We start from the raw sequence: 228,014 nt of genomic DNA on the forward strand, positions 1-228,014 counted from the left end.
GCTGCTGCAGGGACAGGAAGGGAAGGAAAATAAAAACAATTAATGGTGAAATCAGCAGATGGGAGTGAGCTGAGCTTTCTGCCTGTTTCTATGGAGCCTGCCCCAGTTCTGGGTGGCTCTGAGCACTGTCCCTTCCTCGAGGGACACCTTTCCCTGCAGGAAGCCACAGCGCTGATGGCAGGTGGGCACCACACCATGGGGCAGCCCGCTCGCCGGGCTGCCCAGCAACGAATTTGGGAGAAAAATCCATTTGTGGCTCAATCAGATTGAAATTTTTCATTTGATCTTTTTTTTTTTTTTTTTTTTTTTTTTTTTAAATAATCATGTTCCTGTGCCTCCCTGTTCTGCTCTCAGCTAACCGTGGGCAGAAGTGGAGGGCAGGAGGTGACGGGCGATGATGAAGCTGGAGAGACAATTAAAATGCAGGAGACAACTTCACCAAGCCCAGCCCTAAAACACGATTGTTTTTTCCCCAGCTGAAGCTATTTGAAGAATCCAGCCCTTGTCTGCAATCTGCCTTGGGTGGTGAGGATCACCTCCCCGTGGGATGCTGTCCCGGCAGCAGCACACACACAAGTGGCATCCCCACTCTGCATCTCTTGGTTTGCTGCTCTACAAAGAGTCAGGTTTTGCAGGAACCTATAGGTGCTGTTACCAAGCAGCTCCAGCCGACTCAGGCTTCAGCCCTCTCTTACACAGCAACCTGAATTTTAGGCCATTTCTAGCTTTTCTCCAGAAAAGCAAACGTAGATGTGCTTGAATTAATGAAGCTCCAAGGACATTCCTCCATCTTTCTGCATTCCTTGTTTTCTAATCAGCCCTTTGGGAGTCCTTCACTTGGAAGGGGAGAATGAGGATGAGAGAACATGACACTGAGGGGGAAAGGTGTATAAATCCTCCCCCTCTCTGACTGCAAAGCAGCAATCAGACCGACATCTCTCATTTTAAATCCAAACACAAATTTCATCCCCAGCCTGCTAAAGAATCAAGGGATAAACAACAAAGCCAAATTTGTATTGCTTCTGTGGCTATTGCACATTTTGTCTCCTGCATTTTAATTTTCTCTCTGGCTTCATCTGCCAAACTGATGCTGAAGTGTGTTTGGCTTGGTGGTAATTATCTTTGCACCACATCACAGAGGAACATCAGTCGTTTCCTCTTCTTTGACCTATTAAGCACTTCTTTCTAGTGTTTTATTGACTTTGATCAGATTGAAAGAATACAGCCAGGAAGCCTGTTCAAATTTCCGTATATAAACTTTTCTGGGCTTTTGTTGTTTTCTTTTCAGCACCGTACTCCAAAACACATTCACCCCCTCCTCCAGCTGCGATGGCTCCGCGTTACTCAGCGCAGGGGCAGCTCGGTTTCAGATTTGCTACACACTGCCTCATATTTTCCAACCCACCACACTGGGGCACTGTGAGGGGGTGAAAATAACCCCAGCCCACCCCCAGGCTGTGATTCGGGTCACTGTGTGCAAACCAGTAACTGTGCTGTGTAATTCCTCAGATCCCTCCATCCAGCAGCATTGCTGTGTGGGGACAGTCATTCCTGTGAGCAGACTCAACGATGCCTGAGGATTGCTCCTGCTTGAGCCTGATACTTCTAAAATATCCCTTGTATTCTGGTGTGAAGTCGATGTGTATTTATTGCAGGCCCACCAGCCCCAGGGGGAGCAAAGCTGGTGGCCACTGGGCCCTTTGGAGAAGCCCCCTTAGGGGTTGTTAATTCGGACTTCCATGCATTGTGGGGTCTTCTAGTAACAGCAAAGGTCAATTGGATGTGGGAAAACTGATCACAAAAAGCCAAGCTTCAGCATACATCGCATGATATTAGAACTTAATAAATTAGAATTTAATTTTGTCCATGGAAAGCCGAGGAACACCTCTGGGTGGCCTGGCTGCACCGCGCCTGGCTGTGTCTGAATACAGTGGTCAGCAGCCAAGATTGTTAGCAAGATAAGACACAGGACCTGGCCTTGGATGTTGACCAGGACAAATTAATGTATCCTGTTTGGTGCTGGCCACGGCCAGCTGCTGAGTCACAACCCATATCACAGCCTTGACCCGAGCTGACCAGGGCTGCAGACAGAAAAGGGGCTAAAAAGCTGCAAGGCAAGTCCTGAGAGAACCTCTGCTTGGTACAAATGTCTGGATGAAGTATTTGGGGTTCTGGAGGATGAAGCTAACTCCTGGATCTGAGCATCCTCATGCAGCCAGGGGTGTGAGTTTTGGAGCAAGATGGGAAGGTGGTGGCAGTGCTCCCTGCCCACCACGGCCACCGGAGCAGTGAGCAGCTGGGGCCACGTCCTTCCGCTGCTCCCCTGCGGGCACACAGCCTCTGCCAGCTGTCCTCACCCCCTTGCCACCCTGGTGAGGACCTGTGTCACCCAAACAAGCTGTGTGTCACCCAAACAAGTGGCAGTGCTGACACCACTGTGTTGATGCACAGGCACAAGTGGTTCCTGCGCTGCTCCAGCCGAGCGCCGTGCCAGGCACGCACAGGCTGGTGCCAGGAGGCTGTGCCAGCAGTGGCAGCATTTCACTCAATACACCTTTTGTTTTACTTCCATAACCTCTCATGAACCACGATCCTCAACAAACAAACCCGTACGCAGGTTCCCAGATGTGTAGGACGCAACCACCAACATCCGTGTCACACAGGGTCCCCATCCTGGCTGTGGTGGCATCTCCTGCACGCACAGGGTGGACACGGAGCCACCTGATGTCCTGGGGATGGGAAGAGGCAGCCATCCACTGCTGGCACATGCCTTGGCACTGCCTTGTCCCCATCCCACCACAAATCCCATTGTATTCCAGTCCCACGGCAGGAGTAAGCCAAGGCAATGTTTGGCTGGCACACAGGTCTGGCTGTGGAGGGACCCCCAAGGACACAACCATCACGGAGGGCAGTGGGGCCAGCCCTCTGCCCCGCAGCCTCCTCCTGCAGCCCCTCTCTGTCCTGACATCCTTCACAGCCCCAGCTCCCCAGGAGAGGCTGCAGCACTGTGCTTCCTGGAGCTGGGGGCTCTTAGTCCCAAGGGAGAAAGCAAAGTGCATGAAATTCAGTCAGGCTTTCAGCTCTGAAACATAATCCATTCTGAGAGGGAAAACAGGTAAAGATAGAACAGAAAAAAAGAAAAAGAAAAAAAAATAAAGGCAAATGGCAGAAAGAAGGATCTTCCCAGCAGAGGAAAAGAAGACAAATGGGAAGACAGGAAAGAGAATGAAGGAAGGAAGAAGCGCAGAGAAGTCGAGGAGAGGCTGGGGGAAGGCTGTGCAATCGTTTGGCACCGGCTCTTTGCATTAGTTCCCTGAAAACGGTGCAAAGCGGGGGCAGAGAGCTGTGCATTGCTGAAGTGTAGCACCACAATACGGTGGGCTGGCCTCTAAATTACCATTCGGAGAGTCTCTTGGCTTAGCCTCACTGCTGCCATGAGGAGGAGAGGGATGTGTGCTGAAAAACAGATCTATGGGGAAGAGGGCTGAGACTAGAAATTCCATTATATTCTTGGCACTTTGACATTTTTCCTCCCCTTTTGTGAAATCTCAAGGGAGCGCTGCCTACTCTTGCAATAATAATAATAAAAAAAAAAGGGTAGTATATGAGTTGGCATGGTAACTTCATCTACTAAGTAACTAACACGTAGGATTTGCTTCTTGATCTAGAATAATAATGTCAACAGCCCCCAGGAAGATGCTTTCTTGTGACTGACTGCCTGTTGCGGGCTGGATTTCGTGCTTTGCTCACGCTCGGTGGCCTTGGTGGGACTCACTACGGCGCAGGGACAGACCTGTGCCACTCTGCCACAGGGGTGAGCGTTGGCTGGCTGCCTCCGCTACACCCTTCAGATCAGCACGACTCAATTGATCACGTCCAGGCAGTGGTTTGCAATAATTACTGCTGTTCCTTGGGTTTTCTGAAAGATGTTGAGAGAGGATCAAAGGTCTGAGGACCGAGCAAGCTGTCCCTGGTGTGCCCATGCTCAAGCACTGTGCTCCCTTCGTGCCTTCCTCTGCTGCCTCGGGGGGCTGGGAGAGCTTGGCTGTGCAGGGCAGCACATGGGGCAGCAGTAGAAACTTGCTGATGCTGCTGTTTTTAAAACATGGGGGGAAAAAAGCATCCTGAAGCTGTATTTTGTCAGTGTCATGGGTGGGGATTAGCTGAATGGTTGGACTCTACGCATCAGCCTGCCCCCTGCTCCTCCACCCAGCCAGCTGCTCCAAGAGAAATGGGTGAGAAAGGCTCCGTGCCCACACACGGGGCTCCCATCAGGAGGGGAGAGCAGGCCCTCAGCCCCAGCAGCATCTGGTCCTTTCCCATCTCCATTCCTACGTCCCCACAGATGGGTCTTCTCCTGGGACAGTGTCCTTCCTGGTGCAGGAGCTGGCCAGCTGCAGCCATCCCCATGGGGGTGCAGGGGCAAAGGGGTGGGCAGGGATCATGCAGAGAGTCACCGAAATACAGAATCAGAGAATAACGTTGCTCTCCGTGGCACGGCTGCTCCAGGGAGCTGGCATCTCTGCCTGCTCCTCGTTTTAAATTCCTGCCTTCCTCAGCCTTTCCTTTACACGGGTCCCACGTAGTTTATTTTGGTCCCAAAGAACAGACACTGTCACGCTGGTGCAAAGTTGATTTGGATCAGTTTGGCTTGTTTTAAAGGAGCATAAATGTGGCTACGGAGGATCTGACCATAGGCCCACCTTGAGAGCATCCTGTCCCTGAGAGCCATCACGAAGGGATGTGCAGGGAAAAGAACATGAAGAAAGCTTCAGATATTCTCCAGCCCCAACCATTTTCTGCTCAGGGGCTTCCTGAGTTAACTGGGGCGTGTAGTGAGCATGCAGCAATCCCCAGCAGGTTTCTTTTCTAGGAATGTCTCCAGGCTCCTCTTGAACGCATCCAAAACATGCAGCAAGGAGTCCCACACAGTCACCTGGTGTCTGAAGATCCCCTTTCTTTTGCTTGTTTTGAAGCTGGGTGCTGCAATCTTTATTTCCTGCCTTTAATTCCTGTACTGGAAGAGACAGAGAATATTTCCTTCAGTCTACAGGGAAAAAAAAAAAAAAAAAAACTATTCCAAAAGACAGCTTTTAGTGACTGTGTGGCCCGACAAGTGAGCTCTCCTGTTGCAGCAGCCGTGTGATGGAGCGCAGCTCAGCAGAGCCCATCAGGTCGGACAGCAGCAATCCATGCTCTCCGCAGCCTCCGCAGGCTCCATCCCTGTGAGACAAATGAGCACAATCACAGAAGACAGACAGAGCCCTTCCAGGCCTGGGTTTGTCCTCTCCTTCCAACACATCAGCTGCTGCAGTAGGATGTATCTTCCTGCGCTGCTTCCCTCTCTGGCAGCGTTACCCCGCTGTTGGCTCAGAGCAACTGCTCCTTGCAGAGGATGCAGCGGTCCAAGAGCTCGGCACAGCCAGCTCCAGCATCCCCGAGCCACCACGCTGCAGCTCCCAGCCCCACCGAGAAACTGGGGACTGGTTGGGGACCATGAGGCTGAGCCTCACAGTGAGGAGGGGCTTGTCAGTGAGAGCTTTTCCAACCCAAACGCCCCCCTTTCTCTGTGCAGGCATCTTCTAGATGCCAGCGGTGCCTGGGTTAAAGATTTTTGTATCACACAAAGTTATTTAAAGCAGCTGAGTGATAGGCTCCTCAAAGGAAAAATTATAAATGTTAGCACGCATTCCTCAGTGGCACAATAAAAATATGTTGTACTTTAGGTAGCTGTTTTGCCTAGGGGAGTCCCAATAAAATCAATGATCCTTTTTCTTTCTTTAAAGTGAGCAAGATGCTCCAAGGCCCTTTATTTCCTTCACTGATCAGTGACTCAGAAATATTCTTCAGCGCAAATCTCTTCCCCATAGAGCTGCCTTTATCTTTGCTGCCAGTGCTGGAGAAACGGGCTATCAAAAGGGAAAAGCAGTGACTGCATGAATTTTCTTCTTGCTTTATCTGTTCTCTAAAGAAAGTCTGGGGCTAACAGGGTCCCTCCATGCCACGATTCAAAGCAGTGGCCAGGGGAGGCCAACAAAAGGAAGCTTGGCCCTGTTTGCTGAATTATTCCCTAACACAGGGCAGGGAACAGGGCACGGGCAACCCAGCTGTGTCCAAAGCTGAGAGGCGAGTGAGGGATCCTCTGGGGTGGAGATGCAGGGTGTGATCTGTGGTGGGTGATCTGCTGGGTGGGCAACCCATGAAACAGCCCTGCCAAGGGACCCCTTTGTTTCCTCTCAGCAAGAAATCATTATTCTAGGATTATCCTCATCGCATGGGGAACCTGTGAAACAGCACAGTGGGAACCCACAGTGAGCAGCACAGGGCCCCACAGGAAAGTGCTCGTGAGAGCCACGTTATTTCAGGAAGGTGAGAAGTGATACAGAGCAGGTGCAATCCCTTCCCTACTTTACTATCAGTATCACTGAGCGATCCTGAGGGCCATTCGTTTAAGCTGATCTTAATGATAAGAAAACATTGCTGATCAGTCGATGACTTCCAGCTGGAGCATGTGAGCTAACAAAACTCCTTAAAGACTTCCAGAGCCCAGACTGCTGTTTTTTTCCACAGCTGTGTGCAGCATTGTTAAAGCAAACCAACCAGAAGGCATCTGTGGAGCACTGAATTTGTGCTTTGGGAATGCATTGGGGGAAGTGAGCTGTGCCATCCCTCATTCCCAGGTGGGTGATGCTTCTCTGTCCCCCTGGAGGGGCAGGGAAAGCTGGAGGGAAGGGGCACTGAAGCTGAATGTGGTTGTGTGCAAGCATACAGAGCTACTAACATGTTTTGAGTGAGAGGGCAGCTGGAGCAGGTGGCCTTAGGGTGAGAAGGTGACTCTAGGCTGAGCTGGGATTGGAGATGCTCAGGTTTGTCAGCGCAGTGCTGCAGCAGCACCCTCTGACATGGGAAGCACCCCCACCAGGACAGCCTGAAGCTGGAGGGGTCTGAAGTTATTAGATGAGATGCTGGAAGCTTGCTTTTACTCATTAATCTCCTGGTTTTCTGAGAACTTATGGCTTTTGCACCCCTTGGATTCAAAGTTCCACTACTGGAACTTTGAAGTGCTTCAAAGCCAGGCCTGAGTCTCCTTCCCTAGCTGGCAGGTGGCTGTAGAAGTACTCCTGCAGGTGTGGGGCTGCTGGGTCCTTCATGTCTGACATCAGGAGGCCCCAGGCTTCTATACCTGGGCTTTGAGGCCTCCCTTCAAGCAGCTTTTGCTCTAGAGTCTCCAGAACTTATTTTGCTCCCCACCAAATACCTGCAGAGATGTGGCTCTGCAGCACTGCTAGCAGTAAGCCCTGCCCCAAATGCTCTGTGTGCTTATTTTAGAGTAGGGTCACATCCTCAAGAAGAAGGAAAAAAAAGAACAACCAAACAAAAGAAAACAAACACAGAAACCCAACTTTCTATTTTTCTTTCAATTTATATACGTGCTGCTCAGGCTGCCGCAGCAGACCCATTGCACCAACTCTTTGTTGGTCAGTTCTGGGACCATTTGCAGAGAAACAAGACCTCCTCTTCTGTTTTGTGTTCCCACAGAAAATATTTTTTCTAGGAATTTTCATTACTGCTGTCTATATGTTTACTTTTGAGTTTATTTCAGAGTAAACTCTTCTACTCTTGCTGAAGCCAATATTTTGCCAGAGATGCTCAAAATGTTCTGTGAATGAGCCCAAGGAACAGATTTCCTGGCTGATACAAACTGGCAAGGCTCCTCCAAAGTCAGGAGATATTAAGAGACAATAATTTTGGATTGCTATTAAAAAGCTTACAAGTCTGTAAACTACTGCATGAAGTTGTCTAGCAATGTTACCCCCTGAAGTTATATAAGCCTCCAGTAGAAATTGCTTTAACACTTGTATCCCTTTCTTTTCCAATGCTGTACCATACAGCACAAATCAAAGTAGCTTTAATGCACTGTTTTGATCTCAGAAAGGTGGCTTTTTAAGATTACTTTTAATGTGTTGTTTTTCTTGTTTGTTTATTTTTGTTTTTAAATAAAATGAAGTCTTTCTCCCTATGTGGGTTAAGCAGCTGTGTGAACAGCTGAGACCCTTTTTGTAGCAGCATCTCTGGTGAGTGTCATGAGATGGGATACAGGTCTGGGACATGCCAAAGCCCAAAAATCTATAATGAAGAGGCTATAACAAGCCAGAAAAATAAAACAGTGTCTAAGGGTTTTGTTCAAACTGTGGGGATCGTGATATTTGAGATCTTTTTGGTCCTGGTGCTCCTGGTAAGTTTCAGTCTGCCCTTTGGTCATCCTTACATGCCTCACCTGCCAGGTCCGGCAGGCAGAGCTTGTTCCTTCCAGCCAGCTTTGTAATGACCCAATTCTTTTAATTTTCATGAAGTGTTCCTTTATAAAATCACTGCTATTGTTGCTGTAAGGATCACACTGGGCTGATTTTCATTGGGGTTCGCCTATAATGGGGTTGGTTTAGAGGTCCCGTTGTCCAGCTTTTGTAGGATGTACCCATGAGAGTTCTCCCCGGTGCTGTTTGCACAGCAGTGGAGTACTTACACACTCCAAAATCTCAGCAGCTTTTGTTATTTTACTCTGAACATCTGCTGTAGGCATTCTCAATAAAAGCTATTTAATAGCTGTTGGCTAGACTCACCTCTCCTCTAAGGCTCTGACCTATGCCTATTGCACTATTGCTGAAGAGCTGTAGCTGTGCCTTGGGGGTGCTGGACTCTCTGCTGATCTAGCCAAAAAAAAAAATAGCGCTGCCCTCTATACTGTGAATGAAGCCAGCAGATCTAGGAAAGTTGCTGCCTAGGTAAGTAAACGCATCAGAAATCCTCAAGGAATCCTGTTCTTAGGAAATCTGAGGACATACTGTATTTTTTTCACCTCCTTTCTGGTTTTAAGATGCTAGCTCCTAACTGGCTTAACCTAGGTTGCATGCATGCTGTTACACCCTGTTTGTCATTCAGGAGATAGAAGTTATTAGATAAGCCCAGACTACTGCCCATGTAGTCCAAATCTGGAACTAGTAGACATGAAAAAGACTGGTTCTTTCAGAGAAGTATTGATTCCAGCTCAGAGAAGGAGAAACATTTGATTCTTATGCCCACTGAGCATTTCTCCCTTCATGAATGGAGACCACATTTGGTGGCTGGATGATTTCTCTAGATGTATGCAGAGGTCTATGAAATCATGTGAGGCAGTGGAAGAGTTGATTGCGGGATGACCATACCCTTCTCTTAGCACAAGAACTAAAGATCATCAGGTGTAATTATCAGGAGGCTGGAACTTTCCCCCTGCCACACAGTTCTGCTGTGAGTTGCATTGCTTGGGGATGTTGTAGGTGATGGAAGTTTATGACGGTTCAGAGTGAGTAGATAGCCATGGAAAATGAAATTCCATCGATGTTGGTTAAACAGTGACCCAGTTTGCTCTAAACCTGGAGAATATCTACCATAGAAAGTCTTCGTCTGCCCTGTGAAAGACTTCCTAAAAGCTAATAACACATGATGGTTGCTGTTCTTCAATTTGTTTAAATGATGTGGAAAACACAGTCAATGCAAGAACAGAACAAAACCCAAGTTGCGCTGAAAGCCTGTTCTTGACAGTGCTGTGGGCTCTGTTTTGAGGAAAGAAATGCCTTGAAACAGGCAACTGCATGCTTCCATCACAGTTGTTATAGTAGCTTAAATCTTTGTACGGAGAAAATTCTGAACATATTTTTCCCATATTTAGGGGTAGATTCCTTTCCCAGGCTCAGCTGTGGAGATGTAGTCATGTTCTGAAGCTTTCTTTACAGAGCTGCTGGAAGAAAGAAGGAATTTTATCCTGGTGTGTTTCTCTGTGAACCTTTCTTTGCTGGAAATTGCTTTGAAACCCTCTGAGGTTGCTTGTGAAGAATACCAAATCCCATCTTTGTGCTGATAAAGGTGAGTTTTGTTTCAAGTGACATCTATTCAACATAATAAGTAAAAGGTCTAAGTAATATTTGCTTTGTCCTTCACAGCCAGAAAGTTATTTCTGTGTCAGTTTTGATTGAGTCACTGCAGTTGCAGCCGGTTCACGTGTGGGTCTCTGAGGTCTGGCAGTGCTCTCATGTAGCTTTTTGTGCTTGCCACCTCGCGCTCCTGGGCAAACCTGTCAATAATGCTCAGCTCTTCTCACGCTGATCTCTTGCAGGTTCAGTTGGATGCACATTTTTCATCAGTGTTTTTTCTCCTATCTATTAATAGTGAGGACATTTGGAGCAGCCTGCTTATTTTCATGAGGGCTCCTCCTATGTTATTTTGACATAATTTTTGTCTTTTACCTCCTGTCCTCAGGAAATCATAAGGCTCTGTAGTATTCACATGTGTGTGCCTGGCATACATTACCAAGAACTGTTTCCTACGTGGATAAGTGGTTTGAGGGCTGAAGTTCAAGTTTTCTTGCATGTGCTAGAAGGGTTTTGCTTGCTTGTCTTTTTAATAAAACTACTTGGAAAGGGAGGAGGGGAGAATATTTGCATTCCTGGCAATATTATCTAGAGAGGCCTTGTATGCTCACACAAGCTCTTTATAATTATGAGAAACTTCACCTGGTAATGTTTCACTTCTAATACTTCTTGGGGAGAATGGTAAGAATTATCTTTTTTAACATAAAATGACTTGTTGGCAAAGTTCCTGTCTTTATTTCACAAAACATTTCCTTGTGGTTCAGTGATGTTCCTTATTTCATCCTTACCTATCTGTACCTGCACAGTCACCCTGTCTGTGAAAGGTTCAGTATGACCTCGCTGTAACGATGTGTCTGAGGACATGGTAGCACCTGCCTCTATCTTCATTGCACCCTTTTTGTTTATGGATAGTGCTGGGTGGTTTTCAACAGCATAATCCATGTCAAGAATCTTGCATCTATTTCTGGTCTTCCCTTCCATGGTGTCCCTCAAACACAGGGACCTCCTCCAGCCAGGGTGCCTCCAGGGTTCATTACTTTCTTGTTCTTTTGTTTGGTGCCTGCCCCTGGCTGTCTGCACTCACTCGTGCTGAGCATACCAGTGCTCTCTCCATCTCTCCTCTGACCTGAGCTAATTTTCCAGCTGGTGTCTCCATAGGTGCATTCTGGAAACCTGTCTCTAAGGAATTGATTGATCTGGGCTTGCTCTTCAACATCCTGACTTCTGGCTAAGACAGTTTGGCCAAGACCAGTCAGTAGAGGACCACCAAGTAGTCAAAAGGTCAGAATAGCCATCAACGTGCTACTTTCTCTGACTGAGAAATATCTTCTGATGGGTCAAGTTACCAGCCTTGCCCTCCATCTAAGAGGCTCCAATCCTCCTCTCCATTTCTAGAGCCGAGAAACCAGTTCTGGTAGGGCTGTATGCTTCCATCTCCCAGATGCCTGTCACTGTCAAGGCCAGAGGTCCCCATGGCCCTGTGTGCTCCAAGCAGGTGGATGGTGAGGCTGTCCTGCAAGGGGAAGTCACACGTGCTCCTTTCTCCTATGGCAGGAGGAAGAAATAGCAAAGAATGTAGAAAGCTAAGGAGAAATGGGCACTCAGTCAACTTCTTTGTTGTGTGAGAATGTTTTTTTTAAAAAAAAAAAATATATATTGTTTTGTTTCTCTTTTTTTTTTTTCTTTTTTACATTAGCAATTCGTGTCTTGTCTACCCTGTTTGTTTTTTCTTCACCGGAGAACTAATAGTATTATGACAGTGCAAGTAAAAGCTGACGAATTTCGAGTAGAATTGCTTTTCCTACAAAATGTTTTAAGCAGTCTGTATTTAGCTAACATTTATCTAACTCTACTCCTAACCAACAGTTGGAAGAGAGAAATCTTTGCAGTTCAACACCTCCTCCTCTCCCCCTTTCACTAGAAGCTGCAAAACCTCCCACTCTGCTTCTCTAGATCTTCCGAGTAGACCTCTGCCAAAACACAACTTGATGTTTGGTATTTTTTATATAAGAAAAAGCAGAAAACAAAACACATCCAGCCTCTCATACACAAAGAATCAGAACAGGGCATGAGTCCAACTTGTCTCCCTTCCCATATTTCCTGATCATCTCCTCTCGCAGAGGCAACCAAGGCCCTCTGCCACGTGCTCTGCCCACCAACCTCGCTACATCTCTGTGGCAGGAGCAATATCAAGGACATCTCCTATATCATCCTGTTCTACAAGGCAGGCACCAAAACGGGGACTTTCCCAAGCTCCTGAGCATTTGGCAGCAAATGAGATCTTGTCTTTGACAGCTCAGAATAAACTCCCCAGTGATGCCACCAGCTCACAGTAAGGACATTGTGTCTGCCTTGTAGTTATTTCTTCATCCATTAACTGTTTCTCATGCAGTTTGTAGGTGTGGAAGCTTTTCTCCAAAGCAGAGCATGGCCAGGCTTCCCAAGGCTTCGGCCAGGAGGTGGCAGGCAGAGGGCATCTGCTCCACAGTCACCTGCCAGCACTGGGGAGAGGCTGTGTTGGAGCAAAACAGGCTGTGCCCAGGCCTTGGAAAATGGGCTTCTCACCCCTCTGTGGGCCAAGTCAGCACAAAGAAAACAGAGCAGGCTCCATGCCCGGGCTTTTGGCCAACCCGTGGGCGAGGTCCAGTCTGGGACAATTGAAGGAGCCCTGTGCAATTAGCTCCTGGCTGGCATGAGGTGATGCCTGCGCCAGGGTCACCAGGCACTCTTAGAGCACCAGATTGTACACATGCCACGTTAGAGCTGGTGGAAGGGAAGCAGCAATACTAGAGATTATTTTGCTTTTTTATCTTGTCTAGAAACTCTCTTCCCTGAAGCCTTCTGACCAGCTGGGAAACTTCACTGCAATCTCCTAACCACTGACAGCAGCCAGGCTTTCTTCCTTCTTACCACGTGGGGAAGTTAAATCCTGCCCACACTGACCTGCAGGTAATATCAACAGCAGCACAGAGGCCCTCCGAGCACCCCTTTTCCAATGGGATGCTTTACCTGCAAGACCACCTCTCTCCAGCCTTTGCCAGCCACAGAAGAGCAGCAGCTCTGGCATCTCAGGCTGCACAACTGGCACTGCTCAGCCAAATCTGCGTGGATGGTCCCAGACAACTCAAAGCTGTTTGGTGTGGTAGGTGGGCTCACCTCCTCCTTGGCTTCAGCTGCTGTATATTCTGAAGCATGTCTTATGAGGCCTTTTTGTGTGAGAAACTTAAGATGTACACCTATGGATTGGCCTTGTAATGTCCTTATCGTGACCATCTCCTTATAGGGCCTCTGCCACTGTAGTTTGGCTGCTGGTTGAGAAATAAAGTTCTTCCAGTTATTCCATAAAGAAATGGCTCGAGTCCATCAAACTCCCATGACAGTTTCTCTTCCTATGCTGCAAAGCAAAATGAAAGCTTCAGCGTGTGGTGAGCAAGGGAATGCAGAGTCCCGGTGTGTCCATGGACTGAGCGTGTGCCCACATCACAGTGCTCCTACTGCTAGAAAATGAGATCGGTGTTTTCTGCTCTTGGAAGCCCACAGTCCCACCACGTCAAACCTGTTTCAAGCCTCACTTCTCCTGCAACATCCCTGTGACCAGCGGTGCAACCTGCTGAATGTGCCACGTTTCCCAAGCCTGTCTCAGGACAACCTGTATCCCACTCCAGGGTTTTCAGGCTGAACAAACAGATCTCGCCAGAAATTTTGCCACGTTAGAAAGCACAGGCAAAAATTCTCCCAATTATTAACAGCTTACACCAGGTTAGGACTCTTGTGCCTCATCGTGAAGGTGGATGAAACAGCCTCTCTCCCCAGATGTTTTCTCCAAAGCTCCAGTTTGCAGGTCGGAGGTTACAGAGTAGGTGGTGGCTGCTGCCTTCCTGAGCTGCCTGTTCTTTGGAAATCATCCTGGTAACTACGTTATAAAGAAAGTCCTCCAGAATTGGAACATTGTTCCGTCCTATCTAATATTTTTGTGGCTTGTGAAGAAAGCCTTGACAGCTCGCAGATGTAGATGCTGGGAGAAGGGTAACTCACAAAGAGGAGCTGGAGCCCCTTGGTACATTAGGTTGAAGAAAGTAGATTGGTTGTGTCAGTGCAGCCAAATTGAACGATCCTCAGCCAGAAATGAGAAGTGGGGGCAAGGCTCATTGTGTGGGAGGGGGGATCATGAAAGCCAGTGCTTCTGAAAGCTGCTGGAGAGACAGAGGGGGAGGCTTGGTGGATGGTAAGATGAGGGGGTGTGGGGGCACGCTGTGCTGATGGCTGAGAGCTCATGCAGTTCCCTGGTGTGTAAAGCAGGGAGTGGGTGGGAGCAGGGAGATTGCATTACCTGTGTTTGGCATTGCAGCTGCTGTTAGGATGCTTTATTCAGCCCCCATGTGCCAAGGTTTCCTCCTTTGTCCTACTTATCTGGGGAGGGGGAGAGGGGAGTAATGAGGAAAGGTGGGAAACTGAGCCTCATGTATGGCTGGGACCCCCACCTAATATTAGGCACCAAAACAGGGTCTCAAGACTTTCTTTGCACAGCTGGTTAAGAGACAGGTCCCTCCAGGGGCAGCTCAGCCCCTGGGGGGTGCAGGGCAGGTAGGGCTCTGGCTGGGGCACCCTGCTGAGCACCTCCCGGGGTGGTTAAGGGGAGACGGCATCGCACACCCACAGACATTCGCCAGGGAGGGGCGCTTGGTGGGGGAGCTGACGGATGAGTGCATGCCTACATGAGTCCATTTGCCCTTGCTGCACTGTGAATTGCATGGCCATTAACCTTTGCACTGTTAACTGCCTCGCATCCATCCTAATTACCAGTGGGAGCAGTGATGGTGCCTTACAGAAGCAATCTGCACAATTGGTCAGGAGCACACAGCTGGTGTGCATGAGATCCAGCCTGAAATCAGAAAGAAAATGTGATTCCCTTCTAAAGCAAAATCCTGCCTTCAAGGGCAGACAGAGCTAGAAAGCTCTGAAAGAGAAGGCAGCCCCAGGCAGCAGGATGCCTGGTTATGGTGGGGATTTTCCACGTGGGGGTGCAAACGCCTGCTCTGCCAGCAGTGGGACATGGGTTTGTCACAGAGCTGCTCTGTGATTTATGGGAAAACCTGCCCTGGACTGCAGGAGAAACTCCCCAACAAACTTTAGGAGCCACGGCTGGCGGTGGAGCACTCACCCCAAGTGCCCAGTCAGGTTTTGATTGTATGGTTTTTAAATGGGTAGCTCAGATTCCCCCCTTCCCTCTAGTAGGGTGATGAACTGTGAAGCCTGCATGGTATAGAGACAGAAGGAGGGAGGGAAACTTCTGGCTCATTACCCTGGTGACTTTTTCTTTCAAACACAAACACAGAAGAAACAAGCAATTTCAAGCGGAAAATGCCATTTAGATGCTTTTTGTCAGAAATTCTGATGTAAAGATTTGAACTACTTTATTTTTTTATTTTTTTTATTTTTTCCAGCTGGACCTGTTGGCTGACCTCAGCGTGGTTTTGTTTGGAGCAGCACAATGTGCCAAGCCTCCAATTCACCGAGCACTGCTTTTCCGACCCGCCCTGATTAACCTGCCCCGTACAAGTGGCCGATGAGGACGGGGAGCGGAGCTGCTCCGGGACGATGGGGACGGGTGTGCAGCAAGCCAGGGCAGGCAGCCAGCACGGGCGGCTGCTGTTCGGGATGACAGAAGAGGGAGAGCGAGTGCCACAGCTCGCGTTCATCATCGATTGGTGACCTCCAAGGGAGGGCGAGGACAGAGCCAGCTGAGCTCTGCGCTTAGGTTAGCGAGGCTCCAAGTAAGACTCGAGTGAAATTCAGTGTTGACAGAGGCTAACTAATGGGTCTTCAGAAGATTAATTCGCAACGCTTATATTTTATTGAGCTTCCCAATTAGCTGTGATGGCCCAAGGAGCAAACAACCTGGCAGGCTGCTGCAGAGAGCTGGCTCCCCGAGCAGGAGTGACAAGGACGCGGCGAGCAGGGTGCTGGACTGCTGAGATGTGGAAAATGAGGCTGACAAAATGCCATGCTGCAGGATTTGTAATAGAGTGGGTCTGTGATCCTTAGTCACCAGCTGGGGAGGGAGACAAATGCACCTAGGATTTGTTCCTAGCCTGGTGTGGCTGAGAAAGGCAGAAAGCAGATGAGGTGCTTCTGCTGCCCATCAGGGCTAGGTGAGCTTGGAAGCAGCCAGACCTGCTGGTGGGGTGCAGCACCAGGCAGCTGAAGCTGATATTCCCATGGCATCCATCCTTTCCACATCCTCCATGGACACCCTGGCAGCCCGATCAGATCCTATGCCTCCCACAGAAGGGGGCAGGAGCATCCATTTGGGGACTGAGGATGGAGGGAGGCAGGGTGGCAGCAGCCCCCCTTCAGGCAGCTATAAGCTGCCATGGAAAACAGCACCTCTGGCAAACGGGAGGAAGAAAGCTGCTCTTTTGTTGTTGCTGTTGCCTGTTTTGTTCTTCCATGCTTGACAAAGCCAGGCTTTGTACTCATTCACTGTAAGTAAACAGAATTGCACCTGGGACACATCTGAATTAGATTCTCAATTTTTCCAGTGAAGAAACAACCTTATGAATTCCTGACTATTAGCTAATGGCTCCTTCCAAGAGAGTAAGAGTATAACAGTGCTATTAAATAATGTGCTTTCAATGTTTGCCTTCAATTGTGAGCACAGCTCCATGACCACGCTTCCTGCAGCTCAGCCAGGCACCTGGAGGTAAAGGAGGGAACCCCAGGCTCTGCCTCACCCCAGGTTTCCCTCTACATTTGGGTGCCTGTGGGCTTCAGCAGAGGCAGGTGATGTCTCTAGAGGTGCTGAGGGTCTGTGCTTGGAGACTGCCCCGTTTCCCTGCCTTGGAAGAGATAGGTGAAGAGGTGTCAGGACTGCAAAGCATCAGGGCAGGCAATAGATGTGAATGCCATTCTGTACAGAGACAGCAAATTAGAAAACAATTAACCTTATGTAATTAGGCTCCAAGCAGTACACTTCTCTAGCTCTCTCCTGATAACTGCTTGGGGACCTCAGCTGCTTGGTTTCTAACACTCATGACCCAAGGCCCTTCTGTGCATGGGAGCAGATTGCTCGTATGGTGGCTTGTGCCTTATGACCGCAGGTTGCCGAAACAATTTCTTCCTAAAACTAGGCTGTGAAGATGCTTCTGCTCTGCACATTTAGCTATCCACTTCAATCATTAGTGCACAAATAACTTCAGGTGCACAGTCTGACAAATTCAGTCGGAACAGAGGATTAATCCATAGTGTTTGGGTTTATTTTATTTCTTTTTATTTTTTATTTCTTTTTATTTTTTTATTATTTTATTTTATTATTTTTTATTATTTTATTTTTCTTCAATCTCCTGACATTGTGCACTCGCTTTTACAGGAATGTGATGGGCCTTTTAAAATATGCATGGCAGAAGTAGAACAAAGCTGTATGACTTGTGCGCAGGCAAGGCTGATTCAAATAATTCCTGAGGTAAATCAAGCTTGTGAAATTCAAGGTTTCATAAAAAAAAAAAAAAAAAAAAAAAAAAAAAAAAAAAAAAATTGGCTGAGTTTGCAAACAGTGTAGTTAGCTTTAAAAAGACTTGAGGGTTTTTTGGTCTTCAAAATAGCACAACCAGATGGCAATAGACTATTTTTGAACTTCAGTTACATAATTTTGCTAAATGTTTTTCTTCCCTCTGTAATTTGAAATTATCCGTAACTCAGGCTGCACTGCTGCTGTGTGTGGGGGACTCCTGATATAAAGATGTTCACAACATGCTGCCCGAGTCAGGGAGGGGAGAGGCGCCAGGAGCCGCGGTGGCCCCAACCTGTCAGTGGTCCCAGGCACAGCAAGCGATGGACCAGGTCCATGCAGGGTGTGGTGGGGGTCCCTGGAGAGGCAGGTCACAGCCAGGAAGGTGCTTGGGTGCCCAGGGAGAAGGTGCATGGACCATAAAAGCAATGCCTGGGAGAAGAGGAGATGATGTCCATGTAGTTAAGAAGGGTCCTAAGTGGTCTTATGCAAAAGGACCATAAATGCTTTAGGGAAAAGGAGTGAGGTGTTTGTCCTCCCCACACCATGCTGCCACACCAGAACATGGTGTTGTTTGGAAGAAAAAGTCTTAAGTGACCTCTGCCATCGCTCGAACGGTGAGAGGGGAAGATACCAGTCCTTCTCAGCTCTGAAGTGACACAACTGTAAAACTCCATCTGAAGCAAGACTGGCATGAGGGCCTGCTGACAAGCCAGAAATCATGCTGCTCTGAAAACAGTGAAAACGGGTTTAATTGGGCTTTTCTCCTCCTTGGGAGACCTCAAAGAGCTTTATGAAAGAGGTCAATGTTTATTCTTCTTGTTTCAGCCTTCAGCATAACTAGAACTGAAAAGCCATTCAGGTAAGGAGAGTTTTCCTTTTTCCAGTGTGTGGTGTTTGGGTTTGTTTGTTTGTTTGTTTTCCTTCTTCCCTGCTTCCTTGGGGCATTTGAGTACCAGCGTGGTTTTTCCTATCCTGAGGACACTTGTGGATCTGCAGAGGAAGTGAAAACTAAATTACGATTTACAGGAGTTTAAAACAGATTCTAAGGCACGCCAGTGAAAAGATGCTTTCTGAAATACCAATTTTGGTTTTAATTCAAAAAAAATCTGGTTGTTAGCTTCCTATTACACCATGAAAATAACTACAACTCCGGATAATGCAAATAAAATTTGTATCTGCTTTTTCCTCTTCTTAGTAATATTCTCCTGTTGACGAGGCCATATGCATGCACTTGTCATGTGTCCCCAGTTGTGCTGTACATTCATCATGTAGAACAGCAAATAGCTTCCAGCACCATGCCAAGCTGAAAAAATGACAATAGACAATTTTCCACCAGGAAACTCAAATTTTTGTCAGCAATATTTTTGAAAAGATATTATTTTAATAGTCTAACTGATATCACTAGGATGGAATTGCAAAGGGTGCGGGATGGTTCAGAAAACCTTGTATTCAATTTTTATTTTTTTTTAATACCAAAATGAATGTCCTAAAAATGTTTCTTAAAAATTTGACTCAAAATTTTGACTGAAATCGTTCTTGAGATTTTAAAATAGGGCATTTGTTATGAAGCAGAGGTCTGGTTAATTGCCAACTACTGACAAGCTCTCTTCCCTAGGTGGCCCAGTTCTGACCTCCTCACACCACAGACCATGCTGACAATGATCACCCTGCTGACAGTGATCACCCTGCAACAACTCCTGGGTCAAGTCCATACAAACCCCATCAGTCTTTGGATTAGTGAGATCAGGGCCTCCTTCCAGGTATGGGCCCAGTCTTGATTTCTCCATTTCTGTGGTCTTCCTCCAAGATTTCCATTACCTCCCATGTACTTGTGAGTCTAGCCCTGGCTCTAGTGTTCCTGAGTGATCTACATGGTGGAAAAACCTTGATGTGGCCAAGAGGCCAGGACACCGGCCATGTGCCATGAAGAGCAAGGAGGGGATGCTCCCACAGTTATTTGCAGCAGATGAGAATGCCTTTCTATTTATTTTTCTTTTCCAGTGTCCCAGTGTCCCAAAATAAATGTGTCCGTAAGTGAGTATTTCTCAGTGTAGTGTCACTAGTGTCACTCAAGTGAAGAAGAAAGTGAAGAAGAATGGGTGGCTCAAACCAGTCTGCATTGCTCAAAAGAATAACAAAAAATGATTTTTGCAGATTGCTCTGATTTTGATGCTTTTTTAAAATATTTTGATTTGGGATCAAAGTGGGGAAAAAAAAAATCAGGTATTTGTACAGCCCTAATTCGAGCTCTGTGGAGTGCAGTGTTGGCTCAGTCTACTGGAAATAGAGACGATTCACCAAGCCGCAAATGTCTCATTGTTGAAATCTCCCCCCAGCATGTCTCTGCTGTTGCCCACAGTGTAATGTTACCCCACACCACACATCCTGTATAGATTTGCTGGGTCTCTCTAGGGTTTGTGCCTTCTCAGCATCTGTGAGACTACTGAGTCTGAACAAGTTGGTCTGCTTTTACATTTGAATCTTGAGCAGTACATGAGATTGGGGTGCATGGTATAGTAAAAGTGCAGCTGTGAAAACCTCACCTGGACTTCTAGATCTATCTTCCCTCCCACCTCTTTCTGCCTGGCCACAGCTTGCTGCCAGCTCTTATACACATCACCTGTGCATTAAATCTCACTGTAAGAAATCCAGTGCTGGGAGGAGGGTTGGGTGTTTTGTACTTGGTGTGACAGTGTACTGCACTTTACTAGGATCCTGGGTGTTTATTCAAGCTTTATAATGTTTGGGAGACAGATGGGATATAGGCTGCAATCTAGCTGTTCTAGCTCACAGAGTAGGATTAAATGAACCTGGGCTTGAAAGGTGAATCCAGGACACAAGGAAGGAGTAAGAACCCTGGAGGCATTTTTTGCTTCCAGGTATTTGAACAATATCCTCTAGAAAGGAGATGGTTACACCTTAATCCACTGCTGACATCTCCTCTGTTGCAGGACCAGATGAAGCAGTGTGCTTTGCTGCTTTTCCCTGCTTGTTTGACTGACTTTGAAGCTGACAAGAAGACATGCTCATGTCTCCTCCTGGCACTTACTAAGAGTGCTTCACCCCCACCCATCACACTGAGCCTGGGCGTTCCTCCTGCTTCGTTTTATACCACAAGTAGCCCACAGCCTTAAGCCAAAATTACAGGGCTTGTGATTACAGCAGAAAATTTAGAATAAGAAAAAGAAAAAAAAAAAAAAATCTAAACCCTACATCTGCTCCAGAAACTGTTTGTGGCTGGAGGAAATCATGCCTGCCCTATAGATCTGCCTCCATCTCTGTCCTTGAGGATGTGGTGAAACCTGGTTTATTTGTGCTCACTCCTGATGCTTGCACTCTGTGAATCCAGCTTATGTCAGCTCATGCCTTCTAGTTTCTTAGCCGTAGCTGGCCCACAAAGCCAACAAAAGTCTCTAAACCAGTGTTGCCTTGTGCACGGTGCCTACCCTGCTGGGTCCCAGCTTCGAAAAGGGCTTCTATGAGGTGAGTCTTCTGTGCATGTATCCTTGTGGGACTCATTAGTGCTGTGTGAGAAAGAAGTAGTGAGGACACAGGGATCTCCAACAACATGGAAGGACATCATACTCAGGCTGTTGGGCTTGACGAACCTGGGAGATGACATGGATGAGATTGCAGCCAAAGCAGCGGGGCACCAGCGAACAAGAGCTCAGCCCCCCATCCATGACCATCTCAGGGAGCAGAAGTAGCTGCACAAATTACATGGAATAAGCACATGCCACATATGAGATTCAGTCGTGGCGTGTGAAATAAGTGGGTAGGAGCATATTTAGGTAAAGCAGGATTTAGGTAAGGCAGGGTGGTGGCTCGGGGCCATGGCTTAGGATGCAGGGGAGCTGGAAGGCACCAGTGCCAGGCCCTGGGGCAAGGCATGGGGCACGTTCAGCAGCACTGCACAGACATAAAACTCTGAAGTACAGTAATAAGCACACATACAACTTCGTCAGCATGCTGCATATGTGTTTTTCTGTGCTTGGTGGTTATGAAGCAGCCTGCCATGAACACGCCGTAGCATGTGTCTGCAGAAGATGCCCCAAGGTTATTCTCCAGAAGGGATGGGGTGTTTGCAAAAGTGGATAACCCATTCATCGGAGCCTAACGAAGGTGGGAGCTGCTAATTATCTTCAAGAGAGCAGCTTCAGAAGTGTGCTGGCTGCTTGTTAACAGGGTGCAGAGTCTTTCTCCTCCAGGCCAGAAAGTTGTTTCTGTCTAGTGAATATGGATCTGCTGGATCTGCTTTCAGGCCAACACCTCACAAAAGTGCTATTTTCTGAGCTCACTGGCATGCTCAGGGCTTGCCTGTTTGGAGTAACTTGGGGCTGTTTTTTCCATGGTAGGTATTTGTTTTTATGCACGATGGATTTTATTCTGAATACCCTTTTCTGTTCTAGTGTAACACACACTTCGGAGGAGTTGAGGTATTTAAAAATGAGGATTGCAGGTAAAATCAGGCCCCCACTTGAAAGTGATTTGCCTGTCAAGTGCAGGCATGGCCCAAGCAGACAGGCCGGGGACTACAGAGCCTCTGGAGACAGTTACCCCAGTTGGGTCGGGGGTGCTGCAAGTCAGACATAACTGGAGGGCTTCATTCCCAGGGAAGGTGAAGGAGAAGCCTTTCACCAGCTGAAGGGCTATGCCATGTTTTTCAGAAGCCCATGTTTAGGTGTGGTAGGGCCTGCTAATGAGCAAGGGACCTGCTGGCAGTATTTTTCTGAAGCAGTTGTGGGTTGAGCATGGCTGTTTGCTCCTTCTTCCCTCTCCCTGGTCTCAAAGACCACCACCCGGTCCATCACCCAGGTGCTCTGGGACAGCAACAAGCCTGTAGCAGACCTGGCCTCCAGTGAGACAGCCATGGCTGGAGTCCTGTGCAGGCCCTGTGGCTGAGAGCTGGGACTGGGCCTCCTCCAGCCGACACACAGACAGCCTTCGGCTCCTCTGTGTTGATGGCTTTTCTATTTTTACCAGGGAGAGGTTCATTTTTTTATTTTTTTTTCCTGGTGCTGTTTAAACCTCTAAGTGACAAAACTGCTTATTTTCCAGCTGTGAGAGGCGACTGCCTCCGGTCTGGAGCAGAGGTGTGTGTGGCAGCAGCAGTCGACATCTGTCTGTGTAAGGTCAGCAGAAAAACAGCAAGAAACCAAGCTGCATCGTGAAGGTGATGGCTGAGTAGGGGCTTAAACTTACCCTATTACATTTGCTTCCCCCTCCAAAACACAGGTGTCCGTACTGCAGTCAGTCAGTCCTTCATGGAGAACAATGGCCAGAAAGCAGCAAAGATCTGCAGCCCCGTGTCAACAGGAACAAACATAAAGCCCTGCTCATTTTCTTTCCTGGCCTCAGCTGCTATCTTTAGTTTCCTGTGCTCCCAGCTTGACTTTCTGAGCAGCTCCTTGGGGAACCTACAGGCACAGGGGACACCTATGATCAATATTAATGTCCCAGGAGGTTGCTGGGTCCTCGTTAGAGGAAGCGGTGAGCGCTGATAATGTTCTCACAGCTACACTGATGTCTGATCTTTCATCGCTCCATCAGCAACACCTCCCACCCCGTCTGAGTTTGGTGTCCTGGAGAATAGTGTGCTTAAAGGTGAGGTCAAGTTAATCTCGAGAGGTGCTAAAAGAAAAAGCGAGGGCAGGCTGGCAGCCAGGAGAGGGAAAATTGGCCCCATTGTTAAGGGAAGAAAAGAACATCAGAGGGCTTTTTAAAATGTCAAGAGTGGAGTATTGCTGTGTGCTCTTTGCTTACTGAGTGGAGTTTGAGGGAGGTTTGCCTTAAATATACCTTCCATACAAATATACAGAAACATGTTTTTTAGTGAACTTTAAACATTAGCTATAATAGTCTTTGGATAAAAAGGCAGTCATTATTTCTTCGAGCACACTCTCTACTGCCGAGCAAATGTTCCGTGTGGCAGGATGGTGGCTTTAAAAATAGCTGTTCACTCCAGAGCCTCCCAGTGTGGCTGGGAGGGAAATGAAACGTTCAATGTGAGCAGTCATTGATGTGGTCCAAGAGCCGCAGCCGGCAAACCCTCGTTTCACTGAAGCCAGTGGAAATACTAGGCAGTGGGAAAGGCGTTCAGAAAAAGAGAAGGTCTGAGTGTCTTTGGGAAGCTCGGAGCCTTGGGAGCTATTTTTAAAAGTCGTAATTTCCTGAGCTGTTGGAGAAAACTGACACCCACCAGCAAAATCAGAGAAAACTGGGCTGGAAGGGGCAGTGACAGCTTGTTATTTTGGGTGGCATACCTGTGCCGTCTCTCCAGGTACTTGAACTACCTCTTCTTAAATGTCCAGAGGCAAAGACCTGTGTGCCTCAGCTCAGGGCTCCAGTTCTTTCCTGCTTCTACAAACAAAAACCTCTGCTTGGTTTGTCAGAATCTCCTTCACTGTAACTTAAGCACATTATTTTTTGCCTACCCACGGTAGAAATAAAGATGTATTTCTTCTTTTTTTCTTGATAACGTTCTTGAATTTATCCTCCCTTCTCTAGTCAGAACAGAGCCTCTTCTTCTGCATGCCTCTCCTTTCCTTCATGTGGGATTTTGAATTTGTCAGTACTGATTTTCATCCTACCTTTTTTCAGGACATGTCTCCAATTTTTTGAGAGTATTTTGTATTCAGTTATGGTCCAACATGGAGCAGCTTGCCCCATGTTAGAGTTATCTGTGAATCTAATAAGTGTATTTTCTATACCAGTAATAAAATTGCTGGTGAAGATGCTGAAGGGTGCAGGACTCTGTAAGGTCATCTTTTGGAGACTAAATACTTCCAGTCTTGCCATGAGAAACCACCATGAGAATGCATGTCTGTGCACATCCAGGAGGCAAGAGGAGGAATAACCCACAGCTGTGCCTCTCCTCCCAGGCTGTCATTCCTCATCTGGGCACAGCAGCAGCACAGCCAGTCCCTGGGCACAGGGCTCGAGCATCATTTTGTTCTTCGCGCTGCACTTGACACATGTATTTTCCAAAGGGAATATACTTTTCTGTGGCAAGAGAGAGGGAAGTCATGGGAAAGTTTCATTTCTTTGGCAAAACAGCAATTTCATGAGAAATTTCAGGAAACATAAAAATATTGATTTTGTCTCTGGTTGTCGATTTTCAAAATTAATATTTTTTTCACTTAGGTTTTTCCTTTCCACTCCCTTCTCTTATAACCTTCCCTCAACTTTTCCCTCATCCGCTTGCCAGGGAAAGTATAATATTTAGATATTCTTTCCAAATCTTCCTTTTTTCCATTGTCTAACCTTTGAAAACTTCAATTTGGAGAAGATAGGGAATGGAAAAGAAAGAAGAAAAAAAACTGTGAAAACAAAAATGCTGATTTTCTGGGACGTGTGTGGAGCCATGCTTGTGCAGAGACACATGCGGGAGAGTCCTGGTTAAGAAAAAAATAACAATAATATCACCCAGTGGCCAAGAGGAAGCAACAGGGAAGAAGGGAAAACAATGTAAAAACTTCCGTGGTTTGCAGAAAACACACATTAAAAGGTGGGGAAGGGGAGGTGTTCTGCTCTGACCTTGCAGTGCATAAACACACCCTCAGTTTGGAAAGGGCTGATATTCTACCTTCTCTTCCCCTTTGTTGCTCTGATGAGGTTCTTCTAATGGGCTGTATCTGATGGGCTGTATCTCCTCAGTCTGGTTCTGCATCCCACAGGGTGCCCGTGATGCAGGGACAGGTCTCAGGCATATTTTGTCTCCCATCTCTGTAGGATCATACCACAGTATAAAAGCCACTCTTAAACCTTTTTCTTTCCTCCTCCCTCTTTTTTTTTTTTTTTCTTTTTTACTGTTTCATTCAAAAAGCCAAGAAAGAACTGACTACAGAAGGAAAAAGGGATAAACAACCCTCCTATAAATTTAAAAAACAGGACTATTACTTAGGGAGGGGGCACAAGATATGACTCAGAAAGGGGCTGCTGACAGGAGCCCGGCTGCCCAACATGTTGTCCCGAGAGCAGCAGGGATGCTAATCTCACCCCCCAGATATCCCTGCTCCCTGATGAAGGTGGTGATTAAGGGCTTCATTTTCAGCAGCCCTACACAAATAGGCTCCCAGCCACTTGTCTGAGAGCAGAAAATGGACAACTGATGGCACCACGTCACAGGGGCTGGTTTCCCACACAGATGTGTGTGCAGCTAACATCTCGGCAGTGATTTCAGGGTTTGGGGGATGCCCTTGTCGCTTCGAAAGTGAAGTGAGACTTTACAAAGACCCAGTTTGCATCAAGGCAGGATGCTGGGATGGGCTGTGTCTTTTTCTAGGGCAGTTTGTGAGCTTGGTGTCTCCAAGGAGTATTTTTCCATATCCCCATGACCTTTACCCTTCCACAGGCTCCAGTAGAAGCTATTTATGGGTTATTTTTCTTCCTTTTTCCTTCCTTTTATGCTCTTTAGAGAATGTCCTAACTAGAAACGTTTTCTGGATAAAAGTATAAGATGAATGTGAACTGAGAAGCTACAACACAAGCTTCCCTGTGCTGATTTGCATTGAGGCTTGTCTCAAAAAAAAAAAAAAAAATCAGAAAAGGGCAGCTCCATCTTCCCAATGGATGGAAATGCCTTCCCTGTCCCTGTTCTGCAAAATGGGAAGTGAGGAGGCACATCCTCACATGCGGGGGCAAGGATGGGAGAGGGATGGGAAGGGAACATCACGGGAAGGGATTTAATGCTCTGACTCACTGTCAGTATCTTTGGAGGCAGCGTTTTGCTCAGACAGGAGTGCACAAACACAGTGGCTTTTCTCTGCAAGCCCTGCAAGTGCTGAGGCACCGAGCTGCTTCTCTAGACGTGTGAATGCTGATTCAGGTCATGGTCACAGATGTGGGTCCTAGGTGAGCTCTGTTGGTAAAATGTTAAGTAAAATGATTTTATCCCATTTCTATCCAATTTTATCCATGTATATAACTGTTTCTTCCTTCAGAACCTGTTCTAAAGCCATTTCATACTTTTATTTATTTCATTTTTTCAAACCATTCCACCATGTATGTGATACGTTTGCTCTTGTTTCATCCAGCCTGACTAACCTGGCTTCCTTGAGGATCCTTGCTACTGGAAACATGATTTCACGTGCTCCAGTGGAGATCATTTGTTCTTCTTCTTCATCCTCTCATCCCAGTGCATTTGCTGGCTCTAAAACAACAACATTTTGGACTTTTAGTTTAGGTATGATTTCTATTGCATTGTATTTATTCACTACCCAGCTTGCCTTCTCCATTATCTGCAGTGCCAATTTCTCACTCAGGCAAAGCGTTTGCTTGGGTTTTGGGAAACACATCAGTTACCTTTAATCTCTACCACGCTCTCACCACATAACAGAACTGCTCTGTCCTTATTCTCCTTTCATTTATGTAACCGACCAACCTCTGCATTATTATTTCCTGTGCAAGGTTTAACTCAGCCCGATTCTTGGCAGTTCTTATTGGTTTCTGAGCCATGATATTCAGGAATATCATCACCAGCTGCACTTATTTTCCAGGCTGTTCCTGGGGCAGTAAAGCCGCCCATAGTGATATGACTCTTCCAGCACGTCTCTGCCCGGTGTCATTGCAGCAATATTTGTCCACGACCAGATCAGAGAGCTGATGGCCCCGATGCTCTTCCAGTAGACAATTGTTCATCCAAAATAATCTGACTCAACTGGTTTTCACTCAGTTTTCATATTCTTCCAACTTATTTCTCTGTCGTCTGTCACAGTGTGCACAGAAGATGTGCCTTCATCTCCCATAGCTTCTCTGTGGCTTCTTTGGTACACTGCCTTCCTTCAGTGCCCCTGTTGCAGTCAGAGCCACCATTTCTCCACAATCCTCAAGCAGGGAATCTTACCTCTGTGTTTAACATTTCTGTCAAGAGATGTCTTGCACACAAAGCATCTGATTTGTTTCTGTTGCAGAGTGCAGGAGAGACCATGCTGCGATTCCGTGATTCACTGGCCCTAGCCCTCTGGAGAAAGTGCAACTGCTGTGGTGGGCCTGCAGCTTCTCACACACCTCCCTGAGCTTTCCTGGTGGAAGTTCCCAAACCTGAGCCACAGCAACAGGTAGAATCCAAAGCCCGTATCACCCGCTTCCCTTCACCACAGCTGCAGCGTTCACAGCACCCTCATCAAAATGTGCCATCTCTCAGGCACAACCATTGCTGGCACAGCAATCATAATGCCCCATACCCCAAATTTCCTCAAGTGAGGCTTGCTTTAGTGATCCTCAAAAACAGCTGGGAGGAAGCAGGGGGAGGTGTAAAGAAGGTTGTGCCAGGACAAGTATATGTCCTGAGTGGTATCTGAGCCTAAGCTGCAGCTTGTCAGACATGCAAGCTCACAGGCTGAGGCCAGCTCTGGGGTTTTCTGACACTAAACAACTCCATTTTCCACTATCTTTTTTTTTTTCAGAAAGATTGATGGTTTTTATGGTAACTGTCAATAAGCTTCAATAAACTTCTTTCTGGTTCATTGGAAATGCCCCAGCGATTTCTTCATGACACTATTAGAAGTGTTTTATTTTCCATTTCTGGGTAAGCGAGGAAAAAATGTGACTCACCCAACTCAGTTTTCAGGTTTGGTATGACACAGTTAATTGCTGACACTCTTTGTGATACTCGGTAATTTCAGCCTAGCGTGCTGGAGACATTGCTCTCCAGCAGCTCTAAAAAGATGGATGTAATAGAAAGACTGATCTGTTCTCAGCTAGATCAGGGTGAAAACTTGGTGACAAAACAAAACTTTAAATGTGCTGCTTCATGTAACTCTCCTAGCAGCCATCTGTTTATTGTGTGGAAAAACATCTGTAAGATTTCTTAAGGGCTTGTCCATCGTTTTGGGAGCATTTCTCTTTATTTTCTTGCTGATTGAGGACCTCACTCTCTCACCTCTCAGCCTCATGTAGCTGGAGACTTGGCACAGGTGCTTCTGTAGTAGTTGCACAAGACAAAATTGTCTGAGTAGCCTCAGGCACGGCGAGGTAGGTGACTGCAGATGCCTCCGCCGCCTGCTATTAATTGGCACACCTGTTGCACAGACCTGTTGGTACCACGGGATGTAAGAGTAAAAGATGAAATCATGGTAATTGCAATCCTCCTTCAAGCTATCATTTAATTTACATTTTAATTAATTTTATAAGTCTTGTAGTTGCAAAATATTGAAGCAATTAAAGGCATGAAGGAAGGAACATGGTGTCAATTCAGGACAGGGAGTCGAAGAGGAGAATTTGGTTTGAGACAAAGTTCATGCAAACAAAAATGCTTCACAATTTCTAGTCCAACCTATGTGACATTTTTAACCTCTTTGGAAACTTGAATAAAGTAAGACATAGCCTTAGAGTCTAAGACATTTTGAGAGATAACAATTTTACTTAGTTTTCAGATGGGAAGACCAAAGCAGCGTTTGGAAACATCATTTCCCAAGCTCCTGTAGGAAGTCTGCATGGGAGCTGGGAATGAAGCCCTGACCTTTTGAGCCATCCAGGTAAGTATCTTTCGTACAAGAGCATCCTTCCTACCAGCCCTCAAAAAGTAATTACAAAAGACTTGTGTGCTTCTGTGAGCGGGGTGGTGCCTTCCTTACACAGATCTCATCATCTGGCCTTTGGCTACCCAGCCATTTGGGGCACTCAGAAAATGGCTGTTACTAAAGAGAGTGTTGCTAAGTTTTGTGATTTTCACATTTGCGTTTTTTTTTGTTGTCACTGTTTGTTTTGTTTTAAAAACCCCGCTCCCAGATGCAGAAGCTTCCCTTCTGTTTAAATAAAAGTTTCCAGTTGTCACAGCTGTATAAAACATCAAGCACCACTCCTCGCAGCACGGAAACCAGAACATTACATCTCAAAGAACCTAAATGTATTTTTGAGTCACATCGATTGTATCGCACCTCTGCTTTTTTTAAGCCACTTCCACAATTCTGTAGGACAGATTTAAGCCTTTTGGTGATGTTGTACATCACATGGGAGTGAGCCTGAAGGTGCGGAGCCACTCTGAGCAGCGGAGGCTGTGCCAAAGCGCTTTGTCTGCAAGGAGTAGCTGTGGCCAAGGAGGGGGAACAGCAATGTCAACTCCTCTTTGGATGGTGCATCAGTGCACAGTGCCAAGCTGAGGGAGGAAGGGAGCTGGGTTTGCTGTCCTAGGAAATGCAAGTCTCTGAGATTCGCCCCTGGGTGGGTCAATCACACAGCAGCAGCTAGCACAGTGCTGCAGACTGGTGACAGGTCTCTGCCACCAGCAGGCGTCGGGTTCAATCCGTGCTGAGGTGACATGATTTATGGGCTTTCCACAGGCAGCTGTCTGCTCCTACGCTAAATTCCCATAAAACCTGTAGGGAATGACATGGGGCGGAGAGCTCTCTAGTTCTGGTCTGGGTCTGGGCAGCTGTACCTAAAGAGCGCAGGGATGGCACTCAGCCTGGCTTGGAGGTGATGAAAGTGATGGAGGGGATGAAGAAAGGCACTCCTTGCATAGATCTGATCTCAGGGTGACAAAAAGTGGCTCTTGACTTTTACGTGGTTCAGATAGGAAGAAGGGCCCCTTGAAGGTTTGTCTGCCTTGAGGCTGGGCTTCCACAAGAGAGGCACCAGGGCGGACTGGGCTGGTCGGGATGGCCAGGAGCCACATGAGCATCCACCCGCAGAGCCTGCAAGGGCACTTCTATTATCAGCACATGCACTTGGGGCATGGTTGGCTGCCCTGTGCTGCAGTGCTGCAGGCTTGCTGAGCACAGCACCAAGCCCACGGGGGAGGCTGGATGCTCATGCTGTCACTGGGGACATTGCAGAGCTATTGCTGTAGGAGCTAGCCCACTTTTTCTGTTTTTTTCCTGACTGCATTGTAACAGTGGGGAATGTGTCTCTGTGCTTCCCTGCTGCTCCTTGTCCCAGGCAGGGCTGAGGCCACACTTGAGTGGCTTCACTGCCATTTGCTCTTGGCCTCCTCCCAGGGATGCTCTCTGTCTGCATGGCCATTGCCTGGACCAGGCTGCCCTTGCTGCTGCAGCCCTCCCATTAATCAACATCTTCACCCTATTATAACCAGAGGGATGTGGGGTCCCGGGTTGGGAAGGGGCCATCCTTCACCTCTGCCATGAAGCATTTCCTTCACACCACGGCGACGCAGAAAGCCATTCACAACACGTGTCTGAGAGGGATGGGACGAGGCACAAACTTCCTGCAGGGTGTCAGGTTGTGTCCCACAGCTGGCTGCGTGCTGGAAAACCGGGGCTGTGCCACCCGTGGCAGCACCCGGGGACATGTTCGTGGCACCGGCAGTGGGGGGACAGCGGGGAGCAGCCGGAGAGACGTCTGCCTTTGTTCGGGAGGGAGGAGGCCGGGTGGAAAAAAGCGAGAGGTGGGATGAAAACCGAGCAGGAGAGCAAGGTCCGTGGGCCAAGTGTGCCGCAGCTGCCAATGTCATCAACTCCAGGCCCGCGATGCGGCGGGAGCCACCCTTTCCAAACACGGCAGAGGACATTGGATGCTCTCCCAGAAACAGCGCTGCAAACCCACCCAGAAAGCTCCCAGCACAGGCAAAGAGAAATATTATTCTCCCATTAAAAAAAAAAGAAAAGCCTGATAAGATATCCAGAAAGTGTCTCCTCTTGGTGACCGCTCTAAGGAAGGAAACTGGGGCTGGACCAAATGCATGTCCCGAGCTCCAGACACTGTTATACTGAGACATAGACACTATTTGAGCAAGCACTGATGCTTGCTCAAATCTGACACTGCACATCATGAAAATCAGGGAGCAGTGTAGTGAGGATTAATAAATGTTCTTTTCATGTTGAGACTATACTTCTGCTCTCCATAGGTTGAGTGATGAAAGAGAGCAGCTGTGTCAATAGCCCATTATGGGTGGGGGAAAAAAGAGTTGTTTGCAGACATGTAAACTCAGACAGAGGGTTTAAAGGCTTTGTTTGAAGTTGTGTGTGGCTCCAGCATCAAAGCAGCAGGAGGGGCTGCAGGTGTGCTGAGAGCATCCCCTGACCACGGTGGGGCACACAAAATACTCCAAGCAGCAGAAGTGGCCCAAGAGGCAAGAACAAAGTGCAAGCAAGGATCAGAGCTCAGGTGCCACCAAAGATTTCCTATCTAGGACTTGCTCTGGAATACAAAATTTGATGATTTATCCTGCTGATAAAGTGCTGAAGAGGTGCAGAACAGGGCAGATGTCACTGAAGGAGGAAAGGCAAATGTGTTGGGAAAGTTCAACCAAGAGGATTTTGCTTGTGCTGGCCAGAAGGTGCTGGGCCATGTGTACCATGCAGCCGCTGCCTGATCCTACATGGACTGCAACCTGCAGAAGGGACCTCAGGCTGCTGACACCTGTCCTGTGCTGGGGAGATGTCTGGTGGAGGAGCAGCCTTCAGCAGGGGCTCCTGCAGGGAGCTGGGCAGTGTCTCTGGGTGGCCGAGCTCACACTGGGGCCCCACTGCTTCTCCATTCACCCATTTTTCACCTTGAACACTTACCTTTGCTGTAGCACTTCCTTGCTTATTAACTCCTCCTGCAACCCCATGTGAATAAGAATTGCTTACCCGAGAGTTCATGTTATTTACCCACTGCTTGTCTTGGCAGACAAAGCCTCAGACACACTTGCGTAGGTAAAACTCTGGAGCTGCACATTTTAGGTACATTGCCAACTGACGTAGAAAGTTTTATTTAGAGAGTTAGAGATGTCAAATTGAAAATGGCATCCCTCTGTCATCTAAATGAATGTGTGTTTTTTTCATGTAATGCCCAAGGTGATTATTTTCGGTTGTTTTGGAAACCTCTCAGGACCCCTGAAGTCACAGGTGTTGCACATAGTTTTCTCTGTATCTTGTGTGGTGTGCCCATTTCCCTTCATTCTAAACATCCACCTGAAGACATTTCTCTAGAAGTGTCTTTGTTCTGTCAACTACAATGGGAATCTCTCAGTGCATGCAAACTTTTGAAGTTCATGTAGCCAAAAATGCTCAGCAGCTTGGGTCCGTCTACATGCTGCACCGCAGGGGCACCTGCCTGCCTGGGTGCTTGCCCTCTCTGGGCTCTTCTTTACGGGCTTCCAAGGGATTTCTGGACATCTGAACCACTGGTTTTACCAAATTCACTAAAGGGAAGTTGGCTGCTTCACTCCATGTGTGTTTAGGGGTTGTTTCTCTTGGGAAATCATTGGGTTTGGAGATAAGAGGACTCAATGTCTCCATCAGCTTATTTCTGTCCCTCCCCAGGAAGCTGCTGAAGGCACACTTCTCCCCAGCTCATTATTTCCAGCTTTCCATGCACATCCCATCAGTTACTTCTGAAATTTTATTTTATTTTTTCTGTGTGTGTGTTTTTTTTTTTCTTGTATTTTTGTCCTGCAACCAGCACGATTTCATGCAGCTCCTTGGAGGTGCTGAGCTATTTTTCTGGTAGCTCAGTTGCTCCAGCAGCTAAGTCGGGCTGGGAGAAAGGCAGGATCCCTTCAGAGCAGAATGGCAGAAAGGAAGATTGTCTAAGATGGCACTTGATTAGCGGCATCCTTCATGTCCTACCCTCTGCATTTGATGTGGGCAATCAGGAGAGGGTGTTGCCAAGGCTACAAGATCTTGTCAGTCTGCCTTCCAGGTCCTCTGTGGCTTCCCTCTTCCTTCTTCCATCCTTAATTGTGCCCAGACTTTCTGTTTAAATACCATCTGCTTCAGCTGCAATTTGCACAAGTGTCCCGAAGGGCTTTGCTCTTGATTCTCTGTAATCTGCCCTTTGTATGCTAACCTTCCACGAGACGGTCTTGTCACACAGAAAATACACTTGTCTTTGAAGAATGATAAAACAGGGATGTGAAGGAACACAGGACAAGCAGGTCAAATCCGAGCCTGGTGCTGTCTGAGCCAGATTCTGCCACAGATAATTCCCCAAGTCAACCTGAGATCACAGCAGTAAAACAAGGCGTTGTCATAACCAGGGGAAGGGTTAATGGAAGATCCTGTCTGCAGCGAACTCTCTGCTGCATATTCTTGCTCATATTTTGCAAGCAAAATACTTATTGGTGTCAGCGGGGGGTTCAGGCGGGGAGCAATGACTTTGCCATGGTGATCCACATCACTGATGCGAATTAAACCAGGTTTAAAACTGGCTGGGTTTTGAAGGTTAGACCTCAACCAAGCAGGCTGATCCCAACTCCATTTTCCAAACCAGCTCAAAAGCAGGATTAGTCCCTTCCCAACAGATTCACAGCAAGGCATTTTTCACAGTGTCTGACCAACAAATGTGCACTTCTTGGAGTATTACAAGAGGAATACATATAATCAGAATTGATAGAATTTATTAATATAACTGGCTTCCTCATTTTCACTGTTTCACATTCTTCTTACACCATTTTTCACAAAGTGTTGCTGCCAGCATCACCTTGGACATGCCCATTGGCATTGTGCTGCAGGCTGTGCTGCTAGCACTACCTGCTAGGGCGGCTGCTGCCTGGTGCTTCCCGTTACACTTTCCCCTTTCCCACTTCTGTTTAGTTTGTGGTCTTTCGCTGTTTGGGCTGAAATGCAATATTAAGAACATTCTGACTGAGCCAGGTAACTCGATATTTACTGTATGTGTGAACTTGTTAACCTAAAGCAGCGGTTTCTGAGAATAAAGCAGAGAAAAAAAGCATTTTGTTTCACCCATTTTAAGAAATGCTTAAAGGAATGACTTGAAATTTGATGAGCGTGTTGTACGAAGGATGCCTTTCCTGTGAAAATTCCCCTAAACGGAGCTAAATGTGTGAACCTTCAAAAAAAAAAAAAATAAATCACAGTTTTCAGAGGAAGGAGTTGCAGGATTTCACAGCTGAGTTCCCCCAGAGGCTCTCCCTTCCACGAGCTCTGTGCACTGCAGGGAAGACAACCCCGGAGCTGTCAAAGCATTGTGCTCACATCTCCCCACAGCCTGCACATCACCAGAGCTCAGGGACGAGCCCGTGTTGGCTGGAGCTTCTCAAAAAAAACCCAACACCAGCAGATGTTTTCTCCAAGCCTGGCCAGCAAGGAGCTTTCCTTTCTGATTTTCTGTCTTTCATGGCTTTGTCTCCTGCATCCCAAGCAGTGTGTTTTGAGGCAAGGCGAGGCAGGGTGGTTTTGGAAATGTTGGAGCTGTTTCTCCCAGGGTTTCTCTTCTGAGACCTCGTTCCCCAGTGTGATCCAGCCCTGCAGGGCCTCGCCTGCCTCCTGGGCCTGCCCAGCAGTGGTCCCAGGGGTCAGGGCAGGAGGAGACCCCAGTGAAGGAGCACATCTCCCCTTGTTTCTGGCTGTCACCTCCACTTGCTCCTGATGTCTCCATATGTTCAGCCAGCTCCCTAATTTATGAGGTGCCTTCACTCCCGTGTGCTCAGGGATTTTTCTCTCAGCTAAGCGGGAGATGGGAGGAGAGTGAGAAGGAGAAAAGACAGACAGGAGACACTGTGAGGAGGAGCAGTAAGGGGCAGGGGACATCTCTGTCCCAGCCACCTTCAGGGCTGAGGAAGAGGGCATGGGAGTTGTGCAGGACTTCAAGTCCTCACCCTTTGGGTTGGGACTGTAGTTTTTGCTGTTTCAGCAGGCCTGGAAGCAGGACACCCTGTCCGAGCACAACTGGGTCGCTCTCCTTGCTCCCACCTGGCATCCAGGCCTGTGTCTGCCTCCATGTGTGGAGGAGGAAACATTTCAAAAGACATTTACAGCTGTGCCTGGCTCTGGGGCAACTAAAAGGGTCACAGACACGGGGCAAGTGCTGGCACGGACCCCTTTTCCTGGGGGACCAGCAAGTCTTCCCAGGGGGGCTGACACCGCAGCCCCCTCTGCATGCGGCCCGAGGGGACTGAAAGCAAACAGTGCTGAACCCAAGCTTAATGTGGAAAAGATGAGAGGAAGGAGGTTTGCTCTGCACACCCAGAGCAAAGGGATTTCTGCCCTGGCCGTTTCTGCTGGGTGTGCTGAAAGGTCAGCAATATCTGAGGCCCGCCAGCCAATAGCTATTTTTGGCTCCTATTTTGCAAACACCACATCAGAAACAAAGAGTTATTTTTGTCCATCAGGATTTCTCTGATAACTTCGCTCGGTACAATGTTAAATAATCAAACCCTGCAGGAATAACAGCCCTGTACTATAATCCCCTATTATCAGATACATAGAGGCACACAAGGGTGTGTGTGTGGAGGGGAGAGCTCAAATCTCCCAGCAAATACAAAGGAATATTTATATTATTCATAACATCTGAGTCCACATATTGCAGTGATTTGGAGTATTGCGTAGGTGTGCATAGAGGTGTGGATTTTTTAAACAAGGGGTACTTGTCCCAACAGGAGAAAATAGTAATAGCTATTGTCCTCGCTGCTTTTTAGCAATACCGGTGTGGAACGGGGCTGGTGTGATAAGGAGCAGCTGAGGCGCCTGCAGAGCCCGACTCCTACACATACACTGTCACACGGCTTCCTCCACATCTGTGCTGCGGAAACACCTCCTTTGCCCATGAAAAGCCTGGTGGAAGTGGAGCGTATTGATTTGTGAGTCACTGGGAGCGCTGCTGGAGCAACCACAACGCAGAGAAAGCCCCAGCTCCTGGCTTTCTGTGGTTCATATCACACAGGACATGCTTGGTCTTTTGCCAAGCACTGTATGGACTCAGGAAAGACAGCACTTGCCCCCCAAACTGAAAATGTCCCTAGAGAAGACATATAAAAGTAAGAGAAAGGGAGTTTTATAATATGTAATCCATGGCTGGAGGGGTTAAGCACGGAGACCTCACGGACCATCTGCTCTGCACCTACCACAAACAGCATTTTTTTTTTTTTTAATTCTATTTAGATGTCAAAGAAACCCTTGTATTTCCAACGTGGTCTTCATGGCAGGTGATCACCACGTGGAAAAACCTGGCACAGGGATCTTCACCTTTGCCAGGGGCATTTGACCAAGCTTCCTGCCTCGGGGGCAATAGCTCTGTGAAGCTCCAGGGAGCAGTTAGGCTGCCACACCAAGCAGTCACTGGTCTGAGAAAGGAAGAGAGCTGCAGCTTGAACCATCTCCTTCCTCTGGGTGTCCTGCTGTGTAACCTGGGCTTCCCCACACGTACCAGGCTGGATGAAATGAGGAATGCTGCCCCAACACTAAGTCCTCCTGGGTGCTTTCTAGGGACCTGAGTGCCTCCTTTGGAGAGTCTTCTGGTCTGCAAGATGCACAGGAATCTGGCCTGGAGCCCAGGTCCTTGTGGGGGTTTAGCCCTGAGGCTGACTCACCATCAGAAAGTAGGCTTGATACGGTGAGGGAATGGGGACTTCCAAGGCAGTGTCACTGACTTATGGTTTATTACTTACCAGATCATGTTCTCTCACATTTCCAGCACCTGGAGTTGTGAGACTACCAGCGAATCTCAATTTGGGGATTTTCTAATGGATGTTCAGAGCCAATTGTGCTGCAAAGAAATGATTGAAAATGCAGTACCTCTCCTCTCCCCTGCTGCAAAGGGCAATCAGGGAGCCCAGATCTACTTGTTTTGAACCTTCCAATTTAAAGCCAATTACAGGATTTCTGAACACCTGCAGCCCAGAGGTCCCTGTGCCTGGACCACCCAGCTTTGCAGATATCTGAATAGATACATGTGTCTTCAATTTCTAATGCATTTTGCAAAAGCTGTTTCAATTTCTTTAAACAGGCACTTGGTACCTTGAACGTTCACATTCCTAAGCATTGCGCTCTCCTGGAGCATTCATGTGCTTTTTGTGTGCTTGATGGAGAGGCTGCTGTCACTCGGTCAGAAGGCAGGTAACATATGCAATTGCATATTTGGGTCACTCATCTTACGGAGCGCTGAACAGACTTCCTAAATGATGCCTCAGTCCTTTGTTCAAATTTCAAAATGAATATCACAGACAGGTCTGCATTCTCTGGCTCAGAAAGACTTTCAAGCACAATGAATCAAAAAGGGGATGATTTTTGGAGCACTTGTATGGGAAATTTATGGGTTTGCTTCTTTCCAAGATGAAAAACCTGATGTAGGCTATAAATTTACTTAGAGGTCTGCCTTTAAAACTCAGCTTGTGACTTCTGGTGGGAAACAGAGGATGGGTAGGTATAAATCAACCTGCACTAAATGGGATGGCTCAGACTTCATAAAGAAAAAACAGGTACAGAGGACATGCACTTTGTTGTGGAGGTCAGCAGAGCTCAAACCAAGCGTTAAACCAAGCTCGAACTCTGCCATGAGTTTGGTGGCATTTTTTTGCCAGTTGATCTGGCACAAGTAAAGACCAAAGCCAGAAGCCAGCTCACAGCAAGGATGTGGGCTAAAAAATCCTGCTCAGGCATTCCTATACCTTACCACCTGTGCCAAGAAAGACAGAGATGTTCTCCTAGTACAGCCAAGAGGAAAGAGAAAAGTAAGTTGGTTTGGGGCAGCACAAGGAGCTGTGGGATGTGTCCTTCAAAGCCCTGGGGTACGGTGTATCAGTGATGCTCAGTGTGGGCTCTTGGAGCAGCTCTGCTTGGCCATCCCATGGGCTCACCCCCAGCCATGGCTGACCCCGAAAACAGCCTGGTGGTCATCCAGCATAGCTGATGTGGCAGCAAATCCCAAACTGCTCTGCTGGGACAGAGAGCAATAAAGTTAAACTGCAGTGGTGAACCGAACCCATGTTTAATCCTGATTAGTTTACATTGAACCATGGCTGCTGACAGGTTATTTAGGTAAAAAAAGCAAGAGCTCATTATGTCCCTCATTCTGCTGCCTACTCCCTATGGGTGGAGTTTCACTGAAATCAGCTGGAGCCCTTCCACATACAGCAAACGGCAGGATTAGCAGTGATGTTTTGCAAATATCCCTCTTACTCAAATAACCTATTAACTAAAATGCTCCATTGAGCTGCAATCACAAGTAGGGTTGTTTCAGTTTGTAGTTTCTATGGTGAGTTGTGTGTTTCTGGAAGCAGGGCTAGGTATTTTTTTTCCTCCACTTGGAAACATTGTGTTGAAGAAAGAGGAGGTTGTTAAAGGATTTGAAACACGTTCTTCTGCAAAATGTTTCCCTTTTGAATGTTTGGTAATACAACTTCATTTGCATGATGCTACAAGCTGTGGGCTAAATCGCTTGGCTGGATGATTGTTTAGCAAGATACAGAGATGCCACAAAATTAGATGCACGTTCAGTAAACAACCGAGCAGTGCCCAAGTTTGCAGCTCCAGTGAAGCATCACAGATGGAGATGCTTGTGGCGCCACACAGCGTGCTGGGCAGTGCTGGGGCAAATCCCACCATTACAGCACAGGATGTGGAGCTAGTTAGCCCTGCCAAAAAGCGTTTTTTTCTGTCCCTCTGCTCCGTAATCTGGGGACGGCTCAGAGCAGCCCACAGCTCCTCAGCCCAGCTCCCTCTGGGCTGTTCGCATCCAGCAGAGGCAGCTGCATCCTGGAGAGGGGAGCTGGGTGTGTAGCAGCAATTGGGCAACTGCTGATAGGAATGTGGAATATTTGAACTATTCCACTTGTCATGTAGAAAGCTCCATGTCAACACCAGAAATGCAGCACAAAAGAAAATGTCAAGAAGGAGAAGAGGCAAGGATATAACAGCAACAGCTTTTGGTAACCACATTCACATTTCCACCCATTAATCTGAAGCTGTAAATTTTAATTCTTGCCAGCCTCACCAGTATGTTCTATGCAAACTGTTGCTGTCTCCAGGAGCTGCAAGTAAAAACACGGGAGTTATACCCATGCTCTTATCTCGTGTATTATGACTCCTGTCCAATTTGCTAAGCATCAGTGATCAGTGTCACATTGTGTAGGCATTAGAAGTATTATTTGGTAGTCTTTTTGATTTTAAGTATTTCTGAAATGCTAGGCATATACATTGCTGCTTTATTTTTGGGGTGGAAAGGGGAAAATTGAGGAGAGTGTCACTGCTGTTAGTCAGTGCCTCAGCAGCACCCCATCGGAGCTGCCCAGCTCAGAGCTGGCACAGCAGCTCGTGGTGTAGCACACATGCTTTTCTTGCAGGTGAGTTTACATCTTGTGTGCATGGCAGCCACGTGCCTTCATTGCCAGACATGGCCCATGGGGAATTCAGAAGCTTCCTACTCGACAAAGCCCCACTGATGAGACAGATCGTGAATCACACAGGATTCATGTATGGCTGTGGGTGTTGGATGTAAAAACGCAGAGCACTTAACTGAGGGAAGGTAGAGGGTCTCAGAAGAGCAAAGATGGAGTGGTTGAAAATTTGGGACTGAACATAAAATCTCCATGAACATAAAATCTCATCCACTTCAGCTCGGGTGGATGAATCGGTTACACTGAAGTTTGTGGTGAAACCAGAACCAGAAGAGCAGTCTTGGGACTCCTACAACCCAGCAAGCATCACACTTTCCCCTGGTTAATCCATCTTCCTCTGAATCATTTATGGATGTTTGGAGACTGCTGACAAAGTTCAGAGGCATTAGGCTGGAGAAGAAAGCGCGGAGAGGCGTTGTGTGTGCTGTCAGCCCCCGGCGGTGTGTCCATCTGCTCTCATGCGCTAACGAAGGCCTGCTGCGCTGGGCCTTTCAGGGAGCCCCCACCTTTAAGGCCTTTTGCATTAATCTTTAATACGCTCTTTGTGTGCTTGTCATGTAGGAATGCAAAGACTGAAAATAAGCTTCTCGGCCAATATGGTGCGTATTAGCTGGCTTCTACTTCAGGCTGTGGGACAAATCCACCAGAAGAGCCCAATTTTTGCAAAATTTGCCATTTTGCAAATTTTTTCCAAGCAGGAGAGGGGAACCTGTCAGCACCACGAGGGATCTCATCCTGTGTTTTTTAATCCCTTATTTGTTTGATCTCTCAAGTAAGACGTAGTTCATGAGGGAAGTTCACAGGGGAGGCCCAGCGAAGCTGCTGAGAAATGTGTGCCAGGTGAACAAGGCCACGACCACTCCATGGTTTCAAAAGTAGGCCCCAATAATGGTCTGAATGCCCACATTCAGTGCATGGCCCACATTGAAGCAGGTCCACAGTCAAGGGAATTACATCTATGCACACCTGATCCCAGAGGAAAATGGGGTTGGAAGTTTGTGAGCACAGATGCGCCAGGCCTGACCTAGCAGCACAGACACAGCTGGGGTTATTTTATGCCTTTGTGTTAAAAGTTGAGTATCTGCATTAGCTGTTTTCATACAGTTTCATTAGCTGTTTTCATACATCAGAGATTCCTGCTCTTTCATTTATATTGTATCCAGGGCATCTTGCTCTGAGTTGGTAGTAATACATTACTCAGAGGGGAATGGTATCACCCTAAGAAAATAATAATAATAAGCCCACAAAGAGAAGATCTACCTTGATTACAGGATAATTCAGCACAGAGAGTGCCTTTTTTTTTTTCTTTTTTTTTTTTTCTTTTTTTTTTTCCTGGTAGACCGTAGGAAGACTGGCACACACACATTTTCTGAGTTAGTGCTGGCGTATGCAGTCCTGATAAAACTCAGCTTGTGAATTCTAGTCATGGTCTTAAACTTTATTAAAATGCACTGAAAAGAAAGGTGACACAGTAAAGCAAAATAAATAGTGGTGCCTTGTAAACCCTGAAATATCAACATGAGTATTTGAGTGCAATGCTATTCCAAGTAAATTTGGAGTGGAAATCAGCTCTTACAGTTTCTTCTGAAATCTTTCTCTGGAGGACAGCCGATGGTCACTCTAGGAATGTTTAATACTAGATGTTTGGCATCATATGCTCTGTGTCTTTAAGTCTTTTTTTTTTTTTTTTTTCCTGTGTGTTTAACTTGTGTAAACTACTCAGCAGTGCTACGGTACTCACAAACCTCCCCACTGCTGTGCATTGCCTGTGGCAGATGTTACAGAAAATCTGCTGTCTATGAACACCCTAGGTGGGATCGCGTTACAGTGACAGCCATGATGTGAGTCTTATCCTGCTTTCTGCATCATGCTTCTACTGAAAACTTGCTAGGAACTTACATCCTGTTGTGTTCAATGCATAAAGAAGCACTGTGTGTGGAAATTATCTTGTAAGTAGGAGTAACTCCATGGGCAGGAAGGTTTTGCCAAAATGCATCAGCATCTGGTTCTCATTCTGGGAATCAGTCATTTATCCAGCTTTATGAGGCTGAGACACAAGAGGTCATACAACTTCACTTCAGGCACCAAGTTGGTGGACCAGGTTGATTTATACCTCAAGATGCTCTTCTCTTGGCCACGAGACTTTACGAAGTGATATGAAACACAATTCCCAGAATTAATTAGGTATTGCTTGTTTCTTCTCCCATAACCTGTACACACCCATATGTTAAGACTCTGTAAGATCACATCATGGTGTTTTCCCAAAACTTGTATGTTTTCTGATTAGATATGTGTGCTGGATTTAGCCAAATCCCCACTTAACTGGTGCACTCTGTGTGTCTAGGTCATTTGCACACAACAGTTTTTATTTGGAATAACAAGCACGGATCTTGGCAGTGTTCTGCATGGCAGAAACACTTTATATCTTCATAGAAATGCATGTGAAGTTTTCTGGGAAAAAAAATAAATAAAGAACAAATAAGTTAACTCAACTAAGGTTTTCTTAGCAATGCAAGAGTGTCCTGGATAGGTAACTGCAGAGACCCTGGGCTGTTGCTTTTACATTGCTTTTGGGCAGCTCTTGGACCACTTCAGCTGGATCCTCCAGCCTCAGCCTGGTCTCGGTTTGCAGTGGGGAAGGGAGCAAGGAAACAGCTGGGTTTGTCTCTTGCCAGGGCCAGCTCACTGTGCTGGCAGCCCTGGAGCTTCTCCAGCTGGTGCTGTGTGGGTATTTTGGGTGCAAGGCAACCAGAAGGCAGGCACTGCCCCAGGGGATATGTATGGAGTCACTTGGAGACAAAGACTTGGGTCAGTTACATCAGCAGTCATCATGACTGGAGACAATGTCAGGAGCTGGCCCTGCCCAGGACAGGGGCTGAGCATAAGAGCTGTCACTTGCTGTGCTTGTTCCAATATGTTATGGATCACGTTTATAAAGCAGGGTTTTAAAACACTCTCATTTTGTTTTTCCTTCCCCTTGGTGTTCAAAGGCATCTCTCAGCTGCAGTAGACCCAAAGCCATGCCTCCAAATTTAAGGGATCTCTTATCGGTGGATCTGCAGACATGGTTGGTGACCGTGCATCAAAACCTTGTAGCATTTCAATGACTTCTTTTTCTCAGAATATATATGAAAATTGTGCAGATGATTTCAGCTGGACAGCAGCTTGTGCCAAGCCAGCAAATAATTTTCTAGTCTTGGAACAAGACTGAGCTCTGCCTGTACGAACTAGGCCAAAAAAAAAAAAAAAAAAAAAAAAAAAAAAAAAAAAAAAAGGGAATGGGGGAAAAGACAGTAGGCCCTTTGTCCTCCCTGGAATTTGTTCAAAACCTCAGGGATGAATAAGCCACTTTATTTAACCCAGCCCAGCTATAAATAGGCAGCAGCACCTTAGCCTCTGTGTGAACTGGGGAACTCAGATGTGTCGCCTCAGTTACAACCATCCTTGAGAGGTACAGCTTGAATTTGGGATGTGCTCCCATGCTGAAGGGTCACTGAATGTAACTGGGGCACCAGGTATGGCACAAAGAGAGACCCTGAGCTAAAATGGAGGTGCTGGGGCTGGCAGGGCCTGAGGGCTGGTTTGCTTTTGCTCTTCTTATCTTACTTGTGTTTGCCAGTTGTGTTTTAAGCATTGAGTTGTCATCCCATGACCAGTTTATTTTGTGCTGCCCCCATGTTTTTGTCACAAGACCTGACCAGACTGAAGGGCTAATGCTGGAGGGCACGCGAGGGCTGCCAAGGCTGGGGGAAGGCTGATTTGATGGGACAGGTCCCTCTGCAATTCCTTCCTGCTGGAATCATCACCAGTGAACAATTAGCAGGGGTAATAATTTATTCTCAGGCTTCCAGCAGTGAGGTACCCGGAGCTTTCCCGAGCTCCTGGGTCTGTCTGTCCGTCCAGGCAGCATCCCAGCCTCTGGGGTTTTCGTGGCTGCGTCACCCGCTGAACAGCAATGCGGGGGAGTGCAGCTGTCAGGGGTACAGAGGACACCTGAGTATGTGACAATACCCAACCCACGTTTCATAAATTAAATGACTAATTCATAAAGAGAGTCTGTCACACTCCGGGATTCTTGCTGAAGCGGAATGCTGGCGTGATTGCAAACATCCATTTAACGGCTGGACTCACCGCAGCCATGGGAGCTTTGAACAGATTTCCGTCGGGGAGGGGGTGTGCATGAATCGTCAGGCAGGACGAAAAGATCCTTGTCCTCTGTAGTGTAAAGTCTGGAGGCTGACAGCGTGACCAGGATCGGGATGGTCTGCGTGCCCACCCCCCCGGAGGCGCCCGCTGCTGCCTGGGCTGCACAGAGAGTAGGTTTGCTAAGGCTTGGCACGAAGCTTTTGGATGCTTCATGGCAGAAATGTTGGGGAAAATGGAAAAAAAATGCTTCATCAGCATCCTTAGGGGAAAATTGCAGCTTTTTAATGTTTCGTGTTTATTTTTTTTTTCAATGAAAACTTTGAAAAGAAAAAAAAAAAAAAACTTCATTAAAATCCTCATTTTGCAGAACTGCGTGAATTTAAACATTGGTTCATTGCAATGAAAGCCACAGTTTATTTTCAAGGATAAAAGGAGGAAAGGTCTCCTGCTGGAATTCGTGGTGGAAGCAGTGCATGTGGGTAACAGCGCTTGTAACGTGAACGTGAGGGATGTGCTGCCCGCTGTGGCAGACACGGCTCCCTGTCACTGTCAGGGATCACCTCTCTCCAGAGAGGAATTCACACAAACACTGGATTTGAAACAAAAGCTGTCAAAAACACAACTTAGGATGTGGTTTGATTTGGAAGCGAGACTTTAGTTTAACGCCATAGAAGCCAGTTTTCACCTCATATGGTTCAAACACGGGATAATTCCTCTGAAAAAGCTATTTGCTCCTTCAGACAGGAGTGTTAAGCAGAATACAGCCAAAAGAAAGAATTACTAAGCAGACATCTGAATAAACAAAATTATCTGGAAGCGATGGCTCCTGCATGCCCCGGGAAGGTTATGAAGTCTCCCTACCTCCCACCCCTGGGGAAATTTATGCCCAGACCGGAGATTTTCCATGCGTGGCACAAGTGTAACTCCAGTACGGAGTGACGCCAGGCATCAGGTTCACAAGTGTTGTGGTGCCAAAGCTGGGCCCATTGCTTGCCCCTTGGGGGTCAGAGAATTTCCCTCCCCAGGCTAGTGCTGCCTGCAGGTGGCAGGTTACCAGCCTGGCTGTGGAGGTGCTGGCTGTGTCCCCAGGCAGCGCTCTGTGCCGTGCTGGTGCACCCATCCCAGCGAGCAGAGGTGCTTTTGCTCTGAGCCTCTCAATAAAATGAAGGGGCAGAGTCTCACCCCCACTTACCCGATCCCTAGCTTTTTGGTAAGTTGGCATTACTGGGAAAAAAAATAAAATCAAATTGTTTGTTCGGCGCAGGCTATCTCTGCCTCTCATCTTCTCTGCCCCATGACCCCGCTCCCCTTGCGCTGGTATAGGTTTCTAGTAATGTGAGTTCCTGCTGGGCTCCACAAAAGCCTTTCCAGAAAATGCTAAAAATGCGCATCGCATTAGGGGGTGAGGGAGGGCGGCCAGCTGGTTGCGGGGACCGGCTGCCACCCAGGGCGAGGGGCAGCCAGAAACACCCGATGAGAAGAGGCGAGGTTCGAGCTGCTGGGTCGAGGCAGGGCTCGAAGGAAAGAGGTGGGAATGGAAAGTGCCAAGGGAGTGGATCTGAATTCAGCTGCATGCCAGGGGCAAAGGCAGGCACAGGGCAGGCTTCCTTCCCTGGGCCCGTGGTGGGCCAGCAGCTGCCCAAATGTCCCTCTGTGCTTTTAAAGCAAGACGCTGCAGCTACAGCACACCTTCCAATCGGTCCATTATAGGCATTTAATAGGCTAAACGGTGTAATACATCTACAGGACATACATTAGTCGAGTATTATGTACAGGTGGCATTTTACAAAATTAGAAAGAACTGAAATAGAGCAAAATCCAACAATGTCTTACTCCATAAAACTTCCCTTCTGCACTACATGAAATATTCTACAAGCTAGACTAGAAAAATATGACTGAATGTCTTTTTTTTTTCCTTTTTAGTTTCTACAAAGCTTTTCATCCAGAAAAAAATACAAAACAACTATTGAGTTTATCAGAGAGACAACACTTGCACACAGACAAAGTAAGTGGACATTCATAGACCTGCAAGTTGAATAAATAGGGCTTGTTTGTAGAAAACAAGTTTCTCTCTATCTTGCTCTCCTACTTTAGGGCCTCTGGCCCATGTTCAGAAAAATAAAAATGGGAGGAGGAGTTTGGCTTTGCGTGGTGGTTAAACAGGGGCCACACAGCTTCAGTGGAAAGCTGAAGTTTGAAGCATCCATTTGCTTCAGCTGAAATACTGAGGGGGAGCTGCGTGAAAGGGGAAACAGGAAAGAGGAGAGTAATGAGGCTGGAAGGAGGAAATCTGGCATTTCTGCAGGGGCTGCAGCGCTGTGTATTCCAACCCCAAAAAGTAGGGTGGATGCAGAATTTTGTTGTTTCTTTGGAAAACTTATTTAGGGAAGTGCCATTGACCTCAGGTGGAAATGGGATAAGGGCCATCCAGAGCAGGAAGGGAGGGAGCGTCTGAAAGCAGATAGAGAGCGCATAAAATTGGGGGAAGTGTTCCAAACAACTGGTTTTCCTTTTATAAAGTGAAAAGCAAATCAAGCGACACGTCTAACGTCATTCCTCGCAGAGCTGGGCAGACGCAGGTTAAAGGAAGTCACGCAGCCAAAAATACATCGTCATCCTTGCTGCTTTTCCCCAGAGCTTCGGAAAACTGCTCAGCAGCCGGTGCAGGGGCCGCGTTTAAAGAGCACCTCACACCCGAGCTGCAGCCCCGTGGCACTTCTCAGTGCTTTACCCAGCTCGTTCTCGCTTCCTCGGCTTTGCAGGAAGGCTGGCACCAGCCAAGGGGGCGGCAGGGAGGGCAGCTGGATTTAGGAGGTGCGCTTGACACCCTCAGCTCCTCTGCCAAGACCTGGTGCTCTGACCGTTCATCCAGCAGAATAGTTCTGTGACAGCGTGGGTAAGAATGTCTACACCAAAAAGGCAAAACAGGTTGTTATATAGGTTGAGAGAGCAAAGTTTAACTGAAGTATCACGTTATACTACACTACACTGCTTATAAAAAGGGTCCTAGATCCCAAACACCCCAAATAATGAGCTATAATTTTGTACATAAATTAATGTTGCTTTGAAGTAAAATAGTCTCTTTCCTTTGTATTAAACATTCATTGCACAGAATTCTTTGTAAGTAAATATATTAAATTTGGTTGCTAAGAAGGTATAAACTTATCTTATCAATACATCTGGCCAGTAAATTTTATCCATCATCACACAATTAAAAGTTTCCTTTAGAGAAAATTATTACTGGATAGAAGAATGCACTTGAAAGTCAACTCGGGAGTTAACGCTGGAAGAAATCCTGTTATTTCTTTCCACCCACAGCGAGCCGCTTCTTCCGGATGCAACATTAATTGGAAGTACAGACCCCATCCAGCCCTGCCGAGATGGAGAAATCCAACTTCGTAGCTTACAGGACACTTGCCACCGAAACAGTCGAACCCTTTTCAGAACATGCATTATCTCCACCGACACTGTCCAAGGGGTAATGTTTTGGGCCGAGATCTTTGCTTCTCCTGGGATGGTGCCTGGTTGGAGGGAGTCTCTGGAAGGTCCCCGTGGAGGAGCAGGCTCACCCCTGTGAAAATGGCCCCCGGATCCATCTCCAGGCAGGGAGACAAGGAGAATCCAGTGGAGACCTGATGCGTGCAGAGACAGCTTGTCCCACCACGAGCTGTGGCCTACCAGAGGTGGCTGTGCACCCGCAGACAAAGGGGCCGTGCTGCAGGTGAGGACCCCCAAGCCATACGTGCTCCCGTGGGCAGCACTGCCAGGGCAGGACAGAAGCCCCCTTCCACCCCTTCCCATCGCAGACGGCTTGGAGGGGACCTGGCATCATGTGGAAAGGCTCCCCAAATGTAAGGAGGTTTGGGCTGTGCCACTGAGCTCCCCTCACCTGCCCAACCACTGCCTAGCCTGGGCTAAGGGAGGAAGAGCTGAGCCTCTGCACCTATTTTATACACAAAACATACCAAAAGAATAGTCACAACAACTTCTATTAACAAGGTGGGACAAATCCAGCCTTGGCAGAAGCAGGAGCCATTTCACTGGCTTCAGTAGCGAGCTGGACCTGGTCCCCGAAGTGCGCACGAACAGCACGATCCACCCAACCAAATCTACAACGAACGGTCTCACTCCACGAACACCAGCGACTAGCTATTCCAGCTCGTCAATGTACAGCAAGAAAGCGTGTCTGAAGCTTCAGAGCCTTATCGAAAAGACGGTTAGTACAAGGCTGGTTCACCTCAATTTGCACAGGTTAGCCAAAGGGAGAGAACTGCTCTGATCCGCACGCGGGCGGCAGCCTGGAGATCCTGCGTAGCGATGGAGGCTAATCTTACACTTGCGTCTCTATACAAAAGTTACAAAATCAAATGGTGACATTATATTACATCTATTGTCCGTAATATCACAGTGCTAGTTTCAAATGGCTAAAAACAAGAAAGGTTTTAGATTTAAGACATCCCTTCCGGAGAAATGTAACCCCTTGGTCCTGCTGTTGATACCTGAAAGCAGCCTTGCTTAAAAAAGGTAAATCCAATGAAATGTGCTAATTGAAATTAGGAGCATTTTTCCTTTGCGATCTCATGTCTGCGATGCATTTCCTAACATGTCCCTTTCTTTTTCCCCAAGGAAAAAATAAACAAATAGTATGAATCCCAGCCTGAAAAGCAGAATGTTAAAAAGAACAGTTCTAAAGCCCATACACTTCTTACCAGGTACTAACTAAATAAAACCCTTGCAGATTTAAATACAGATTAGTTTGACATGTCTTCAGAGTGTGTTAGCTTGTCAACAACATTCACAATGAAGTTTTACTTCTGAGGCCACGGAGTTCCTACTCATCCTTTTCAGTTCTGCTTTCAAGAGTATCTGTACTGTCTTCCACTTCTTGAGCTGGATGCGCTAAAGTATCTGCAAAGAAATGGTTTGTCAGTGTTTTTTCCCCCACAGTGTACATCACCCTTCATCTGACTCCTTGTTCTACGAGGCAGATGATTTGTCAGGGTGCTCAGCCTTGAAGCTGGTAATTTACTGTACTCGCAAACCAGCAACTGAGCCTGCAGTAGGGTACTCCGAGTGCATCACAGCCTGACTTCGCAGGGACTTCAGACCTCAGGATGGGTATTAATGAGATGAGGTGATGACCCCTCTCATTAAAAGCAGGACAGCTGCCACCGTGGGAGGGCTTCCTGCTGTCTTAGTGAATCTGCTCAAATACTCAGCTCTGAAGATGTAACAAGTCCCAATGTCACCGCACAAACACAACACAGAGGCCGTAATGCAGAGCCTGGGGCTCAGGCCACACATTTGGCCCATATTTCTTCTTGAGTGATACAACCCTGTGGTAGCCACCACCTAGAAATGGCTTCAGGAACAGCAGAGGATTCGACACTTCAAGATCAGACGGTGTGTCATTGCCCCTTAGGAAGCAAGGGGCAGTGCATCTTGCACCCCATCCTCGCTGCTGTCTCTGGGCTTTTGCATGGCAAATGGTGCACTAAAATGGAAACCGTGTCACTCTCTAAGGGAGAGCACTGAGATGAAAAAAAAAAAAAACAGAAATGGAGAACAAGCTACACTGACAAGCTCTTATCTCTAGCCATATTTACCCCACAGTGACACCATTAGTCATATCTGCGTACCTCTGAGCTCCTGTTACCTTAATGCACTCCTGGGACACCACGATGCTTTGAAAATGCAGAGCTATTAAATACTCTGCTTCTAGGCTGAGAGATGGGGAGGTAGATAGACACCATGGAACAGGGTTATTGTTTCCTAGAGTGAGCTGCTGATGCGCAGCGCCCTGCCTGTTGGCCATGCGAGTGGCCAGCACTGAACCTGATGCGATTGTAAACTCTGTGTCCTCGAAAGCCACAGGGACATTTTCAGCCCACAGGACTCCCTTTCCATTGCAGGTGTTTCTGGGCACCTTCAAGCACCCACCGCTGCTTGGTACTCTGTTGACCTCAGGGCATGGCATAGCCAGAAAATGCTATTTTCCTATGGGGAACAAGGGTGAAAACTACTCATTCCGACCTTCCAGATCCATCTGCTGCTGCTGGACGCAGACTCTTTGGTCACCATGCAGACCCTTCTCTTCTGCTGACTTCAGGTCATCGGGAGGCCAGCGCAGCTCCCCGCTCTCCACCTCCCCGGACTCAGTTGGCTCCACCACGATCGATGGCAGTCTTTTGGACAGCTTGGGGTATTTCTCACGTGCATCTGGGAAGGCCTGGGGAGACATTTGGGGACACGCCTGTCAAAGCCTTGCCCATGTTCAGAGCAAGCGGGGTACATGCTCCATCTTAGCATCCTTTCTACACCTGACGTGCACTACAATCTGCATCAAAAACCCCCTTCAATCTGGTGCAGACTGACCTGTGTGATCCAAAGTGCACAGAGAAAATAGAGACTTTGGAAAAAAAATGCACCATGTTGCCAAACTGTTCTGGGGGGTTTGTAGGACACGAAGGTCATTGCTGTAATGGTCAGCTAAGTGGCTGCTCCAGCCCTTCTGGCTGCCGTCCTTTTGCTCTGATATGATTTATTCATATTTTCATGCAGTAACAGTTTATTAAGAAGCTGTCATGCTGCAGAGCTCTTTTATGTTATGTGAAACTGTATTTTATGGTGCATTCATGCAAGCAGGTAGCCCCAGAGATCATCTTTACGGAGAGGACAGCGCCAGCTATTATTACATTTGTCACGTTGAATCTGCAGGTCAAACGTTATGTAGTGATTAGAGTTTGAAGCTGAACTAGGTATTTGTAGGGAATGATATTATAACACATAAAAGTGCTTTCTTGTTTTCAGTATAGCTGGTTCATTACAGTCCCTCAGGGTACTTAGTTTTGTTTTGCTTTGTGTTTGGTTTTGTTTGTTTGTTTTTGTAATTTGTTTTTTCTTTTTCTTTTTCCTGGACAAAAATTCACTCCAGGTCCTCCAGGAAGGGGCAGACCAGGGGACTGAACACCAGGGGCTGAGCTGAGAACCACCCCAGTTTAACTCCAGGTGCTTCCATGGGTTTGCTGTGTGCTGGTGGGATCCTGCCCACACATTTGCACTGTGTTCACCACTGTATCAGGGTTTCTGGTTAGACCGAGCACTGCTGTTACGTGAGCCAGCCTCAACGCAGCTCCTGCTACAAGCACAGGCAGAAACATGCAGATATTCCCCAACCACCCTAAAATCGGGCATGTTGTGGGGATTCATCCGTGCAAACGTACACAAAGATGAAAAATGTCACATGCTATTGTTAGTCCTGCAAATTGAGACACAATTAAGGAGTCTTCTATAGGAGCAAGCCCTTCAGTGCAGCTAGACCAAGGGAATCACTGAGGTTAAACCTTTCTAATGCTTCCCTGAGCTGCACTCACATGGGTGTAACTTGTCCTGATCAAGCAATGCTGCTCACGCTGCCTATCAGAAAAGTTCCCCCCCAACTCCTCATTATACAGCCTCCTCCAGACCTGTTTATAATTTGAAAATAAATTGCCATGGCAGCTGTAATGATTGGGAGGAATTCTTAAGAAGCTGCTAATATTTCCCAGCTATTTCCAAACATGCAACACGGTGACAACACCCGGGCTGGGGCAGGTCCAGAGACACCTCAGAGCAGCTGTGTGCTCTTCTTCAGACCCACGGTGCAGCCTGGGGCTGTGATCCTCATGGCTCAGATGATAGAAAATGGCCCGAAAATTGTGATTAAATTGCCCTGCTGTCTCGCAGGGCTGCCCGTACAGAGGACAGTGACCTGCTCAGTCTGCTTGGGTGGCAGAGGACTGTGAGAGTGCCACCTTGTCCCCAAGCCTGCCCATAATGCCTGAAAGGGGCAACCCAATGCAACAAAATTCCTGTTTTTCCCATCTTTCTGAAGACCTAAGAAATGAAACAAGCTGGTCTAAAAATGTGCTGAAAGGCAACTGCTAAGCCTGCAACAAAATTTAGGAAAGGCACCTGTGCAGCTTCAGTTTGCCTGTTCTCACTTGTGTTGTTCTCCTGCGGCCAAACAAACCGCGTCATGTTTTTCCCCTGGTGCCCAGCATTTACCACGTCCCCCCAGGAATGAGTCAGGACCGGCAGGAAGCAGCGCGGTGTTTTTCTGCGGAAGCTGGAGCATGCGACGAGTGGGCAGGAGACGGCAGGAAGAGAGGGACCGGTCTCCTGGCCAAAGGGCTTGGAAGTTGCTGGAAGAAAGCTAGCTGTCCTGCTGAGTCACCGGCTTTGCGTTACCCCTCGTTTCTTTTTGCTTTCTTGCCTCTGCCGGCCACCACTAAAGTGGGGATAGGATCGCCCTGCCCAGAGGTGGGGATAAACCAGATGGAAAAAAGCTTACCCGGGTGCAGCACTGACTCTGCTTGCAATAATACATCTCGTGTTGAGGAGCAACTTGAGTCCACCAGGACACGTTCAGGTCTGTCCCCCAGCAGCCACATGCCAAGCCACGAGCACAACCACGGGGACCAAGCTGGTGCCTCAGGACACCGTGGGCCCTCCTGTGGGAAATGGCACCACGAGTGGGCACTCGTGTGGGTGTGGGACTGCCTGGGGACAGAAAATGTCCCGCGTCTGGCCAGTGCTACTGGAGCCCTAGCTAGCCAGGTGAACTACGTGGTCATTTCAGATCATCTCTTTGCTAAAAGAGGGAGCTCCCTCCGAGCCTGGAGCTCATTGCACAGGTGGCCGTGTAAAAGCTGTGGGACAGTATTTGCCAGGTGTCCGCATCATAATTTCATACTTGCACAAAAATCATCGCATTACACTGTTTTTGAAAAGCAAATCAAGCATAGTTTTTCTAGCAGTACCTGGCTGGAAGGGCCTCCTTCTTCCTCAGGAGACTGGCTGAGCGTGAATTCCTCCATCACCGGTTCCCGTGTGTTCATCACCTCTGTCATGCTGCAAACATCAGAACAGAAATGGAAAACTCAGCTCTGTGCTTTGGCCCCATGGTTAGTTTAAAAACAGGCATTTTGTTCTAGTAACTGTGATGCAGACTGTCCTTTCTAGTCAGCCCCCAAAATATTTCCTCATCTCTTGGGCATGTTCATTTGCTGCTGCACTGCTGTGGTCATCAGTGGAGTGACAGCTCCATTGTCCCACTACCCCTTGTCTTAATCTGCTGCATCTTTTTCCCTAAAAAAGTCCAAATACAAGTTCAACCCAAGAGCATCAAACGTGCTGCCAAGCTGTGCAGCGAGAGATGCTTGCGTTTGGGGGCAAATCCAGGAGCAGCAGCAGCAGTGATGTCCCCCCTGAAATTGCATCTGTGGACAAAAAAACACAAAAAGTTACTGTGCAAATATCAGCCCTGAATTAAATTCTCATTCTGGTTCTTCATAATGTCTTCAATATTTGCTCTTCCCAGATGTCTCTTCCATTTAGTCACGAGCCAGCACTTCTTTTTAAACTGTTAATTCCAGACACACCAGCTGTATCGGTGTCTAAGGGCCAGATTTTCGGTAGTCTTTATTTCCCTGAACGTTCGGAGAGGTGTTGAGTGGGATTTTCAAATGCATCAGGGAAGGTTTGGCACCTAAATCTCATTTAAATCAGGGATTTAAGAGCCTAAGCTGCTTATGTGCCCATTAACCATCCCCCTGTGCTGCTCGGCACCCGAGGCACTGCAGCTCCAGCCCCTGCGCTCTCCTTGTCCCGCTATCAGCATTTGGGCAGCCTGGAGCAGGGGGATTGAGCTCTGGCATGGGCTGGCATACCTGGTTGGATATCTCCATCTCTGTGGAGCAAGGATTTTCCCCACATTTGGGATTTAGAGATACAGCAATTACCCTTTCCATTGAAAAACTCAAGTAGCAGCAAGCAGAGGCTGAAGCACTCGGCGTGACCTGTAGACCAAAGGGGCCGCGCTCCTTTCAGGTGGGAATACCTCAACCCTGGGTGGGTTTGGCCCCACAAGTGCCCCCATCAGGGCCAGCAGGGGCTCGCTGCCAGGCTGCTGCAGCAGGCAGGACGTGGGCACCGGCAGCGAGCCCGCCCCACAGCAGCTCCCCTTCGGGCACGACTAAAGGCTGCCATTAATTCTGGTCCCGCTTCACGCACAAAAGCCTCCTTTGTCAAGGCTGCTCCTACTGAGAAATGCAAACTAAAACATCTTAAGGATGGCTTGTTTCAGGCTTACATTACCAATTACCCCACAAAACTGAATTTTACAATATCTGCAATTACTACAAAACCCTTCACAATGACTTTAATTAGCCGTAGCACGGAGCAGCGTGACATCGCGGAGACTTTCACTCCCACTGCATCATATTTAAAAAAGAGCACGGCAGACCCAGGAGACACTTGAGCTCAGCTGTGAGCCAGGACCCGACCCCATAGGCATCCACCAGCTTAGGGAAAAGCCCTGAAAAGCCAGCCCCAGGCCCAGCCAGTGCCGATTTAAGCAGCGTGCTTCCTGGGACACACACACAACAGGAGAGAGGAACTGGGCTACAAAACTCAGCAAGAGGTTGCACTGGTCCCTCATCTGGGCATCCCCAACCTAAACCCTCCTGGATCCACAGCACGGTAGCAGAGGGACAAATTCTGCCTGGTGGGTGGAAGTTTTGTGCTCACTGTCCCCCCTGCAATAGGGAGCAGCAGGACACCACAATCCACCCAGTCAGTAAAACACAGACTTTTTTATGGACACCTGCTTTTATTTCTGCAGCTCCAGCGTGTTGTACCATTGGGCACCTGTGGATTACAGCACCATGGGATGGGGGTCTGGAAATGGAAGACCCTTTCCCAAAGCCGTGTCCTTGTATCCTTCCCTACCCATTCCCTCCACTGTCTCCTCCCTCCGATCACCCCCAATGCTCCTGAAGCTCTTGCCTTCTTTTCCCATCCTGGTCTCTGCCCTGGTCCCAGAGGGACCCCTCGGTGTCCCCCCTGTTGCCCCCCCTGAGGCCATAGCCTGGGGAAGCACTGGGACCACCGCTCTGACTGTGTCAAAGATGCAAGCCTCCCATTTGGGATCCTTTTCAGGGTTTGGTGCCCTATCCCCTCTCATCCTGGACAGAAGGGAAAGGGACTTGGATGAGAGAGCATGTGTGTCTGCCTGGAAATAATCTCAGAGGCTTTGTGAGGGGCCAGGATTTATGAAGTCTTGGGCTTGGCTATCATGGAGAAGACACGTCCCACTGCTTGTGTCCTGGGGGTCAGTGCCTGCTAGCCGGGAGAAGATTGCTGCGGCTGCCCGCAGCTTGCTGGTTTATTTTAGCAGGCTTTCAATACATACCGAGTGCGTAAATCACTTCTCCATCCTTGTTCCACAGGACATCAGAGAGATACAGCCACACATGCACTTTCAAACGTGTCATACGAGCTCAGAGATGTTGTTAAGACCTCATGAAATTCTATTATTGAGCAATAACGGGCTCCGTGCTTCCCAAAGACCACATTACACCCCGCAGATTATTTCTAAATGACAAAGACAAATGGTTCTGGCTAGGAAAATGGTGACAGTCCTGCCAGTGTTCCAGCAGATGCCTCCGTGAATCAGCTCCCAAGCTGTTGAAGCCCAGGCCATTTGAAAAATCTGTGCAACTTAAGGGTTTGATTGAATAGGATGGCAGAAGCGATTGTACTTGATGCGTTTCAGAAAAGAACAGGGGGGCATGCAATTGGCAGAAGAATTAGGCTTTAACTGGAACAGATTAATTGTTCTCAGTCTCCACTTAGAAACAGTAAAGGAAAGCAGAAGAAATCTATATGGGCTGGGAAAGCAGCGATGCCTCTAACAATCTTAACTAGGTGTTTAACACTAAAAATAACCAGAAATGAAACAGTTGTGAATGCCACTGCAAATCAGCTCATCTGAAACTTTGAAATCACTTGTAGGACATCGCTGAAGTTTTTATGAAGCCACAGAAACTGAAAAGGGGGTTTGGTTGCTGCTTAGGGCTTTTTTTAACTGTGGTATGATTTATATGCAGGAGAGATTTTACTTCTCAGCCAATTTTGATGGAAAAATATTGAGCCATTTTTACTGCTGCTTTTATGTGACAAGTACTTATATACAACAGAAAAGTGGCTGATGCAAGCAAATTATTATAAGAACTGTATCTCTTTTAAACTGGGTTTTGCATTTATGTTCTGTACGGTAGGTGCTGATATCACCAATGACATACAGTAGCCATAGTGATGCAAAACAAGGCAATAAATAGCATTTACAAACAAAGAATAAATTCTGTTCTGGTGGATGAGTCACCTACTCTGAACCTTAAAATTCTTCTAGCAGTGAATTAAGACATGCATTTACTTCCCCTAGGTTTAATTAAGCTTAAATATACCAATTAGGAAAAAAAGAGCAAAATCTATTCTTGCTTTTCTGTGAGAAAACTGCATTCAGAGATGATTATCCTAAATGCAACCGCTACTGTCACAGGACCATGTTATTCTGATCTTTTTCCAGGGGCACGGAGCAAACGAACAGCCCACTTTCTGCCGTTTGTGATTGCACGAAGAAGGTCAGTTACATACAGAGCAATATATAGGTTGACAGGTGCTAAACCACCAACGGTGAGAAACAATGCACGCACTTTTATTTTAGTTTCTGAACAGAGGGCAAAATTGACCTGTGAAACTCCCGGTTGCAAAACAGTACTTAAATGAAGACCAGTTTCAAGATTCAAAACCATGGAGCACTTATTTGGAGAAGGAAAACAGGCGGGTTGCATGACGCAAGCAAAGATTTCCTTTAGAGAAACTAAACCACCTCTTCTCCAAAGCAAGGATCAGAGAGTAGACAAGTGAGTTCCTCTCTGCTATGATACTCTGAACAGCCTAGGTAGTCCTTTGAATGGAGCATTTGCAGCCTAGATAGTCCCATCTCAGGACCTCTGAGCAAGCTGCTCAGACTTTTCAGGGATAGAAATGTGGTGTATGCCTGTGCTGACAACAGGAAAGTGCCTTCTGGCAGCAGGACCACATAGTGCATGTCACAGCACACCAGCAAGAAGCCTATGGCCAACGGGTTCCAGCTTTGGCTGGCTGGTGGGCTCCGTGGCCATGTGCTACGTGCCCCAGCCTGGAGGATGCTCACATGCACACCAAACTGAGACTTGATCCTGTGCTCACCTCCCACACCAGGAAAGGCAACAAAGGGGATGTCTGCCCGGAGCACGAGACTCAGGGTGGGACAAGTGACAAGTATGGGGCAATGACAGAAGAAAGCTCATTACCTTCAATCACATAAATGGGTGTCGCTTCCAAAAACTGCTGCAGATGTTCACTCCTGCTGATGAAATGTTGTGCAGACTCTGTCAAATCCTAGAAGTGTCTGAAAGAGACGATATGCCAGAGTCAGAGTGTGCAAACACAATGGCAAAGCCAGCAGTGACCAGGGGGAAAGAGCACTGTAGTGAGCTCTCTACTTCAGAAAGAGGCAGCAGAAACTCCTGCTTCAGAGGGCTGGGTAATTTTCTGTATCTAATGGGAATTGATCTTGCTAAAGATGTAGCTTGTAGCATACCCAGTGAATTGCCCAGGCAATTAATGTTCCAAAACTACACAAAGCTGAAATACCTTGCAATCTGACTCTTTTTTGTGATGATAAACCTTATTCCTTAGTGTAAGCTACATTAAAACTGCTGAAACTGGGACACTCTGCTATTCTCCCATGCAGGAATTTTAATGATATTTTTGAAAATCGGAAAATAAAGATACATCTCCTTGTTTGGCAGGCTCGGTGTGCTTAGTGAGACGTGGTTCAAGACATAAAAGAATGAGATTCTTGCTCTTGAAGTGACTGGTCAACACACAAAGAAGACAAAATACACTGGAGGAAACCTAACAGGATTACATTACTGCATGTTTCTCACTGATGTCTCAGGAAAAACGATTTTTGCAAAAGTCTTCTCCAAACTGAAGGTACTACTTTGAGTGGTAGCAGGACGGGGGAGCCTGGAGAGCAGAGGTGAGGATCCCAGCAGTTCAAAATGCTATTCACTAATTTCTTATGGCTTCCCTGGCGGAAAGTCTTAGCTGAGGAGCTTGGGAAGGTACAGTGCTGAAATGTAGTCAGTATCTGGGCCAAAGATGATTTTCTGAGAAATTTGTTTAGCCCTACAGCTTGCCAAATATATATTCATGCCAACCACAGCTATTTCCTTGGATGGGAAAAAGGTGTTTTCAGTTAAATGAATGGCACTAGTGTATATATTTTATATCCTCCAGTGGTTTGGATACCAGCCCAAGTGATTAAACAAATCTACCTGCTCTGGAGGCCTTCCTACCAAGATTTATAACTCTGGATTAGCTGCACACTGATTTTTTTTCAAAAACAGAAGAAAATTGTCCATTGCATTCTGGAGTTTCTCCTCATGCCACAGGCCGTGCTTATTGCAAATTAGGGAAGCAGGAAATCGCATCTCCATCCCCAGAATCCAATTCAGGAGGGTTTAATTCTTGTCTGGCAAATTTCCTCCCCAGTGATCAAACCAACTTCAGGGAGGCTAACGTTTGCCCCTTAAAAATTCATGACTACAGTCAGACTTTGTCTCTTGTATGGAAACCAGAGAGCATCTGATACCGTGTTATCCAATACTCTGGGAAGAAGATTTTTATCCCACTACCCATTACAAAACAGCTGCTATTAAACCCATGAAAATTCAGCAAGTACTCATCTACCTTAAATCTCTCCTTTAGAAAAGATTAGATGTCATAAGAACAGTTACTGCACTGAGTCATCTCTCAGCGAAAGACAAAATGGCATACGAGAGAGCGAGCTGGGCACATCAAAGCCACCGGCTGGAAGCCACGCCAGGCCAGCTGCTATTTAGAGGTATCTGCAGCCGCCTGGCTTTTGGTATGTGAGGATCCATGTGGGATTGAATGACCGAAAACAATGCCTGTTGCTTTTCCACTCTCTGTAAAGAATTTCAGGGTTGAACTGACCCAGGACCGATCTCCCGTCCATGCGCTATGGGGCCTGCAATGTTTGAGAGGGGAGGTCGGCCCCTGGGGCTCAGCTACTTGGAAGCTTTAATGGAAAGAAAGTCACTTGAGGACTCCCTTCTTCCACCCACACAGCCGTACTTCAAAACAGAGAAACTTCTGCCTAATCAATATTCTTGGAGAGTTCAGTGCTACCAGTGTATAAAACCACCAGAATGCATTTATTCTCTGAAGAGTAAATACTCACTTTATCTACCTAATAGGTGTGATTATCTTCTTTGGCTGGCACTAGAGGAAACATTATCTAATACCCTTCCTTTTACGATACTGCTTAATCTTTTAAAAACCAGGCACAGCTATTGAGGCCATGCGGTGAGCTGTCAGGAAACAACTCTGGAAAAGACTTGCTCTGCTCACCTCTTCTTGTCCCTTCCTACCTGCATACCCACACTTGGCTGCTTTGCTGATCAGTCCAGCCTTGGCTACCTGGTGTACTCTCTCCCGATCCACTCCTCTTCTGCCCCTTAAATTCACCTTCAAACCCTCGGCCCTCCTTGGCCCCATCTTAAAACCAGCTTCTTCTCGGGCTCCGGCTGTGCAGCCTTGGAGGGGATGAGGAGGGGACCTCTCCACCCCACAGAACAGGAGGGACTGGCACAAAATACCAAGCACTGAAAGGTGCTCTCCAGGCTTCTCTATCGCTTTGGAAAGCACCTAGGGCCCATTGCCTGTTTGGGGCTTCCACACCACGAGGACACGGTCTGTCCCAGAGGGCTGGTCTCATCTCCCATGGGAGAACAGCCAGGAGCAGAAGGGTTTGCACCGCTCTTCTGGGCAGCTGTGGGGTGTGGAAAGCCCAGCCCGGCTGTTGCTCCGGGGCCATGGGTGGCCTTGCTGTGGGGAGAGAGGAGACCACCCTGCCCAGAAGTAGATGCCTTTCCATGGCATAAATTCACCGTGAATCACAAAGGAGACGTTTTTAAGGCCAACATACCTCGTCAGCAAAACAGAAAGAAGAACCAGACACCAGCTGCGATCCTAGTGGCATGCAGCTATGCCGCTTGGTCGCAGATCCCTGCCTTTCTGAGTGCTTCCTCGGGTGGGAGCAGCACCTCCACCATGGGGTCACTCGTGTTTGGAGGCGCACCCCACTCATCCCCCAGCTGCCCCATAGCTGGGGACAGCCAGGCAGCACAGGGACACGCCAGGGCAGGGCTGGTGTGAGCTTAGCGGCCATGGCGGGACGGCTTCCTCCCTCCTGCCCTCCCTGCTTCCCGAGTTAATCATTCCCCACGGAGCGCGAATGGAAATATTACGATAACAGCCTAACAATGTTGCATTGAAGGTTCACCTTGCAACAAATAAGCGCAGATAGGCAGCAGAAATCGGCCCTGAACTGCTGCTCTGTATGCGAGCGTATCACTTCTCCCCTTCTTATTTCAAAGGGGCCATCCCAGGGGCTTTGCCAGCCCCCTATTTAAGTTGTACTGGAGATGCAGTACACACCCTCTGTGATGGACTGCATGGTTCCTGGTGCTTGGGGGGGTTGTGAGCTTGCCCATGCCTCAAACAAATGGGGATCTCAGCCCTCGGCCTCCCCCCACACACACACTCTGCCCCCTTACAGGCTCTATGTAAATGCAAACTTTTCTCTGTTCGAGGAGTCTAGTCTTTGTGCTACAGAAAGAAAAGAAAAAAGAACCCTCCTATTGATTATGAGGAGAATTGGCACATGCGAATGATGTCAAACAAGAGAAGTTACGGCCTACTGCTTGACTTTTGCACACTGGAAAATTTTGACAAGTTACAACGAACCCTGCTCAGCAATTCTCAATAAACATGAGCATTTTCCACCCAGCAGAAGAAAGAGTGCTTTATTTGGGCCACTCCGCTGCAGCAGATCGGGCTGGCAGCTCAGCCAAGGTGGGTGTGTGGGTGATCTAGGACAGAGCTGCAGTTGTGGTCAATGGAGACACGAAGGGGCTGCTCACACTGTGCCAGAAGGTGCACACCCCTGCAAGGAAATGTCAGCGTTTTCTAGGGCCAGGTGCTTCTGCAGATCCAACTCTTCTATACTTTGGTCTTATAACAGTGTCCTAGGAGGATGGAGCTATGGCTTAGTCCCTGAAGTACTTCAGGCCGCATGGGTGGCCTGGACTATTCAGAGACAGGACCAGGCGCAGTGCATCTGCAGTGGGTGGGATGCTAGCTTCAGCATCTTGGCACAACCCAAACTGTGTGCTTACCTCAGTGACACTCCGCAGCCTCCAGTTTCCGCATGAGTGCCTACTGAGCTCAGCTCTTGGACCCCGCGGGTAGGAACTTGGACGGCATCTTTGTTTCCCCTGGTTGCACATTTGTAATGGATGTATTTTATGAAGTGTTGTGGGTTCCATGGGACTCGAGAAATGTAAATTACAGCATGGACCACTGAAGATAAATGTGCGTGTGTATGAACTCCTATTTAAACCTCCCACTTCTTTTTGGATGCAAATCTCTTTCCTAAGCAACTGAGAAAAGTGCGATATGTGTCAGAGTCTGGAGATTAGAGATCTGTTCTGTTCCCTCATTTCAGAAGCTCTTGTCTTCGGCCACCCACGCAGTACTTGAGTTCTGCTCTCCGCAGGCCAAAGCTGCCTTCCTCTCCTCGGCGGCGTGTGCTCTACAGAAGATGTCGATCTCTCTCAGGAAGCAGTGAGATGAAATGACTCTCGATGTGGAGGAGCAGGCATTTCAGCATGAGACACAGCACGTAGTTTGGGAGAGCGAAAAGGGGTAGGAGGCTGCTATTTCCAGACCGCGCTGCCTCCCTCCGCTAACTTCGCAGCAAGCAGCAGTTTTTGCTGTTCCTGCTCCAGAGAAGCTACTGGGGTAAATATCACCCTGGGGAATTTCTCAAACACTCGGCTGTGGACTACCAAATCTAGAAAACACGGGCTTGCAAAGGGCACCGCACTGGCAGATCACTCCAACTCAGCTTCCTCTTGTTGCGCAGCGAGGCTGAGGCTGCCTGTTGCTCTCGTACACCCCCAGCTCCCGGCGCGCTGTGACTGCACACAAATCCCACCCTTTGGTTTGTTGGAGCTGCCGAAGTTCCTACTGGCCCTGTTTGCAAAGATGAGCTAGGAACTTGACTCATAAATGGCCATTTAAAAAAAAAAAAAAAAGCAGGAAAAAGAACTAAAAGGTGCCCATTTTTAACTACCATATTTTTTCAAGTAATTGCATGATTCGAGGGTGAATTTACCGAAAGTTTTTAGCAAACGATGCTTGCAATGCTGCTAGCTATGGGTGCTTCCCTGGTGGGTTTTTCTTTTCCTTTTTCCTGGCTGCTCATTTTCTTCAGCTCTTTGATCTCAGCACTAAGCTACCTGAGCTTCCCGGCGGAGGATGCCACCAGGGACAGGCAGAGCACAGGAGGGGAGCGGGGCTGCCAGCCAGGCTGCACGGGGCTGGGGACGGGGAGCAGCCAGCCAGGAAGCATGTGCGGAGCAGCGGAGGGAAGAAGAGGCAGAGCAGATGGGAAGAATGACTAAGCGAGCTCCTCTGAATGCTAGTAGACCTTGGTATCATGGAAATCTCCACAGAGTCCTCATGGAAGTGTACGCCAAGAGAAAGTTTGGATTTTTTTTTATTGTTTTTTTAACATTGGATTCGGCAGCTGATTGACATAAGAGGACCTCATTAAGAAAACAACCCCATCAAAATTAGAGAGAAACTTCAACAAGCTATTAAATGGTTTTCGAGGTATCTCTTCTGGTACTTGTGCAAATACTATCTCATCTGAGAACGTGCTTTTGGGATCCGAAAGTCTGTGCCAAGCAGAGTGTTTCTGAGCTCTGCACAAGCAATGAACCTTGAATTGGCTTCAGCTCACGGAATTGGCTGCAGCCTCTCAAAACAACTTTATGAACCCTGCAGCTTAGGAATAAATATATCATTCCTTCTGATTCAGAGCAACCATTGCTAAAGGGTCTCAGAAAGAAGTATCACCACTTGTTTGTGTTTCTGGGATCTTCCCAGGAAGATGGTGATTCTTTGTCCCTGATATTTCATGCCACAATTGTCCCTCACCTTACAGCACCAGTCAGTGACTGCTGAAATCTGCCTGTGCTATTCCCAAGTATTTCTGGACAGTCCTGAATTCAGGCCATGGTCCCACTAGCAGAAGATAAGTGGGGAAAAAGATATCTGAGGACATCGACACAGAACAGGTGATTGTTGGATGGAAACATCCTGGGAAATGGGTTGCGAAATGTCTGATGTCTTTCTGGCACTGTGGAAGAGTGCTCCAGCTAGTCTGTCATACTTTGTATAGTTTATCACTTCTAGGTAACAGAATAGGATAAGAGGTTAGGTATATAAATAGTATTTACTTAAAAGATAAACTAGTTATTTCCTTGTAACTTTAGGGAAATCAGAATATGGTGTTAATAGTGCTGTAACATGGTGCAACATTGAGCCATTCGGTACAGAATTGAATACAGCCAAAACAGCAAAAGAGTTAGAGGTTAATTTAAAAATAAATAAAGAAAGAAAACAAAATTAAAAAAAACAAACACCACCACAACAAGAAAAAAGCAGACACTCTGAAGAGAACAAAGACAATGAAGAGACTTTTAATGTTCCTTATTGGTAATTAACAGCAAAACTGCAGGTGTCACAACACCACAGGCTAACACCAGAGGTGTTTTTCTCTAGGAATTAAAGCTCTCTAACCTTAATTGAATTTCCAAAGTGTGGAAAGTTGCCCCAGCCTGAGATGGAAGATAGGAGAACAGTGTGTGTTATCGCAGTAGGGTTGGGCATGACAGAGGGCAAGGACAATGCATAGATAAAAATAAATATATTATTTTTAAAAAGCAGTATGGCTTTTTTTCTTTTTTTTTTTTTTTTTTTGGAATGAGTCATTAACTCTGAAAGCATATGTGTATGGATAATGCACATTGGTATCTTTCTGCCAACCAATTAACATCCACCTGAAGCTAGAGGTCTCCTAAATATTTGCACACAGGTCGTTTATATGGGTGCATCTCAGAGAAGAAAGTGGGATGAAAAATCAGGTTTACATGTTATAGAAGTTGCAAAGGAACTGGAACTTGGACTATTCTGTCAAAGCCCTGTGAGGACATGGGCTCTATGGGGCAAAACACTGTGGGATCAGCCAGCCCACCCTGATAGCAGCAGGGGCTTGTCCTGCCAGAGCCCAGCTTCCTTCAGCACTGGTGTCTGCTCTGCAGATGCCATTACTGAAGGTGCTCTCTCTCTCAGCCCCCAAGCACTTGCAAGCAAAGAGGGACAAAAGCTGGAGCAAGGGACTGAAAGAAGGTTTTAAGGACCTGCTTGTATTAACTGGTCTTTTTCATTCCACCTGAGTTGTTATTGGCTGGTAGTTTTCCTAGGGCTTGCAATAAAGTCTTCCTTTGAAGAAGGAACATGCAGGAAACTGATTCACTTGCTGCTTTTTCCAGAGAACACACACACATCTAGGAGCAAAGGGAAGGGGCACCGCAGAGAGGCAGATGCTGGGCTCCTTCAAATCCCAGCAGGGCTCCTCCTGCCTGCCATGACACAGGATCTGCCCTGGACCAAGGCTGCTCCGTCTGACCCCTCCAAAATAGACAGATGTGGTTAAATGGGCTCAAACGCAGGGGGATAATTTCAGAAATGAGAGCGAAGTAGCAATTTCAGCCTGTGACACTGTGGGTTTGATACCTGATCTATGCAAAAGCCTGTTGCTCAACACAAAGAGATCATTGTGAGAAGGGAGGGAAAATAGCAACTATATTTGCACATTCATTTCTTCTGCTAAAGTAATGTACCAGGGAGGTTAGAGGAAATTCCACGATTGACAAACTGTCAGGCCAGATCGGGAAAGCAGGGAAAAGCGGGTCAAGTCGCTCCCTGTTTGCTTGTTTTCTCTCTGCAATCATAATGTTGACTCTGAAAACATGTTCTTTAAATGGAATATTAATTATCAAAATCCTGAGCTGTGAGCTGGATTCTTTTCTGGGCACAAAATTTGTTGCTCATTAAATCTAAGAGACGGAAAACACTGGCTTGGGACTGGTGGTGTGTAGGCAGATTTCCCCGCTTCACCTTCGTTTCCAGGCTTCCCATAAGGAGGCATTGTGCACGGCGCCAGGCTGCAGGAGCGCAAACTTCGGCGTAAGGACTGTAGGACTGCGGTAAAGATCTCGGTCAGGAAAAGCCTAATGGCAACTAATTTCTCTGTTCATCGCTTCTCGTGGCTTGAGGGGTTAATGCTGTATCCAGCCTAGGCTCGCTCCCCTCCGTGGCTGCAGCCGCGTTCAGGCACCGACAAACACACCTCTGTCCCGGATGAAAAGGGAATTTTTGCGGTACGCTCATTTGGCAGGGGGAAAATATTCACACCCCTCGCTCGGAGTGAAACATAGTCCTCATTGACAGGGCAAAGTAGGCTCTTTCTTTCCCTACAAGTAACCGCGTGTGTGGCACGCGCTACCTGTTGGGAAAGGCAGGGTTTGGGGGTTCCTTCACCTGAAAGAGGTGAAGGCTGCGAGCAAAAGCATCGTTGTCTTAAACTCGCATTTTGTTACCCGCTCGGAGAAAAAATAAATAAATAAAGAAAGAAAGAAAGAAAGGCAGACACACACCGAAACAAATGAACAGCTGAGGCGATCGCAGCCCAACAACTCCCTGGGTGCCACTCTCATTCATCAGGATTCCTTCACACAGCCGGCGCCTGCCAAGCAAGTTTTGCTGTAAAGCACAACCCATTCCTCGGCGAGTTCCCCCTAACACCCTTCACAAAGCCAGGAACACATCTGGAGGGCTTGGAAACACAGCCGAGTGGCAAAGCCGGGCAGCAGCCCCTGCTCCTCCTGCCCCCCTCGCTCGCCCCGCACTCGCCCCCCCTGCACCGCACAAGCACCGGGCTGCGGCTCCGAGCCCTGGGCTCGGCTCTCCGAGGTGCCCCCGCCTGTCGGGGCTGGGCTCAGCTCCCAGGGGGGCTGCCCCAACCCCTCGCAGCCCCCGGGGCTTCTCGGGGGTCCCCGAGCATCCCGCTGCGGGCAGGACACCGCCACCCGCCTCCCCGATCCCTCTCCGCGGCCCGTCCCGGCTCACCGGCGAGGCGAGGCGAGGCGAGGGGAGGCCGGCAGCCTCCCGCCGGCCATGCACGGAGCCGGCAGCTCCGTCAGGGTGTCCGCATCCTCCCGGGCCGGCCGCGGCACCTCCCCGCCCGCAGACCGGCCCCAACGCTGCCGGCGAAGGGGAAACCACTCCCCCGGCAGCGCCGCGGGGCGGTGCGAGGCCCCGGCCCCCCCCTTTCCCTCAGCACCACCACCGCGACGCCCCCCCACGGGGGGATCGCCCCCAGCACCTTCCATGGAGCCGGCCCCACGCCTGGGGGACAGCTCCCCAAAGTGGGGACACCCCCCAAGTGGGGACACCCCCCAAGGTGGGGACACCCCCCCAAGTGGGGACACACACACCCTCAAGTGGGGACGCCCCCCCCCCCATACACACACACTGCTAAGGGGTGTGGGGCTGGCACAGGGCCCCCATCTCCCTAAGGAAAGGCTGAATTGAGGCGTAAAGTTTCTCTTGCTTCTTTTCTGGGGTTTCTTTTTGCTGTAGGGGGTGTGTGTGCCCATCCGGGACATGCTCTGCTCTCGTTCAGAGGTGTGACGAGGGGCAGCTCCCCGCTGGGGTATCAGCCCAACGCTGTGGAGAGAATCATTGAATCATTAAGGCTGGAGAAGACCTCCAATATCACCCGGTCCCGCTGTCCCCATACCACCATTATCACCCACTGAACCACGTCCCTAAGCACCAGTCCAAGAGAGAGGCTGGCAGGGGAGCCCTGTCTGTGTCTGTGGTGCCACAGGGACGGGTCAAAAGCACATCAGTGAGGTGACACTCGGGGCAGGAGGGTGGGGAGCAGCAGTGGGGGTGAGGACTCAGATCTGTGAAACCACCAGGCCATGGTCCTCCCGCAGCTCAAGGACAGGTGCTGAGGGCGGCCAGGACCCGCCTCAGTCCCTCTGCACACCCAGCAAATGGAGCTGTGGAGACATTGGGGTCCCCTCTTTGCTCGGCCCTGGGGGCTCAGCAGCCCCGTTTCCAGCACGAGGAGAGGCGAGCACACGGGGCACTGAGCAGCGGATGGGCTCTGACCAGGGGAGGCCATCCCGGAGCTTGGTCCATGCAATACCCTGCCAGCAGCAGACACCGAATTGCCGGGAAGCAAGGAGCTCGGCCTCCACTTCTGGGTGATGGGGAGCAAAATGTTGGCTGCTGGTTTAAGGAAGACACCTGCCTGCTGCTGTGGGCTGAGCTGAAAGGTAACTGAATTAGGCCAGCAGGGTAGCGTTGGCCCAGCTGCGCTTGGCTCTTCATGCCCTGAGGATGGCGGATGGGAGGGATCTGTGGCCATGCCCTCAAATCCATTTGGGAATATCCCAACAGACATACATACAATTTCTATACAGAGAGTATCAGCCAGGGCATTGCCCAGATCCAGGGCTATGAATGTTGGCCCCGGCACAACAGGCACCCAAGCAGTGCTGGAGGCTGCTCTCCTCTGGAGCTGCTCTGGAACTGTGAGCTTTTACACCCCGCCTGCTTTTTACACACTCCTTTTACAAGCATGTATAAAATGAAGCTATCAGTTTAAACCTAAACGTGCAATATTTGGTTTCAGTGTATAAAGACACTGTGTGCTGAGAATGAACTCGGCAGTGGCACGGGGTTGTTTGCTTGCAGCAGTTTTGTTCCCAGGCTCACAATAATGAGTTATTCTTGTCTGAGGACGGAACGGCTCTAAGGTTACATTTATAGGGTGGATGTTAAAGCTGACCCCCCAGGAACATTGGGAATTGCAGAAAATCTTCAGGAAGGAGGTGTCACTGTGACCACAACCCCAGAGAGATACTAGGCAACCTGTGTACCCCTTCTGTGCAGCCCAGGTACACGAGGGCAGTGCGGGGAGTGCCTGGGACTTGGCAGGATCCAGCTATGGGGCTGTGCAAGCTCCTCCGCTGGATGAACCTGCTGCTGCCTCCCTCCATCCCATATGGCATCAAATGGAAATCCTTGAGCAGCCTCCTGGAAGCCCACTCTGGTGGCTCCTGAAGCCCAGTGCATTTTCTGAAGTAGGCTGAAGGGGGAAGGCCCTTTAGCTGAGAAACAGGGGAAGTACCTGTCAGCCAGTGGTACTCCTGTGGAATTGAGCTGAACACCGTGCAGACTGAATTTAATTGCATGATTATGTCCGGAGACCCCCAGTCTTGGATAGATGCCTTTATTAAATAAATGTAGAAATAATTCTTGGCTCCAAGAGAAGGGTTTTGCATTCACAGAGCCTGGTGTGGGATGGGCACTCATCTCACACACTACATGGAAATGAAAACCTATGATCCAGACGCTCGGTGAGCCGTGTTGTTGCTGAGGCCCTGGGACATGTGCCACCTCCATTCTCCTGGGAGGAGACCACGTGTGGTCCCATGGTGCCAGCCCTGCTGCCTCAGAGACCTTCTGCCTTGGGTCTCTGCCAAAATCCAAAGTGTTATAATGGCCAAAGGCACCCAGGTTAGACAGGCAATTTCCACGTTGTGGGTGTCCATAGCAGCACCCACACATGTATGTGTTCATCCTTACTGCCCACAGAGCTGCAGGATAAAGCAAGGTTTTTCCTGGGGCATTTTCCTCTTTTTGGTTTCACCTTACAGTCTTCCACTGCATCAGCCCCAAAGTAGGTCGTACAGATGATAATAAAACAGATGTAGGTAGTACAGATGTTATAAAACATCTCCCCAAAGTCTTGGTAGACATGGCCTCTTCTGCTATCTCTTTGTGCTTCTCATCTTGACCTGGAAGCAGCAGAGCTCAAGCTCATGTTGGACTTGGAGGCCACAGAGGGGGAGTGGAGCCCAACCCGGCTGTTCAAAAATGCCTCTTTGCCTGTCTGCCTGCAGGTACAGTGGTGCTTCTTTAGCCAGAATGGAGGAGCATCGTGGGGAGATGTGATGGGCAAGTTGAGTCACAGTCTTGGAATAGAAATTACAGCTTTTAACATCTGGCATCTGACTATGGGATTATTTTCTGTCTTTAATTGTTTACCTCCTATATCATCACAAGCTGCTTTTTCAGGCCAATTACTTTAATTGCCATGACAAAACAAGTCAAATCCAGGTTTGCGACAAAATTGGTCTTTCTTTCTCCAAATAAAGCCTTGAATGATACTGATCTGCTGTTGGTCACCAAGCTCTACTACTTTAAACTGCCTCCTCCCTTATTGCCGATACTAACAAATTAACACTAATAATTACAAACATTAATTAGTAACAGCATTCAGACGCATATGAAGCCCAGACAAAACTCCCACCGTGGGCCATGTGCTATGATGAACATGGCCTTAGTTCCTCTGCATCTGCAGAGGGCTGAGCTGGGGCTGCATCGGGTGCTGTTCAACACAGGAGCATGGAGCTGCAGAGGTGCTGAGCCGGAGCTCCCCGGTCTCCTTGCAGCCCATGAGGATGCTCCTGTGCCTGGCATCGTGGTGTGTGACAGCTCCAGTGGCTCAAGGAGTTTTTTGCACTGAAGTAGCCAGCACAAAGCATTAGCAAAAAGAGAGAGAAGTACCTGGATGAATTCGTGAGAGATGCAGCTACCACCTTGCTTCTACATGGTGTGCATGATGCTTTTTTTCTCATGCCTTAACTGGTCAATGCACCAGCTGAGCTGTGGCATCTGCGTCTGTCCGCATGCACGTTGATGTGTGTTATAAAACTCCTTTCTATGGATGAAATAAAAGATAAATTTATTTTGCTTCTGTTGCAGGGTATTCAGAAATGGGGACAGCCACGCTGGCAGGTGAAGAGGAGGAATTGGATAAATATGCACAATGCACGGCCCTATTAACCTTGTGAGTTTGCTGTTGTAAATTTGATCTTTCTTCTCCCATCCCACTCCTCGCTGTGGATTGCTGCTGTCCCTCCTGACGCACCTCTTGTTCTGAATCGTGAGATGTCATACCTTGTTGTTAGATGTGCAGGTCACCTTGTAAGCGCTCCGAGACCATTAATCATCCCAGCCCCAAGACTGATGGAAAGTTCTCAGTCCTTCAATTTTCCAGCTACATTTGGCTGAGTAATGTTTTGCAGAGACAGGGGAGAGAAGGATTTCTAATTCATTTGCAGATATTTGATTATTTTAAAAGGCATTGTTGTGAAGCATCTTGCAATACATGAAGTCACATTGGCTAAATATCCTGAAGGAAAGCCCAGGCAGCACAGCTGCTCGGTCCAAGCAGCCTTGGGTGAGCTGGCTCAGCTCTCACATAAACCAGGCACCAGAAAAAGGGATCAATTCCTGCCTGGTACTGAAGCTGTTGGGTTACAAAATCTGGTCATGCCACGGTGTTACTTGGAGCAGGATATGTAAGGTACACACGTGGCTGTGTGCTGCTGCAGGGGTCATTCTTGGTGTCCCTTACACCTGCAGGCACTACCACAATGGGGTCCACCATAAAACACCAAAGGTTCACTTAAATTATTATGGCTAATGCTGCTGTTTTAACAGGATACTATGCATTACAGTCCTGACTTCCTTTCCTTCTCCAAATTTGGTCCATTCTGGCACCTGAGCAAGGTTGTACCCACCTGAATCACTGCATCGCCAGGTGTGGTGTACAGGCACAGGGCTCCCCTCGAACATCCCGTCTCTCCTGGCGCCCGTGGCTGTCAGTATGGTTGCCATGGTGGTAGCGAGACAATTAAAATGGCTTTATAACCAGCTGAAGGTGCTGACTGTTTCCTGGATACCATACATCCCAATCAATCTCAGCCCTGACAGACCTTGGAGCAAAGCCAGGTCCAATGACAGCAATTGGTGGTGTTTAATTTTATTTTTTTTTCCCTTCTTCAGCCCGCTAAAGTTAGCTTTCCTGCACGGGTTTGAAGTTGCAGTTCAAGGTAAAAAACCCTCATCCTTTCCGGATTTGGTATTTTTCAGTACCCTTCAATTCGGGCGACGCAGCACAAAAATTTATGAAGTTTTCCACTCGCTCCTGATCTTTTGACCATTCAGCAAGAAGCTGAATGGCTTCATTGCATTGAGTGATGTGGGTGCTGCCCTTTAGCTCAGCGCAGGGAGCGAGGGATTTCTTTGTTGGAGACTCCTCCTACCCGGCTGTGCTGCTCCCCCTGCCAGGCCATTCCCCGTGGGTGGTGGGGGCTGGAAGCAATATGTTGGAAGTCACACTGTATCCCAACAGCTTGGGATTCGGAGCTGTCAAGCAGTGGCTCATTGTTAGCACAACTTCTTCCAGAATGCCAGGAAAAGAAAAGACGACTTAAGGCTTTTTATGACCTGCTGACACATGAGTCTGGTAGGAATCCAACTGTCTGCAAATCTGGGGGAATAGCTGAGGGCTTCAGAGGTCCGCTGCTGCTGCTGCTAGTTGCAGGGTTGTTGGTCCCTGCAGGGGCGATGTGAGCAGGAGGGCTTGCAGCTGGTTCCTCCAGATGACTAACAGGGGTCTACTTTGTATTTCAGGCACTCTCCTGGGCTGGGTCATCACTTCAGTGTGCAAACAGATGTCTTGTATTTTCTGAGGGCTTCTTGTATCTTTGCCACAATTCGAGAACTGTTGAATTCCCTTTTTGGAGACTTTCTGAGAGCCCTGAGGTGAGTGTAGTCCCAGGTCAGCAGCTGGGCCAGCCGTGTCCTTCAAGTCCAGCTGAGTTTGCAGTGAGGTTACAGCATTGCACAAAAGGGAGCTCATGGTTGCTATTGTGCTTCCCCACATTTCTAGAGAACTTGGCTGAATGCAGGGCTCCTCTGTAGGGCACTGGACACTTCCCCTGTGCAGGTGGTACAGTGGGTTTCAATTTTAGAGCTCTTCTGCCTTTCATGGTCATGCTGTCCATCACAATGGTCTCAACTTTTCTGTTTCTTGAATCCTCACAGACAGACTGCTTAAAACAACCCAAAATATCAGCATCACAATGAAATTAACCTGGACCTACCTGAGGTTTATGGCCCTGCTTGAGCCTTCTAGGGTCATGAAGCTGTTTTGGAAGCTGCTGGCCTATGTCTTTGCAAGTAGTGTACGCTCAATCACTGCACTTCGCTTTAGATTATCAAATCTTACACAAGTCCCCAAAATTTCTGGCTTGCCCATATATTTGCAGGTTCTTCACTCTCTCTTTGGGTATACCTGATCCATCTGCAGCCAGCCTCCACCACGCAGGAGAGACAGAACACACAGGCAGATGCTCCTGCCAGCAGATGCAACAGCAGGTTTGGAGGGGGCTAAGCCTCCAGGTTACACGGTCATCAAAAGTCCAAACGTAAATCAAAAACCTTGTCTGGGGGGCTTTTTCTCTATTAGAAACCAGCTACCTTCAAGAATTCCTCAGTGACCAAAGAAAACAGCCTAAAAAGGCACCAATTTTCTAAAAATAAGCAACTTAGCAATGTAGACGGAAAGTTATGGGTTTGCTTAAAGGATCTACTTGAAGATATTTTTTCCACGATTCCCCCTTGACACCAGTAGGTCTTCCTGGCTGCTCATTTGGGATGATTTTGTTTCAAAATCTGTTTAGAAGCTTAGGTTCTGATGAAGGACAATAATTACCCAAGTAACAATGAACTCAACCAACCACCCGAGGAGTCAGAATGATTTACGGCTTTCCGAGGAGTTGATGCTAGCTTGCCTTTTGTCTTTCCACTTAATGCCCCTCTAATATTCTTCTCTGGACACAATGACTTTCCGAACTGTTTTTGTTTTTTTTTTTCCTCCCTTTTATATTATTTTATTTTTTTAAATAGAATATGGAGCCCCTCCACCACTTAATTCTCTGCATACAAAGGAAGATTTAATATCCTCTACATGACTATAAAGTACAAACCTACCAGATGGCAGACTTCAATGCTCAGGGGGGGATACAGGCTGCTTTTCTTGGAGAAGCATTTGAATGTGGTTTTGAAAGAGAGAGTCAATAGATATGTATTAATATTTTCCTTAGTGGGGTGCTGTGATACAACTCAGGAGAGGTGCAAGGAGGAAATGTGGTTCATGACCCAGCAGAGGAAACAAATGGAGCTGTGTGAAGAACTGTTTTACTAATTTATTGGGTATCTTTGAGAAACGTGTTAACTATGACCTCGAGCATCTCTGCAGAAATTTTGAGGTGTTGCATTTGCATATCGGCATAACTTTACAAACTCAAGGAAAGGAAATATTTAAGAAAGTTGCTAGCTTGCAAAGACTCCTTCTCTACATTTAAACCAAGGATGTTGTTTGCATATATTCAGTGCTCTTCAGCAAGAAACCGTTCTGCTTCATTTTCTTTCAGTTTTTCCTATGCCAGAAGCCAACTTCCTAACAAGATTAATTGATAAAAAGGAGGATTTCTGTACGAACAAATGTTTTGAATCTCAGTTATTTTCCAAGCCTTTGGTTGAATAATTCATCTGACACATAACTGAATAATTTTTCTTCATAGATTATCTGAGAAGAGATCACAATATTTACATATGGACCTATTGTTCAGACTTATTGGCTAAATAATTTATTGGAATAATCTGTGCTCTGTGTCTCATTTGTGGCCAGATCCTTGGGAGATGTTGATATTCTGATGATGTGATATGTTTCTGTTCCCAAGTGGCTGAATGTAACTTTCTGGGATTATTTTGTGAAGTAAGTGGTTGTTATTATGAGTTTGAAATGTGTTTTCACGCTGCATTCACACTTGTGAGTATTCCTACCAGAAAATGTGTTCCCTAGGATAACTGTAGAAAGCAAACACAAAAATGGAATGAATATAGTCAAAGCAAATCCATAAAAAGATTCAGATGAACACAAATGTGTTTGTAGGACACACTTATCTCCGTTGTGAAGCAACGTGATAAAGGAGAAGACCTCGGATTTATAAGGTAGAAATCTCTGTATGCCAACCAGCTCCATATCCCACACGGACGGCTTGGAGGTCCATCAGCTGCTAGACCTGTTACCAAACAAACATGACCCATAGTTGTTTGTGTGCTTTGGGGGATATAGGATACACAGCAACATGTCAAGCAAGGCAAAATGTCAAGTCACATATCAAATGAAGAACAGTGAGAAAAGAAGAGGAGGGTGTATGTCCATGGAGTGGCAATGATCTCGGTTAGGATGAACAACACAGGGTGTTTTCTATCACTCTGAACTAACACAACAGCCTGCAGTTATGGCCACTACCCGATACTTTGAAAACAAGAGAATAATTTCCATCATGATCTAGAGATCAGCTTTCACCCTGAATTTGGAGATCAGATCCTCTTATCTTTGCAAGTGCTACTGGGAGGCCTGCTTGGAAACAAGGAAAGAATTTAACCTAACAACAGCCTATTCATCCCAGTGCCTCATCGAGCAAAAAGCAAGCATTTATCTGGAACATGAATTCTCTGCAGGCCTGTGCTTCAAGCCATGTTTGCCGTAAGTCAGTATGTACATTGAAATAGCCAGAGAGAGACTCTGCTCCCAGAAAGTCAACTGAACAATGTGTTTCTCCCTACTATAAAAAAGCTGATTCAAATGGAAAACCTGCCACAACATACTCTTATAACTCAGTGGTGAAAAACAACTCTTCCAGATTTAATCCCAGCTATTGACTGGGAAGACAGGTTGCAGTTTTCACTCTCTCTCTAGTATTCACATCTTTCTCTGAATTTCAGAGCACACCTTTGGACCAACTAGATAAAACCCTGACTTTTTTAGAGCTTTGGCCATATCTTTGCAGGTGTATTTCTCTGCGTATAGTTATGTATCCATATATTGTCTGCACTATATCAAACTTACTTGTCTTCCTCCCTTGTAACACTATCATAATACTCTAAGATGCTTCTCCTGCCAGTACTTGTGCACACACTGTTCAGTACTTTGGGAGTTGTCCTGAGGTCCAGTGGTCCCCTGCTCTGTTCCATGCTCTACAGATTTACTGGCAGTACATCGTGGGGCGCCTATCAAACCACAGAAATACTGGTCTGGAGGGGTACATGTATTAAATTGCCAAACTCCCGTGATTCACATCCTTTCCTGACATCCATTAATGTTCCTGGCACCATTTTCAAATTACTGTTGGGCAGCAGATGGAGGACATGCTGCTAAGTGCTATGATTATGAGATTCATTAATATGGATGGGATTAGGCACATGCATTTGTAGTCGGGCAGGCAGAAGAATTTGCATCTGGGGTTTCCTAAGGCATTTGCTACTGAGGTAATACAGCTGCAGGAGGTAATGCTACAGGATTGAATCTGGCAGAGCGTGTATTTAAAGAAGTTTTACTTGGTAAAACTTTTTTTCAGGACTCAGATAAGCAGCAATGACTGGTAAGACCCAGGTAATGGTGCAGAACTGGATGGCTGCTGCTAGTGGCAAAGCTTTTGGATGACAAAGCCCAACTACAGATGTGAGCAGAGCCCAGGGCTACAAGAACACAGCCACAAGTGTGCCCAACCAAGTGAGCAACCACACTGCCATTAACTCTCACATTTTGCTGCTGATCAAGAGCTCACCAGCTGGGGTTGGGAGAAGAGCTACAGCAAATGTTGTGAGATAGACACACAGGCCTAGTCTTTGCCAACACAAAAAGGTATTTTCCGTATTTTCTGTGGGTTTGCAGAGGCTAGTTGATCACTATGAAATATCCTCTGACATAAATGTGGAATGGAAAGGTCTGTGATGATTTCTTATTGCAAAAATTGGGACTGGTTGAAGAGATGGGGAAGGACTATTTGCTTCCAAAGAGGAAAGGAGCATTATGGCTCCTCTTCTTGTTCCGGGCATCTGGATTCAGTGTTTGCTGTTTGCCTGGCCAAGGAAGCTCTTTGTTGGTGGTTTCAGCAAGAAGGAAGAATTATTTGGCTTTGTGCAGAGCAGTTGCAGATGATCGCTGGCATGTACTTCAGGAAGATGGATAGGAGGGAGGTGGCACTTCATGAGGAGGGTAGGTGTTTCTCATCATGATGTGCCTCATGTGATAAGTGCCTGCAGTTTTTTTGCACATCCGTAAGAACAACAGAGACATCCTGAAGGAAATATTGGAGTGGGAATGTGGGTGGGAGCAGGAGGCAGAAATTTAATATTTTAGGCAGATGAGGAACATACCTCTGAGAAATGACCAGAATAGTCATGACCACAGCATAATGGATATTTGGTGTGCTGAGGACAGAGAGTGATTTTTGGCCTGTGAAAGCATGGTAACCAAGGAAATGTCTTCTTCTCTGATGTATTGATGGTGTGTGGGCACGATCTGTCATTTAGGGGTTGAGCTGGATCTACGTGACCTTTTCCAGTCAAATGCGCCAAAATGAATTTGAGTGGGGAAAGTGATACATGGCTTGTTGAGTAAAAAAACAGACCTGGGTGAGGAAACACAAACACAACAGCTACGAAAGAGGTGCCTGGTTGGAGTGAGGATGTGTAGGACCACTGGAAGGTCCAGAGAAGCTGTGGATGCCCCATCCCTGGGGGTGTTCAAGGCCAGATTGGACGAGGCCTTGGACAACCTGATCTGGTGGGAGGTGTCCCTGCCCACGGCATGGAGTTGGAACTGGGTGATCCTTAAGGTCCCTTCCAACCCAAGCTGTTCTATGTTTCTGTGATTCTATGAAGGTGCCAAAGCAGGGCTGGCAGTAGCAAGAGCCCCAGGATGGTACATACTCCGGGTTGCATGGGGCTCTCTGCTCAGCTCTTGTGCCAAACGCAGTGTCCCCCAGCTGTCTCCCTTTGCGTTACCCATACACTTCCCCTTTCCATGCTACCCATTCCTTTTCTTTAGGAGCCCCCGAAAGTGCCATCTCCCCTCTGTCCATGCAGCCCCTCTGTTGGGATGGATTCAACAGGCCTTGGCACAGATTTTCTCACACATTTTTTCCCATTCAGGTATTTGTCAGTCCCCCTGCGTGTGATAACACTCCTCTTCACACAGGTTGTGTGTTACAAGTGCTAAGGGAAATGATAAAACCCCGGAGTACTTATTGTCCATTCCTAGTTTCCATGGCAACCTTGATTAAATGTTTCTTTTCCCACATTTCAGGCATGCCATTCACCTCCTCCCTTCCCACTCTCCATCTCCCTTCAGGAGGAGGCGATCTCACGGGGCGCCTCCACAGGCCGACCCCTACAGCAAATGCTGGGCAGGAGAAGCTGGAGGGAATGAAGCAGCACTCAGTAGATGGAGGACATTACCTGGGCACAAACTCCAAATACATGTAGGTCTTGGCTGAAGAGGCAGTGGGCACACCAGAGCCAGCTGGATGCCTGTGCCTGTCCTCGTGGCTACAGGAGTGGGAGCAGCTTTGCCTTGCAGAGGTGTGTTGTGCCCTATGGACTTCATTTTCCTTCACTCAGAGCCTGTAGATATGCAAAAATAAGCTGCGAAGTCACTGGGTTCTCCAGCAGTCTTCATAATACCTTGAAATCTGCATGTGCTTTGGTCAGCCCCTGTGTCTTGGTTAGGAGCTCGCTGCTGGTACCTCTCCTCTTAATCAGCTGAGTGAAATAATGAGCTGGGGAACATCTTGCAGTGAGCTTTCCTGCTTGGGATGTATCACTGGCACATACATGGGACTGAGCAGGCTGCCAGTGCCAGGCTGAGACACGAGGGTAGCAGCCTCCCTGATGGCTGCAGGGAGCACACCTGTAAGTCTCCGACAATTTTGTTTTGAGTTTGGTGTGTGTGCAGAGGGAAAGAGGGTTGAGTGCTAAGCACATAGAGCCAGCACCTGAAGAAGAGAGTTTTTATATATTACCCACATATTTAAATTCATATTTATATATTATATATTATATATGCATTTATAAATATCTGCTGCTGGAGGACGTCTCTGCCCTGTGTTCAGCAAAGTCCTTCTCAAGGTATTTGGGTGCACTGCCCAGATCTGCTGGGTCATCCCTGCTGTACCATCCCTGGCTGCCCTCGCTGGTGCCCCCCTCAGCAGGCCCTTATGAGACCTGGGGCACTTCTAAGGTCAAAAATAATGCTGGGAAGGGATTACTTTTCTCTTGTTACTCAAAGTCAACAGAGTGGCTCTGGGAAAATGGTCAATTCCACCACTGTTCTGTCTAGCAGCCTTATCTATACAGCACATCTGTAACACCAGGAATAGTATCAGCAAAAATATAGTCCAGCTATGCAGGGGCCCCAGTAAGGAGCAGTATCACTTGGATAGTGTTTGGAAACCTACCAGAAATGCAACACTGCTACCAGAGTGAGATGAATAGCAGAAGTACTGGTTCACCAAAAGTAACATTTCGTTTGAAATGAACCTTTTATCGTCTTGCTGCCTGACCTGGCCCTGGCTGGTGGCAGCTAGTGCCCTGAAATTCGGTGCCATGGCATGGCAAGGAGGGCAGCGTGACCCAAGGTCTGGTCCCAAACCAGACCTTGGCTCATCCTCCCCACACAGCCCTCCCTCCACCAGTGCCGTGCTTCTTCCACACTTCAGTGTGTGGACATGCACCCATTCACTCTAAAAAATCTCGCCCTGATCAACTGCAATGCGATTGTTGCTCATTTGCACAGGAAAAATAAATAAATAAATACTAAGAATGTCACATTAGGACCACAGGGGCAGCACATGGGGACCAGATGAGCCCCAGAATCAGATCTGTTGTAGACTGGAAGAAGCGAATCTGTGCCAGTTGGCCTGAGGGCCAGACAAAGGTCCCTGGCCTGAATTTATTCATGATTTCAGACCCACACTGAGTGGCCAGCAATTTTGGTATAGAAGTGAGCAGCATAAGGACACCAGACACTTTTAAAGCAAACTAATTAAGTTACTCCAGTGTAACGTCTCCTTAATGGAGGTTTTCTGGAAGCACCTGGAAGTACAAATGTGTTGTTTTGCCTACATAATAGGTTCATAAGTGTGCTCAGGATGAAGCACGCTACACTAGAGGTTCTTCAAATTACCAGGGTGACCAAAATCCTCAGAGCTGCCCAGCTCTTCTGTATATACTGATTGTGATTTCAGTGGTGCTGTTTATAGACTGCCTGTAGTTTGCCAAATTCTTCACAGGCTCATTATGGGATGGTTTCTTCTTGGATTGGCCCCCTAGATGTTTGTTATACAGAATGGGAAACGGAGCTCATCCAAGGATGGAGGATATTAACTAACATTTCAGATTTTCTCAGGTTTGTGAGTAGTTCTTTGGAAATAAACCTGGAATTCCTAGGTCTGTTGAAAGAAAGGTATAGGAAAGAAGGACTTGAAGAAGATGGCTAAGGAAGGGACTGGCTGCACAGCTAGTTCTACATCACAGCCACGAGCACCTCATCCATCTCCCAGCCATTCCCATTACATTTAAGTAGAGCTGTTATAATGAAGCACTGAGAGGTGACAGAGGGGGTTAATGTACTACTCTGTTACTGCTGCAGATATCATCTCCAATTTGATGGAGGTCACATATGAAAATAAGTGTGGTTGTCTCCACTGATTCTTCATGGCACATCTGGTGGCTAATTTTCCTGAAATCTCTTGGTTTTGCATTAGTTAAGGATCTGCATAAGAGACTTTGAGAGGGGAGACTGTGTTCGTATCCTCCTGGTTTTATTTAACACTGTGTTCCTATCACCTAGAGTTTACTCCTCCGGTGTGATGCATTTTCCCCTTTTCAGGTAAAGCAAAGTAATAGCTATCCAGAGACCTGTAAAGCATACAAATGGGGCTGAGTTAGAAAGGTCAGCCCTACAGATATGTTGGAACATACCAAAGAGCAAGGCGAACAGATTAAGCTGTATAAATATTTAAAGAGCTGTAATTAGGACTAACATGGCCTCGCTCCCAAGGTTCATTATTATACATGCACATGGCAGAAAAGTAAGTAATCATGACCTTTTTCCACTTGCTTTTTGCATGCATTTTTGAGCATTTTTCACACCTTAAGATGTTTCTGGATGACACCAGCCTCTTGAGAGTGGACAAGACAGTTGTCACAGCTTTCTGGGAGGCCAGGAGGAAGCCCGGAAAGGTTTCTGAAGCCAGTAAGAGGGAGATACTGGCTTTCACCCAGGCATCACTGCGCTTCTGGGGGCTGAAGCAAGGAGGCAGAGGTTTCCCAGCATAGTGGGGGCTCATATCCAAAGCCCAGTGGGGCTTGAGGAGCCTTAAGCTGCTAAGTACACCAGCTGTCCCATTGTCACACAGACAGAAACACCCTCCTCTTGGCTGGGTGACTCCAGCTCATCCTTGGCCTCGGGACCATGTATTTGTTACTAGTAGACCGAGCTGCTACAACTTTCCTCAAGGCACGCAATCTTGCAAGCTAAAAAAGCCCTAGTTGGTACAAAGCACAACATCCTCTTTGCTTAGCAACACGTTTCCATGAACACCTCATGCCACGATGCTTGCTGCTGCCTCATCGCCCATCAGTTGTGCCTGGTGGAAGGTCTCCAGCCTTGGACGGAGGTGGCAAAGCCTCAATCAGAGGGAGCACAAGGCTGCTCCCCCCTGCTACCACAGCCTGCAGCAGCAGCCACCTTCCTGTGATGCTGAAAGCAGTGGGACAGCTCGGGGGCACAGAGCCTGAGCCACCACGGCAGCTCTCGTGGGCTTTAGCTCTTTGAAGCACAATGGTGACTCCACCCTGGTGCCACCACCTCCAGGCAGGGAGAGCACAGGAGACCAGTAGCTGGAGGAGAGCTGCTGGTTTGCAGAGCTCTGAGCTGTCTTCCTCGGAGAAGAGGGTGGGTAAAGGGTCTGAGGGGCTTTTTCTGGATTGCCCATGGACAGACCCTGGTGCTGGGTGGGGGACAGACTCATAAATGCTCTCTGCAGCATCACGCAGGGGATGGTCCCAGCTGCTGGTGCAGCTCAGAGCCCAAGTCATGATCTGTGCCTGTCCCTTCCCACCACATCCATGGCTCAAGAGGAGAAGCCAGAACTACCAGCTCTCCGGCAAAAAACAGGCTTACCTGTTTTAAAAGCAAACATGATGGGGTTGGACAACATCAGCTGGAGCAAAGGAGAAGTTGTTATATCTGTGGAGCAGTTTTGCTGACATTTCTGAAGGCTTTCTGGTCATTGCACCAAATCTGAAGTACGAAGGAGAGGCAGGGCAAGGGAGGACTTGTCCCCAGAGAGCCTGGAAGCTTGCAAGCACACCTCTGCTGTGCAGGCCAGCAGCCCACACCCAGACATACAGCTTTGCAAATGCCCAAGGAACAAGAAAATACACATGCACAGGAAAAAGAAAAAAAAATCTTGTTTGCTGCCCTACTCTTCCCTGCAGCAAAATTAATTGGGTCTTACTCCTGCCGTCTGTAAGCCGGCAGTACTCCCACAGCACTGACTTTAATAGGAGTGCAGATTGCAGGATCAGGCCCACGGTGTCTTGGAAAAGATGAATAATAATCACTATGTGGAGAAATACTGCAGTTTGCAACTCAAAGAACACTTTAAATCTGCTTAGCAATTTGTAACGCCCACAGGAGCACACTGTGTAAAGCTGCAGTTATGAGACAAATCACTTCTCCATTAAGCGTGGCTCCGGAATGTGCCTGCTGCCAGCCCGCACGCCGAGCGCTGGAGGGCAGGGGGAGCAACGTGCGGGGCAGTGCGAGGGGCAGAGAGGTTTGCCAGACGTGGGTACAGCCGTGTAACCCAACAGCACCAGCTGCACCAGCTGCAGACCCCACCCGAGCTGAACTGGGCTGGAAAAGTGTCGGGATGCAGCAGGAGAGGAGCGCCGGGAGTCCAGGGTGGGGAGTGAGGAGTATTTTTGGTAGCGAATCTACTGGAGTTACACCTTGTAGCTGTCGTGGGAGGGCTGATTCTGGGGAGTGAGTGCGCCTTGCAAGTGAGAAAAGCCACAGCAAGGAGAGCCAAAATTAAAAGACGTAGCGCTGAGAAAAGCCAAGAGGAGGCAAAGCGAGGCTGACCCTGATGTCCATCCTCCAAAGCAGGTAAAGACCCTGGTGAAGAGTCCTGATCAGTGGGACTGAAGCCCGAACCCGTTTTCCCCAATGACCAGCTTGCATCTCAGAGGTCCTCTAAGATTTGGGGTGCAGGCTGCCCTTCTAACCTGTGGAAAGGGAGCAGAGCTGCCAATCCTGGGCCCAGCAAGCCTTACAGCTGAGCACCCAGAAGACAGTGAGCTGTCTTGAAGCATCTGCCAGAACCGTGCAACCACATTTAAGCCTGACAAGGCCGGTGAGGAGAGGCAGGCAGGCAGGGGAATTAGACAAAAAGGCCAGGGTTTGTGTGTAAGCCTTTATCTCGCTCCTGGGGAAGGTGTTCGGAAACCTTGAATGAGAAGAAAGGGTAGGAAGATAAACAGAGCCGACAGCTGAATCCCTTTAAGATTTTGAAATGATGATCAAAGGAAAATGCAAAGGAGGAACATGCCCTCAGAAAGTTGGAGGGGAAAGATCCACAGCTCAGTGTTGGGCAGCAGGTCTTAGAGGAGGCATTTCATCCTGCCTGGGGAGTCCAGCCTGTCCTGGCCCAGGAAAGCACATGCTGAGCTGTGGGAAGAGCATGGACAAGGCTGAGCAGAAATGCCACGTTTCTGGGGTTACAGGAGGTGCTACAGGCCATGAAAATTGCAGTTATGAGACAAATCACTTCTCCATTAAGCGTGGCTCTGGATGGTGACATGGGAACGGGTCACCTGCAAAGGCTGAGCAATCTGCACCCATACAGATTTTCACAGCTCAACTGGGAAAGGCCCTGGCTTAATTTTGGAGTTACTTATGCTCTGTATGGGGGGTTGGACCAGATGGCTTCCAGCAGTCCCTTCTAACCCAAATTGTTCCACGGTTCTGATCTGAAGTAATCTCCAGGTAATATTTTAAAGCTTTAAAATGGTTGCCTGCTGTACTGGAAACCCAGAGGCTCTGCAATACTCGTGCCTGGGGAGCTGGAAGGGAGCTTACAAGAAAACACAGGCCAACCACCAGCCCAGCAAAGCCTAAATGATTCCTAGAGTGACAAGTGATGCTGACAACTGAAGTGGAACTTCTCCAGTTTTCTTTCAGACTGGGCTCGAATGCATGTCTGTGCTTTTGTTGTGAACGTGAGGGGTTTTATTAGCAGCATTTGCACTGGGTACTTGTTCATCCCCACTTGCAAAGGAGCAAAAGAGCATCTCTACCTCCTGCAAGCAGTCGGATATTTCTATTTCACATCCCTTACCCTAAGACACGTTTTGGTGCTGGGTTTGGGTGGCACTGTGTTGATGGGAGCAGGAACATTTCGTACAGCCAAGGTCTCTGTGCCCTCACCCTGCCAGCCTCAGGAGACACTGCGTAGCTGTAACGTGTCTCAATCAGCCTGCTGGAAAAGTAAACCACAGTTCATGAACTCTGTAGCTCTGACTCAGGGCAGGAGACAGAGGCTTGAAAACAACAGGGAAAAGAAAAAACCTATCCCAAGGCACAGGTCAGTTTTCAGTGACTCCGATGGCAAAATATGCTTTCAAGATGTTCACGTCTGGCATGTCACGTTGTGGCCAGGATGCCTTATCGTGCAGCTGTCACTCACCCAGGACCGAATACAGCAAACTGATCACATTTGATCATTATTCCTTCAGCAGCACTTCAAGACTTCACTACAGGACGTGCACCCTACAGAGCTGGGTATTATGCACACAAAGTACACACCCCCTCCCTCGCCATCACAGTGAAATTTCCAGTCCATTTTCTCCCTCGACCCACATTTTTGTAGCAGGTGCTTTTAAATGAAAGGAGGAAAATGAGAAGCAGCTGCTTGATGGCTGCTGAAGGGTCTGGGATAGTAGCAGCAGCCTGGGCTGAGGAGGATTAATAGGCAGTGTGCACGTGAGGGGGTCAGAGGTGGCGAATAAATGCAGTTTATCAGAGAGTTACAGAAATAAAGGAATGAATCACATTGCTCTCATCACCATAGATGAGGTATAAATAGAGTTAATCAGCACTGAATGAAAGCATATTAACTCAAGGAGAATTATTCATGCACTGCAGGTGTTTTCCCAATCCCTGTCCATGCAAGTAATGAGTGAGAGCAGTAATTGGTGTCCAGCCCATCGCTAGCCAGCAGCTATTGCCCCTTCTGGACTGAATTAATCTTCCAAATTGCTGTGCTGCTTTACAACACATATTTCAACATAATGATCTTTTACTTATTATTATTTTTGGTAGCTAGTGAGTTATCGAGATTGATAGCATCCTTTGCAAGGAAAAATAAAGCACCCTAAGGGGAGCTGATAACTCATTGAACTCTTGAACCACCTCCAAGTCCCCTCTCTGGGACTTCAGCGTTATGATGTATTATTTATCCAGCCCTGGCTGTGCCTCTCGCAGCGTGCTAGGAAGCTTCGGGAGAGTAATAACAACGCGGGCCCTGTATGCTCTCCCTGAACGCTCGCAGAGAGAGCCTGCTACTCATTTGCCTTTCAATAAGGGCTGTATTTTTCCTTCGCAGCCACTTTTCCAAGCAGACACTTCCACGCGGCAGGTTACCCGTGCGGCCTCAAGGGCCTCCCTGCCTCTGCCCAGCTCAGCCTTCGGGTGCCACAAAAGCCTTCAGGTGCCACACAGGCCTCCTGGTGCCACAGTGGTCTCCCAGGGCTGCTGCCACTGACATCTCCCCGCACTTTAGGCCACCACCACAGCTCCCTCAGGGCAATGCCCAGACGCCTGGGTGCATCTCCCCCGGGTGCAGGCCTCGAGGTGCTGAGCTCAGTGGCACAGCGCTTGAGCAGACGGGGTGTGCTCGCCCTCCTCGCTAGCTCAGAGCCCAGCGGGTCACCCAAAGCACCCAAATGAGGCAGATGTGCATGATTAACCCCCTGGGGGCCAAGCCCATCAGGGTGCGGGATGGGTGCGAGGTGCCCAGGTCCCCCTGCGGAGCCCCTCAGGCGCCGGGGCGCGGCGGAGGCAGCGGCCTCGTTTCCTTTACTCCTGGCTCCCTCTCGTGGGCCTCCCCCAAAAGCACAGCTTCCTCGGCTGCTGCCCTGAGCCCCACGGCCCCAGGGATGCCCACAGCCTCTCCTGGCTGCCCACAGGGTGTGGGTAATGAGTGGGAGTGCTGTTGGTGCCCGGCCGCAAATCCTTGATGCTGCAAGGTCAAGCACGGCAGCTTGAGCTTCCAGGCTGCACGGCTGTGCTCCTGCCCCCAGCTGAGGGTAGCCGCTCAATTAATGCCCTTGCTTTCACACCCCACCATCTGGTATGGGGACAGATGTGCTTTTTCCCAAGGAAAAAGGTCATCCATAATTGTCACTTCTCTGCCCTTCCCCGCACGCCCTCATCCGAAAGTCTGCAGCACCGGTGTCCCTGGCAGGGTCACTGCGCTTCCATTTCCATTGCTGCCCAGCGAGGCTGTGGGGTCTCCTGCTCTGGAGATGTTCACAACCCACCTGGATGCCATCCTGTGCAGTGTGCTCTAGGTGATCGTGCTTGGCAGGAGGGTTGGACTGGGTGATCTCCAGAGGTCCCTTCCAACCTCGGCCATGCAGTGATCCTGTGGTTTCCTTCCTCTTCTGCTTCCCGCTGCCCCACGTGTCTGTGCCTCTGCAGCATCCTCCACCTACCCCATGACCCAGCCGAAATCTTTACCCGAGCCCTCAGCTTACAGCTCCCGCAGAGACCTGCTGCCTCCCCCCTTGTTCCCAGCCTGTCTGCCAGCTCCTCTGCCGTTTCCTGACCCACGCCACCCCTGCCCTCACGTCCTCTCACCAGCAGCGGCCTCATGCCTGCTTGGTGGCCCTCCTGCCCATCTTCCTACTCGCTCTGCGCTGTTGTCAGCACTGCTACCTGACCTCTTCTTTCATCCCCGTCACCCCAAGTCACCTGAAAATGCGCTCATCCTCCTTCACTGCTTCCTTTTATTCTTTCCCCTCTTACGTTTTTATGTTTCGGCCCCAGCTGTGTCCCTCATTCCAGCCATAACTCATTCCGAGATGCAGAGAGGAGGAGGCATGCCTCAGAAACCTGCCCTGAGGATGTGGAACTGGCGCCAGGCTCAGGATGTGCCTGCAGCTGCGGGGCTCTGAATTTGGGTCTGGTGTTTGTGGCACAAACTGAGGTGGGTAACTGAGCCTTCCTGTGCCTTTCTTTTCCTCCGGCATCTGTCCTCTGTGCCGCAAGCTGAAGCTGCCGGGTGCAGGGCTGCTGTTCTCGTGCAGCAAGGTGTCAGATTCAGAGGCCCTAATTTGTGTGAGTGCAGAGCCTGATAACAACACAAATAACAGCAGCATCGTACGGCTTGTACAATAAACCTCTGGCAAAAGGATATCTTGCAAGGGAAATGATGCTTGCTAGATTTTACACATTAAACACCCATGAGCCTGCAGCTGCCTCTAGGGCAATTTATTTCAATTCCACCTCATTTTCCACTTGTGAGATACTCCGTAAGACCTGGTGACAGTATGTGAAAAAGGAGCTAGAAAGCATTTCAGTGTAGAACAGTCGCTGAGCCATCCAAAATGCTTGATGTGCTTTATTCAGAAATATAATCCACCATTTACTGAAAATGTGTGGAGAGAGATACCACTGCGTTATTCGGTCTTGCCCTTCTCACTGGTAGGGTTTCTCTGGACACCCTCAGCAGCAAGGAGCGTGCCCTGTTGCAGCTTGGCCTTCCATGCCCCAGGTTCATTAATGTCACTTGCTCAGAAAATTTATCAAGGATCATGTGTGCTAGGAATGCCTGAAGTCTTTGAAAAGCAAGAGAAGGATATTTCTGAATGATATCGTTCAAACCCGTGGGTTCCCCCTGCAAGATGGAGCTCTTGGCTAACAAGATGATGTGCTGCTGCTGGGAGAGGAAATCATTTTTGCTGTGGCTGATTCAGTGCCTCCCAGCCTGGTCATCCAGATCTCAGCAATGCCAGCTGCACGTGAGCCATGGGGTTAGAAACGCCTTTGTGTTGACCTCATTCATTAACCATTGAAAGGCGCTGGAGGAAGCCCGAGCCCCGTTCTGCTCCAGCACGCCGGGCATTCAGCAAGAGGCAGGATTTCCTCCGGGGCTACCTCGGGTGGGGAGAAACAAAAGTCCTTGTGCAGAAAATGTCAGAGACAAACATTGGTTTCTCGGCAGGAGAGCTCGCAAAGTGGCCGCCCCCTCTCAGCCCAACACGCTGGGAACATTTGGTCCCCTCTGCTCCAGGTGCCCCCAGTTTCGCCCTTGGATGCCCAGCCGTGCCAGACCACAGACCAACCCTGTGCAATGCAGTGCTGAGCTTCCCCGCCTAGCCCTGATCCAAATTCTTAAGCCTATGCAGTAGATGTGTGTAATAATTGCTGGAGATATGTCCACATCTTAAGGTACAGTGCTGAGGAAATTTCCAGGGTGAGATATGGCAGATATGCAAGGAATTTGCTCCATGATATTCCCCGTGGCAACAAAACCTGCAGCCTTAGATGTTGGCAGCACCAGGGGAGCTTGGTGTGCTGACTCTGAGAGAAGAGGGTGGAGAGGAGTGGAAACATTATTTATAATCCCAAAACACACCTCCATCCCAAAGGCTACCTGCCTCCAAGGTGTGACTACTGTGAGCACTGAACACGTGCTCTGAATTTCTCTAAGTCTGTACATTTAAGGCAAGGTGAGAAGATTCTATACCAGTTATAACAAAAGTATGTATGGGCAGAGTCACTCAAGCTCCACCTGAAAGAAAATAGTATAAAATGGCTCAAGAGGGGAAGAATGTTAGGGAAGACACCATCACAGACCAGCTGGGAGGACACTGCTGACTTCTGGGATCAGCTGACAGCTGAACCTCTCTTCCCCCTCATTTAAACCCTCGGTTATACAGGGTGCTTCCCTGGGAAACCTAACAGTCCCTGTGGGGTTCCTTCATAAGTTAACTCGTTTGCAGTCGGCTGTATGAGTCATGTTCTTGGTACCTGCACATGCTTCAGAGACAAGGCATTTATCCCGGGCAGTCCAGAGGAACCCGTGCTCCTGTGGCTTCAATAACCTGCACCAGTCTTGGTGCACAAACAAGTCCTGCCAAAATCTGGTCAAATCTAAAGTAAAATGTTATTAAAATTCAAGATAAACTTTATGGGGAGTAAAAGCAGAAGGCAACGTGAATAGTGATGTGCTAACATGGTTGTAGCTTGTGTTCCCATCTGGATGCCTACCTGTGCCAGCACACCTGGGAGCAGGGAGGTGAGTGAGCTAGGGCACAGGGAAGGGCTGGGACTTTTTGGCTTCCCACCAGCCAGGGAACAGCCCCAGCTGGTCAGGGGGCAGCCACTTGCATTGCTGCTGTCTCCATCTGGGTCACCTGCAAGCCTCTCTCCAACGAATTTCTTCATCGGAGGGATAAATGCTGCCTTGTGGCTTGGCTGTGCTGTGCCTTTCCAGTTGGGAATGTGCTGCTAAATGAAACAGCACATGCTCTCTGGCTGCCTCTTCCTGTCTGCTTTGTCTCTAGCAGGAATTATTTATTGCCCAGAAGCAGCTGTGAATGACTGGATGTTTGTCTCCCCATCGGAGAACGAGAACGGCAGCAGCCAGAGCTGGGTTCTTCCTTTTGATCCCTTTGCTTGATTTCAGAGGCCCAGATACCAGTGATGTATAATAGAAATGAGGGAAGGAGCAGCGCTTACCCTCAGACAACCTCTGTGAATCCGGACGTTTGATCAGCAGGGAGAGGGGCAGAGAGCAGGGGAAGGAGAAGAACACAGGACCTTCCAGCTCCTCGGAAAGCCAAGGCAAGTGAATGAGGTGTGTTCACCTCTCAGCTGGGCAGTCGGTTTGCTCATTCCTCACCACATGCTCGGAGCCCCAAGCACAGAACACTGCTTACTTTTCTATTTATCACCATCACCCTGATCCTTTTACAGGAGAGGTTATTTTTTATTTTTTCTTCTATGTATTTCTAATTCAATATTACACAAAAGTGGCTGAACAAAAGTGTGTCTAGGCTGTGTCTGACAAAAGCAGCTACCAGTTATTTGGTTACACTGGTCCAGGTTCACCAGGAACCCCGTTAGAAGACGTGGTGAGGACTTAATGAGAGGGATCGCTGCAGTTCGCAGGCAGACTGGGAGAAAGCTTCCCAGCAGCTGCTGAGGGAGAGGCACAAACACAACCACAAACAGCAGAAGACCGCAGACTGGACACCAGTAGTGCCTGCATGGGGGAGGAAAAGTGGCCAAAGGGGGACGCCTCAGGGCGCATGAGTTCTGGAAGGAGCCTGGGGTCTGCCTGGATGGCAGCTCCTGAGCAGAGAGGCAAAGCAGCCTTGAGATTATGGCGAGTTTGTGATGCAGCACACAAGTTTCCTTTCCATCCTTTAAAATTAATTTTATTAATTAAATATTAGCTTGTTGATGTTTACTAATATCAATTAGCAAATTATAATTGGTATTACTCTGTTGCAATCATTTTACAGTAATTTACACCTGCATCTTCGGTGGTAAGCTGGTCTGTTGAATTTATACATGTAAACTGAGGAGCCCCTTAAAGTCCTGACATTAGGGACACATCGGCCAGTGTGAAGCTAGGAGCAGCCCCATGGCTTCATTTGCAAAGGTGCTGAGCACGGGAAAGTGATTAACTCAGATTAACGAGCTGCTTGCTTCGGAGAGCGCTTGCAGTTAGTCAGGCTGCAGAACTCCTGTGGCATCTTATTGCTCAGCTCGTTCGTCTTGCTCATTTCTCTCGGAGAAGAAGACACGTCCTGGAAAGATGTAACGTGTGGCATGCAGAAAGCAGCCCGCAGCCTTGCCTGCACGGCTCCTTACTGTTGGGTTGTGCTTACGGTCCGGGGTTATGGTCACAGAGCCCGTCCCTGTTGCAGAGCCCACTGCGATTTCCCACTGCAGGAGCAGGACCTGCAGCAGCCATGGCGAAGCAGCCGGTGCAGCGTGGATGCTGAGCTGCCTGGCTTGCTCTGAGCACGTAGGTGAGGCAGTGTAAAGGCCACTGGATTTGGGTTTAAGATAGGAAAAATAGCCCTCTAAATAGAGGGCTTGCCTGGAAATGATGGATAAATACTATCACGGGCTTCTGTCCCTTCTCTGGGATGCTGCCGGGGTGATTTATGAGCTGGTTTATGGGCACAGGCATGCAGCAAGTGATTGCCCTCTCCTCTCTGCAGCAAGGCAGGCTGCAGCTGGCAGCATCCCAAGGGCTGGAGGCTCTGCTGAGGTCCCTATGGTAGGGCTGCAATGGGGTCCTCCTCCAGCACAGCACTTTGGCCCCATGGGCACAGGAGTCACGTCCTGGCCTCTGATGGGCGGCCAGGGCTTGAAAAATGGTATTTGCAAGGCAGCTGCAATGTTCGAGGCGTCAGAGCTGCAGGGATGAGGGTTTATAAATGCTGCTGCTGGCTACAGCTTCACAATCAGAGGTCCTGGGGAAACAAGGGGTTTCGTCTGGAATTAACGTTTGGGGCTTGCTTTATGGTTCCAAGTCAATATGCTGAAATGCTTTGCAAAAGTGTCAGGAAAAAAAAAAAAAAAAAAAAAAAAGGCTGTGCAGACCAGTCATGCATTTAAAAAGCCTCATCCGTCAGAGGACTAAAGCCAAGTAATAATCCACTCAGCTCTCACTTAATTTAGGCTCGCTTTTAAAACAAAATGTGGAAAAGCATCAGAATACGTGGACTGCATTAGACGATCCAAGACCTCTGACTGCGCAGGTCGCAGGCTGCAGCCCTTGCAGAGGGAGGGTTACGTGGCTGAACTCCGTGTCACTGCATCAGTCCGTGCTCCTTTTAGGCCAAGGATGAGCTGCTGTACCAAATGTAATTACCATCAGCACTACTACCCTGGTATTTAATACTATTATTTGACTTATTGTGACGATTTTCAGCCTCATGAGAGCCTCTCTCTGCTCCTCCCCTGACTTGTCCCTGTAAAAGGATCCCCACCCTAAGGCAAGGAGCAGGTGGGCTCTCCTCTGAGGATCACACTGTGGTGCTGCAAATGGAGGGAGGTGCCAGCATCCCGATAAAATATAAGAAGTTGCCCAGGACAGACACTCTCCTCATGCAGGGAACAGAGCTGGCGAGTGTGGGGTTCTGGCCATCAGCACTGATCCTTTATTCAAAGGGGCAGCCGATGACAGCGCCGCGAGGAGCATTGGGCTGTGCCTTTATCACTGGTTTCCATGGAAAACGCTGTCATGGGGGGGATATGGGTTCATGTCAGGGGAAAAAAAGCAGAAAGATTGGTGGGAGAAGGTGGATCCTGGGGGTGCTGCAGAGGAAGGAGCTGGTGGGGTGCCTCGGTGGAGGTGGGCTTCCACTCGCTGGCTGCCTGCGCTCAGGTGTGGCTGCCCCAGCACAGTGGGGTGGCAGGGCTGTTGTTATCAGCACCCACCCTTGCAAAGGCCCCTCAGGGGTCTGCCTCACCCCCAGGAACCCCCTTCCCTCAGCCCCCACCACCCCAAGCCGGACCCCGCACCCCTGGGTCCCCCCAGAGCCAGGCACAGCCCCAAGCACATGTCACTAGAGGGCACTCGGGTTATTTTTTCCAGCAAGGCTGCGGTATTAATATTCCTAACATGCGCCCTGCTCCTGGAGCGAAGCGGCGATGTCCTCCTGTGGGGATGGGGAGGACTTTTGGGGGGCTGTTATGGAGCGGAACGGCAGCGCCTGCGTGCCATGGGGATGCTGATGGCAGCTGTGGTGTGACTTGTGTGCCACCAGCCCTGCTCCTGCGTGCCAGCCTTCCTGCGGGTCCTGGGGAAGCCCAGCAGAAGGAGAGGGGCCCCAAACCCAAGCTTTCAGCAAGTGCTGGCTGCAGTGAGCTGAGCTTCAAGCAGAACAAGAGCATGGCACTGCCAGCACTCGCTGCTGGGGCTGCAGGGGGCTCTGGGGCTGCGACAAATTCCCTGATGGCTCCAGCAGCGCCCACTGAGCCCCCGGAGCAGCCGCCTGGGAGAAGCACCCGCTGCAGCCTTGGCCTCACCGCGAGCCCCCAGCCCTCGCCAGGAGCTGCGTGTGCCTCTCTCCTCCGGCTGGGCACGTTCCCCTCTCACAAATGACGTCTCATTAGCTATAATGCCTCGTGAGCCGCAACTGGTATTCAAATCAAAGAGAAGGAGCGTATTTTCCCTTATTTACTGCCACTTTATTTGTACTGGAGGAGCAGCTAGAGGCTCTGATTGGGACCCCCATGTGCAAGACGTAATGAAAAGATGGTCCCTGCCCCAAAGAGCTTCCGGCTTAATTACCGAACAAGAGACAACAGATGGATGCCCCATACAGACAGGGAGGAGCTCAAGGTAACAGGGAGACAATTATGATTAGCTTAATAAGCCGCGGTCACAGTACAACAGCTGCCTGCCATTGTCACTAATTGTCACTCCACTTGCTATGAAAGAATTTTTTCAGTTTAATCAAGAAACGTGCTCCGTCACCCGAGGGGCAGAAAGCCCAGGTATTTCCCTCCGCCTCACATATCACTTCTCTGTGAAACCATCCTCCTGAGCCCACAGATCCAGGACATGTTGCTTCGACAGCAGCACTTGTGCAGGGCTCTCCCTGCCCCTGCTGCCTCCAGACTGGCCCTGGGACATGGCACTGGTTCCTGCCCCTCTGCTCCAGCTCCTGCGTGGCCTCGTGGTGAGTTGCTGGAGGAGCTGCAAAGCATCGTGCCAGCAGGAGCATGAACTGCTGGAGGTCTGGTGCCGTTCCACTACAGCCTCTCTTTGTCTCTGTCAGTCTCTTTCTCCTCTCTGTGGCTCAGCCACGCTGTAGGTATCCACTTCCAGCATCTTTCATGTGCTCTGACACTGTGACTGTCGTAGCAAAAGACCAAACTGCTGGCCCTTTCATGGCTGAAGTACTGTTTAATTCAGTGCTGCTCCCAGCTGTAGCTTTCTGGAGTAGCCGTTTTCTGTGTCTGCTTCTCCCGGGAGAGCTGCACTTTCTGCATGTCTACCCAGGGCCGGTCTCAGTTTAAGTCCAGGCTGCAGCAGGCACCAACACCCTGCACTCCCCATGTTGTGGTCATCATCCCGTCCCCTCACTGTGAGGAGCCTCGGACCATCCCATCTCCCCTCCCCACATCTCACAACCCACCTCAGCCTAGAGATAATGACCCGTGGAGCCGTGCCCTGGAGCAGAGGCTCTGGGGCACCCCAAGAATTGCAGCCGTGTGCCTGCAGGGCTGTGCCAGCTCTGGGTAGCATCTCTGCTTCACACCAGGCTTGCTCTTAGCAAAGGGACAAAGCAGTGAGCTATTTATTGCCCTTGCTGGCCACAGGCTATGGCTTTGCAGGGAGCTCAGCCCATCCTCCCTCACCTCCGCACAGCCACCAAGCTGGAGGATCAGACCATGCCTGCCCACGCAGCCACCAAATGCCACAGGCAGATGTTGGGTAGGTCTGGCTGTATCCTGCCTCAAAAAGCTGTTTTGGGGCACTTTGGTTTGTTTGTAGCTTCTTAAGAGCAAGAATCAAGCCACTTTTCCCTCGCCCCTCAGATCACTCTATATCTTTGGATACTCTCATCCATGCAGGAGTGGACTAATTGTCCAGGCTGCTTGCCTAGATACATCACTTCTGTTAGAGCAGCAAGCTGCCAGGTTTATGAGCATTAATAGCTCCATATTTATTCCACTATCACAAAAAATATAATACAAACACTCAAAGATTTTATGGTAGCTGTTGCTGAATCATTGCAGAGTGGAATAACTTCATTAAAAATTAGCCCGTCATGTTTGTCTTCTTGGTTATCCAGGGTTGTATTTCTTTCCTTTTCCCAACTGGTAAGTATCAACATGACAGGTACAAGCAAGACAGGGGATTAAGGGTGAGTGTAATTTTAAAATAAAACCTTCTGTGCTGAAAACTGGCAACTGTATGGCAGTCAATCTGCTGCTCCTTTCCTTCAGCTGAAGCGGGTATAAGTCACGAGAAAAGGAGGATGCCACAGGACATAGCAGTGCGCTCAATGCAGCCAAGGCCACTGAAGGAGGTCTCTTGGGGCCTCCTAGAACTCGATGGTTGGAAGTTATTTCCCCATACACATCTTGCACCACACGTCCTTGCAGCTGAAGTACCAATGAAGTGTGCCTAAGCAATGGTAGTCTGCCAGGATGGAGCTTGGTGCTCCTCAGCCTTTCTGCAGCTCTGCTGAGGGGAGTGGTTGCAGAAGCTCTGAAAGTCTGATGGTTTTCTGTACCCTGGGAATGCGGAGCTCATTGCATTGCCAGCCAGCCCAGCAAAAAGGTGAGAGGCATCACGGGCAGCTAAAGGCAAGTCGGCACAGATTTTGCAGAGTTCAAAAATGCTTGAAATCACTCCTCAGAGTGAGACAGTATTCCCAAAAGACAAATGTCATCAAATATATCCCCCCCCAAACCAACATAAACATGTATGAGAAGGAAGATACTGTTCTTTCTGAAGGATGCAGTAATCTATTTGAGACAGGGCTTGATGAAGCAGCGCTTCGGTGCCTTATTTACAATGATGAGACAGACGATGCAAAATGATGAGAAGTCTTGCATAACTAATTCACTGCAATGCTTCAAAGCTGTTAGTGGGATGATAGTACGAGAAAATAGAGTGGATATTTTGTGCCAAGATTTTTAAAAAGCACTTCATAAGGAGAAAAGTTAAAGATTAATTAACTATTGGCTGTGTTATGATAGTGGAATAAAGCAGCCACTTAGATAGACAACTGGCTTAAAACAGCTTATGAGGGGAGGCTGGGACATGAGCAAACCAGCAAGCATTTGATTTTAAGACTTTAATAATCTGTAATGTCTTGTATTTTTAAATTACTAGCTTGGAATATGAAATATTAGTTACCAAAATCTGCAGGTTAAGACAACAGTCAGGGATTTAATAAGTAGGAAGGGAACTGGTCTGCATGCAAGGCAGTTCTGTTCTGAAAGGCAATTGTGAAAATTACAAAGTAGAATTTTTTGCTTGGTTATATTTCATGTACAAGCAAGTGACATCTCTGTAACCACCTGCTTTGCAAACTGAACTGGAGATCCATGAGCATCAGTGGGAATATTTGTAGAGTCGGGTGCTCTCAAAGTGAATCAGGGCATCAGTCCCTGACCCCAAGCCAATAAAGGAGAGATGTGCTTTAATGTTGATGACTAATGTGGAACAATAAATCAGGGAGAAATGCCAAGCTGCAAATAGCACTGTCATGCAATGCACTGCCAAGTATTTGGGAGTCCTATTCAGAAAAGTTTTGAGCTCATCAGCATTGTATGTAACTGCAATAAAACTGGGAGAAATAAAGACATCGCTGGTGGTATTGAATGCAGAATCCGCGCCATATGGTCAGTGGTAAGTGCATTTTGCTGAGATTACAGCATGAAACGAGAGCAGTAGTTCCATAAATACTGTTTTAGGACTGGGCTAAATCTCATGAGGTATGGTAGGCTTATATGCTGCTCTTCCATTTAAGGGATCTTTAAGATGCAGTAAACATATGTTTCGTATAGGGTAGGCTGCTCAGGAATTTGACTGTTCTGGCTAGCGTGGTTTTGTCTGGGTACTGTTTGAGGCTGAGTGACAGGGGTTGGGAGGCAGAGAAGAAACTCACAGGCCATGCAGAAACAGGCACAAGAAGAGATAATAAAAATACAGCTTTTGCAGTGGGGGAGGAGAACAGAGCTTGTGTGTCTCTGTCTGTGCCCAGCCTGAACCACAACAGCTGTGCTTTTGGATCAGGGCACTGCCTGAGAGTCCTTCAGGGCTGTAGGCAGCAAAGCTATCTCAGGCTGTCTTGATTCCTGTGCTCTGGAAGGGCTCGCTGTGTCTCTAGTACCGGGGTCTGCCTCTCCTGGGTGTTGCAGTTAGATCTCGCAGTCCTTGAAGAGCAGGTTCCTATGTTCTCACACTCTCATTTTTTCCCTTTCTCCAAACTGGGCATGCAATTTAGGTCACTGCCAACCCTTCCATTATTGTTTCAAACCTCCAAGCCAATAAAAATAGCTTGTAAAGGCTTTCATTTTATCTCCACCACCCATTTTTCAGTAATTCAGCAGGAACAGCCTGTGCCCGGCTGCCTTGCTAGTCCTAAGTTTCCCAAGTGTCTTTCACATCTTCTTCAACATTTCTTGGGAAAACAGGTTGGCTGTCTGGAAAACAGCTGCTCGCTCTTCACCTTTGCCCACCTCTCTGTTGAGGAGCTCATTAAAGTGTTCCCTCTGTCTTTCTGCAGATGAATTCCTCATAACTAAAAGCTCCTGTTTTATTCCTTAATGGCCATTTGCTATCTTCCCTTCACTGCCACTCTTGAAAATGCTCGCATACTGCTAGGACTTCTACTCTGCCCTGTCATCTCCAGCAAGCCACAAAATAAATGCTTTTGCTTTGTCCTATCAGACTTTTGCCCTCCCTTTTGGCCTTATCACGTCCCTTTGCCAGAGACTGAACTGGATTTTGAATGCAAACTATCCATCACGCTGCATGTTGATCTTCAGTCGCTTTTGTGCCACCCTCACCAAACATTCCCTGTCTTGTTTATATCTGGAGATGCTAACATCCTTCATAACTCTCCTACAATGCTCAGTCAAAACCCCAAGCTCTTCTTAGCATTTCTGTGATGTCCCTATCTAGAGCTGGGTTCCTCAAAGCCTCTGTGGTATTTCTACAGCTGTCCTTCATCTGGTTCTTCATCATGGAGGTATTTCTGTTATCAGCATTCCTAAAAGCCCCTGTCAGAGCTCCCCGACGCCTGGTGTTCTGGTTGTTTCTTTTGTCAGCCTGAGTTCCTTAGCAACCTGTCTTCTGGTGATATGTCAGTCGTTCCCCCTGCACCAGCAATTACTGCACTCGATTTCTACCAAATTTGGCAAAAGCACAGAAATAGCAAAGACACTGTCTGCCTGCAAGTTCTGTGGAAATGGGTGATTTAGTAAAGCAGAGAGGTTCTGCTTTTGTACCTTCCCAGAGAGAGGGGCAGGCCTGGCTCCAGCCCTCTCCTACCACCTGGCAAGCAGCACGGCCTGCCCAGCCTGCCAGGATGAGAGCCCAAAACAGGTAGGTGGGAGGCAGGAGGGGAACTGGGAGTATTGTGACTAGCCAGGAGGAAGTGGTAAATGCTTTGGCACGTTGCAAGGCTGGAGGATACAGGCACGGGAAGGGTGGGTACTCCAGCTGGAGAGCTGGAGGGGGGGCAGAGCTGGCTATGCTGCTGCGGAAATGCTGCAGACAAGCAGAGGAACGAGTATTAGTGTGTGAATCCAGGCCACACATCCACTGGGAAATGTTTCCTGTGTTCTGCTGCTCCCGAATCCTTTCTATCTTGGATCAATATTGACTAACTGGTTGAGGTGATTAATAGCGACCTGGGCTCTGGAGTTGCGTGCAGCCAGACCACAGCTAGCTGGGCTCGTTCCCTCATAAGTATTCATAGCACAAAGACTCTTTTACCATCTGATTGGTTTCTTCCTCTATTTTAGCACCGCAGTTCTCTTGCCCATTTCTTTCAACAACCTTGAGAAAGCTGTGATACATCAGTACAGTTCATAGACTTCACAGACTGCTATTTTATCACTCACTTCAGCAGTGACTACTGACAAAGCAGATACCACGCTCTCTTTTGTGTCCTGAAACAGCAAATTTATTTGCTGAAGGCTTCCAAACCAAGTGACTGCTAATAACCCAGGCTCACTATAACACATGCTCACACTGCATATTAGCTAACTTTCTTCTATAAAGCAGTGGGTTCACTTATATTTAAAAGACAGAGTCCCGGCTCCCTTAACTTTTGTATGGCAATAATACTCCTCTAGTTGTGATGACTTATTTTGGAGGCAACCTGACCCATATCAGATCAAAACAACGTATGCTCCAAGTATTTAGTCCTTTTCTCACCATAAGCCGCTTAATCACATTATAGCCAGTACTTTCCCAAGGTATATATGACTTTCTTACAAATCAGTTGTTTCATAAGAAAGCGATATTAAGCATATGCCCAGCCCACAGTCTAAAGGACAACAAGATTGCTTCTTAGCTGGCACTGTCCTTCAGTGTGACGGGGAAGAAGTCTGCTAGCAAAACTCATGGACATTTAGCTGTGTGCCCATGGGAACACAAAAACCCTTCTGCATGGTCATGCAATAACTAGAAAGGGCCATTTAAACACAATTACAGCTCATACTTTGTAATGAATGAGCCCACAGCCCTGCCTCAAGGTAGTGAAAATGAAGTAAACATTCACTGAAGCCTAAGGAGTTACTCTCCAGGGGAAATCCAGTAGGCAGGAGGAGACGCAGGCAGAACAGGAAAAGGTGTTAACTCGCAAGACATCTGGGCTTAACCTGAGCCAACTGCATAAAAAAGTCACATCCTGTCCCACGCGGACAGGGCAGCTGCTCACACCAGCACCGACAAGCCAGAGGGACACGGCCAGTCTGACCAGGCTGTGCCTCGGCAGGTCGGGGCCTGCTGCAAAACACCATATCTGCTGACATGGTGCTGGTGTAAAAATCCTGGGAAAGGTGTCCAGGGCTCAGCATGGCTCTGACTTGGGCTGCTGCCCTGTATCCCAGTGTGCCACCACACAGTGCCGTCCTTGTGCTTTGAAGGGGCTCCAGCAGGACCCTGGAACAGAAGCTGCATGTTGCCTCGTGCAGCAGTGGCTGCTCCTCTAGCAGGCTCTCTCAAGTCAGATGGTTTTGGAGGAACATTGACGGGTGTATAATACCAGTGAGACTGACAAAGTGGTTAGCATAGCACACTCTTCATTATATTCAGAGCAGAGGATGTATTGGCCCTGCTGAGCAGTGGCTTATCTGGTTCTCTAACTCTGAAGAGTGAGCCAGCAATGTGCCCTTGCTGCAAAAAGGGGCTGCATTAGGCAAAGTATCACCAGCAGGTCAAGAGAGATGACCCTTCCCTCTGCTCAGCACTGGTCAGGCTGCACCTGGGGTGCTGTGCCCAGTTCTGGTCCTCCAGTACAAGGGATCTGGGCACACTGCAGAGTGCAACTGGAGGCTGCCAAGGTGCTGGAGGGCCTGGAGCACCTCTGCTGTGAGAGGAGGCTGAGGGAGCTGGGGCTGGTCAGTCTGGAGAAGAGGGAGGCTTGGGGTGGGATCTTACCCATGTCTGTAAATACATTGGGAGGGTGCAAAGAGCCAGGCTCTTTTTGGTGGTGTCCAGTGCCAGGACAAGAGGCTTTATGCACACACTGGAGACCAGGTGGCCTCCAGAGGGCCCCGCCAACTTCAGCCATTCTGTGGTTCTGCGATGCTGTACTACAAGCAGTAAAGATCATGCATAATACCTAGACTCCCAGCACTGTCAAAAAGGTGACCTCGACTTTCTATTATGACAATGAATGATTACATTTGGAAGCCGTCCCTGAGATTCTGCTTGAGCTGAAGCCTGCTGTGAGTACTTTGCATTTACTCTTAGAAACTACGCCCAGCTGGATGGTTCAGGGAAAAAAAATGTATTTAAATTAGGCTTGTGGATTTGCATCTTAATCGTGTTATCATGATTAAGTAGTACCTCGATGTTACCTGAGGCAAACATAGGCTACACACCTAAATGAAACCTGAAATAGTCAACCCCCTTCTGCTTTACATATATTATGTCAGTTCAGATTTTCACATCCGCAGGGCAATTCATAGATTGGCAAGTGGCATCTTAATGATTGAAAGAGACAGCCTTGCCCAGGACAGGCACCAATTAATTACAGTAGCGATGGATGCTTCGAAATAATGTGTCCTGTTCCTGGACTACCACAAAATTAAATTTAGGCCTTGTCCTACTCCCAGCAAAATCAATAGCAGGGTCAGCTGGACATCAGTGGATTTCAATGAAGTTATGACAATTTCTACCAGCTGAAGATCTGCCCTGGGGAGTTTAGTTATTGACATCGTGAGCCTCTGCAGTTTGCTGCTGACTCCAATGAAGCCATGACGATTTATTGTAGCTGTGGATCTGTCCCCCTCCTGCTTAACGTCAGGAAGAGAAGAAGCCTCTCTTTAACCATTAATCCTCTTAGAAAGAGCAATCATGACTGCATGCTCTTCTGGGTTGTGCAGCCTGAGCACTCCGCCTGTGGCGATGGCCACTGAAGAGTCATCATTTCTGCACTTAGAGACGTCCCTGTTTCCCCATCACAGCTAACAGACTCGGAACAACAAGTAATAACCACCGCAGCTGCCTCCTCGGACGCTGTGTGCCTGCCCATACATCTTGCAAGGGGGAGCAGCTCTCTGAACCCGTGATTGCTTGCCGAATCCCTCCCTCTTGCTCCTCCCACGGCCCTTGATGGCTGGAGGACCTCCAAGCCAGGGATTTGGGTTCCCGGTACCATGTCATAGTCATTACTTGCTCTTTTGTCACTGAAAACAGGGCTTTGGTAAAGCATGTGTGAAGCAATAAAGTGTATGTGTGACATTGTCACACACAGGATCAGACGCTGACTCAACCCCACGTTAGCAGGAATTGCACCCACACCCAAAACGGAGAGACTGCAACGCTGCGTTTAGTCATGTCTGCAAGTTAAAACCCCACAGACGCAGCTCCTTATGGCCTGTAGATTGTTTCAGCATTGTTCTGTACAGAGACAACTATACAGAGCATCTAAAAAGAAAAAAAAAAGATAACGTGGGGACAACAAGATGGCATTTTATTGTCGAGTGGTTGAGGGCTGATGACCACAGAGCCAGCTGGAGGCCAGAGCAGAACTAGAAGTTATCCTTTCCTTCTCCTTTGCCAAAGTTAGCAAGCAAAGCTGGCTGCTACTTGTTCTGGGTGGGGGTGAATGCACTCCCACAAGCACCACCAGCTGCCACACAACCCCCAACCCAAATTAGTGCATGTCCAGCTCTTCAGGGTCTCTCCTGACTTTTAGTTTCTCTTTCCCCTCCATTTCAGAAGGCAGTGTGACACCCATAGACCCTGCAAAATCCCACTGGGTGCCACCAGCATCTACCAGAGGATGAGCAGCTCATCGCCACTCCCTGTGAGGAGGCAGCTGTGAGGAGGGCAGTCAGGCCAGGCCAGCTCTCACATTCACCTGCGGTGCTACAAAGTTTGGGTCTCTGCTGAATCACTGTCAATATTGCTAGAAATTGTGGAAACTGCCGGTATAATGTGTGAGATGGGGGGCTTCCGTGCAGCTTTGTGAAGACCGGGTAAGGCAGAAGCCAAAGGTAGCAGCATTGGTGTAAATCCAGCCTGTAATGGTGCAGCTAGGATCAGCCTACAGCTTGGGTGAACGCTTTGTTAGAGCAAATGAATAGGAGCAAAATGTCTTTTTCGCACATTGTCAGAAAAAAAAAGTCATTTTGTTTTTGGAAGAGGCTCTGTTGAACAGGAAAGTGAGAATTACCCAGAGATGCCTTTCAGGGTATTTGATACTGAAGATAGTACAGTTATTTTATTCACTGCCCCAGGGTACTGTGAATAAATTGAAGCCATTTTGGTCCCACCTCTGCCTTTCTGAACAGTGCCTGGAAATTCATAATAAAACACCAGCAGCCAAAGGTACTTTGCCAGGTCACCATTACCGAAGAAGTAGAAGTGTTTTCTGCACACTATCTCCTGCTGCTTTTTGGACATTGTATAACTGTATTTTTTTCCTGAATGCTATTTATGCTCTGCCTCTTATAAAACAGATTGGAATCTGTTTTTTTTTTTTTTTTTTTCTGATTTCAACTTCTCATTACCAAAAAAATAAAAGATTGTCTACGGATTCTCCATTGTGGAGAGGGAACCAGGGAAGAGAATACAGTAGAATTCACTTTATTATTATTATTATTATTATTATTATTATTATTATTATTATTATTACTTTGATTATACATTTTCTGAAAATCAAAGAGCACTCTATCATAGAAGAATGAAGTATGTACTAAAGTAATGTTACTTAAAATGCAAAAATATTTCATTCAAAGCAGACTAGTTCTTTTCCTTGTAGGTAGATTTAGTTGTGCTTATCTCCATGGGAACACTGCTATTAAAGTCAATGACAGATTTTTAAAGGTACAGAAGAGAAGACAGACTGAAAAAGTTTTTTTTTGTTTTTTTTTTTTTTTTCCTACAGTCATTTCTCTCAAGACATTAAAAAAATAAAATAATAAAATGCAACATTAATTTAAAATGCAATATGGAAAACACTGCTACTCTCAGCAACCCAAGGGAACTAATCCTACAGATTAGCTAAGAAAAAGGATCACATTTCCTTTTTGCATATATCACCTAAAATTCCTCTTATTCTCCACGAGGAACAATACTACTTAGTGCTTAGCTGAACTATGGTGCCAGCGTATCTAGCAAAATAAATCATTAAATAAAAACCCACAAAACAAAACAGGATAATCTGGGTACAGCATCTACTCAGGCGCAAAAAATTGCCTCTAGCAACATGATGCTTTTCACACTTCGAACAAAGATTGATCTGACTGAGTCTGGCAGATGTGAGGTTGCAGTAACACAATACTATTAAATGACAAAAATGGCAACTATACAGATAGCAAAACGTGGTGCTGCTACTTGCAAGATGTCGTAATTGTTGACAAGTACTTGTTGTTGTTGTTGGTTTTTATCATCCCTACTGCTTCCACCTCCTTTGAAGATCCCTTAAGTAGCATGAGTCTAACTGGTTTTTGTTTTGTTTTGCCAGTCTTTCAACATTATCACGTGCCTAAGCAGACTAGATCATGGAGCCAATGCTTTTCTTGGGATATTGTGGACTTGAAATCAGAACTGAAATAAAATTGAGCTGTTGTGTTGCCTCAATGCGGTGATGACATTCTGTTCCAGATGTCCGCAACAATGACCTCATCTAAAACTGCAATTCCCTGACACTTCAGTCATTTTCAGACAAATTCTGAAAAAAAAAAAAAAAAAAAAGGAAAAAGAAAGAAAGAAAGAAAAAAAAAAAAAAAAAAGAACAAGTGGCCTCATAATAATTTTGATGGAAACAGCTGCCCACTTCAGTTAATGCTACTCTCAAGACGTGAATGGAATGAGAAGCTGGTTAATTTGATGTGATCCATTTCAGGCTCCTTGTATTAAACTGCCTGTAATCAGGAAACATACTGATCAATACCCATGATGGTTTCTTGAAATAGCAGCAGGGAGGCAAGTTCCCTTCTTTCAGGTGAACTTTAAATAGACATAAATTACCGAGAAAAAAAAAACAATATGAGTAAGAAAAAATATCGAGGAGGAAACAATGTGTTTGGGAACCTGCTGCATCTAGACTGGAAGAAGTGACAGGTTTGTATGGTTTCTGAGCCTGTGACAGCTTCTTGCTCATTAAATCCATCAAAGCAAACCAGGCAGAAGTGATGTGTCCCTAAAAGAATCTACCAATACATCCAAGGATTTTTTTCTTCTTTTTTTTTTTTTTCTCTTTAAGAAAGCACCCACTAAGTGCAAAATCTTTGCATATCCTAGTGCGCCTCACCTTCACTTCAAAATATTGTGTTATACTATGACTGAATTCTAGGTACGTAGAAGAGCAAAGCAGAAGCACTGCCAGCAAATGCACTTAATGGCAGAATGCACTTAGTAGAAGGTGGCCTGCCAAATGGCTTTGCTGCTATTTTTTTTTTATTATTGTTATGAGAAAGCATTTTAGTGAAAATTGGAAAGGAACAGACTCTCAGCTCTTCCCAGCACTTCTTCATGAGCAACTTCCCTTTCTTTCCTCCCACTTCACTCATCATCATGTGCGAAGACAAGAGCATCTGTGAAATCCCCTTGCTAAACTAGTCCATTAGCAGTGAGCTGAAGCAGACAGAGCTCCCTGGAAGATGAAGCAGAGTTCTAGCATCCGTCATCCTACCAAGAGACTTTGCCTTGAGAAATCTTATGCTCACTTCTCACCACCACTAACCCCACACAGTCTCCAATGGCGACTTAGCTGTTGTTTTTAATATCGAGTATCTTACCTCAGTGCTCAGGCTCACATGATGAAATGTCATCAAAGACAGCCCCCACTGATAGATTATTTTTGGCTCCCAGTCTGGATGACAGCTGTAGATTCACACTGCTTTTGGCAATAAGGAATTTTTTAGAGTATTGCCAAATACAAACAGTGATGGAAAGGTGACAGTTTCCTAAAAAAATAATTCCAGGAAGGAAACTCTATGATAACAAGAAGAAATAAACCAGTCATGTTGTTCTTAGTCAGATTTAACTCTTTCTTATATTCTACTTCTGAAATTTTATTACTATGAGCTTTCTCTGATTTCAATTTAATTATATTTTGTATTCTGAATCCTTGGAAAACTCCCTTGCCTCACATTTGTAAGCTTCTCTCTCAGCAAGAAATTCCATCTCATTTTCTTAATGAGTAGAATATATTTACGTCTTCTAGCTAGGTTTTCTAGCTGTTCAGAATCTCCCCTTTGCTAATTAATGTAAAAATGATTGAAATAAAAAGCAAATAAAGTTTGCAACTTGATATTTTTTCCTCTTTACCTAGAATTCTGTCTGAATGTGACAAAGTAGGTATTTGTGATGCCTTCACTTTTATTTATTTTTTTATTTTTTAGCATTAAGGCCTTAATTTTTAATGAGCAATATTTGCAATTTCTGTCTGTAGACTTCCCTATTTCTTTATTCTTCTCAATTCCAAACTGATCTGTGGGTGGATTTTCCTGAAGTCATAAAGCAGTGACACAGCTATTTCCTGTTGCCATCAAAATTCTGTAACAGAATTTCTCCCTCTAGTAGTTACTAAGTTACCTGGAGAACAGCCAAAAAGAAAAAAGAAAAAAAGAAAAAAAAAAAAAGGAGAGGAAAGAGACTTAAGTTGATTAGTTCTGAAGGAACTTTTCGGTAGCCATATGGACTTTTTTCCTTCAGTTCTGCAAATCTGCAATGATTTCAGAAAATATATGTGAGAACCCTTTTGCTTACATTTTGTCTAACCAGAAAAAAAAAAAAAAAAAAAAAAAAAAAAGAGGATTTTAAAAATCAGAACAGTCCCAGAAAAGGGGGCTGTATTTTTCCACTGAAATATACCACAGGAAAAAGGAACCAGTAAGATGGATCATTTAATTCATTTTAGCCAGATCACACTTATTTTTAGTATATGGAGTTGGCACACATGAGTAACAGAAGTAGAAAACCTTCAGCTACATTTTCAAGCTTACATACATTTTTAATAAGTATACCAAAAGTCACTTTTCAGCTAGGTGTTTTTTTTGCAACTGCAAACCTTGCTGTGAAAATCCAGCTTTATTTACAATACACAAAACTTGTAACCTTTCACGAGATTTTTTGAAATCTTTCAGCTAATTCTGAAATAATTACGGTACCACTCAAATACCTTTTCACATGTGGGTTCTATACACTAAACCTTCCATAGTTGCAAAAGCAGGCTTCAATATCATCTGCCATCCATCTGCTGTCTTCCCAGCATAGGACCTGATTCTTCAGTGGTCGGTATAAGTCAGGAATAGTTCTTGAAATCCCTGAATCCTGCTAATGTAGAGCAGACCAAGGGGACTGGTAGGCAGAGAACAGCTCTGTCTTCATCGGGCTGCAGCTTCCTTTATACACTCTTTCTTGCTGAAGAAGGTTGTGATAATCACCATCTGCAGGAACAGATAAGAAGGGGAAAAAACAGATAACTTTCTCTTGTATTATTGTAACAAACTACTGGATCTTTAGAACTCTGCTCCGTTACCCTGATAAGCTGTCCAAAAATGAGTATCCAAAGTGATAATAAGTGGAAAATGTTAAACTCTCATTTTAAATAAAGCAGTAACACCAGGAAAAAAAAAAAAAAAAAAAAAAAAAAAAAAAAAAAAAAAAAAAAAGGATTATTAATATGCTAAGAATCCTGCAAATTAATGCATCTATGATATTAAACAGTTTGAGGTCAGGTAAAACAACTGTAACCAGGGAGAAACATAGAGGGAGAACAGTGAAAACTTGTGAAAGAATATGCTGTAATTTTTTTTTAATCCACTGTGGCTTTTCTTTGTTTTAAAATTATATGTTCTCAGTGAAAAAACTATGATTCACAGTATCCTCTACTGAACTGCATTTTTTAGAATTAACAAGTCCCAACATGCCTATACCTTTTTGATCCAGGTAGTAGGTCCAAATGCACAGCATGCTGTTATTATGACCCAAATAGCGTTCAGATACAATAGGTATTCGGTGTCAAAGAAATATCAGACATGCCTGAGGGGCAACAGCTCCTGAAAACAGTATTTCCATAGTCACCTGCTGGACCCATGTCATGTTGGGAGCAATACCTTCTGCTCCGTAATGCTCTGTCTAGCTCTGTCTGGCTGCGCTCCTGAACTTTTGAAAAGGGCAGCTCCCTGGATGCAGCACTGGCTGGGGCTGACCCTCAAGGTGATGGTTGAGATCATTCGGGTCTTTCAACAACCTCACACATCACTTTCTGACCACGACGAATGCCAGCAACTGCAACTTCTGCTATGCAAACTCTTGCCCAGCTCCAGCTCCTGGAGGCAGGAGGTTTGCGAGCTCTGGCAGACCCAGCGCAGAGCTGCCTCCCATCTCCGTGTGATGATTTCAGGATGGAAATGAGGAGACTTTTCTTCTGAGAAAGAACAGTGAGGCATTGGAATGGGCTGCCCAGGGAGGTGGTGGAGTCACCATCCCTGGGGGTGTTCAAGGAAAGGTTGGATGTGGTGCTTAGGGACATGGTTTAGCGGGTGACATTGGTGGTAGGGGGATGGTTGGACCAGATGATCTTGGAGGTCTTCTCCAGCCTTAATGATTGTATGATTTTCAGCCCACCTCACTCCATCTAATCACCCGGGGAGATGAGCAAGGCAGAGGCATCCTTCCCAGTGCAGTTTTGCATCGGGACCTGACCGGCCGCATTCCTAGAGAGGTAAACTCCCATCACGCTATTCAGCATCTTGCCTGGAGGTGCTGCAATCTCCAGAGAGAACAGTTCTCAGAATAAATTGAAATGCAATATATATATATATATATGTACATATTAAAAAAAAAAAAAAGGCACTTCATAAAGCTTGAGAGCCTTGCACCCAGCTCCTTCAGGTGAGCGCGAGCAGTTGCTAACACACAGGTCTGTGCTCGCCCCGCTGCCTCAACGACCAGCAAGGCAGGGGGGCTGCCAGAGCTGCCTGGTGACAAGAGGGGTGACACCAGGGGGTGACACCAGGGGGGTAACATCAGGGATGGACCCCATGGGGTGACACCAGCCCAGTGGGGCAGCAGCTGTCCCCTGGGGGAAGCCGTAGCCTGGCAGAGCCCAGCTCACCCCCCAGACCCCCGCAGCCCCCCAGCAGTGCGGGAACCCCCCTTAAAATCCCTCCAGCACCATGCCACGGCGTGGCGAAAGTGCTGCGCAGCCCCTTTAACCCCGTGGCGAATCTGCGGGGACGAACCCAAAGCCCTGAGCACCCCCACCCCAGCTACGGCACGGCGCAGGGCCCAGTCCCCCCTCCCTCCCCTCCCTCCCCTCCCCGCGCCGCGCTCGGGGCGTGTCCGGGGAGGAGCCGAGCGGCGCCGGAGATTGCCGAGCGGAGTCGAGCGGCGCCGGAGATTGCCGAGTACCTCCGGAGATTGCCGAGCGCCGCCGGAGATTGCCGAGCGGGCGCGGCCCTTCCCTTCCCGCCGCCGGGGCGAGGCCGGAGCGGGAGCGGCCGGGGCGCGGCCCATGGAGCGGCCGCGCCTGAGGCGGAGCCCGCGGAAGGAGCCGCTCGGCCCCGGCGCGGCCGTGAGGAGGAGGCGGAGGCGGCGGGGCTGAGCTGAGGAGAACACGGCCGGGCCCCGTCTGTGTGTGTGCGGTGTGTGGTGTGTGAGGGGGGGACGCCTCAGGCACCATGTCGGCCAAGGTGCGGCTGAAGCGGCTGGAGCAGCTGGTGCTGGACGGGCCGCAGCGCCACGACAGCGTGCTGAGTGTGGAGACCCTGCTCGACCTCCTGGTCGGCGTCTACGCCGAGTGCAGCCGCGACTCGCCGCTCCGCAGGGACCGATACGTCTCCGACTTCCTCGAGTGGGGTGAGCCCGGCGCCGGGGGGAGGCTCTGAGGGGAGAGGAGAGAGGGGAGGGACCCCCCCGGGGTGCTGGGCCTCCACAGCCCCTCACAGCAGGGCTGGGCCTCGCCCCTTATATACCCCCCCCCCCTCCCCTCAATATACCCTGTGTCCATGGTGCTGTGGGCTCTGGGGGTGAGGCTGAAGGTGGAAGCTGGCCTGCTGGCTGCGGGGAGCCCCCCCCCCCCCGGTGCTTGCTGTGATCAATTCGTGCTCAAACGGGCCGTGGTTTGTTCAGCTGGGGAGGTTGGGAGGCATAATGCATGGTGAAGGTGACTGAATTGCTCGTGGAGTGAGGGGAGGAGAGAGCCTCGCTCACGAGCGCGGTGTCCCGTTCGTCAGCTGTTCCGTGGCTGTACAGCTAGTTGGGCTCTTAAGGATATCTGGTAAGAAAAAAAAATATAATAATAAAAAGAAACAAACAACAAAAAACACAAAGGATTTCCTGCGGGAGGGGGAAGGGCGATTCGCTTCAGGAGATGCAAATGTGTGTCGTGGTCCTGCCGGCCACAGCACCGGGAGGGAGGGACAGCTGGTTCTCCTTAATTTCTGTGGGGACCACCACTCTTTGTGTCACACTAACAAACTAAGAGGATTCACTTCCTGGACTCTTCTATTGACGTCAGTAATGCGATTGCCAACTGAATAATTAACCACTCGATCACATCTGCCCTGCAAGGCTGCAGCCAGGGGAGCATCGATTATTTGTTTTGTTGGGGGAGCTTTGTACGTCTCCTGCAAAGTGCAGGCTGCTTTTGAACTTGTTTTCGAGCTGGTGGATTGAACAAGCGAGCGTCTACAGGCTGTGAACCGTGTTGGAGCAGGGCACGGTGCTACTTTTAGGGTAAAACTCAAGGGCAGGATTTGGGGCAGGCCAAAGAGCGGTATGCTTTTCCTGTAGCACTGTTGGTGGCTGGGTCTTACAGCTTGATTCCTGTGTTGTCATTTTCCGTGTGATGGAGAGTCCAATTATCTAATTGTTTATAAAATTGCTTTTCCAAATCCTATTTATTGTGTTCATTGAATGTGAAAAGGTTACTGACTTGGTGAAAAGTATATCTCGCAATGAAAACAGTGTGCAGCTCTCTCTGCAGCGTGGGATTACCCTAGTATAACAAAGTGCCTATTCAATAAATAATTGAAATGTATGTGAGCTACCATCTGGTGCTGCAGAGTGGGGATAAAAGTTTATAATCCAGTCTCTCCGAGGTAAGGGGATGGGCCTAAATCTGCACTGCTGTGTATTTGGGTTCCATCAGCAAGGAATGCCCTTAAAAGCAATTAAAGGCCATCCCGTGTGTTCCTCCCTTTCCTTCAAGCTGTTGCAAGCAGGTCAATGGCAACGAGGAGACACCTTTTATCTGTGTCCTAATGCCCTCACAGTATGGTTCCACTGACAAGGAACTTGGTTCTGCCTCCAGCTAATAAGGAAGCTATCATGCCAAACACGCTAATCTTCCTCATGTCATGATGTGCAGTGCTAATTACAGCCTGCTTCTCTGTTAGGAGACAGGCCGGATTGATGTGCACAGGTTCTGCGCGCTGTTATGTGTCTGTGGCAGCATGAGAGTGTAGCTAAATATTTGGCAAATACTTTGAAGATTAGCGTGTTTCTTTATCGACGGGAGACAGGAGGAATTTCCTTCTGACAAAATGGAGACTTAGCGCCCACGATGGAAATCAGCCGCGTAGGTATGAAGGGTGAATTAAAGCGAGCAGTCTAACAAGCAGCCCTGTGCTATTCTGGGCTTAAAACTGGGCACGAGGTAGCAGACGCGCAGAATTCCCCCCAAATGGTTAAGTGGAATTGTTTGCACTCCTGGCTGCCAAGAGGAAGCCGAGTTCAGGCACGGGTAGGTGAGGCAGAGGTTTTTTATCCTGGCCGTGGGGATGCAGAGGAGATGTTAGGGCGTGGAGTGTGGCTGCTGGGCCTGGGGACCGCTCTTCTCTGAGGGCAGCACAGCGCTGCTCGGCTCCTGGAGCTGGTGGCTGGGAGAGGGGAGTCCAGAACCAAGCCCCACCTTCATCCCGTGAGCCTTGTGCCAGCTTCTAGTCAACACCTGCAGCAGCTCTGCACCTCGAGCAGAGCCCGGGGAGCCCTGGGTGATCGATCTCATTGCTTCTGTCCTGTAAACCTGGCTGCTGCTCCCTGGCAGTCCTGCCACAGGCTTGTTTCTTCCCAATCTTCTTCCTATTTGCTAACCAGAGAGGAGCGCAGGGTGTGGCCGTTTGCCCAGGAGCAGCTTGTGGCTTCCATCTCTTCAGCAATGTAGGAAGAATCTGCCATTTTAACCTTGGCAGTTGCTGCTTTCCCATGGCGAACAGAGCTTTGAATATCCTAGAGTTTTTTTCCCCTGTACCAGAAGTATAACGCGCATATTTTCATGCCGCATATCGTGGAAGAAGAGCGAGCTGAGCTGCAAGCGAGGGTTTTGAAAGTCATTTTCTTCCAGTTCCTCGTGTTTATAACTCCTGTTGAGTAAGGCCTCACCGCCGTATTGTTTGTGTAATACTGAAACGCCGCTCGGTGTGCTTGCTGGGAGCTGACTCCCAGTCTCTCACGGCAGCCCCATGTCTTACATGTTCAGCACGAATTCGCCAGATCTGCGCGTGGTGTCATCTAAGCTGTTGCTGCATGTGCTGCTTCTGGAGTGAGAGCTGATGAGGAATCCGCACAGCCAGCCCTGTTTATTCTAGCTCTGCTTCCTCGTTTCCCTCTGAAAGTCCTCAGTGAAGCTGGCCTGCTGCTGCCCTCATGCCTCCGGGGCCAAATTCCTCGATCATCTCTGCAGGTCCTCATAGCCTGGTGGGGCTGGCATCCTGGGAGGTGCTGGGTCTGGGCAGGATCACGGTGCCCTGGGAAGCCCATAAAGCCACCTGCATGGCCCTACAAGCCTGTGGCCCTATCTCCTTGGCTGAAGCTGCCCAGACCCAATGCTGAGGACTATCTGAGACTGTCAGCAAGCAGAGAGGAGGGTTTGTGTGGCCTTTGGGCTTTCCTGGTGGATCACACTGCACGCTGGTGCTTGGGAGCTGCAAGTGGTGAGGTCTGTGTGCTGCTGAGCGTCCTCCTGAGGGACTTTTCCTGCAGCCAGTGCACCCCTTTCCCTGTTCTGCACAGCAAGGAGAGCTGTGGGGGTGGTGAGCTGGCACAGCTCAGGTCTCCTGCATCTCCTGGGGTCTCTCAGGACACGCACCACCTGCCCCATGGCCTTCAGGCACAGCGTGTTCCTCTGCACGGAGCCCGTTCTTCCCTCGTGCTGAGGGATCTCAGTCTTTCCTAATCCAACGCTGGCTGTACAGGAGCCCCGGGACAGCTGCTCCCAGGGCTCTCAGCACGGTGTTGGTGCTCATCTGACATCACCTTGTTTTGCAGGAGTTATCTCAGCGGGCTGTGGCTGCTGCTCGCTGCCCCTTGCTCCCAGCCCGCCGGGACTGGCACAACCGGCTGCTCCCTTCCCCAGCAGCTTCTGTCACGGTTTGCAGCGGGTAGGCAAGCGTGTTCAGTGCAGAGCCTAACAGGAACGGGCCTTATTTGTATTCTGAGAGCTCTTGGTGCCGCACAGCCTCTCGCCCCAGCCTTTGTTTCCCCTGGCTGTGTTCCGTGCCGCTGGCGCAGGGCAGGATGGCGTGCATCCCCACGTGGCTCGCCTGGCCTTGTCTCGCTCCCGGACTGTGCACCGGCCAGCTTTCCCTGCGAGATCACCTCCAAGCCCATGTCAGAGTAGCCTGATGTGAAAGGCAGCGTTTGTTCTCCCCAAAATGGGCACACGAGGTGCCCTCGTGGGCTGCTCCTGCTGCTAAGTCAGGAGCTGTTTGCACATTGGCCTTCTGCAGCCCCGCTCGGTGTGAGGTTGCTGCCCTCTGAGGCTGCTGTTCTGCTTTTGTTTTATTTTTCTCTGTGTTGCTGCTGTTGGTTTGGTCTTGTTTTTGCTTGTTTGTTTGTTTTTCCCCAGAAGAACTGACTTGGAGGGGGCCTGAAGCTGCGGGGAAAACAAAGAGGACTGCGGACTATTAGCAGGAGGAGGCCAGCTGGGCACCTGCTGCCAAGCCCTTGAAGACAGCCTGGTGGAACAGGCAGGCAGCGGGTGCTGCCCTAACAGCAGCGTGCTCCTGCTCGGGGGGGGAAAACGTGCGTGCAGCACGCTCAGAGCAACCTCTCTAGCCCAGCCTCAAGCTGCTGCTTTTGGGTGCGTGCCTCTTACGTTTGGGGCTGGGCCACAGGTGGGAAGCTGACGGGAGGGATGACCAGAAGGGTGCTGCCGTGCTGCTGGGGCCGTGATTCACGGCCTCGGGTCGCTGCAGGGACTGGTGCGTCGAGTTCTGCGCCTCGCTGCTGGTGGGGGCTAAGCCAGGAGGCTGGGACTGGGCTTTCCTTCTCCCAGCTCCGCTGAAGGAGGCATGGTGACATTTCATGAGTGAAGTGAGAGGCTCGTGGAGTGGACTTTGTGTCAGAGGAGTTCGGAGCCTGTTCTCTCAGCTTGAAGGCGGTTGTATTCAGCTGTGTGGATGTGGACCTGAGGAAAATTCACGCTTCCTCAGCCTACGTTAGAGCAGCTTTGAAGCTTGCTGCAGGGTAGATGCAGTCCTCTGGCTGCCGCAGACACTGACGTACGAGAAAATGCCCTGGGTAAGGGTGAGGGCACAACGTGTGGCTGATGTGGTGCTAGCAGAGGAGGTGGAAACTGTCCTGAAGTATTTTGAGATGACCTTGTGAGAGCTGTCAGACTTTGAGCACTGCTTATGAGATCTTTTCTATGGCATATTTGGGTTATACCAGGAAAAGGTATCACTTAAGAACATGGTGTGCTTCTTGACTTGAGGTCTGTTGGTTTAAATTCCTCTCTCATTCTCTTGACCACTCCTTCCCACGCCACCATCTGCAGCGAACGAAGGAAGAAGAAAGCCAGGAGGTGACCCCAGCCTCTCCTAGCCTCTGCCAGCAGGAGCTGTGCAGCCTCTGATAAGCCTCTTGGGCACCAGAAGGTCAGCTTGCTTGGGTAGGAAGACAGCTGAGGGCCAAGAAGCCTGAATTTCAGTCTCTGGGCCAAGTCCCTCTTCTTCCATGGGACCAACAAAGCCGTTGTGGCCCCTTGTGCTGGAGGTAGCAGCACGAGGGCGTGGGTGAGGGCCCGTTGGGGCAGAGTGAAGCTACAGCTGCCTTGCAGAGGTTCTGGAAAGGCCAGTGGTGGTGGTGGCCACAGTTCCTTTGTGCACACTGCAGTGTGGATGCAGCTGGAGCCCTTTCCTGTTCCCCGAAGGCTTTCCTGTGGTCGGAGATGGGGCGCTGCAGCCGGGATCGCCTGGGTAAGGAAGCCTTTGACGGTCAGCTGGCAGGCACGCGCTGGCATGATCGCCGAGCCCTGATTTCCAGCGGTCTCTGCTGTCGAGTAAACGGTTTCTGTTCCTTTACAAAATGGAGGTTAGGATTAATTCGTGGTAGAGCAGCAAAAACTGCCACGTTAGCTTTGATAGCGTTGTAGTCAGGGCTAGTGATCTGAAGGCGTGAGGTTCAAAGCTTGCTGCTGTGTGCACGATGTTGCAGTGCATCTCTTCTAATCTGCAATTTTTAGATTGGGTAGAATATCTTTAGAATATCTTCTGATGACTTTTTCTGTCCTATTTTATTCTGTGAGACGCTGGCATTGGATGCTGAAGGCGTGTTTTGACAGTGTGAAAGTAGTGTGGTTTGGAGGCTGGGACGCACATTGGCATGAGCTGCTGAAACGACAGCCATCCTGGGCAGAGCTGCTCTTTTGTCCCATAGAAGGAAGTCAGCGTTGCTTTTGTCCTGGGGATGGATAAAGTTGCTAGTAATGAGCAGCCGTCTACCGAGGGCTTGAGGAATTGTCCTTTGTTGAAGGCTGTGACCTATTTTCTAGTTAGATTCTGCTGAAAAGTCAGGACAAGGTAGGTAAGTCATTGCTAAATCTGTCTTCATGGAGAGGATGCGCAGCCTGTGCTTTCTCACTCGTCTTACATGGCAACACGCAGAGTGCAGAAGTCGGGTTTCATAAGCATCCTTACATTCAACATTTCTCAGAATTGTTTCATTGAGAAAGATGAAAATCAGTTGCAATTCCTTTTTGCAGGTAATATTAAGCTAAAATATTTTGCCAAGAAATATTTCATTTGCATCATTAAAACTTCTGTGGCTGGCACCAGTTTTGTGCTCTCGGTGCGGAGAAACTGCTCGGGTGGTGGTTTAGTCAGCACATTCAGCGCAGCGAGCCCTTATCATCTGAAGCTGAACCAACCTTTTTTCTTCCAAATAATTCACATGGGAGAGTGAGTCAGTTGCTTTTACACCTACGAGAAACAAATGGCTTCAGCTGTGAGTCAGAACTGAAGAGACTCGTTTCGTTGGCTTTTTTTAGCAAGTTGATTCTGCTTTATGGATATATTTTAATGCATTGGTTTCCAGAAGTGCTGATCTATAGCCGAGATCAGGTGGGAATGTTAAACTGCTGTAAGTCCTTCACATTTAGGAGGCTTGCAACTTGAGGTGGTTCATGCAAGCTGTTGGGTGGCTGTTACCAAAAGGAAGACGTGTAAGACTTCACCAAGTAATTGAAAATGTATCAGAGCCATTAACTGCGTATAGTGCCCGGAATTCAGAGTAACTTACCCGTGTTGGAAAAGATGAATAGGGTGATGAACCACGAGCAAATTTGTTTGGGAAAGTGGAAAGGACTTCTTAAAGCTTTTTACTAGATTCTTGCCTTGATAATGCTTCAAACGGAGTTGAGGTTCGTTTTCTAAGTCTTTTGCAAGGTTCACTTGAGAATTCCAATCCAGTCTTGATGTAGTTGCCAAAGAGCTTGTATCACGCTTACTAATACATCTGACTGAAGCTGTAGCATTAAAAAAAAAAAAAAAAAAAAAAGGTGACTTGATTTAAAAAGCTTTTTGAGGTCTAAGAATTTCCAAGTGCATTTGGTCTGTGGCTCGACATGATCTGTTCTTTTTAACTGTCTCCTAATACTCAAATCTTCCACTCAATTTTTTCCCCAGCGTATGCAGATCGCCAGAGTGCAAGCTTTTATTTATAAGGACCTTTGTTCCCTGCAATGACTACAGCTTTCTGCAGTAGGAAGCTGCACGCTGTTTTCTTAAGCCCTGATTTTGCATAGAACTCAGTAATCGTGTCTGTAGATGTACTTAGGGTGCACTCAGCTTAACGTGTGCATCCCTCCGTGCCAGCTGAGGCCTTAGGCACCCTCGAGTGCCTGAGATCTTAATTTCTGCCGTTCTTGTCATCAGGGTCTTAGGGCTGCAACCTGTGGTTACTGAACCATGGCCTAAAGCTGCAAATGTGATAGTGCCTCTGGACGCCCAGCCTCTCTAAAAGTCTGAGCTTTGGGATGTGGTGGGGGTGTCTTCACTTAGCATTGGATAATAAAAATGTGTGGAGTTCGTTAATCAGGTGTGCGTTAATGAAGGCTGAGATGCTGTCCTTACCTTGCTCTCCTGCAGTGCCACTAAGGACCGAATATATTTAGCTGCCTTTCCCAAAACAGCCAAGAGAACTGCTCAGAAGCAGGGTCAGTTCCAGATATATTCCAAATTCTTTTCACATTTCTAACCATTCTCCCACATAAAAATAAGCAACGACAGTTGCTCTGTGAAGTCCAACTTGAAATGTATTTATGCCAGTTTAGGGAGAGATGCATATCCGGCATTTTTAGAAAAGTCTATAAAAAAAAATGTCTGGATATTTAATCCAACTTAAACATGGGTTATTTTGTTCCAGTTCCCATCGCAAATTTCAATGAAAGATAAAGTAATAACGAAGATGAAACCAGTTTTAAACTCACGTAAGTTTGTATGTGGAAGTCAGCCTTAAAGCCGCTGTTCTGGCAATATTGGGACTGCGTAGGTTGAGGGATGTGGATCCATGTCCTTTATGTGTAACTTTCCTCAAAGTACAGCAGCCATGACAGGATATGTTTTTATGTCTTCACTACCTGTACAGCTTCGAATTTGCCCTGCTGTTACAGCATAACTTCTCCTTTCTTAATTTTGCACGTTCTTTCCCCAAAGTTGGCTTCTTCGTGGAGCTTTTCCGTGTGCCCCCGGTTCTCTTGCTGCCGTGTGACTTGGATTATCAGTGCTGAGAGCCGGAGCGCTCCGAGTGTCCCTTATTTTCCTGTAATTAAGGCAGAGCAGAAACATCAGGAGGGTGACTTCAGGCACGAGATCCTATTAGCATTTTGAAATATGTTCCCAAGGGTTTGCTTTTTAGGATGCAAGGGGAAGCTTTAAATTGAGCTCATCTTGTCATAGGGTCAGTCGTTCTGCACCAGCCCCAAATTCTGTGCCTGCTGGCGATACTCTCCTTGTCTGGCATTTGTGCCAGGGGATGGACACGTATGGTGTGTGCTCTGCAGGCTTCTGGCTGCTCCGGGACTGGAGCCGAAGAGGGGTAGCATGGGCATTTTTTTGTGTATTCCTGAGGAAGGTGGATGTGTTGAAGACTTTAAATAAAGGCATGGGGTTGCTGTTACGTAGTGTGCCATCATTTGAACTGTGTCCGTGAGTAAGATGGGAGTGTAATTTCTGTTTGGATTCTGTTTTTTTGCTCACAGTTCTTTAAGACAAGGGTGGGAGCTCACCGTGCCCTATCAGTGGTTCCTTTTAGGATGACTTTGCTGCCCTGGAGCCATCTCCAGTTACTCACCCAAAAAAGGAAGCTCTGCTGTTGTGATTCAGAACCTCACCCGATTTGACTTATTACAGGGGGCAGGGAGGAGAACAAATTACACGTGCAAATGGCTAAAAGTGATCTGAAGGTCCTAAAGAAGTAACTGCTAGCTGGCAACCTCTGGCTGTTGGGTTATAAAGCAGGGGCAAAGGCTAGAGTTCATGGTAGGTGATCTTTCCATCTTTTTATGACTAATATGGTATTTTTCCTGAATTCACAGCGTATCATCTTTCGGAGCAGGCTTCCTGGGAAGCTGCAGATAAGTTAGCTTCTTGTGTCACAGGGAAGAAGCACAAAACCTTTCCTTCCAGACCAGCCTTAACTAGCAAAATGTCTTAGCAGCGTGCTGTGGTGTTGCTGCACAGAGGAGTTCAGTTTTTTCTTCTTACGTAAGTGAAGATTTGCATTGCTAGTAAGCTCAGCCGTGGGTTTCCCGGACACTCAGTCCAAATTTAAGTTTGGAATACTGACAATATCGAATTGTTTTCAAACTGTGGTTTCTGCTGCCTGGGTACTTCAGATAAAATTATACAAGGCAGTGGGCAGTGTAGATGCCTCACCGGAGACAGTGTCAGGCCCACGGACTGTCTTCATCTTGCTCTTAGAAGCTTTTACTGGTTATTAAGGCAACTGAGCTGTGGCTGTGGCTCTGTGCTTTGTCTTGAGAGCCGGCAGGATTGACTGGGTTGGGCGTAGTGCTGTGCCAGCAAGGCTCGACCCACTCATGTCTATACCCATGGCTGGAAATAAGTAGCTCGTGTGCACCCTGACATTGACAGCGTGTGATGTGAACTCTAAAGGTTTAAAAACAAACAAACAACAACAAAAAAAAACAAACACTGACAGTGGGGGAATTCATTAAAAATATTTTTAGCAGTGGAGAATCTTTCAGTGCTCTTAGGAAAGTGCCTTGCAGGGATTACCTTCAACATTAAGAGTGCACGTGTACCTGAGTGGCTCACGCCTGGAGCAGAAGTGTCCTGGTGGACTTGGACAGAATCAGAGCTGCAGGTACTGCAGTTACAAGCTTCCTGTTCTCACAGGTAGCATTAAACATGGCAAAGGTTTTGTTTAATGTTTCAGGCCCTTCTGGAGGGTGGGGATGGCAGAGATTACATTCTCTATACTTAGCCATTTGCATACCAGCGTTATTTTTCCTTCACCCTGTGAACCTCACAAAGTTCAGCGCAGGCACAAAGTCTCACACTGCAGAACTGTAAAAGCTGGGGAACGACCAGCCGGGGAGCAGCCTTGCAGAAAAAGGTCTGCGGATCCTGGTAAACACTGAGCTGAGACAGGCAGTGGTGTATCGCTGCAGAAACGGGGGCTGCCTCTGTGCTGGACTGTGCCAGGAGGTTGAGGGAAGTGGTTGTTCCCTTTACAGTACTTGTGAGGCCAGCTGGGGACTGCTGTGGCTACTTCTGGGCTTCCCAACACAGCAAACACATGAGCAAACTGGAGTCTTGGAGAAAGCTGGGGCTCAAAACGCACGATGTACACAGAAAGGCTGCAAGACCCGGGCTGGGTGAGCCTGGAGAAAGGGCATCCAGCCCCCAGGAGGAGGAGGATGAGGAGACAGACCCCTGGGAGCACAGTTGTGGTGGACAGGGGCATTCCCCCAGCAGCTGGATGGGCTCTGGACAGGGACCTGGAGAGCTGGCAGAGCCCCCATCCTACAAGGTCCCCAACCCACAGCTGGACCAGGCTCTGAGCAACCTGGCTGAACTTTGACGTTACCTCGCTTCTGAGTAGGGGACTGGACTCGGCTCTCCAGAGGTCCCTTCCAAGCTAAAATTATCCCAGTTCTGTATTACTGATTTATTTTTTCCCCCGCATTAGTAAATTTATTTAACATCATGGCTGCTTGAACACAAAAGAGTTGTTCTTCAGGCCTTTCAGAATGAAAACAGAAATAAATGAAATCCTTTTTTTTGTTGTTGTTGGCAGATAAAGTAGTTCAAACAACTTGTATGAATGTACCATTCATTTTTTTTTTGTAATTTAAAGTGTTTACCATGATGGGTTGGCTTTTTACCATGTAGGCTGAATACAAGTATTGACAAACTTTTAACTAATTTTTAGGCTTGTAAATGATGAGAAACTGAACTAATTTTTGTCTGTGGTGTTCTGCCATTTACTTAATAAAAGGAACAGCTTCCTTGTTCCTGGAACAGTGTTACCAGAACAGGTTTTAAGAACTTTGAACCTATGTTTTATGTCGATTGCTTTTCTGCGAGTACGGTTTCCTTATGTCTAGCTGTTGGTCTTGATAGCAGCTGAAGGATTTTAAAGCCTTGTCGCATGTAGCTATGAGAAGCCTGCGAGCCCTACGTGGGCATGAAGATTACAGGTTTAGCTGTTCTGCTGGCTGTGAGAGCTGTATCAAAGGGATCTGTCTGTCGTATTCTTCTATCTGACCAAGCTAACAACAGGATGAAATCCACCTTAAAGCTGTAAAGATGTCCCCTTGTTTTAGTTTTCCTTTGTAAAATAAAAATCTGTAAAACTTGCGTGAAGTTGGACTTAAAGTATGTTTTTCAGTGCTGATACTCTCAGTGGTAGTGCATCAGCAAACCAAAACCCACAATAACAGTTTCAGTGTTAAAATCGTATCACTGTATGGAAAACAGCAGGGTAAGTACTGTTGGTGGGAAGGATAACAATGTATAAAGGAGACAGAAAACAAGAACTGATTCCTTTATTAGTGGTGTGTTGTAAGTGGTGTTGGAGTGTACTAAGTGATGCTTGACTTTCCATACAATGAATTTATGTCCATGTTTGTGAGTTGGTTGCTTACAGCTGGGCATGTATGGCCAAAGGGAATCTCCCACAGCTCTCAGGAACATGACTGGATTTCTCAAAACACCCGTGGTTCCTGAGTGCCTGGGAGCCTGGCAGGCATCCTGATCAGTGCTATGTGGGTGTCGGGGGCATTCCCTGACGGCGCTGCGTGCTGCGATGTGATGCTCCATTACCCTTCTGGGGCAGGGGCTGTGCATGTACGTGAGCAATTGATGCTGTGTGTTAATCTTCCAGAAGAACCTTTTAAAAAGTCTTGTGTGGCTGTTTCAGTTGCCGTGGTTCAGTTCTCAGCTGTGCTCGTGTTTGATGCACAGAAGTGGTTCGCACTGTTCCAGTTTCAATGTACAGCTTCTCTGCTGGGATGTACCTGCACACCGTGCAGATACCCTAGGGAAAAACACGAGTGAAGTAATGATAATAACATTTTCTGTGCCGGCTCTTGCTGCATAAAACTGCTGAGAAATGTCATCTTCCTCCCCTCTTGCCCTTGATTTCCTCTTCTGTTTCATTGCTGGGAATTTGTATTTCTTGTTTACTCTTTGCATTTAGAGCAGCTGCCTTGCAGGGATGTCTATAAACAGCCCCACACGCTCATGTCATGACTGTAAGTGTGCTTGGCCTCGCCGATTGTATCATCACACGTTGGTGCTGATGGCTCTTACATTGAGTGCGTGCGTGGTCGCCACAGAAAAAAACAATACAAAGACTTCCCTGGCAAATGTGCCCCAGTAATTCATCTTCAGAGCTCTCTGGAGCTCTAAAATGGGTGACAGCTGGTGGAAGATAATGGATTATCTTTCTGCAAGATAGAAGCATGGGCAAGACCTACTTCTTACTCCAATCTCCTTGCCCTCATCTCTCCCTTCCCCCTCGTGTCCCATATAACACTTAAGAAGCCATCCTCTCTATTTTCCGAGGGGTTTAGGTGGGGAGCGTTGTTATTGCTTTTGTGTAAATGATTCGTTGGCAAGGAAATAAATTTAGCTGTGTGTAACAATTCATGGAAGAGGAAATCAACGCTGTCTACTTGCAATCTTTTAACACTTGTCCAGAAATAGATTGCTGAGGAGTCGGAGTATGTGAATGAAAAATTGCAGTGTTAGAATCAAAATAAGCAGGTACCTCCATTAGAAAGGGCTGGGGAAAGCACACTCAGTCTGTGGGTCAATATGCTACAAAATGTGGTCAGCCCAACCATCTTTATTACTTTGGGAAGTACCAGGTGGTCTGGACTATAAGGAAAATCTGAAACTGAGGTGATGTGCTAAACCATCTGATAAACGAGACTTTGAAGGGGTGAGATGAGACCGGTGGTACTCAGGAATAGGCAATGACTGAAAGATTCTTACTAGGCTTCTGAGGTTTTTTGGTGTGCTGTGATTTGTTCATGTAACAAGGCTGAGGCACCAAAATGACTTCTTATTTCTTTGAAAATGCATTTCTTATAGGGCAGTCCTTCAGAAAAGACCAACTTCTTAGATGTTGACTTCATGCAGTACAGCTGTAAATGTTCCTGGCGTCCCTTCTTCCCTTAAGATAAAGCTGAGCAGACAGGTAGGGGTGAGCTGCTGACAGCAACCGCACAAACTGCTCAGCTCTTAGGGAACAGTTCGTGGAACAGTTCGACACAGCTGCTCCTGGTGCTTAATTTTAAAGACTTAATAGAGCTAGGTTTTTAAAATGATGCTGATAGGAACTTTTTTTTTTTAATTCAAGTTATAAAGGATAAAGATTTAAGCTTCAAGAAGCTATGATAAAAGTGAAAATTGCCTGGCTGCTAGAGTATAAGCTTTACCAGAAGAGTAGTCCTCAAGACTTGAAGTCCTTTGCAGGGGGGTTGAGGAACAAAGATGAGCTTTAGAAGTCCATTCTTCCTTCTGCTCAGTGTGCCATGGTATCTCTTCAGAGATCAGTGTCATAGCCTTGTGGTATGTACCTGCCTGTAAGAGCGAGATTGGAGCTTTCATGTTATTTCAAAAGCCGTGAAACTGTCAACAGATTGAAAACAGCGCTGGTGATACTCATGTCCTTGCTGGATTCGCAGTGGCAACCTGCAGATGGGATGGCGTGTTACCAGATGAGCAGTTCCGTGCATCTCTTTCACGTAGGTTAAAAAAGGAGATGGTAACTGGTATAAATACTGAGAATCACAGAGATGGAAAAATAAAATATTAAAGATTATACCTCTTCCAGATTTCTTTCCATTAGAAACTTCCAGATCTGTTTACGGAACAAAAGGGTTACGTGGCCTCAGCTCCGCAGCACTAGCATCAAAAATGAGAGCCTGAGCTGCAGTATCAGGGCTGAAAAGTTTGAAAATCTTTAGAAGATTGTGGTTTGGGACTGAATGCTTTTTTGAAGTGAGTCAATACAAGTGGAAAAAATTACTTAAGAACTAAAACAATCACTGAATGGGCAAAGTAGCCAGGGTTTATTTAGATGACATTGGAGATAAATTAGTAAAGGAAAATATTAAATTCCGTGTGGAAAAATAGGGGAAAGGAATGGGGTATTGCTAAAATGTCATATAAAGAAAGAGAAAGCCAACCATTTGGTTTTTCTCTGCGTAAATAGTTGACTTCAGTGTCTATGCTAGTTTGCCCTTACTTCACAACATCTTAAAATATTTTGAAGACTGGCTGAAATTCCTTCTTGTTCTTCTGCTTGTGGTCTTGTCTTCTGCTTATGTTCTCCTCAGAGCCCGCAGTCTTTGTCAGATCTCTGGAAGGAAGTTAATATGTCTGTGCTGTTTCCTACTCGGGAAATGTTTCTGCGAGCCCAGCTACATGGGTAGGGCTTCCCAGCTGCCTCTGTGCTGACCTGCAGGTGCTCACCCTGCTCTTGCGCTGGAGCACGCAAGGTTTGGGTTGTTATTTTCAACTATTTGTAAATGAAGAGGTTGAGAGCCACCAAAATAAAGATTTGAGGTTACCAGCCTAGCACAAGCTTGTTCTAGACATCCAGTACCTGATTTTGCATTTTCAAGATCAAACCCAAATCTAGATGGGTTGTAAGTGGGGATGGCAAGGCAATTCTCTGCTTAAATGTGTGGAAATAAATCTTAGGGAAAAAGGATTTGGGATGCAGTGCTCACTAACAAAGAAGCCATGAGAATGATCTTTTAAATTCCAGTAAAGGGGAGGGTTGAAAACAGAAAAGTGGCATTTGAAAAGATAAGCTAGAAGCAGAATGTTCTTTCAGGTGCTGTTTCTGTCATTAAAGCTTGTGGGGTTGATCCTTAATTGCTAGGTCTGCCTTGAAAAGGTGAGGAGCAGGGCATAAAGGAATGGCATAAGTAATATTTACAGCTGAGTGTGATGATTGAAATTCTTTTCCTTTTTTAACGGATGTAACTTTGGTATCAGCTAAGGACGACAAACAGATTTTCGTTTCCTACTGGCTTCAAGCATACACAAGAAAGAGGGCTGACGGCCTGCTCGGAGACTGACCGAAATCATGAAACTGAATGGAGAATTCCTGAAAGATAACACAGCAAAGATCTTAAGAAAAGACAGGGGTAAAAACACTAAAATGCGAAAGCCTGTGTTTTTTGGCACATGCATTATAAAAGGAAAGTTTATTCAGTGTATTGTATGTAAATTGTGAAGAAGAAAGTTGTGTGGGGGTAGGTGCCAGAAATGCACAATGTGGGGTAGAGAAGAAAGAAAATCTTCCTGACTGTACTAGAGAGAGCTAAACTTAGAAGGCCTGGGGACTCTGAAATGTCTCTTGAACAAGGCATGGTGTTCTTCTTTTTAGATTCTTGTTCTGTAGGCTTTGCATATGTATGATATGGTAAAGCTCTTCAGTTCTAAGACAGTCAGATTCAAAAAATTCACTTTAACTCCAGGATTTGATTTCTCTGCCTATCTGGTTTAAAGGACAATGAGAAACTTTGAGCTTGTGTTAAATGGGATGTGTCTAATGTTTTATCCAACATGTTTTCTTTCAGAGCTCTTTAACAAGTATTCAGAAACAAACAAAAACAAATAAAACCTGCAATTCTGCAGGCTTCTCAGTTTTCTGTTGTCAACTTTTGCCTTTTTTGAAACATGAGCACTTAACAAAAAATCCCTGTACTGTTTGTTAGTGGTCCACCTGCATTCCTGGAGATCAACACCTAAAGCCAGATGTAGCATCTCCTTATATATTTCCAGTAGTTATTTTTCCCTGCGATATCCAGGCATCTCAGTTTTCACTGTAGCATATGGGATGCCTGGGGATAGCTGTAGACAAGCTTTAAAACATGCTGAGTCCAAATTGGACATTAAGGAAAAGGTGCTTGGCGGAATCAGAAGTGGTGCTCTTCCCAAGTAACTTATGCAAATAATTGATATTATTTACAGAAGATAAATATTGTCTTCTTTGGGGGGAGAGGATATAGGAGGGTTGTGTCAGAGGAACGCATCTTAAGGCTTAAAGATGCAGAGAGGGTTTTCATCGTGCCTTGCAAGGCTAGAAGAGTTGTGCTCACCCCTTTCTGCTGCTGTTAATGGTGCTCTTCGCCATGTCCAGCCAGAGGTGTTGGAAGTGTGGAGAGCCTGGGGTTTGTGTAGCTCTGCCACCAGCAAGACATTACAGTCTGAGTTTAAATACTGGCCAGTTGTGCTTCAGAGCAAGAAGGGCTCTGGTTGTAGAGTTCCTGTCCCAGAGAGGGCATGTTGGGCTGTGGGGTTAGTGTAAAAAGCAGGTGAAGAAGAAAAGCTATCTATAAATAGTAAAAAAGCCTCTCTGAACCTTTCACTACAATGCAAAGCAAGTCTTAGCAAGAGACTTCTTAGTATTCTCTGCAGATTTAAAGGTAATCCCCCTCTTCTCTGCTTTGGAGAAACTTGAGGTACTCGTCCCTGGCTCCAGCAGTTGCTTGGCACGCGTCTTTGTTGCCTTTGCGTGCAGCAAAAGTTTGACTTCCATTGACCTCTGAATGAGGTCTGGGGTTCTAAGGCCGTTCTGAACCGGGGTGAGTAATGTTGGAGAAAATGTCCTGAACGTTGCTGCCGTGGAGAAGGAAGTGGGAGGACCAGAAAGCTGTGCCACACCTGTGCTTCACCGAGGTGGTGTCGTCTGCGCTCTTTGTATTGGAGGGCATAGCAGGGTGGTTCTGTGATAGCACTGCAGCCTTGAGCTGTCAAAAACAAAACCAACCCGAACCAGGTGCAGCTCTGCAGCACTGAAAGCTGGATCTGGTGCCTCGTCCCCTGGGTCTTCGATTTCCCTGATGATTGTGTTGGTCTGGATGAGAACTGAAGTGTAGCAAAAAGGGTCACTGTGATCCCACTGCTCCCTTGCATGCAGTGCCAAGGCTGCAGCCAGGGCTGCTGGATGGAAGGATGGTTCAGCTCATCTCAGACTGTGCTATTTCAGATGACGACCTCTGAAAAAATACCCTGCAACCCTTCCTTTTACTTGTTTGTCCTGCTGTATTGGCCCAGACCCTATACAATGGTGTCACTGAATGGCAGTGATAATTCAGTTTGCTCGACTACCTGGAAATGGCTGCGCTGTGTTTCCTGGGAGCTCAGCTTTCTGCTGGGTTAGGGAGCAGAATCAGATGGGTGAGCTGTGACCTGCCAAATTTTTTCCAGCTAACACAGGGAGGAGAGCAGGGCTGGGCAACTGCCCCTCTGGGTGAAGGGCTCTGGGATTGCCTCGCTAACTTCACTGAGCTGCACCTGAAATTCACTCTAAATTTATAGGCATAGAAAAGCGGTACCTGTAAGGTGGATTTCTCTCCTGTTACTGTCAGTGTGTGTGTGGGGGTGCTTTGTCAAGAAAAGCTTATTAATAGAAATGTCAAACCTTTATAATAAGAGAGGTGGCATGATAGAGAACCAAAATAACGTATGAATTTTGCTGTTATGTAATGTATATGTGAAGTTTTTGGTTACTTGAGAGCGGCTTGTGTATATCCGGAGAAAACAAACAATAAGTATATTTGCTGTAAATAATAATTGATAAAATGCTCCTTGTCGTGAGAGATTTTCCCTTTAAGATGAAATAAAGCCTGCAGTTGGAGAGCTCAAACTTTGCTCGTATGATGATGTAAGGGTTGTTTCTTAACGTGAATGTGTAAGCTTGTATCACAGTGTGGTCATCAGATTGGAATTTTTATTTCTTAGGAGGGTGTGCGAGAGACTGGGTTCTGATGCAATTTAGTTAGACTCACTGTTGAAATTTGGGCGAGCTCAAATTTGAGATTTTCTTAATCTTTAGTCTGAGACCATCAGAAAAATAAGTGAGAATGCCAAAGGGTTTTCCTGAGTAGTCATAACCTACAAAGCATTCTACAAAAATTACTCTTAACTGGTTTTTAGATCATTCATCATGCAGGAAAAACAGTGGATTTTAGAAATATTTACAACTTTGTTATGGAGTGAGGGAGATTGAATCACTGATATTTTACTGTTTGGAACTAGTTGCTCGCACCGAAACATGAAACATTTTTTTCCATTACCGCTGAGCTTCAGTATGCGATCTCAGTTTGCTGCAGCTTCAGTTGCCTCTCCCAGCACCTGCAAAATCTGGCCTTGGAGCGCAGCACCATTCAGGTACCTAAACAAATAAAGCTGTATTGTGTTCTGTAGTGTTTGCTGTCGCCCTTTTCTTACAGCATTTTGACGTGCGTCTTGGAAGACCCCATCCCCGTGTGCTGCAGGGTGGCCAGGAGCAGCCTGGAGTACCCAAAAAAGGCCATTTTGTCCCCGCAGCCTCTTCCTGCGGCCTGCTGCTGGTGCTGCAGCTGCGCGTGAGTCACAGGGGGCAGGAGGGGATGGATGGACAAGGCAGGATTCGCCTGGAAACGTTTCCTGGTTCAACGTGCCACGTGAGCACTGCGATGAGCCAGGCAATGAAAGCAGAGCGCTGGTGGGAAGGAGGGACTCCTCCGGCAGCAGAATGGGTTTCCTGGATTAAAGCGGTCGTGCAACCCCCCCGTCAGTTGTCTGGGAGGTCAGGGAGTTAGTGTCTGGGAAAGGCTCATTCAGAGAGCTCGTGTGACTCGGTGTGCATGTGTTTTCTGGGCTGGATCTGATCCTCCTGAGGAAAACAAAGTGAAGATGAAGCTTAAGAAGGTGTTGGTATTAACAGCTGGTTAAGAGCAGAGCAGATACTTTATTGTGGAATGGTGATATTTTCCTCGTATTTCTTTACAATGTTTAAAAGGAAGGAAAACACCATGCTTGAAAACCTCATGAAATTCAAGTATGAAGCAAAATGCAGTCTTTCAGTCTCCTCAGAAAATCACAGCGTGCAGACATTACTGGGCTGCTGCACAGCAGATCGGTCGGTGAAGTCTCTAAGGCTGAGGAGGCCGACAGGCTGCCCGGGGATCCATCTGTCTGCTGGGAGAGCTGGGACCCTCAGCCAAAGGTCAGAGAGGCAGCAAGGCATCCCTTCTCCCAAACTGCCAAAGCTTGGAAAGAGATGCGAAAGGTGGGCCTACAGACTGCAGTCAGGAACGTGATTTCTCTAGGAGCTTTATAATTCTCATAAGAGAGTTGGGACAGGCCTTAGTCTCTCACGCTACTGACTTTTTGTTTGTTTTGTTTTGAAATGCCCTGGTTATTACTCACGCAGGTGCAGGTTTTATTGCTTGGAATGTGGCACCCGGTGTAGAAAGGTCTGTCTCTGTCCTGATGCATGTTATGGTGAAGCTGCACCAAACCTTTGTGGATGTGAAGTCTCTTCTAGGTTTCCCAAACTAAATGCTCTGCCCAGGCATATTTTCCTTGTCTTAGCACTAACAGTTCCATCTGCCAGCGTAAACTTTGGTACTGGAAAGACCCCTGCCTGATCTGTCATGTTGGCATATGCCATTACCTTTAGGTCTGATTTGCGTGGGGTTTTTGTTTTACCTGACCGTTATTTTTCCATAGGTAAGCTGCTGTCTGTATCTCTCTCTATATATATGTAGCAGACGGTCGCTGGGTGTTTGCTCTTGCACATGTAAGCCAGGGTGTATTTCCCCTCTGGCCTGCGAGAGCTCAGGTGCTGTCTGGCTCTCCGAGGAGCACGGCTGCGCTGGCAGGGGTGGTGCTGGCAGTGCCTCCCATCACTTGGACCTCGGTGTGCTCCTCGGTACTCGTCTGTGCAAACCTCGAGTGTTCTCCTTGGTGTCCTTTCCCTGTAAGCACGAGAGGCGGTGAATGGGCCAGCAGGGCAGCGAGCCAGCTCCTAAGAGCTCCTGGTAGCATTCAGCAGCGAGCTGGCAATGGGAGCGATTGCTGCCCGTGGAGCCCTTCTATGTGCTGCTTGCTTTTGGGGCTCACCACACAAAAACTGCGCTGAATGAATCGCAGCGACCACGGGTGAAGTTTCAAGGTAAATGCCTGGCTCTTTGGCCAGCAAGTGCAGTGATACTAATGGGATCAGAACCAGTGCTGCTGCTCTGTTTTTTTCTTCAGAACACTTCCCGATGCCATTACTCTTTAGCAAGGAGGATAAAGCGAAAACCTTTACATCTTTCTTGTAGATAGTTATCCCAAACCAGTATACGAACCCTAAATGCCAGGATTAGTGCTGTGACTGATGAAGCCCCTCCTGCAGCATCCTGCAGAAGCTCTGCAACACACAGTTCTGGTTCATGCCCCAAAGTGATGACTGCTTTGTCCATTTAAGTCTTTGAGGATTTTGTATGTGACTGTGTAATCCAAATCAGTCCAGGTGCCACCAAGGTATGTGACTGAAGGTGTTCGAGCACTCTGTTTTATATATGTTGGAAGCCTTTCAGAAAACAAAGCAAACTCCCTAATTACAGCCCTGTAACTTTGTGCGCTCCATCTTCAGCAAAGAGTTTCTTCTGTGTGCTCGTTTTCAGTTTCATAACCCAATCTTAAATTCCTTAATAAACTCACCGCTTATTAATTCTCCTGAAAAGTACTGGCAGTCGGCCTCAAGGAGGTTCAGGCTTCCTTGATGTTGTGTTAGCACAGGTATTTGTGACGAAGTGCTGCCCAGCCAGGCTCGCCAAGTCCTGGTGGCCTTGCCGGGGGGACCGAGGGGCCTGGCAGTGTGTGCAGCAGCAGAAGGCTGTCCTGTGAGGGCTGCGAATGTCCCACCGTGGGTAAGCAGCTTCGCTTCGCAGGTGTTCAATCCAGTGGAGCTCGTGCTCGTTGATAACCAAAGTCTTGCACCACTGGATTTGTTTGGCTAATGAATGTTGAGTGAGCGATGAAGGCTCAGATCACCGAGCTGGAGCCAGGCAGAGTAAGCGATGTGTGTGTGTTAGAGACGTGGGAGGGAGGGCATGGCAGGGGTGAAACACCCGGCAGAAAATGGCAGAGAACACAAAATGTGCCACCTTCGTCTGTAAGGAGCAGAGCTTTGTACAGCACAAGTTTGGCTTCCCATCTATTTGCGATCTACCTCCTTTCCTTGCCCTTCCCACTGTACTGCCTTCCTTTTCCTGATGCTCCTTTCCTTCCCTCCACCGTGTCAGTGTCCCCCTGCTGTACCCACAGCTCCCTCTGTGACCAGCACCAGCGAGGTGTCTGCTCTGCAGCTCAGTCTGTGCTCATTGCCCAGCTGTACACCTGCGGCAGCCTTTCCCATCGTGGGATGACTCTGTGGGCATCTTCCCTATCACCACTGGTGTTTATAGAACTTGGTATCTCTGGATGAGTTAATATCCCCTTTACCAAACCTCATTAAGTGTCTTAACAGGGATCAGAAGTTGCTGAGGAGGAGGACTGGGCTCCGATTGCCAAGCAGCGTGCTCGCATACCGTATTTCCTTAGGAAAGCAGCCTGACAAAAGGCACTCACAGGGCTGGCTGATAAGAGGAAACGCTGCACAGGAAAAGGGAGGCAAGGATCTGTAACTGGAAGAAAGGAAGGCTGGAGTCAACAAAGGATGGAGGAATTAGCAGAAATTTACACCTCTAAAATAGAGGGAAAATCACACAATCAAGCGGCGAGAGGATGGTACTGCTTTAAAAGGCGAAAGTGTGGGTTGTGGCAGGTACTTATCAGCCCCGGGAAGCTGGTTGGGGCTACCTGGGTGTGGGTATCTCTCAAGACAGGTCGACGAGCACTAACTTGTTGAACCTGTCAGCCTGCTGTTTTAGCAGCAATATCACAGGAATGCTGCTGCTTTGAGGAGGGTGCACAAAGGGCAAACGAGTTGCTTGATTTCTAGAGCCTAAGTTAGGAGGTGGTGGAAGGAGATGGTAAAACTCGCTTCTCTTTCATGTGCTTTCTCCAAAGAAAGCATCTGAAATGAAATACTGGATCTGCCTGATGGCACTGTGGCTCCACAGACAATTACCTGCGACATCTTCTGTTGTTTTTTTTGACATTAATATTTTGCAATTCACACGGTTTCCTACCGTGACGTTTTGTGCAGGGAGTGAGTAGATAAAGGGAGTGTGACAGCAGATGAGTTTCTGTGGAACAGATGGTTTGGCCATGCCTTCTGGGCAGGTCTACCTGAACGTTATCATCTCGTTATATAATGGCTTAAAACCCAAAGCACTCACAAGATCAGTTCTGAACTGTGAAGCTCTGGTGCAGGGCAGGCTGCTATAGGGATAGGCTGTCCAGGGAGGTTGTGGGATCTCTGTTCTTGGAGGTGTTTGAGACCTGACCAGAAAAAAAAAGCAGCATACCCTGCTCTGAAGTAAATAGAGATTGTGACCTGAGCGAGGAGGTTGGTCCAGAGACCTCCCGAGGTCCCTTTCAGCCTGAGTTGTCCTGTGTTTCTGTGTGTTAGTTCCTTACAGTTGTCACATTTATTTGAAACTTGAAGTTGCCAATGATAACAAAACATCAGATGTTCCTGAACATTTGGCAGTTTCTACTCAGTGATTTTTGTGAGTCTGAATTTCTGGGATCTTGCACTGCCAAACAAAACATGCACCAGTCCTCAAATCAGAGCTGCTGGACTACTCCACTGAAGCAGGAGTTATCACAAACCCAGGGTAGTTTTCTTGTCCCCTCCAACATAAAGGTACAAGCTGCTCTGATTTTGGGTAGTAAATTATTAACACAGTCTACACAGTTCAGAATCTGAACAGAAAGTACAAATCCAAAACATATGTCAATGCTTTTTGCTTTTAACCACATTCTAGCTTGGAGAAGGTTGCCCTATTATTTTTGAGCAGGATGTTGACAGTACTACACCATCCTTCCCCGAACCTGCATTTGGAAATGAAATCTTGGGTGTGCTTCTGACCTTGGTGGTGGTAGCAGAGCACAGGGCACCTTGGCTGTCACATCGGATCATCGCTGCTGTCCTTCCCTGCAGCTTCTGCTCCTTCGGAAACCATTCCACCTGGAAATGTCTTCTGTCAGGTGGAATAACACAAAGTGACTGCGGTGTAGATGTACACAAGAGACCTAAATCACAAAGCTATTTACCTATGACTGGGCTTCAAATTACATTTTCAAATTATTCAAATTGATGTTTCCTTTCTGTGCAAACAAAACATCCTAGTCCCATCTATCAGGCAAAGAGGAGAATGATTGGAATATAATTTGTTTGTGGGTGGAGAATTTATGCCTTTCGTACATACCTTGGTTTTCAGTGAAGAAATAAATGTTGGCATTTGGCTTCCATTTGCGAATATTGATCAAAACATAGACTCTTAATGTTTTGTAATACAATTCTTGAAAGCAGACGTTTCTTGGCTCCTTAAAAATTATTTTTTTTTCCTGTGTGGCCTTATGGAAAACACCCTTCTTCCAAGCAAGTGCAAATACAATAATGCAAAATCAGCTTGAGAGCAAAGCCGGTGCTGCATACAAATACACGGCACGCAGAACGCCTGTCCCAAATGGTGATCAGAGCCTCAGTTGTGAATAAACAAAGTCACGCAATTACTCAGAGCTGTTGTTACCCTGACAACAGCGTGTATATATAACAAAATTTAGTAGTGGCTGCCAGTAAAACCCCCAGTACAGTTAATGCTTCTGTTTGCCCAGATGAAATACTTTCATTAAGTTTTACATCAGTTCCAAATCATAAGTCCTGCTGTTAATATTGGGATCAAAGCTAATCAGTAATTATTCCTTCCAGTACATGGAGAGAATTCTGCTTTGAGTTCAGTATTTATAAAATAGTGAGATGTAAAAAGAAAAGCTCGAGCCCTTTACCAGTTATATAGCGGTGGGTGTATCACTTGGCATCATTTTGGCAGAGGCAGCCCATGGGGCTCTTACACGCTTTCTGGAGCAAGTTTCTGCTCCTTCAGTTTTGCCTGGTTTGTGTGTGCTGCTAATCCTGGGTGTTGGATGGGTGAGGAACAACAGGAGTCCTGAGGGGAAGCAGGAAAGCAGCTTGGAAGCATTTTGTGATTCCACTCACTAAGAGGTAAAAATTGTGCAATGCAGTACTTGAAAGCAGCAGGCTACATGCTGCTACAAACAATGGTCCTCTCCCAGATGTCAATAAAGTAAGCATCAGTTTGAGAATTACCGCTTCGTTGCCTCCTCTGGGCTCTGATTTGCTGCCTGAACTCCATTTTGGTCTCTGTGATGATGGGATTCCGTGGAAATTTGGTTCTATTTTCAAATTTTGTTTCCTTTTCAGAAACCTTAGATACCTTGCCAAAGACCTGCCGTTGTCCTTTTTGGGGGAAGTGCTATCCAGTGTGTTATCATTCTGTGTGTTCAGCTCTTCATGTTTGGTGCTGAACTTTCCAAGAGAGCTGCCACTGAAGTGGTTGTGTTTCTTACCACCAACGTTTCCTAAATAGTAAAAGCCAATGTTGATGAAGTGCACAAACAGCCTGTAAAAATAACTTGTTTTAGGAAGGAAAACTTCTTTTCATTAGCATATGTTAAATTAATTTTATGTGGTATTTCGCTGACAAATGGAGATGGAAGCAGTGGGACTGGCCTAGGACTTGTGGTCTTGGAGTTGGGATGGAGGTGCAGGGGGTGAGGTCTGCTTGTACTGAACGATCCAGTGCCCAGAAAGGTAGGAGTAGTGCTTTTTCTTAGCAGGCACTATTTCTTCTTTTTGCTTGAATTTGAGTCCATTTTATGCTTGATATATAACGAATATTTATTTTAAAGTAGAAAAGTAATTGAATTTTCACTTGCTTTAGTACAATTTAATGCATTTCTAAACTGAATCCCAATTTTTAGCAAGGTGAAATTTGGTATACTTCAAAGCAAGGGAAACTGTAGAAAATAACAGCATCACCGGTTGACAAAGTAATGAAAACGTAAGAAATAAAGAAATGAGGTTATTTTTTAACGTACAAGACAGCAAGCTGAAACTTGTGTAGGTTTGTGTTGGCTTGCTTTGAAAATTACTTGCAATTGATTTGTAGTGGCAAGGTTGTTTTTTTTTTAATAACTTGTACCAATTACATTGGGTTTCTGTTCAGTGACTAGAATTTTCATTAAAACTGGATATTAAAAATATATATATATATATCAGCTTACTATCTTCCACAAATAAAACTACTTGATTTCATTCCTACTTCCCTTGAATTGTAATAAAACCAGAAGGTGGTGTTCTGCTCAATTAGTCTGATGACCTGTGTTCTGCAGTAGCAATCTGTACCTTGTGTATGAAATGTTCACACTCATTTTGGATCTGTAACTGCATTTCTTCAATCCCTCCTGATCTGATGGAAGGGGAAAGAGGCAGAACCACGTTGCAAATAATTAATGTATAACATGATCGTCAGTAGTGGTGCTTTGTTGTACAGATGTCAGACTGGACTAATTTGTGGGTTTGGGATGAGGATAGTCTCAGTTACCCCTGTGGGAGAGACTGGTGGGCATCTCTGCCCTAAGGAAGTGGAGAATCGAGTAGGTTCCTCATGAAATTTCACACTTTTTGGAGAAACCTGAAGTTATCCAGTGAGAGGGGAATTGCTTGTGGATGAAACCTTTTCAATAACAGTTCTCTCAAGAACAGAGAAGAAACATGACTGTTCTTTAGCCAGGGTATTTCTTCATTCTATTAGCCGCTGTGAGTTTGTGCGGACAAATTTTCATGCGTTCATGTTTTGACTTCTTATAGAATCCGTAATTGAGTTCAGACTTGTGTGGCTCCTATGTGTTTGTAAGGTTTGGTTTGTTTGTTTGCATCTGAAATACACCGGCAGTCCAGTGCCCTCTTTCATAGGAGATCTGCTTGGTTTTTAACTCATTGGTTTATAATCATAATGCACAGGGAGGTAAAACGGGAGTCTGGGTGGAATTACAAGTTGTAGTTCTGTGCAAATGGAAAATATGTTTTTAAAACCTTCAGTCTTCTTAGTCTGGGAATGTTTGTGATTCTGTGAAAAGAGCAATTTTTTGTGCTTAATTAGATGTGTAAGCGTTCCTTGTGTATACACCGTACTTTTGTACAATTCAGCTGGCACCACTGTTCGTTCTTATTGATTTGGTCTAACAATTCACTATTTATTCTGATTATTAATGATTATTGTAACAAGTATCTAAACAGTAATGCTCTTTGCAGAATATGTGAGAAAGAATTATGAATTGGGACTAGAGAGGAGAAGATGGATGGGATCTGCAGGTACAGCAGAATTTATTGGCTAGATGCTTTGAGAAATGTGTGGAGTCCAGCAGGACCACTATAGCAAAGTAAGTGTAGGTCAGTTCATTGCTGGCCACCTTTCAGGCTGCAGCCCTTCAAGACTTGTTCTAGCTGAGATCTGGCAAATGTGATTCTTGTTTGTTTGTTTTTAACAGAAAAGATAATTCAAAGTAACAGATTACGTAGAATTCATTGCTCTTGAGCAGACAGCTATCTCCTGAAAGCAGGCTTTTAAGACTTCAGTTTGTAGTAACTGAAGAAATGAAAAATGAAGGTGAACTCTGCTTAAGAGGAAAGTTATTCCAGTAGCCAAAGGATAGCATGATTCTTCCTTTAGGGTTTTACACATAATGAACGAGCTCTTTTCCCATTTATTTTTTTTTGTTCTTTGCTGACTCATGAAACCCTAAAGAAAGGTAGGGTGGCAAATCAAAACCTCTTTCTGAAAGACTTTGCACTTAATGGAAACAAGGCAGAATCCCAGGCTGAAGCTGATACTGGCCATCCATGTGTTAGGGTGATTTAGTAATGGAGTCTATAGCTTTCTGCTCACAAAATAGGGAACTTCAGCTTATTTCTGTCTATATCATGCACAGCCCTCCTTGATTGCAGCTCTAGAAATGTCAAGTCTGTGTGGTCATGTAATCACTGCTAGAGTACTTGGGTTGTGGCTCACAGCACAGTTCTTGGTGGTGGATAAATATGGTAGATAAGCTAACTGATAACAGAAGGTGGAATCTATACAGTCATAAGCCAAAAGCTTCAGTATTCGTAGGATTAAACTTTTTTTTTTTAATTCTAAATGTTAATTGCATTCTGTAATGAATGTTTTTCTTCTATCTGTACATTCTAGCAGTAGTTGGAAAAGCGCACTAGATATACTGCAAGTACTGCAGACTTCTGTTTTATGGATTACTTTGATGTATAGGATTTCTGTTAATAGAGTTTTCCTTTTCTTTTCCCTAAACAGCACGACCATTTACGAAGTTGGTAAAGGAGATGCAACTTCACCGCGATGACTTTGAAATTATAAAAGTGATTGGAAGAGGTGCATTTGGTGAGGTAAGATAATTTTGCTCTCAGTTGTAGTAATGCCACTTTTATCACTTGTGCATCTGATTTCTTGGTGCAGTTGAATTTGCATTTGTCCTAAAGACAGAAGATTCACACAGATATATTAAAACACTTGCAAATGTGGGATGCTAGCAAGGTACTGCTGAAGGGGGGTCCCTTTGAAGGTTTCTAGTGTCCAGTTCTGCCATTGATGTGACTAGCTAATTTTGACTTCAGAGCAGCAAAACAAGTGTCTCTTCAATATGTGCATGAGCAGGGTGGTCCCACCTAGCAGCTGCACAGCTGAATTTGGGATCTCTTCTCCCACTTGCCATATGTACTCTTCTGTACTGCTATAATTTAACACAGAGCTGGGCTGCTTCGATGGTAGGAACGCAGAGGCTGCTCCACCCATCTGCCTGTCTCTGTAGCAATCTGGTAATGCAGAAAGACGCATTTGGCTGCCTCAGAGGCTGTTCCCTGTCATCTTTGAAGATCAAAGGCTGCTGGATCTGTTTTTTTGGACAGCAAGTTGAATCATGCTGGGATGATAGGAACGCCTTGTGTTTTGAGGACTCGCCAGGCCCAGGACCCTGGACTGAAGCTTTACTTCTTAATATGCTTAATGAAAGTCTCATCGGTCGCACAAGTCTGAGAGGGCTTGCCACTACCAAAGCATTCAGGAGCATGCCCCCTGTAGGAGGCGTAGGATGCTCCTGGAGAACCTCAAAGGCAACCTCTCAGCATTTAAGTACACATAAGTGAAGCTGTAGCTGTCAGCAAAAGAGATGATTAAGTAGAGGATTTCTGGAAGGAAGGAATTTAGATTTCTTTCCGGAAGCTTCTTTTAAGTAATACCACATCAAGTCAAATGCAGTGACAGCCATTAAAGGCTCACTTGGGCCCATTAGCACTTGATTACAACTTTGCTGCCGGTGGCTAAGGCTAGGCTTCCTTATCTTCATCTGGTGTCAGGAGCGGGAGGATGTGCTGTGCAGGGCTTTCCTGCCAAGCACGGTGTGCCCATGACATGCCAAACTTTTGCAAAGGGTTTGATTGTGGGACAGGGGTATTGTGAGTTGATTGTTGGACAGTGGTATAGTGGGCAGACCAGAAGCTGACCTAGAAAAATGGCAGGCCCCTACTCAACCTGGGTTGAGAAAGCAGTGAGGTTTCTGTACGTGTGTGTACTTGGTAATAGCCTAAAATTGTGTGGATCTGTTATCTACGTCAGGGACTGCTTTTGAAGAAAGTGAACACCTAAGGCAGGCAGAAATCAAAGTTTCAGGAACATCTCCTAATCTGTACCATTCTCTAGCAGTGTGAAGTAGTTTGTGTGTAGTCACTGTGGACATAGCTACTCAAAGAACTCGAGAGTTTTAAGTAAAATGTCCAGATAAATCCTAAGGTCTTGACCTGTAAAACAACAGTTCACTTTCTAGTGGATGTTGAACTCCAGGAGTTGCAACATTCGTTTAAAAAAAAAAAAAAAAAAAAAAAAGGAAGTGTTATCTTAGGGTAGTAGAAATAGTACATGACAATCAGTTGGTTGTTTCATTTAAGTGTTAGGTTTTATCTGGAATATGTTATTTGAACATGGCTTTTAGGCAAGAATAGTTCTGCAAAGAGTTCACAGTAAAAAACAGAAATGGGAAACAATTTGATAAGTCTGAGGCAGGGCTGAAAGCTACAAATTATGTCTAGAAAAGAGGTCTGAGCAAAAAATTTATTGGCCAAATAAAGGGCTTAGAAAATGAAGGCAGTAACAGGTAACTGTCTACATCTCCATTAGTGCTTTGGTTCAAAGCAGTAGCATAGCACACTTGAAGACAGTGCCCCCAGTTACTGCAGAATGGTTTTGCAATGTGTAAATTGGATTTCTTTTGGAGGAAGCTAAATGAGAACCTGTGTTCCAGGTGTGCACCAAATGTGCTTCTGGCCCCAGTGAGTATATAAGAATCAATCATTGTTTTTCAACTCTTCTAGCAGCTTCAAAGAATGTTTAGTCCAGGAGACCAGACTAGATACCCTCTGAAGCAAAATTCCTGAACTGCATACAGTATAGATTGCAAGGCTCAGCACAGGCTACTTTGATGTCTTGTTCTGGTCCTGCTGTGCCAAATTACTAGCTATAAGTGGCTGCGACCACTGATATCTAAAGAATTTTAGATTAGTGTTTTGGCAGTTTGTCTTTTGGTGGGATTAGAAGTGGTTTCTGGATCTTTTCAGAACCAGACTTGTGAATGCTATAGCTATCAAAATGATTTCAGGACAAGGGAGCCCTTTATAGTGGCTTGCATATGGAGCCAGTATTAGGAATGCCTTTGCCAGAATATTCCTCTTAATCCTAAAATCAATGAATATGAAACAGTAAGCTCTTTTCATATTGCCCTGTAACTTGGACACAGAAATGGGACACGTTTCCTGATGCTTATTGAAGGTTGAGGGGAGTTTTGATCTCTAGCAGGAGATGGACTATGTCTCAGAATGTTTCTGAAGACAGCCTTGGACTTAATTTTTACACTAAATGCTCATACAAATGTTAATAACTTAACCTAATTTCCTTCATCATGTCACAACAGTTTTCTTTTCAAATTATTTCTTCATTTATCTTTCTTTTTTTGAGGTGTTTGCTATGTCTTATGGCTTTTGCATGCAGAGATTGCTGTCTCATGTCTAAAGTTTTGAAGCTTTGTTACAACATTAAGGGAGGACAGTTTTTTATAGGACTTAAATCTGTTCTCTTCATAAAGATGCTCCTCTTCACTTAGGGATTTCCCCAGCTGGAAATCTCAATACAGCAGCAGATGAAGCGTGTATATGAACTTTTCAGAGATTTCTGTTTATACTTGTTAGGGGCATTAGGGTGACCTTTCTTCGCTTCGGATCAAGAGTTTTAGGGTATATATAAATTTAGAAATTCTGGGTGGAAACTTGTGTTAATTCCGTTTGGGATGCCTGAATCAACAACTTCTTTCATATTCTTTCATTTGGAAAAGCATGAAATGATCAAAGCAACTGGTAAATTCTACACCCCCCACCCTCCACCCCAGTGGAAATGAAATTTCACAGAAGGGAAATGATAAAACGTCTTTAATTTCATCCTTGTGTCACAGCTAGAGTAGTTACAAAGTCAGAAGAGTTGGTTATCTGTCGATATTGCATTGTCCTTCTCATCTTTTACTTAACAGGTTTATGTTTGTACCAGCTCGACACTTTTTGATCAGTTTAGAGTGATTTTAAGTTCACTGTACTTTAATCCTGCTTGCCAGAGAATATTTCATGCTTTTTGCTTATGAATGAATCCTTTGACCCTTGTGCATAGTAGGGTGCTATAACTGTCAAATATAGGCATTATAAAATAGCAAATATGTGAAGGTTGAAATTCCATAAATAAGAAAATAAAATCTAGGTTCTTTAGAGGGCCTTGTGGCATCTGACTTGTGTAAAGCAACACTTCAAAAACTGAATGGGGTGCTGTAAATAATTTTGCTGTGGTACATTCATACACACATAAGAACGGTTATAAATTAGTTGATGGGATTTTAGTGTTACTTATAAGGTTACTCTTTCATTCTTGATTAAAACAAAACCAACAACAAAAACTATGCTTACAACATACTTATTGAAGTGCATAAAGAATTTAATCAGAATTAAACTAGGCATATTCCTTGTAGAAATAAGTAGTTTAAATTAAAAAGCCAAACAGCTAAACAAGCCAGACTTCAAAAAGATTGAAAACTACATTCCATTCTCCTGAATGTGTGCAGCAGCTATATCCACAGTTTAGCTACTTTAGACTTCTTTGAGAACCCCAGGGGCTTTAGTCTTAGCGAAGAACTTTTGCATAAATCAGGAGCTTTGAAGAAAGATGGCTTAAACGGAATGAAGACGTAGCATCAGACAGGATCGGTGATTGATTTTGCCACACAACACATGAGACACATGCTCCTTGACCGGAGAGTGGATTGAGATGGCATGTGAGTGTGTCTTTATGAATACAGCAGCATCTGATTCAAGGCAGATTGATACAATCCCCAGTGTGTAACTTTACTGTGAGTGCCTTTTTCTTTCCTTTTCGTTTTCAAACCAGCAGAACTCAGCCTGATTCTTTACACTTTTTCCAGCAATATGAGAAGAAGAAAACAACTGGTAATCCAAAACCACCTGAGTGGAAGTTCTGAGAGCAAAGGAGAGTTGGGAAAGCAAGTGAAAAAATATTTCTTAAAGTTCTCATTATTATGCTAAGACAAAAATAGCCTAACTCAGGACCTAGAGATTTCTTCTGTAGCCACCTGCCAAAACATGCAGTTCTCCTTTTCTCATAAACTTAGCCAGCTACTTTGCATGCATGGTAAACTGCATGTCTGAATATCCTTTACAGGAATATTTAAGGCTCTGAGTCCTGGAGTCGCTGGCTTGAGAACATCATTACATTTTTTCAGAAGTTTCGTAGTTATAAAGAAAAGTTTCAAATGATCTTTGAATGCATGCTGTTCTTATGAATAGTATTTTAATTTGAAACGTTAGCTATGAGAAGAATAAACTACTAATGGTTCTTGCCCATCTCCTGCAGTGTACGCACCTGGTGTACGCCCAGGAGGCTGGAACATTGTCATGAGTGCCCACACACTGCTTTCACTGTGGTTTTTGGGGGATCATGTAGGCAGATGGTTCAAGTGCAGAGGGGCAACCTCCATAAGGAATAAAATAATAGTCGTAATAATTTAAAAAAAAACAAAAACAAAAAACAACCCTCTGAATTAAAATCAGAACTAAAATGTCTGTAATCTTAATTCTGGGTTCTATTAATAAAATTAATGCAGTGTCCTGTCTTGATGAACAAGAATGAATATGCTCTGTAGGGTGAAGTTTTTGTTATCCACTGCAAACACACCTTTCCTAGGAGAAAATCTAAATAACGCAAGAACAGAATGGAAAACTCCTCTGGTTTTTAGACTTTTAAAAATGCATTATATCTGTGGTTTGAGATTTGCATGTGGCTGGCTATTCCTTCTGTCTAGAAACACTGCAGGCCATGAGTTGAAAGGAAATCCTGTCCTGAGATACTGGGCTTCGTGGCATTGTGCCTACCTGAGAAACTTTGGGCAGCCTTAGATCTGCTTTCTGTGTGCTTGGCCTGCATAATGTGGCTGACACCTCCTGGAAATTTGGCAGCACGGGACTGAAACAATCGCTTTCCTTCCCTTGTTTATTAGCAAGGACTTGTTTCAGTGAGCAGCACTGCAGCGGAAGGGAGGAACCCTTTGGTCTTGCTTAGCACAAAAATAACTAATATTCTTAAAGTGCCCTGCTTCGGTAGGATTTGCTACTGATAGGTTAGAAATACATTTCCTATAACTGCTGCTGAGTGCAGATTCGATCCATACGGTGTTCAGCAATAGCTCTTGTTGCCTCTACTCAGTGTGCTTAGTCAGAGTCTCAGCTGGAAGCAAGACCTGTCCAAGTGCTGCCAGAAGCAAATCTCTCATTGCTGAGAGAAGGGGATAGGACCGATCCCATGTACCACAGGTTTCTGATGAATTACATGGTTCCTAATGGGAAATGCACTGGCTAGGAGGACAGATAGGCTCAGAAGTGAACAAGCAAGAACTAACCTTCCTGTTGACCATTACCCTTGGCAGTAAGACACGGTGCTGTTAGGGCCTCGTCCATGTTGTAGTCACAGATTTAGGGTGCTAAGTGTAAAGTTTTTGTCTGCATCTAGAAATTAACGTGGAATGTGATGAGCCTACAGATTGCAGCTGAGGCTCTCACCTCTTCAGGTGCTTTGGTAACTGGCAGTGGGAACCCACAAGGACCGTGCCTCCCTAAATTAACTGAACTCATAAGCAGAGGACACAAGGTACGGCACTGCTCACCCAGCTGCTCAGACTGCAAGCATTGAACACGTGGTGTTGAATAAATGTTTAATGAGCTTTTCCTGTTCCGTGCCATGCTCTTCACAAGGTATTTTCTGAAGTGGAAATGGACAGAGAGAGGAGCTGGTTGGTTTTGAAAATGCTGCTGAAAGAGGCCAGTGGGCGGCTGTGTGGTGGCAGCACCCACCTGCTATGGAGCTGGACGGACAGACGGGACAGACAGACCTGCCTCGTGCTGCTGTGCTTGGCTGTGTGCTGGCTGCTGAGGAGCAAGTCTGGGTGTTGCTCAGGGCCACCTTTTGCAGACTCCTTCTTGCTGGCACTGATTTCTTCTCTGTACAGTGTGAAGGTCTATTCTCGGTGAGAAAAACATGACTTAGTTTAGGAAATGTGAACCACGGAATGCGAGCCCTGCAAAGATACTGCTGCTCATTTAAAATGTAAAATAGGCATAAAAAACCTGATAAAGCAGTCCAGACCAGTTTTTCTCCATGCTGCAGTACTAAAACTGTTAACTAATGAGCTATGTATCAAAGACTTCTCCTGTCCAAGAGTATTGGGAAGATAAAGCAGTTCCTGCAGAGTGTTTTCAGTAGGTATCATCCAAGGTATCAATTGCATGAGGCAGAAACAGGAGTGTAAAAGTGGCACCTATGAGCTTTAACTGAGGGAAATGTCTATAATATTCAATTACGAGTCTGGTAATAAGACATTACAGGTAAATTGTTTACATCTGAAATGACATTTTGTCTCTTCTGGTTGAAAGGCTTGTCTAAAATCCCCACTCAAATTTCTAAAGCCATTACAAGTTCCTGCCAAAGGTTAATTCGTGCAATTTTACATCATTTTATCCATGTAATTTTATTGTCCATTAGCCTAAGCAGATCTTTCATCATCCTTATTAGCGGTGTCCTTCCTTCCAATTTTATTGGTAGGTGGCAATCATAGCCACTTTTTAGCCTTCCTTTTTATTTTTTTTTTTTTGAACAAGCAAAGCTTTTTCTATTCCCGTGTCAATATGAGAAGCTCTAAATACTCCTCCTTCTTCATACCTGCTGTGTGTGAAGTTTCTCTCTCTGGGTTGTGGCTGTGCGTGGAGTTTCCAATGCTTTTCTATTTCTACAAGGCAATAATGTTTACCCGTCCCTATACCTATCGTTACGAGCTTGCAGACTGTTAGCTTTATGTCTGAGTTCATCTCCTTTTCAGGTGAGAGCTTTTTGTATTTGAATTTCACCTTGTCCTCAAGGGCTGAAATTTTAGGATTAAGTTTTACATGAAAGTTTAACATGCCATGAGCGTAAATAGTTGTAGGTAGCTTTTTTATGTTTGTCTTGAAATTAATGCCAGTATGGTTCTCAAGAAGTTGAGCATCAAACAATCCATAGGTTCCCAGTCAAAAGTCTTTCTGTTAACTATCTTAATTGCTTTCTGGAAATTCAGCCTTGCATTTAAATGATTTCTGCAGTTTCTTACATCATGCTTGCTGTTTGCATAAATTTGTAATTTGATGCTGCTTCCTAACATTGGTCATGTCACTCAGAGGTCAGAGTACAGGACTAGGAAATCTCATGTTTGTTGAGGCTGATTTGGCTCGGATTCCCACCCTGTAGGCTTCATTGGGGCAGAAAAGCTTTGGATAGCTTTGCACGTTACAGCCCGAAATGCCAATATCAAATGGCTTTGGAAGATCAGAATGCAGCAAAAGGCTTTTATGAAACAATTTGAGAAGCAAAATTCTAGCTCTTGCCAAAGTCTAAAAAGGTTATTTCAGCTATATTGGTTCAGTTTTATTTTATTGCAGTACAAGGAAAGCAGAGCTTTGAGGCAAAAAGTCCTGGAAGAAAAGGGATGGCAGAAATTAATACAAATCTGATGGGCTGTTGTGGTATGCAGTTATCATGCTGGGCTCTCACACTTCCGCTCCAATTCTCAAACTTTTTTTCCCCATAAATAAGTCTGAAGAACACTTAAAAGAAAAAAGGTTGCACTAGCCTTGGAAATAAAGGGCAAGAATCATAATTAAATCCTATTTTTTTACAGTGTGTGCACGAAGTAAGCCCTTGTTCAGCCAGTGATGTTCTAAACCTATGCTTAAGGTAGCAGCAATGCTTTTGTTGTGAAAGGAGACATTTGTACACGTGTGTCCTGTGGACTACCTCTGAACATACCTCTGAAGATTTTTCTTATGATGTAGTGAATTGGTGTGTCCTATAAAGCAGTCATATTTCAAATTTGACATCTTGCATGGGTAGCACAATTGCAGCGTAAGGGATTTTTGTTTGCTCGTACAGAGTAGACATTGTGGTTATTTTAACTGCATTTTCGATATGCCAGAGAAAGAGGAGTTATTAGAAAAGCAAGAAAAAACAAATATGCTGCAGCACCTCTGTAGCAACCAAAGTATTGTATCACGAACGCAATCTTAGAAGTATTGCTACCTGATAGACAAAGTAAAAGCTTTTCCTCAAGTTAACTTTGTGCTTTGTGGAGCAAAGGCTGTAAGTTGTTTGTTTTTGTGTGTGCATGCAATATTATTCTTGGACAGCAGTGAGGTTTTGGTGTTCTCGTGGTAGTGTTTTTTATCTTAAAAGGTGAATAAATCCTGATGATTCGAATGAACCGGGGAGTCAGGACTAGTCAGGCCAAAAATCCATTGCTTTTCTGGGGTGTCTTCTTTACCTCTCAGGTTCTTTTTCCTTGTAAAAACACCTGCTACTTTCTATTTTCTTGGGGATTTACCCATTTTGCTGCATGGTTCAACACTTTTTTTCTGCTGGCACAAGAAGCCTCTTGTCCCACTGCTCCCGTACAACTACAGCATCGGTGTGTTTACTGATGCCATCATCTGATAACCACTTCAAGTGAAAATGTGAGAGTCAACGCTCCTTGTATTAATCCCACTTTTTCTTCCACAGAAAACAATTCCCCACCTCCTGAAATTTTAGTCAGGCTTTTTTAAGCAGTCCTTTCAGTTGAAAATGACGGCACTGATAAAGATGGCAACTGGGGAATTGCTGAGCAGATCCTACACATTTGACTCCCTTTTCTTTTTTCTTTTTCCAGGCTTGTTCTCACTTACTGCTTTGTCTTAATGTTTGCACAGCTTCGCAGTGCCCTCCTGGATGCCAGGCTCACGTCACACCTTGCCAGTTCAGCACAGAGCAGTCTCCAAGCTTCCCCTGCCCCGCAGTGCTTGCAGACAGCGATGGCCTTAGATAAAACCTAATAGATGTGTATCTGTCTTCTGCTTTGTACGTAGATGGCTGAGCGATTCGAGCATTGTGCTTTAATGAAACTTGAATCTTGCTTCTTCAGGGCTTGCGAAGCTCAACTTGTAAATCACTTCTGCCCCAGAGCCTTTGTTTTTTGCAGCAGCTCATCGCATTCTGCTCCGCTCTTCTCCTTCGGTGGAGACGGGGGTATTTCCCAAGTGGATACTGGGGTATTTCCCAAACGATCGTGTTGTGTATGAAACAGAATTTAACATCTACAGAGACTATGTCAGCATCTTGCAGTTTCTCAGAGCTTTTAATGCATAGTTTAGCTTACACTGTATCTTCAGCTGTGTCAGGCAAATGATTCGATTCACTGTAGTTGGAGAGACTGTTAGAGTAGGTTTGAACTAGATGGCTGTGACAAGGCTGGTAATGAAGCTAGACATCTTAGGGCATTACCAGCATTGCAGGTCAGCACTGAACCCTCTGATATCTGCCCAAGGAGCCTCATGTTCAGGCAAGACTCCCATTTGTACTCCCCCATCCTCTGCTGCAGGAGCAGTGTCTGCGGGAGCTGGTTGCAGACCAGGAGAGGTGAGGTGCTGAGGGGCTGGGGATAGTTTACATGCCATACAGAAGGATTCCTCTTAGCACTGTATTTAGGGCTCAATTCCCATGTCTTCCCTGTCATAGATAGCTGCTGGTCCTTCCATAACAGATTTCCATTGCATGACTGTGCAGCTGTGTACGAGATGCAGCTCCTCTGTTGGCTGAAGCTGCTGAGAGGAGCCTCAGGCACCGAGGGGTGGGAGGCTTCGGTATCCACCTGCAGAGCCAGGTGTCTGAACGGGGGGATCTCATCCCTCTGCTACTGGAAGGGCAGTCTCCCCCTGTCCTTCACCTGGAGTTATTTTAGGGTAAGCCCCAGGGAGGAACTCTTCCCTCCTCAGGTCTTGTGTTGATCTCCTCGATGCTCAATTCCAACCTTGTTTCAGAGCCAGCATCTTGGTGGAGTTTCTGCATCTCCTGAATCCCTTACAGATATTGGTCATAAAGCAACAGAAGAGCAGAGCACGACGTGATTCCTGGTACCGCTCCCCCTGCTACTCAGAGCTCTGATGGAAGCGATGAAAGCCGATAGGTTTTGTGCTTCTGAAATAGGCAAAGCAATAGTGGCAGAAATACTCAAGCGGTCCCTGTACAGTCTTGTGGAAATGTCGCTGTCCTAGTTGTCAGTCTTGATTTTCTTTGCCAAATGTAAGAATTTTATGGAAATAATAGCTTTACTACAAGAAGAATTAGTTTTGTTCTTGCTCTAAGTACAGTCTTTGCATTCCTAGGCCTTGAAGTTTTTGTATTCCTCAGTTTTTCTTCCACTGTACAGCCGTATGAACAACTGCTTGTGGTAGGCTGGTCTAAGCGAGTGACTTAATACAGAGGCTGTGTAGCAAAATGCTTCAAGCAAAAGTGATGATTAAGAAAATGAACGCTGTTTTTTTGCTTCTTTTAAAATATCTGCATACAGTACACAAAAGCATGTTAATTTATAAATATCTTTCAAGTTTCTGAAAACGGGAATGTGAAAACAAATTAGTCAAACGTAGTGTATTTCTATTGGCAGCAGCCTTCCTCCTTTTCTAAGGCTGCCCTTTGAAAAGTTCCCTGGCTGGCTGAAGGCAAGGTGTTAGGAGCATTCCTCGTTCATCGTAAGCAATGCAGCTTTACTTTGCATCTGCCTAGGAAAAGCTTGGTGCCCCTCCTGTATCATCCCCAATGTACTTGCTCATGAGCAGTTTGACCACACAGGGTGTGTTGTGCATCAAGTCCGTAGTATTAATGGAAGAGGAATACAGAGGAAGCACAGAATCAAGCTGAAATTTATTGGTGTGAATTGATTGCTGATGGCTTTTTAGTAACTGACTTCATTAACACCGTGTGAACATTAAGCTGTTTAAATACTGTATTTCTCTGACAGTGCTTTTGTGTGAAAATTAAGCTGTTTAAATGTTGTATTTCTCTGACCATGCTTTTGTTAAATAAGGATATCTTATTATTGCAGGTTGCAGTTGTTAAAATGAAGTGTACGGAGCGCATTTATGCCATGAAAATTCTCAATAAATGGGAAATGCTAAAAAGGGCAGAGGTAAGTAATGTGATTCTCTAAAGCAGAGAATTTTAAAAATGTCATCAGGAAAATTACACTGAAGCTCTTTCAGATTAGAAAGAATTATTTTGTGAGCCTAGGAGCTTCATACTTTTTTTTTTCTTAAGCTGTTTTAATGCAATCAAGTCTGACGGTCCCTTCCAGGCATCTGTTGTTCTCAGCATTACCGTGTATTCGTTTACCAGACAGTCTGCCCTAGTTCTTACCCTGAATTTATTGGCCAGATTTTTGTTTACAATAAAGGCAAGTTAAAAACTACATGAAAGCTGAGATCGGTGCTACTATGACGTTCACAGCTGCATACAAATACATTATGAAAGGTTCTTTTTTTTTTTCCTGTTGTATTCAGAAAGCATACATTAAGGAGCTTTGCATCCTGCAGTTTGTAACAGGATTTATGTAACTGGTAAAACTGTAACTAAATACTTTGAAACCACAGATTCAAATTGTAAAACAAATGTGTTAAGAGGGTAAGTCTGTTTAAAAAGGGTGTTTTTGATGAAAGGAGATGTACGTTGTCACAACAAATTATGTAAATGCGAAATGTGTACTTCACAGATTAGGCAAGGACCTACTGGGAATGTGCCATAACTGGTGTATTCCTAGAATACCTCCTCTTGCAGTGTAGTAGGCGAATGTAACGTTATATAAATCAGCAGTTAAATGAGCAATAGATTTGAGGGGAAAATACGTGTATTGCATCACTCTTTGTAGCAGTTTTATGGAGGGACAAAGGCTAGCTGCTTGCTGAGGACTAAGCCTGCTGACACTTCCCTGTCCTATTCTTCTGTCCCCTTCCTGACACCTCCTCCCCCTCCCCAGCCTTCCTCGTCTCTCCCTTCCTTTCAGTGAGTCAGTTCCACCTCTTTTCCTGTGAATTAATCTCTTGGCTCTTGTTAAGCCCCGCTTCGCCACTGCATTTGGCTGATTTAGTCACACTCCGTCCATCAGCCCGGCCTCTCCTCACCAGCAGCACAGCCGCTGCTGTTGGGCTGTTCTTTGAGCTGTCAGGAGAATTCACGCTCCCGGCTGTGCTGCATCAGTGGTTCTCTATGAAGCCTTTGCCTGCACCGGGGAAATTGGGTGCCATTTCAACACAGATTTCAGTTGGGCTAATTCATTGCTCAGCCTAGAATCAGTTTAAATCCTAAAGTGCTTTTAGGGGGTTCCCAAACTCTGATGGAGATACAACTAATGCTGGCTTACTTCTGTCATTTTTAAAGTGACTTAATTAAAAGGTCTGGTTAAATGGCTGAAACTTTATGCAGAGATGTCCTGAGGAGAGAGCTCTTTCTTTGCAAATTGTTGTCTTCAAATTATGTGACTAACTCCTCTTACCTCGTCAGGCAGGCTAGGACCTGGAAGAGTGTTATCTACCAAGAAAGAGCTGTAATGAGCAGTAGTTTTCCCAATACACAGTTAGGATAAGTAACAGTCCAGCCAAGTCCTCTTCCTGCTGATTTCCCCATCTACAAAGAACAGAAAAGGCAGCTGTCTGCTTTGCTGTGCCCCTTTGACATTTCCTGTTCAATTTGTTGGCTTTTTTTGGCTTTCCTGGGTAAGCAAGAGCTTACAACCTGCATATCAAGTTCCTGAAATGTTTGGGAAATCAAAATTTCACAGATGTGGTAGAACTTGTTCGTTTTTCAAATGAAACCTGCAAGTATACAATGGCGTCTTAAGTGGGCAGCTCCACTCAAAAGCAGATTTGAGGTGTTTTAGTATGTGCTGAGTGGTCTAAGAAAGAAAGTGTTATGCTTGTTTATGGAATATGAAGCATTGGATGAGATTAAACACAGCAAAAAGTTATCAAAATGCTGTGGATTTGTGTACTGGCTGCAAGAAAAAGCATATGGTTGGAAGCTACTGAGGTACAGGAAAGATTAGCGAATATCAGCTGACATCCGTAAATGGGTTGCAAGCAAAAAAAATAGGCATGCCATTTATGTTGATGAGGTGGGCCATTTGTATTCATTGTTCTGACAACAAAATGTGTAGTCATTAGTGTGTTACCGCTCACAGTTCCAAATAAATCCTGACTAGCTAATTAGGTAGCCTGTCATGCTTTCTCAAGGCATGTCTCAAGGCATTTTAAGCCAGTGTAAGCTGAAAAGGATAGTTTCATACTTTGAATTCAGGATGCAAAGTGCTCAGAAGCATTACTGGTTTGGAAGTGTTCATAACATTCCCTCACTATTTGAGGTTGCGCAGTGAACTGGATCAAGGAACTGATGTCTTTGAAAATAAATAAACTAGCTTTCTGTGTTGGCAGCCTCCCCAAAGAGCAGTGCCAGAACAACTGAGAACTGCTGCGCCGTGGTGCTGAGGGCAGGGGATTGGATTACTTGGAGCTGCTGTTGCTGCCAAACTTTTCTTTTTTTTTGTGATACTTTGACCTTGCATTCGTAAACCTTAAAATCATTCTCAGTTAACATTTAATTATAATACGCATCTCTTTGCACCAATAATTACTAACTTTACAACATGACCCCAATATGACCTTCTTCAGTAGAAACATAAATTGACTTTTGCTTCCTTAAGGGGAAAAAATGGTTAAAATAATTTTATGAGTTGCAATTGATATATGGTGAGGCTTCGGCTTCCCAAGAACGTTCCTTTCATAGTGCGTTTTCTATGACATCTAGACAATTGGCAATGACAAAAAATGAATTCTTATCCAAAACCCAAACACTTGAATCTGCAACTACTGGATGCCATAATAATGGCTTTCTGAATCGACAGTACCGAAAGAATCCCAAGGTCTGCTTCTTGATAATACTGATCTGATCCAATAAAAACACTATTTTTATTAAGGAAGAGATTCTTGAAGGTTATGGAAGGTGGTTTTATGTAAAGATGCTGAGAAAACACATTACACTTGCTTCCCTGAACAGTTGCAGTATGCTATTCGAAGTAGAGGAAATATTCTTGGAATTGGAAATGTATTATACTAGACAAAGATAAGGCAGTAAATTTTGCTTATTTCCTGTCATGTTTGCAGTGTCTATAGCTGGAACTGCAGTGTAAGAAAATTAAGATTTTGATATATTTTCATATATAACATTGTGATATATTTTCACAAGGGTCTTTTTCAGAAGAACCAGATTTGCAGTGATAAGTTATCATTTTTCTAGCTTTTAAAGATATATTATGGAACAAAGATTTAGTGTTGGCTTGGATTGGTTTGTGGGTTTTCTTTTTGGTGTTTTTTTTTTGTTTTTTTTTTTTTTAAGGTTGCAGTCAGAATTAGAATGACTGAATGCATAACTACAAGCCTGCAGAGATTCCTTGGCTTGTCACTTGTGCAGACTAAATTCAGATGAATAGAGACCTCTGTTCAGTAATTTTAGATAATCCCATAAAACATCCATATATATTCATCCTGTGAAAACTACTTGTTGATGTTGACAATGGCTTCTTCCCCTTTCTTCCTTTAGACAGCTTGTTTCCGAGAAGAGAGAAACGTCTTGGTGAATGGAGATTGTCAGTGGATCACTACGTTGCACTACGCCTTTCAAGATGAGAACTATTTGGTACGTTTGATTCATCAGCAAATAAAAGCTTTATGTTATGAAAGAACTTTATTTTTGGTACATTTAAGGGTATTGCAATAAATCAGTCTACCTCATGCCTTCCAGCAGTGTTTTGGCATTCTTGTTTTCTCCTTGAAGAAAGACTTCAAAGGACTGACTGTAACTGTAACAGAGTGAGAAAGTCATGTACTATGGTCTATAGAAGTTTAGCTAAGCAGCCTTTAAATTAATCTACCCTTGTATAAAACGTATCATGTTTAAGTTTATATTTTTGGATAACATTGCCATTAACTAATTTATGAAGAGAAATGGTAACTCTGTGAAAGTAAGAAAGATTTTTATTTTAAACTTTAAAAATCGTGGTTTTGTTTAAAAATGGCAGAAGTAATTTCACATCTTATTTTAAAAGCCTCAGGGAAAAAATAATAGCCAACTTCATAAAAGTATTTAAATGTTTTTGAAATCAGTAGATTGGTCATCTCTATAGTTTGAGAGATTATAGCAACCCTTTGTAAAGTAATTGCTCTTATTTCATGTAGTGATGATTACTGCCTGACTGTTGGTTACTAGAGCTGTAACATAGAAGCTACATTTAGCTTTGTTACAGAAGTCAGGGAAGTGCTGGTCAATGAGGCTCCTACACACTGGAATGTAGAGAAACATCCAGCTTCCCCGTGGTACCTGAGGCTGTGTTAGAGAACCTGCTGTTTCTGTAGCAAAGAACATAGTCGTAATGCAAAAGTTTTCAGCATCTTAATGCTTTCTAGATGGCACAACTAGCAAGTCATAACTATAAATAATGAAAAAGCTTACCAATGAAAACCTGCCAATGGGTTCAGGGGTGAAGCTTAAGAAAGAGTTAAATACCCAACAGTTTTCAGAGGTGCTGAAACAAAACAAATTATTTTGATTACCACCTTAAATATAATTTCACGATGTCAAGCACATTTTAAGCACACTGGGTCTCTATACCCCCATTTCCAGTCTATTTCCATTTATTAAAAACTTTGATAGATCCTGATTTTCAGCCTCTCAAAATTCAGTCCTCTGACACTTTCCCAGAAAGATAACTCACAAATTCCTTCAGAACCAGCCTTCAGACTTCTATAACAATAACCTACAACACCCTGTAATGTACTATTTCCACATAGCATCTGAGAATGGAGCTACCTAAGGAAAAAAATGTTACCTGTAGTAATAGCTACAGGTAACCATAGCTACATAGCTATGGTAATGAGAGTACAGAGAGGGATCTAATGTTGCTAATGCCATTTCATGAAAATCTGTTCCAAGTAAGCTACAGCAGTATAATATGCTTCTTTTCCCCACATTCTCAAAGGCATGGAGAACAAAGATGTTGAAGTTTCACTTGACAGCAGAATTTAGACAGCTAACATCTAATTAAAGATCCAGAACTTAGAAAGCAACAGCTCTGTGTGGCAGCCAAAGTCAGCGGCTTGCCAGCTTGCCTGAGGTCTGGTACTGCATGTGCTGAGCTGCTGCCTTCCAATTCGGTCTGTTACTCAGCATCCACCTCATGTAAATGTCTGGTACTAACAGATGAAGTGTGTGTGCATCTCAGTCGCTCTATTGTAAATGATGCATGAAGAAAAAGTGAAGTTGACAAAACACATCAGGAAGTGGCTTTCATCCAGAAACCTGGGCTGTGGTCCAGGTTCTCTTCCATACCGTCTTAGTGGTTTATTTGTCCAGGGACTAAAAGATCTCTGTTCAGACCTCTGCTCAGCTTGAACAAGTTTATAGCTACATTTTTCCACATCTCAGAAGAGTGCTGTCACATTACAGAACCTGGACAGGTTGAGTTTACTTTTTGACTTTGCTGCTTATCCTTGATCGTGTAAAATGGAACACAAAGCTAAGAAGAAAATGAGAACAGATAACAGAGCTTGGTTTCCCTACAGGGAGTGGACATCAGTCCTATGAGAGGGAAAGCTCTAGCTTCTTTGTATCTGCTCCCAGTGATGTTTGTGCATTATAGCTCATGATTCTTAAATGCAAAACCACATAAGGTAACTCTGAAACAGAGAGAGAATATTGGTGTCTTCCCCACACCTAAGGCTTTGCCATCCTTGTCCGGCTGCATGAAGAAAGACTTCAGAATGAGAGAGAAGATAAGACAGCAATGCAGTAGCTGCTCTTGGAGAATCTAGAAATAATACTTGGGGTTGTATTCTTTCTAATATTAGTAGAGCATTTGATGATGCAGAACTTAAATAAAAGCATGAAACAAATTCAACAAAAAGTATATGTTCTGAAGTTTCATTTTCTGGTTCTGCTCCTCTAGTTTTACATGTTTGAGGCAAATATATCGCACTGTAGTGTGTTCTGAACAGTCAAGTCTTAAATGACAGTATGTTGAAATGCTAGCATGACTTTTTCTGGTTCCTAGAAAGACTTTCTTAGAAACAGTTTGAGACAAGATGGATTAAGTAAGCCTTTGGTGATTCTACTGAAATAGGTAGGGGGTAGGTAAGACATAGTCCATGCACATTGTAAACATGCATGAGACCTGAAGTTCATAATCTACCCCAGATTGAAATCTGTGAGTTTTCCTGTGATTTACCAGAAATCCTATCAAGAGGGAAATTTTTCTTTCCCAACTTTGTTCCTGACTATTCATAAGAGTATTTAGATGCTTTTTTTTCCCATTGACTTCCAACTACTCTTCCTCTACGATCCAACTGCTTTCCAGGAAGAAAAATGATGTCTAAATGTAAGTGTCATAATACCCTTTAATTTAACCCAATGTGAAGAGCGAAGTGCCACTGGACAAGAAGAGGAGGATGTGGAGGATGAATAAAATTTGATTTTGTTATAGAAGAGGTTCACTGTGTTCCCCTGATCCAGGCTCCTCATTTCACAGGTCGGCTGAGTTCTCACTGCATTACGCATGCTGTGGGAGCTGAGAAGCAGGCACTGATGTCTCTTTGACAGGCATTCTATTTCAGATCCCACAGAAGGCTCTATAAGCTCTCTTAACCTTGAATTTAAGAGAAAATAGTGTAATACAATATCCCTCTTAAAACATTTCTGGTTCCTGTCTGTAGCCTTTCCTTCCCAAACATAATTGTTGTGCGTATGCGGTGTTCCAACAAACATTTAAAATTCCTTGTGGTGTTGTGCAATGCAGGCTGGTTGGTTTCAACATAAATCATGAAATTTGCCTGTCAAATTAAGCTATAATGATACGCAGAACAATATCAAAACGTCGGCCTTTTGGAGTCACTCTTGTAAGCCACAGCATCATAAGGAAACGGGTAATGGTGCACTTACTGCTACTTGGGGTTCTCATCTTCTTTATTTTGCTTCACTTGTGGAAGAAGAATCGGTGGCAGCAACACTAGACCCGAAGTTGCTTTACATAGAGGAGAAAAATAAGATAACTGCTTTGGAAAGTTAGTCCCAGAAAAAGCAAAGTTATTCCTAAAATAATATATCAAGGAATGGGAAGCATGGAACAAACAGGTTTAAGACTGGTGGTACTAAATAAAGTCAATATATGCTGAGTGATGGTCTGGAGTTAGGTGCATATCGCTAGGAAATAACTGAGCCCACTCCCTGTTTTGTGGTATGAAAACCAAATAGCAACTCCAAGCCCTTTTCTTTCACTTGTTACCTGTATCTGTGTTGATTCTTTCAATAGATAGGATAATGGTTGATTGCCCTTGGAGGCTATTTCCTTTTTCACTGAAATCCAGTCACAAGAACCCAAATGTTTGATTCCTAAATTTCCTGCTGCTGTAGTGCCTCTGGCTTGTCATGAGCCTCCCAGCCACGGTGTCCTGAAGCTCCTGCCAGCTCTGTCATGCATCCGTGCTGTGGCATGTGCCAAGATGAGTGTTTGAGGATGGTGGTGTGATGAATCCTACTTTTGGAACCTCAAGTGGTATTGAAATAGTACCAAAGCTAAAACTAGTAATGAGATGTTTAATTTAGACTGAGCAGCATCGATATAATGAGCACTAATACTTTCCAGAAAAGTTTTTAGTGAAATTTTGATCAAAATAATGTTTGGAGGAAGAGTGCTTATTGTTTATTGCTTCTATAAAGAGTTTACCTCAGCAAATGCTTATGTTATGAAATGTCACATGCTTAATACAAATACTCTGTGTTCAGTTGTGTACTGCTGCTTCCATTTTAACACCTGATAATAGATGTGCAAGTCAGGCAATAAGCCACTTGCATAAATTAAATTCCAAAATGTTAATCCTTATTGTTTCCCATTCACAAATGATTTTATTTAATAAGTGGCATTAAGTATTTTATGTTCATGTTAGTGTAATACTAATACTCTTTCACGTTTTTTTAACTATTCCTTTTAAATATTTTTTCTTGCTATCCCTTCTGGACGTTTTCAGTTTAAGTGTCGATGACCTACATTAATTTTTGGTGATACTGTTTTTTTTGTCTGTGTAACGTTGTAGTTAATAGAGATAAACTCACCCTGATTTATTTGTTTGTAGTTGCTCTCTCTCTCTAAACTTATGGTAAGGGTGGAATGCTGATGTATCGTTATTACTGGAATTATTAAAGGAATAAGGTATGCTTTTACACTGAACAAGCATTAACACAGAGGATTACTAATTTTAACTTCATTTCATATGGATAGAAAAAAATAGTGAAAGTCTTTTTTTCCCTAGCAGTTAACTGATGAACTTTAATTCATTTCCTTAACAGCTGTGTCTCAGTACGTAACTGCTTGCTTTCTCCCTTTCCAGTATCTAGTGATGGACTACTATGTTGGTGGTGACTTGCTGACGCTTCTCAGTAAGTTTGAAGACAAACTTCCTGAAGATATGGCAAGGTTCTACATTGGTGAAATGGTGCTTGCTATACATTCCATACACGAGCTGCATTATGTGCACAGGTAAAGTACCATCTCGCTTGAGAAAAAAACACATTTACATCTATATGAAATTAACATTAAAGGTATTACTACCAATACAAATGGGCGCAGCAGCCACAGGCAAGCTACAGTGGGCACATGCTCACTACAGACTGTATAATAACTGCTATAACATTTTAAATACCAAATTCTGATGGATTGATATTAAAAGCAGTGGTATTCATCTAACCTTTTACCAAAGCTTTTAGTTTTAATCGGACTTCTTGACTAACTCTGTTCTCTTCATGAAATGTACCTACTGTAAGGCCATGATAACAGCAAATCTGTTTACCTCAGCTTATCCTCAAACTGATGAATTTTGTAATGGGGGGGGCACATGCCTGTCTAATTGTTTCTACAACATAGGATGCATGTTTCCAGATCGGTGCCTGCAATCGTGGTAACTTAGGTGGTGTTCTGAAGCAGTTAAAAACATAACATTCCTTATTCTAGGTAAGAGAAAATAGGTCAGGCAGGTAAAGCACGCTTCTTTTTTTGGGTCATCTCTCGGGGCGACTGTCTCAGAAGAGCTGTTAGTAGTGCAGGGGTGATGCTTGATATAAATACTGTGTCATTTCAAGAATCTAGAACAACTGAGAATTTCTATCCTTGGTTTTGTTTTCAGATTTAGAAACTGTGTGATATATCAATTACAAAGCAAGACTATAATAATACTAGAAACCTTTGTGGTTACCTTTATACACTGACCTTACAGCTTAATTTCAGTAACCAAGATGTTAGAAAATGTTAAGTGTGAGAGTAGTGATGTTTTTCAGTTGTGTGAAGTCTGCTTATGGCCATACAGGCAGGTTTCTGAAGTCCCAGCTCAGGAGAAGGAGGCTTCATACTATTTGCTTGGCAGGGAAATCTTAACCACCAAGTCCCTTTACCTCTTTATGCCTTAATTTCTAACTCCATAAAATACAGACAGCAATACTCCTGGGGGTAAATGTGGACAATATGCGGGGTACCGATTTGGAGAAGTTCACTAGAGGCACTATTGCACCCATTTCCGAGGAGTGGAACCTGACCAACTACAACTTTGCATGGGTTGAATGAAAGTCTCCTGTGGCAATGGGAACGAGCGGTTCCAAGGCCAAAGCATTGGATGAATGGGAGATGTATGAATGCCCAAGAAATTACTGCTTGGCAACTGCAGTGGATTAGGAAGAAGCATGGTTGCTCTGGGGAGGATTTCAAGGACCCTTTAAAGGCTTATATGACCTGTTAGCTGTAGATAGGAAACAGTGGGGCTCAGAGATGGGGCATTAAGCTTTTCTCAACAGAAACAGTGTTCCCTTAGGCAAGCGAGACCTGAATGCAAAGCAGAAAAGCAGAGATGTGGTGGATGAGATTGGCTCATGCTTCAAAAGGCACCGTGAATGATGTTATTTGAAAACCAACAACAACAAAAAACCCCTTGCATAGTTGTGTGGAAGTTTTAATAGTCCTCTGCTCATACTGAGCTTGACTCTTACTTATGGGACTGTAAGGGAAATCTGTACAGGCCTTAGAACTGAAATGTATGGAATAAATTTAACAATGGAAAATGGCTAATGAGTTCATTGGGAAACTGTAGTGAAATGGTCTAGTTTTCTGGGTTAACAGTTATTTTTCTGTACTGTAATAAGTAAGTATGCATTTAATTTATGTTGATAGGCATACATCAGCATTGATATTTTGTCTTAATACTGCTACTAGTAGCAGCATTGGTGAAGTTTCAGTAATAAATTTCAAAGCATTACCCCTTGGTTAAAAAGTAGCAATTCAATTCTACATTGGAAAAATGTATCACGATTTTTAAACATATAAGGACCCTTTGTTAAACCTATCTTGATTTTTTTTCATGTCTGCTCAAGTGTGAAATAGAATTAGCAGCTGAAAAAACAGACATTGTCAGCATCCACCTCTATGCAGCAAGGTGTTTTAGAGCATGCTTTTTATCTTGTTCCTGCTAATTCAAGCCTCTTCCCCTCAAAGTAAGCTGAAGCTAGTGTACAATTCTAAAGTTTTTGAGCAAGTGTGGTGACACTTGGAACTTCCCATTTGAAAAGAAATTCCGCATTCTGTGGTGCAACAGGACTGGTGGGTTTAAGATAAAGCACATGTTCTATTTATTAATAACACAGTATTATTGGAATGTATATGGTATCTAAAACAAAAAACCCAGATTTGGTGGTTTGGTTATCTTTTTTTTGGCTACCTCAGTCAATATTTCAAAATGGCATGGTGAAATGCTGGCATGTTGTGAGCTGGTCCTGGGTGGTGTTGGCTACGGAAAGGGAAGGACACTGGTGCAAGTTAGCTTGTAAGACTTGAATGTTCTCATTCTTAGCCTGCAGAATTGGTGTGTAGCTGGCTTAGTTTTACTTTCTGCCCTTGCTCATCTCTCTGCCGTTCTCAACATATTGACTTAGTGCTCTGAAAATAACACTGTATATTTTGAGGCTATCGATTAAAAAAACATGTAGTGGGCATCAAGACTGTCATATTATTAAATTGAATGTCTTTGTCCATCTTTTAGTTTTACTTTACCTTGTGTGAATTTGAGCACAAAGAGGTGAGAGAAAATGGTGGATTAAATTCAATTTACATGCTCTAAATCTTTTTCGGCTGCCTTCATGGTATCAAAAATAATATTAAGTAATGAGATACAATGAAATGGAAATCTTAGTTCCATGTCATGTAGTAGCTTTAGCATGCAGAATGCCATCTATAACTTGCTGTGTACATGTATGAATAGCAATGAAGTGGTTGATCCAGGAGATTTTCTCCCATTACTGTATCCTGTTGAAACATCATTGCCCTGATCCCAGAGCTGGGGGAATTCAGTGCTCTGTAGAGTAAGTGCTGCATATACACAGGATGCAAATGTCTTCAGGTACCCATAGAAGCAAATATGTTATGCAGTAGTATATAGACAGTCTTGAACAGCAAGTGAAAAATGATGGACAAAATTTAGAGAAACAATGATAAATCTTTCTAGATAAGAAGCTGTAAGTTAGCTATAAATCTTGGCAAAAAAAAAAATCAAATTAAAAAATTGCCTCTTTTATCTTTCTTGCCCCTCAAAAAGTATATTAGGATGCATATAATATTGAAAGGAGGTTGCTAAGGTAAACTACCTATCTGTTAGTTGTACCATTCTGCATAACGGTTCTGCTTGATTATGGGAGCAGAGCTCAGCTTTGATGAGCTGAAAATCTGATGTAATCTGAAACTTCAATATTGCAGGCAAAGTTTCAAGTTCGTCAGGAAGAAAGGGTCAAAATAAAGAGATTACCAGTGGGTACCCAATATAAAACTGTTATTTTGATGCAATCTGTACAATTGGAGCTCATACTTAGTATTTAAATTTTTCACTTTTTTCTGTTATGACAGGGACATAAAGCCTGATAATGTTCTTTTGGACATGAATGGCCACATACGACTGGCAGACTTCGGGTCCTGTCTGAAAATGAGTGAAGATGGCACAGTATGTATGAAGCAAAATTAAATTGCATTGCTGGTAGTGGTACCTTTTATGTGAGTTGCTGATCTTAACTCTACTACATGTTATCAGTGTGCACCAAGGAGGTATGATAGTTTGTAAACTTCTTGGCTTGCTAAAAATTGAGGGAAATGTGCAACTCACCACATTTATATAAAACATTTTTCCCTCTTCTTGTTTTACAGGCTGTAAAACAAGTTTAAGTTATTCTTTGCTATGTTTTTCTGTCTTTCACCTTTTTTCCTACTAGTGATTCAGTTCTCATGAGATATTTATGAACTGGCCAAAGAGCCTGTGCTAAAAAAGGATAAAAATTTGATGTTATTTATGCACTGGAATCATGGGTGACCAGGAACCTAGCAGTCATGACAGATTTAAAGTAAAAGTAATCCAAAATGAGCACGTACTTACTAAGTAGTTTATTTTACATGCCTTTTACAAAAGAAACAGCAATACTGTGGTAATTTGCTATCTTGTGTACCAGATAGGATACACTCCTAAGAGTTAAATTGGTCATGAGGTTTTCTGCTCTCCCTAGTTCGAGGTGCTTCTAGGAATATCAATTCTGCCAAAATGCAGCATGTGATATTCACTGGCTATGGCACAAACTCCAGGTTTTGGTGACATTCTGTAGTCATAGAATGCCTCGTAAGGATTTACCATATTAAAATACAGAATAAATTGGAAGGAGCCATTGTAACTCCGTTAACCCTTAGAGTGCATTCCTAGAGTTCACTTTTCTGCCACTGCCCTGATGGTCAAGGCTTTCCTACTACTAGGACACAAGGAAACTAATTACATTAATTAATTCCTGTATTTTATCCACAATTATGCTATATAAGTGTTAAACCAGTTTTGAACATAGTAAAAATAGGGCAGTACTTGCCCTGGAACCTTGTTTTACTATCTTCAAATGAAACTGTAAAACTTGAGTATAGAGCTTGAACTCCGTGCTTTTTCATTTTTCATTTCAGCTTCTGGCAACCAATTGCAGTTTTTAAGTATAAAAATACACACACACATATATAAAGGCAAAACATTTTCCTGTCTGTCTGCATTCTGAAAACAGCTATGACTATTTTGAGTGTTTACTGTTTGGAGAATAAAATGTACTGATCTTATGTAGAAGTGGACTGAATCGTAGTCTGTTACTTTCTGAATATCATCTTTATTTTGTTGCTGTCATTTTTTAATAAATGTCTTCCCTTCCCAGAATAATGTACTGATGTATCTGTTTGCAAAAGTACTAGTGTATAAGTAAATGTTGCTGAGAGAACCTGAAAACTAACCAGAACGGTGTTTGCTTTATTTTCAAGGTGCAGTCCTCAGTAGCAGTGGGTACACCTGACTATATCTCCCCTGAGATACTGCAAGCAATGGAGGATGGAATGGGAAAATACGGACCTGAATGTGACTGGTGGTCACTGGGTGTTTGCATGTATGAAATGCTTTATGGTGAAACACCCTTTTATGCAGAGTCCTTAGTGGAAACATACGGGAAGATTATGAATCATGAAGTAAGAAATAAATTTATTTATCTTGATTTTAACGTTTACAGAGAGACTGATGTATCTTCAAAATACTGCTGTGGGTGGTTCATTGCTTTTTTCATGGTGATTTAGAACCATATCTAACTGTGTAGGTTTGTTAGTTCAGTTCTTAGGAAAATTGGCATTCCTGAATTGCAGAAATCTGCAATTCTTTGTTAATTTGATTTTTTTTTTCCTAAATGGTGATGTTCTTCTTGAAAAATCTTAAACAGTCTTCATGAAACAAAAATTAAAAACAACTCTTATGTTAGGCCCATTGAAAGTTTCTTCTGGACTGCGCAGGAGAAATGAAGTAATGCATTACATATGCAGCTGTGCACATTTTGTCACACTGCTAATCGGTACAAAAAATGGAAACAGACAAGTCAAACAGTGTGGACATGAGCTGCATGAAGAACATGAGGTCTGGGGAGAGTTGCTCAGAATAGAAGTGGCATAAAAACACGAGCTTTTGAGCTGCATGAAGAATGTGAGGTCAGGGGATTTTGTCCAGAGTCAAAGTGGTAGAAAAGTGTTGAAACTTCTGTGTGCCATGTGAATATTAGAGTGAGAATTAACCAGTTCATTGTGTCCTTTTGAGAGGTGTGGTAGGAGTACGTGCTTATGGGTGTCCTCATCTTAGCTAGCCAGAAGCTGTTGGACAGGGAGTGCTGCTGCATTTTCTTCTTCCCAGGTTGAATGTACTGGTGTTTACAGTGCTGTGCTCTCACAGTGAAGTAGTGATGGATAAGACGTGAAATCCTTCTTAGAGCTGACACTCTTGCAGTGATCAACATTAATCTCTCTATTGCTTCAATTTCTTCAATGAACTAATTGGTGACAAGCTTTTCTGTATTATGTTAGTGTCGTGGTTCCGCTTGAGTGGGCAGCCGAGCTCCATCACAGCCGCTCTCTCACTCCCCCTGAGTCTGTTTTGCCCGTTACACTAATTATTGCGTGATTTTCTCATCCTTATCTCAACCTTTGAGCCCTTTTCACATATTTTCTCCCCATTCCTCTTTGAGGAGGGGGAGTGAGAGAGCGGTTGTGGTGGAGCTCGGCTGCCCACCTGAGTAAAACCACCACAGTTAGAAATATGTAACCAGCTTGTGGGTAACTGCTGGCTACCTAGCTGTTAACCTGCTTTCAAGGATGTTTAAAAGCTGTTGCCCTGCAGATTTAATATTGCAATCTCATTTGGACACAAAATCAATCTGATTTTATGTTTTTCAATGGGCGTTCTAAACTTTGATTTGAATTATGCTATTTTGGTCCCTAATGGTCTCATTCTGCCCTTGAAAAGATGTGTTGTAAAACGTTAAATATTCTATAGTCTTTTATTGAAAAAACAACAAACAAGAACCTTCAATATTTTAGTTTACTACTACTTCCACTATATAGTCAAGAATTTTTCCCAGTTTTATCTAGAGTAACATTATGTATTAGTGGTAAGTACATTTCTGGATCTTTTGTTTGTGATAATATAAATCTTAGTGAAACTATATTTTGATAGGAAAATTATAGTAATATTAGTAATTATATTTTGATATATAGTAGTTAGATTTTGATAGGGAAAATGTGTAAATTAGAAAAATACATCCTTAATTATAACAGTGTTTTGTGGGGGATTGACTAACATTGTGGATTATTAAGAGCTGAAATAAATAAAATCTCAAGGAGTAGATCTCCAGCAGATCAGTGGATCTATGACTAAGAATACCACTGAGTGTGTATGCCTTTATAGCATGATCTTTAATGTACTGTAGTGTGTCAAAACATCTGTCCAGCTTCCAAAAAAGGTTTGCTGTTCGTAAGAGTTACTGTTCTCACAGTTAGTTTCAAACAGATCTGTGTGAAAGGAATCAAAAAGTGATTACTTGCCCTCGAAATCCATTTTAAGACAACAAGTCTATCACTGAATGTATTGTACTGTGTTCTGCTGCTGCTCGCTGGGACTAGAACAGTGTCTGCCTATTTGTTTCCAATTTTGTTGGAGTAATTTAGCACTTTCTTTTTGAAATCGCTGTTGAAATCTATGGAATGGATTCTTTTTAAAATTTCTTTTTTTTTTTTTTTTGTAGGAAAGATTTCAGTTTCCATCCCACGTTACAGATGTATCTGAAGAAGCAAAAGATCTTATTCAGCGACTTATCTGCAGCAGAGAACGTAGACTGGGACAGAATGGAATAGAGGATTTTAAGTCTCATGCATTTTTTGAAGGACTTAATTGGGACAACATCCGAAACCTAGAAGCACCTTATATTCCAGAAGTTAGCAGTCCATCTGACACCTCAAACTTTGATGTGGATGATGATGTTTTAAGAAATCCAGTGAGTCTTTTATTTTAATATTACTATTGCAAGTATGCAACTTTGCTGCACTGTAAGGTAGTAGTGAGAACTTGATTTCAAAATTGATGCGTGCCTTTTTTATGTTTGTAATTTTTTAAGGAGCAAATAGTGAGTCTGTTAATAAGCCGTGCGAATGAAATAAGATTTCTTCTTATTATTTCGTTCTAAATTCTGAAAAGCCGTGAAACAGATTCCTGAGTTTAGCAAATTTAGTTGTACTTTCTTATGGATGTGCACTGTGGTACAATCTTACAGGAACAGGTAGTATTCTTATTGCAGTCATAATGACATCAATGGGCAAATGAAGATCCGCAAGCAGGAACTCTCTGAGAAACTTCAGAAGAATTGAAACCCTACTAAACTGTTGTTATTTATATCAGAACTGACCCAGTTTGTCAAGTGTTACTATTTAGAAAAGAAGCTCACAATTTCTGAAAACCCAGAATGACAAAGGGTTGAATTTTTTTTTTTCACGCTTGGAATGACTTATTCAATGCTAAAACAAGAAAAATAACACGGACAGTCAAAATGAAAACACTTAGGCAGGAAAAAAAAAACTTGCCTTTTTACCTTTACAAGAATTTTGAATTTATTTATTTACAAGTATTTTGTTTTATTTGTTTTCAACTATGAATAACATCTGTCTTCATATATGTATATATTCTTCATGCAGTTTGTAATAGCAGCAGACCAGGTGAGAGAACTCAGATTCCTGCTACTTAAGTCACTTAAGAACCAGGCGGCTGTTTGGGTGTGGGGGCATTGATGTTCTGCTCCTCCATTTCCATTGTGTTAGTAGTTTACAAACTCCTATCAGGAAGAGTAGGGAGTTTTCATGGCAATTTGTTCATCAGCTTGCATTCCAAAAAATGAAGAGCTTTTTTGGCTTGGTTTTTGATTACCTGGCTAGCAGTAACAAGAACACTAAACAAAACAGCATGCATTTTCATGCCAGGTCACTTTTAATTAGGAACTTGGAAGTTTCGGGTTTACTTTTAATGGTTGTATTGTGCTTTGAACTTGTTGAAATGCTTCCCTTTCAAGTGCCAGTTCACAAAAAGGAGGCTTCTAAATTCAGGTCATTATATTAAGTGACCTAATCTGAAATAAAGTTCATACAAGGACAGTGGAAGGCTATGCAATGAAGCAGAATTGCCAGTTGTGAATTGGTGTCCTCTAAGAACAGGCTTTCCATCAGCTGTTTCTTCTAAACTATTGTGACTAAATCAAATAGCTTTAGTTCTGTATGGGTTCTCTTTTGGGTTTTCATGCCTGTTTTTTTTATGCAGGAAGTGGTGCCACCAAGTTCTCATACAGGCTTCTCTGGATTGCATTTACCATTTGTTGGGTTTACGTACACAACTGATAGGTAAGCAAAGGATATGTTGTTCATTAAACTTGTTTCCCAAATACAGCTCATTCTAGGAAGATGTCATTTGTATAAACAAGTAGAAAGATTGATGTCTATGTGTCAGTGGATTAAATCTTTATCCCATTTTTTTCAAGTGAACATGTTTTGATTATGCTTGCCAAGATTAAATGCTTCAGTATTTAATTTCCATTATTTGAAACAAATGAAATTTAAGGGACTAGATTTGTCACGTTAGGTGGGTATAAACTTGCTTTTCCTGCCTTAAGAGGCTAAAAGCAAGTTCTTGTCCATGTTGCGTGTCTGCCAGAAACAATTCAGGATTAGTTTATTGCTCCTAAGCCTTGTTGACAGGCAAAGTTAATATACCTTAGTGTTACTCTAATGCAGGTTCCTGATTTTCAGATGGTTCTGAGCACAGACAAAGCTAGCTCACTTTGCCGATCTTTGAAATGGAAGTAAGCCTCCATCTGTCTTCAGAGATCCCTCAAATACATACTTCTTGTGCCTCTGTGTGGTTATTCTGTCCTTTTTGTTATTCCCTTGTTTCCATTTGCTGAGATTTATCTCCACGATACTGTTGCAGAAAGGACCCAGTGCACTCATCTTTTTCAGGGTAAAATCACATGGCTTAACTAAATCTATCCAACTTCTGGCTTTCTTTCTCAGCTGTTTCAGTGCAGGTACTCATTCCATTCTGCTTCCTTTGCTGTCAGGCAGTAACTTTTGACAGAGGGAGTTAATGTTTTTAATCATTCAAGCAGTTTGTAAAGTGAACGTAAAACAGCATCATTAAGGTCCTGAATGCAAATATCTTAATTCTACACCAGCATACACAGTAGCTAGGGAGTAATCACTATATCTACCCTCACTGTTATCTCAACAGTAACGACTACTGTGCTAATTGTTCTTGTAAATTTAAGGTGCATATTTGGTGGAATCTCAGCGTGTCGCTGCTGTAGACTACTGTGAGTATTTATTAGAATATTCTAACTTAGGTATTTGTTTTCAGCTCTTTATCTGACAGAGGCACTTTAAAGAGTGCAATGCAATCTGACACTGTAACCAAAGATGTGGAGGTACAGCGTGACTTAAAGAACACTTCACAAATAGAGGGTTATGAAAAGAAAATAAGGAAATTAGAGCAAGAAAAGCAGGATTTGAACCGAAAACTGCAAGGTTAGTCGCATACATTTCTTTGGGTTCTTAGTTCTTCTCATTAGGAAGAATTGGAATGTATTTTATTGAATAACTTTTTTTCCTTCCTTTCCGGATTTTAAGAATCTACGCAGACAATGCAGAGCCTCCAAGGTCCAGTGTGTGTTACAGTAAATACGAACCGTGATAAGGAAATAAAAAAATTAAATGAAGAAATTGAACGGTTGAAGAACAAATTAACAGGTAAGACTCTAGCATGATTAGTGGCAATTATAGCAAGGCAGCTTAATGTTAACGGTAGTAGCAAAATATATCCTTTGGTTTTGCAATAGTTACAATTAATGTTATTGAGGTTTTTTTTTTTTAAAAAAAAAAAAAAAGGTTTTAAAGCCTTGTTCAAAACTAAGAGGCATTTCCGTTTTTCCAGGCAAGCACTTAACTTTTTCTTCCACTTCCTTGTCCTGACAGCATATGCTAGTGTGGGGAGTCTAGAGTACAATGTTAATTGCCATAAAAATCTTGGGAGATCCTGTTCCCTTTCTTTTTTGGGGGTATATTTTTGGAACAGTTTTACTGGAGGCATATGTAAGAGAGAACAGGGATAAAAGATTAGCTGCCCTTTAGTAACATAGGAGGATAGGTTGGGGTAGGGGGTTGTATGATAATTCACATCTAAATGTTTCTGAGCTCCTGCTCCCTTTGTGTTTCTGTCTGGTGATGCATTAATTAGGAAGTGTTGCACAAAAACAAATACTGGCATCTGTCCTGAGAGAAGGCTGACTCATCCCTATCACTGGAAATCTGTTGCTTGACAATGCTATTAGTTTATGCATACAAACCTCCTGTTAGTGTCTGATTTTTAAGAGGGAATCAGTCATAAACTAAATGGTAGTTATGAAGCCTGATGACTTGGCTGTGAGGTTTATAGGGGCCTGTATTATCTAGTGAGGGAGTTCAGATGCCAAGTTGCTGATGCCCAAAACCTCCAACTGTTGTCTTCCATTCAGGAGGACTTTTTTTTTTTTAACAGTCTTTTTTTTTTCTTGCTTCAAATTCCTAATACAATCTTAATTCATTATCTTGTTTTGTGTGTCAGTTCATTGTCTATCACAACTGATAGTTTTCCTTACAGTTTGGCAATATATACTCCCCTTTGTAAGTACATCTGCTGTGAAATCAGTGGTGCTGAGTGCCTCCCCCCCCCCTCCCCCCCCAAAAAAAAAAAAAAAAAAGCACCATCAAAAATCTATTCTAATGCATTCTGTAATAGGTTTGTCAAAATCGTTAGATTAAGGTGCGGCTTCTGCAAATAGGTTAGATTTATCCCGTTCTTCAGCCTATTGTGTGCTGTTATATACTGAAAACTAGCAGTGCAGTCTGGTTTAAAAAGAAATAGCATTGGTTCATGCAGAGTGGGAGGGAGTTTAGCACAGCTTTTGTCCTAAAATGAGAAAATTAAAATTACTTCAATCATTACATTAGTGCTTGGGATCTCTGAATACGTAGGTCTAATTTCCTGTTCTGCCACAGACATCAATGAAACTTGAGTGATACAGTTATTCCCTGTGTAATTTCTTATTTATTTGTTTAAAAGAAGTAGTAATTAAAACCAAATGGAGAATGGCAGTTCAATTTCTTACCAGCTCTAAGACTGAGCAGAAATATAAAAAGGTGGTTAGTCTTCTGTGTGTAAAGGTGATAATTTCAAACCAGGTTTTTTTTTGAGACTAAAGGGAGAAGTGCCAGGAGAATATACTGGTAGGAATATGGACAGTTTACGTCTTGAATCTGCCTCATGCAGGATGGTATTGCCTTCCCAGATTGTTAGCTCTTATCTACTCTAGGAAATAAATAGTCCTTTCCTGTCTTGCTGGATGCACTAATAACTGTAGTCTTACTTGTCATACAATGAAAACTATTTAGGAGACAAATTACTAGGACTGGAATTCCAACAACTGAAAAAAAAAAAAAAACCCTCTCTGCTTAGGCTTTTTCACCTCAAGAGATAAGTCTTCGGGTGGTGTGGTTTTGTGTTTGTTTTTTGTTGATTTTGATATGCTGAGAAAATTAAGTGGAGCTGTCAATGCACTGAAATTACCTTAAGCTGTCTAAAAATGGAATGGAGAATTTAATTTTCCAAGCAAAGTTATGCCATTTATTTAAGTAATGTTTCTTACTTGGTATAAATTTAGGACCAGTTGTCTTTATTATGTATTACTCTGCAGATATAAGTAAGCTGGAAGGGCAGCTTGCAGACGCAGTGGCTTTTCGGCAAGAACACGAAGACTCTATACATAAGTTGAAAGGACTGGAAAAACAGTGCAGAGTACTGCGGCAAGAAAAGGAGGACCTTCATAAGGTGAATATGGTTAGAAATGGTCACATAAAATAGTTCTAGAACTATTTTATTTCAATTGCAGTTTCAGCATTTGGAATGTTGCTTTTCAAAATATATTGAGATGTTAGTGAGCCCGTTAATCTCGTTAGCAATACAGTTGTTTTCCCAGGTGGCACACTTTTTGAAAGGTGATTGACATCTTACTAATTTTAAGTGTGTTCTGTTAGATGGGAAGACCACCTTTTAGTATTGACTTGTTCACTATGTTTATATCTTGGAAGACAACTGCAGGTTACATCCCCAGGTAGTGAAACAAAAGCTAACAGACTGTGTAATCACAAAGCTCAATAGGATTTGGCTCACCCAAGAAATACACATGTTAAGTTTGAAACTGCTTGGGGATGGGAGGGAATTTTCTAAAGAATGGCTTTAGTTTAACTATTTTTTTTTTCAAGATACTTCAATATACCCAGCAGTTAAATTCACAGATTTATGGCTTGGTGTCAGTTATATAGATGCTGAAATATATGAACGAGTAAATAGAGCTAAGTCACTGTGCCAGCTTGAGCCCACTTATTCTTTATAATACCAAAAGGTTAATTACTGCTTGAGGATGACTTTCATATCATTGCTAAGTGATACGTCTGCTACTTACTGTTGTGTAAATTACACTTTTATTTGCTTCCTAAAATGTAACAGTATGCTGTGTTAGGTCACCAAAATATTTTACAGTAAAGTAAATAGGAGCTTTGCATATACTACCTACTGCTTTCAATAAAGCCCCCCCCCCCCCCCCAAAAAAAAAAAAGCTACCTGCGTTCAAATATCTGGTTTTTAAAAGATAGATTAGCCATAGTGCTCATCTGGCATTTAGGTGGACCAAAAATAATCCATGGGTCAAAATTTAAGGGGTTTTTGTCCACTGGAATTTAACAGCCTCTCTTCTGTTTGTTACCAGTGGTCAGAGTTGTTTTCCGGAGTATATGAATAGCAGAGAAGGCAAATCTGTGCCTTCTGGTTTGTCTACATGCCTTTTTGGAGGTTAATAAATGCTTCTGTAAGACTCCTGCTAATGGCAATTTTTTTAATGTCTCCTGGCCTGTGTACATTTCTTCTGTTGTCTAGTTTCATGCTTTTTTTTTCACTGGCAAATGATTTTATGTAAAGCATTTAATTTGTATTTTAATCTTGTTAACTTATGTTAACTATTAGCTGTAAAAAGAAGAAGCTTTTATACTTTCAATTAAAGTATTAGAGCTTCACAGTTTGTTCTGAGGAATCTTCCTCAGTTTTCTTAAGAACTTCACAAGATTTTCTGTAGCAGCTCAATGCTGGTAACTGTTTGACAGTTCCCCTGAACGTGTCGTCTGCTAAAACATTCCTTTGAGAAATATTACTATTGTGCAGGTACATGGTGGTAATCTGAAATTACATTTCTTAGCATTGAGAGGGGCTTGTGAAGTGAGATTTGTATCAAAGACTTGTGGAATAGCAAAGGTCCTCTTGGAACTGCCATCCTAGAAGCAGAATAATTGCTGTCCTGGTATGCTATTGCAGCTGTCTAGCCAGAAGAAATTTGTGTAAATTAACTATTAGCAATCATATTTAGAAGTTATCTGAGAGGCTTGAATTTTCAAGTCGTGTTTTATGTAGGTTCACTTCCTTTCTTCTTGGAAAGAATACATAGAACTCAATTTTTTTTAATGTATGTATTTATTTAAACCAGCAACTTGTAGAAACCTCAGAGAGATTAAAGGCACAATCCAAAGAACTGAGGGATGCCCACCAACAGAGAAAGCTAGCAGTTCAGGAATTCTCAGAGCTCAGCGAGAGGATGGGAGACTTGCGGTCGCAAAAGCAGAAGCTGTCCCGGCAACTTCGCGACAAAGAGGAGGAGGTGGAAGTGAGCATGCAGAAAATTGATGCTATGCGACAGGACATCCGTAAATTGGAGAAAATCAGAAAAGAGGTAGCTTGATTAAAATCACTAAGAATAACATTTTCACCTGCTGCTTGTCTAGGATCTCATCTGTGATTGTATTGAGAAATCAGAATCATAAACAGGAATTTACTTTGTCTATAAGAAATTGCCCTGGTAACTCTTCCATATCACTTCACTGCAGTTCACAAATTTGATTCTTGCAGGCTTCAAGTCATAGTCAGCTTGAAACCTAGAAAGCTTAATGCCTTGATGGACTTTGTTGGAGTATTCTGACTCCCTTTTCCTTTTTTTTCAGATGATTTTTTCTTTAGCTTAAAGGAAGAAAGGTGATACAGCCTACATAAGTGTTTTTCCTTACTCTTTAAGTCAATATAGAGAGAGTAGCTGGGTAATAACTTGCTCACAAGTAAATTTCTGATTACTATTCTAGGCAATTTATGGTTTTAAATAAGATGAAATGGATAACTGGATAACTAGAAGAATGCATAAGAAACAATTATCATGGTTAACGTAATGTTTTGATCACTTAAAAACACTCCAATTTTACATGTTCTATGAGTGAACTTTTGAAAAGGAACGTGAGTTTTCTAAACACTACTAGAAATTTACAAGCAAATTAAAGGGCAGACTATGAAAATGGAGTAAGAGGTGAAGTTTCTCAGACCTACCTGTGAATAAGAAGTGGTACTTAACCAGAAAAGGCATAGGGCTGCAGCACCATATTTGAAGCTGCATTCTGCCCTTCTGTCTAGAGCCTATTCAAGTGTTGTTGCTTATTCAGTTAAATGTTTCCGTGAAGGTCTTGATAATGTCTTTGTTCTTGGAAGTTCCTCTGTCCTTCCTTTCCAAACATAAATTCTGTGATTCTGTGATATGTATCAATCTATCAATCTATTCAGAACATAATCTGTAAGTTTGTTATCTTGGTATACAATTCTACATACAGCGCTTTTAAAAACAGCTTTCTTAGTTGAGTTTGAGTGCAGAAAAACAGATTTTATTCTGCCTTGGCTGCATAGTTGCCACTAAATTGTCTTTCTGATACAATAAGCTTTTTGAAGTGGATAAATGGATGATCAAGCTTATTTTGTTCCATAATTGCAAGGTACAAGTGTTCAGTGTTCATATTTGAAGTATTTGACAATAATTTGGCTCAAAGGTCAAGATTTTAAACTCTGCTGCCTTAGGAGATACTGAAGCGTGGAGCTAATCTGTAAATGTGGGAGGCTTTTTTTTTTCCCCACAACCTCAGTGACTTTCGACTGCTGTTTCCTTCTCTTAATATTGCTGGAAGCTGTGCAGTTATCCCTCCATATATTTGGTGTGGTTTATATCAGTACAAAAAGCCATTTCGATGTAGTTCTACTTAGAGACAGACAGATGCCTGGATCACTGAAAACAAAACATGACGTTCTGAAATCAGTGTTACAGTGGTGTAATGTAAGATACAAATAAGAAAAAATTGCTGTTTTCAAGGCCCCTAGAAGTTCATTCCTATGAGGAGATGAAATGAATGATACAGATAGCAGTATGTCATGTTAAAATGACTTAAAATTACTTTGATTTTATAGCTAGAAGCCCAGCTTGAAGAAGTTGCTGCAGAAGCATCAAAAGAACGCAAACTTCGTGAACACAGTGAGGCCTTCTCCAAACAACTGGAAAATGAACTGGAAGCTCTGAAGGTTACTTAAGGGCTTGGGAGGGATGGGACATTTTTACTCGTTACATAGGAGTTGCAATATTTTTATTCCAACTGTTGATACCTGTGGGACACTTAGAAGAAACCACAGCATTACTAGAAACCTGACCTGGCTAACCTAATTAGATTTGTTTTTTTATTGAAATACTTTAATATTGTTTAATATCTTGTTAATGTCTTCAAAATGTCCAGTTCTTAAAAATTCTAAGCAGCTATTAAACCAACATGGTCCGAATTTATCTCTGCAGCAGCATTTAATCTCTTAGGGTCATGAAAGCAGAGCAGTTGCTTAGGGGGTTAAATGCTTGAAGAACCTTTTAAACCTCTCAGACCCCAAACAAATTTTTTCCCAAGTGCTACAAATTGAATAGTTCTAATCAAAATAACGGTCCTAAAATATAAAGATCGTAGTCTTTTCCTGATGTTTTCTCTCATTCTCTTCAGCTGAAGCAGGGAGGCCGGTCAGCAGGTGCCACACTAGAACATCAGCAGGAGCTTTCCAAAATGAAGTCTGAGTTGGAAAAGAAAATCTTATTTTATGAAGAGGAGTTGGTCCGGCGAGAAGCATCACATGTTTTAGAAGTAAAAAATGTGAAGAAGGAAGTACATGATTCAGAGAGCCATCAGCTTGCACTGCAGAAAGAGATCATGATATTAAAGGATAAATTAGAGAAAACAAAGCGAGAGAGGTATGTTTTGGGATGGGATTGGTTAATCAAGGATTTCCTTTTTCTGTGTACTGTATTGCATGGGTAACTGTACAGGATGGTATTTCACCTTAATTCTGTTTATTCCTCTCTGAAAATCCCTGTCTATGGGTTCAGCAGTGTTACAGTATATGTTTCTATTTCTTGTTGTCCTTAGGCACAGTGAAATGGAGGAAGCAGTAGGAACAATGAAGGAGAAATACGAGCGTGAAAGATCTATGCTTTTGGAAGATAACAAGAAGCTAACAACAGAAAATGAGAGGGTAATTATTTTAGGAAACACTTAAGCAAAATATAATTCTTGCTTTGCTACTTTCTGATGTTGAAAGTGTACTTATTGATCACAATGGGATCGGTAAATGTTCAGGCAATATCTGAGTAAAACGAATGTGGTTCTGGCCATATAAATGTCAGAGATCTAGCTAAATAGTAGCTTTGTTCTTTGCAGAATTGATTCGTGCATCTCAGAGGGCACCAAGAAGTGGGCACTTCCAATTTCTGTTAGGGCTTCACGTAGAGGGAGACATTTACTGCCTGCCTCTCCAATGGCTTACAGTTAAGCTTTATTCCTCACAACAGCCTCTATGCTTTTTTGTTTGTTTTGTTGTTTTTTCCCCTCTCCTTTGTTTTGGATTGTTTTGTGTGAACTGGCAATGTGTTCTTCTGTGCTCAGGAGTTAGTCTCCAGTTCTACAAAAATAAAAAACACGAACTATTTCCTGTTCTTTGGTCTGTGTTAGAACTTCCACACTTCCACATAGCCCCGCACAGTGTTATTTGTTCAGATTTTGTATGTGTGTAGACATACACATATGGAAAAAAATGTGAAACTGACATAAGCCACAGGTGAAATTAATGTTTTGTTTCAGCTTTGCTCCTTTGTGGACAAATTAACAGCACAGAACAGGCAGCTAGAAGATGAGCTCCAAGACCTAGCAGCGAAGAAGGAGTCTGTTGCTCACTGGGAAGCTCAGATTGCAGAAATTATTCAATGGTATGTACTGCTTAGAGATCCAGATGGTCACTTTCAACTTTTGAAGTATTGATTGGGCTTTTTTTATGTTTTACCAGGCACTTTGTGTGTGTCTGTGATCAACAAAGCGTGGTGCTTTTGAGTGATGATAATGCTGTTTCTCTTTTTGCTTTGCAATATAGCTGAGTAATTTAAAGCATTTAGTCTTAACTTCTGAGTGAAATTGTCAGATACTATTTAGTGCAAGATACAAAGTTTGGAATATTTTCCAATCACAGAGTTTGGAATATTTTGATAAGCCTAATCATGAAGGTGACTATGATTTAAAAGGTCCATGATAACATATAGAACCCCGCTAGTTGTACAACACAAGAATTTGCATTTAATTCACAAGTCAGTCTTTCCCTCTTATTTTCTGAGTTAACAAACAGTATGCAAGTGTTTTCAGCATGCAAGACCATCAGGTTATCTGTACGTGTCTTCTGCTGGATGAAGTTGAATGTAGTAGGCTGGGCTTTGGAGTACAGTGATTTTTAATGAGATGAATTACTAATTGCTGGCTAATACTTGTGTGGAGGGGCATTTCAGCTACTGAGAGGAGAGGGGCAAGGTGCAGAGAATCATAGGGTACACATACTTGCCCTTCCAGTTGTTAAAGGAGGACTTAATGGTAGCCACTATAAAAACTGAGCAAGTGATATGCAGATAATTTTCCAAAGAATAACAGTGAATCTCTGCAGAACCCTCCATGATAACAGGAGGAAAGCTTCAGTTTCCCTGGCAACTGCCACAATCAAGAGAATTGGATACAAGAAAAAAAAAAAGAAAAAAACTAAAGCAGGCCATCTGAGCTGTATTCAGTTTCTCTGCTGGGATAGTTTTTTCCTGCTCTGTCCATATCTGCTATGTTCCTAAATCTAGTGCAAATGCTAGTTATTTGTTGCTGTGAACCATCAAACTGTTCACTAACAATTTCTTGTAATTGCACAATAGGGTAAGTGATGAGAAGGATGCTCGTGGCTATCTCCAAGCATTAGCTTCCAAGATGACAGAAGAACTAGAATCTTTGAGGAGTTCCAGTCTGGGCTCACGAACACTGGTAAGAAAATAGCAAGCATTTGGGCTGTTCTGGGTATGTCTAAGCAGCTGTGTTTTTGGTGTCAGCTACATTCGCATCAATATCTGTTCATAACCAGAATTTGTTTCTAATAAATCCTCTGCTCTCCTAGTGAGTTATTAGTTTTATCTATTTCTTTTGAAATCAATTTGGGTCATATAATCAGAAGCTGATAATCACAGCAGTGCATCTGCTATCACAAACTGCTTTACACAGTAGAGAAGAAACAATAAACCCTTAAAGGGGAGTGTGGAAGTGTACTTCACCTCATTAGATGCAAGTAAATATTTTTAATTGCCATTACAGTGAGATTAAAAATACTTTATTTTGTACAATTATTTTCGTACAAATTTTAACAGGTTAGTATTGTAACAAACTAGTGACATGAGAGATTGTAGCTTTTTGTACATGTAGAACACTAAGACCTGCCATAGTTTTTTTCCCACATAGTAGTAAAAAGGCTTCCCAAAATTCTGTAAAAAAGAAGAGAGGTGAAGTCCTCATAAAGTATGGTTTCAAAGAGAAAACTGTTTTGCCTTGGCAGGCATTAAATACCTGCAAAGCCACTTGCAGCTAGGCTCAGAAGCCCATGTTCCTAAGTAATGTCAGTCAGCACAGTCAAACTGCCATGCAAAAAGTCAATTTGCTGCTGGTTTATATAGATAAAAGTTACTCGTCACTTCCAAACGTGATTAAGAGAAAACAAGAGAAGATTGACTTCTTATGAACTTTGCCTACATCTTAGAGAGACAATCATTATATTGATAGGTTTAATAGGAAGAAAGATTGGATCAAATGCAGTTGGCCCAGAATAAAGAATGCTTTCTGTTCTTTGTATTACAACTGGTTTTGTAACTTCAGCAGAACCTGATCTAAGGTAATTATTTCTTAACGTAAAAAGTGGCTCTCATTTTCATGAGTGTTGTTTGCAGTTTCACGTGTGGCTAGAGAGAATATCCATTAGAAAACACTGAAAATGTTGTCTACATTGAAAAATGCTTGGAAAAGCTTGGAAAATTAGCTTGTGGTGGAGAGGAATTGCATAGTGTATGCAGAAGCATAGTGTATGCTACTTAACAAGCGTGTGAACTGTTTAGGTGAATGTTCTAGACTTTTAAGACCCAGGTTATTTCATTTTCTTCACTTTTTTGCTACTCTCCTTATATTTTAGGTTAGTATTTGACATTTACTATTTTCATTTATCTCAAATTTGAAAGTCCAGTATGTTACAGTATGTCACCATGCAAGTTCTATACTCTTCTTAGTATAACCAAAACTAGCCATTGTCAGTGAGTTCTCTATTTGACAGTCACAGTTGCTGATACACCGTTTTGATTTCAAGTATGTTGTTTTGGTGGCTTAACTGTTCAATAAATAAATAAATAATAATCATTTTTGTGAAATAAAATCTGACTATTGATTGATTTACATGTATCAGAAATAGTGTTCATAATTAATATTCAATAACTTATTGCAACAGGATCCACTTTGGAAAGTGCGGCGCAGTCAGAAGTTGGATATGTCAGCGAGGCTGGAATTACAGTCTGCCCTAGATGCCGAAATTCGTGCCAAACAACTAGTTCAAGAAGAGCTACGAAAAGTGAAAGATGCAAACATATCTTTTGAAAGGTAATGAGGGCTTTGGTTCTGTTTGAGTTTTTATACGCTGCTCTAGACTGCTGGTTAGGATAGTTACAACTTTTTTCCAATAACCCCCTTGTGCCTGGGATTTGGACTTTGCCAGAAAGATCCTACTCTACAGACTGCACGTTTCTTACATAGTCAATTATGGCTAAGAGCTATTTTTTCGTAGACTATCTGGAAAGCAGACATATTCTTGGGAAGAAAAGACCAAACTAGTATTAGAATAATTTTGTTTGGCAAATATCTGCAGTGTTAACAGGAATCTTAAGTGCAGTCTTCACTATCTAGCCACATACTGAGGTGCCTTACTAGTGAGATGAAGAAGGGAGAAATAAAATAAGAATAAAAGAAAAATATTTAGCCCTTTATGCACCTCCAAAAATGGTGTTTCTTAAAACTCTGAGACTGATATTTCTCCGTTTGAAATGTTTAAGATTGTATTTTGATCACATTTTGTTTCTGTAGTAAATTAAAGGAATCGGAAGCAAAGAACAGGGAACTGTTGGAAGAGATGGAAGGCTTAAGGAAAAAAATAGAAGAAAAATACAGAACAGATTCAGGTAATTAAAGTTACTGTATTTCAACAGAATTCTAACACAGCTTGTGGTGTTGCATTTTAGCTAAGTCTGTTATGTTTTGGGTTTTAGGTCTTAAACTTCCAGACTTCCAAGATTCCATTTTTGAATATTTCAACACATCTCCTCTTGCACGTGATCTGACTTTCAGAGTGAGTTATTACACAAATTAACTACAAAAATGTGATAGCTGAGTTATATTTTTATTACCGAAAAGTAACCCCTGGGCTCTACATGGCAAATTTGTATCTGGCCTATTAGCCAAATTAGTGGGACGTGGAATTGGATGTCCAGTAGGTGTTGGATTGATTGGCATTTTGAAGAGAAGCTAGCACCTTTGGGAAATACTCCCAAAAGTTCACATTGATTATTTCTTATTCTACTTTCTTTCTTTGTTAATCTCAAACCTTTAGCTGGAAAATACACATTCAGGTTGTTTTGGAAGGGGTGGCACACCCTATTGCAAATAAGGGATTAAGCGCTTTACTGTTGGAAAATACTAGTTAATATAAAGAAAAGTATTCACTCAGTTCAAAGGGCGTTTAAACAGATATGTAAAATTGTTGGCTCCAGTTCTTAATGGGTTGGTTAGAGTAGAAGGGACTGGAAAGAAAATCAGAGGACCCACAGATGTTGGTATTGTAAGTGTACTGTGACACACCCTCTGATCCTTAGAAAACTAATCATACAAATTGCAGCTCCAACTGGGTGTTTCACTTAGAAAAGTTTGTGCATTCCCTGAGGAAGCAGCTGTTAGATGCAGCATTGAATCACATTTCCTTACTTCATGAACTCTTGATCCTTGAGGATTTTCTGGGATTTTTTTCTTCAAAACACATGGATAGCTCAGGGTAAAACCAAGAGCTGGAACTGGAAAGAATAATCTGTTATGTTTATGGAGCTGAGTCAAAGGGGCTGAGGTTAAAACCTCATCAGTCTGGTTAGATACTCTATCTGAAATGTGTGCTTTCTGGTCTCTTTTCAAATTGTTATTGGTGCCAAAAAAGAAAGCTTAAGAACATGCTGTGGTATTTGCATATGCATACTTTGTGTATGCACTGTTCCCAGTTACAAAACATCCACGCTGGCTTTCTTGCTGAAGCAGCAAGATGAGCTGTGTGGATGAGGTGGAAGGAGAGAGAGAAACATGGTATATACTACTGTCTGGATAATAGCATTTATCTACAAATCTTAATAGTTCAAAACATTGTTTTAAAAAGCACCAAATACTCTTCAAATAGTAACATGTACAATATCAAGCCCATAACTAATCAAGATTCCATTCTACAGATCCAGCAATAAATACATAGTCTGTGGGAACACAGGTGGCATTTTCTGATGAATTGCATTAAAATTCCTGATACCGTTTTTAGTGATAGCCACTAACAGTTTTTTTCACATGTACACATAAAGATAATGTCATATGATCTGGGTTCATTTAGTTTGAATGAATATCATTGGCCCATATAAAACATTTTATTTAGCTAGCCTACTAATATTCCATCTGAAGTTTTTCTGTGGGTGATAAGTGATCATTTTTATCCCTCATATCTGTTACAACAAAGGATTCTGTTTCTTCTTCGTCTACATCTTCTCTGCTAGCCTTTTGGGAAGAAGTAAGTTCTTGCTGGTAGTTTTGTCTCCTTATTTTGTTGTGATCTCTCATAGTAAAAATGGCCTTCTAAAACTAGACATTTTGCTTCATTAGTCTCTCTATAACTTAATCCACTAAATAGTGCTAGCTTAGTTTTCTTTTAATACCTTTCTACAGGCTTGTTATTTTAGATTCTGTCTATATGACTAAAGCTAAATCATGCCTTGCATTTTTAAATTGTTCATATTACATAATGGTATAATTTGATCTTCATGGCCCAGCCCTACCAATCAATTCATAACAAAAAAAAAACAAACAACAAATATCTGAATCTATTTAGTGATCTAACTGAATTCGAGCCATCTTCCTGTCGAAACTGGCTGGGAAGTGAGTGATTCATTACTCATTGCCTTTAGTGCTAATTACATCATTTAGGTGAAGTCTAATCTGATGTTTGTTAATCATGATTTTCACGATGTCCTCAGAGTACAGTAATACTGCTTCCACACCCAGCTTCAGCTGTGGAATTGTAGCATGCTTCCCCCTTGTGCTGGCAATTAGTAGTTGCTAATGTAAGTGTGAAATTAAAGCTTGTAATGGATGCTAGTGTTAAATTCTAGTGAAATGTAAGACAATATGATTAAGACAAGATGGTTATTTTTAATGATAGAGGTGATAATAAAATTAGTGCTCATTTTGGAAAAAAATAATTAAAAAGATTTATGGTGTTACGTGAAGAATTTTTCTTGTGGTGGAATTGGCAGCTGCTGTCTGCCAGAAAAATCCTAGGGTGGTACCAAGCTACCAAGAGAAAATGAGCTATTTTATGGATTATTGCCAAGCTTCTCAGACATCATTCCATACCCTCATGCAAGAGGATAGACATAGTCTTTCTGGGAAGAGAAGGCTGTTACAGGATTTATGCTGCCTACTACTGGGTTTTGCATTTCAGTGCTTCCAGCTTTACAGCTTTTCCATCAGGTGGCAGGGTTTCTTGTAAGGAAAGGTTTTTTTCAGAGTGGAAAGTTTTTAGATGTATGCATATAGAAATGAATATTTTCTCGATTTATTTTTACAGTGAGCTGTTCATTGTAGCTACCCTGAAATTCTAAGCTGTTGGCATGAGAACACTTCATCTACTCTGTGGTATCTAATTTATCATGTTTGATGTCACTTTTGCAGACCAGCTCTATTAGTGAGCAGGAAACACAGGGTCCCAAATCAGAAGTTTCACCATCTACTTCAGTTGTAACTGCAGAGCAACAACAAGAAGTAAGGGAACCATTATTTTACCCTGAAGAGTAATTCAGTAGAAAGTCTCTGTCTTGTTCATTATAAATATATATTGCAGCATTTGTTTTGAAGAGGCAGAATTGAATGTTGTTTATGTGTAACTTGTCAGTGTTAATTGCATCTGCTTTAAGGGGTTGCAAATGAAACCTTTCTGTTGGCTCTGTGTATGTTGATGTACCTCATTTTCATATGTTTTCTGTAATGCTGCTTGTTTGTTAGTGTGCAGGCTTTCCTGTGAGTGCTTTAAAACACCATCTGTTTCTGCTAAATCAGAATGGCAATGTGTATGACAATTAAATTTCCAATAATTTCTGAAAAAAAAATAATCAGAAAACGATAAGCTTTGCCACCCCAAGATTAAAACAAATTCTTGAAGCCTCGTTTTGCTCAATTACAGTTTTTTGTGATTCAGGAACCAATTCGGCTTCAGAGGATGCCTGCAGCTCCTTCCCCCACCATTCAATCCATTTCTCTAGCTGTACCAAAGGTAGGGGGACTGTACTAACTAACCTTATTCTGAAGAACTAAGGAAAATTACCATTTATAAATTAGCCATCTGTGTTTGTCCTGTTTGGGTTTGTCATATGTTGTTTCTTTGTTAGGTCTCTGGTTTTACTCAAATGTTACCAAATGCAAGCTGAAGGGGTTTAATTTGTCCAAAGGGGTGACAGAAAAAATACTTGGTTGTAGGATTTGGTTTTAGTGTCTTCTGCAATTTAAAATAATAAATACTGCTGTTTTCTTGCAGCACCTTTTTACAAGCTGCAATTATTTAAAAGCCCAAGTTTTATAATATGTGCTCTGATACATTGGAGGGTGGAGGGTGAATGGAGATGCTTGCATTATCTAAGTACAGAAGTTGAACTGTTTTTCTTGTTTGTCCTGAATGTATCTTTCAGCCTAAAGCTCACCAGCTCAGTATCAAGTCATTCACAAGCCCTACTCAGTGTAGTCATTGCACCTCTCTCATGGTGGGATTAGTTCGACAAGGTTATGCCTGTGACGGTGAGTCAGTTAAACTTCCTGCTTTTTCTGCAAGTTGTCCACCCAGCCCCACAAAGTTATCCCCAAACACTAATGTATTTTAAGGCAGTCCTTGGAGAAGGAGGGAAAGAGAAGGGGTGGCTATCACTGAATGGTTCTCTTTTTATTTCCTTTTCTTCTTTTTCTCCTTTTCTTTCTTTTATCATGGTCAAAAATTAGCTTAAGCTCTCACGGTTCCCTTTCTGTCAATCCTGCTACCATTAGTGATGTTGTAGTGTGAGTTGAGCAGGGAGGTGGGAGTGTTTTCTGTCTGTATAGTGAAGCAAAAAGATAACAGGGATGCTGTGGTAATGTATGAGTCCTGATCATAAACCCTGTGTGTTGGGGAGAGCATTTGCTAGGCTTTTTGGTCTATAGCCAGCCTTACTGTCCATTAGGTTTATTTACAGTGCTTTCTCTGATGCATGTGTCACTATTGAGTTCCATGTTTGAGTATATGGGGGTATTGTTACATGAAAATGCTTCTCTGTATCATGATGAGACACAGGAAGTCGGTGAGAATTCCACATATCTGTTCAAAACACTATAAATAGTTTAATTGTATTTCTTTCCCCAGCTTTGTTCTTGCTATGACACCCACTCCACTGACACTTCCAGCATCATACTCAGATTGTATCATCTGCCCTAAGGTGCTTCTTTCCTGGCAGGTCTTCGGGCAGTTCTTCCCCAGAAGCACCTACTGCTCTGCCAGCACTTGCCCTGGGGCTGCCTTTTCTTTCCTGCTGACAGTTCTGAACTCTTGTTTTGCACCTTTTCCTTCCTTTTTTTCCCCCCCTTAGTGTATCTATCAATTTCACTCTTCTATTCTCATGTGTTTTCATTAAGCAGTGCATCATTAGTTTCCCGTTTGCCTCCCCTGCTTCAGGTCTTGATAGCTACAGAAAAAAACAGAATCACCTTGGCATAAGAATAGAGATGACTCCATCAGAACAAAACTTGCCATGTTCCATTCCCAATCACTTGCTTTTCCCACTTCCTCCTCTTCTCTTTTGCTGGAGAGTGCAGTAAAATACAGTTGTACTTTCAGAGCCTGTGGACCTGACTACATCACGTAGATTTTCCCTTTTCTTCAACTAGTGTGCCTTGGCTTGCACAGTCCCAGTAATTATAATGCCTCCTGAGAGAGCTGAATTTATTATCTGGTCATGGGCAGCACCTACAGAGCTTTGTGTGCATGGCATTATGGTAAGCCTCGGAAGGCAGTGCTCCCCCTGGGAGCAGGCTGCATCTCAAAGAACAAGCCAAGCAGCCTGCCCTGCCCTGCCCTGGGCTACCTGCTCTCCTGGCTATTCCGAGTGGCATCATGAGCAGGTTTGTAGGCCAGTCTGGCTCCTGCAGATGCATGCTGTTTCTAGCTGCCATATTTTTCTGGACTCCTCTGAGCCTTGGTAAATACAGAACTAGAAGTGCACGGGGTATTTGACATGCTCACTTCTGAGAATGTGGTTGGGAGGAAGCACAGAGCAGATAACAGTGCCATGCTGCTGTCCTCATGCCTCCCATGCCTACAGGGAGAAACATGGTGGATGGGGCAAAACTTTCAAAATCTCTGTAGAAAGATCTGGCCTGTAAACTGTGGGTCAGGTGCCTTCCTGTAACATGTTAACTCATCCCACAGTTCTGGAAGTCTGTCTTAAGTGAAGGGTCATATATGCTGGGCTTTATGCAGTCCTTCCACATGAGATACTGTATAAATGAGTCCGTTGTCCCTTGCTGGTGTGCCACAAAGTGGTGTCATTGGTAAGAAAGGACGCAAGGTTAGTGTAGGATACATTTGCTTCTTATTTGAACTCTGAAATGTATATATGCCCCTTTCATCATACAGTATATTTCTGCTTTGTTATACATTCAAGGCTGTTGCCTGTGTTTAATTCTTTAACACTTTCTATTTTTTGTCAGTTTAGTTGTACTTTTTGTATCAGTAGACTCTCTTGCATAATTATATCCTATTAAACACATACTATGTTTACCTTGTCTCTTACCACTGTCCAATAATTTTTATTCCTCCTTTTATTAATGTATATTCTCTTTTGCAATTGTGTTGGTTGCTTCCTAGCACCACTGGGGCTGACCAACTTCTTTTCCTTCTGGAAAATGCTTTTATAAGTGACATTGGGGTGTGGAGTCACTTCCTGCTCAGGGAAGCATCAGGTTTAAAAGGGCACGTAAAAGCACCGTGGAGAGTCTCCTACAATATCTAGGTGTGCTCACTGCTTTAGCATAGTGGGCTCCTGCTATGTTTGACTGGCAATTTCAGTGTAACTACTTAATTTGCTGCTTGTAAGGGTAGACTGTTAATCTCCTGTTATGATTCATTCATACATGCATTTCACTGTGGATTTTCTCTTTTGTACTTAGTGTGTTCATTTGTATGCCATGTTTCCTGCAAGGATAGCGCGCCTCAGGTCTGCCCTATACCCCCTGAGCAAGCCAAAAGGCCTCTTGGAGTAGATGTGCAAAGAGGAATAGGAACTGCCTATAAAGGTTATGTCAAGGTAACAGCCTTTTTGGTCTTGGGGAAGAGAACAATACTACACTTACGCAGCTTGGAACCTCTAAGTATGTTTAAATGTATCTCCTAAACTGGGCTAAAGCCTTAAGGCTTTATGTGCCATCTTTGTAACTTACTTAACATTAGTTGCATTAGATGTGGGAAAAAAAAAGTTGATTTTATTACAGGAGCTAAAGGTTAGTAGCTAAAATGTTCTTAAGTCCCAGGGGGGTGTAGGGAGAAGGAATTTTAAGGAAAAATTTCTGCCATAGTTGATGTAAACATAACATAAAAGCAAAACTGCCCTACCATTTTGGCATTTGTGTAATACACAGGCCACATTGTTTATCCTAAAGCTACATAATGTATTTATTAAACTGTAACAGAGGATGTTTGAGCTTAAGGGAAAAAAAAAGATTGATTACTTGATTTTTTCACTCCATTTTGAAGGGCAAGTAAAATGTGTTCAGCTTCCATTGATCAAAGAATGGGCTTTTTGAAATGTCCCTGCTTTCTGTGTATACTGCATGTGCTTACCTTTAATAAACAAGTACCTATTTATTATGTATTTGTACACAGGTTCCAAAGCCTACAGGAGTTAAGAAGGGGTGGCAGAGGGCTTATGCAGTTGTTTGTGACTGTAAACTCTTCCTATATGATGTGCCTGAAGGAAAATCCACCCAGCCTGGAGTTGTTGCAAGTCAAGTCCTGGATCTCAGGTTTGTATTTTTCTGATAGGGTAGAAACCCTCTGTATTTTTTTCTCTGACAAGATTGTTTGTTTATGGTATGCAATAAATTTTTGGATGATAAGAGCTCTGGTCTGAGCAAACTCTGTGTTCTGAGTATAGACACCAGCTAAATTTAGGCTGAAAGAATTGGCTCAGCAACAGTAAGTCACTTAAGTGGTTTATAAGAAGTCACTTGTACGGGCACTAATACTTACAGTATTAGCATGCTTCCTCCTAGAATTCCATATTTCCAAATGGAAAACAAGTAAGCTTTGGTGGATTGGTTCTTCCCCTGCACTCAGACCTAAACAATGAGTCACAGATCATCCCATAGTCAGTAATTTCATCCACATTAGAAAAGCTGAAGCAGCCTGCAGAAAGCATCAATTAATTTATAATGCGAGTGGCTCTGACCCTGCCTTCTCACAGGAGTCATTTTTTCATGGTGAGCCATTTGTAACACTGAACACTACCTACAAAAGATCTGAGGCTTACATTCATCAGAGTAACAAAGTTTTTAAATTTTAATTTACAGAAGTATTAAGTATATTACCTTGTATTACAACACTCTCTCTCTCTGATTATAAAGTTTACATTCATAAGCACATTGATTTTTATTTTTTTCAGACAGCAGTACCATGGGGTTGCACCAGTACTGCTGTTCTGTTCTGTTCTCATGTTTATTCTCTGAGAACTGTCAGTGTCAGTTCTCTGACATGCTGGCAGCAGGAGCAGAAGTGTGGATCTACTGAAAATAACAGCGTTCACATCAGTACATTGCTTGAAGCAACTCAGCCAGATATTATACCAACTGTCCTGTGCTTTATCTGTTTATCGTAGCTGCCTCTTTGAGGCTGTCTTCTGAAGGTCCTTAGATGTTTTAACAGACGCTAAGTACCACGACTAGGAATTCTAGCATGGGCAAGTTTCAGGCATTAGTGTCATCTTTGCTATAAAATTGGCAATTATGGTGATCAACTTGGTCAAATGCACTTTAAAAGGGCTTGTGTAGACAAGCTCTCTGGGGTGGAGCACTCTGAAATGCAAAAGTTGTTCTGTTGTCTGTTTATTTTACTGTAATAGAGAATAAAATCTAGCTGTTTTGAAAATCCTTATTTGAATCCCACAAACTATAATTATGTTGCCAAGAGCTTTTTATGTGATTTTTCTTTTTTTCCAAAGGCCCCTCTCTTGCTACACATTGAGGTATGAATTATTCATTTCTAATGTGTCTGCTGGGCTGGAAGAGCAATATTCTTGCTGCTAATTGTAGAGTAGGTGTGGTTGGTAAACCAAAACTACCCAAGGCCAGCCCACTTCACTTCAGGTGGACTGAGTTACACGTACTGAGTGCTGTAGAATCATAACTAAAGCTTGCAAGTTGTTTAGGTTGAGGACAGTTATAGCATAACAAAGCAGTGCTCCCAGTTGTGACCTCTGTGCAGTGTTGAGAGATTGCCTACTATTGAAACAGTTGTGATGCCAGTTAGATTTTGCTGAATATAGTCAATGTGTGCATGTATGTGATTCTCTTGTTCTCTTTCTTACTAGAGATGAAGATTTTTGTGTCAGCTCTGTCCTCGCATCAGATGTAATACATGCAACTCGTAAAGACATCCCTTGTATATTCAGGGTATGGCTATCGATTTTTACTATTAAAGACAGTACAAATTAAACACCACTATTCTCTTTTTATAGTGAAGTATGGTATCCACATTTAATATTTTTTAAGTTATGTAATTTCTGATTTTCCTGATTGCAGAAGTATAAAGATGTGTAGAAATGTGCTGAAACGTGTACAAAAACAATATGATACTCCTCTTATAACTGAATTGTAAAGAGCAAAGTTCTGTGTTTAGTACTTCCTTGTGTATAAAGTTTGGCATCTTTTTTTTTTTTTACTTAATTATAATTCAGTTGCTTTAGTATATTCATGTATCATATTCCGTTGGTATTACTGGATCCTGTTTTTTTTCTTATTAGATTTGAAGTACTCTAGCTTTGGGAACTAATGTTGTAACAAAGTAGGCTGAAGCTGGGGTAGTGCTTGCAGATTTTATTTTACCATGTATTATATTAAAAAAAATCAAAACATTTTTCTTCAATTTCTTTTTTAAGTATAGTAGGGAAATACTAAAATAAGAGAAGAATTAGCTTAAATACACTCAAATTCATTGTTGATGTTTGTTCACTCTGAATGCTGTATTTATTTTCAAATAACAGGAATGTTTTTTCTAATTTGTATGTGAATTATACTCAATCTGGAATTTTAAAATATGGGGAAAAGCATGTTAATAGCCAATATCTAATCCCTTGCATTTGAATACAGAAATTCTCACTGTTTTCAGCATCTCTAAACCTTAGTCATTTGGAATCCAATCAGAGGAACATGCAAGCCAAAGAGCTGACAGTAACATACATTGCCAGTTACTTGGTCCTGTAGAGTTGTATTTAGGAAATGTCTTGGCTATGTGAATGCTACAGTGGTTTTGCTTTTTTTGCCTTTTTTTTTTTTCAGAAATACTTTCTGCAGTGGATTTGTCATCCTTTAGTTTACGACCACTCTTACCTTCCTTTTCCTAGTTTCAAAATGTTCTGTTTTTATTCCTGTCTGCCTGCTGTCTTTTCAAATTGCAGAACAGTGCAATCATTTTAAGAAAAAGGCTTCCATGCAGCTTAGCTTGCCTGACTTGCCGCTCTATTTTCTGCTTGTACTTTTTCTTAAATACCATTCCAGCTAAAAAGCTTTTGTCAAGTAGTCCCTGTATAAGAATATTTGTGTGATGGACACGATGAAATGTCTCTGGAGTTTGATCAGATTATCCCCTACTAGAGAGATTTGAGGAATTAACTAAAAGTCTGCTGGATATCCGTGTATCAATTTAGATATCCTGTTGACAGAGACCAGAGAAGATGCTGCCAATGTCCACCTCTTTTCTCAGTTTTATTCCCTTCAGAAGAGGAAATTCCTGCAACTGAAAACCAGTGATATCTGATGCAAGAGAGACTTACTTTCTTAATCTCATTTAATTCACCCTGAACATCATGTCTCTTAGATAGAATAGCTTAAACAGCAGTTAAAACAGTTACTCCACATCATCTGTATAAAATATGGGGTCCTTCTTTCATACGTGTTATTTCATGTAAGACACGGTGATATTGGTGGCCCACCAGAAAGACAGACTTTCATTTTCTGTTGGCGGACAATCCAAAAGAAGCAACAGATTGCTGCCAAACAATAAATTATTGCCACTTCTAACCCCCCACAAAATCAAGAGGAGAAAGAACATATCTCAAACTCCAACCATCTCTCCTTGGTAACTGGTTTTAAAGCTAGGTGGTAGGCCATCCTAGCATCCAGACATTGCAGTCAAAGTGCCATCCATCATCAAGAATTTTGTAACTTAAATAATAGTGTCTCTAGTGGAGTTCTTTCGTAAGTTAGTAATAGTATATGTTATTCAATATATATTCAATGAGTTAATGAGTAAGTTGAGAAGACTTGAGTTACAGAGCAAATACTGGATTTTTGTATCATGAATAATGTTGGGGTAACTTCTACTTTTTACATTGACTGCATGAAAGGTGCCACCTTGAAAAATTTGAGGAGTGTTTCATGATGGTATTTCAAAGAGAAATCCTTGCTAAGTCTGGTGTGGGTTGCTTTTTCTTCAAATTTAGAAATATTGTCCACTGTGTCTACATCAGTCTTTAAAATATCCTGAACTGTACTTAAACACATACAGTTTGCAGGTTCATCAAGCTGTTGAGCAAACTAGTCAGTACTTTACCTACTGCTTTTCACTTTCACCTTACTTTTGGAGTTCTATCTTTGACGTCCTATTATCCCAAGCATGCTTTCAGATGATTTTCTTCACAGTGAACGTTCTTGCTTAATCTACCCTTCCAGAAGGTGTATGTTACCTAGCTCTACCATATCACCCATGTTTTTTTGAGTTTTCTCATCAAGGCATATAGGTCAAAGGTGTTTTATTCCATGTATGCATAACCCTCTGTTTGGCTCTTTTTTTTTAATCTTTTGCTGCTTTTTTTATGTTTAACGATTGTTATTCTCCAAGTCTGTTGTGAGGGCTGGTACTGGTTGATGCCCTCTGTGACGGAAAGCATAGTTCTCATGCTCTCACAGTTCATTTGATGTCTTCATAACAGACATAAAACTAATATTAAGAATTAGTAAGTGCGTACTTTGTTCAAAAGAAAGTTCCTGGATAGTTCCCATACTCAGGATAAATTCTGCTTAGAGATCTATAGGATGGTTTTCCTGAAAATTTGGTGAAGCCATTGTGATTTTTGTTTAACTTGGTACTTGTGAAATACTGAGAATGAAGTACTTGTGCGGTACTTCTTTCTGAGAAAAAGCATGTTTTCCTTCAGAGCCTTCAATGACGATAAGATTTCTTCTTTTCTCTGGACAAGTATTTTGAAAACTAAATGGCAAAATCAAAATCTAGACCTGATCATAGCAATGTTAGTGGGTTTAAATGCTCAGAAAGCATGTTTTTCATTTTTAACAAGGTATTAAAAGACGGTGGGGAAAAAGTATGGGACAAATTATAGTATGTATATAAAAGTCCATTTCAGAGAAGGAAGCAACCTTTCAGTTGTGTCCATTGGTTGACGTGGTAAAGGAATGTAGAATTCCTTGCCTGCATTTTAGGATTCAGAATGATTAAGCAAGACTGAGCATTTTTAAACAAAACCACTGAAGCTTGTGCATGTTTTCAAAGTGCTGTGGCCATGTTAGGTATGTGCTGAGCTGAATATTGCTTCAGTACATTATGGCATTGTTATGAATAAGTGTACTTTACTTGCATGGTTCTGGGAAGCAAATAATACTGACCAAGCAGTTACCGTATAGGTCAGAGTAATAGTGACAAAATTGATGTATCAATTTATGTATGAAGTATATAATAATGACAAAAAGGGCTCTTACTGCTGTTATTAATTTTGCTTTCTCTGTCTGTTTAAAGGTGACAGCTTCTCTCTTAGGTTTGCCATCAAAGTCTTGTTCTCTACTGATCCTGACAGAAAATGAGAATGAGAAAAGAAAGTGGGTTGGAATCCTAGAAGGGTTGCAGTCTATCCTGCACAAAAACAGTCTGAAAAACCAGGTTGTGCATATTCCACAAGAAGCCTATGATAGTACACTGCCTCTTATTAAAACAAGTTTAGCTGCTGCTATTGTAGGTATGTTTGTTTTAACTTTTACAAGTGTGTGAGAGTAGCTGAAGCTTTTAGCTGGGCTTCTGTAGTGAGAGCACTGATACCTTGAATTCCTCAGCTGAATACTTTCATAGGGAAAAACGTTAATCTTGCACTGATTATTCAAATTTTTCCCTCCACTTGGGGGTAAATAGTGATTGCTGAACAGATTGTTTTAGCAGTATATATCTTATACAGCATGCTTTTGACAGACGACATAAACTAAAGCAAAATTGATTTGCTGTTGAAAATCTTTGTCCATAAATGTTTCCAGCTGTTCAAACAAAGCAGGCTACTTTAAAGATGTGATTAAATATAGCTGAATTAATAGCCCTTTTCCCCCTTTTCCTCATTTAGATCGAGATAGAATAGCAATTGGTTCAGAAGAAGGACTGTATGTGATAGAGGTGACCCGTGACGGTAAGTTAGGCCGTAATGCATGCAGCAATTATATACAGAATAATGAGCTCCATAACTTTTAGTGCTGTTTTAATATAGGTTACACAACAGCCCTTCAAAGACGGTAAGTATTAAGCACTGAGTTAATTGATGAGAATCAAAAGTGAATGTGAGATATAAACACTAATTTGGTCATTATCATTATATTCAGTTGACTGGCTGAAATTAAAGGGACAGGTTAGCGGTCATATTGACACGTTCTCACCTTAACTGTGTTTCCACAGCAGGTAGTGAAATGCTTCAATACTCAGAGCACACAGCAGCAGTTGATGGACAGTGAATTATCAGTCACTTACTAAATAGAATTTGAATCGAGTGAGCGAAATTTGGTGTGGAAACTTGTCCTAATGTGCACCATCAGACAGTTCAAACTGACATGAAGTAGAACTAAACAGTTAGTGCAAGCAACACAAGAGAGGTGAAGACTTTGGCCATTACGAGATGTTATCCGTGCCCATGGAAAGGGGTTGAAAGGAGATGATCTTTAAGGTCCCTTCCAACCCAAGCCATTCTATGATTCATTAAGGCCACTGTGTATCATCTATTTCTTCCAGCTGTTAGAAATTTGGCAACTACTCACATTGTTTCTGACCAGTGATGGCCAAAGTAGATTTCTTGCATGTCTTTCCATGATCCTTTTGTTCCCTGAGCCCATGCTTCTTGCTGAACCTGCTCTTTTCCTTCCTGTTCTTAATAGACTGCCCTCTAAGAAGAAACAGTATCACTTTTAGTCTGTTTTATCTGAATGCTTGCCATGTCCATTCCAGAAATTCACACAGATGTGTTCCAGGTGCCACAGTGAAGTGAATGCTGCTTTAGTCACTGGTCAGCACAGGCTTACACCCCCAACACTGAATTATCAAGAATCACGGATAGGGAATAAGGGAAGCATTCTTCCCTTTAGCCTGATTGTACTTGTACAAACACAGATAACTGGGAGACATGCCTTGGTATGGTGGGGAAAGCCAAAAGGGCTACTAGCAAATGAGCATGGGGATGGTTAGAGGTTAAGTTAATCCACATAAAACGTGATTTCAAATGTGGAAAAGTAAAGACTCTCTGGTTAATTTTGCAGTGCATTTTGTTAACAAAATGAGATACTCAGTGACTTCTTACTGCAGGATAAAACAAACAATTTGAGTCAAACCGAATATATAGAACTTATATTTCTAACAAGCAATGCAGATTTAAATCAATCTACTGTTACATATGTTCTTCCAGGTTACCACTGGAAATATTTATTTCTTTCTCTTTGCCTTCAAAAGCAGCCAAACATACCTTGTGATATCCATACTTTAATGGGATTACTGATGCAGTCTAAATTCAGATAGTACTCTAAATCCTTGCTTTTAGTGGTATAAGAACTTAACAGCCTTGGCTAACTGGTAGGATTGTCTCTAACAAAATACCTAATGCTTTCTTCACCTATATTTATAGCCTCTGAGCTTAGGTTCTTCTGTTGTCTTTAACCTTCTGGGAGTTAATGATGGTGAGGTCAGGGATACAGATTTGTAAAATGAGAACTTTGCAGCTCTGGAAAAATGACTGTGAAACTCCTGAAATATCCCTTTGACTGTTTTTAGTCATTGCCTTTCAAATGCCCAAAAACATAGTTCTTTACGTTTTGATTTGATGGAAGAACGTGATTTCCCTTTTTCAATGCAATTTAGTTTGGTTTGCAGTCATGTGAAAACTTGCACTTCAGTGTAAAACACAGCAGTGAATATGGGTTTCTAAAGTCTTACTTGACTTTCAAAATAAAATGAACTGAAAAAAAAAAGCCAGAGATGTGGTTTTGAGGCAAAAAGCAAACTGTTATTGCTTCCTCTTGTTTAGAATAAGCCATTGCCCAATTCTAGGAGAAACTGCTTTGCACATGGAGACATCAGATATTTGAAATTCTTTTTAGCAGTAATAAATGCCATTCCTTTGAGTAAATTTCCAGTGGTCACCATTCTGTAAGTACTTAGATATAAACATGACTTAAGATGCAAGTAATTCCGGAGATTCCAGTATAGCTTCTTGCACAGAAGAAAAGTATACATTTAATTTGAAAGGTCATTTCATAAAGAAACAATTATCTGCATCACCATGCCGTATGTAAATATGAAAATGAGTTACTGATTTTGGTTTTAAGTTAATAGCTGTTTTCCATGAGTTTTCTGTGGCCAGTTCCTGTGTGTAATGGCATTTTTATAAATAGTAATATCTTCGTCCGGTTATAGCAATTGAAATTTTCAGTGTTAATTAACTGCCAGCTGCTCATATCGAAGGTCTTTGGTCAGGATATCACTTAGCTTTTGACAAATAATCTAAACTGTAAGTTGGAGTTTGAACTAGGGAAAAAGAACTTTCTCCATGGCAAAGTTCCAGCAGTGGGTTATTTCACAGAGCATTTCTTCAGACGTATCATCTGTTTGTGCAAGTGTGGGGGGAAGCCACACAACATGAGGATTTGTAATCTAAACAGCCAAAGTCTTGCTGTGAATTTACAGAATTCTGTAATTCAGCTAGGCCACTCGACTAATACTGGGAAAAAATGCAAATAGTTTCCAATTGATATTTAATTTTTATTACTGTTCACAAAGATTTTGAATTCATTCGGCTAACATTAAAATGAAAGTGATACTTTGATATAATTGACTTAGGTATTCTATGTAGTATGCTTCCTAGTTTGGAATTGTTTCTGTTCTGTTTGTACCCCATGAAATGCTCACTGTTTTCTTGAATATGACAATAGACCTGCAAGCCCAAAAGCAGACCAAGTTGTACCTAACCCTGTTAGGTGCTGCTGACCCAATCTTAAATTCTGCAAACAATGAAAACTCCCCAGCTTCCATAGGTAACCTAACCAGTCTCAACTGGGAGAAAGCTTTTCCTAGTGTCTGTCCTAAACCTTTCTTGCTACAGTTTAAGGCCATTCCTGCTTGTCCTTTCTGCAGCACATGCAGCATTTTTTGCCTTTCCCTATAGGTATTTAACACAGATAACTGTATGGCTTTGTATTTGGAAGAGACGTTTGCCAACACTACAGCGTTCTGTATCCCGAGTTCTCAGCATTAAATACTTCATATTTCTTCTGTTTGTGTTCTGCTAATTTAGTTTTACTCCCTAATTTACTCAAGATACTGATGTTTTTCCTGAATGTGGAACCAGTTCCAGAAGATGTCCTGTCTTGCAATGAGTAGATAGTACAGATATAGGAAAATTTCAGGAAAAATATATTTTAAGCAGCCTTTTCCTGCAAAGTGTTACTGAGACTGTATATCAATAAAGAGTTACAGGAACACTTTGGTTCAATATTAGTTCTGAGAATTAACATCAGAGCATCAAATGTGTGTAATAAGTGCTCTTTCTTATCTGTTCTTGTCTCTGTTCAGATTTATTTTCAGACATCAGTATGTAATGGTGCAGTATTTCCAGGCCTGATGGTTTTATTGTTTTACTTATAGTAGCTGTCGTTTCCTTTGCAGTGATAGTCCGAGCTGCTGACTGTAAGAAGGTGTACCAGATAGAGCTCGCTCCCAAAGAAAAGATCATCATCCTCATCTGTGGTCGGAACCATCACGTTCACCTCTACCCCTGGGCCTCTCTGGACGGATCGGAAGGAAACTTCGACATCAAGCTTGCGGAAACTAAAGGCTGCCAGCTGATCACAACTGGAACACTAAAGAAGAGTTCTGCAACTTGTTTGTTTGTGGCTATTAAGCGACAGGTTTTTTGCTATGAAATTCACAGAACTAAACCTTTCCACAAAAAATTCAGTGAAATTCAGGCTCCAGGAACTGTACAGTGGATGGCAGTGTTCAAGGACAAGCTCTGTGTTGGCTACCAGTCTGGGTTCTCTCTGTTGACCATCCAGGGAGATGGACAATCTATAAACCTGGTAAATCCTAATGACCCCTCACTTGTGTTCCTCTCACAGCAGTCTTTTGATGCCCTTTGTGCTGTGGAGCTCAGTAATGAGGAATACCTGCTTTGCTTCAGCCATATGGGAGTATACGTCGATTCGCAAGGTCGAAGGTCACGCATGCAGGAACTAATGTGGCCTGCAACTCCTGTTGCCTGTAGTATGTATATGTTTTTCTGTTGCCATATCCCTGTTGCCGCTTTATTTGTCTAAAAATAATCAGCATGTATTCTATTTTGCTTTGGTTTGTCTTCAAATATCTACAGTTGAAGTTGTGATGAGTTAACAGGATACGTATCCTGATGGTAGCTTTGGACTTGGCAGTCTCTTGGGCTGAGATCCTGGAAGCTGCAAGAAAATGAGCTCTGTTTTGGTACAGGACACAGAAGAACTAATAATGGAACGCAAAATAACTTCTACAGAGAATAGTCCTGGATGCAGGGCAGTGTAAGAGTGCTGCTTCTGTGAAATTCTGTCACGGTTTTTGCTCTAGAAAGCAGAAGTGTCTGGTTGTCTTTAGGACGTCTTCTGTGTCCTGTATTCAAAGCACAATAGAAAGCTGGAGATCAAATGTGACTGCGACTCTAAACGTTCATAAGGATAACAAAACAGGAGGTGAAAATACTGCTTGTAGCAGCTGGTTGCAATTTTCTCTTTATTTGTTGTATTTTGAGGGGGAGAATTTCCAAAAATAATACAGGCAGGTGAAGCACATTTTTCATATGCTCTGTTCTTTTCAGGAGCGTTGGTTTATCAGCCAGTCAGGACAGCAGCACACGTGGAACATTTTTCAGTAGTCAGAGGCAGTTCATGATAAAACCCAGCTTTCTGTTTGGAGCTCAAATAATAATTAAAGTGGTTTGGGATGATTGAAGGCAAGAAATATCGTTTTGTTTAAATACTACACAGAGCAATTAGGTGTTCATTGGTTTGATTAGGTCAGGTCCAAATAGCAGTTTGTTTAATTTTAATTGTCTTGAACTGAAATTGTTTGCTTGCTTTACTCTGACCTAGTTCTCTACAGAAGTCTGAAGCGAAGGCCCAAGGAAGCAATGCAGTTGCAGATTTACTTTAAAACACCATTAGCCAAAGCTAATGTTTCCTTTTCCTTTATCAGCTTTACAGTTTATTGTATTTCAGCAGACTAGCCGTGCTAGTTAATTGTTTTGTCTGCTATTATTAGAAGCTGGTCTTTCTGTAAACTATTTTATAGCATTCTTGTACCACACGGTCCCAAGTGGCATTGGCCTAGGGTGTTCTTTTTAATAGAAATAGCAATGTTGTCCACTGCCAAAGGAAACTGGATTATTTCCCTTTTCTTAAGCCTTGTCCTTCCTCAGTCCTGGTGTCTGTCACTAGTGATGGTGACTTTTTAATCACCGAATGGCTTGGGTTGGAAAGGACCTTTTGGATCATCTAACTCCAAACCCCTGCTGTGGGCAGGGATGCCACGCACTAAATCAGGTTGGCCAAGGCCCCATCCAGCCTGGCCTTGAACACCTCCAGGGATGGGGCATCCATAATTTCACTTGACCACCTGTGCCAGTGCCTTGTCACCCTTACCGTGGACAACAATTTAAATCTCCCCTCTTTTAGTTTAAGACCACTCCCCCTTGTCTTATCATTATCTACCCAAGTAGAGAGTCCTTCTCAGTCTTTTTTTTAATAAGCCCCCTTTAAGTACTGAAAGCTTCTAATGAGGTCTCCCCAGAGCCTTCTCTTTTCCAGGCTGAACAGCCCCAGCTCTCTCAGCCTGGAGAGGAGAGGTGCTCCAGCCCCCGGTCATCTTTGTAGCCTTCCTCTGGACTTGCTCTAACAGCTCCACATCTTCCTTTTGCTAAAAGCGCAATAACAAATATAAATAATACAAATAAGAAGTAATAACATTTTTATTTTAAACTCTCCCATCAGCTCATCATAGTGGCAGTTGTTCTGTCCTTGCTGCAGCTTCTGCTGTAGGAAGAGGACAGCGTTGTAGAGAGATTTTAGGCTATGCTGGAGAACTCGGCTCTAGGGTATTCAGCCACATGTAAGGGGAGGCTGAGGTCTGTGTTAGCCCAGTATGCTCCATGATTTTGGGCAGCCAGCTAAATGTGCTGGGTTTAGGCACGTTGTCAGCTGGAGGGTGGTGCAGCACAAATGCTCAGCTCAGGTCTGGAAGCTGTGGCAGGGCTGAGCCCAGTGTGGGCAGGAGGTGCCAGGTCCCTCAGGGAACCAGCTGAGGTCTGACCAAGCTCATCAGCAGCTGGCTGCCTGCTGGCCTTGGCTGCGAGCCGGCCGGGCAAATGTTTCCATCTGCTGCTCTGCGGTCTCTTTTTTGGATATCCAAGCCAGCCATTGCCCCATGTAGCGAGCAGGTGACCCTATGTCCCTTCTGGGATACATATATGTGAGAGCTGTCCAAAGACTTCTGTGAATGAGTTTTAAAAGCAGCACTAAAACATCATTTCAGTTCTTGTAAGGAGCTTCTCAGATGCACTGAGCGTCCTATTTGGGTTATTTTCCCTTTGTTTGTTGAAGCAGCTCTTGGTACATCTTTTCTCTACTAAGTCCCATAAATTTCTAGTAACTGTTCTTTATATCAGGACACAGTCATTACATGAGCAAAAGCATTTGATATGAAGCTGTAGGGATCTCTGCTTTTCGTTTGACCTAAAGTAAACTTGTCTGCGGATGCCTTTTATGCTTAAAAAAAAAAAAAAAAGAAAAAAAAAAGAAATGGATTGTGAGCTTTAAGCATTGTGACATTTTTATGTTAACCTGATGAAAGCAACTCATACATGAATATCTAAAACTAGATAATTGTTAGCAAAAGAGGAAGGAAGTTCAGAATAGAACTGCATCAGGACTTCATGACCCACCTCCCAGATGGTGACCCTCTTTTCCCCTGTGCACAGCAGATGTACAGTGAGTTTGTGGCTTCCGAAATGAAGTAATCTGCTTCTATAGAAAAGCCAGCCTCAGTCCTACCACGTAACAAATTTATATGCATCTGAAAACGTCAGATGGCTTTCGGCAATTTCATGAAATCATAATTTGAAGATTAAAAATACTGCAAGGGTCAAACTTAATTCTTCCTGTGATGCTGGCAGTTGTTGTTAGCAAAGCTGTTGTTGCAAAAATATCTGTTTGAAAGCGGGCCTGAGAAAAACAGGGATGTTTTATAATGTAGCTCACAAATAGAGGAAACTTTTGACTGTTAAAATTTGTGTAAATAGGTGTCAGGTATGGACTTCTGAAACCACATTAGGGTTTTCTGTTTGTTTTTAATCTGTGCAGGTTGCAATTCCTCATATGTAACAGTGTATAGCGAGTACGGTGTTGATGTATTTGATGTTAACACTATGGAATGGGTTCAGACTATTGGACTGCGAAGGGTAAGTACTTTTCTGTGAACACAGAACTTAATTCCAAATGAGATGGTTCTTGGCAGTGTATGCTAGGCTGGAGATAATTTTCTTTCTCCTTCCTCGAAACAGATCAGGCCATTAAACATGGACGGCACTCTGAACCTCCTGAACTGCGAGCCACCGAGACTTATATATTTCCAGAACAAGTTTGCAGGTGAGTACTGAGCAAGGGGAGGAGTGGGAGAATCCATCTGCCTGGATAATTTTAAGCAATGTCACCTTTGCATGAGATGAAACTTGGATACTTCTGGATCAACATGACTCTAAGTATATAAAATTGCTTTGTGCTATTACAGCTGGAGCTGTTCTCAGTGTACCAGAAACGTCTGACAACAGCAAAAAGCAAATGCTTCGAACCAGGAGCAAGAGAAGATTTGTATTTAAGGTTCCTGAGGAAGAGCGATTACAACAGAGGCGGTAGGAATTTAGTCTGTGTGTGTAACAGGTTGTACGTGATGACATGCAAAGATCGGGACTGCTAATAGTAAAAATCACTCTGCTCTTTTAGGGAAATGCTTAGAGACCCTGAGCTAAGGTCAAAGATGATTTCTAACCCAACGAATTTCAACCACGTGGCACATATGGGACCAGGAGATGGAATGCAGGTTCTCATGGATCTCCCACTGGTAATGCACATTTGAAGGGGAGGGAGATGTACGTGTGTTTGTAATTGCTCAGGAATACATGCAGACATGAGCTGTGTGGGGTTCAAGTATTAATCTATGTACCAAATTCTTCTAATCATTTTGAGAAAGGTAAACCTTCCCTATGTATCCTTTAGATGTTTCCAAATCCTGTGCAGAGAAATGCTATTAGCTAACTTAAGAATGAGACACTGAAAGAAACAGAGATCACTGCCAGGAACTTATTAGCCGTTTTATAAATAATCAGTCTCTCCCCCTTCCTTTTGCTTGTTTGTCATCTTAAAATAACAGAGTGAATTTCCTCCCCTCTCATCCCCTTGGCATTCTGGTCTGTTATCACCTCCAACAGGCTTTGAGCACATCTTGCAGGAGCCCTGTCCCTGTTGGTGCCCTTCTGCAGAGTAACCATTCCTCACTGCAAGGCTTCTCTCTGCTTTCTTCCTCTTCCTGTCCCTCCTCCGCTTCCTTAGCGAGGGTAGGAGTAGCTGCACACAGTTAGGAACTGCACGGTGTGCTTGTGGCACTTGGACAATTCTGGAAGAAAAACAAGGAGGGGGGTGAATGCTTTGGAAGACAACCAAAACACGTGTAAGCTGTGGCATTTTATAGCATTACTTTTTGGTTTGCATTTAACAAATAGAGCACTTTGTGAGCTATTTGAGAGCGAAATCCACAAGAGGAAGGTGCAAAGGTACGCTTTTACGCTGTGTACCTTTCATTTTATAGCTGCTAGTCGGGCTTTTTCTCGTCCTTCTCGGCTGGCTCTGATGAGGATAATGCATTCATCTTTCAGCAGGAGGAGGAAGGAAAGCAGAGCTGTTGGCACGGTCACTGCCCCTTCATACCAGGGTGTGCTGGCTGACAGGTTCCAGTGGCTCCTGTCTCCAGCAGGTGGGAGGAGTGTCCGGTGGCTGCTGCGGGGCTTAGTTCTTTCTCTGTCTTTCTCAGGGTTTGTGTCTGTTTCTGAGAATATGTGGATGTAGTCAAGTAAGTTCAGAGTTTTTTCTGCCAATACTGGGTTGTAATAGCATCAAAAGCACAGAGTTTTTATCAGTAACAGCCCCTCGTTGGATAGCTGTGGTTGTTGGCTAACAAGGTGTTTCATTTCATCTGTAGAGTGTCTTACCCGCTGCACAGGACGAAAAACCTTGCCCATCTACAGCCAACCTCTCACGGCAGCAGCAGCAGCAGAGAAGCAAAACCTATATTTCTTGGCCCTCATCAAGTAAGTCTGGGAGTTATCTTGTCAGCTCTAAGCTGTAATTGATGGCTTCAGCAGGAGATGTAAAACTGCCATTTTTGCTCCTTTCTCTGCAGGTGGCAGCGATGTGGGAGGAGCGATGCCTTCCCGAAGCATGTCCGATCCCGACCAGGAGTTTGACAAAGAGGTAACGTAGCTTTTATTAAATGGAGACTGACAATATCCTGTTGCTGTAGATTTTCTTCTCCCAATAAATTAAATAGCTCAGAAAGTACTTCATGAAGACTGTGTTCTTTATGGAGATATATTCCCTCTGCAAATGTTTTCTCCAGCATGTAATAGCTGATTGTATGCTAGATAAGCCAGCACTAAAGCAAAGCTGTGAAAAGATCTTTTTATGGTGATATTTTAAGAAGTATTGTGTCCTAGATTAAGCTTTGTAGACAAGGCAATTTTGACTAATTGATAAAATGTCCTCGAAGCTCCCAGAAATGTTCTCTGGGCTATTAGCATAGAATAGGAAAGTAATACCACTCGTTAAATGGTTTTCTGTGCTCCCTTAAGGAAGACTTTTTGTCTTGTAACTTGAGAAGGAATAATATTTTAAAATATTATGTAATCTGTTTTTAGCAAGTGTGAAAGCGTGCACTGGTTGGCAGTCAGCAGCCTGAAGATGTTCTGGCTGCACAAAGCTGGTGTCCCTAAATCTGGATGATGGTTTTTCCCCTTGATTTATTGTGGGTGTAGCTTCTTGTAAGCTTTGTTCAAGTACTGTCTGCGCAAGATAAGTGTTAGGAAGTAGCACTGGCAAACTCCTGGATCAAGATCCTCTTCTTTTTTTTAGTACCCTGTATAACATTCTGAATTTTGAAGTGTGGTGACTTAGCCTTTTCCTGACACCAGGCCTTTACAGAATGCCTTCATACATCCCAAGTCACAGTGTTTGCCCAGACCTCTGAGCCACGCTCTGACTTCCTTTGTCAGAGCATTAAAAGCCCACTTGTCACCATTAAAGCAAGCATGTTAAAATGGGAATCTCTAAACATGGGCATTTTTAAAACTGTCTTGATTTTCAAAGGTGCTTATGACAGACTCTCCCAGTTGATTTTGTTGTTCTGTGGCATCCTTCCCAAAGTCTGTTATGTTTTGCAATCTAATCACTGTTTGTAGGCACCAGCAGTGATAGATGGAAAGGTTTTTTTTACAATGTTTTTGTTTTTGGTAAACCTTAAAATTCCTTGGGACATCTTAAATTTCAAAAATAGTAGTTTGTAACTTGGAGGATCTGATGCCACCTTCTAGTTTATACTGCTTTTCCCAATGGTTTGTGACTTGGTCACAGCATGAGCAGGTTTATGTTAAGATAATCTTGTTATAAATGGTCTTACTATTGCTTGAGGCATGCAAAACCTTGTAAGCAGCATTCTTGTAGGATGTTACCTTTCGGTATATTTGCTGTATATATGTCTCCTTTTTTAAAAATAACTTGCTGTAGTGGTACTCGTTTTTCCTGTGCATAAGCTGTGAATTTGTTCACTGCTCAGTGTTGTAACTCCTCAAAATAGTGGGAAACTTGCCAGCCATGTTGTTGAAGTGAGACCAGTCTGTGAAGGCAAATATCCAACATCCAATCTAATGCTGGGAAAATAACTGTGGATAGAGTGCCTTTATTAGATATTGACGTAGGGCAGCTCCAGTAAGTATATTCTGTTTCTGGATCTGATATTTGGCAGCCTTCACTCTTTTGTCAGGCACTTCACATGCTTGCCTTTGTTGCTGGTACTGTTTTGTAAACAGTTTGTGTGCTTGCTTCCTTCCTTCTCACCAAGCTGAAGATGATTTGACTGTAATTGTTTACACGTTTATATGGGCAGACAAATGTACTCCTTTGCTATAAAAATCTCTTGAAAAAAAAAAAAAATCAGGCTGGTAAACGCAAACTAACAATGCACAGATGGATGCATTCTGTCAGGGAAGTTTTCACAGAGTCACAGATTTGTAGGGGTTGGAAGGGACCTCGAGAGATCATCGGGTCCAATCCCCCTGCAAAGCTGGTTCCCTGGAGCAGGCTGCCCAGGTAGGCATCCAGACAGGCCTTGAATATCTCCAGAGAAGGAGACCCCACAACCTCCCTGGGCAGCCTGTCCCAGTGCTCCGTCACCCTCACCGTGAGGAAGTTCTTTCGCATGTTTTGCAGTGGCTGAAGTAGAGGAGCCCTGGGATTTAACAATTTCCACATGCTCTGCCATAATTCGTGTTAGGTCAGGAGGTCACCTTCAAGACCGCACTGAGGCCCGTTGAAGACAATGAAAGTATTTGCATTAGCATTTAGCTACGAAATGAATCTAATGCGTGCTGCTTTGTGTAGGCCTTGCTCTCCCTAATTTTTCGAGTGCCTTGAAAGCTTTTGAGTGTAAGGAATTGTTTTTTAAGAAGTGTAATTTTTTAATGTTTCTCGTTAACAGCCTGATTCAGACTCCACCAAACACTCTACTCCATCCAACAGCTCAAATCCAAGTGGTCCCCCAAGTCCCAACTCTCCTCATAGGAATCAGCTGACGTTAGATGGACTGGACCAGTCAACCTGTGACGCGTAACACTACAGCTCTCGCCGTTCCGGCTTCGACCATCTACTACTCCATGGAGCATTCAAGAGCAGGGCAAAGCTGTCTCAGATGCTAGTGCCAAGACTGACACTGAATCTCTAGTGTTGTACAAGAATAATTATATATCCAGATTGTAGATACAAACTATTGAAATGAAGAAAATTCTTTACTAAATAGCGATCAAGCTTTTTATGCGGAATTGTTCACTGTTACAGTTGATTCCTTTCTGCACAGCTGTGACACAGTTGTATTGCATAGGAGCATTTAAGGCCACCAGTAAATAGTCTTATTCTTATGCTGAAGAAGAAATAGAGAGATACTGATAATGTTGCTACAATATCAGGAATATTATTTTTCTATAGAATGATGTAATGTCTCATTAGCAGGAAATCCTTTTAGACACAGTTTGGACCTCTGAATAGGAAATGCGAGCAGGTCAAGTTACATCCTCAGAAAAATACACTTTTCCCTTTTTTCCATAACAGCTGGTTTCGTAAATCTTAAGGAGAATGCTAGGAAGTTGTAGGTTGTTCCCAACATCGGTAAGAATCACCAGGAAGTCCAATAAAAGTTGGTTATAGTTTTGTGGCCTTTGAATTCATTTAGCCATTACATATTCAGCTGCATAACAGTCTTTCTACCTTTCTACCGACTTTTTAGTCTTGTACATAGGACTACTACCAGTTATCTTTTACCCATACCCTGCTTTTTAGTCCTCATCAGTCAGCCGTTAGTCAAGGCTTTTAAAATATTGGTAATTACTGCTGTGAAGAAACTTTTACTCCTAGTTCCTGCCTATCTCCTCCTGAGAAGTTTTCTCCTGACTTTTTTGGTGTAAGGACGCACTACATTGTTTAGCTAGCAAGCCTTCTTGCGGACACACTGCCCTTGAAGTCTGCTTGACCTAAGGGACACTAAAACTCTGTCACACTAAAACGTCGGTCTGTTCATTGGTTACCAAAGTGGAATGTGAAGGATGTGTAACTGGGGGTGCTGCTTTTCTCATTAATTGTATCCTCACCTGCATGAAGACCCCATGATTATTAATCAAGTATTGATCATGTAGAAAAATGCACAACACACTCCTGTATATTTTGCTATGGCCCACGTGCAGTGGTGATGTTTTGCGTGTATATTTAATCTCATGCTTCCATGTATTATACATTTAGTAATCAAAGGTTTGTGACCATGTTTCATTAAAAGCTTGTAATTAATTCAGTGGCTGGCATATCCAGTTTGTCATTGTCACACTAGTGTGCCTTCTGTGCCAATTTTATGACAGTTGGATGTCACTTATTTAAAATTTGGTTTAAATGGGCTAATGATATACCAATGGCTAATGTTCTTTTCTGAAACACTGTATAGGACGTGCACTTATCTTTAGTTTAAACTGAGTGTTCTAGTCAACATTTAATCCTGTTACGTTAAGTGTTCGACAGTACTTGCTCTTTTTCTCAGATTATTGATAAAGGGGCTCAGTTAGAGCTGGACACTACTGCTTTGGGGGTTTTCTGGTTTTTACTTTTTTAATGTAAGTCTAAGTCTTTGTAATTATTGAATTGTGAGAACATTTTTGAACAATTTACCTGTCAATAAAGCAGAAGAGGGAGGTTTTAAAGTTCATAGTCGTCTGTCTTGACATCTGAAAACAGTCCCCTACTGGCGCTTGCTGTCGTCTTGTGGTAAGTTTGCTTTGTCTACGTGAAAGTTTTACAGAAACTGAAAAATACTTTGAAGCTCCATTCCTGAATGGATTCTTCCTCTCCTACAAGAAGGGTGTGTTTCTGCATGTAAATGCATGTTCAGGAGCAGTGGCAGGCCTTTGGGAGGGTTGCAGTATTGAAATCGTGCCCTCAGTTTGTGCTGGAGTTGCCATTTCATCAAGGCAGTGGCCCTGTTGATTCATTTTAAATAATTCAGGTCATCATTTCCCTATGGCCAAAGCACAGTGAGGAGGCCGCAGGATCCCAAAGAAGCACTTCAGAACATTTCAAGGACTGATGGCATGAACGGTGCCCCACACACACCACAGAGGGGTTGGGAAGCTCCCCTCGTGTGACCTGGGTGAGTGTCCCTTAATGTCCCTTACCCCTACAGGCTGCCCAGGTGCCTCCTGGATGGGCTCTTGGTGTCTCACCCATCTTCAGGTGACCAGAGGAGGCCTAGCCGAGTATTTTGGCTGTGGCTGCTCCTTGTTGGCCAGACCTGGGCAAGGCCAGCGGGCTGCTTGGCTGGGGAAGCGGTGCCGGCTCTTTGCTCTGGGGAGGTGGGGGGGGAGAGCTGGCAGCAGGCTCGAGGTCTGTGTGCCAGGAGCCTTCCCACCAGCATTCATGCTAATCAGCCTTTGACTTTTAAAAAACGTTTCTACTGCTCTTGAGCTGATTTTTCTCCGCACAGTGAGGACTTCAGATGACAACAAAGTCTTTAATTATGGGAGTATTAAATCATAGCACTCAGCAGTGCCAGGGCTTGGTTATAATTTAAGCAGGAGAACGTTTCTAGAAAAATAAATGAATTGCTCAGTGTGAATACATTATTCCTCTTTTTTTTCCCCTCAAATCTGTCTGAGCAGATTCCTCCCTGAGGCCCCCACCACAGCCCTTTTCACATCTCCCATTCCCTCAGGGCTCCTGCTTCTGGTTACCTTAAGAGTCCTCCTGAGCCCTCAGGAGAACTTTCAGTAACGTGGAAATTCAAGACTCGCTCTGAAACGCTCCTCTGACGCTGCACTTTCTTCTCCCTGGAGGCTGCCAGTCTTGGTATCACAAGCGAGGAATTCGGTTATGCAAGGAATGAGGATAATTCGGGCTCTGCCCGTTCCTCTGCCAATTCCAGCCTCACGGCAGTGTTACATCGGGTCCTGCTGGAGGCGGTGACGGGGCTGCCCCTCACCAGGACACTCCGGTCACTTCCAGCACGGGTCCTCGCCACGCGGGGCTGTGTCTTTTGGCACACGGTCTGGTGCCACTCGCTACCCGGAGCTACACAAACCTGCCAACACCTCCAGAGCACAGCTGTGCTGAGAGCAAACAGCTTCCTAAATGGGTGCAATCTGCTGGGGTGTGTGTTTGTAAACACTCGGTGTTTGCGCGCTGCGTGCCTCGCACAGCTAAGTCACAGGGAGGGGACTTCAGCAGGGAAGCATCTCGCTGCTTCCCTCAGCCAGGTCGGGCAGCCCTGGGAGGAACCAGGTGCACGGAAACCTCACGGAGCTGCCAGCAGCAGAACTGCAAAGCAGCACACGGCTCCTGGCGTGGAGCAGCCCTTTTCCGAAGGCCAGAGAGCTCCTGCCCTACAGCCTTGTGCTCAGAGCCAGCCCCAACTCGGTGTGCCAGCCTCCTGTGGGTGTCCGTGGGGCCCTGGGGTGACGGTGGAGCAGCCACCGCTGCGTGACAGCCGCGGGACGATGGCACCGTGCTGGCTGTGCGGGATGCTCGGCCTGCCCGTGCCGGCGGGGTGAGCTGAGGACAGCGTGGAGCACCACGGGACGTGCTCCACAAACAGCAGCTGCAGTGCTGCAGCCAGCCAGGGGAGGAACACGAACTCAGAAATCAGCCCTTCCCCGGCCTTGCAGTAAATATTTTCCCTGCTCCCCGATAAGACGCAGCACTATTTTTTTTTTTCTGTCACCTGACAGCACGGGGGAGGCAGCTTTATCGGTTCGGTTTACCACAGCCGAAGCCCCCAGGTTTTTGCGGCACCGCTTCCCGGTCCCTTACGCAGCCCCTGCTCTGTGTTCCTGGGAGGAGGAGCAGGAGGAGCCCCGAATGCTGATGAGAGGAGATGTCCAGCGCGCTGCTGGCCACGGCAGCTTCGCCTGCTCCTTCCCTCCAGGGGTGCCAAATCGCACCCCTTTAGCTGCTGCTACCCCCTACTAAAATAAATGAAAACAATAAAATTAAGAAAATGCATCGGGCCTGGGCTGTTTGCAGGCTCTGTGACATTTTGGGAACCAGCACCTGAGCACAGAGCTGTGCCGCTTCTGGGGGCCCCTGCAGCAAACCAGAGGTGGGCACGGCCAGACGAGCTGGTGTCAGCGCTCTGCAAGTTGCTTTTTCTTCTAAAACCCCCGGAGCCCAGGACTCGTGAGTGAGCTCCCACCACTGCCACTAATGCGTTTTGCATTAACGTGTCGCAGCGGGGACCCCGGCCTCTCAGGCCTGAGCACGACAAAGCCATCGGGTACCCAGCTGGGCTGTGCACAGCCTCAGCAGCAGAAACCACAGCCCCAGCACGCTGGCTGCCGAAGATGCCTGCGCATTAAATCCCCTGTGTACGCAGGGTCCCAGGGGGGGCTCCCACGTACTGAAGCCTCTGCGTTCCCCCGCCAACCCCTGGCTTTGCAGCCCCACAGGCCCCGGCGTGGCAGCGTGAGCGGCGCTGGGTGCTCTGCAGAGCTCCCCCTCCCTGCAGCGATTCCGCGCGAGCGCACGGACGGTTCTCCTGAAGGAAAAGTACAGAACGTGCTCGGCTCGCCCACTGGCAAAAAATCGATCTCTGCTTTAATTAAAGCCTCTATTCTAAGTGACCCCGAGCTGCTAATGCGTTTTAAGAATGAAGCCTGGCAAGTAGCAAACCGGTGCGCCCAAAAACAGAGGGCCAACAGGGCACAGGCCTGTGCTGAGGGCAGAGCCCTGCACAATTTGCCTTCTGCAGCATCTCTGAGCCCTCATGATGCTGGAGCGAGGGGCCCAAAACAGCACAGGGAGGGAAACCAGCAAAACCAGCAGGGCTGCCTTGGGATGGCCCCCAGCCCCTGCAGAACAGGACAGGAGCGAGGGGCTGCCTGGTGCAGCACTGCGCTGACCTCAGCTGGGAAAAAAACCTTACTAGAGCTTCAGTCACTTGCAATGAACTTATGTGAAAGGGGAAAAAAAAGCACAAAAACACTCGGAAGCACAGCAGAGAACAAACACCCCCCCCAGCAGTGAGAACAGCCGCGGCACACGGGGCCGGCAGCTGCTGCGGGCGCTCTCCAGGCACCATGGTAACATCGCAGCCACAAACCAGCACCCAGGCTGGATGCAGTGTGCTGGGTCCCTGCTGTCCCCTTCTTTAGGGCAAGGATTTGAGTCAGGGGTGGTGTCTGAGGGCCCTGTGTGTGCCCAACCCACCGGTGGCAGCCACCACAGGCAGCAGGCGATGGCTTCGTCAGAGCCAGCTGCGGTGTGTCACCGCCTCTCACCCCACCTCAGGGCTCCAGTACCGCTCACGATGCTTTCCCAGGCCTTTGAGAAGGGATTATGTCTTCCAGAGACTTGAAGAAAATATAATAAACTTAAAATAGCTACTTCCTTGTGGAATATGCCAACACGCCCTACTGAAAACCCAGCAGAGTGCAAATTTGCATAAATCTGCATCTATTTCCATCATTTCAGGCTCGCTCAGTAGACCCGCTCTGTGAGGAACAGGTGCCTGACTCCGTGAGCACCTGAGGGAACAGGGCACACCACAAACACCACCGAGGCCCCCCCGTGCCACCGCTGCCCCAACCCATGTCAGCAAAGGGCCCCGTCCCCAGGCCGCATCCAGCACGGGGCTGGCCCCGATGCAGGGCGCTCAGCCCCCTGTGGAGTCAGACCCCACCTCAGCAGGTGCCACACGAGACCCAGCACCTGAGCGGCCTCATGGCACCGACAAAACGTGCGCCATGTGAACAGAGGTGACACCAGGAGGCCGTGCCTGCGTGGCCGAGCCCTCACGGCAAAGGTTTGCTGCCATTTGCTTCACCACACGGCTGCTTTTATTCAGGGGGGCTCCGCTGCTTGCGGCTGCCCTCCCGGCTGCCCGTGCTCAGGGCCTCGCCGTCAGGTCTCGGTCTCGCTGGGGTCGTACAGGGGGTTGAGGTAGAACATCGGCGGGGCCTGGGGAGCCAGCTCCTGCGGCGCCTCCTCCACCGAGCCAGATTCCAGCGGTTCCTGCAGCAGCAGGGGAAGGAAAAGCGAAGGATGGGGAAGGGAAGCAGCACCCCCAGCAAAACACACCCAGCACAGAGCCCTGAGCACCCCCACGTCCCCGAGCAGCCCGTATCCCCAGGCAGAGGCCACTCACCACGTCGAACATGGGGTTGTCGAAGCCTTTGTCACTCGCTGGCTCGGGGGAGGCCGTGTCCTCTGCTTGGTCCCAAAGGCGGTGGAGGTGCAGGGGACACGGCCTGGGGACAGACGTGGTGTCACCCTCAGCACCCCGGCCCCGCAGCTCCCTCCCTGCACACCCCCAGCAGAAACACTGCCAATACACGAGGCAGGTGGGAACTAAGGGCCAAAGGTTTGGGTTATGGTTGAAACGGGATGTTTGTGCCCCGTCCCCAGGGAAGGCTGCACGTTGGGCAGAAAGCAGCGGGCCTGCAGCTCCGGGACCTGCCCACAGACAGCCGCGTGGTGCTGGTCGCCTCAGTCACCGCTCGCCTTTCCAGGGCTAAAACCAATTGCCACCGAGCTGCCACCTGTTCCCACTGCGATCTCAACAAGCACTAATCACTTTTTATCATTACTTTTACCATGTTAGCATTTCATCTCCTTAATCGCTACCATTGCTTTCATTAGATTCCTTGTTACTCTCATCCTAAGGGTCCCGGTCCCTGTGCCAGGTACGAGGCTCCACACGTGTCACCACAGCCCCAAAGCCCCCCCGCATACACAGTGCGGGAGCACTGGGCTCTTTTTGGTAGGAACAAGGTGAATTTGTTGGTTTGCTGGTGGCCAGGACAGCTCCGCTGCATGGAGCCAGACTCCATGTGCAGCCTGTCCTGCCAAAAACGCCCTCATGGGGACTCGGTGGCTGCTGGAAGAAGACATCCAGGGACAGGCTGACCATTAACCCACAAGAGTAGGAAACCCAACCAAAAACACCGCCTCTCTATGGCCCTGCCTCCAAATTCACCGCAGCCCAGCAGGGCAGCCTGGGGGGAGCACCCCCGGGTCACCCCCTCCCCAAAACCCCACCGGGGGATGTTCCCCGCCCCGGAGCCGCCCAGGGACGTGCCGCAGGAGCAGGGCGGCTGGGGACACGGGCTCAGCCCATCTCTGGTAGCTGCACACCCTTCCCTCCCGCTGCTGACAGAGCGGGTTTCACAGGCCTGTCCGGCGTCCAAGGAAGTGTCAGTGGGATATAAATCATCAAGGAGCAATTACGGGGCTGGGAGTTTTATTTAGAAATTAAACGGAGGCTCTGCTTTATGGCTGGGCAGCGTTATGCCAGCACGTGCCACGCAGCAGGGGCAGCGTCCGCGGCCACCTGCTCTGCTGTCAGCCCACGGCACAGCCAGCAGTGGCCCTGGATCCTCATCCCCTGGCAGGTACCAGTGCACCAGGCACACACAGATGCTCTCGATGCCCTCAGCATTATAACATGTTTGGGGTCAATCCCTGCTGCCCGCAGTCAGGGCAGTGGGGCGAGCCATGCTGATAAACCTGTGAATCACCCCTTGCCTCGTTTAATCCATGGGGATGAAATCCAATCCATGGTGCCTCTCGCCCTGGGGCAGCGAGGGGTGGGGAGCTGCAGGCCGAGGTGCTGCAGGCAGCCAGAGCCTGCTGTGGGCACTGCCCGATGCCAAATGTCATGGGGAAGGGGATGGAGACACGGGTGGTGCCCAGCACGCTGCACAGCACACAGGATGAGCTGGGGGAGAGCTGCGGCTGCTTCCTGGCGCTGCTGTCCCCTCTCAGGGCTGTTTCTGAGCTGTTTTGCATGGCTTTGATGTGGTTTCTATTTAGAAGCTGGCAGCTACAGCTCTCCATCCCCGGCAGGCTGCAGGCAGAAGCCTACAAGGATGGAGAGATCTCCCCAGGCAGCAGGGGCAGCTGTGCCCAGCGGATCCCTCCGGGCTATGGAGGAGGCTGTGGCCACGAAGCTGCCCTTCGGCCACCTCAGACCTCCCCAGCGGCCCACGCTGGGAGCCAGCAGAGCAGGACACAGCCTGCAGGTCACCAACATCAGCTGTACGCTGCCGCAGAAGCCCTGTCCCTACCTCAGCTTTCCCTTTCGGTAGAGAAAGAGGATTCCTCCCAGCACCAGGAGACCAGAGAGCAGCCCCAGGACCGTCCCCGCTGCGATCCTCCTCGCCGCACGGCCTCCTGCGTGCCCACCGAGGGTGCTGCCGGTGGCCACCTCCATTCTGCTGCTCGAAATGCCAAGCGCTGCACCTGGGAAGGAGCAGGAAGAATGGGGAGAGGGCTGGAGAGGGCGAGCTACCTGCACACTGCCCCAGGACACACAGGGCAGAGGGAGCAGGCACAGTAGGGTCACCCATTTTAGCCCCATGCCCTGATAAACAGCTGATAACAGGTAGGATAAACAGCTGGGTGGGCTCAACCAGGATGGATCTGTGTGGGTATGGACCCACAGGGCTGTGTGCGTGTCCCCCAGCTGGGATCTACACGCTTTTCTGCCTCTTACACCCACTGTGAACTGGCCAGAAAGCAGCTCTGCAGAGAGGGACCTGGGTCCTGCGGGCATCAGGCTGGCCACGGGCAGGTAAGTGCCCTCGGGGCAAGGTTGGGCACAGGTTGAAGCACAAGAAATGGGGAAAAAATAAGTTTTATTTCATGGTGCTCCACTCACTGCTATGATTAAAACAGTGAAACTTTGGGATAAGCATATCTGAGGAAATGGTGAGAAAAGCAGTGTGTGTGTTAGGCCCTGGGGGGGGTAAGGGGGTTGTGAGTGCCCCAGGGACGTGTTTTAGGGGATGGCAGGGTTACCGTGCTGTGCTATGTCGCCCACGAGGTCTGTGGCCAGCTGCTGTGCCGCGGTGCCAGCCTGCTCTCCTGCCCCACCATCGACCAACACGATTTGGATGACGGGCACGGAGCCCCGCGGGAGGAGTCCCAGGAAGGTCTGAGCGCTGTGCACCTTGGAGATGGCCATCTGCACGCCTTCGTACTTGGGCTTTCCAAAACACAAAAGCCACATAAAGCCCGTGAGAGCGGTGGGCAGAAACAAATCCCATCCATGGGCAGCACTGATGGACCAGTGAGGACCACATCTACATCTTCACCTGAACCCAAGCAGCTCAGTGTAGCCCCCAGGGCAAGGTGGCACACCTGAGAGGCCGAATCTGGGAGGAAAAGCCTCCCAAATGGTGGGGACCAAGACACCATGCAACGTTGGGACGTACCAGGCTGAGCCAGGATTGTACCACTCTGTCCTGGTACTTCTGCAGGTCAAAATCGGGTGTGAAATCCAGGGTGACAACAGCTCCTGTGGGCCAAAAGCAGACAGACAAGCAGTCAGAGCCCAAAAACACAGTGCTGTGGTGGTGGCACAAATCCATTTGCCCCAGGTGGCACCCAGGGACCCCAACACCTCCAGCCAGCTGGGTCGCACAGGGCCTGGGGAGCGGAGCAGCATCTGAGCAGCGTTGCCCGGAGAAACTTTGCCTCCTTCTCTGGCCTTTTCAGCAGCTGCTTTGGGTGAAAGGCTTTTGTTTGGCATCGTATTTCCAGCGGGAAGCTCTCCCCTGAAAGCTTTCTCCCGCATACACCCGCAGGAAGCTCTGCTTTTAGCGGGGGCTCAGGGCTGCGGTGCTGCCGGGGCGTTGGAGGGGAGGCACAAAGCAGCGGGTGCTCGTGTTACCTCGGTCGCTGCATTCAGCGGTTCAGACGTTTTCCTCGGGAACAATGCTAGCAAACGTTCGGTGAAATATGAAATTCCCCTAATGGCTTTAAAAGGCTCTGCTTTTAGGAGCGTACCAGGGAAACATATGGTGCCTTTCTAATGAATTCGGTGCGACGCACCAAACGCCCGGGTACAGGCACGGATGGAGCACTGCCCTGCCATGCCTGCCAGGTAGGTTAACAAATACGTGCCCGCAGCCGAGGGAATGCTCTCACTCTGCACGTTTGTATCTTAAATGAAGCAAAACAAACTTGCTGCTGGAAAGGTGCAAAAAGGGCACGCTTCCTTTGCCTGCTGTGCACTGCACAAGGTGTGACCGCCGCGCTGTGACCCCCGCTGGGACGCTCTGGGCCCCCACTCACCACAGACCCCGCAGCAGTGCCCGAGGGGCCGCAGGGGGCTCTGGCAGGGCAGCGCCGGGCACCCTGCTGCCCCGAGCAGGGAGGCGCAGATGCGGTGTCCGTCCTGGAGAAGAGCAGGGCAGCGTCAGTCCCTCGTCCCCCCGGTCCTTCCCATGGGGAGGAATCGCCCCCCGCTCCCAAAGCACATCCCCAAATTTCCCCGGGGGACTCACCTGGGTGTTCCCGCAGGCGCAGCCGGAGCTGTGGGGGCAGCGGGCGCCTGTCACCTGCAGGGTGCCATTGCCGTGGAACTGCCGCGGGGCCGAGGGGCCCCCCAGGTACTCAGCCCAAGCCTCGGCGCTGCTCAGCTCCTGCCCGGGAGGAGAGGAGGAGGACGATGAGCACCTCCATCACCGCCTCCAGCAGGCAGCCTGTGGCAGCCACACAGCAGGGGAACCCTGTGAATTGCCCACTCCGGCTTTTCCAGGGGGGCCAACAGAAAAGTCTTGTCCAATTTATCTTTAGTTTTAAAGGACCATAAATAAATCATGAGAATTTTCCCATTCTGCCTCTTTCCGCTGGGCCAGGGAGCTCAGTTTATGTGGTTTTAATTACAGGGGGAAGGGACTGGATAGGAGGTGGTCGCCTTCAAGTCGGGGAACATCAGTGGGCTCGGCTCAGCACATGCAGGGCTGGCCTTCCCAGCCTCGTCCCGCACAGCCACCCACACCCTGAACCCGCTGCCTTCCCCAGGAGGCTCTTCCTGACACATCAAGAGGATTTCTCAGTCCTCGGGGTGAAAATACCCTGCGGGCAGCAAGGAGTGGGCTGGATGGAAAGGGACAGAGTTGTCTTTCATTATAAGGTTGGATTTTGAGAGATACGAGATATACACAAACATACAAAGTGTTTCTCCATCTCATCACTCAGCGGCTGCCTCCACCCCACAGCACTGCAGCTGTCAGGGGGGTTTGGTGGTGCAGGATTGTGCCCCTCGGTGCTGGGGGGATCCCGGGCATCAGCAGGACCAGCATCACCCCAGCACCCACCTCAGCATCCCCCAGACCCCACAGATGAGCTCCATCGGGGCTCTGGCACTGGCAGCTTGTGGGTTTCCTGATGCCTGGCCCCAAAATGGCTGATCCCAGGCAGCACAGCAGCAGAAATAATAAATCACTTGCGAGATGTCTACCGCATCTCCCACTTCTGGAGGCAGCGCCTGTGTGCTGCCGCAGAGGCTGTGATCTTCAGCTCCTCCGAGCGCGAGGGACAGGGATTGGCATCTGCCTGGCCCGAAGCGCAGCAGGCTGCGGGCGTTCCTATAATTATCCCCCCGATCAATTAGAGAGCGGCACGGAGCCAAAGCTGGGAGACAACTGTCAGCCCGCGGGGCACATCCAGGCTGCGGGTGGGAGGCGGGCGTCCCGGGGGGCCCTGAGCACAGCGGTGGCAGACACGTGCCTGGGCCAGAGGCAGCCCCTTGGTGGCACAGTGGGGAGAAAAAAATCTCCAAACCCCTGGATCATCAGCTGCCTGGTGCTGCACCTCCCTGGGGATGCGGTGAGGAGGTGCTGAGGACGTTCCCCCCAGCTCCTTGTTACCTGTCCCATGAGTGAGATGCTCCGGAGGCGGATCACTGGCTGTGATGAGTCGAGGTTGACACGGAAGGAGGTCTCGGGCTGGAAGATAACATCGTCGTACTGGCACGGGACTCGCTCCTCATCCACGGAGAAGATGCGCCCGGCTGGCTCCCGGCCCCCAACGGGGGACACATCCTGCCACAGCATGGGGTCGAACCAGGAGCGCTGCTCGGCGTCGGCAAACCTCAGCACCGCGCCTAGAACGAGCGAGAGGAGAGGTGGGGAGGTGGAGTTACCTGACCCCCAGCCTCTGGGTGGGTAAAAGTGGTGGGAAAACAGCCACAAAGCCTGAAACACAGCTGAACTGGGTAAAAATGAGTGTGATAATTCATGTCCTTGATCCTAAGCAAACTGGCAGAGCAGCAGAAGGATGCCCAGCCCTGTTCCCCTCGGTGGATAACCCCAAAACCAGAGCACCACCCTGCCGTTAGCCATGTCCCTGCTGCCCATGCCGTTCCCCGCTCCTGCTCCCCCTTCCCCAGCAGCTGAACCTCCACCAGCCCAGCTCACACGTGGGGATTCAGTGCCTGCAGCGTGTGCCTTCACTCTGAAGCTGTGCTTCCAAGAATTCACTTGGGAACGTGGCCCCAAAACACCCACTGCTTCCCTGGGAGCATCCTGCGGCCGGCAGCCAAAGCCTCGTGCAAGGCAGAGGTCACTTTCAGAGCAGCTCTGATCTGGGTGAAATGTTCCCATCTCTGGGGCAAGCAGCGTCGGGGCATACAAGTGGCGCTGCCCAAACCAAACCTCTACCTTGCTCGCTGTGGTCTGAGAGCCACAGCAGGCAGCGGGATGTCGGAGACACCCCCATGGATGCCTGCGGGGCCCAAATGGCCACGGCTCGGTGCTGGGGGGCCCGGGTGTGCAGCTGGTAACCGGTTTCCTTTAGAACCGCCGTGGCAAAGCAGAACGAGGGCTTTGATGTGGCTGCATGCTTAATAGGCAGGGTGAAACACAAACAACATTCACCTCTCCGCTCCGACTTCAAAGAGCCCCCCGGGATAATTACTGGTTGAGCAGACAGGTGATGGAGCAGGAGAAACGAGGCGCGGCGTGAGGGAAGCCATCAAAGAGCAGGCAGGGATTCAGCGGGGGTGAATCACCCCGCCACAAGGTGGGACAGCAGAGGCCGTGGTAGCGCTGCTGCTGCTGAATTTGTGTGGCCGAGCGCGCGTTGCTTGGGCGGCCAGCCCGGCACGAGGTACCTGAGCCACATCCTGAGTCCCAGCTGCCGTCGAAAGCCGCGAAGCCGGCGCCAGGTGCCAGGAGGAGCTCTCCGTTCAGGGGGAGGAACTGGAGGAAGGGATTAAAACAAGAAAAGAGGAAAAGTCAGGTAAGATTTCCATGGTTCCCTCCTCCCCTGGCACACACAAACAGTCCCAGCAGCTCCGAAATGGCTTCATAAATGCCATGCAAAACCCAAATCCTGCCTGCAAGCGCCCAGAGGTGGCACAACAGCGGGCTCCCTATGGCTGCTGGCTGGGCAGTGGGTTTATTAAAGGTTTAAAAAAACAAAACAAAACAAAACAAAACAAAACAAAACAAAAAAAAAGTGGGTTTATTAAAAGATAAGAGTTTATAAAGATGCACTACTAAGCGACCGACTCACTCGCAGCGCGCCGCTTATTCAGCCCCGCTCGCCTCATTTTCCATGCACAGCTTGCCAGAGGAAAAGCTGGGTTTTCCCCCAGCATTTCCATGCGTCAAGGGCTGAGTCATGTGCGAGGCTCTGCCCTCCTCCGGCTCAGGCCGTGGGGACGCAGCATCGCTCCCACCAGCCGCTGGGAGCCCGCGGGGCCGCGCCGTGCCTGTGCAGCGGGCTCTGCGCTGGGGGAGAGGCACGTGAGATGGGATGTCGGGGTTTCATCTGCTTAATTGGCCTGTAAATATGCAGGGGGTTGGAGAAAGCAAGACCTGGGACCGATGGCAGTGGGTGGCTGTGACAGATCTCTGTCCTGGGGGAGGCTTCACCTGCGGGTGCTTGCGGCACGGAGCCGGGGGGGCTCTGGGCTCCTCCTGCCCCGAGGATATTTGCCCACGGGTGCTGCTCCATGAGACCACGGGATGGGTAGTGCCTAACCAGGAGCTGCACCACCGTGTCCTCCAAACCTCTTCACTCTTGAGGAAAGCCAATTTTTCCAGCGCGGAGAGAGGCTGAAAGGTCTGCCAGGATGAGAATGGCAGCGTGCCCTCTGCCTGCAGACGCAGAAGCTGTGTCTGGTGACATTTTGAGGGACTTGGCCTGCTTTGAGCTGGCCAAGCTCTGTGCTAGCAGCCTCCTTTACCAGGCCAAGCACTGGGCTCTGCAGCCCTGTGTGACAGTGCCAAGTGGGCAGGAAGGTGTCTGACCCACAGCAGCTTGTCACCAGCTGGTCCCTGGTCGCTTTCCCAGGATGCTGGTGAATTTTGCTGCTAGGTTGAGACCACCAGGTTGGGAAGTCCCATCTCTGCCCCCTGCCTGGTGGCCATCTCTGTCCCCGGGGAGGTTTCCGAGCACTTTGACCATGGCTGTGGCTCAGAGTACCCCACACACCCCGAGGTGGCCACGGGTTGGTTTGTTCAGAGCGTCACAAATTAAGGAGGGGGAGAAAAAAGCTGCAAAGGCAGCACTCAGACAAGTGTGTCCGTACATTTGTAATCTGCATTACTCACACTGCTCCCAGGAGCGATGCGAGAGCATTTTGTACGTGCATTACGCCCGGAGCAAAGGAAGGCAGCCTGGTAAGGACCTCAGCTGGTTGCAGATCCACACACACAAACCCAGTGACCCGCCAGGTCCAACATCACATCCCCTTGCACATGAGAAAACGCAAGAGGAGCCCTGCACTTTCGCTTCCCAGCAGGAGTTCCCACAGCAGCAGCTGCATCTACGTCTCGTTGCCCAGCACTGCAGAGGTGTGCTGCACCCACCCCTGCCAGCCTCGTGGGCAGGCAGCGACGGGGCCACTGCTGCTGGCAGCAGAGCTGGGCAAACCCTCCCCAGGGGCACACGCTGCTGCCCAGAGCATCTCAGTTTGCCAACACTTTGCACTTTGCCTTTCCCCAGCAGAGCAAAGAGTTAAGCAGCTCGGCTCACTGCAGAGGCCGAGTGGAGATGCTGGTTGGGCAGTGGCTTTCTGCATTTGGGAGTTTGTATAGGAATTACATATAGGCTGGGCCCCTCTCCAAGTACATTTTGAACTGAGCAATGACATGTACCAAAGGAGCAGAGCCAAAAAGCTGGCAGTTTCATCTGTTTTCCTCGGCTCCTGCCAACCCGTACGCCGGGGCCGTTAATACCACGAGCTTGGAGTCCCACTGGTTACTTCCCAGCCCTGACACTGGGACTGGCTCACCTCCCTGGTCTCCATTATCAGATGTAACGGCAACTGAAACACAGCCATCATTTTTCTCATCAGTCAGAAAAAAAAGACCCCAAAAGATGACAGGACAGACCCCACCTCGCTCTCAGCCATGACCTGTGCCACGCCAGCACCGTGCCGCGGCACAAGGCGCAGTCCTGCTGCCCCAGCACGTCGGGGAGAACAACTCCAACTGCTGAGGTGCAAAAGGGAGGCGAGGGGAAGGCAGGGCAGGAGCCACATCCCCGCATTTCCCTCCTGCAGAATGACCTGAAACTGTTCCAACCCAAAGGCAGAGGCCTGAGAGGGCAGCTTTGGAGATGTGTGGCTCATACCCAGCCTCTGGCGCGTCCCGGCAGTGCTTTGGCACTGAGCGTGGGGTTGAGGTGAGCACGGGAGCAGCGCCGCGTCCATCAGCACAGGGAAAAGGGGACGCATCTGCCAGGGGGAAAGGCAGGAGGGCAGGCAGCCTCTGGTGCCTTCCTGCCGCTGCCTGTGGATGGGAAATGCGGGGGCTTTCCCCCTGCCCTCGGGGGCCCTGAGTGCCGCCAGGTGTGCGGGCTGTTGGGTGGGATCCAGCAGCGAGGCACGGGGCCAGATTCATCCACAGGTAAATCCCAGGGATGGCTCTGGAGAGCTGCCAGGGCTCTGCTCGCCACGGGGTTGTTTTGGTTTGTCAGGGGCTTCCTTTGTGTCCTCTCCTGCCCGGATGAAGCTCACACCTGCATCCTCCAGCTCACTTCCAAGCCCGGTGCTGCTGTGTCCATCCTGACCCCACTCTTTCCCCTGCTCCTGTACCTGGAGCATCCCAGCACCACTGGCCACTTTTCCTGGCCAGCTCCTGGCCCATGTGTGGGTGCTGCCCGGGGGCTCCAAGCCTCCCTGGGCAGAAATGGGGTGTCCTGGTGCCTGGGCAGAGGGATGAGGGGACATGGGGAGCATCCTCACTGTTTTGCCCAAGATGTGAGGGCAGGGACGCAGCTCCCATGCTGAGCAGCCGGTCTGTGAAACATTCGCACCTGCGGGAGTGCAAGTCAGGCTAAGACACTTGAGCTATGGCTGCAGACTGCAAACAGAGGCTTAGAGCTATTTACAAATCTACTCGGGATTAGTTCAGCTCATTTTTCTGAGCTCCTCTCCTCGCCCAAGGTCAGAGAGAGACGGAAGGCGGCTGGAGCTGCTCGCCGAGGGACGGAGGCGCAGAGCCAGAGCTGCCCCAGCTCCCCCTCAGCCCACGAGCCCCCGGGGTGCTGGCACGCTGCGCTGCTCCCCGCGGGCTTTGCAGCTCCCTCCTGCTGCAAACAAGCCTGCAAGGAACAAATAAACGCAGGGAGGTGTCGGCACGGACAGCTGCAAAAAGCTGCTTCGCTGCACCCCTTCCTCAGGCAGCCCCTCCGCAGGCACGCTGCCGGGGAGCAGCCTGCAGGGGCTGGGCTTGTAATTAAGTGTCCTCACACACTCACACACACTCCCATAAATTTTTTACCTTCATCTCGGGAAAAGAGAACCCGTTCCCTTGTCTGGGTCTCGTTAACCTGCGTTGCCGCGCTTTCGGAAGCAGGGGGAGGGGAGCGCGGGTGCGTGGGCCGAGCACAACCCATTGCAATTCATTAGAGCCGGCGCCCCTGGAGAGCAATTGGCATTTCGAGATCAATCTCTGCCAGGAACCAAGCAGGAGCATCCTGCAGCAAAGCCGAGTACATTCTGCTCTCACAATTAGGCAGCTAAAAATAAAACGCCGGGAGATGAGGGCCTGCTTGGACCCCGGCTCCTGACCCTCCCTGGGGGTTAGGGCCCCGTAGGGGTGGGCAGGGACAAGGTTTGGGCAGCTGGACCTCAGAGGTTGTGGGATGGGTGCTGGGACACAGCTCATGTGTGAGCCCACCCTGCGGGCAGTGAGGTTCCTAGGGGACAATCCCACCCCATCGCCTCCCTACAGCTCGGGGTGGGGACGGGGAGGCAATGGGGTGTGATGAGTGGCCACCAGCTGGGTGCAGGCATTGTGCTAACCGGGCAGGGGGCTGCGGGGGCTGAAGGCACTGGAGATGCCCAGGACATCGGGGTTTCCCCCCAAGCAGGGAGCAGCAGGGAGCAGAAGGTGATGTTCACTGTGCCCTGACCCCAAGACCACAGGAGGCTGCGCTGCCCACGTGGCTGAACCTGACTCCTGCCCCCCAAAATAGCAAGTGGCATCATCCCTGACCCCGCGCTCCAGCCCTGGCCCCGGCTGGGGCACGCACTGCTCGAGGGCCCGCGCGGGCTGGGGAACACCGTGCCCGGCTTTCCCGGGGGCACTGCAGAGCCTGCAGCCCTTCAGGGCCAAAAACAGGGCCAGCACCCAGGGGTGCAGCTGCACCCGGGTCACAGCACCCGGTGCGAGGCACAGGAGCAGCCCCGCAGCCACCGGCAGGGCAGGGGGTGCTGGCTCTGGGCCCCCTGCCCCTTGCCGGGTCCTGGGGTTTCAGTGCCTTGCTGGCACATCAGGCACTGCTGCCCCGAGCACTTCCATCCTTCTTTTTTTTTCACAGATTTACCCTCAGGCACCTCTGGAAGCCTGCTAAATACTTATCTGCATCTTTAGGCAGCTAAAGACCATAGAAAATCCAGCCTAATAGTGATGGTTACGCTTCAAAGTCACTTAGGCTTAAGCTGGATTTGGATTTTGCGTGGAGCTGAGGCAGAGACCCGCTCTAACCTTCAGAGCAAAGGGACAAATCGGACAGCGAGGGGGCCTCCCTTGACGCCGGGGAGGTGGGCTTGGTGGGTTCGTGTCCCTGCAGCCCCAACCTGACCCCGACAGCTCCGGGGGGCTGCGGGGCGCTGGGCAGGGGCTGGGGGCTGCAGCTCGGCCCGGAGAAGAGGAGCAGCGAGCGCACGGCTCCACCAGCCCTGCACCAGCCCCAGCATCTCCTCCCCTGCGCAGTCAGCACCGTCCTCATGAAAGTCAATGAGAGCCGAGCCCCTTCCCTGGCCACGAATTCCCTCCTGTGATGCTATAGCAGGCACCGCTCGCCTGTTTCTTTATTTTTTATTTTGACCAAAGGCTGTATAGCATCTCCATGGCGACCCCAAAGCTTAATGTATTCCTGCTGATTTAAGTGATTAATTCTGCGGCGCGGCGAGGCTGGCATCCGAGCAGGTGCAGCCCTGCCTGGCTGCGAAAAGCCTCGAAACCAATTTGCTTCCGAACGACCCCGCTGCCAAATTTCACGCCGTCCCCACAAGCGGCCGGGCAGCTCAGGTGCTGCATTTCGGCTTCTTAAAAATCCCTCATCTTGGCAACCCCCTTATCACCTGGTGAGCACGGAGCACGGCAGCCAGAGGGAGGTGGTCGAGGTGAAATTGCAAAATTGAATAGCCAGGTTTGGGAACTCGATGGGACGGCTCACTGCAAACAGGGATGCTTCGAGGAGGAGGGAGCTGCGTGCTGGGAAGCTGTGCGATGCTGTCAGCTGCCCAGCAGCAGCTATTGCAAAGGGCTCGAAAGCCCCACTGGAGCCTGGCCTGGTGCTGGGGGAGGATTTTGGGGCCACTCGCCCCCAGCTCTACCTGGAAACCTCCAGCCAGGCACCAGGCAGAGGTCAGCAGGGCTCTGGTGCCGCAGGTGGGATGGTTGGTGTGACGCTGGCCTCTCGCCTTTGTTCCCAGCCCTCGGTCTTTTTAATTTCGGCTCTTTAGCTTGTTTTTGAAAGGCTAATGCTGTAATGAATAATGCTGCTTTGCAATTATGCACTTCGCAGTCCTCTGATGAAAGTGCTTTAGAAATATTATACATTCATCTGTAAGTAAAATAAAATCTACTGGAGTGATATTTTGCTCTTTTCTTCTCTGGGTAAATTCCACCTCATTTATTACATTACATTTGTTCGTATTTCCCAAGTACATTCCTTCCTTCCAAAATTCATATGTAAAATGCCACGTAAATAGAGTAACTCCTCCAAATATTTGTAGAGGGATTAAACGTGGCGCGTGGGGTTATTAAAGCATCAAAACTATTAGCGGGGTAGACAGCCCGCACAAATTACGCGACGTAAATTTCAAGGGCTCGTGCAGAATTAATGGCTGAGAAAAGAGCAAAATCCTGGGTTTTTGCTGAGCCTAAAGCCCAGAGAGAAAACTCTGCCGTGGCCACGTCCCGTTTGGTGGGACGCCCCGGCTGGGCTGGCTGTGGGTGTCGGAATGGGCTTCTCTGCATCACAGCTCAGCATCCTGCCCATCTCACCGCCTCCGGGACAAGAGTGCCCGAGAAAAATAGGGAAAGCGATGGCATTTGAAAGGAAATTTCTCGAGCAACATTTGGGGATTTCCCCGAATGGCCTGTTTTCATTTCAAAGTGTTTTCCTGTCAGCTTCACTTAGCCTCAGCCCAGGGCTAGTGTCTGCTCTGCACCAGCCGCGCCGTCAGCCGGTGCTTCCCGAGCAGGCTGCTGCAAGGAGCTCAGCGGTCAGGGCTTTTTTTTTTCCTTCCTTTTGAGGAAGAAAACTTAATTTCTTCCAACGGGTTTTTGGGACGTTTCACCCCCTACTCCCCCAGATGAAAATAAATAATTAATAAACGTGGAAATGGGCTTTCTGCATGGAGGAGCTCAGGATGCTGGAGCTGCTGCCCCAGCTGAGGTTTCTCCGTGGGTCAGACCAGACCAGTACCCCCCACCATCCCCCCGTGGCACGCTGCTCACCATCTCTGTCACCGTGTGGGGAGACCCGACAAACACCGAGAGCACCTGGAAGGAAAGAGAGAAATAAAAACAAGTCTCAGGGCGCTTTCCATGGGCAGGTAAAGGGCTTGCCAAATGCCCAATGTCATTTTGCAAATAAACACATAAATAAAAAGAACAAACTCATCACTGGTACCTTGTTCTTCTCAAAGTGAATCACGTCGCTGGCACACGGGACCCGCTCTTTATCCCAGTTGGACGCGGTTTCAAAATTGGTGTTGGGAATCCACTGCTTGTAGGCAGCCCTGGCAGCAGCTGGGAGGAGCAGGGAAGCAAATGTGACCCGGGACTGCTGGGGAGATGTCCCAGCGAGGGCCAGGCCCTCAGAGGGCATCGCAGCCCCTGGTTCTCCCAAGGTGGATGCAGGGACGGGGTTTGCAGCCCAGCTCGGTGCTGTGCCCACCGCCCTGGGCAGCCTGCCCCAGTGCCCAGCACCACGGGATGCTCTATGGGATGCTTCGACCTTTTCAAGCTGGATCCGGGGATTTTCTGCCCATTTTCAGCCTCTGTGTGACCGCAGGTCCGCAGCCCCACTCCTCCTGCCCCTGCCTCCTCTGCAAAAGGGATTTTTTTTTTTGGCCAAGTGATATTTTTTTACCCAGCCAGGAAGAAATACAAATAAGAGAGAGGTACTTTACACAAGAGACAAGGCAGTGAAGGCCTGCAGGCAGCAGGTAAGGATGATATATACCACCTGGTACCTAAGCATTCAATTCCTTGTTTTCTGGTGCCTTTAGGGCCCCAACCCATGAGGCATGAATAAAATACAGAGCCCCTGGCCTTGGTGGTTCCTGGAGGTGGGAGGTGAGCACACGGAGCCAGAAGTGCCAGGAGGAGAGGGCAAGAGGAGAAGGGGGATTTGGCACGGCCTGTAGCACAAAATATTGGCTGCTTTAATATATTTGGTGGGGATTTGCTTGTGTCCCAGTGCCTGAGGTCCCACCAGGCTGGGTGTCCCCCAGCAGCTGTCCCCATGGGCTGCCAGGCCCCCGGTGGTGCCACTCACACCATCCGCAGAGAGGGCCCCACTCGCTGAGCTGCAGGAGGTTGGTTTCCACCCTAATCCCCTCTGTTTGTACAAGAGCTCCGGGAGCATCTGCCTGCCAGCCTGACATTTCCCAGGCTTGGCTGGGAAATTCGCATTCACCTGGAGATGATTCTCAACAGCCTGAATTAAATGGCTTCGGGAAAGTGATTTATGAGACAGCAAGGAGGGGGAGAAAAAATAAATAAATAAAATAAAAAGCCTTTGCTCTTAATAGGGTTCGTCTTTTCCTTAGGAAAGGGGATAAATAACACCACTACGGGGTACATACAGAGTAGGTGGTGGAGGGGAGTGGGCAGAGGAGGGGCAGGAGCACGGTTTGGGGCTGGAGGTGGGGTGTGGAGGGACCGAGGGGCCATGGGGACCCCAGCTCGGAGAGGAGGGGTGTGGATGGCTGTGGCTGGTGGGGAAGGTGTGCTGCAGAGCCCTGCTAGTCCCAGCGACCAGGAGGAGAGCTGGCTGGTTGTGCTAAGGAGGCTCTGCAGAGGCTTTATCAGTGTGTAATGATCGCCTTTGGAGCATAATTGCAGACTTGCAGGCTCTGCCAGGGGCTCTGCCGAGACCATTTATTGTACATAACCATGGCCGGATGAGGAGGAAAAAATATGTTTTTAACCTGAAAGGAAGGCGTAAGGCGCTAGCAGGCACCGGAGCATGGGCCCGAGCAGCTGGGGCAGGAGGGGAGCAGAGGGGCAGGAGTCACATCTTCCAGCTGCCTCAGCACGGGTGGGAGATGTCCCGAGAGACAGCACAAAAACTTTCCTTCCTGGCAGTCTGGAGGTTAGGGCAGATCTGAGGTCCTCACTGGCTTGGAGTCAAAAAGAGCTTAAGAAAGGAAAAAGCCCCCAGATAGGCACTGCAAGCTGCTCTGTCCATGCTAGGGACCCGTGTCCTTCCCACCCCAAAGAGCTGGGTTAAAGCCGTGGCAGGAAGGCTCTGCCAGCCCCACGGCACACACACCTCGTGTTCCTATGGCTGTGAGGTGTTTTGTGGAGCGAGCCCAGGCTCTGTGTACCTGCCCGGCATGCTGCCCACCGTGGGGCCGGGGCTGTGGGGCCGCAGAGGTTAACCTGGTCCCGCACAACCCTCTTTTCCCCATACAGCTGTGCTGACGCATTCCTGCACCCTCCGCAGCCCGGGAAATATCAGCGTGCTATTTAATCAGCCTCGTCTCCAGGGAAGCGCAGTCCTTGAACATCAAAGCGACATGCATATGCAACAGAAAATGGATCCTGCAGTGCGGAGCTGCTGGCTTCGAGCGGGAGCAGGAAAACCTGAGCTGCAGAGGTGCGGCGAGTGCCACACACAAACAGCAGCCTGGGCTCCCAGGCTGGTTCTCCTTCCTCCTCTTTGTCCAGCTGGAAATACATTTTGCTCTTTGCATTACAAACACGCTGCGAGTGACACTGCAGCTCTGCTCCGAAACAGGATTGCTCAAGGACACCTGAAAATGGGGAAATCATCCCTCAGCCAGCCCTTCTCTACATGCAGCCAGGCCCTGGGTGTACTCACCAAGGAGCTGCAGCACACCGAGGAGGAACAGCAGGCTCCCCATGGCACTGCTGGCTGCTGGTGCTCACATCCACGGCCCTGCCCGGCCGGACCTTGGACTGCACCAGGCACGTGATGGGCTCAGCCCGCGGGAGGCTGCAGGGAGCGCAGCGGTGCGGGAGGCAGCCTTCCCCCAGCCCCGACCACAGCCTCGGCCACCCCAGGAGCCAGTTTGCTCTCGGCTCCTCTCCCAGGCTCCTCGTTTTCACAGCATCCCCAGGGAGCCTGGAAGAGCCGCTGGGGAGCAAGGCGAGGAGGCGAGAGCAGTGGTGGTGGCTTCTGGAGGGGGGCAGAGAGCAAACTCACCCCATGCACTTCCAGTTCCCCCCCCTGCAGAACCCCATCATTACCATAATGGTCTCCGTGTATTTTCAATTAGCTCCCTTGGAAGAGAGCAGCTTCCAGCAACAACTTGTAATTGCACTTTGGCCACCAGCTGACTCGCTCATTACCTGGCGCGCGCCGCGCAGCCCCACGCTGCTTTTGTTGAGGCTGCCGGGGGTCGAAGGTGGCGGCGGCGCCAGCACAGGAGAAGGAGGAGGAGGACAAAGGTCCCCACCATCCCCAGTGCCCCCACTGCCCCTGAAAACTGTCATTTTAAGGAGCCTCAGAGCCTGCGGATGGGTGTTTTCTCCTCCATTCATGTCCCCATGTCCCTGTCCCCACCGGTGCCACGAGCACTGCCCGCTGACTCGCCAAGCGAAGAAGCTCTCGAGCAGCAGCTCCCAGCCCGGGCACCAGCCCAAACTCAGTCAGCACTTTCCACGCAGGCAGGGAGCTGGATGCCAAGAGATGTCCTCGAGGTGAAAGGCTCCCACACTCATTACCGCTCACAAATCACTCCCTGGGGATCGCTGGGTGATTGCTGGCTGCGCTGAAATCTGTACTCTAACGGGCAAAAAAAAAAAAAAATTAATCAGCGATGCTCAGCAGGAACAGCTTGAAGAAAGGTCCACAGTGCGCAGAGGGCAGGGCACACGCTTGTCCATGGCCTCAGCATCTCTTGGCGTGTCTGAGAAAGATGGGAGAGGAGAAACCACTCAGTCCCCACGCAGCAAGAGGTGCCAGGAGACATCAAGGCAGGGTGGGGTGAACCTCCCCTCGCACACAGTCTGGGTTCACACATCCCCGATTTTGCTTTCTGTGTCCTGTTTTCACCCAGCTCTCAGGCAGAGATCAGGGAAATTTTGCCTGCCAAGGGACAGGCCCCACTTCTGCTGCTCTGGTAAGATGGGGAAGGGCAATTACAGGAATCTGAGCAACCCCCTGGTATTGGGACAGCTGCAATGTGGCTACAGTACGGCTCCAGGAGGAACACACAGCATTTGCCCCCCTCTACCCCAGCTCGTGCTGCTGCTGTATCACCACGATGCAGCTGTGCCCAAGGAGCAGGCAGTGCACCGGGGGGCTGAACGAGGGCGAGGCTGGGGTCAGGCAGAGGCACAGAGAGAGAAACAAAGATGAAAGGAAGCAGAGATCGATCTCCAGAAATGAAAGCTGCTGCCCCAGCCCAGAGATTAGCACATTTACTCCTTGCTGCCTGCCAGTGCAAGCGCTAACTGTCTGTGATCATCGCCGCTCTCGTGAGACCCCCACCTGGAGCAGTGCTCAACTCTGGGGCCCCAGCATAAGAGAGACATCGACCTGTTAGAGCAGGTCCAGAGGAGGCCACGAGGATGATCAGGGGCTGGAGCAGCTCTTCTAAAGAGAGGCTGAGAGAGATGGGTTATTTAGGCTGGAGAAAAGAAGGCTCCGGGGAGACCTTATAACAGCCATCCAGTACCTAAATGGGGCCTACAGGAAAGCTGGGGAGGGACTCTTTGTCAGGGACTGGAGTGACAGGACAAAGGGAAATGGCCTTAAATTCAACGAGGGTTGGTTTAGATCAGCTATAAGGAAGAAATTCTTCACTCAGAGGGTGGTGAGGCGCTGGCACAGGCTGCCCAGAGAAGCTGTGGCTGCCCCATCCCTGGAGGTGCTCAAGGCCAGGCTGGATGGGGCTTTGGGCAACCTGGGCTGGTGGGAGGTGTCCCTGCCCATGGCAGGGGGGTGGAACTGGGTGGGCTGTAAGGTCCCTTCCAACCCAAACTGCTCTGTGATTCTGTGGTGCTGCAGGGACGCTGAGCACATCAGCACTGCAGAATGGCAAGCCACGCACAGCAGATGCTCGATTTACCCTGCAGTGAATTATAAACTGGTATCAGAGCCAGAGGTACCAGTCACTTTAGTCATTCAACCCAGTGCCTCTCTGAATTCCCCTGCTGTACAACCACATCTCTTATTGCAGTTTACAAGTCGTTGCCTGTAGCAGAAATAAGAAACACAGGGAGCTTCTCCTCCCATGGCAGTCCTCAGCAGGCGCTTCTTGCCTGGGAAGGGAGCCCAATGATCGCTGAGGTGGCACAAAGCACTGATGGTTGTGACCATTGATCCCTGAGGTGGGTGATGTGCCCCCGACTCCCTGCAGCCCTCCAAATGGCCAAGCTGCAATAACACCACCCCCAGAAAACCATTTAGTAGAGAGGAAAATTACTCTGTGATAAAAATAATAGCAGGGGCAGATGGCACAGGATGAGACACCACGTGAGATTCTCATTTATCTGAGAAAACGTTAATGTCACAGGTGTGACAGCAAAATGTGCATCCCCACAGCCCATCCCTGGTGGCAGGGGAGCTGTGCAGCAGCCAGCCAGGGAGCTGAGGCCAGGAAGCTGAGGCTGGACATTTGGCCAGCCCTGGAGCCCAGGCGCCATGGAGTTCAGCTGGTGTGTGCCTCCAGCAGCCCCATGGCCGCCTTCCCTGTGAGCCGCGGGCAGGAGGAGCCGGCCAGAAACAAGGTGCTCTCTGACGGTGTTGAATGAAGAGGAACCATCCAGCCCTTCATGTGTAATCACAGAACATCGCAAGTTGGAAGAGACCCACAAGGGTCATCAAGTCCAACTCCTGGCTCCACACAGCACCACCCAAAAATCAGCCCCTGTGTCTGAGAGCGGTGTCCAAGCACTGCTTGAGCTCTGTCAGACTCAGTGCCGTGACCACTGCCCTGGGGAGCCTGTCCCAGTGCCCGACCACCCTCTGGGTACAGAACCTGTCCCTAACCCCCAGCCTGACCCTCCCCTGTCCCAGCTCCATGCCGTTCCCTCGGGTCCTGTCGCTGTCCCCAGAGAGCAGAGCTCAGCGCCTGCCCCTCCGCTCCCCTCGTGAGGGAGCTGCAGGCCGCCATGAGGCCTCCCCTCAGCCTGCTCTGCTCGGGGCTGAACAACCAAGGGGCCTCAGCTGCTCCTTGTACATCCTCCCCTCCAGGCCCTTCACCACCTCTGTAGTCCTCCTCTGGGCACTCTCTAATAGTTTTGTGTCTTATTTTATGTTTTGTGACTGCCCACAGTGCTGGAGGTGAGGCCGCAGGGGCTCAGAGCAGGCCAGTCCCTCCCCTCACCCGGCCAGCAGCGCCGTGCCTGATGCACCCCAGGGTGCAGTTGTGCCCTTCTGGCTGCCAGGGCACGCTGCTGGCTCATGTTCAATGCGCTGTCAACCAGAACCCCCACATCTCTTTTCATGGGGCTGCTCTCCAGCCTCTGGTGCCCCAGTCTGTACAGATATTCAGGGATGCCCCTTTCCAAGTACAGAATCTGGCACTTGCTTTTGCTAAATGTCATACTCTTCGGGATTGCCCAACCCTCTAATTTGTCAAGATTTCTCTGCAAGGCCTCTTTACCCTTGATGGAGTCAATAGCTTCTCCCAGTTCAGTGTCATCCACAAACTTATGGATGGCATTGGGTGGACAGCTTAGCTTGTACATGGTGCACGGAGCCAGGGAGCCTGAGGTGAGCAAAGGAGGAGGCTGGCGCCTTCCCCAAGGATGCGGTGGGGCATTGTGCTCCACTAGGGAGGTTGGAGGGGCACAGACTCTTCCTAATGTCACAGGGAGAGCAACACCTGAGTGTGGGTGATGATGGATCAGCTATTTCAGCCTGAGGAAGAAAGACAGGTGGGATGCCAATGGCCATTTGAACTCAGAAATTGCACATGCTTACCTTGGAGCCTCAAGCAGGAGATCAAGTGCTCCCTGCACATGGACGAGGAGCAGCTACAGAGCTACATCATGCGTGGATTTAGGATCTGAGCAACCCAGCTTGATTTTCAAGTCCTGAGCCAATGCTCTGCCAGACACTTTTAACCAGCCCTCTTCATCCCCATGTGCTCAGAAAAGATTTATTTTTAAACCCTGAAGTTACAAGCCCCCACCTTCTGCCCTGAGACACCTTCTAAGGGGGCAATAGCTGGGGACCAGCTCAAGCCTTGCCTGCTGGCAGTGGCAGGGGACACCCTTAGAGGCACCTCACCAACTGCCCTCAGACAGATGCTGTTTTTACCAGCCAGGGCTGATTGAAATAATCTCCTCTGCAGGAGCTGCTGTGTTGGCACAAAGCAGCAGTCGAGTGTCCATAGCAATGTCTGCAAACAACTGCCTCTAATCAGCTCAGCCATGCTGTCAAAACACAGGTTTCCACCAGCTGTAGCCGGTACCACAAGTTGTGGCCAAACACCTCTTAATCCAATTTGCAGTCCCTGTGGCCAAAGCCATTCCCATGGAGTCTCATCTGCATTTGCCAGCCTGGCCCATGGGCATTCAGCTCTCCCTCTGTCTTCCAGTTTGAGCCATTTTCCATTTTCACGAGCCCACAGGACACACAAGAGCAGGAATCACATTCCAGCATCAGCTACTGACAGACTCAGCCCTGGTGGCCACTCCAATGGACTGAAGAGCTGGAGTGGACTTGCCCTTTCTAGGTGCCACTGCGACCTTACAATTTGCCTAATCAAGGGTATTTCTACATCATGATCTCTCCCAGGGTGCTTTCCATGCCCAGCTTCTGGAAAATTAACAGCCACAGCAAAACTGTTTTGCCAGTTTGCTTGGTTGAGTCACCCCAAGGCTCCGGTTTTGGTAGTTCTGGCAAACTTCCTTCTGGCAAACTTCCCAGAGAAGCAGGTGATCACAAAGGGTGGCAAGAGAGGACACGGGCCATCGCCTGCTTAGGCAAACAGCAGAAGTTTGGCACCACACAAGGACAAACCAGGCACTATGCGACAGTGACAGCCTTCAGGGCTCAACCCAGCTGCGCAGGAAGCAACCACACAGCTGACTCATGGAACAACAGCTTTGGGGAAGGAAGGGGGCGATCACCTCTTTCACCACTTCTTTTGACCACCGGCTATTTCAGCCTTCCTCAAACAATTCCAGGACTTTGACACACCAAAGTAGGCAATCCTGGTGGGCTAGGGAGTTTTCAAAACCTTCCACAGGGCCAGGAAGTCAGAGGCTTTAAAAACATTTATCTTTACAAGGCAGTAAGCAAACCCAAGGCTTGAAATGCTAGAAAACTTATTAAAACACATTAAAAAATAGCAATTCCCCTGCAATTCTCGCAAGTGATGACCCCAGCACCCTGTCCAGGTCTGGGAGATGTACACGACTGCACAGCACCCTCTGTAGACCACACCAGGAGCTCTTCACCCCACTGTCACCTCCTGCTCCATGCTTCAAGAGCTGGCACACCGCTGTTGTCACCCGAGGCAATGCATCACCTTCCTGGGGAAAGCACGCCACAGGAAGGTGCCTTCCGTAACCTGTCGTGCAACAGAAAGCACCTATAAAACCTTATTCTTGTCAGGAAGAGGGTAGTGTATCACTTCTGTTATAATTCATGGCTGGGGGAAGGAGGAGGAGGAAGGTGAGGAGAGGATCCATGTTTGCCTTTGTGTTTAAAGCAATTTGCTGCTTCTCCACCTATCCGGCTGCACTGTAACATCAGGGTCAAGTATGAACAGCAGCACCATGCAAAATATTTGGAAAAAGAATGAGCTCTGGGGATAGCAAAGATTGCTCTTCCTTATGAAGGCTCTGCTTGAAGGTAACCCACTAAGTTAAAAGATGAGGAAGCTCGCCCTCTTTTTGTGCTCCACAGCGAGGTATGAAGAGCTTTTACTCAGTATGACCTCGAGTGCTGGCAGTGGGAGTAAGAGTGGAAAATGCGATGTGCAGAGCAGGGCATGCCAGAGCATCCAGAGTCACTTACAAGTGACTTCTCTCAGCAGCAGAAGGGAAT

At 46.1% G+C, this 228,014-nt stretch overlaps 3 protein-coding genes and 3 long non-coding RNA genes across 16 annotated transcripts; 3 read left to right on the forward strand and 3 right to left on the reverse strand.

Annotated features, from left to right (window-relative positions):
* The first annotated feature begins 6,515 nt into the window (after positions 1–6,515).
* Positions 6,516–19,423, forward strand: LOC106017462 (uncharacterized). Of its 2 annotated transcripts, none has more exons than XR_011809449.1 (5): positions 6,516–6,680; positions 9,707–9,900; positions 12,725–13,962; positions 15,373–18,274; positions 19,031–19,423. It is a non-coding gene; the product is annotated as an uncharacterized lncRNA (long non-coding RNA). The 2 variants fall into 2 exon arrangements; XR_011809450.1 differs by having other exon boundaries at positions 12,725–13,814; positions 15,350–18,274.
* A 17,155-nt stretch (positions 19,424–36,578) lies between these two features.
* On the forward strand, positions 36,579–40,263 carry LOC110352927 (uncharacterized). Its single transcript, XR_002402712.4, has 2 exons — positions 36,579–37,154; positions 39,380–40,263. It is a non-coding gene; the product is annotated as an uncharacterized lncRNA (long non-coding RNA).
* Positions 40,264–45,274: 5,011 nt separating this feature from the next.
* On the reverse strand, positions 45,275–65,748 carry LBHD2 (LBH domain containing 2). 3 transcript variants are annotated; one of them, XM_072038251.1, is made up of 6 exons: positions 65,582–65,713; positions 65,110–65,198; positions 56,758–56,855; positions 52,381–52,471; positions 49,613–49,808; positions 45,275–48,487 (listed from the first exon to the last, which is right to left on the reverse strand). In XM_072038251.1, exons 4-6 carry the CDS (start codon positions 52,468–52,470, stop codon positions 48,411–48,413), a joined length of 363 nt encoding a protein of 120 aa, XP_071894352.1. In that variant the 5' UTR covers position 52,471; positions 56,758–56,855; positions 65,110–65,198; positions 65,582–65,713; the 3' UTR covers positions 45,275–48,410. The 3 variants fall into 3 exon arrangements, with proteins under 3 accessions (XP_071894352.1, XP_038035855.1, XP_071894351.1); XM_038179927.2 differs by lacking the exon at positions 65,110–65,198 and having other exon boundaries at positions 65,582–65,741; XM_072038250.1 differs by lacking the exons at positions 56,758–56,855; positions 65,110–65,198 and having other exon boundaries at positions 65,582–65,748.
* A 1,996-nt stretch (positions 65,749–67,744) lies between these two features.
* LOC140002574 (uncharacterized) lies at positions 67,745–73,084 on the reverse strand. Its single transcript, XR_011809451.1, has 2 exons — positions 70,120–73,084; positions 67,745–69,254 (listed from the first exon to the last, which is right to left on the reverse strand). It is a non-coding gene; the product is annotated as an uncharacterized lncRNA (long non-coding RNA).
* Positions 73,085–106,901: 33,817 nt separating this feature from the next.
* Positions 106,902–201,268, forward strand: CDC42BPB (CDC42 binding protein kinase beta). 8 transcript variants are annotated; one of them, XM_072038258.1, is made up of 39 exons: positions 106,902–107,355; positions 134,366–134,457; positions 145,608–145,691; positions 149,150–149,245; positions 153,985–154,133; positions 157,533–157,626; positions 158,958–159,158; positions 161,252–161,500; positions 162,811–162,890; positions 163,903–164,069; positions 164,172–164,291; positions 166,274–166,407; positions 168,113–168,355; positions 169,900–170,010; positions 170,472–170,716; positions 170,892–170,997; positions 171,603–171,727; positions 172,700–172,805; positions 174,304–174,452; positions 174,933–175,027; positions 175,115–175,194; positions 176,608–176,658; positions 177,819–177,908; positions 178,327–178,416; positions 178,829–178,934; positions 181,332–181,468; positions 182,044–182,183; positions 183,746–183,827; positions 187,186–187,402; positions 187,775–187,837; positions 191,350–191,946; positions 195,066–195,163; positions 195,266–195,350; positions 195,493–195,613; positions 195,705–195,822; positions 196,789–196,827; positions 196,957–197,065; positions 197,158–197,228; positions 199,507–201,268. In XM_072038258.1, the coding sequence occupies exons 1-39, from the start codon at positions 107,178–107,180 to the stop codon at positions 199,636–199,638; spliced, it is 5,250 nt and encodes a 1,749-aa protein (XP_071894359.1). In that variant the 5' UTR covers positions 106,902–107,177; the 3' UTR covers positions 199,639–201,268. The 8 variants fall into 8 exon arrangements, with proteins under 8 accessions (XP_071894359.1, XP_071894360.1, XP_071894353.1 ...); XM_072038259.1 differs by lacking the exon at positions 176,608–176,658 and having other exon boundaries at positions 106,903–107,355; XM_072038252.1 differs by lacking the exon at positions 196,789–196,827 and having other exon boundaries at positions 106,904–107,355.
* A 4,099-nt stretch (positions 201,269–205,367) lies between these two features.
* On the reverse strand, positions 205,368–222,017 carry AMN (amnion associated transmembrane protein). Its single transcript, XM_027459668.3, has 12 exons — positions 221,865–222,017; positions 219,444–219,562; positions 219,269–219,313; positions 212,455–212,542; positions 211,211–211,446; positions 209,843–209,980; positions 209,631–209,733; positions 208,769–208,851; positions 208,353–208,539; positions 207,620–207,794; positions 205,699–205,801; positions 205,368–205,565 (listed from the first exon to the last, which is right to left on the reverse strand). The coding sequence occupies exons 1-12, from the start codon at positions 221,905–221,907 to the stop codon at positions 205,455–205,457; spliced, it is 1,431 nt and encodes a 476-aa protein (XP_027315469.3). The 5' UTR covers positions 221,908–222,017; the 3' UTR covers positions 205,368–205,454.
* Between the last annotated feature and the right edge of the window lie 5,997 nt (positions 222,018–228,014).

This window comes from Anas platyrhynchos, chromosome 5 (assembly GCF_047663525.1).
Source record: "Anas platyrhynchos isolate ZD024472 breed Pekin duck chromosome 5, IASCAAS_PekinDuck_T2T, whole genome shotgun sequence".
Classification (NCBI taxonomy): Eukaryota; Metazoa; Chordata; class Aves; order Anseriformes; family Anatidae; genus Anas; species Anas platyrhynchos.

Excerpts from the sequence above, each read along its gene's own strand:
- LBHD2 (XM_072038250.1), bottom strand. The coding sequence starts at position 65,631 with ATGGCCGGCGGGAGGCTGCCGGCCTCCCCTCGCCTCGCCTCGCCTCGC. Across the intron at positions 52,472-65,581 it reads CGCCTCGCCTCGCCTCGCCG|CATGACAGAGGTGATGAACA; the intron begins GTGAGCCGGGAC and ends TGATGTTTGCAG. Across the intron at positions 48,488-49,612 it reads GCAGCAGATGGATCTGGAAG|ATACTTTAGCGCATCCAGCT; the intron begins GTCGGAATGAGT and ends ATTTCTTTGCAG.
- CDC42BPB (XM_072038258.1), top strand. The coding sequence starts at position 107,178 with ATGTCGGCCAAGGTGCGGCTGAAGCGGCTGGAGCAGCTGGTGCTGGAC. Across the intron at positions 107,356-134,365 it reads CTCCGACTTCCTCGAGTGGG|CACGACCATTTACGAAGTTG; the intron begins GTGAGCCCGGCG and ends TTCCCTAAACAG. Across the intron at positions 178,417-178,828 it reads TTTCTCTAGCTGTACCAAAG|CCTAAAGCTCACCAGCTCAG; the intron begins GTAGGGGGACTG and ends TGTATCTTTCAG.
- AMN (XM_027459668.3), bottom strand. The coding sequence starts at position 221,907 with ATGGGGAGCCTGCTGTTCCTCCTCGGTGTGCTGCAGCTCCTTG. Across the intron at positions 208,852-209,630 it reads GCACTGCTGCGGGGTCTGTG|GAGCTGTTGTCACCCTGGAT; the intron begins GTGAGTGGGGGC and ends TTTGGCCCACAG. Across the intron at positions 205,566-205,698 it reads ACAACCCCATGTTCGACGTG|GAACCGCTGGAATCTGGCTC; the intron begins GTGAGTGGCCTC and ends CTGCTGCTGCAG.